The following is a 233,341-nucleotide window of genomic DNA, read 5'->3' as shown; positions in this document are numbered from 1 at the left end:
CTCCCCCTTAAAATTCTCCCTTTCATTTTCCTCATCGGGATAAATGGTGAAACTTGTAGCAATAATACCCCCTTCTTTCACACAATCGCCTCCCCGCTGCCATCACCTCGAGCCCGGCTGCCACCGAAGCCTCGCGGCTGGGGATCTTGGAGAGCCTTTCTCCGTGAACAAAAAAAGCCTCCTAAAGGGGAACAAAAGTGACCAAATTTTTTCTCAATGTCCCCTTCTTTGCGCAGAATAACCCGCTGCCTGTCGCTCAAATGGGAATATTAGGACGTCAATCTCACGGCCCCTGTGCGCTTTTGTCTTTGCTGAGTGCCCGGCTCTGCCTACCACACACCTTTTGTCTGACAATCCAATAAGAGCCATTATTCCTGCTCCCTATCCCGGCTGCAGCTCGCTCTTCGGGGGTATTTTAGGTGCTTAATCGCGTCCTTTTAAGGACCTCAGATGGAGAATAACTTCCTCCTTTCACGTCGCCTGGCACCGAGACAAAGAGTTCCTGTGGCCTGGCCTCAACCAGCAACTCTTCCCTTAACATGTTTATGAGCAAAATGTGCCGCCGTGCATCTGATTCACTATGATAAACCATGTTACTAGATATAGGAAGCAAAAATACAGTTTAGTAATATTATTTTTTGCATTTTTTACGTAGAGTTTTAGTTCTGTGACTGTGATGTGTTTTGTCATTCAAACACCACAAACAACACACAAAGAGTTTAAATAGAAAAAAAGATTAAATGTGTTTAGAATCAAAACGCATCTCCTTTAATCTCTTGGGTTTATTTGAATAGATGTGAAATAGGCTAAAACAATTCTCCGTTGAACCAAAAACACTTTAAATCAATTCAGTCTCTCTATAGCTCAAAAGTATACCAAAACAGTCCTTCAAAAACGAATCCAATTTTTGAGTTCAAATAAAGGAAAATGCACAAACTAGTGCGTAATGTCACCTCTGTGCTTCAGTTCTACCAGTTGCGAAATGGCATATCAACAAACACTGGACCACAAAACTAAAATAAAAATGTTTAAAAATCCCTCAAACTGTGGTTGTTCAGATGAGCCTGTGTGACACCCCGTGCCTTAACGCACACTATTTTGTCTATAATTCTTGGAGTAAGCGGACAGGTGAATCCAAACTCACATCTATTATATAAGCAATACTGTTTCCTGAAATGTTTTGACCAAGTTAATACACAATTCTAAAAAGGTCGTGGTTTGACCAAAAATGAAAAACTTGTACACTTGTTCTGTTCTGGTGAGGCTACCAGGCTCCGGATCCCCTGCAGGGAGCCCTGGCAGGATGTGACCGCTGTCCCTTGATGTGATTGGGCCTGTGGGGAACCACCGAGGCCGCTCACGTTTCCCAAGTTCATGTTCATGAAGGCGTTGGGGGTGCTAGACGAAGGAAGGGCGGGGATGCTAGTGTAAGTGCAGCTATAGTTGCTGTTGTATGCGGGGTTGTTGTATGTATAGGCCGGGTATCCGTTATAACTATACGGGTTGGATCCGTACGGAGCAGCGGCGTAACTTTGCGCACCGCCCAGACACGGCTTCCCGTCCCGAACCAGCACGGGCACAGCCACGCGCCGTGGCGGCGGGGGGTGGTGCTGCCCCGCCGCTTCCAGTGACTTGTCCTGGCGCTGCCGTTTGCACTTGTAGCGGCGGTTCTGGAACCAGATCTTGACCTGGTTCGAAGTGAGTTTGAGGGTGGTCGCCAGGTGCTCTCGCTCCGGGGCGGACAGGTAGCGCTGCTGCTTGAAGCGCCGCTCCAGCTCGAAGACCTGCGCCTGGGAGAAGAGCACCCTGGGTCTCCGCCGGCTCCTCTGCTTCTGTACCGGCCTCTCCGAGTCGCCCTGCCCGCTCTCCGGTGCCTCCTCCCTGGGCACCAGCCCGCAGTTCTCTGCACAGGAAAGTCACATACGAAGTTTTAATAACTCCAAAATCCATGAACAGTTTCTCCTCACGTGCACGTACTGAATACTGGGCCAATTATGTCAGTCTACACCAAATACACTATTTAACCTAAGCAGCACTGTTAAACTTTATTCAATAGACCTACCTGTCAGATCCAAACAAAATCTGTCAGACACAACGGTCAAAGGTGGAACATTTACATTGTTTCTTTTGAAATTGACAGTTTAATTGCAAAATCGTTTAATCAGGGTGCACAACTAAAAGCTCAAACAATAAAGGTGTGTTGACCTGTTAGGGAGGAAGAAGTAATGTTCTTTCATTTTTAAGCTAAATACAAACTTAACCGATTTAGGGTTGAATCGTGTTATTTTCTGCACTTCCTGAACTTCGAATGGCACAAGCAGCACAAAATCTATTGAGTTTATATTCAATGAATAATTATATGTTCCCTGTAGCGAGGAGCCGAGGTCGCTGCGTCTGTGTTTATTAGCGCTACTTCTAGGTGTCATTTCTTTTACAAGCCTCTTTAAACTAATTGTCGGTTTATGGTCCACACATCATAACAGACTCTGAGTATCAGGCGCGCAGCTGAACCACTAGAAAGTGTTTGACATGTCCAGACTTTTCTGGATTCGTCTCAGGCCTCATCCGCGGTGATACGGACTTCCATTTGATAGCTCTTTATTAGGATGTTGTCTGGCGTCTGGAGGAGGGAGAGCCGAGAACAGGCCTCCCAAGACAAATACTGCTCTGCAGAGATTTGAAACAAGTATATGGAACCCAATCTATTTACATTTTAATCAAACGATCAATTATATTTGTATCAAATTTTATTTGGCATTTTGCAACACCTCTTTTTCTCTATTCTGAATTTTAATGCTGTTTCATCTTTAGGGTCACATAAGGGATCAAATAATAAGGAACATACTAATTGGCCAAAAGGACCCACAGCATTGTTTAAAAAAAGACACAAAATATGTTGTTGTTTTTTTCAGTTGGCTCACATTGTGTTTGAAGCTTTAAGCGGTTTCTTTACATTGCTATTAAACTGCAGTTAATTATATATTTTAGTTATAAAACTAAACTATAGTGCATAACAGCGGTAACGTTTCTATAATTTTGCCGTAACAGCAATTTGGTTAAGGTTAAGATAATTTATTTCTGTGGCTAATTATGCAAATCATTTTGTAGCCACTTGAAAATAACAGATATTCTACATTCAAAACAGTTGCTTATATTTGTAATTTATCTTTGACATCTCATTTCCTCTTTAAAATCCTATTTTACATTTTACAAAGATAATTATCATTACACGTGTCCTCGGTTGCCTTTTGTCTAGCCTTTACAGTAGAAGCTTTGAACTCACTGGTTTCCTGCTCCTCCAGCTCGGTGGCTTCCAGCTTCGCTCCCTGCAGGCTGGGGTGGACGTACATGTCCGGGGATAGGCTGGTCTCCCCGCGGTCCTCCTCCCGCACCGCCAGCGCGCTCAGGTAAGCCAAGTTGTCTTCTCCGTCGGAGAAGGAAGGGCTGTCGCGGGCCCCTGCGAGCATGCAGGACGGCGCAGTTTGGAAATGCTGCTGCTGGTGGGGAGGAGACCGGGACAGGTGCTGCTGGGTGTGGACCCGGTGCGTGAGCTCCAGGGACCCGGACTGCTGCTGCTGTTGTTGTTGCTCCAGCTTGAGGATATCCTTGACTGAAAACGGCGTGGAGGTGAGCGGGCTCTGCAGCATCATGTCATCCAGCTCCTGCTCTGCAGCATCTAGGAAATGAAGCCCGCCGAGTAACATGCACTCCCCTTCTCCTTTTCCACTCTTTTTCTAGCAAATAATTGAGTTTAACAACCCCTTTTTGGTAATTGGAAGTGCGTTAAGCCTCTGGAATCCCTCATCGCCATAAATCGCACGAAAACATGGGTATTAGTCCCGGGTTTGTCCATGCAGGTCTCCTTTCTGACAGATACAATGTCGGCCTTTGTAAGTGGAGTTTGGACCGGAGCAAAGGAGCGCCTCTGCCTCTTCTGATGTCAGGGGGAGGGGTGTGTGTGAAATGGAAAGTCGGTGTGGGCTGGAAGAGGAGCATTTTGGGATAGAGAGACAGAGAGAGGGAGGGTGGAGCGTATGTGACGTATTGCGTGTATTATTTTGTATTCTTATGATTTTTGTGAATATGGTGGAGACAGAACATTACTAACACCCTCCGCGGCACAGTGTTCATCTTTCTGTACTCGCTGAAGTAGCTAGCACTTTAATAGCTCGGATCGGTAACTGTAAATATGTGCCCGGCACTTTTTAAAATATTTGAATAATGTTATTTACCGTTTTCAACATTCCACATTGGTCCAACACCTTGTGATCCCTGTATGGATTCATGCGTAAATATGCGCTCTTTACAGAGGCCCACGGTGCCGCTCAGGCAATGCCAGTGGTGGCACACCTGGGTCAACGGCCAGGTCAAGGGATAATCCAGTCAGGGGGAACCTCTGTCGTGTAGATGAACTGTATTAGAGCAAATCAGAATTGGGGTTTTCTCTGATAAGCACACAAACATTGGTTGATTTGGGTTTGCCCGGTAGCTGAATGAACAAGGTGACGATATTATTGTCAGAATTGGCCAGAGAAGCTTGGCTGTTGGCTTAAAGCGGTCGAAATCAATTAGACGAAATGTTGGATTTGGAGATTATATTATAATAGGCATTCAAGACCTCATTATTTACAGATGTCCAGAAAGACATCATTTTGCTGAGTTGACTCCTCCGTAGGCCGCTCCCACCGGTGTCTTCAAAAAAAATCTGAAGCCACAGGTTGGTTAAACACGCACTTCAAAAAAGTTTGAAAAAGAGCATCAGACCTGTCCGACTTTACATCAGGACAATGTGTGTGAATTACTCAAGAAAACTCTCCCATTATATGTAACAACAGAGTCAGAAAAATGTCTGCTTGACTTTTAAATCTGTCACTCACTCACGGCTCCACTGAAGCCCCACCATCTTTCTCTGCTGCTGCAGCTGAACACAGAGTAGCTATACATTATTTAGACTCTCTGAATATCGATAGACTAAACCTATGTTGGATTTTACAGGTTTATAGTGTCCCTCCAGCCCTGTTCTCCAGCAGCTGCCAGCTGTGCCCGGTGTCCCTCTCTCCTCTTTATCGTGTTGTATTAATAACCGCTGTGGGCCGATAAGCAGGGCCCCCCGGGACAATTAAAATTCCTCCTAGAAAACTGACTGACGTTTTTAGCCCGGCCTAATCTGTTCCTATCAGCTCCCCTTTCCGTTTTGCAGCGGGACCCCTCGCCTCTGTCACCCCTCTGCCTGTTTTTTTCTCTGCGGACACAAGGCAGGTGGACGCTCCTTGTTGCGCTTCAGGGAAGAGAGCGCTTCAGATAAACAAACGGCCTGCAAACTGTGTGTAAAAGCAACTCTGAAGTACACTCACTCACGATTTAAAAGTTTATTGGAAATAGATTTTTACAAAAAAACTACATGTTTGGAGTAGGACAACTGACACAATCTATGTCACATGACCCTCATCTAACTTCTGTCAGTCCAACAGAATTGTTTTTTTAATCGCAGTGAAATATTGTAATTGAATATTGTTTTTGAAAATAGAATAAGCTTTCGCTGCTGTTGAATCCTGTGAATCATATATTACCTACTAAAGAATCATAAATTGGTAAAAAGGCAGAAAAGATATGGCAGTTCAGACAACAAAATATTTTTGTGTTCAACATAACACTGCAAATCTGAATAAGTGAACACAAAGTATTCATTTTACTGAGTGACTGGACAAAAAAATATATTTTTTAAATTAATTAACTTTAACCCTCCTGTTGTCCTTGGGTCAAAATGACCGGCAGCTGTGTTCAACCAAGTTCTATTTTATTTCTATATTTTTTATATTTTTTTGGGATCATTGGTCATCATTCTTTAAAGAAACCCTCACAGCCTCCTTGTCACCAATGATCCCCAAAAAATATGAAAATAAAATAGAACTTGGTTGAACACAGCTGCAGGTCATTTTGACCCAAGGACAACACAAGGGTTAAATGCATATGCTGAGTATGCATTATGTGTTTTTAATTGAACCTGTTTTTATAAATCTTTATAAATAACTCAAAAATCAAAACGTATTGCCTCAACATAAAAAAACATGTGAAGCTCACATTGATGTGTTTTTGTCAAGTAAACATGACGTTTTTATGCCATTTTGACAGTTCCGAACTTTCACGTAGACTTCACTGAGATTGTGTTCAAAGAAAACCATTTAAGATAGTAACGCAACAATGTTTTGTATTTGCTAGAGTTGACAAAAAGCCCCATTTATCTCTGATATATATTTATATGTATATAATATATTTGTATCAAGAAGGTCTTTCTAACATTTTTTTTCTTTCTTAAAATCTGCAAAGTTGCTGAATAACATCAGTTTAATGCTCTTCTATACTGTTTACAACCATGTAGCTTCTTATAAAACATTCTACAGAAAACATAGATTACGCTATAAACTAATTTTAGAATGTGAACTTCCTCAGTCTGGTTTAATGATTCATTTTCACCTTTTATAAGTCTTAAATGATGCACTAGTTAAACATGTAGAAATTGTGACCAATCTATGCCTACATTTTGTGAGCCGGGAGGTAGTTTCAGGCCTTCACTGGTTTGCAAACTGTTGTGTGTATGTGTGTATTTGGCAGTTTTGAACAACTAACAGTTTGAGATTTTAGGACTTAGGGATGTCATAAGATGTTTTGGGACCAAAAGGAAAAGTAAGAAATCAGTGTTTTTGTTCATCTTTATAAAAAAAATCATACTGCACTGGAATTGATTGTATTATTGCCTCTTCACTTGCCAGTTAACATTACATACAGTAAAATTAAATCTAGCAACTACTTGGGGTCCTCACAGACCTGGGCTGGGAGTCTGTGTGTAACCCAGCAGGTAGTAAATACCATGCAGTGCAGCTCTATCTATGGAGCTGGAATCAGACAGATATATGTGTAGATGTCGCTGTAGACTCCTCGGCGACTCTCTCCAATTCATGCTATATCATCATCAGCGTGTCCTCGTAAAAAAGGGCCAAAGAAGGCGGGATAGTGTTTAGACTGGCACACGGCTGCTTCCATTTACTTTAAATAAGCATTAAATCCAATGACGCCAGGCTAAGCGCTGTGTTTTCTGTGTGTCAGATGAGCCAACTCTCTAAAGCAGCAAAATAAAAGTAGATACTCTTAAGTGATGGGACGTGTGACTTTGGTTGGATGGTTATTGCAAGAAATCTTTTTTCAACAATTTCAAACCTGGTGGTTCAAGGTGTTCTAAAGAGTTTCCAGGGGGACAAATTCTTCAGTTCATGTTTAGTTGATCTCAGTTAAAACTGTCTGACGTGAACATAAGCAGACTTTGTGGAATTAATCGGTAAAGAAAACAAAATCAACAATAAGCTTCCAGAATGAAACAAAACTGTTTGCAAGACGAGGTCATCCTAAAAGACATACATTTCATAGTAAAATCTGTAACACGTCCATGAGAAAATATTGTAAATTTCCATCCTACAATAAGAAATGCTCTTATGGGGGAAGAAATAAACGTGCATGGATGCTTTTTGCTGAAATTGAAATGGAGACAAACATTTTCAAAAACTCTGAAATGAAATCTGAAATATAGCATTTTCTGTCATCTGGAGCCAGTTTGGAAATGATTTTAAGACAAAATATTTGTACATTCAGGTTCATGGGAAGATGCTGTCACTGCTTTTTGTTATGGTGTCCTAAAATCCTGCAGCCTCCTATAGCTCATTGTTTTGGTATGCAGCTGTTTTTAGCAACCAAGCTGTACACTACTGCCTAGCAACAAAAGATAGGGATTTATGAAAAAAGTGGATCATCTGACAACTAAAAGCTGAGTATTCCTGTCAGAAGTTGGTAATTCTTCTCTCTGTATAAACCTCGGGGCTCTTGACAGGGACCTCTGAGGTTTTGTCATCTTAGCCCAGGAAAGCCAGTGACTTTTATCCGACACACTGCGTCAGTGTATCTCAGATTAATGTCCGCCAGGAAGAAGGAGGTTGTTCTGCTTGTGGTGCTGACAGAGCTGGAAGGGAGACAGTGACCTTTCTGGGAGCTTCTGATTGGACTTTATCTTTCACACAAACAGAGATAAGTCAGTTAAAAGGTGAGTGAAAGCTTATCAAAAGTGTGCTGAATATATTATAGGCTACTTATATTGCTCTAAGGCTGTTTACAGAAAACAATAGAAAAATGCAGTTTTCTTTACAGATTAAAAACTGATAATATAAAGAATTTGTTTTTTGATCATAGTGTTTACAAAACTTTCTCTGCTTTTTGAATTTATATATGTTTTCATAGACATCAGAGAGGACATTTACAGTCTCACTGCCAATGGAGGCCTTTACATTATTTTTATTACTATACAGAATAATACCAGAGTATAATGGGTATCAAATTGATTATAGACTCTTATTTTTTCTGACGCTCCCTTTGGGCAACTGTGTTATACCTACAGGTATAACCCATTTATTATAATACTCAAAAAATATTCAAAGAGCTCAGTTTCAGTCACGCCTGTTGGATTTGAAACAAAAAAATGTGTGTGTGTGTGTGTGTGTGTGTGTGTGTGTGTGTGTGTGTGTGTGTGTGTGTGTGTGCGTGCATGCGTGTGTGTGTGTGTGTGTGTGTGTGTGTGTGGAAGGAGGAGGTAACAATAGGAAATGCTACACCTCTTGTCTGCTGTCATTTGCGGCCCAGCGGAGGCGCCAGGCGGCTCTGGACGGCTGGATGGAGAGAAGGAGGAGAGGAGAAGATAATCTCAGCCATCCGCTTCAGAATGCTGTTTCTATGTGTGTGTGTGTGTGTGTGTGTGTGTGTGTGTGTGTGTGTGTGTGTGTGTGTGTGTGTGTGTGTGTGTGTGTGTGTGTGTGTGTGTGTGTTTTGTTTAGTTTGCTGTATTTATGTTCAGAGGTAGGGGACAGATTTAATGATGATGAGTGTCCGTGAGCACTAGAAACAGACTTTATTGGGTAGTTAAATAGTTGAAGAGCAATGAAAACACACAGCTGTGTAGCACATACAAATGATAGTTGTTGAAGTTCTAGTTCTTCGGTTACATATGCCAACAACGAAGTCATGTCAGCAACAAAAAGAACAACACAACAAATTAGTTTGTTATCAGGCTGCTGTTAGAACATGTGCAGGCAGACACAAGGGCCAGAAAAGTAAGGAACATTTTTAGAAAAAATTAGTTACACTGAAAATAGAACAATTCCATAATCTGTGCTGCTGAATATATTTTATATACATCATTTTTAAAAACACATGGTACACTATTAACCTTATAAAAACATGGATGTATTCTGAAAGTGTTAGATTTAAAATCCAATGTTTAGTGTCTATTCTATTATGTTCTATTCTATTTTCTGATGAACAAATGCGTTTTCAATTTAAAGAGTTGTTTTTTTCCAGATTTCTAGTGAGATGGCAAAATAAAAATGAAACAAGTACAATTATTTTCTCAGTTTCCGAAATTTGTCAGTGTGAATAAAAGCCATTTTCAATTAAATCACGAATGTGGTTGAAACAAATGAACTTTTAAACCTGTTACTTTTATGCATTCATGCTTGCACCTGTCTAACGATTTGGCACATTCACCACAGAGATGCAGCTCTCAGTTCATTACAATATTATGGCCACATTATTCATGAAATATGCGGTTTATCACTCTGTTTAGACATGATAATGTAGAAACTCCATCAATAATTAAAAAAACTATCTAATAATAATACCTATGAATTCAACTGAATTGTATGGCATGAACACCCCCTCCAAACTGTAATTTCGTTTAAAGGCAAAGACGAATCGAAGGCCAAACATTTGGAACAAAGACAATAATCTTCTGTCATTATTGTAATCATTTGGGTATCAGAGTAGAATACAGTTAAACATAATAATAATAATAATAATAATAATAATAAAGTATATATATTTTTGCAGAGATTTGATTCTCCGCTGTTTGCTTCATGTCCAGCAGCCATGCGTAAAAGTTCGCGCGTCTTGGTGCCTGCGGCTTAAAAGCTGTCCGTGCACGTGTCTACTTGCGCGTGAGTGCGTGTGTTTAGATAGCAGAGGCCTCTAGCCAGTAATAGCTCCATTAAGCAGAGTGGGAAGACGCTATCTCAGTGATCCGTAACGTCTACGTCCGCCCGGCAGGACTCAGCCAGCGGCCACACACCTCTCCAGCAACACGGTCTGATCTCTAGAACCGCATGGATTTAGGACACGTGGAATCAGAACTACTTAGAAAAGTGAAGCGCAACATGGTCACATTCACCATCTTTGCCTGACATGTGCGGACAAAGGGCACAAGAACAAAAAATAAACATAAATTTTATTGTTCACAAAAAGTAAAAGAATCACATCATATTGTGATTTTAGCTTTAACGTCAGGCTTCCACTGCTGATGTGCTTGGTCGCCATTCAGAGCTCTGAGTCGTTAAAAGTGCGGGACAGGCCTCTATATCTCTCACACAAGACCGCAAATACACCGCATGACGCAACCGCCTGTGTTTATGAACCCGCCCGGCCTGCTGTATAAATTGCGGCGTAGAATGGTTTACCTAATGGGACTTCTGTTTCTCGTTTTCTGTCACCCCGCACGCCAGACTCCGCTGACAAACGACCGACTTTTACCGGCAGAGGAATTCCTGATTTATGTGGGAAATGAAACGAGAGTGAAACGTTTTTTGTTTTTTTTGTTTCTTCTGCATTCAAATTAATGAAATTATCTCCACCCAGCAACCATTAAGACCTAGGGATTTGTATATAAACGCGCCAGAGGACAGGAGGCAATGTCCTCCGCAGTGATATATGTGTGTTTTGTTATTTTGTTTCCCATATTGTAGCGCGATGAAGGGGGAATAAACTTGAGGTGGATGCAGGGAGACCCGCCGCCCTGTATCGACTCCTAAGCCTCCACTTCCATTGTTATTACTGCAGAGGAAACAAGTCGTTACAGCCAAGACGCTCAGATTTATTACTCTGTTGTTTCTTAACTTAAGTAGAAATTGTCAGAGAGGCTTGTTGGTCTACTTTAATAACACGTGTGTCCAGAAGTAATAGAATAATTGTGCTTCTATGGCTCTTTAGTCTTATCACACTACAGGGCTTAATTTTGTCAGAGCTTTCGAGGAGTGGAGCAATTTCATGATGAATAATTTCCCCAGATAAACTCAGGCCATGATGATTCCTCCCGTCTCCTCTGAGAAGTCTGTGTATAAACTGCGGGGCATTAGTGCCTGCAGGGGGGAGACAGACCACTCCATCACAGCGCAGACAGTCCGGATTCCCCTCCTGCACCATTAGAGCCTGTTCGCCATTTTTCTCACTGAGCGTCTCCTTTATCAGCTCTCTATCTCCCAAACAGAGTCCAACCTGGCTGCTTTACAACCTGCCGAGGGTTTCAACCATCAATCATTGCGCGCTGAGCTCTGCCAGGCCGGCCTGAGTCCCCGTGTGTCTGTCCGGGTGTCAGGATGCTTCTCCGGAGCTCTGAGGCCGCAGGACCCGACAGGCTGCCACTTACTGTGACCTTTTTCTAGAGATGAAAGTCGGTACTTGCATGAATATCAACAGTATAAGTAACACATGTAAGAATACCAACATTTTCAGCATGCCAAATATAAAAAAGCGAAGCCCTTAGGAAGCGGATTCTTTAAAAAAAATGTCCCTCAATTCTCGATAACATAACAGAGGAAACGATATTTGGAAAGAAACAGCTTAAAAACGGTTTATTTTATGTTAAACTGTTAATTTAATAGAAATATATTCCTAACTGATTTTTTTATGGAATTTATTTAATGAATCATAAAACTTCTACTTTCACAAAAAGGTTTTCAGTTCTGACCGAAACTCAGAAAAAAAACGAAAAAAAACAAAAACCGGTCCGTCTTTATTTCTCTTATAAAAATCTAAACACGGGATTTAAAAAAAAAAAAAAACATCTTTGATGCTTTAGGCTATCCTCAGAACAGTTGATTTTAAATTTATCAAGTGGCTTCAACTGTTTTCTTTAATCCGACATTCAAAGAGCAATTTATAAAACGAGCAGAATTCCTCATCCCTGCGCCAACTTTAAATATTTTGTGCTATTTTGGAATTATTGTCATTTGCCATCCCAAATCATCTTTCTTTTCTATCATTTAAAAAACCTCCTCTGGGTAAACTGTTTTCCACAGCATGGACCAAGGGCCTACAGAGGTTTCAGCCCCCCCCCCCCCCCCCATTTCTGTTCTGCAGGAACTCACTTGTTCTGAAGATACAGAGAAAGTTCCCACTCACACGACCTCTGTCAGCCCTGATTAATTAACTTTGAATGAAGGCAGAAAGATTCCCTGCAACTTCTCAACCACAAGCTGAAGTAATGTGCCTGCGGTTGAAGGTTAAAATTTTACTTTTTAAGATAAACATTATATACATTACACACTTGTGTGTCTTTTACTTCATGAAATCTAAAATATAATGGTCCGAAAATGAAAATAAAAAAGAGCATCAGTGTGTCTTTAAATTTAATTAAATCTGGGTCTGCTCGCTTTGTTCATTTTTACGCACGGGTTTGGATTACAACTACCACACCTCTGCTGAAGGATGGAGGGCCACGTTACCCTGTGCGGTGCCGGTCCCTAAGCGGCTCTCCCTGTTTAGGCGGAGGAAAGGCCTGTTTCCTGGATCAGGCTAAACATGGGCCTCCGGAGCGCCACATTGCAGCGGGACGGACCCGCTTCTGGCCGGACGGACACCGGCAATAGATCACTTCGACCACCGGGGTCCCGGGGGCCAGGCGGGCAGAGGCTCACAGCTGTGAAGGGTCCGGAGGAGAAGGGGGGTCAAGGGCCCCTGCACTGCTGCTGCTCGGGAGTTTGTCATCCTTACTCCCCCAGGATGACAGCAGGGTGGAGAGGTGGAGGATGTTTATTGCTGTTTCTCAGGGAAGCTTCCTGCCTTTGACTTTCACTTTCACTTCCATGACACTGCAAAGACATTATTAGGTGGCAATTTCTTTTCTTTATTCATACCTACAGCCTGTGGTTAATTGTTGAAACCCCAAACTGGATCAGAAGGATCATAATTCATCAAGGACCTTTTGAGTTAATAAAAAAAAATTAAAACAGGGTAAAAAAATAATTAAATTTGTGTCATCATAATTGAAAAAAAAAATCTCCTAATCAAAAGCTCACATGTTGAATTTTAAATAAAAAATATCCAAAAGTCCAACATTTGATTAGAATGTTCTCACCTTTTTTTCTCTAATCCAGATTTTTTATTTTCTGAGACAAAATTTTTATGTGGATGCGTGTGCTACGTGACAAAATGAATCTCAGCGCCTCTTTTACTTTACCAAGATACCCATACCAACACAGGATGGCCACAGTGCCTCCTCCAGGGGAGGCAGGTGCATCAGCATGATATTTTCAGAATAAAAGTGTAACTTTTAAGGATTAAATCCGATCTTTTAATACCACTTTACACATTATGAGGCAGATTGTAAGTCACTATAGCGTCCAGGCAGTCTATACCAGATTCATTGACCAAAACCATCCTTTAGTTTAGTGTACGTTTAGGCATGAGGGGTGAGGGTAGGGATACCAAGTCACAGAATGTGACAGGGGACAGATTTCAGTGTAACACCAAGTCTGCCTTTCAGCAGTTTGGTATAATTTACATATTCTTGCCCTGCAGTTAGTTAGTAGTTGTAGTTATCTACACCCAGTGATGGTAAAGTTAGACTGAATGCAGCCAACAGTGGATCCATTTTCCTGAGGTATGCAGGCTTCACTGTTGTCCATAGATTCTATGACCTCAAATGTGACTGGATATCTGTCAGCGGTGTATTAGATATTACCAGAAACTCACATAATTCCCTAAATTGGCAGTAGTTGTTAACATACATTTATGGCTGACAGGGTTACAGTCGAATGTGACCGTGCATTCCTCAGAGAAGACACGTTGCTTCTGATTTTTACAAATGAACACCACAGACAAGTGTCTTTTATATCGAGGTTGTGTTGATAACCTTCAAAAATTAAAAGTCTGAATAGATCTAATTTATTAGGGAAGAAGAAAGTTGTTTTTCTGGTGAAATGGTGTGTGATGTTGGTGACAGGAAGTGGATGAACAAGTTCAGCTGAAACTCTCCACTCTGCATCACTTCTCTGTCACTTCAGACTCTCCTGAAGCTATTTGATATGTGTTCGGATGTTTACCTATATGCACGTCAGTACCCTGGGCTGTGTGTGAAGGGTGTATTATATGCTACAGTAGCCCACATGCAGAGCTGGATGGTGTGTGTGTGTGTGTGTGTGTGTGTGTGTGTGTGTGTGTGTGTGTGTGTGTGTGTGTGTGTGTGTGTGTGTGTGTGTGTGTGTGTGTATCAGCCCCTGTATGTGTGTGTGTGTGTGTGTGTGTGTGTGTGTGTGTGTGTGTGTGTGTGTGTGTGTGTGTGTGTGTGTATCAGCCCCTGTATGTGTGTGTGTGTCACGTGTTGTGGGGTTGAGTTTCCTCTGAGGTGAACTTGATGCTGTAACTCAGTCCTGTGAATCAGCTAATGAGCCTGTTGGACATGCAATTAGCTCTGGAGACATGTAATGATGCGGACAGCCCTCCATATGACACTTCATGACTGCACGACACACTTTGTGTGTGTTTGTGTGTGTGTCAGACCACTGTGAGTGATTAACACTACAAGCAGGGACTGCATGGTCCATTCTCTGTTTTGTGTCTTTAGTTAATATCATTACTTGGGAGCAGAGCAAAGCAGTAAACAGTTCAGTTCCTATATTTCCTCTTAAAAAGTCATGAAACTGAATCATGCAATGACTTACAAACGTCTTATTTCTCATGTCGACATGCTGTCTAATATTAATGTATGCAAAATACAGGAAATAGGACTTCTATTAAGCCAATATATGACAACTCAATAAAGGCACCACATTTTACACTTTTACTGTGTTTTATTTGCAGTCTTGATATCCATAAATATATTTTTGTGGTTTTAATTACTAAAAAGCCTCTCGGTTTAGTTTTACATGTCTTCTCTAAGCTTCCTTCTGGAGTTCTATCAGGAACAGGCTGTTTTGTGTCTTCAATGTGTATTGATATCAATGACCCTCTCCTCTGATAGACGGACTCTTTAATGAGTCACATTTGTCAGGTGGTCTTCATTCTTGTAGCTTGCTAGCGATGCTCCCTGTTTTCTTTCACATAAAAGCGTGGACAATGGGCTTTGCTGAGGATGGATATATTACATGAGCATGAGTTTGTGACATCACAAACTTACGGGACTCCAAATGGCGCATCCCAACGGCACCAGTTGATAAATACACGCTGTGAGCATTTAGACACTTTCACTGTATTAATACAGCACCTACCTGCTTTGTAATTTAAAAAAAAAGAAAAGAAATGGAAATCTGAATTTACTTAATATCGGACTCTTAAATGATCACACATCAAAACAAACAAAAAACAACAACAATATTAATTTGCACAGGAAAAGCTCTAATAAATATTTTCAAGGAATACACTTCCAACAATCTTTGTTTTGACAAACTCATATGATATCTTTCTCTTGTAAGTTGAAAACGTGTGAACACAGTTCATGGAATCAACATGTAGAAAGTTCTTTGAACATGACACTGATTGTAGGTGTTGTCCTTATTCATTATCGTTATTATAAGTGTTTATTCATTATCAAATCATGTGTTAACAGATGCAGTTGAAATATGCATATGTATTAATGGGTAAATGTTAAGTTAATTTGCATCAACCAAATTTGGATTTTTACAAAAATGTTTTTATTTATGTTATACATATAATATTATATATATATATATATAAATAAAAAAACAACCATCATACAAATAATCATTAAATGTGATTATGTTTTAATGTTTTCTTGCAATTTAAATGTATATCTGAAATCCCATCATGTGACATTATGTTCTGCATGTGACAAAGTGAAAAGTCTTGTTTTCTTTTAGGTGCCAGCTGGTATATTAAAAGAAGCTTTTTTCCCACTTTCAAATCTCATTTAGACTCCACATATGTTTTGCATGTGATGTGTGTATCCTGCATGTGCACATATTTACATAGCGTGTTGTGTACGTGTGTGCACGTGTCTTCATCAGGCAGCAGGTTGTGTGTGACCTTGTTGACCTGCAATGGATTAAGCAGCTAATATATCTGTGGAATCGATGTACAGGTCTAATCATAGCAGAGGGGGTGTCTGCTATTACAAACACACACACACACACACACACACACACACACACACACACACACACACACACACACACACACACACACACACACACACACACACACACACACACACACACACACACACACACACACACACACACACACACACACACACACACACACACACACACACACACACACACACACACACACACACACACACACACACACACACACACACACACACACACACACACACACACACACACACACAGAGTAATGCAAGGGTTCTAGCCACCTGCCCTGACCATGATAACTAAATGCCTGACTTGAGGACCGGCCAAAATGTGCTCACTCTGTGTCGAAAACTCTCATCTCTAATTTCTACAATTGGAAGTCACAAACAAACACACACATGCTTGAATTTTTAAATGTAGTTACGAAGCCTCGACACGAGCCAGTTATCTTTCAGTGCTGAAGGTTTCATTGACATGTTTGCGAGCGTGCAGCGGGGCTGAATACACACACTGATACAAGGGTTTTTCTTTCTTTGTGTGGACAACCACTGATATGATGCCTTCTTTTACCCCATGAATCATCCCAACCGGTCTAATCTCAAAATGTCCTCACTTCAGTGGTTTCAACCTAACATTTGTCTGCACAAGTATAGAAAGACATTCTGTTTCCATCACTTCAGATGTCATTAAATTGACATAAATTCCCTTTCTGGATATTTACTATAACCAATAAATGTCTAAACATAAACTTCACACTAACCTTATCCTGAATTTACCTTAACCTTAAACCAAGTTGTCATCCTAAAATTCAGCTTAATGATTAACATTATTTGGACTTGCTTTTTTGTCCCCAAAAGAGAGGTGGGTCCCTAATATGTGACTGTGTAACACACACACACACACACACACACACACACACACACACACACACACACACACACACACACACACACACACACACACACACACACACACACACACACACACACACACACACACACACACACACACACAGACATTCTTCACTTAGAGTTCTTCGTACACACCCTGAAATAGTCCTTGGCCAGACTGAAAAAGAATGACACACACACACACACACCTTAGCAATGCAGCAGTGCTCACGTCATGTACAGGCCTGTCCTAACGGCTCTGTGTGTGTGTGTGTGTGTGTGTGTGTGTGTGTGTGTGTGTGTGTGTGTGTGTGTGTGTGTGTGTGTGTGTGTGTGTGTGTGTGTGTTTTGGGCAACAGATCACAGAGCTGGAAACATGACAACATTCCCTCTCGCCGCATCCGAGCAGCGACAGGAATGTCAGGAGGTGTCGGCCATGTTCTGACGCTCTGATGTGAGGATATGTAGCGCCCGGAGTCACATTTCGTTCTTCCACTCCACTGTGCAAAACTGCAGAGCTGCTGGGACTGTGTGATCGTGTGATGATCATCAATCTGCAGGATGAAAGCAGACAGTTTTATTTTTTTTACCAGAGGCTGCGGTGGATCAGAGTCAGAGAGAGAATTTAGTGTTTGTGTTTATATTATATGGATATATAGAAAGACCCTGGGCTGCAGATGTAGTGACAACAAAAAGAGAGCAAGCTTAATCTCCATGTATGTCAAAATGTCTCCAACCAACAAGCCAGAAGGTCTTGCATTTTGACCAAACTCTTTATACTATTGCATACATTTTTGTGAGCAGTCTTCTTATACTGAAAAGCAAAAAGTGAATGAGTGAATACTTCTGGTCACTCAACCCGTCCTCACCAACCTGTCCTCTACTCTAGTGACATTTCGTCTGCTCAAGGAAATCCCCATTTACCTGTATTTTTATGACAAGTCCTCGCAGCAAAATCCCTCTCTATTGTCACTCCTTGCATTGAATTTGACCAAATACTTCCCTCAGTTTTTAAGTAGAGTTTGGCACTGGGCTTTGTTTCACTCCTTCAGCTTTGTGCAGTAACATCAATGTTCCCTAAAAGGGAAAAAAACACAAGAGTTGTTTCAAATATTAGTTTCTTAATGACAAGACAATGCAAATTCAGTCATTTTGGACATCGTTCTCATGACCATGGTGGGACGGAAAGTAGAGTTAATGTTTCTAAAACAATCTCAAGTAACTCTGTTGGTACCACACATTGTCTACGATTTTTTTCAGGCCAGAGTAAGATTATCATCTTCTAAAAAAAAACCACAATATTAAATGACACCATGGGCCTCCATTGGCGTCTTTATGACAATACAAAATTATTATATGTTCTTTCAAGTTGTTGTTGACTCAGGCTGCTTTCTCGATGTCTCAGTTGGTCCAACCTGCTTGAACACTCAGTGAAAAAACTTTAAACAGTGTCAGTCTTAGACTCCTCTGTGGAGCCAGAAGAAAGTCTGAAAAAAGAGGATGATAGAAAATACAACTATAATTCAAATTGTTTTACACCTTATATATGCCAAGTAATTATTCATTAGGAAAATTATTCCCTGCAACATTTTACCTGTTTCACCAGGACAATTTAAGAAAAAGATGTTAGGTGCTATGTTCTGTATATCTTCTAATAATCATGATATTCCATCTAAATGCCTAATCAAAATTAATCTGTGACAGTTCTAAACTATGCAATGTTCCCCGAGCTGGTCAGAGAGCTTAAAAAGTTGCACACACAGCAGACCACGTGCTGAGCTTTCCGACTCTGATGAATTAAAAGAAAAATGTCCACCGAAGCCAGAAAGTCAAGGTTTCAGTCTGACACACTGCAGCAGCATGTGGAGGGAGGCTGTCCTTCGGCTGCCCGAGGAAACACGCATCCATCATGCTGCTGTGTCCTTGAGCGCGATACTGAGCCCCTTCTCCAACTCAGAATCTCCTCATTAGAAACCAACTACATATCGTACTTCATCAAATATTAAGTTGCTTGCTATTCCTGCCGTGTAACAGATTATTTCCCTGCTGACTCTCTGCTGCAGGAGAACATGTTGTGACTCTTCCTGCTCTCCTGGACTGAGTTTGGGCACCTGAGAGCTCAGCTGTTGCAGGATGTGGGAAACCACAAGCCTCCCTCAGGACCAACCGGACACTCACAGCCAGCAGGTGCGTTGCAGCACATGCTGCACTGTTGATAGTAGCCATGGTGTTTGCTCTTGAGATGAAGGGAGGAATTTTATTTCTTTCCCCACGAGGAGTTTCACACGCTGCATGTTGTGCAGATTTTATTATTTCCTCTGATTTTGCTTTTTTTTTTTTTTCAAAGAATTGAATAATAAAGGGACTGTTTTGGCTACCCAATCAGAAAAGTAGTTAAGGAGTCAATTCTCTGTTGGATAATTACGAAATTTAATAATATATGTTAATAATTATTGTAATATGATTTATATGTACTTTGACAATAATTTATGTTTAAAATTTGCAAAGGCACGGTAAAAAATGCAGTGTAACAACATCTGCTCACAGTATTTTGAAAATATCCCTCTAAGTATCAGTGATGATACTTTAAATTGTTACACATAATTCTAATTATATGATTTGATTACATTATAATTATGATCAATATTTTTTCCTCATTCCAGAATGTGTCATAAAATATTTGAGAGCAAAAGTAAGACAAATATAAAACAACTAAGACAGAACACAACACATAACAACAAATCTGAAAGCGATTTAATTCACGGCAAGCTGGATGATGGGATTCCCCGATCGACTCAAAGAGCAGCATTTCTATTTATGGTTTCACATCAGGCTGTTTGTGGTGAATCCAGCTTTCCTTCACAAGTTGGGTTTAGTTTCAATATATATATTATAAAACTCTGACAGAAATCTGGGTTACTTTAATTTTTAATCCCTCATTTATCGTTTCTGCCTGAGATTTGAATGTAAAATCCACATTGGACAGCGATAAAGAAACAAGCTGAGCTTCAGATTTTATTCAAGGACGTATCAGTGTGTGAAAAACAGGAAACAACAGCATAATCTGGGTCCTTTAAGATTGTTTTGGGACATGAAGGAAGAAATCCCAGTGATCTGTGGCATGCTCTTTATTTGGTGGTCTGAAACCATTTAAATTTAGCTCGACACTCATATATTACTTAAGTTATAAATGTTATCATTGATTCATCATGAGGCATTGAAAGGAATAGTCACCATCCCTTACTGGGCACTGGCACTGTAAACCCAATTGGCAGTTTATCAGGTTGCTAAAACTAAACAGCAGTCTGCAATAAACTTGACCTCCATGCAGGTTCGACTGTTTATTTTTTTTATGGTTTTGAAGAGGCATTAACTCAACTCAACTGTGTGATCACCTCAGAGAATGTAGTTTGTGGTCCTCTTAAACAGTTCTGTACTAACTTTGTTAATCAGCCTCCCCACATTGCTGCGTAAACAAAATATCATGTCTCAAACATTTAGCAACAATCAGCTTTCAGCTAACTCTGGTGCAGTTTATGGTACCATAAATTATATGGTACATACTGGCTTCCAAATACATTCGATTAAATAGAGAAATGCCTGTTATCCAGCAGAAATTGCACATACACGGCTTTCTGGGAACTGTTTCAGCATCTTTGAGCTCATTAATTTATGGCTTACAACTTTACTGTTTTTTTTTAGACAGACAAGTTAGCAACTTGTTTGTGGCGCATCCAGGACAGCCAAAGTCTACACATCAGAAAATGAAAATGGGGAAAATGAAAAACACTTCTGGGGGTTTGGATTTACAAACTTGTGCGCTCACCACACCTCTGTGGCAGGCAGCTCAAGACTACATGAGCTACCCGCTGTAACTGTTGTTTAAAGTGTCAGTGCCGTGGTTGTCAATGAAGAAGAATATAAATGTGTCTCTGGATCTGCTACATGGATCCTGACACCCTTTTGAAAGTATCCATCATGAGTCTGACATCTTATAAGATTACAGCACTAAATCTATGGGCTACTCTTTTGAGATAAACTTGAAAAACTTTAAACCTATCCTGCGTTTCATTGTATTTGCAACTCATTGTATCAACATCGTTCCCATCTATCTGTTTTCCAGGGTTATTTATTTCAGATAGACATTAAATCACTCTCTTACTCCTCGGCTCTCCAAACAGGTGGCGTCGTGCAGCATCTCTGCTGGACAGATGCCATCCCGTCCAGTCTGAAACCTTTTTAAAGCTGTCTATTTGCTGCCTCATTGGTATGAATGAAACCAGAAGCGTTGTGGTGCGGCCCCATGACCAGAACCAAGAGGTCAGGGATGGGTCACCGCTGTCACCAGAGCAGAGATGGGAAACTATTACTGGAGCTATTGTGGAGTGGCAATAACTCATGTGAAAGGAAGTTGCCTTGTTGTGTATGTGTGTGTATCTGCATGTTCTAATGACGATGTACGTTTACACAAATCTATCTATAGACCCCATGTTGCTTATGATTTATAGTGCAGCAGTGACACTTTAAAAGTCCCTGGTGTCCTCACTGCTGAAATACACAGAATAATGAGCTGGGACCAAAAGATGAAGGATAACTTGTACTTCCTTTTTCAGACTGTTTTACTTGATTAATTAACAATACAAAAAGTTTTAAATCTATATTATTTAATGAGGAAAAAAAAGCTTTCAACACAAACACGGTCATGAATCTGCATATAGAAAATGTAACAATTTTGCGTGAATGTGTTTATATGCGTACATGTCAGTGTGTATCTCCATCCTCCAAAGTGGACTCATGACCTTCCAGCATGTAAACAGTGTTTCAGAGGGATGAACTCAGGCTGTTGCTTTCTCCCCCTGTGGCGTGGCAGTCAAAATGACAATCTGTTATTGGGATAGAGCACTTGGCTCCTCCATCACAAGCCAGCGCTGTAAATAAAAAGCTTCCACGTCAGCTTTTTGCCTCGCCGCTGTGGTTTTTGGTCAAGAAATGCCCCGATGTTTAGAGACAGTAAAATACACATTAAAATCGGGGAATTTGGGGCCAGTGTGTGTTGCATAAACACACACATACATATGATGATACACACAGATTTACTGCAAACACACACGCACACACACACACACACACACACACACACACACACACACACACACACACACACACACACACACACACACACACACACACACACACACACACACACACACACACACACACACACACACACACACTCAGCTCCAGCCGCTCAGCCAACGCAGCACAGCAGGAGTCAAGGTCTCTGAGGCAAAACTAGACTTTCACTCTTGTGGTAAACTGACACCAGCTCAGCTCTGCTCACATCAGTTCTGGTCCCAGTTTCTAGTTTTCATTTACAGTTTGAACACTCACAAAATATACAGACACATGAAGCTTTCCCCTTCACAAGTGAAGTGTGAAAAAGTTACATTAGACCACAAAGTTTGACTCGATCTCAGTTTGAAAATACTTTATCGAATCAAAATGATGTTCATAATGAAGTATTTTAACCAAATATCATATGGTTGCATGAGTCTTTCTTGCACTGTGAAAAGAACCCCAAAGTTTTCTTAAAAAAAATGATCCAGCACTAAAAACAGTATTATTGACTTAGATTTAAGGCTGAGTATAGCTCCATTTGAGCAACAATTTCTCAGATATTTAGGTTAAATATCTCTTAGACACGTTATGTAAGGTGTAGAGTGAAGTTGTCCGATTTTTTTTGTCAGCTTGAGCTGAGAAATCGACTGACCATGTTACAGAGACAAATTAAGACCGGTCACTTTGAAAGAAGTGTGTCTTTCGTTTGGCTTTTAAATAAAAATTTTTTTTAATACAGTTGCTTCATAAATTTATTCAATGAAAGAATTTTACCTTTTTTTTTTTCTTGCATGTTTCTTTTTTCCCTGGCACAAATATGTATCGCTATATCTAAAGACAAGTAGTTCTGAAGTGTTGGAGAGAAAACATTTCAACATGGAAGCTGAGAAGATTTCCCCAAGAAAGGAATGTTATTTCAAAACTAAAATATATTTCCATAACTCTTTTACAACAAATATTATATATAAATAATATAATAGATTGTCTATTATATTTAGAACAAACATTGTTAAGCTTTCTTATTCTTAAATGAAAATGGTCATAAAATCAATTTTCAGTTATTTCTGGTATTTTCATTCTTCATCTTCCTCTCTGTAAAGCTGCTTCCAGTCCTTCACTGGAAGATGAGTCGCCCTCTAGTGGAGAGAAATCTCCGAATCCTGCTAAATTTGAAAGAAATGAAGATTGTTGACTCTTTAGTTGGATGTCACTGTGTTGCTTGCCAAGTATAGGAGAAGCACATGCATATGAACACACACACGCACACACACACACACACACACACACACACACACACACACACACACACACACACACACACACACACACACACACACACACACACACACACACACACACACACACACACACACACACACACACACACACACACACACACACACACACACACACTTCGTCCAGTTCCCATCAGCTGCTGTGCACGGCTTTGTCAGTTCCTCTAAGAAATGAAGACCCAAAAATAGGAGCTGACTGTTCCCAGACTTCAGGCATCTCGTGAAGTTCAGTAACCTTGACAGCAGCCGGCTGGCATGGCAACAATGAGGCTGTCAGTCAGCCGGGGGAAGACAACAACCTTTGGACAGTTCAGGGATGCTTGCTTGGCTCTGCAACACAGGACTATTAACTGTTTTTTGGTTTTGTACCACTGACTAGACTGATAACACTTTGCAATTGATATAAAGATGAAACAAATATTTTGACAATGGACAAGTCTGTGTGAGAGGGGTTCAATTTAAAACATTAAGCCAACTGAGGAATTGAGTGATTGTTTTCCCTATTTGTAGCAATACTCCTTTAAAGTATTTAAATTTTATGTTCTCAATATCTTAAGAGTGGTGGAAGAAGTATTCAGAATCGATGTAAAAATATTACACAAGTAAAAAATTACCACTTGAGTGCAGAAGTGTGAGCATCAGAATGTAGTTAAAGTATTAAAGTAAAAGTACTGGTCTGATCCCTCAAACTGATATGTTACTCACATATCTCAATATTTCTAACCAATATATCACGACAATATGTCTATTGGTACTTTCACAAAATATTTATACAATGAGATTTCTGATGAAACCAGTGACAATGTTTTGTATTTTAAAAGCTTGTTATGTGACCTTTGCTTTAAAACCTCCATTATAAAGTGAGTAGTGGCGTAGAAAGTACAATATTTCCTTCTGAAATGGGGTGGAGCGGAAGTATAAAGTAGCATCAAATGGAAATACTCAAGTAAATTATAAGTACCTAAAAATTGTGTGTGAGTAAATGTACGTAGCTACTTTCAATCACTGCTTGTTCCTGACGTTTCTTCTAACCTGCTTTTTGGACTTGTGAAGCCAAACGCTGACTAACTTGCTGCATTACTGCTTTGCAGTTAGAAAAAAGGAGAGGAAGTCAGCATGAGGGCCTGAATTGTGCATTTTTCAAATTTGAATGCAGACCCATATGCCCCTCCTCCATCCTCCCAACAACCCATCTCTGTCTTGTCTCCTCTTCACTGATGGGTTATGGCCTGATGACAGGACAGGCCTCTGGTCAAACAAACAGCAGACACGCTGCTGGTAAAGGCCGTCAGTCAACAGTCTCCTCCCACTGTGACCTCTGACCCTGTCTGACACCTCCACCACCCCCTTCGCCCTCTCCTCCGCCTCTTCCTCACAGACACAGGTCCTGTTTGTTGATATGTATGCAGTGATACGGATCACTTCCTGCCAGAGAACACCCAGACTCAACACAGACGAGAAGACGGAGAGGCATCGCTGGGTATCCACGCACTGAGACATACAGTACACACACACAAACGCCAACCTACACTTTTTGTACGGTCTTGGTCCCGGCTTAGCAGCGTAAATTACTGTGTTGACAAGTTGTTGTGCACACAAGTCTGACAGAGAAGGAAATGAGACCTATAGCTCGCTGACACACCACACCCCATTAACTGTCAATACAAACCACATCCACAGACACAGTAACACAGAGACAGTCCAGGAGGTGATGACCAAAGAGGCTCCCAGGGACACATAGAGGCCCCACTGATGCTGAGGTTCTCCTCATAAACATGTTCGGACCAGCTTTCTACTGATGTGTCAATTAGGCCTATTTGTTATTCACCTTCAGCACTGCCTGTTATGTCGTTGTAGTTGTTTTATTATATATTATATCTACGAGATGTGATATACAGCGACACCTCTCAGCTGGACCTGGAGATGGAAATCATACTTGACTAAATTCTTGTTCTCAATCTCAATTTTACTTCAAATATAGCAATTTGTCTTTTTGCTCAGTTTTTGTTGTCTGCTTACCCTTGAGAGGAAATATCTCTCTATTGCTGCTAAATGTTGCACCGAGCTCACCAGCTCATCCCAAAGTGTGTCTGTCCGCTGTTCAGTGCAGAACAGGGAATATATTGTATAGTATAAACTGTATATATAGGTATATAAAGCCCAGAGGAGCAGCAGATTTAAGTAATAAATCTCTGTAGGTTCATCGTCAGAGTGACCCTTTCACATTGTTACATGCTTTTCACTTTGTCATCTGATGTTTCGTTAATATGAAATAAAAAAATTTGCTGTTTCATCAACAGAAGTTCATAATGTAACATTTAGGGGATGTTTAAGATGTCATATTATTATGATTATGCAATACCAGAACACCCACTTCAACAACAGTTTTCAAGTGCCCACCAGTCTTGCTGGCAGAAAGTGGTAAAAACCAAACTACTATGTGGTTGCAGCTGTCTGAGTATGTGTCCACCAGGGTGAGTACAACTTGACATAATCTTTACATAATCTTCTGTTACGAACTTAATGTGTCTGCCAAATACAAGACAGGGTTGATTATTGTGAGCGGAATGTGAAGAAGCCACCTTACATCAAGCCTGCAGCCACTTCCTGCTGGTTGAATTTACACTGACCAGCTGTCCACTTACAGAACAGCCCAAAATATCTGGTTGTTTAAAACTGAATGTTTGTAGTTGCATGCAAACACATAACATGTCCTGTTGTTGCTGTTGTTGCTTCTCAATAAAAGGCTTGTTTGCCAACCTAAACATTTATTGGTTGGACCGCAAAAGCAGCAACACATTTCAAAAAAGTTCGAACAGGGGCATGTCTACACCTCTTCTGAACTCTTCTTCTTCTGAGATCATTTGGTGGAGTTTTGAAAGTGAAATGTTGTCCCATTCTTGCCTGATATAGGATTTCACCTGCCCAGCAGTTTGGGGTCTCCTTTCTCATAGTTTTCATTTCATAATTTACCAAATGTTTTCAACGGGGGCCGGGTCTGAACTGCAGGCCGGCCCGTTTAGCACCCTTTGTACCATGGAGCAATGCTGTTGCCAACGTGAAGACTTTTTTTTTTCTTTTTTTCTGAAATAAGCAAGGCTTGCTTTGGATTGCAGCTCAGTCCATCTTAAATACGCTCAGGCCCAGAGAGGGAATTTCTGTATCACGTTTGTATATGATTTCCTTTTTATATGGTAGAGTTTTAACCTGTACTCATGGATGCAGCGACAAACTCATGGACAATAGTTTTTTAAAGTGCTACTGAGCCCATGCAGTGATTTCCACAACAGAATTATTTCACGTTTTTCATGCAATACCGCCTGAGTGCCTGAAGATCACAGCCATTCAGTATTGGTTTTTAGCCTTCTACCTCGTGTAAATAGATTTCTTCGGATTATCTGACACACAGAGTGAAAATAAAAACCCTGTTGCACAGAACAGATATGGTACATCTTTAAAACGCTGAGTCAATATTAAAAAAAGTTTGCTTTGATGGTTCAACACGTTTCAGTGCTTCAGTGTTAAAAATAACATCAACATTTTTTCAAAAGCTCTTGTAATATTTGAATTAAAAAGATGTTTCAACAGTGCATTTAAAAAAAAAAGTTGTGCCAATGTTTCTAATGTGTCCACTTTACAAAAATATCTCATCACATTTCATTCCACACAGGGGAAGGAACACAAAAACACCGACATGCACAGTATAGCTTTATCTAATAAATAGTTTGTTGATAAACTTTATGCTACACGAGCATTTTACAATGTGTTACTAAATTTCTTTGTGTTCTCCTAATGTGTTTACATTTAGCACAAGATGTGCTCCTTGTGAAAAAGCTGTGTAGAGCCCTGTGTCACTAGGAACTACCTTAATGAAACTGAATGCCTCCGTGTTACAGATACTCCATTTCTCAGTGTTATAGGCTGACTGTAACAACCACTGGTACATCTTGTTTGTACGATACATCTGCTGAGTGTGTACATTTGTTTTTTATGGGTATTTCTGCGTGTATTTGCTTGTCTGCTGTATGTTTCATATTGTGTATATCTAGAAGGGTATATGCATTCTTGTGTGTGTGTTTTTGTGCGTGTGTCAGAGCTTGTTTGAGTGTATATTTGTGTGTGTTTCTGAGCATGAGCAGGCAGAAACTAACACTAAGCAGCTGTCAGAGAAGCGCTGGCTATCGTCTTCCCCGGGGGGTTGGCCTGTCAACTTGTCCCACTGACGGCTCTCCTCTCTCAGCCTCGCCTTGCCTGGCCCGGGGCTGGTTAAGATGTGTGTGTGTTCTGCTCCTGCTGGGGCCTTAGCAAATCTGATAATTACTGACCTGACAATGATTCCCCCCCTCACCTCCCCTAAAAAAAAACAAAAAACACCCACCGACTCCCGCGTCCAAGACCTCCTCTGAATGGTGAGCAGCCTCCACTGAGAATAAGCTTAATACAGACATACAGTGGATGAGGCACATGAACGGAAACATTGGATCCCTCCTTAGCTTTTCCATACACACTCAATCACACACACACACACACACACACACACACACACACACACACACACACACACACACACACACACACACACACACACACACACACACACACACACACACACACACACACACACACTGGGAGTTTTTCCCCATTCCTCAGATGTTTCCCACATGAAACATGGAGAGGAATGAAAACATCAGAGGTTGAAAAAAGTTTTTGAGGGAGCTGGTGTATATGTGTTGGAGAGCTGAACAGTCTGGCAGTCAGCATGCAGGTGCTTTGCCCCCTGTGTGCCCTTGTGAAAACCACCCACCCACCCACCCCACACACACACACACACACACACACACACACACACACACACACACACACACACACACACACACACACACACACACACACACACACACACACACACACACACACACACACACACACACACCTTCCACTGCTGTTCAGAGGACCTTGCTGCAGGATAACAGGTGCTGACAGAGAACATGCAACCGTAGCTGCTTTTGTCTTTCCGGCTGGATGAAATCAGATTATCCAACTGGTTCCCTTTCACAACGCTACGACGAGCACGTTTTTATACACATATTAAATACAGTATATTCAGCGCCACCAGTTTAACTATCTACAAAACCCTTTATTCACACAGACCTTAGCACAGGATATTTGTAGAATGAAGAATGTATTTTCTCTTATGAAGACCAAACTGTTGTAGTATTTTAAAGCTAGTGGAGATATGTGACAAGTGTGGAGCTTATAGACAGCAGCTACGTGAAGCAGGAGAGCAGTATTAGCCAACAGACAAGCAATACTGAGTTATTTAATTGTGGAAGATGCTCTAATTCTACTTTTCCTGTTTCACTCATTGTTGCATTTCAGCCATGCAAAAAGCATAGCTCTAGAATCTAGACCATCGTTGCAATATGATACTCCAGACTTAAAAATCTCTACAATGATTTTTTACAGACATTCATGGTCTCCAGATGTTGAAGTCAACTGGTGATTCTTTGACTTTACCTGAAATGCCACCACATGTGTGGTTTCGGGTGGTTTGTATCAACAACTATTAGATGAACTCTTATCAAATTTGGCATCCATGTCCCCCTCAGGATGAATTTGACCAGGTGCTTCCTTTACTTTTCATTTAGCAGCCTGATCAGTTCAAAATGTCAGATTTGTGCAAGATTTGACTTCATAGCCAAACACCATCAAAACTACTGACATTTCCAACAGACCCGGCTTTATATTGTGGTTTGTGATAATAAGGTAATGCTAGCATGCTAACTTGTAAAACTAAGCTGATGAATGAGAGTGTTAACATGGTGATGAGCTTCTGTACAATCCTTCAGAAAATTTTAAATGAAAGATTTATATGATGCTCAAAAAAGAAAAGAATCCGATTTCTTCTTTCACCACAATTTCCCTCTAATTCTGAAGAAGATGATTGTTTTCTTTGATTGTTTTTGATTGTTTGAACATTTTGTGTAAAGTACAGTAGACTTTAGGTTAAGAATAAGTGACATAGCTATTCCAAATCTGATTCAGAGTCTAACTTTTTAAATTGGGGTTTGGTCCAATGGGTTGTTCCCCTCTGCCCCTCACTGCACAACAAAACATCTCTCTTGTTTTTTACACTCTTGGAAAATATCTGAAAACCCCTCTCTCCGCCCTCCGGCCTGCCCCGCAGTCAGCAGAGCAGGGGCCGAGGCTGCAAAACGTCCGTCATGTCGACAAATTGACTCAATCAGCCTCATCCAGGAGCATTGGCCCCTCGCCCCTTTGAAATCTAACACTGTTGATGGTTCATCAGAGTGTTTCTGGAGAGCCACAGGAAAAGGAAAAAAAGTGGAGGAGAGGTTGAGACCTCATCATCTCTGGCAATGACAGAGTGAGAGGAGAGCAGCGGGACAACTGTGTGATGTGTGAAGTGCCATGTGAGTGTGTGTTTGTGTACTGCTGTCCTGTTGAAAACCATTTTGACTCACAGACATGAAAAATTATGTCAGTATGCTGTATATAGGCTTATTTTTGGGGTTTATGATTTGTATTTTTTTCCTAAAGAGAAGTGAAGTTTTATTTATGGATTTTAATGAGAAAATGTGTCGGAGAGTCAAATTTCACGAATACAAAAACATGTTGCTTTAGCTAGAGGAGGGCTGGAAGTGGGGGCTATACAGATGGGAACCTGAAGCTATTTATCAAACACTTAAAGATATAACACAGGAGGGAGGGAGAGGGAAGACACAGATCGAAAGACACGAGGAGAAAAGAGAAAAACACCTAAATGTCTCAAAGTTAACAACAGAGTGGATGAGAAGCTGCCTGTGTGAATGCAAAGTTCCAAATGTTTTCAGCTTAACTTTTTACTTCATTAATGATTTTTATGAAAATATTATATTATATTATATTATATTATATTATATTATATTATATTATATTATATTATATTATATTATATTATATTATATTATATTATATTATATTATATTATATTATATTATATTATATTATATTATACTTTGATGAATATCGAAAGGGGAAGCTCTAATTTAAAACATCTTTTATTTTTTCATTCTACATAAACATCTTAACAACAAGCAGTGATTACTCTGCCTCTTCAGGATTATATGTGAACATAGTGAAAAAATAAAGTACATGCTTAAAGCCAAACCATTTCAAATCACGTTTTTATTCCACATTGCAGTAAACTGTGAAATGAGGGGGAGTTTTGGCTTTCTGAGACCACATTTAAACTGCAATGACTAATTTGAAATAACCTCAAGACTAAAGTCATCATGACTCTGCACATTCTTCTGCAGAACCACACTGACCTCCTGTGGCTGAATGCTGGTCCTGCTTTAATTCGTTGGATGTTGTCAGATAATAGGCAACATATTTGCACCCAGGTGGTCTGATAACACACTCAGCTTATCTGAACCACTTGCTGCTTATCACTGAATGTTTTTGTAAAGTGGAGATTCTAGTTCAAAAGCATTATAGCACCTACAGGAAAATTGATTATTACAACATATTTCATAATTGCGCACACAGCAGTACATACACGTTCAGCTGAAAATAACAGTCACGTGACAACATAAAATTATTTCACTATTTTGATAAATATTTGTAATTTTAATGCAATTGAAAATATTTAATGGTTTTAGCTTCTGGAATGTGAAGAATCCCTGCTTTTTTATACAGTTATCAGTCTAGTTTACCTTTAATAATATGAATGTTTGGACAATGCATTGGACAAAACCAAAACTGTTCAGATACCTGTGTGTAATTGGAACAGTGAATTGTTAATATTGTCAGAAGTTTTACAAACCATGCAATTAGTCAAATTAATCAAGAATATTATCCGTAGATGAATTCATACAATGAAAATTATCATTAGGTGCAGCTGTATAACAAAATAGCTCCACCTCAATCAATGACAATAGCACTATTCTGCTTTTATGATGTGTGTGTAATTATCAAATTTAATAGTATATAAATGATAACAGTTACGTGGGCCATTTTTTCTTTATCATGTATATATATGTATATATATACTCTTAATACATATAAATAGTATATAAACTTCAAAGTCATATGTACACTGCTCCAAAAAATAAAGGGAACACTTAAACAACACAATGCAACTCCAAGTCAATCACACTTCTGGGAAATCAACCTGTCCAGTTAGGAAGCAACACTGATTGTGAATCAATTTCACCTGCTGTTGTGCAAATGGAACAAACAACAGGTGGAAATGAGAAGAAATTATCAAGACAACCCTATAAAGGAACGGTTCTGCAGGTGGTGACCACAGGCTATTTCTCTGTCTTCATCGTTTCTGGATGATTTTTGGTTACTTTTGCATTTTGCCAGTGTCCTCACCACTAGAGATAGCATGAGGTGTCTACAACCCACAGAAGTTGCTCAGGTAGTGCAGCTCATCCAGGATGGCACATCAATGCACGCTGTGGCAAGAAGGTTTGCTGTGTCTGTCAGCACAGTGTCAAGAGCACGGAGGAGATACCAGGAGACAGGCCGGTCCACCAGGAGACGTGGAGGGGGCCGTAGGAGGACAACAACCCAGCAGCAGGACCGCTATCTGCTCCTCTGTGGAAGGAGGAACAGGAGGAGCGCTGCCAGAGCCCTACAAAATGACCTCCAGCAGGCCACTAATGTGCATGTTTCTGCTCAAACTGTCAGAAACAGACTCCATGAGGGTGGTACGAGGGCCCGACGTCCACAAGTGGGGCCTGTGCTTACAGCCCAACACCGTGCAGGGCGATTGGCATTTGCCAGAGAACACCAAGATTGGCAGCTTCTCCGTCGGCGCCCTGTGATCTTCACAGATGAGAGCAGGTTCACACTGAGCACATGTGGCAGATGTGACAGAGTCTGGAGACGCCGTGGAGAACGTTCTGCTGCCTGCAACATCCTCCAGCGTGACCGGTTTGGCGGTGGGTCAGCGATGGTCTGGGGAGGCATTTCTTTGGAGGGCCGCACAGCCCTCCATGTGCAAGCCAGAGGTACCCTGACTGCCATTAGGTACTGGGATGAGATCCTCAGACCCATTGTAAGACCACATGCTGGTGCAGTGGGCCCTGGGTTCTTCTGATGCGTGACAATGCTCGGCCTCATGTGGCTGGAGTGTGTCAGCAGTTCCTGCATGATGAACGCATCGATGCTACGGACCGGCCTGCCCGTTCCCCAGACCTGAATCCAATCCAGCACATCTGGGACATCATGTCTCGTTCCGTCCACCGACGCCACGTCGCACCACAGACTGTCCAGGAGTTGACTGATGCTTTGATCCAGGTCTGGGAGGAGATCCCTCAGGAGAACATCTGTCGTCTCATCAGGAGCATGCCCAGGCGTTGTAGGGAGTGATACAGACACGTGGAGGCCACACACACTACTGACCCTCATTTTGACTTGTCTTGAGGAATTTCCACAGAAGTTGGATCAGCCTGTGATCTGATTTTTCCACTTTTATTGTGAGTATGATTCTGAATCCAGACCTCCGTGGGATAATGATTTTGATTTCCATTGATCATTATGTTATTTTGTTCTCAACACATTCCACTATGTAATGAATAAATATTTTCAACTGGAATATTTCATTCATTGAGATCTAGGATGTGTTGTTTAAGTGTTCCCTTTATTTTTTGGAGCAGTGTATATTACATAAATAAAACAAAATAAATATATAGGGAAAAGCTAAATATTGCGTGATATCCAATACTGCGCCGTGATTGGCTATATTCGGGGCTACGTCAGTGTTACGCGCCTTCCTATTGGTAGCCGGACTGTGACGTCTCTTCTGTCCGCTCTGAACCAGCGGGGTGAAGGTGAACCCGGTCCATCGCGCTCTCTCTGCCCGTCACTGGAAGCACCCGCTCCCCGTTTGCACCACCTGCACTGCACCGGGATCATCTGCTTTCCCCCGAGCCATGTCCATATTCAGCGATGTCCCGCAGGCACCTCCCGTGGCGGTCTTTAAACTGAGCGCTGACTTCCGGGAGGACGGCCACCCGCAGAAGGTGAACCTGGGAGTCGGAGGTAAGCGGTGATAGCAGCCGGCTAATGCTACCTAGCTTGCTGTGGCAGTGAGTCCTCCAGCAGGAATATCTGCTCCGAGCTGTTTGTTATGATGATTGATCCACTCAGCCGCGTGTGACCGAGCGGTGATGGTGTTCATGTCACCAGGCACGTCAGCAGCTCCGAGATGTGACCTTCGCTGCAAGCTAGCAGTGAAGCTAACGACCCGCAGCCCATACCCCCCCCCTCCTCCTCCCTCCCCCCTCCTCCTCCCCTCCTCCCCCATGTTGCCGGTAAACCTGCTCTTGTAAACACGGTATTCATTTAAACGGTCCACCAGCTACATCCCAAACACTGGAAGAAGCTCCACTCGAGGGAAGCATCTCGTGATGGACAACACTCAGAGCAGGCTGCTTCTGACTTGTTCCACGGTGTCCTTGAACGCGTCATTCTCTACTGAACCAGTCAGTCTGGGTGGTGATATGATGATATGATGATATGATGATATATGATATGATGATATGACATTTTTAAGATCTAGCAGCGACATACTGATTTGTATTTTCTGGTTTGGTAATAGTCAGCATCCAACCTCACCAGTCCTGCTCGGTGGAGGTGACAGGGATGATGTCATCAATTCATGCCAATGCTGTTATTCGTGTTGCTATCATTATGTGATGGCTTGTTTGAGTACTTTTGAAAGCTAGAGCTGTACAACTACAAGTCACATCAGTAAACACTCAACAGCAAACGTTCATCAGAATCCTAAACATCCCTTTAGTTGGGAAGAAACTGGAATTGGTTCCCTTTGGAGGGAGAAAACCACAACAATAAACAGAGACGGTAAAATAGTGGTTCATTTGAAATCTGAAAGAGTACGTTTATTTGCCTAATTACTTAGAAGTGATCATTTAGATTTGTATTGCTTTGTTTGCAGCGTGCACATAGACTACTGCATCTTTACTGTCTTCAAACCAAAGACGCATTCAAATGCATCTTTAATTTTATGTCAACTTTGTCATTTTTGTGTGTGTTAGTGTTATTGATCTCATAAAGTCCTAAAAAAAGGATCATTATATATTTGTTTTGTCTTCACAGAAATAAGCTTTTAAGCCGAGGTAAAGACGACATTTGAACTGTATCGCAACATTACAAAAGCCCATAAGTTTAATATCATGATCATATTTATTAAACATCCACCTCTACTCTAAAAGTAAACTAAGAAAGTTCAAGTCAGCCAAAAGAAGACAGAGTTTTGTTTGTGATAAACCTTCAGATGAATAAGCTTGATATCTATAAACATTCCTTGCAATTAGGAATTAATAATGATATCAATCGTTACTGGTTTGCTCAAGTCCACAACCTGCATGTAGGCCTGTCATGATCGTGAAATTATTGTCATACAAATAATTGATTAATGATATAATTTCTGTTCCATTTATCCCACTATTACAGTATAAGCCTGATCATAGTTTAATAATAGAAATACACTTCATGAAGGAGATGAGTCATTTATTGGCTGTGGGTGTTTGGCTCCAACTAAATCCATGATATCAATAGATGCTGATCGTAATGCAGTTTTGACATGAATGGTTTCTGGCACTAATTCTCCACTCATGCCATTTAAACCGCAGCAGAAGAAGGAGGATACAACGTGATGACATCATTGAAAGAGCGGCAGTCGAACCTCAAATATGAAAACACGACATTTGACATTTCTGTTTTTCATCTAGCTGTTTTTTATACAGATGAATGGAAACAATTCTAACGATTATAGAAAATTATTGCAATCAGCAGGCCCACCTACACGCACGGTTTCCACTGGAATCAAAATGTGAAATAACTGCAAATTCTTTTTTTATATGGAAACAACAACCTTTTTTCAGATTATGGAAAAAAATTGTGTTTTTTTTTTTTTTTTTTTTTTTTTTTAGTGATCCATCTGCCTTTCACAGGGTTATTAAGCTCACCTTGTAAAATGATGCAACAGGGCCTCAGACCACAGCTGAGCTTTGGCAGCTCGTTTCCAAAACATATCTGTGAGCACCAAACCTGTTTGGCCTGGAAATAATCATCAGTAACAAAACCAATTCTCAAAACCTCCCCTGCTGTTTATATCTCAGCCAGTGGAGGTGGCTTTGAGGTGTATGTTTAACGGCATGCATCAGTGGTAGCACATACTCACTGAATGAGGCGCGTTTATGTTGTATGCAGAGCTGAATAGAAATACAGTGAACCCTCGTTTTTCGCGGGGGTTACGTTCCAAATAGAAACCGTGATAGGCGAAATCCGTGAAGTAGTAACCTTTATATTACAATTGAAATAGATAGAACTGGACATTAAATATATCTACGTTACATATAGTCGTAATGTGATTTCAATGCACGATGCAAATCCGTGAAGCAGCGAGACCGTGAAAGGTGAACCGCGTTATAGCGAGGGTTCACTGTAAATGGATCAATTAACATCAATCAGTTGATCAGGATTTATGCGTGTTCCCTACGACGTGTGTTTGTTCTACTTTGTGGGAAGCAGCAGCTGACACGTCGCACACGCCGCACAGCCAGTGTGTTCCAGGCCGTGGAGGAACAGAGCTCTCAGGGTTGCAAAATTCTCCCGGCCAAATTGCCACCTGATCCACATTTCCCACCAAGAGGCCTTGAGCCAAGGCTCTTTGCAGTTTTGTCCCTGATCTGTGTGAAGTCTTTTATGGTAACTACTGTTTTTCCGTCTCTTATCATTTTGGCTTTTTCTTTCGACTGCCAAGTGTCCTTCCAGCAGCCGCTGTCAAGGCCGGATATTTGATATGGCTCTGCGCAGTGGGAGGGAGCGCCGAGTTCTTAAGGAGTCAGACATGTGCAACCGGTACTTTAGTTTAGTCTGGCTGTTAAAGGGTGACCTTCAGAGAGTCTGTGACATGATATGAAATTATATAGTTTTTCTTTCTCTCTGCTTTTGTTAGACTGCAAGGTTGTATTGTTATCAGCAGCACTTACAGGCTGCATTCTTTGCAGCCTAAATGTGCTAACGGTAATGCCAACGCATTAAATTACCAGGTAACCAGTAACCTTCGTCTTCTCATGCCGCTTTGCTTTGTGTCCCCTCCAGCTTACCGTACCGATGAGTGCCTGCCCTGGGTGCTGCCGGTGGTGAAGAAGGTGGAGCGGTTGATTGTGGAGGACAACAGCCTGAACCACGAGTACCTGCCCATCCTCGGCCTGCCTGAGTTCCGCTCTGCTGCCTCCAAGGTCGCTCTGGGAGACGACAGCGCCGCCATCAGTGAGAACAAGGTGAGACACACACTAACACACACTTTTGTATGCAGAAGTGTGAGCACTCTGAGACAGAGGACATATTTTATTGATCATTGAAGCGAAAATAAGTCGATACAACCATATTAAAATTAGTCTTCAAACATGAATGCACTGTTTGTGACTGTATGTTTTATTTCTGCAGAAAACACCCAACAGTTTTTGTGGTGTGTGCAATAGTTTGGACACCCTTTTACTTGTACAGTCTCAGAACTGAGCTCGATAAATTCTCTGACACTTCAAACGTTGTGGTAACGCTCAACAAACATGGACACCTCAAAGCAAATGACTGACGGTATGGAAGTGAAGTTAAATGATATCTGCAAATCGGTTGATCTGAGGAATAACACAAAGTCCACCATGAACTACTTCAAGGAACACAAGCGGAAACAGTTAAAATGACACTGAATAGAACATCCTCTAAATTCTGTGGGTTAATCTTCAATATGAGAGCGAGAGCTTGATATTCAGCGCACATTATTGTTTATTCGGGATATTCGGTTGTCTCATCTGAGTCTGGTTAGGACGGCAAACAAACGCATCTCCTTGTTTTTTAAAGCATTTATGAAGATTGGCCTATTTGTATTGCTGTTGCCCCTGTTGTTATACTTAATAAACACCTGCTTAACGTATTAGTATTCAGTTGTTTTATTAACTCATCTTAATTAATTCTCAGTTCCAAGTTTGAATTCAGCTGGAAATATATAAAAAACTGTACGAGCATCTGTCAGTCTATAAGTTAAAGAGATTTAATGATCAGTAGTGACTTGCAGTTTTCTTACAGTAAACCGATTGATTTATCTTCCGTATTATTGGCCAGATTCTCCTGGTCTCTCTTGGATTTTGGTTTAGATTTCTTCCTGCTGTTTTCTCTCTCAGGTTGGAGGAGTCCAGGCTCTGGGTGGGACCGGTGCGCTGAGAATCGGGGCCGAGTTTCTGCGGCGGTGGTACAATGGCGTCAACAACACCGCCACGCCTATCTACGTCTCAGCGCCCACCTGGGGTTAGTGAGCAGCCGTAAAGTATCCGAGTACCGCTGTCGTATGGAAACGATGAGCTCCGACTTTTATTCTGAACCTTTGCTTGAGGCTGATTCACATTACTGCTTTCTTCTCCTACGATTTTTTTTCACCTCCAGTAGTTGAGAAAATCAGATGCTTTATGGGAAGTCGGTGTCACAGTCGTTTTGAGGTCTTAAGCTTCGGCCGTACGCTCGTTTTTTTCTTCCAGAGAACCACAACAGTGTGTTTGCTGATGCTGGCTTCAAAGACATCCGCCCCTACCACTACTGGGATGCTGCTAAGAGGGGCCTGGACCTCGCCGGGCTCCTGGACGACCTGGAGGTGAGGAGGGGCTGATGTTAGAGGGTCAGCATTTTCCCATTTTTCAATGACATCATGTTGGAGTCAATCAGCCCCGGTTGGTTTTATCCTTCGAGAAGCTATGAAACTTGAGCAGTTGTTGACACGCTGCGTCTGTAACGGACTGGAATTCTCTTCCTGATCCCACTCAGTCTTGTGACTTCTGTTGTTTCTAATACTGTTTTCCTCTCAACACAGTGTCACATGTTACTGATTAACAGCTTTAAATAGCTGCCTATCCTGTATTATAACTGCACTTTCAAGTCGACTAATATGACTTGTGACTTGTGTGATGAGGCAGATCTGTTCATTTAAAATGAAAGCTGAAAATTTCAAAAAACGTTGGGCACCTGCACCCCAAATCTACTTAAAACTCATGCAAGACTTTACATATTAATGAGCGTCTGTGATATTCGAGCCCTTACTAAATGAGTTCACACAGTGCCGGCTCAAACGATCATCACCAGATAAATCTCTGTATTTCACAAAGTTTTTCCATCTGTTGTTGGGCGTTACAGTCCTATACTATCCTCCTCTATGGACAGAGCATGTGGACCAGTGACTTTAGCTCACTGAGCCGGCTAACTCCCAGCCCTATGCTAACGTGAACGGGGATAAAATAATTCAATCATGTGTCTCTTTTACACCGTCCAGATGTGATCAGACCGGATGGATGAAACCCTGACAGTGAAATAAGTTGTTTTTGCGGGGGTTATGACGCCTTTTACTTCACCTATCCCCCAATTACTGCATTTCATACAACATTTTACAGCCGCAGCGGTAGCGACGGAGTGAACTCCAGCAGAGTGTAATAACGTAAGCAGTGTTCTTGTAATTACTTTCACTGGCAGAAGTTATGTACTGGAGGTTTAACGGGTTCGTTCATGTTTCTGAATGTTGTTCTCTATCAGATCTACTAAATCTTGTTCCCACTCTGATCAGACTGCCGTTTAGTTGTATAGAACCAGCAGATGGTGATAAAAAAGGAAAAGAAAACAATCAGAGTAATAAAACATTGTTGTTGATCTTCAGCTGTGACTCGTCCTCTGTCAACAGAAAGCTCCAGAGCACTCCATCTTCATCCTCCATGCCTGCGCACACAACCCCACCGGCACCGACCCGACTCGGGAGGAGTGGAAGAAGGTCGCAGAGATCATGAAGGTAAAAAAAAAAAAGGGGGGGGGGGTGTTTTTCAGCTCGTATGATGGTGTCGGCCTCCAACACATTCCTACCTCTTGTTAATTTTCAGATTCATTTGTGCTCAAAGTGTTTTTAAACTGTTCTAAAAGTATTTTCCCTCCTTTGTTTCTCATCATTTCTTCTTTCTTTTCGGTCTTTCCTTCTCCAGAGGAGGAAGTTGTTTGCGTTCTTTGACTCGGCTTACCAGGGTTTCGCCTCCGGCAGTCTGGATAAAGACGCCTGGGCCATCCGCTTCTTCGTCTCCGAGGGCTTCGAGCTCTTCGTAGCGCAGTCCTTCTCCAAAAACTTCGGCCTGTACAGTAAGCGGACATGATGCACACATATTTATGTAGTCCTGTGGTTTACTGCATAATATGACCCCAGATTCAAAATTGGCCGTGGCAACAAGAATACATTTTTACTGTTTATAAACACTGTTTGCTCTGAAGCTCATTCTGCTCTAATGTAAACCTTTTTAAAAAAATTTTTTTTACTGTGGCTGTTATTAGATGAGAGAGTGGGGAACCTGACAGTGGTTGCCCAGGACAACGAGAACCTGACTCGCACCCTGTCCCAGATGGAGAAGATTGTCAGGACAACCTGGTCCAACCCGCCGTCTCAGGGAGCTCGCATTGTCAGCAAGACCCTCAACAGCTCCGAGCTGTTTGCAGAATGGTAAAAACAGTCAACAAGGCACAGCCGTGGTGTGGACGCTCATGTTAACGATACCGTGAATACCCATTCACACGTTAACAATAATGTTAGAAATGACTTTCTTTTTCAATGATTAGCACCTGAAATGATGATGGCACTTACAAAAGAGAAGGTAACACAAAATGTAAACCAAAGTTTTTACCTCTTTACTAACGATTTCCTTTCTGCTTTTCTTTTCTTTTCTTTTTTTTCACGAGGTGAATCAAAACAACACCAAAGAGGAAAATCTTGGGTCAATATTAATGAGAATAAATTATTCAATGAAACACCAAAGATCTCTAAACTTAAAGGTTTCAAACATTTGTTAGCGGGAATTTTTAATCAATGCTGATCAGCAGAAGAAACCATAAGATTTGGATCAAAGGGAAAAACAACAGTTTACTCTTGGAGCCCATAAAGGATTATTAAACAGTTACTGATTGGGTTACACTTATAATTAGCTGATTTTAAAATATGATAGGAGTTGATAGAGACCTCCTAATTTATATTACACTATTTTAATGTCATTCAGAGCCATTTACCATATTATATTAATAACATGCTTACTAATAAACATTGAAGTTTACTTGTGAGAACTGTATCTGGCTACGTTTTTGAGTTGAGTAATGAATTGAGATCTTGCGCTGTGATGACGCAATCATTTTGTCTCACTGTCAGGTTTAGTGTTACATAACAAACTACTGTTTATATCAGTGGACACGAAGCTTTTCTTTCGGAGCGTTCGTCTGTATTACACTGTCTCCGTCAGCTGATTGTTATCCTCATTTTCTGTCTTGCGTCCTTTTCTTTTCCCCGTGGTCTCACTGTCTTCCCCCTCCGGCTCCCCTCCCCTCTCTAGGAAGGATAATGTGAAGACCATGGCAGACCGGGTCCTGCTGATGAGGGATCAGCTGAAGGCCAAGCTGCAAGCTCTGGGCACCCCGGGCACCTGGGAGCACATCACTCAGCAGATCGGGATGTTCAGCTTCACCGGCCTGAACCGTGAGTGGGACACGCACACGGATTATCATGGCTGCTGTGTCAGCAGTAATCTGCCAACGTTAATTGTTACCATGTGATGATTTCATTTAGATTAACATTTATCAAAGCAGCCAGCAGAACAAACTAAAGTGAAGACTGAATATGAACATTTTAAAAGATTGTTCCAGTTGATAACAACGTGGACCTCGTTTTCATAGTTTCTTTCATCCTTTTTCATTATTTATGTAACATTATACTTTCCAAAGGAATTTTTGATTACTAGGAACAAGTATTGTTGCTAAAATTATTTCCCTATATAGTGTGACTGCTTGATGTCACTCTGTTGTGAGATCTCGGTGTTTAACTTGGGGAGAACCATGTTGAATTGGTGATAGGAATGATGTCCAAAACTATAAACATGAATTCAAGAAGTTGAGGTTAAATTCTGTATTGAACTTTGACATTTTACAACAAACACTGACACTGTTAGATGTTCTTTCAAAGTAATATCTTTCCTCATAGTCTTCGTCATGAATGAAGCTTGCTGAGTGAACTGTTGCTGAAAGCTGCCTGGTAGATGACAGATCGCTTGTTCTTCTGCGCTCACTGTGTTGTAATGTGTGCTGCAGCCAAACAGGTGGAGTACATGATCAAAGAGAAGCACGTGTACCTGATGGCCAGCGGTCGCATCAACATGTGCGGCCTGACCAGCACGAACATCGACTACGTCGCTCAGTCCATCCACGAGGCCGTCACCAAAGTCCAGTAAAGGGCGCCTCTGTCCGCCCACTTCCTGCCTCCTGTACGCCGCAGGAAGTATCGTCTCATCTGTGCCCCCCCCTCTATCCCCCCCGCGCCCCGCCCTCGCTTATTTATCCTCTCCTCCGATTGGTTAAACTGTAGCAGGGATTTTTCAGTTGAACCAATGGGAGGACGGATGTGTTTCTGTTCTCACATTAAGGTATAAGCTTTTGGGAGGTGCAATGGATTTCGGAAGACACTTGAACGCACACAGCCAGATCTCGCTGTCAGCTGATATCCATAACCGAATGTGTAGAAGTTAAAAGTTTCATCCGGTTCCCATCGTTTGTATGCTGCTTGTTTTTGTGTGATCTCCTCCATTTCTGGTCACAGAAAGTTCCAGTGAATTTTGTCGGTTCTAAACTGGACATCAGAATGTCGACTTGGAAGGTTTAATGAAATTATTATGCTTCCTCAATAATCGTAGTATTGAACAAAATGCAGTGCAGGTAACTTAATGTAAATAAGTGTAATTACTCTAAGCGGTCCTGATATTTCCTGCATAAGCACTGAATTCTTGCTGTAAACTCTTGAAACGATGACAAATCACTAAGAAATATCTATTTACGGTTTCCTGTTTTCAGAATTCACAAACGTTAATTAACCAGTACTGTAATCTGAATTACTCTATTTATGAAACAACAAAGTGGTCGTGCAAACTGCTGGTATGTTCTGTTTTGATTTTAATCAAGTTGTTGAAGACAACTTGAAGGCAAAATCTACAGGATATTTGCCAAATTGAAGTTTAAGGAGGGGCATCAATAGTTCATTGGTTATTGTCTCGTCGTGAAAGGTCACTTAAGTTAATGCACGTGCCTGAGGTCGTTGGTGTTGCCTTGTCAGACCTGTTGTAGGTACGTAGAGGTTCATGTTAGTTTAGCCACTAAGTTAACTGAAGCCACGTTGTGTGCCATCATTGAACAAAAATCACCTCTTTCCTGTCTGTTGTTTTCTTTCACCCTGCAGTGCCCTTATTGTGTTACAGAAAGCCTCTGTACGGTCAGTTGCTGTGAGGAGCCACTGATCAGACCTCAGCCTGTTGTTTGACACACACGCACGCACACGTGGTGTTGTTTGTAATGCCACACAGCAGTATACTGTGTTCATACTGAAATAAATTACAAACCACAGGAACCAACACATCTCTGTGTCTGTGTTGTTTTTTTCAGCCAAACTGCAGTACAGATGATTTTGTCCTTTTAATGTTGAGCTCTGAACACCAGGGGGCCTCTGCTCTGTCACTTAACATCTGACAAGCTTAGCTGTGGTTTAGAACAGGTCCAGATAAACCACAAGCTATAGGGTTAAAACCATGAGGGATCAATTAGACCTGATAGCTGTGGATCAGCTGAACCAAACCGCCTCCCATCACGGGTGTATCATAGACTCATCATGTTGTGCACAGGGAATCATGTCAGACGGCTGGCCAGCATTCACTGAAGAATTTTCAGTTGCCATCACTGTCAGTGATGCTGAACTGTTACTGATGTTATCATCTTCAATTTTATTACTGTTGTTCTCACTTCTATTTTGTTGTTCAATTAATGATTTCAAGTAAATAATTAGACTGGATTGTTCTCAAAGCCATGACCGGTCCTTCTTGTAGGTGATGGGCATTAATCAACAACTTTATTATATGTCAGATAATCAGTAACTCTGCGTGTGTCAGTGGTAAAAACAAGCTCTTTAAGTGGATCTACACTGACGAAGCATTATTGTAAGTATTACACTGTAGCCTGTTTTGCAGCTGCTGGATGAAACATTCTCTTTTTAAAGTTCCTGTTAGTCATTCAGATCCAACATGATGGGAAAACAGGGTCAATGCTGAAAAGTACCAAAGTTTCTCTTTAACACTTTTTGGAAAACAATGGAACAATAGGGAACAGAGGAATTAGGTTGTCAAGAATCGGATACCAAGTGGTAGAAATACTACCATCCTTTTCTTAAGTAAAAGTCTACAATTATCAACAAAATATACTTAAAGTATCATTTAAAGTCACATGCCCTTTTTGTTGGCCGGTTAGAAAACTTAAACCTCAAACTAAATATTAACTTCAATGTCAGATGAACGTGGTAAAATGACAAAACATGTTTCTTCAGTGCTGACTTGAGTAAATGTACCTGTTACAGGCTTTTGTGTCTTTATGGGTTTCCTTCACAGCAAGAAATATGTAGAATATTTCCACTTATCCTCAAATGAAAAATGAAGACAGTAGACTGTTGAAATTCAGTATGTTGTGGAACTTTGTATTTCTGTGTATTTTGATGCAAAATACCATCATGTAGTTGCTTTCTATTTTACAAGTTAAGTTGTCATATTTCCAAAAACATTGTGTCCATACACCACTGCAGTTCTTTCCATTACAAAAAACAGAGTTGAAAACAATAGAAACTTCCATTCTATTGACTCATAGCAGAAAATGTGGAATTACATAACGGATCTCAGACTTATTAAGAACACATCCTGATACCGACAGATCAAAAGGATCTGCAGCCGGAGGAATGTACCCATCACACTAACTAAGAAACTACATGCTGCAGCAGGATTCATTATTATCTGGGTTTGACCTCAAAGGATGATGCTGATTGGCTGTGGCCAGCGCCCCAATGCAGCAAAGTGACTCAGCAGGTTTGATATATTGCACCCATGAGGGAAGCTTCCTCTCTCCTTCGCCGCCTGCTACATTAGCCAATGAGCAGACTGAAAAAGCATCCCTCCCACGTTTTCATCCTCACCAGCCTGCCACAGTCAATGTGTGTCTGAAAGTCAATACTACAGGGAGAGGCTGTTGATGCCAATATTTATTGCCAACTGGATCTTTAAATGTGATTGTCATGAAAAATTACATCCAAATGTTTCTAAGGGCAGTTTAGACCATAAAGACCTCAAATGATGCAAATACTGCTCCTCAATGAAGGTGACCCACCAATTAAATAATGCTACTATCAGCTGCAGTAGCAGCTCGATTCAGTGAGGAAACTGAATTATGTTGATGCTTTTGTCTGGCTTTCCTCAAAGGGCTACTGACAGCTTCTACATCATTCAGAGTTCATTCAGACATGAAACTTTAGACCTCTGCATTTCCCTTTTCTCTCATCCCTCCCTGAATTGCCCCGATCCCTCCTCCTCCTGCTCCTCTGTGCTGCAGTGGCACAAATCTGATCCTGCAAACTCGGTGAGACGGAGCCACGCCCACCCATTCTGTCCCATCAGCAGCATGCACAACAAGTACCGAGCTGTGCAGGTTCAGGGGCAGCAGCTCTGCACAGACCAGGACACACTTGAAGGATTTTGGGCTCAGTTCAAGAAGGCCAACAACAAAGTCCATCAGTTCTTCTGCACCTTTGACCGAGATCTCTAAGCTATTTTTAGTGAATGGACATCCTGAACATAGACAGTAACAAGATATCATACCTTATCAGTGTGATAAACAATTAGGCATAAATCAAAGTAGAACAACCTACAGGAAGTTTCAGTGATATGACTTTTTCTGTTATTGTATGGCATTAGGTGCTTTCAGTTTTGCTCTCATACAAAAGGAGGGTAGCAGCTGAGAGTTGCAGCAAGCACAAACATAACAAGTCAACCTTGTTTAAAACCTCCTTCCCCCACTAATTGCTTTAAATGGGCATCATACCATGATCAGAGCATCATATTCCATAGTATTATATTGTGTTGGATAAATTTACATTCAAAATCTAAACTAAACTAAACCCTTAAATTCATATTCAGCTTCATGCAGCCAGGAGGCAGGGAAAATATTTGTTGCAAGCAATATTAAGTAACACTGGATACATTCATGTATTTAAATTCTACAAGGACTTTTGTTGTACTTTTTCAAGAAATCTCTCAGCAACAACTTTTGTTACCAATTTGGAGATTGAAAAAAGTTGAAAACAAAATAGAAGAAATGTTGTGGTATGAATGAAGGTCAATTCCTGACAAGCTAGTTTTGGACTGCATTATCTACATACACGTGGATATCAATATCCATATATAGTTTGGAAATATATGGGACAGTGAGGTTAGATCTTGAGGTCCAGTGAAAGCTGCTGTGTTATGTCATGTGCTGTTGATTTAAATAGCACATTTCATACGACAACGTGCTTGGATCGGATCTCTTCCTGTGTTGCAGTGAAAAATAACAGCAGCCAGAAGCTTAATTTCGTCTCACCTCCAGTAAAGAGAGACAGAAATAATGAGATTCATTTATAATTGAAGTAAATCTAAGAAAGGCTCAGCTCAAGTAATGATTATTTAAAGAGGTTCACTGGTTACAAATCATGGGATGAATGAATCTCAAGTGAAAGTGAGAGCCCAACAGCAGATTACAAGAATCTATACAGTCGGCTTTACTCGCACGGAGCTCCAGTCTGACTTTTATGTGTCTGAGCCACAGTGTAATGTCATCCTCAAACAGGGAAACAAAATAAAGATATACCATAAAGATGAGGTATAAAATGTTATTCACATCACATTATCTGGAAAGGAAACGACAGAGCACGGAACAAACTGCGGAGAGATTCCTGGATACAAAAAAAAGAGGTTTTAGCAGAATAAGCAACAACAAGTTTTAAACGAGTCAATTAGCATGAAAAAAAAGCATCATCTATCATCATGTGGTAGAAAATATGAAAATATTTAGCCTATGATAAACAAACACAAATCAATTGTTACGCAGAGCAGCTGCTTAAACCTCTTTTTTGTCCTCCTGACACCAGCATGTGAATGTGATATTCAGTCTGCATCTGCTTACAGAGAAGTGCAATAGCAGTTCTTGACATGACGAATAAGTTAAAGGAATAGTTTGACATACTATAAAATATACGTATTCACTCTTTCACTAAGACTGACACCGCTATCATGTTAGCATAGCTCAGCAGAAACACTCTTCCCAAAGTTTTATATATATATATATATATATATCTGTGTGTTTGGGATAAACAAACTAAAAGGTGTATTTTAATTTTAATCATTAATTAATTCATGTACTTATTTATTTTGGCCATTGGAGGATTGCGGAAACAATCTGCAATACAGCACTTCCATACATAAAGACACATTTTGCTCATGCCGTACGTCTGCTGGTGAGGTGAATGGAAGTCCAGTTGTTTTATTTTAGTTGTGTTGTTTCCGTGCTCCACTTTCTTCTCTCGCAAACAACTGCAGAGTCGGTGTAGGTTCATCACTACAAGTGACCTCTTTTAATACAAGTAGCCACATAATCAAAACTTTGGATGGATTTGATTTCAGCTGCTTTAGATTTGAAGAGTGCCACAGCAGCGTTTTCAGCTTACTCCCGGCTTTATGCTAAACCAAGCTAATCACCTCAGACATGAGAGTGGTAACAGACTTCTTATTGCTACTCCGTACCTCCCAAAACTCTTCCTCTAATGTGTATGTAGTCCACATTTGACAGATTATCATATGATGTTCAAACCCAGCAAGGAAACTCATATTATGGTCTGAACAAGCAGCTCGGATCATAATATCCTCAGCAAGCAGGAAGTTGTGATTCACCACTTGGTCAGAAATATGTGGACACCTGAACACTTGACCTATACGAACCTGTCATTCATCCAAAAAATAGAGTATTAATTTGCTGCTGCAACAGCTTTCACACGCACTGGTGAGGTCGGGCCCTGGTGTTGGGGGTTATGACCTGGCTGGCAGTCAGTTCATCTCAAAGATGTTGGGTTAAGTTGAGGTCAGAACAGTCAAGTTCTTCCAACAATTTATTTATAAGGAGGGCTTTGTGCCAGGAGCATTGTCATGCTGATACAGGACAGGAAAGTGTTCTCCCCAAAATGCTGCCACAAAGTTCAAAGCACACTGTTGTTGACAATATTATTGTATGCTCTTGCATTCAAAGTTCCCAGCATGTCCACATACTTTTGTCCATATTTTCTACTTGAGTGAGTAAAAGCTGACACTCAAACACAATCTGAATATGAAATTCTTGTTTGTTGATGAAAAAAAAGGAAAAAGCATAATACGGTTCTAGACTGCTGACAACACAGTAGATCTAATAAGGATATAATAATCAGAAAACCTCTCAAAACAACAACCTCAGCACAAAGTGACCAGCATACTTTTCATGCGCATTTTGGAGCAGTATGTCGAGTACAAAACCGCAACATCTTTGGTGTCTTCCTTCTGTTTCAGTCATTCCCTTTAGCTCCATAAGAGAAGTGATCACATGTGAGTAGTGTATAAACACTCTTCATATCATTAGATTCACAGTCATTCCATTATATGCAAAGCATCAGCATGATAAACCTGGAGAGGTGGAGATGTGAAGCTGTTATAATGCATATTACCGCAGCTGCCATCTCTGTTTTTGATCAAATGAGTGTGTATGTGCGTGCAGGTGAGTTTGCATGTAAATCCAAGGAGGAAGAGGGAGAGCGACGCATAGAAAAGGTTGGTTTAATGCATATTGCCAAAGCTGCACCGTCTGTTTTTTGATCGAATGGTGACTTTCGCCCACATGTGCAGCACATTCCTGGTTACTGGTCCATTTTACGATCTCCTAAAGTGTGTGTGGGTGCAGTGTGTTTTCAGATAAAACTCTGAGAGCCGTAGTTCAGCAACCACATCGTCTTTACAAACAGTTTAAAGGACCATCAGATGATGGACAGTTCGGGTCTGTTTCACGCTAGGTTTTTACCAGCGGCTGCTCTGAAATGTCCTCTGGTGTCTTTTCTCCTTCGCGAGATTTTCTCCTCTTCTTGTGGCCTGAGGAAACAAGACATGTAAACAGTTATGAAAAAGTTAAATGAAATTGTTGTGTTTTTTCTATCTGGGTCTTGCTCTCAGTGCATCCTCACTAGAGGTCACTCTAACTTTGCACTGAGCGCCTATGTTGTAGAGAATGAAGAAGCCTCACACAGACGAGTACCGGGAACTAGCTTGGTCAGCTGGTGAGTCGATCCTTATGCAGTTAAACAGGGATTCGATCTATGTGTTTACCTTTGGCTGGAATCAGAAACAAATGAAAGGATTTCTGTAAATCTTGAGTCTTTTTAGAAAGCTTTACGAGGCTCTCACTGTTCTGCTGATGTCTACTTTACCAAAATCTTTATAACAAAAGTGCTCAGTGAAAAGTTATCTACACTGTAGTCAGAATAGACACAAGTCTGAAACTAGGTTGAAAAATACCAAACATTTCCTTTTACATTTACATGCAGTTCTTCACTGCCAAAAATTCAAATGAAATTTCCTGTAATCACCTGTAATAAAATACATTTAAAAAGATTCAGGTTTGAATAAGCTGCTTTGAACATGATTGCAGAGTCCATTTACAACATATAAATAATCACAATAACAGTAAAACCTGCCACCATTTCAGATTTTGAAATGTTTTTTTCTATCTTCTCACATACAGATATTGGAAACTTTAAAATTATGACGTCACACCTCACTGCTTTAGCTAGGATTCTCATTACGATCTCAAGCAAGTACAATCATAATTTATTCATTTATAAATGTTATGTGTCAAAGAGGTTGAGGGTTTTTAGTCACAACAATCATATGTTTTTATTAATGTCCTAAAAAGATAAAAGAAGTGATCATCATATATCAAAATAGGGCAGTAAAAGTACGGAGCTCTCTGTTATAAAGGTGCCAATCCAATCCAAACATACATTTACCACTCAGTTTTTACTGCCATCATTAAGTGAAGCATGATAACAATGTATCATGATGTGTTCTTTGCTGGACTGAGATAAAGTGCAGGAAAAAGTGTTCAGTAAGGTGTTTTTCATTCATTCTATTCATTTCACTGCAATGAGTAGATTTAATGGCTAAAATAAAATATAAAAAAATCCAATGAAAAGTCGATATATATAAACTGCTTTGTTAAATTATATTGTTAGATAATATGGTGTTATCTTCATGCATAGTTAAGGAATATAAACTACAGTTGTGACATTTATCAGCTGTAAACTGTACATTTATAGAGCAAAGAGTACTGGAGTGGTCCTGCAAGAAACTACATGAGAATACAAATGTTTAAGTTGGAGGAGGCTGTGTGTGTGTGTGTGTGTGTGTGTGTGTGTGTGTGTGTGTGTGTGTGTGTGTGTGTGTGTGTGTGTGTGTGTGTGTGTGTGTGTGTGTGTGTGTGTGTGTGTGTGTGTGTGTGTGTGTGTGTGTGTGTGTGTGTGTGTAGTTCAGTTTGCATGTGAATCAAATCAAAGGAGGAAGAGAGTGTGTGTGTGTGTGTGTGTGTGTGTGTGTGTGTGTGTGTGTGTGTGTGTGTGTGTGTGTGTGTGTGTGTGTGTGTGTGTGTGTGTGAGAGAGAGAGAGAGAGAGAGAGAGAGACTGACTGAGTTTGAGCAGCAGTTTCTTGCCCAGTGTGTCCTCTGAACCACTCAGCGACAGGCTGCTGATGAAAGGGGATGTGTCCGTTTCTATGGGAACAGAGGCCATGTCTGAGAGAGAGGGAGAAAAAGATTTGCATGATCCTGTCAGTGATGAAGAGTTTTGGTTTGTGTTAGAGGACAGAGTAAAGTCCTGTGTTACTCTCAGCTAAGTTTGTGAGGAAGGTGCAACGGAAGAAACACTTGAAAAAAAGAAATATTCTAATGTGAAAATAAAATTGCTTTATTTCAGAAGTGATGCTAATAAATTTGTTGATCTTATTTGTTTGCATTCCTCGATTCATTCTAACTACCTAAAAGAAAAGTGAAACACAAAAAAGTCTTCTATATACTGTAGAGGTTCTCTATACAGAAAGTGGTCTCAAAGTATATTACATGATCTACAAACAAAAAAACTTATTTACAAGTGTGTGTGATGATTTGTGGGCAGTTTTATCTAAACATCTAGAACTTATACTAAAACAAATTGTTGAAAATTATACATCGCAAATAGAACAGAATTCATAATAGTCATTCAACTTCAACCTCATAGATCTGATCAAATTTGCTTCTGAATAGCTTCTTTGGCTTGAAAATATCAGTGATTCATTCATGTACAGATTTTATGCACAGATGGCATAGTGTGTGGATCGAGTAGATTTGAGACTCAAGTCTTGACAACCTCAAATGTATACTGCCTGTAAGTGCTGGTGGCTTTACCTTTGGAAACTGCCGATTCACTGACTTTATTGTTTCTGTCACATCTATTGTCACTGTTACAGATATGTAGGTTACTCTGTCTTTGTCTCCTGTCAGATTTCTTATCTGCTTGCAGGTTTTTACATAAACGGAGTTTGACGAACCAGCGTGTGCGTCCATCTCCGATCGGTCCTCTCCGATGTAGGGGGTCTCATCCATCCTGAGAAACACCGAATCACTGGGACTCTTCTGGCCGTCAGACTTACTACCTGTAGCAGACACACACACACATCAACACATACACACATGTGACGCCGTTCCATTTACTAGATTTGAGAAGTAAAAATATTTATTGATTAGTCAGTAAATTAAGTTTTAGCTTTTTAATTAAATGTTTGCTGGTTTTGTTTCTCTTCTGTGACAGTAAAGTAAACACGTTTGAGTTTGGGATTGTTTGTCTTCAGGGTTAGGGTTAGTGGGGCTTTGGGAAAACCTTTTTACTTTTCTAGAAAATGTTTTACACTGAATTGTGGAAAATCCCCTCCTGCTCCGTTCTTCCATCACCTGGCCTCCTGCTTCTTGTTGCTCCACCCACATAAACCAGGTAGGAAGTCAGCTCACCTGGATCACTCCTCTTTGAAATCAGAAACCTGGCATCATTTTCCAAAGTTTGGACTGCGTAAATAAAGTTGACCTTGTTTGATGGCTCATCAGTAATTAGCTGTGATTTACTTTCAGCATCATTATGCAGTGGCTATTATTTTTGTAGATTTAAGTTATTTTAGTTGGTAAATGGGCTGGGTGGAAGAAGCAAACAGGTGGATTAAACATATGAATTAATAGGATTATCTTCTTTTCCTTCCACTGTCAGAAAACCATAACAGTGGTTTGTCGTAAAAGACAAACTAAGGGTCGAAAGATCAAACTCTTATTAAGTTATTTCTCAGTTAAACAAACCTGACAAACATACAGTATCAATCATTCTGATATTCAGCCAGTCATTTCTCAGTCAGGTTTTTCTCTCTCTCTTCTCAGACTCTCTCTATCCCAATTTATTAAACGTGCCTCTTTGCTGTTTGAGCTGGCTGAGATTATTGAACTTTGTCTGTGTGCCTCTGATGGCTCAGACGATCTCTTATTGATGTCAGTCTGAACTGTAAAGCTGCTTCATGATCCTCCTTATCTCTTAGTCTGGACTCTCCACTGTCACATGTCTCTGGACAAACTGGGATACTTACGGACGATGCGGTTCTTCTCGTTCAGCAGCGAGGTGCTGTGCGGGACGCTGGACTGCTGTCGGGTTCGGGCCGAGCTGGGCCGGCTGTGTTCCCTCGGTGGGGGTATGAGGGTAGTGGTATGTTGGCGGGGGAACAGCGTGGCTGCGTGGTCTGCAGCCGGAGGCTCTGGGGTCGGCGTGTTGCCTTCTGTCAGACGAGTGTCAGCATCAGGTGTCTGAGGGGAGCTGTCCATCCGGGTAGCTGTTACTGCGTTCTGGTAGTGGCTCCTGGTGATCTGGCACAAAGGACCAGAGGATTCTGGGTATTTTTAAGGGTTGAGTACCAAACCACACTTATTAATTTTAAGAAAAGTAACATGTTCCTCTTAAGGATGGGAAAACTAACAATGGGCAGTTGGATAGTTTTTTTTAAAGTTTTTTTTACCTGTATCATACATGGCTTTCACCAAATCAGTGATATTTAAACATGGTTGTTTATTCATTCCAATCCAAAGCAAGATGCATTAACCAGCTTTCAGGATTGAACTACTGTAAAGAACTCCAAGCCTGCACTTGTGGTCCAATTTATTTTTGTCTTTCAAGCAGTGAGGCTAAACTAGATGTAGCATAAGGGAGCTTTTATCACTCTCTGGGCCTTGGTGTCATTCCTTAATTACAAGCACATCACTAGCCAATCATGGTGGGTGGGCATCCTATAAATGCGGTGGGGATTCTCTTAGCTCCCTTAGATGTCAAACGCATGTCCCGCTTCCGGCTTGTTTTTTTTTTTTTCTGTGAAGTGGAGCCTTGTTAATTGTGTTCCCTGTCTCTGTAGGAGCTGCAGGGCCTAAGGTGGTGGGGTTGGTGCCTCCTGGTGTTGGTGTCTCCCTTCATGTGGTTTGCTGCACCCCTGGTTCTGAACCCTCACGTGTGCTTGCGTGTGTGTGTGTGTGTGTGTGTGTGTGTGTGTGTGTGTGTGTGTGTGTGTGTGTGTGTGTGTGTGTGTGTGTGTGTGTGTGTGTGTGTGTGTGTGTGTGTGTGTGTGAGTGATTTTGTGCCAACATGTGATTGGGGAGCCTCCTCTTTTTGGTATCCTCACCTTTAATGGTCCACCTCTCCACTGGTAAGCCGCAGCCCTGAACATGTCTTAAAAAACTTCTTAAATAACTTCTCAAACGTCTTAAATAACTGTCTAGGGCTCATTTATTAGCAGTTGGTGTTTGAAATGATCTCTGATTGAACCACTGTTTTGAATATTGAAGGTCATAATAAAGAATAATTGTTTGTAATGGAACCACGTCTACTGCTCATCAGTATAACGAGCCTGATTGCCTTCTGAGTTCTAGATACTGTGTGAGCAAAATGATTCTTTCGGTGAAATTCCTAAGGTGGCGTTGTCGTGCTCTTACTAATACTATTGGTTAATGTCCTCGAAACTCTAACCACACGCTCCTACGGCCACATAGAGGAGCATGTTCAAGTGGATGGTGATGTCAGCTGGTTAGTTCAAGGTAACTCAATAACCACAGACCAGACTGCCACAAAGTTTAATACAAATATTCAGGGACATGAGACGATCATTTCTGACAGTATCCCGTAACATTTCTTCAACCAGCATCCTCATTTTAAATTTTCCTTTTATAACATGAAAAGTTATCTGAAAAACTAATTTAGTTGAATCTTGTTGTGGTTGTTGATGTTCCCCAAAGGGATTCATGCTAATATGATTGCCGAAAGTATACGTAACGTATATCGCCCGGTAAACTGAAAGCTTCGCCTTCCAACTCAGCTCCCTTTTCACCAACACGGTCCGGCACAGCGCCTGTTGTACTGCTGTAGCCGCACCGATCCAGTGGTCGATCTCCCGCTCCATCCTACCCTCACTTGTGAACAAGACCCAGAGATACTTAAACTCCTTCGCTTGAGGCGGGCACTGCGTCCCCACCTGGAGGGAGCTATCCACCGGTTTCCGGCAGAGAACCAGGGCCTCAGATTTGGAGGTGCTAACCCTCATCCCCGCCGCTTCACACTTGGCTGCAAACCTCCCAGTGAATGCTGGAGGTTGTGGTCCGAAGAGGCCAACAGGACCACATCATCTGCAAACAGCAGAGATGCGATCCAGAGACCCCCGAATCCGACGTTCTCCTCCCCCCAGCTGCACCTAGGTATCCTGTCCATGAAGGTCACAAACAGGATCGGTGACAAAGGACATATTGCAGAGAATACGAACACCACTCCTACTGCGGTTGTACAGAGACCGGATGGCCCGTTGCAACGGGTCCGGCACCCCATACTCCCCCAGCATCCCCCACAAAATCCCCTGGGGGACCCGGTCGAAAGCCTACTCCAAGTCCACAAAACACATGTAGACTGGATGGGCAAACTCCCAGGATTCCTCCAGTAGTCTTGCGAGGGTAAAGAGCTGGTCCACTGTTCCACGACCGGGCAGAATCCACACTGCTCCTCTTGAATCTGAGGTTCGACAAATAGTCGGAGCCTCCTTTCCAGCACTCTGGCATAAGCTTTGCCCGGGAGGCTGAGTAGTGTGATACCCCAATAGTTGGAGCACACGCTCCAGTCCCCTTTTTAGAAAATGAGAACCTTCAGCATCTCAGGGCGGATCTCATCCACCCCCGACGCCTTACCACCGAGGAGCTTTTTGAATACCTCAGAGGCCTCTGCCAGGGATATAGGTGCGAACCCCCCGGGGGGGGGGGGGGGCACCTGGCCGGGTCTAGGAGTTCCTAGAAGTGCTCTTTCCACAGCCCGACAATGTCCCCCGTCCGAGTCAGCAGTCCGGGTTCTCGGGTTGCCGAGTGTCCAAGACATATGGCCGCGGATCAGATGATAAGAGTACAAAGTCGATCATTGATCTCCGGCCTAAGGTGTTCTGGTACCAGGTACACTGATGAGCCACCTTATGCTCGAACATGGTGTTTGTTAAGGCCAAACTGTGGCTAGCACAGAAGTCCAATAACAAAACACCACCGCGAATCGCCACCTTAATGTGGTGGAGGGGTTTGAATGGCTCAGTGATCCTGGGAGCTTTGTTGTCCGGGGCATCAGCCCCTGGTAGGGTCTCCCAAGGCAAACTGGTCTCAGGTGAGAGCCCTGACTAAGAGCGGTTCAAAAATACCCCCTAATGAATAGCAGCCCACAGTCTGAGGTCACCTTGCCCGGGTCAGGGAAACCGGGGCACCCTCCCAGAGCCAGACCCAGGAGGGGAGCTCGCCGGTGAGCGTCTGGTGGCCGGGCCTTCACCCATGGGGCCCGGTCGGGCTCAGCCCGAAGAAACAACATGGAGCAGCCACCCTGTAGACCCACCACCCGCAGGGACAAGCATCGGGGTCGGGTGCAATGCAGACCGGGTGGCGGCATAGACTAGCTCTAGGGACGTGGAACGTGACCTCACTAGCGGGGAAAGAGCCGGAGCTGGTGCAGGAGGTGGAGTGGTACCAGCCTAGATATAGTTGGGCTCACCTCCACGCACAGAACTGGCTCTGGAACCAAGCTCCTGGAGAGGGGCTGGACTTTATGTATCAGCCACAACAGCTAAATTTCCACTTTGAGTCCATCCAAGCATCTTTGTTCAGCGTTGTTTCCTGTCTTAAATGAATGTAAAGATATATATTTTTTTATTTCAAGTTCACCCTGAATGTCTTTTTAAAGTGTTTGGACCCCATTCCAACTCTCTTTAACGTTGTATTTTTACATAGTTATCGTTTCATAATTGTATCAATATTGTTCTCATTTATGTTTCAGGCATTACCTTGATGATCTGGAGATGTGTGAGCTGTCTGACAGAGTAGTCTGGCAGGTACACGTTGCCCCCTCCATTCAGCTGGCCCATGCTTCCTCCGTACAGCATTGACTCCGAGCGGTCCAAACCACTGCTGCGAGAGGGGGATCTGTGGACTGCAGAGAAGACTTTAGATATTTTATCAAACGTGCATGTTTATAGAGACAGACTAGAACTGGGATGTCAATCAAATCCTGAATAAGCTCAGGGGTCCCACTTCATTTTGACCTTTTTAATGTAGCCGATGTTGCTGAAAGCTTTCATTCATTTGAGGGACTTCACTCGAACGAAGCATTCAAGTGTTCACATATTTTCATGTGTTCAGAGCAATTTAAATGCCATAACTGAAGAATTTGAGAGTTTTAGTGTACATTCACAGACCGCAAACTGTTCACAAGTTTTGTATCAAAGTATGATTAAGTTTAAAGGCACATTATATATAAGTTTTTTCTATGAATTTGTGTTGGTTTTTACTTCTATCCTTTTGAGAACCTCTTTGAACGTATAAAATGAGGACATCTTAGTGACATGTCAATTCATGGGATAAATCAAGATTATATTTTCAGTTGAGGAAGAAGATTAAAATCAGGATTTAGTCCATGCACTGTATTCAGGGGAAAGATTAGATGATTACATGGAGTGGAGGTGAAGGAGGTTTGGTTTGGACATCAGGGGGTTTGTCATTAGAGGGCCCTCGTAACAAAATAAGTAAAAGGTAAATAGATTTGTATTTGTACCTGTTGGCATGATGGCAGGTACCCCAAAGTAAGAAAAAGCTCCATTCTCAAACTTCAGTGCCTCCTTACCAAACTCCACTTCAACTCGACCCTGAAGAAATATAGGAGAGATACACCACGTGAGCTGACAGCATTTTTCCATGCTGACATCATTGCCATGGCTAAATCATTTCTCCAGTTAAGGGTAAAAGTGTTGCAGGTACCTGCAGCACTAGGATGAAGTAGTCCACTGGTTTGTTGCGCTGGAACAGGAAGTGCTGCAGCGCTCGTTTATTCCTCTCATCAAACTTGAGTTCCTGAACCACACTGGGGTGTTTGATAAGCCTCAGCAGGATCTTCTCTGAGATGTGAGCTGGTTTGAAGGGCTCCACCTCTGTTGAAAGAAGGAGAAGACGGAGGGAGAAACGTGTAGACAGACAAGAGAAAAACACACAGACACCCGTGTTTTAATCAGGGTATTTCTAAGTTCAGGTAAAAAGTAACATATTTCAAATGTTCTTGTTACATGTGCTGCGATCAAGAAGCTTGCTATTTTGGAGTTTATACTAAACATCTGGTTTTGTGGAGAATCTTCCAATTCAGATTGCTTTAAACTAATTTCCACTTTTCAGGTAAGCAGTGACTCTATAGTGATTTTCTGCTTTAGAGACATCACTTGTTTGCAGACATTTGCTGGTGGAGTATGTTGATACTCAGAATGGTTGAGATAAGAATGACATTTTGGTGTTCATATTAAATAGCATCCATGCTAAAAGATTCACATTTGCTCTTAGGGTTTTTGTGGAGAGTCATTGCATTAAATATATATATATATATATATATATATAGCATTTACAATGCAAAATAATAAAGGAGTCAACAAAACAAAAGGCCATATGAAGCCTAAATTTGTTTCTCAGGTCTGGCAGGATGTAAACTGAACCATCTTAAAACTGTTTGTTAACTCACATCTTTTAAGAACCAGGACCGGACAAGATATGTGTTTGGGTGATCTGCCTCCCCTCCCTGTAAGGATGCTTGTTGCACCGGGTATAAACACAAAAAAAACCAGATACCCAGAGCTGCGACCTGATTGGCTGGTACCTGTGGAGAGGAAGCGATGTGTTGCTAGCAGAAGCTGAGGAGAAATCTTCACTTTCATCTCGTTCTCTGACAGTTTAAAGATGGAGAAGTCCTGCTGCTTCCGTTCATGGTGAGAAACACGACGCTTTGTACGATTATCAGCTGAGACACACACACACACACACACAGAACAAGTGTTATTGAATCATACAGATCTTATTAGTCCTGCACTAAATCTCTCGGTATTTTGATGTGTGTGTGTGTTTGCACACATACTGTAAAGGTCTGTCTCATCCAGGATCTCTGACTTGATGATTTCCTCAATAACATCCTCCAGGGTGACAATACCCATGACTTCATAGAAAGGATCACCCTCACCTTCATTGTTCACACGCTGCACGATGGCGAGGTGGGACTTACCTGAACAAAAAGGTCAACATTATGTAATTTTAATACATTCACAGCAGGCACATTGGTCAACAGGTGATGAAGTACATTGTAGCAGAGTGGGGTAAAAGGAAAAAAGAACCGATCAAACAAAGGCCTTATCGAATCTCCCCTGGTGTCAGATGCTGTCTGTATGCCAACAAAATGCATGAGAATATCCCTATATCCTTTGAAAGAATTTGGTAAGAACAACATAAGGATCATTATGTGGAGAAAATCATGGCTCGCCTTGCTGAAGGAGACAAAAAAGTGGAACAGGATTTTGTTATCTTGGAAGATAAAGTATTTCACAAGAAACAGATTTCAGGAAACTAGTTTCACTACAGGCTCTACATCCCCCAAAGTCTGGTTCAAGAGATACTCCAGGAATATCATGACAACCCCCTCAGTGGACACGCTGGTATCTTCAAAACTTATAAAAGACTTTATGAAGTAGCCTATTGGCCAGGAATGTGGACAGATGTAAAAAACTTCATCAAGCACTGTGTTGTTTGTCAAAGTCTGAAAGCCGATAATCCAAAACCTGCTGGAAAGATGCAGCAACCCACTGTCAAAGCTCCAAATGAGATGTTAGGTATTGACATCATGTAGATGTCAAGAAGTCCAGAAAGGCATGAATATCTGTTAGTTGTGGTGGATAACTTTACCCGCTGGGTTGACTTTTCCCCCCTGCAATCTACTACAGCACAAACCGTGGCTCGATTCCTGAAGAAGGAAATCTTCACAAGATGGGGTATACCTGATTACATCTTGTCTGATAGAGGACCCCAGTTTGTGTCTTCTGTATTTTGTGAACTCTGTGAAAAATGGATGGTGACTCCCAAACTCACCACTGCCTATCATCCACAAACTAATATGACTGAGAGAGTTAATCATACTTTAAAATGCATGATAGCCTCGTATGTGGATGATAATCATGGTAAATGGGATCAATACCTTTCGGAGTTCAGGTTTGCCATAAACTCTGCTGTTCAAGAGACTACAGGAGTAACACCTGCAGAACTACAAATTGGCAGGAAGCTGAATAGCCCCAGGGACAAAATTTTAAAAGGGAAGATTATTTCTCCGGATTCCCCTGCATATGAAGTTGTCCAGCAACTAAAACAACCCAAAGCGGATGTTGATGAAAACACAAGAAAATCAAGACAAAGACAACTGAGGAATTACAACAAAAACCGGCGTACTGTTGGTTTTAAACCCAAACAAAGGGTGTGGGTTAGAAATTTTCCTCAGTCGAGGGCCTGGGATAAATTCACAGTCAAGCTGGCAAAAAAGTGGAAATGTCCCTATCAGTTCAACAGTTTGGGACCCTAAACTATCAAGTTGTTTTGGAGGATACAGGTCAGGATGTACGGACTGCGCATGTCTGCAACCATAAACCCTTCTACCCTAGTGCTGAAGACTGGGAACTCATAGAAAGGAAAAAGGTACTCGAGATTTTACAGGAAAGTTCAGAGGATGAAGATTTCTTAGGTTTCCTAGATTGATATTCTGTAGAATATATGCCCTTCCCGGAGTCACCACTAAGCATGGTATTGCCAAGGGGGGAGAAGTGTAGCAGAGTGGGGGAAAAGGAAAAAAGAAACAAAAAAGTAGGGAAGAGCCCTCAATCAACAGACAAAGAAATGATCAATGAAGCACACCTGTGAGCAGAGGAAGGAAAATCAACAGACAAAGGAAGCATGGAGGAGAACTGAGGAGGAGTGAGAGTGACTGAAAGAGGAGCTATTCAAAGGTATAATTCAGTTTCTGGAGGTAGTTGCTCTAGAAAAGAACGTTTGATAGATTTGTTCAAATAATAGAGCACTGGATTATCCCAGAACCGGCTGGACTGCTTTGAATTTTTTGGAGACCGAGGCCTACTGGAGCTGAGTGGATCCCTGGAGCAGGTGGACCGAGCTGAAATTGTTCAACTCCTTCTTGGACCTGTGTGGCTGATGCTGGGGACCTCCCTGACTTTGGTTGGGTGTAAGACAACTCTCCTTTTAAATAAACTCTCCAGGCACTACACCATCACATTAGAACAGCAACTTTACATTAAGCATTTGAAGTCAAGTGTATTGATTTTACTGACAACAAGCTAAATGTAGTGGTGGAATAAAAATTGCAGCAGTTTGTTGCTGTAAAAGATGTTGTTAAAGAGTCTGGATGTCTTTGCACTTGTTTACTTTAATTTACTGACATTTAATGTCCTTTTTAATTCATGAGACTTTAAAACCAGAATACAGTTATCCCGTATTGTTATGTATTCTCAAATGAGATTCGATTTTATATTTGGAGTATTTAGATTTGGGATTTGACCGGAGTAATGCTGCTCTCCCTCATGTATATTCACTGTATTACTCATCCTGAGTGGGAGTGGAACTGTGCAGTCTGATGTTCCGTAAGTGGAGCAACAGCAGCAGCTGATTTGAGGGGGTGTAACAGCAGCGGGATTTAATAGAAAAGATACTCTGTACGCAAATGCACAATCCATCATATGAGTACACTCATATCCAGTCCGCAATACTTCTGCTGTGTTTACTTCCAGGATGATGAGTGGGCGCTTTTGGAGCTAAAATCTTGAGGTGTTTCCAAAGATAAATGGAACAAATAATGATTCATCTTCTGGATGAAAAACTTGTTCAGGAGCAGATTACATCAGAGGAAAATAAAACAAAACCAAGAAGTCTTTAGTCAAGATGACAGGATCTTCATGGGATCTGGGACTTAATTCAAGATCGGTCTGTAAACAAAATAGAAATAGAGTGAAATATTTTTCCTGATGCCAAAATGTGTCCAACAAGACACGACACTGCCGACAGCAGCATTCAATTATCCAGCAACTGCATAATTAACAACTTTACTGTCAGAAAATGTATATACATGGATACATGCACAAATAAACACGCTTGTACATGCATTCCCTGCACACACACTTGGACACATTCACATGACAGCAAACAGAGTGAATCCTTGTTTGTTGCTGCTTATCAGCCACCTGGCTCCAAATCAGCTTCTTCACGGAGATTCTCTCTCTGCTTCTGCACCCTCTCACTGCCAAATATGACCTCGCACACATACACTGATACACATTTCACAGACCCACACTCATGCACATGATTCTGGCAATGGTGCATTCAGCTAAATAGGTCAGGCATACGCACAGACTAGACTGAGAAAGACCTTGTGCTTTCCTTTCTCTCTCAGTAGTCCATCGTCGTCCTCCTTCTTTCTAGTATTTTCTTAATCTTCCAACTCCCAATTTCTATGGCTGTCCACTATGTGGCCTCAAAGTTTTGAAACCCAAGACAACTTAATGTTTTTTGAGTTTTAAAATAAAACAATATTGTGTTACTATGAGCAGAAACGGGAAAAACTGGGAATATTGGCATTCGCACAAAACATGTTGGTGCACAGAAAGCTGAAAAGAAAGATGGGAACACGTGAAAATGGATTACATCCTATAAAGATCATGAACTTAAGTCAAACTTTTTTTCCCCATGAAATCAAGCAGTAAAACCTACAATGAAAAAGCTATTCTATAAAGTAACTGTGACTTTGTGAGAACAAGGTTGCTGTTGTCTCTTTTTTGATTTGGGTACAATGACCTTTTAATGCAAGACAATAAGTAACACGGTCGAGTAGTCCAAATGGCTTAAAGGGATGGTTGAACTTCTCAGCTTCATTGGCTGATGTACACAGAATTTATTGACCTCCATTTGACCTCCATTTGACCCATCGTCCACACCTGAGATATGAGCTCTGAAAATCTGTGTAAATCGAGAGTACGTCATTGATTTTGGATGATTAACTGTCACATTTGTTGATTACAGCTGCTGCTTGAAAAATTGTAAATTTGTGGAATGTGCTGAGATTTGTCTCCAACAGGTCGTATACAACACTGAACAAACACTCTGCTGTAACACTGGTTTGTTCAGCAGTGCCGGAGGTTTACATCAAACAAGCTAACAAGAAAAATATGTACAACAAAAACAGAATAGTCCTCATGTGTCCATTACAATTATTACTATTAATAAAATGACTGTGTTTGTGCACCTATTTGTCCCTCATAGGCTAAAACCAATGGCCTAACTTTGTACATTCATACAGTAGCTTTCTGACACACATACACAAAGCTATTTTAACAGCAGACATTTGTCTTATCAATGCAGGAAAAACTAAGGTATAATTAATAATTTAATGATAAGGACCCTATTGTACGTTCAGTTCCTATTAGGGGACATCCGAGTGTTCACAAACAGGCAACATAGCAGCCCCAAGAACATCTGCTGTCAGAATACAGAAAAGTGACAAACAACCTCGTCATCAGTCATATTAACAACAAGCAAACTAGGTGGGCTCGGCAAACCCGGTCTGGATATTTCACCTTATTTATGGAGCAAGTGCATTTCTTTCATTTACCACAAACGCTGCCACATCAAGTAACATCAGACCTACTTCTTGGGGCTCTCAAAAACCTCCCACTTTCCAAGTGGTATTTCCCAGTTCAATGGGCGATGTCCAGCGTGTACCCCACCTTCACCCAAAGCCATCTGGCTCCACCCCCTCACCCCCCAATGACCCTGTTCAGGATAAAGTGAGTATAGTTAATGGATGCCAGAATGTTCCTGTTTTTATCCAGACAAGAGACAGAGTGATGGATCACATAAGTAACTTGGTAAGAAGTAAGTAACAAAGAATCCATTTAGATTGTGAGGCGATGGTCTGAGAGCTAGCACCAACGGTTGTAAACTGTGTCCTCTTTTACAGATGATCTACAAGGATGAGCACTGTCACAGGACTGAAACCAGACTGAACTATGATGAGGCAAACAGACACAAGTAAACCAAAACCAACATGCCATGCTTACAGAGGACAAAGGCTTAGACTTACTGGCTCGGTACTGTGAACCAAAACAGGGCCCGGTCCTTCATTTTTGAACTGATGCTTGTCATCATTAGTGCTTTAGATTACACAGGACAACTATACTCTAATTGATGTTTCATTCCAAAACTTTTACCACAGAATAATAGCTGAAATGTTTAAAAAGTAACATGAAAACAAAGAACAGATGGCAGGGAGACAAAGGAGAAATACAGCACACTGAATATTTAATACTCTGCCTCCTGGGAGAGTCTACTGGGACAAGGACCAAGAGCTTCAGGGGGAGAAAAACAGCGTAACGGTGTGTATATTTTAGAGTAAGAAGGCAGTGGTGTATCATATAATTCGATTCTTGTTAATGGAGGGATTTGTTTACCAACGTGCATTGAATTAACAATTGATTTACCCCTTTTGTCAGTGTCCTAAATTCATTTCAACAGCTCTGAAATCTCACTCTTGATCTTAAATGTGATTAAAGTCATGGAGACAAACTTTTATAATTTGAGAGCTATTGCTGTTAAGTGAGCATCTCCTTCCTCAGTTTGAGCTTCCTGGCAGCGGGAAACAGACTCCCATCCAGGACTTGTGTGTAATGTTCACGTTCAGCTTCCCGTCTGTCTAATCAACACTGCTGGCACTGAAAAGGTTCCGCATACCAGCACACTACTGCTGCTGTTGTTCACAGCAGGGAAGGTGTTACTTGGCCGATTTCGTTTGTGCCAGACAAACTGCTTAGCATTCAGGCCAAATAATCTCTCTATAGTCTCCCCCGACCAGCAGGCTTTCTGCTACAGCTCTGCAGTGTCTTCAAACGTAGACACATCAGTGTTTTACTAACTTTTGGCCAGCAAGGACATGTTTTCTTTCAGTTGTCACTTCATCTTTTTAAGAATCTTCCACTGATGAGCTTTCTCATTGGACATGGGTTTAGTTATTTGTTTTTTTAGATACTTGTACAGGATAGATAGATAGATAGATAGATAGATAGATAGATAGATAGATAGATAGATAGATAGATAGATAGATAGATAGATAGATAGATAGATAGATAGATAGATAGATAGATAGATAGATAGATAGATAGATAGATAGATAGATAGATAGATAGATAGATAGATAGATAGATAGATAGATAGATAGATAGATAGATAGATAGATAGATAGATAGTTACTTTATTAATCCCACAAGGGGAATTTTTTTCTAGGTCATCTATTGTTTCAGCAGTTCAGCCTTTTAAATGCTGATGAAACAATGGTTGTATGCAATCTCATGTCAAAAGCCTTTCAACAGCAGCTGTGGTTTCATTATAATGTCAAAATGCTATTTGACCTCCAAATTTCCAAAACCAAGCTTAGTGGGTTGTAGTTTATTTAGATCCCACATTACTCTGGTAATTTGTAATTCTGTCAGTCATCTTGAGATGATGATACATCTCCAAGATTTGTAATTTCTCTACCAGTTCACAGGGAGGTTTATGTGCAGAACAGAGGTTTAGTTACTGACCTCATCACTCAGGACAGGAAACACTTAAGCACAGACAAAAGAGATATGGGAATGATGATTGAAGACATCTCCCCTCAGAGATCTGATTGAGAGCATGCCTATGGATGCTCGGTATGATGAAGCAATACTTGCAGGGAAGCAGCAAGAGAACTGGCAGAGCAGTGGGCGAGTCGGGCACTGGATACTAAGAGAATAGGACAATTCATGTGTGAATGTTGCAGCCTAAGTTAACTGCATCCGGCTTGCTGGCTTTGCTCTGTTAATGTTCTCACTCATCGGTGTCTCTTTCATTTACCTTTTGAGTCAGCCCAATTCATTTTGTGTTTTGTAGGAGCATACTATGTTGTGTTGTGTTTCAAACCGAGACGTTTATCATTTAGGTGCAGTGACAATTAAGCTTGAAAATAGACACGATATGATTGTGTTTTAAGGCTAAAATAGAAAACTGTCAGTAAAAGGAAAACACAAGTTTAATTGTAGCTGTAGTTATTTCCCAAGTCTACTACCTGTGAAACAGTTTAGGATTATTTCTTTAGTTTTATAGCCTTTTGTTGATGCTACACTATAGTACTCAGAGTTGTGGTTTAAAACAACAGATAGCCAGGTAGTCAGAAAGCAGATGCTAACACATTATACACCATATGAGACCACAAATGGCAGTTTTCCTGAAGTTAACTACTGTGCTACACACAGAACGATGGTCAGGTTACAAGATGATAAGCTGAGATACACAAAAAATGTTGTCTGAAGCAGTTTTCCAGTGCATTTCAACAGCAAATGAACTGATCAATTTTCAGAAATACAACCAAACTGTTCTATTGTACTGTTACCGACACACTACACAGTAGCGAAAAAAAGGAGCACAGGCTGCATGTTTTTACCTACAAGGTACAGGTTGAAAATAAAATACAGTTTGACATATTCAATATCAGGACCCTGCATAGCTGTTTTCCTTGAGCCCCTGTGTCAGCATCAGCTGCTGCAGGAGTCTCATTGAAATTAATGAGAAAGGCTGCGTTTTTCTGCCGCAGTGCCTGAAAGTATCACTACAGAGACGGACAGAGAGAGAGAGAGGCACCGGAAGCAAAAGAGAGCAACACAGAGAGGAGCAAGAGAAAAAACTGGTTTATAATTCTCTGATTGTGCAGATCATCTCATCCAGTTCTCCCTGTGGCAACAGTGGCACCAGAATCACACAGTATTTGTGTTCAGCTCTGATGGAATCTGGCTTCATACAAGCCATATGCACAAACATATAGCGCATTTAAAATCAGCACGAAGTAAAGACATCACGCTGGTCAGCAGGATGTTGAACGTGAACATTGAGGATCAACTTTTGGTGCTTACAGTTAAAGAAACATACCCTTCTTGGGTTTATGAAACATGTTCTAAGCTATTTCACCGCATTGTTAAAAAAAATAAATCCTAAAAAACATGTTTATCTTTAAAATACTGTATGACATTTGGTGATTACAGATTCCCACCATGTTGTTGCAAAATAGGCAAAAGATAAATAAATGAATGAGCTGTCAGATGTCTCTTGTAAACAGTGGCTGCCTTGGTCAAGGTGTCCTCCTCTGTTTACTTCCCACTCTTCTTGTCCTCACCACAAACCCATCCGGAAAATACACAACAGAGTGCTGACTATGCAGGGTCCCTGAACATGCAGGAAGGCAGGGATGAGCAGCACGGTCTGTGATTGGCCAATTCGCACCCCACCCATTTCAAACTCCACAATAAAGCAGGAATGCCATCTGACTGCATGCAGGAGAAAAGAGTTGTCTGCTGCAGTAGCACTGCCAACTGAGTTTGAGTCTTTTCTCTGTGTAGGAGAGGGCTGCACAAGCTCTTTTACATCTCCAATTTGCAAAGATACACTTTTACATTGCTGCAAGTATCACAGTTAAATACTGAGGAGCCCCAGTGGAGCAGAAAGAGGCTTATGTACTGTTGCCCAAATGTATGTTCAGCTGTTTCAATTTTTTTCAGGAAATCAAACCAGCTACTTTTAAGGTACTAAAACTGCCTGAAGATGGGTTTTTTTCCCCCTAAACTAAATATGTTAAAATAATCATAAACAACACAAGTATTTCAGAATAATTTGAGAGCTGCTGTGACAACACATGATATAAAGACATACAAACACATTGTGTAACATAATGAGTTTACTCAAATCAGTTAATCAATTCAACCACCAACAAACGGAAAATATTGTTTTAACAACGCTCTGATATGCAAGTATTTCACCTTCCTCTCACTTTAATTAACCAGGGCTACCTGGACCCTGTGTGCCCGATCAGCATAAATCCATTTGACCTATCAGACAGTGTCGGGGAAGATTCAGGTGTCTCACTGGTCACGAGATCTTTTTTTGGTGATATGCAGTATAGAATGCTAAGCAACAGATATGAGTATCTCAAGTATCAGAATGAACAAACCTGTTAACATCCTGCCACCGCACCTGCTCATTTAGGCATCTGATATTAACAAGTTGCCATGGTAACAGATGCCAGATTCTAGGTGTGTTCATTACCCCATCTGTATACCACCTGTGACTGGTGTCTGGAGATACCTCATGTCCTCAATGTCCTTGAGCATCTGCTCACACTGTGAACCGCAGCGGATGGACGTGGCAGACAGACAGACAGACAGACAGACATCAGTAAACTACTGCAATCACAAACTGCAGAGAAAACGTTTACTGTGACATGGAAACAGGAATCGTGAATGCAAAAGGAAAGGCAGGTTTAAGTATCCCATAGGCTTGAATTAATTCTACCATTTACCTGGTGAGGAAGTATCTTAGTTAACCAAATGTCAGCTGTGTGTGTATGATTTATGTCTGGCATCAATGAAAACATCTGAATAGTCATACTTCAGGTGGCATAATTGTGTTTTTGACAAGAGTGGTTGCTACTTAACACATAAACTTCTCCTCACCTTTCTTGAACTCCTCCAGCATGGCGTCCAGTTTGGTGTCGTTGAAGACGCAGTGCAGCGGGTGTTTGTAGAACTGGGTGATGGTCTTCAGAGACGTACAGTCGTCCGGGTCGACGAACGCCAGGTCTTTGACGAACAAGATGTCCACTATGTTGGATCTCTCGTTCTCAAACACCGGTATCCTCGTATATCCGCTCTGCATGATCTCAGACATGGTGTTGAAGTCCAGCACCACGTCCGAAGCCAGCATGAAACAGTCGGTCAGCGGCGTCAGGACGTCCTCCACGGTTTTGGTGCGCAGTTCTAGCGCTCCCTGGATGATGTTGAGCTCCTCTTTGACCAGGTCGTGGTACGGATCGCTGACGCGCAGCATCTCCAGGAGTTTCTCTCTGGTGTAGAAGTTGGAGATCTCCTGGTTGAGGATGAGGTCCAGCAGTTTACTGATAGGGTATGAAATGGGGAAGGAGAGCACCATCAGCAGTCGCGTCACCCAGATGGTTTTGGAAGCGATGGCCAGACCGTGGCGAGATGCCACCGAGTGCGGGAGGATCTCCCCAATGAAGAATATGCCAAAGGCGCAGATGACCGTGGAGAGCCAGGTCATGCCCAGGATCTGGCACATCCACACGGCGAGCGAGGCGTTGATGATAGCGTTCCCCAGCAGTAAAGTGCACAGGACGTAGTTACCGTGCCGACGCACAGACTCGATTTTCCGCGCGTAGTTCTGTTCCGTGTCGGTGCCGCTATTCTGGAGGACTTGCAACTCCACTGGATCCAGTGCCAATAGGCTCAAGTTCAGCCCGCTGAACAGAGCTGACAGTCCGAGTAGGAGAACTGAGACCAATACTTGCAGCCAGAGCTCCGGCACAGCCGAGCGCTCCATCACGGCCACCCAGAAGTCCCTTGTCCGGTAGTGTTCCCATTTGGATCCGTCGAAGGCGCACATGGAATAGTATTTGATTTTCTCCCCCCTCCGCAGGTCTTTGGCCAGCAGCTCGACCAGCACTGAGTTCTGGCTGGAAGCAGACTTGAAAGAGCCTAAAACCTCGATGTCGGACGTCCTGGCGTTCTTGTCCATGCACATATTCCGCTTCGGATGAACTTGTCCCTCTCGCCCGGGAGTTGGCTCCTCGATGAAAGCGATCCAGGGCGCGGCATTATTGGCACGAGTCCCCGCAGTGCGGTTGAGCCTCTGCGGGGAGGTGGAGTAGTAAACCCGCAGCATGAAGCGAGTCCCTTCGGTGGCTTTCAGCACCCCGTCCTCCACGGACAGCTCCCCCCCGGTCTCCTCCGGCCGAAACCCGAGCAAACCGAGCGCCGGACCGGGAACCAGGGAGCAAGTGTAGAGGGAGAACAGCAGCAGGCGGGACAGGGAGAGCGGAGCCCCGCAGGATGGCTGGGCTCCGGTTCGGTACCGCGCCGCCGCATCCTCCGCAGCCATGATGCGGTGTGAGATGCTTGCTCAGTCCAGCAATCCCGGGTCACGTGGTGCTGCGTGGTTCCGGTCCATGTGGGAGAAGGTGGGACCATCAGTTATGATCCTTCTCTGTACAGAGAGATGCGAGATGCACGCTCCTCTGTGCTGTGACGTAACTTTCTAATAATAGCCTATGGCTCACTATACCAGTTATGTTGTTAATCCTGGAGTTTAAGGTACATTCTGTTAACTGTGCTGCAGCTGATAGTGATCTGTTGTTGTTTTTTTATTATCATTATTTATAACTCCAATGATATACTAGGCCTATCTCTCTTAACGATCTGGTGTGTATGTGGCAGTAGTAACGTTATCCGATTAAATAGTACGAGCACAAATAACAGCAAATGTATTAATATCCTATAGGCTTTAAATAGTGACTCAATATTGTGTTGATGATGACACATATTGTGCTGTGTATTTTTTAATATCGATTTGGCCATTTTATAGTTCTCACCTAATCCTTAAATTCGAGTTGGTGGTGAGCTGTCAACACCGGCTTTCTGACTGATTACTGCAATTAATTAAAAGGCATGCATCATTACATGTATCAGTTCTAACACATGGTTTTATCAATGCTTTATAGATTATTTACTAATGCGTTATATAGATCCATTTTAAGTCTATGATGAAAATGATAAATGATCAAAAGTTTAAAAAAAAAAAAAGTGTTTAGCACCATGTGTGTTAATGTATCGTACAAAAATCAATTCACGAAATGATTACGTTTACATTTTCCACTTAATGGATTGTGTTAAAACTCTTTATTAATTACTTCAGTGTAGACTTGATACCTTATTGCAGGAGAAACACATCAGCATCCCTGAGGGTTGAGGGATTTTCAACTTTCAGAATTATTACTAAATAGAAACAGCAGACATCATTCAAATTCCTTCCAATCCAAAAGCAAGGTTGGCTTACCAAGCAGACAGAGCACGCGATTGTCATGCAGCCCCATAACTTACAGGGCCCCTGAGAGCTATGTCTCAGCTGGTTTGTGATCATTTTAATTGAAAATTTGTGGTTCAGCTGTATCTCAAAAGCATAATATCTACATGCTAAGGACCTTCAGGTGGGTTGACTATATCGAATCTTTTGTCAAAATCAATACCTTGCAAAACTTTTACGTTTTTAGTAAAAGTGATTATATGCTGCATGTCCACAACTCCGTTTCCAAGAAAGTTGTGATGCTGTGTAAAATCTAAGTGTGATGATTTGCATGTAAACCCATATTAAATTGAAAAAAGACCAAAGACAACATATTACATTTTGAAACTGAGAGATTTTGTTGTTTTACGAAAAACATGTGCTTATTTTGGATCTGATGCCAGCAACATGTTTAAAAAAAGATGGGACAGGGACAACATAAGACTGGAAAATTCTGTAATGCTAGAAAAATAAAAGCACATCTCACAACTAGGTTAATTAGCAACAGATCAGTAACATGATTGGGGATAAAAAAATGTTTTTAAAAAAATGTTAGTTGCAAATTCAATTCAATTCAATTATATTATATTCAATTTTATTTATATAGCGCCAAATCACAACATAGGTTATTTCATGGCACTTAACACATTAAAGTCCTTACAGCAAGACTTTGCAATATTAAACTGAGAAATCCAACAATTCAACAATTCCCACATAAGCTAGGAGGGAAAAAACTCCTCTTTAAGGGAGAAAAACCTCCAAAGAATTTGGGGATTTCATCATCTACGGTACATAATATCATTAAAAGATTCAGAGAATCTGGACAAATCTCTATACACAAGTGATAATGCTATGATGGCCTGGTGATCTTTGGCGGTTCTGCATTAAAAACAGACATAATTCTGTAGTGGAAATCATTGCAGAAACTGAGAAACACTTCTAAAAACCATTGTCTGGGAATAGAGTTCATCGCTGTATCCACAAATGCTGGTTAAAACTCTACCATGCAAAGTAGAAACCATGTATAAACATGATCTAGAAACACTGCCGCTTTCTCTGGGCCTGAGCTGATTTAAGATGGACTGAGGCAAAGTGAAAGTCGGAAGTCCTGTCGCCCATTGAAAACATTTGGCACATTATGAAAAGAAAAAATATGACAAAGGGGACCTTGAACTGCTGAGCAGCTGAAATCCTACATCAGGAAAGAATGGGACACCATTTCAGTTTCAAAACTCCAGCAACTGGTCTCCTCAGTTCCTAAACAGTGTTGGGAAGAAGAGATCATAGTAGTAAACATGGTGCTACCCCAACTTTTTTTTAAATGTGTTGCTGCCATCAAATTCAATATAAGCATACATTTTTCCAACAAAACAATAACATTTTATATGTTGTCTTTGGCCTATTTTCAATTAATTATGGGTTAACATGATTTGCAAATCATCACATTCTGTTTTTATTTACATTTTACACAGTGGTCCCAACTTTTTTGGAAACAGGGTTGTAATTGAATGTGTGCTTTTTGGCATTAGTACACAGTAAACCTGGGACCATGTAAACACAGCATACAAAACTGGATACATACAGATGAGGAAGGCATTTTCTGTCAGTGATAAAACATCATTAGTTACTTTGTAACTTAGCAAAATAATACATTATTTAAATATTTATTGAAATAAGTCTTTTATGCACTAATCCATAATTTTGTGACTTTACAAACTATAAGATATTTGAAAAGTGGCTGTTACATTTGTGTGGGGTAAGAACAGTTTAAATTATTATTGAGATCCAAAATATTTACTGTCTGGGATAAGCTGTTTACTGAAGCTACACATGTCTTACTCAGAGTTTGTGTTATTGGCTAAATTTGTGGTTCGATAACATCCCATCCTCATGTTATTATGTAAACAAGAAGAAAGAGTAGAATCTGACCTTGAACATGGAGTGATAAAAAGGTGATATAAATATTTCTCATTCTCTCACACACTCTTCGGTTACCTTACACCTAAAATGTAAATGTATCAAAGTAACGCTTCCTCTTAGGAGTCATGATTTATTGCATAAATGGAGTTATATTTCATGTTTGGAAAGCTTAATTCAACAATAAAAAAGTACAACATATAATACATGACACAATGACGTATGTGATCACGTGCCCATGTTATTGTTGAACATCTCATTCCAGTTCCATGGGCATTAACCTGCTGCTATAACAGGCTCCACTCGTCTGGTTTTAGGATTTCTTACACTTTTTTGATGCTAACTGCAGAGATTTGCTCCCATTCAGCCACGAGAGCATCAGTGACATCCAGCACTGATGTTGGGCAATTAGTCCTGCAGATGGGATTGCAGTTCATTCGAAAGGTTATCAATGGAGCTAAGGTCAGGCAAGTCAAGTTCTTTCACAACAAACTGGAAAAGACATTGTTATGGATCTCACAGCTGGAGACTTGTTAAGCTGAAACCAAAAAGGGTATTCACCAAACTGTTGTTGTCAAATTGGAACATTATTGTTTCTAAACTATCCCTCTATGTTGTAAAATTGACTCAAAATAATAAGTTGGATCCATTATTATTAGTTAAGGGAAATAGCGGGCTCAAAAACAAAAACAGCACAAGAGTTACACTATGTAACAGTGTCCACAACCCTTTGGAAAAACAAGAGATTCAAAGTGTTTTATTTCAATTTAAAGGAGGTAACTGTGTCATTTCAACCCAACTAAGCCCAAGTGGGAGATTCTGGACTGTAGTGTCAGACGGTGTTTGTTTATACCGTTTGAAAAAATATTCCCATCCGACAAAGCTAATTTAATGGCACAAATTTCAGAAAACTCTACTGCTCTAGTGATTTGAGTAAATTAAATGTAATTAAACTTTGCTCCACATGGTGGCAGAAGTGTAAAGGCTTTCAGAAGCTGAGAAAAAAAAAAAAAATCAACAGATCAGGTTTGTTTTTGTAACCTAACCAAGTCAGCTTTATTAACATATCAGTTAACATATAGTCATTTTTGAAAACAGCTATGGCCCATTGTTTTAACTAGCAATCAGCCTCTGCTTTTATTCCTCTTTTGAAAATGTCCTTTTAGTAATAATTCTTATTCATCTCTATGTTTTCAATGAGTTGGGCTCAAACTTCGAAACTAGAGGTTCAGACATAAGTCACAGTTCCAACACAAACAAATTACAAATGTTAAGTGATGTGCTAAGTTTGATTATAACTTTATCAACCATCTCTGTGTAGTGACTCTGTTTTAAGGTCCTAAAATTCTTGTGATATTGTCAACCGGGAGCCAGATTTGTGTATGTTCCACATTTTTTGTTATTAACATCATTTTAACCAATTTAACTATCACAATTACTAATATTTGAATCTGGGATATAACCTCAAATGTATCCTGCATATCCAAACACAGTCAAAGAGAGGCAGCTGTGTGTGAGAGGGGTACTCTTGCTAAATCATGCTTTGAAATATTTTCTTTGGAAATGGCAATTTGTTATTTCGTTCAGTTTCTCTGATTGGATTTAAAATAAATATATGTAGGAATCTTTGACTCTTCGTTTTTTGTAACTTTTCAATATGTCCACTCATTTCTTTGATAGACTTGAGCTAAAATGAAGCCATGCTTAACATATAATATGAGACATATTTTACAGGTCAGAGTTTTCAGTCATATGTCATCTTTTGTGAAAGGAGAGGCCATTTGTCACTTGTCAGCATTTCTTTCTTTCCTTCAGCCACAGCTGGGCTGGCGGGATTAAAAGCACACGGCTCTCACTCAACTGGTTTTAACAGTGACAGGAGAATCTGGTTGAAACAAGAACTGTCCAGGTCCGAGACAAGGCATCGTCCCTTTGCGTGAATCCGGAAACACGCTTGTGGTTGACGAGCCCTGACTGATCCTAGGCGGAGCTCTGGATCTGTGGCAGCGCGGTCAGAAGAATCGGTGTCAATAGTTTGCTACTCGTTTCAAACAGATTTCAGGTGAATGAAGGTTCCAGACTGTGAAATTACCAGGAATCCTCTTTTAAAGCACCGCGCAGTGCGAAACGTGACCACTGAGTCTAAATAAAACGAGTCGTTTCAAGTATTTAAGTGCGACAGTTTCACAGTTGGTCGGAAACTTCAAATTCTGGTCAATATTTGAAGAAGCAGGTTAGTGATTAACTGTCCTCGGTGGCAGCAGCTGCATAAAGTCCCAGCACACAAGCAGTGAGCAGCTCCGTCTTTCTGTCCGCTTCACGATGCAGTGCGTCCGGGCTTGGAGAGGTCTGAGTTCCCTGCGCAGAGCAGCTCACCACCGTGTGGCGTGGAGCCACACCGCTGCGGCCAGGCTGGACCTCAGCGGGATTTATCCGCCCATTGCCACCCCGTTCACCGCCAAGGAGGACGTGGACTATCAGAAACTGGAGGGAAACCTGCAGAAATATGCCAAGATACCGTTTAAAGGTCAGGCTTCAAGGCACACACTCGCCTAATAAATAAAACTGGATTCTGCAACACAGGTGGAGACTTCATTAAGTTCCCAAAGAGTCTGAGATGCACGGGTTGTTTAGAGGCCTGCATGTCTTAAAACGGGTCATTGGTTTCCTGTCAGGCAGGTATCGCTGTTTGTTTAGGGACCCGACAGACAGGACAAAGTTCAGCACGGACATACAAACGCAAACTCTCCCCTCGACCTGGTGGTTATGTCTCCACCTGGTGTTTGTTTACTGCTACAACAAAAAATACTTTACTGCGTTTACGGCTCCACTGCTGCTGGTGCACCATTAATATCATTTATATTAAATACTTATTCTGTACCTGCAAACTCTCTGCTGCTGCCACTTTTATAATAAATATTTGTATTCTGGCATCCTAGAAACCCATATGATACACTCTTGATATTACTTGTGTTAGCCGTAGTGCTGAGGTGGTGCGTGAATTTGTATTTCTACCAGTCAGTCAGTACCTTGAATATTGTAGAGATACCGCTATCATTATTACATGTGATGCTTTCTTTTACTAACCACAATTGTCATCATCCCAGCTATTCTAGCTACCATTCTAATAATGATCTCTACTGTTATTACTATAAATGCGGTTATGAGCATAACCACTGTCACTATTATATTCTAGGTTTTGTTAAGGTAAAGTATTTTACAAGGAAGAAAAAATAAGAAAGCACCAACTGTACCAAAGTTGCATCTCCTTTATTAGGTTTCTCTTTCACAATCAGTATTGGTGTGGATGACAGTATAGTTAATAAAAGCACCAACAGCATGGTCTAATAATGACACAAAGAAAAGGTCACAAGTTGTAGAATAACAGACAAGTTTGGGGAGCACAGTCGATCAGACACTCATAGTCAATAGACTATGAGTGTCTATGAGTGTCTGATCGACTGAGGCGATCACATATGACTTTCTTTGCAGAGGTAAGACAAATATAATAAGGTGTTCTGGTGTGCAGGTCTGGTGGTTCAGGGATCCAATGGGGAGTATCCATACTTGACAGAGGACGAACGGGTGGAGGTGGTGAGGACGGTCAGAAGATCACTGCCGATGGGAAAACTGCTGATGGCCGGATCAGGCTGTGAATGTAGGTACGAGTGTGTGGATTGTTGAAGTCTAGAAACTGTAGAGCATTCGCTACTATGACTGAGAAGCTGCTTTTTATAAGTTAAGGGTTCAGTTATAAATAACATAAAGCAGCGACAAAAATGAATTAACTTCGTGTTAAAATACAGTACCAGTCAAAAGTTTGGACACACCTTCTCATTCAATGATTTTTCTTTATTTTTATTTTTTTCTACATTGCAGATTAATATTGAAGACATCAAAACTATGAAGGAACACGTGGAATTATGTGGTAAACAAAAAAATGCTCAACAAACCAGAATATGTTTTATACTTTATATTCTTCAAAGTAGCCACCTTTTGCTTTGATGACAGCTTTGCACACTCTTGGCATTCTTTCAATCAGCTTCACGAGGTCGTCACCTGGAATGGTTTTCAATTAACAGGTGTGCCTTGTCGAGAGTTACTTTGTGGAATTTCTTGCCTTCTTAATGTGTTTGAGACCATCAGTTGAGGGTTGGTGCACAGTTCTATACAGTGAATAGGTCTATTTGACTACAGTTCTAATCCATATTATGGCACGAACCACTCAACTAAGTAAAGAGAAACCACAGTCCATCAGAAAGGTCAGTCAGTCCGGAAAATTTCAAGAACTTTGAATGTATCCTCAAGTGCAGTCGTGAAAACCATCAAACGCTATGATGAAACTACTGAGCAAAGAAGCCACTACTGAGGAAGAACAAGAAGAAGAAGAGACTTGCTTGGGCCAAGAAACACAAGGAATGGACATTAAACCAGTGGAAATCTGGACTTTGGTCTGATGAGATTTTTGGTTCCACCCACTGTGTCTTGTAAGACGCAGGTTAGCGGATGGTTTCTACATGTGTGGTTCCCACCATGAAGCATGGAGGAGGAGGTGTCATGGTGTGGGGGTGCTTTGTTGGTGACACTGTTGGTGATTTATTCAAAATTCAAGAAATACTTAACTAGCTTGGCTACCACAGCATTCTGCAGCGACATGCCATCCCATCTGGTTTGAGCTTAGTGGGACCAGCGTTTGTATTTCAACAGGACAATGAGCCCAAACACACCTCCAGGCTATGGAAGGGCTGTTAGACCAAGAAGGAGAGTGATGGAGTGCTGCGTCAGATGACCTGGCCTCCACAATCACCAGACCTAAACCCAATTGATATGGTCTGGGATGAGTTGGACCGCAGAGTGAAGGCAAAGCAGCCAACAAGTGCTCAGCACCTCTGGGAACTCCTTCAAGACTGTTGGTTTAAAACATCTAAAAAAGATTCTGTAAAGTAGAAATGAAAATGAGTTTTAAGTTCATCACACCACAGAAGTATGGGCTACCCATCCAAATTTGAATTAAAAAGAACACTGACAGTTATGTTAAATTAGGCTTTGAAATCGTGAGATAATCAGCAGTCTTCTCTGCTCTGAGACTGGGGGAGGGAAGGGGCGTGTCCTGAAGGAGCTGAAGCTCCGCCCACACTGAAGGTGTTCAGTGTTCAGTATGACAGTCCTGTGGCTGCAGTTCTTTCCCCCACTAAGCGGTCCGTCTGACATCTGACCTCTTGGTGACTTCATGCATGATGTCCCACTGGTCCTCTGTCTGTCTGGTGGACGGAGCAGCCTGCTTTGGGAAAACAGAATAGAATTAGAATTTATTTGTCCAATGAGGGAAACATACAGATGCATATAAATCCAGCTTGTCCCCCTGAGCTGTAACACAGGAGTCAAACTGGACACCAGAGACAGAAGACAGTGAGTCTCCAGCTACGTCTAACGCACCTGCATTACAATAGTGGAGATAATAAGAGCGGAGGAGTTGATTTAGTTCTGTAACGACTGCAACATGAACAACGCTGCATTACATCACATCAATTCATTACATCACGTCAATTCATTATATCACATCAATTCATTACATCACATCAATTCAATATATCACATCAATTCATTATATCACATCAATTCAATATATCACATCAATTCAAACTTTGAACCTGCTCAGGTCGAGCCGAAAGTCTTTCTCTTCCACTGATGTCCCTCCACCTCCTTCTCCTCCTCCACGTCCTCCTCCACTTCCACAACCTCCTCCTCCATCTCCACCTGCTCTCTGCAGCCTCCTGCACATGTAGTCGGGCTCGTTTATCCGGACCGGTACCGGTACATGTAACCGAGAGGGTCGGTGATTGTAACGTTACACCGGAGTACAAAAACAACAACCCTCTTTAATCGGGAGGACAAGATCTCCTCTGGTTCATGTTTACCATCACCCCGACATGTAAAATACAGAGTTACATATATTAGAGTTCCTTATCGTAGCTAGATGGACATGCATAAAAAAAATCAGCGGTTATCGGAGCATTTTCCTCTGAACTCTGCTCAGCTACGAGCTCAAGAAGCTAATTAGCACGTTATCTACCATTTCACCAAAATACCGTTATTCTACACCGAGTAAAATCACGTTAGGGGTTTGCACTAAATATAGCAGAGTTACTGTGGAAAAGTTATCTAGTATAATTATAACAAGCACACAGAACTGGTGGTGAACTGCTGACGGCGGCGGACGGTGCCGGTGCGAGCGGGAGATGAACGTCCGGGAGGGCGATGGTCAGTTCGGCTCCGTGCTGCAGGAGAAGCGGTGTGTCCGTGAACTCCGTCTGTCTCCGGTGGAAGTTGGCGAAACAATCCACCGTGAAATGTTCCCTGCAGAGGCGGCTGTTGGTGTTAATCCTACGGTCTCCTTTAGCTTTTCATGAAATCAATCCACCTATTTTTCCTTTCTTCATCAGTAGGACATTTAAATAGCGATGCAGCGCTGCTTTGGAGGTTCTTGCTTCCAGGAAAGATGAACTTGCAGGTGGAGGGAGACGTCCTGTAGCAGCTAGCTGATGTACAATAACATCTGACTACGGCAGGAGTAGCAACTGAAGTTGAGTGGGATGACCTCTTATGCAAATGAGCTCCAGGCTTTTATGGTGTTTCACCGTGTGAGAGGAGGAGCCATGCAGAAGGTTATAGAAACCGGCTGTGATCTAGCTCGGTGATGTACTGAAGCTAGGTTTTAGCCCCGCCTAAAAAAACCTGAGCTGAAGACGGATGAGAAACTGTTTAACAGTCTAACTCCACATTTCAGTGCGACAAAGTTTTCAAACTTTGCACATGCTTTCAGCAACTCATTTCACACATACATAATGTACTGAGAAGCAAATCTTGGAATTTGCTTTTCAACATCTTCAAAGGTTTCACTGTTAACTAAATATAATAATGTTTTTTTTACAGGCCATCTAAAGATTATTTCAAAATGTGAAGTCTATAACTTCTCTCAAATGAAGAGAATTATTTTTCAAGTTAACAGATTTTTATTGGCATGAAATCAAACTTTAGTTCAGTCATATGTATTCTTTTTTATTCACAGCTACACACATTTGCAGTTTAAAATAATTAAAGTCAAAGATTTTACGTGTGATACAGTCCTTCTCTTTGAGGACTGCTGAAAGCTCGTTTGACTCCTCGTACGTTGCCATTATAGATTTTAGTGAGCTGGATCTGAAGTGGATTATAGAATCAGTGCTATTATCAGATGTTATGGGTTGATAAGTGAATTCCAATTGAGTGTGTAACAGTTCTATTGGTTTATCAATTCAATAGCATACCAAAGAACATTCAGAGAAGAGAATAGCCTACGTTAACTCGCTCTAAAATTCCTCCATATCCCTCGACTTCCTCCATTCACTGTTGCTGTAAACACCTCCTGGGTTCTTGGTCACCAATTATTTCACATACACAATATAAACAGTATGTTCAATAGATATTTCAGGGACATAAGTGTATTTATTACATGCCCTCTGTCAGGACTGCTTGGCCCTTACTGGCCTAAATGCCTATAATGGAGGAACTGATTTTATGTCCAGGGTCATTTTTCCATTGATATCCAGTCTTTCAGTATGTCCTTCCGGCCCTTTATCCACTCTGTGTATAATATTGTCACACTTCGGGGAAAGAAGACATGGAGGCCTTGTATGTGTATTTACGTATACATTACAGGTAAATATGGAAGGTATATTTAAAAAAGCATCAAATGTACTAAAGAAATATACTCAACAAAGTCAAAAAACAGCCACAGCAAATGCAAAATGAAATGGCATAACTCAATGTGTTGTTACTTAATCACTTTCTCCTTCGCGTTTATTTATTCTGTCTTGATAAAAGGTGTTCGACTCCACTGTGTGTATTTGTTGGTAAAGTTGTTTCCCCCTCCTGGGTGTGTTCAGCCACCAGAGCCACAGTCCAGCTTACAGAGAAGATGGCAGCAGCCGGTGCCGACGCCGTCCTCGTGGTAACACCCTGCTTCTACAAGGGCAAAATGAACAGCTGCGCTCTCATCCATCACTTCACAAAGGTCAGCTGAGTGCAAACACACAGTTACACACAGGAGTATGTTAGTGTGTCCGATCCAGTGGCGAAGGTACACTTTGCAATTAACAGAGCGGCCCTCACCTCGCCCTCTCCTTCCCAGCGTGTAGGAGGATCTACGATGGGCACGAAACTCGCAAATATTTGATCGACCGCCTCTCGGGGCAGTTTTTGGTTTTGTCCAGTCTGGGCTACTGTAGAAACATGGCGGTGCAGCATGGCGCGCTCCGAGGAAGGGGAGTAGTTACATATTAAGAAATGAAGGGCTGATTCCAATGTAATGAAAACACAAAGATTCTTAGTTTCAGGTGATTCTTTACCGTTGAAAACATAAGTATTTATATTATATTCAATTTCTGCCAATAGATCCTCCTAAATCCTACACATCGAATCTCAAAACAGTGGTGACATAACCGCAATTGACAAAAAGCACTGCCTCTAGTGTTCTCTGACCTTCACACTGTCAAAGTACTTTCAAAGATGAATTACATCACATATTGTGAGCCCAAACTGAGGAGAGCTTTTTATTTTGGTGTATTTAACGATGCATAAACATCTCCAACAGTGGTTCCAGAAGTGGTGCCATGGCACTCTGAGGGGACAAGTCAACTGTCAACTTCTTGCATTTTTTTTAACTGAGTATATTACTTAATCCGATTTATTGCTTACCAACGAACACTACATTTTCTTAACACATTTTCAAATGGATCTGAAGCATACAGGATAAACATGTAAATCAGTGCGTTTGAAAACCCTGTTAAATATTGTTTGTAAACAGTGTTTCTATCAGATGGAAGCATTGTTTTAAGGTCTCGTGTTTGTGTTTCTCCCCTGCAGGTGGCAGACTGCAGCCCGGTGCCGGTGGTTCTGTACAGCGTGCCGGCCAACACGGGGCTGGAGCTGCCGCTGGACGCTGTGGTCCAGCTTTCTCACCACCCAAACATCCTGGGACTTAAAGACAGCGGCGGAGATGTGAGATACACTTCTACTACAATATATAGTAGAGAGAGACAGATAAAGAAAAAGACAGAAAGAGATGTGAATGTATTTTGTTTTTATCTTTTAATTTATCCATGTAATTTGCGAGTCCGGAAGAAATCCTAATCACCTGTCAGCGTAAGTGTCACTGAAACATTATCTCTGCGTACGTCAAGCAGCCACACTGAGATTAACCTAACAGAGCTGTAGACCTTCATGTCATTAATCTGGGTCTGAATCCTCTTACAGCATGGTATTTGATAATAACCTGAAGAAACCAGACAACATGTCATGAGATTGGTTTTCTTTATGAAAAGTCTGAAAGTAAAACTGATTGGACCACATTCTTCCAACCGAGCGAACTGAAAGTCAAGGTTTTAACTTGCAGAAAGGCTGAGCAGAAACTGTATGTTTCCAGAACAAGCACCATGTTTTCTATTTTGAAAATGGCAAACGATAAATAGTCTGCACCTATATAGAGCTTTATCCTCTTCGCTGTCTCAAAGTGTTTTACAGTTTGCCTTCCATTCATCCACTCACACACACATTCACACACACCAATGGTTGCAGAGCTGCCATGCAAGGTGCTCACCTACCATCGGGAGCAACTTGCTGTTCAGGGTCATGCTCAAGGACACTGTGGCCACGGATCGAAACGTCAGCCTTGGTAACACCCTCTGATCGTGTTGCCCACAAGCTGCAAGGCCCAATGATAGACCAGCGAATGGTGCATTTGTCCAATCAAATGTTAAAAGGGTTAAAGATGGAGGCAGTCTCTATAAATGTCTCCTGTTTAAAAGGATTTAAAAGACTGTATCTAGAGCCTCACTACTAGTATGGCTAAATATGACGCCTCGCTTTAAAAACTTTTTTTTTTTTTTTAAAGATTAATGCCACACAACCAGAAAGAGGCCAAAGTATCAGAGCATCACCAAGTTTCAAACCTTTGAATTACAACACACACGTCTGATTTGTTAAGTGATTCAATGCATGAGTGAAATAAAACAAAATTGTAATTCAGTCTGATTATCAGGCTGAATCACAGTATTGTTTGAGAAACCCCACCGGGCTAACCATCACTCATCGTGTATCTTATTTTAACATCCACTACATTTGTATGAGGTTGATTCTTTGTGTTTTTATTTTTAAGTTTGCTGCATTTTATCTGGTCAGAATATCTTTTCATTTCAAAAGGTGAGTACTTTGTGATGCTGCATAATCAGTAGAAACAGCACTGTATTCTTGAAGCAGTTTATTTTCAGTAAAGTCGCTGCAGCAGAGAGGAAAGTGGTGACTACTGAAGAACCTAAAACTAAAGTGTGTGTAGTTTTATCCTGCAGGGTTAATTGCGGGGTTACGTATTGGGAAGAAAAAGTGGTTTGCTCTAGTCGTGCTCTTAATACCTTTTTGTCTGTGGGAAGTGTTTGTGAGAAGTTGAAGATGGATTTCTGATTTGGGAAATAACATGTTTGTCCACTTGCTGGGAGACAGGAGTGTGGGTGTAGTTCAAGTACAGAGCTGCCCTGCTCGGTTGTGGGCGTGATGAGGACAAACACAGAAAACAAGGGTGATGGGTCAATTTGAGGAAAGCAGACAAGTTGCAGAAAGATTATTTATTTTAGATGAGAGACAAACAGTTTTCCTTACATCAGCCAGCTCCTGTTATTTGGCAGATGACTTCACCAAAACTGTAATTTTTTTTAAGGATGGAAGATCAAGGCTGGAATTGAATCTGAACAGTATTTACAGGGAAAACAGGGCACTTCTCCAGAAAGCAATGTTGTTACCAGCAAGTTGAAATTTAAACTTGTCTCACGGCCTCCTGCTGTGCAATCAGCTCTGATTGGTCTGAAATTGCATGCACTTGGTTGTGCTGCCTCATGTAAAATAATGTCTGTCTTCTCTTCCACTGCCTTTTGTCAACACAAATTTTGGCCAGCATCTTGTCACTTGGGCACTCAAATTTAGGTTTATAATTTACTTTGGGCTTGGAAGCTTGTATCTTAGCTGCATTGAAAAAGAGCTGCCCTGCAGGATTGCCATTGCAACAGCCAAGCCATCAAATTGCTGTAAAGTTTAAAAATATATTTTAATTAATTATCAATTGGATTCATCTGTACTGAGCAATTTGTATGACATGAACTGTTGTTGACATCCTGTCTGGCTGATTTGATATCTCTGGTGTTGAAAGTAAAATAAACGCAGGCCTGTTGTTGTGGTTGTGTTTAAAATGATTCCTGCAAAAGTAAAACTGAATGAAGCATGCAACATCATTAAGTTGCATGTACTAAATAGTTTGATGTGCACGACAGTATAATAAGTGATTCACTCTGTGTGAGGGTCCCACACACTCTCAGTCATTCGGTTTAGCTTGTTGATGTTATATTATTTAAGTAAAATCGTAACCTAAAAAGTAGGTAGCAACTCAAGCTATTAGATTAAAGGTACCCCGTGGAGTTTTGTTGTAAGAACAAAAACACACTTACATTTAAATTCAGTGTTAACTCACCAAAGCAAATTGTGTGTATTCTTGAGGAAATGTTTAAAATCCAGCACTGTTTCTAATTATGTTTATTACCATGCAGTGTTTGTCTGGCATTGCTGTGTCACATGGATATGTGATGACCACCTGTAGATAAACAGAAACAGTGGCGTAGAAAAGTTCAGCAGCAAAAAATGAGTTAGTGAGCATATTAGGGTGCAGAGAAATGAATTGTGCTGCAAAACTGGTTTGAAAAGTTTCATTGTTTTGATACATTTTTGTTAACAGTGAAATTGAGTAACATTTTAGTGTGTCCTTTTGAAATGTTGTGAATGTAAAGCACAAGTATCCCAAACAAAAGTTTTGAGAGGAGAAATCCTTTAAACCAGCTGTTCTGAGACTCGACAGGAAGAAATCAAACAGCAGGCGAGTACTAAAGTCAGAAATACAAAGACACTGAAGCAGACAGAGATTTGTAGGTACTTCTGTTTCTTTCTATTTTGGACACCAGACTTAGCAGCAATTCGACTGCTGTATTTTTATTTTTCCTCTGCAGCAACCAGATATAAAGATGTTGATGAGTGACGGCAGTCAGATCTCCCGACTGATGGACTGTCGTTAGTGAATAAATAAATGAAATATCGACGGTAAAAGCAAAATTTGGGAAAATGAAGGCGCTTCAGCTGCCATGTTCAGAAATGTCCTGTTTGAATACTGCTTGAGATATTTTTCATTCATTAATCCTTCCTAACTGCCACCAATCTGAACTCTCTAAAAGACTAAAACAACAAAGGAATATTTCCAAAAGGCACTTGCTCATCTCAATACCTTTAGTTATTCTTGTCTTGTCGTTAAAGATTTTTGTTGCTTTAACATCTCCCCCCACGGAGATTGTTAAGGTTTCATTTCATCTCACCTCATCTCCTCTAATCTGATTCCACCTGCCCACGCTGTGGGTGTTTTAACTTACAGTCTGTGCACCTCCGCTATGTGCAAGATGTGTGAATCCACAGACCATTTTGACGAGGCATCATCTCCATGCACACTAGCTAAAATCAACATGTCTGTTCAATCCAAACAATTATCCTCTCCTAAGTGGAATAATTACAAAGTCAATACTATTATGCATCGGTCCAGCAGAGCTCCGAGAATTTATAGTCACATCATAACAGCTCGCATCAGAAAAATAGTGCTAAAGACTTAAATAGGACATGATGACCCTCCACTAATGTTGCTAACTTTTCATCCCTGGTCACAAATAGCTGTATACAGCCATGCTTATTAGGATGACAAATTTTATGAATAAAAGATAATGCCTTCATGTTCACAGTATAGGTTCTGTCAGACGAATAAGACTTCAATGTCATTTCCTGACATTTTTAAACATAATCCCACAACAATGAACAGCTCTAAGATCCATGTTTTGATAGATTCAAAGGCCCGACATAACTGAGGTAGGAAAATTGAAGATGACCTCACCCCCACCTCACCTTCTTGTGATCAGAAAAGGGTAAGATAGACCTGGCACCTTTAAATCGGGATGACCTGCTGGGGGAAAAAAACACAAGCATGTGCATGGATGTCTAAGAAGCATAATTGTTGGTTTAAAGATTTTTTTTTTGTAAAATGATGACCCTATACATTTAGCCAATTTTACAGTTAGAAATCTGCCTAATTGTCATCCAATGTTTGTAGCATATCAAAAAGGCTAAAAATATGGACAAGTAAACACCTGATCCTCTTTGAAAAACATAAAATGATATAGTCAAACAAGTGACACATGAAATCTACAATTTGTAGTCATTTTCATAATTTGTATGAAAACAGATAGTAAGTAAGTACATCCTGAATTTATCACACCTTCAAATCCATGAAAAACAATCGGGAATACCAGATCAGGTGCCAATTATTAGAAGCCTCTTTGCTATTTCAATTATGCATTATTATGCCAAGATCTAAAGAGCTCTCTATAAGGTTGTGGATGCCCTATGAGTCTGGCAAGAGATTTAGAAATACTCAAGAGTCATTTGAAATAAACCCTCCCATTGTAAAGAAAATCATCACAAATTTCAAAGGACTGCCAATTTGTGCAGAACAAACCATCAAATGGTTTGATGCAATAAGACGTCTCCAAAAAACACAAATTCTACCGGTGGATGTGAAGGTAACTCGAGCAGTTGTTGGTGTCAAAGTGCATGCGTCTTGCAATCAGAAATAAATTGCTCAAATTTGACTTGTATTGGAGACATGCCACTAAAAACCTCAGGGACTGGGCAGCTTGCAGTCATTGATTCAACTGTGAAACCTGCATCATATCCGTGCTTGAAGATATTATTAGGCCATTTGTCTAAAAGTTGAAGTTGGACCTTTCATTGGCTTAATTATCCTTAGCACACTAATAAATCCACCAAGGAATGGCTCATAAGGAAGAAATAGAGGGTTATTGAATGGCTGAGTCAAAGGCCAGATTTTAATCTCATTGAAATTTGGTGGAGAAATTTGAAAGTCAGCAAATGCAAGAAAACCCTTAAATAGTGCAACTGAAGGATTTTTTTTCTTTTTAAATTTGTTAGTTATAAAAGTTATTTCTGCCAAAGGGGAGAACACTACCTTCTAGTGCCAAGGGCGTTCTTACTTTTTCCACCAAGAAATATTACATCTCTCGATATTTGTGTTGAAAAAGTGATTGAAAAAGCTTATTTTCCTTGTGTTTGTTTTCAAGTATACCACATTTATATATATATATATATAGGCACTGTTTCGAAGAGGATGAAATGTTTGCTTGTCCAAATATGTCAAAGAAGCCAACAATCTCCACAGGATGCTTTTTACATAACCATAGGACTGTTTCTTTCTCTGATTTCAAAGCAGATTTATGGGTATTTATTTGCGATGGATGTTAGAGATAATTATGTCCTCTGGAAGTGTGAGTCACACTGAATTTGAAAAATATGTGTATCATGCCTGTGTGTTAAAGGACCAGTGTGTAGGCTTTAGTGGCATCGAGCAGTGAGGTTGCCGATCCTTTGAGTTGTGTAAGAGAACCTACGGTGGCCACGAAAAATGTGAAAGGCTTTAGAAGCTGTGTTTGTTTTTTTCTGCTCTGAGTTACTGTAGAAACATGGCGGTGCGACATGGCAGGCTTTTGGAAGACGACCTACTCCTTATCTATAAATCAAGGGCTCATTCTGAAGTGATGAAAACACAATTTCTAGTTTAATGTAGTTATCTTTAATAATAAATAGTATATACAATTTATACTAGTAGATCCTCTAAATCCTGTATGGGTTCTTTAAGATTTGATTGAGTTATTATTTAATGGCCCCAAATTAGTCTTAAAAAGCATCAGGACTACAGACTGTGCGGCACATCTCTATCCATTAAGTAAAAAAAGGGTACATAGAAGAGCAACATAAAACTACAGTATATTCTAAAACAATTTATCTTAAAGTTTCTCTTTAGCCATGCGAGGACATTAGTTGTTGGATATAAGCCTGGATCAGACATTTATTAACTTCAGCGGATGGCACCATCATCGGGTCAGAATAATTTGTTGACTAATAGCTGCAAACCTTTGGCCAGGAACACACTGGCTGCGTTTTCACTTGTGCCGCGTGCGGTTCCCAGTTAAAATATAGAGGGAAATGATTTGTACTGTATGACCGTAGTAAAACCACAGTGTTGGCTCTAACCATATCATGTAGACACTTCACCAGGTGAAGGGCCGGGTTGTCTTCGGTGCTCTCCTTCTCTCTCTATATCTCCTCTGTGTCACTGTGTGTGTATACTGTTTGAGGATAAAAACAACCCATGTGCCTGCTTTTTGGTTACAACTCATCAGTTGTCGCACCTCAAAAATACTATACTGATTGCCAATATCACAGAGAAACTCATTGATTCAATGGTAGCACCTGCGGCCACACCACCGCAGCTGACACGCAGCCCGTGTGGACACAAACACACACACACACACACACACACACACACACACACACACACACACACACACACACACACACACACACACACACACACACACACACACACACACACACACACACACACACACACACACACACACACACACACACACACACACACACACACACACACAGGCAAGCCGCAGCTGAGACGAGCAATGTACCTGCTAAACGTTAGCATGCAGTTGTGTTGCTCAAAACAAGTGAAAGAGTGTTTCTGTCAATGGGGTAGACAGTAGTTTTGCTTGAGTGATATTTATTTTCTAATCAGGAGCTCTATCTAAATACACAGTGCTGAAGCTTTCAGGAGACCAGCAGGAGCTTCTATTAGCTGATTGACTGACTGTTCAATTACAGTCCTGCGTGTTTGAAATGACTGATATGGGGAAACTGATTGACAGTGGATGGTTAAAAATAGAGCCTCCTTGGTAACACTGATGAAGGCTGAAAGTGGAAGCTGTGGGTTTTCCCTGCGGAGCTTTCAGCATCATGTACAGAGCAGCCATGGAGTTGTCTTATGCTCCCTTTGAGCATTTCAGGTTTATTTGGATTCTGCGCCTCATATCTGGATTGACAAAAGAGAATTAAAGGATGCAAAACAAAAAAGAGAGCTCATCAGTTATTCATGAGCCTCTCACACCCCCCTCCTCCCTTTACTTCTCATCTTTTGAAGTTGATTTGTCCTTTTTATACTCACTTGGGACTTGTCTGTTTTTCTCTTTATCTCCTCCTCCTTCCTCTGTTTTGTATTTTGAAAGATCCCCTCCTCCCAAAACCTCCACCATGTGAAGAGAGGATGTTTGTCTCAATTTGAGCGATTTGTTTACCGTGAGATGTTGGGTTTGTGGCAGCCTCGACTGGGATTAAAATACTATAACAGTAATACTATATTAGATATTAGTCCTGACAGCAGGGGGGAGGGATGACAATTAACCAGTTCTGTTTTTAACGCTCTTCATTCTTTCTGTTTCTTTTTTTACATGTTCTATAGATCACACGGATCGGCCTGATTGTTCATAAAACCAAGCCGCAGGATTTCCAGGTTTTAGCGGGCTCAGCAGGGTTTCTCATGGCTGCCTATTGTGTTGGTAAGAAGCCCTAAAAGGGGACTAACAGTTCATGACCCTCAGGGAGCTGCTGGCAGCATTTTCCAAACAAAGTGAAGAAGTTTACCTTGTTGTTTTATTTTTTCATATTTTTTTATTTCAGGTCTTCCTTGCAAAATCACAAGTGTAAAGACATTTCTACCTGATTCTTAAATATTATGTTTTTGATAGCAGCTATTCTTTGATGACCGGTTAACAATTAGATGTCAACACACATCCTTGCATTCTGTGGTCACTTCCTGTAGTTGTTTCAGATTTCAAACACCCTCCAGATAAATACAGCAGCTCTTTGGAAGGATCTTCTGTCACTGTCTCCTAAATATACTGAATATTAGGAACATTATCCTGATATTGAGGTACACAGACTATGTTCTAAACATGACCTTAACATATCTTCAAACACATAACATACTTTACAGGTAATTTCCTGCTCACCACACAACAGCTTTCGTTTAATTTTATTCCAAAATCAATCGGAAATTGGAAATTACCGGAACTTCATCACAGAGTGCAATTAGTAAACAATTATTTAGCTTGGGTTATGTTTTCTGTTGAAAGTCTAAACTGTAAAAACATTGATTGTGCTGAATTGTGCTCAATAGATTTACTTGTTTGAACTTCTAATGGATATCGGTGCATAGGTTGAGAACAGGGGTAAATATTTTACTGTTTCATAGGAAAAATGAGTAAATCCAAATACATTGGTTGATAATGTATTTGAAAACTGGACTCATGAAACTGTCGGCTAATTATTAATATTGGTGGATTGTACCTCATGCTAGCATGTATCACCAGTTTAACATCAAGCCCCCACTGCAAGGACAACACAACTGCTAATCTTGTAAACAGACCACAGGAAAAAATAAGTCATATATAATTTGTTTGATATAGGTCTCAGAAATCACACATTTTCCTCAGGGGGCTTGACAGTCTGTTAGTAGCGGTTCACATTAAGGAAAAATGCAGAAAAACTTGTATATTCTGCATGTGAAGCATATCAGGGAGGCTGCCAAGCAACTTCCAGGTGCCGGCAAACAGACCTTACAAAACGCATCTTCCTCTTCACCTTGAAATAGGACAGACAACACAAACATACAAGCACACCATTCACACATACTCTATAGGTGAATGGAAACAAATCCACAGAAGGAGAGAGGGACAGCATGCACACCAGGGAGAGAGATAAATATGAGGAGGAGTTGCACACCCAACACTTCTGGAATGAGGCACTGAAATCCAGGAGAGAAAGAGGTTTAATGATGGATAACGGTGCAGCACATCAGTAACATTTAGCCCAACAGTAAATTACAGTTGCAAATAGTATTCGACACATTTGATTAAAACGGCTTGTATAAAAGCTAGAAATAAACTGATAGAAGAAAAAACTAACTTATCAATCACAATTAACAATCACAAAACATTTGTAATAAAAAGAATACTTACAGATAATGCTAAAAGAAAGAAAGAAATGGTGAGCAGATAAAAGTTAGTTGTCAATATTTGTTTTTCACAGATCTGACAAAATGATGGCTGTAACAATAGCTATGTACTACACTGTCTGTGTGCCATTTTATTTGTGTACCAGAATTGTAGTTGTTAATGGTGAAGCAAAATAATGAGTAGAAAGAATCCAAAATATTGTTTATTTCTTACTATGGGGCAAACCATTAAGTATCCAAGCAATGGATGAGCTGCAATAGAGTTGTGAAGTTGGGGGGAGTCATTTTTGGGTGCCTCTAGTTCAAAATTTTAAAGTCCCATTTGTCTTTCCAAGTTAAAAAAAAAAAAATTAAAGAAGAAATTCTCTGTGTTGGATAAGCCAGTGAAGAGTCTGGGACACGGTACATTAGTAGCAGGTTGGGCATCTCAGGAGAAATGTTGGTGAAGGTTTTGGAAACACAGAAGTCAGAATTTCCAGGAAAGCTTAAGCTGTGGTGGTCCACAGTTGGGGCTATTCCCAAGGATAATGTGGACATTGGCATTATATAATATTTAGTATCTCAGATAGAAAGGCTAGAGAGACTGATTATTTTATGTACAGTATTTGGAAGTTGAGGGTTTTTTCCCCAATGTTTCAGTAGTGTTGCATTGTATGGTTGAGGCATCCTGCAATTTCTGCTGTCTAGCCTGGCAGAGGACTTTAAGTACTATAAATTTAAGAGCACAGTTGCAGTTGGCTAGAAACAAAGATGATGCAGTGAGGAAGTTGGCACCAGCACAAATGACAAATGTATGGAGCTTGCATGTTCTCTGCATGTGTTCTTCCTCCCACCATTCAAAGACATGCATGTCAGGCAGCTCAGGAGGCGCAGGCAGAGGTGGTGGGTAGGGTTCAGCAAAGGGGTTCCATTAAGGTTGGCACAGCAGAAAGAAAGTAGTTGGTGATAGGTCGGGTGTGTCATGAGGAGGCAGAGACATGTTTTAAGGTAGTTGCTCAGTGGGTTAAGTGGGAGAGTGTAGAGAAGAGAGACTTGGTTGGAAGGACCAAGCTTTTTGCTGGGAGCAGCATATGACGTGCTTCCATCGCCACAGAACCTCAAGCAGTGAGTAGGTGGGGACGCGACCTGTCCATCATGTTCAGCAGTAGGAAAGGTAATGCAACTTCTGACAGGCTGTAAGATTAGTTTGGTGAAGGGTAGATAGACATAGGCACAATCAGGTACTGAGGTCCTTGTCTGCAGTGATTGAGAAGAGGAATATTGTAAGAGCAGGGAAGAGTGTAAACAAGGAAGTAGCTATTAGGTTTATTCGGGAGAGAAAAGACCCAGATAGGGGAGCTTCTGGCTTTCTAAATGGGGACTGGAAAATAGCAATAGATCTGAGTGCAAAGCTTGAGATTCCACAAGAAAAACCTTGTACCAGCAAGAGGCCACAGGTTGCCAGAGAGTAGTTTATTTTTTTGAGCTGACAGTACTGTGGGAAGATAATATAGATGAGGCATATGAGAGCAAAAAGAGGAAAATATTGCGACCTTGCAGCTGAAGTAGAGGAGTGGGGGTGCAGCACAAAGGGGCATCCTGTGAAGGGTAGATCATCACACTATTGTGGGAGCTTGGAATCCAGTAATAGAGCCTCCAGCAGAGCAGAGTACTCTCTGGATATGAGATGTAATATTATATATATATATATATATATATATATATATCATGTATAACTATATAGTATCATGTATAGCAGGTATGAACTTGTAACTTTATAAAAAGATAACCTTACAATCCCATTTCCAAAAATGTTGGTACACTGGACAAAGTGTAAGTACAAATGTAATGATTTGAAAATCATGTAAACCCATATTTAATTGACAATATACCAAAGGAAACATGTTTTGTGAAAAATTGTTTGTCATTTAAAATTTGATGCAAGCAACACATCTCAAAAAAGTTGGGACGGGATGTATTACCACTGTGTTGCGTCACTTCTTTTTTTTAACAACACTTTGGTATGGACTGCAGGAAGGCCAGTTTGGCACCTGGACTTTTCTACTAGAGAGCCATGCTGTTGTAATACATACAGAGTACGGTTTGACATTGTTTTTCTGAAAACGACATTGCCTGGATGGTAGCATGCATTGCTCCTAAACCTGTGTAAATCATTCAGCATTAATGGTGCCTTCCCAGATGTGGAAGCTACCCATACCATGTGCTCTAATGCATCTCTATATCATCATGGATGCTGGCTTTTGAATTGTGCACTGCTAAAAATCTGGGTGGGTCCTCTCCTCTTTAACCCCGGAGGATTCTACGTGCATGATTTCCAAAAAGAATACAAGATTTACATTTTTCAAAGCGGGTGCCACTGTGGTGCAGTGCCTCTGCAGTCGCCTCACAGCGAGATGGTTTTGGGTTCGATCCCGGCCTGGAGCCTTTCTGTATGGAGTTTGCATGTTCTCTGCATGTGTTCTTCCTCCCACCATTCAAAGACATGCATGTCAGGTTAATTGGTGATTCTACAAATTTGCCCTCGGTGTGAATGAGCGCATGGGATGGTCTTGGTTTCAGTCTGTCTCTATGTGGTGGCTGTGTGATGGACTGGCAACCTGTCCAGGGTGTGCCACCCGGTCTCTTTCATCAGACTTTCACTTTCATCTCCTTTGTTAAGCTGTTAGCAGCCATTTCCAAAAACACATTCAGGCAATGCAGATGTACTGTAATTTCCGGACTATTGAATATAAGCCGCACCCACTGAATTTTAAAAAAATAATTATTTTGAACATAAATAAGCCGCACATGTCTATAAGCCGAGGTGCCTACCGGTACATTGAAACAAATGAACTTTACACAGACTTTAATGAAACACGGCTTGTAACAAAAATAAAAATGTCAGCGTGACGGATGATTCGCCTTTCCTGTTGACAGTCCGAGTGAGAGGCAGGTCAAAGGTCAGAGGAACCTCATCCATATTTATGATGTCGTGCGGGCCAATGGGATGCTCCGCTATCTTTGCATCAGTGAATTTGCGGAAGTTTGAAACTTTTTCCTCGTAGTCGGGAGGGAGCTGCTGACACAGACTCGTCCGTACCCTGATGGACAGGCCTTTATAAATCTGAGACACCACGACGGTCCACCTCTAAAATCCTCAAACTTCATTGCGGTGGCGATTGTTTTGGCTTTCAGTCGGCTCTGCACGATTGAAACACCTCGGCCGTCTGCTCTCTCTGTATTGAGTCGGCTCTATTTCCTTTTCCAACAGCCAGCTCTAATCGCCTTCAACTTGAAAGCTGCATCATGTTCATTTCTTGGTGTCTTTGCCATGATGAGGGTGACAAAATGACGACCGTAATCAGAACGATGGGAAGTTTGAGCGCGCTGGATTTAATCTAAACAGTAAACTAAAAAGTTACATTGTTTCACTTTAACCTGTTCGGCAATTTCATTGGTCCAATGAAAGCTTCATGCCGCCAAAAAACTGAGCACCGTCACAGAATGTGTTTTCTTGCTCAGTTTTTTGGCGGCATGAAGCTTGTGAAAGCGGGAAAAATCCATAAATTAGCCGCGTCATTGTTTAAGCCGCGAGGTTCAAAGCGTGGGAAAAAAGTAGCGGCTTATAGTCCGGAAATTACGGTACTCATATCAAGCACCACACAGCAGACAATCAAAGTTAGAACTTTGCTGCTTAAGAAAGTGTAACATCAAGTATATTTTTTGTTGGAGTTGTTGAAGCTAAAAGTTGTTGAAGCTGTCTGAAGACATAGACAGCCTATAAACACAGAGGTTTCTACCTCCAACATTCCATCCAACAAACTTTGCCTCATTTGTATGAACCTGTGCTCAAGAAACAACCAGATTCTAATTACTGTTCTGCCTCGACAACCGTTTATTTTGGCTATTGTACATTTGTATCAGTTTAGTACAGTTTTCTCATCCTGTGGGGATGCATGCAACTTTCATTTGAAGTTACAGTGGATTATAAAACATAAGCAATCTTTCACAGCAGCAATATAAAATGATGTTGTCTACTTTCTTGGCATGTCGGCCACATACATGGTACTGTATGCTTGGATTAGATAACACGTCTGGGAATATGCATCAGTATGATGCTCAAGAAGCTAATGGGTCATGTTCTCCCACTGCCGGCCCTGTCAAACACACTGTGTCTGAAACACACATGCACACACATGCTGACTCCCACGGCTCTCTGATCTTTGATTGACATGTTCTCATCTTTATAACTAAAATATGCGAGTAATTGATGGTGTGAGTGTGAGACTGACAGCTAATGCAGAGCAAGGTAACGCAGAGTGATTGATATGATAATGTGTCAATGCTGTGAGTGTGTGTTCTAGTTTTGATGTCCAAATTCATTCTCTCAAAACCGATGCTGAACTGGGAAGCCTGCCTACATGCCAGTCACAACCTCGCAGAATTTAGAGCTTTGAAGGAAGAATCAGCACTGCTGACGGACATTGACATTCTATACTAAATTTTTTTTTAAATCTGCAGACTTCATCGACTGCTAGATCTCCGATTCAAGCTCAAATCTTTTGTCTCGTTTTTAAATTCAGTGAAACGTACCTTGTTTCGAGACTAAGTTTTTGCTTAAGCATGTTTGGGTAACTTCTGGTATTGTCAGCATCTAAAATCCTACATTGGGACAGTTTTTTTTTTTCTAATCATGTTTCATTTCATTTTCTGCGACCAAGACTGTTCATGGATAGGGGCAGTTCCAGTTCCATACAATACAATGTTTTATTGAAACTCTAGATCTAGACATTAAATGTTTTTTTTTGTTTTGTTTTGTTTTTTTAATTTTCCAAAAAGGATCTAGTTATACGAGTAAAGGACTGTTTTAGTTGAGAATACTGATAGCCTATGCATAATATCCCCCCCATCTTCTCCAACATCATATGATGGCCAGCAGTAAACTACTTTCAGTGACAAAGAACCAATTGTTGTTGATACATTTCTGTTATGATTAAACTGAAGAACTAAAGTGTTATAGATTTTTGCAGGTGCAGTTATTCATTCCAATAATGCAATAAAGCCTTGAAAAATGCATGCCTACATTCATCTCCCCTCATTGGCCCCATCATTGGACCTAGCAGCCTACCGAACGTTTACTGTTTGTTCTATCTGCATTCAGTTTGGACAGCTTGTTTGTTAAAGGGAGTTTCTCCTGCTCACTGTCACTGAATTTCTCCCTGTTAAAAGAGTTTTTCTTTCTCATTGTAGCTGGATTCCCTTCTGTTGTAAGAGAGAGTTTTTCCTGCTTGCTGCTGCTGGATTACTTCCTGTTTAAAAGGGAGTTTTTCCCTTCAACTCTCGCTCATGAGGGAATTGTTAAATTGTTGGTTATCTCTATAATGTTGCAAAGTTTTACTGTAAGTTTACTATGTTAAAATTAGTGTCCTGAGAAGACTTTTATGATTTGGTGCTGTATAAATAAAATTGAATCTAATTAAATTGTTAGATTCTTGAGATTTCAATTCAACCACAGTTAGAGATTGTATTTTTTAAAGTAAAATGGTTCATTTATTTTGGCAATTAGTTTGAATATTTGTATTTCCACGTGTTGTTGATAGAGGTGTATTTGTATTGGTTCTGACTTGGAAAATTGCTCAATGTCCTGACTTTTTCCTGGACGTTTTAAGCAAGCCCCAGTAGTTCTTAATTTGTACATCAAGAGATCTCAGAACAGAGAGTGTGCTTTTCTGGAGGGTCGGAAGAAATATCAATAATATCTACACTGCCTGGATCACACTGGACAACTCCTGCTAGCAGTTATAATGAAACAAAACTGTCATCACAAACTGAAGCATTATTGATCAAAATCAGCTCTGTCCTTTGCCTCCCTGTTGTTTCCCTTCTATCTGTGGATTGCTACAATGGGGGGGAAATGGAATAAGGCCAAAGGTTTTGTTTACCACCTCAAAAAGCAAGCAGCCTAAAACAACAAATCAAACGTCGTCCCCTGCCTGTCTATCAACCTCCTCAGTTTCAGTGCTGTCACTGCGCCTACACACAGCAAATGGAGCTGTCCATGGTTCTTCTGAAACAACAGCCATTTTACCAGTTTCCTCCTTGTTATTGAGGTTCGGATTGCAGCAACATTAGCTCATGGGGCAATGGTAAAACTCCAGTTTCTCTGCCTGACCTGATTGATAGAAATCTCTCCGGATTTAAAATGCATCTAAAATAGGCAAACAGGCAATTTATGAGGAACATCAATGGTAAATGGTAAAGAAAAACAGAACCGATAACATTAAATATTGCACAAAATGTATTGACAGATTATGACAGTTACAAAGGAGGTGCCAGATCCTTTAGCCCTTTAGTGTCTCTGTTCATAGGGAGTGAGAAGGATGGGCTGCCAGTCTGTTAGTCAGCAGCATTAAGGCTGCTGTCAGCTGCACAATCTGAGTGGTGGCAGGCCATAGAAACACATATCAGACAAACAATCCGCCCATCAGCATCCAACAGCAACAACTCCAAGAACACGGGTAGATTCTGTCTCTGCTTTTTTCCTTCACCAGACAGACAATGAGATGCTGCTGTGAAAGGCCATATCTTGTTGCTTGGGAAAAAGTATATGTATCAAGCTTTGTAAATGAAAAAAATAACCAAACATATGAAGTGCTGGTGCCTACTGATCTGACAGGAGAGAAAAGATGGGATGGGGAAAGGGAAGGCTGGACTGTCAACTCTAAAACAATGTTTGTATGTCTGTATTGACATTTGAAAAGCTAAACCAGGACAGTGATGCATGATTTTATTTAAACAGTATATGCTGTTAGTTCAGCATGAAACTAGGAACAAAACATACCTCCATCCTTCCAGTTCTGTTTGATCGAAGGTTGTTTGAGCAATTAATTCTGTCCACAGATAGTACTGTATATTAAATATTCAACTCACACTGAGTGTTAGGTTGAGTGATTGCAGACATATAACAGTTTTTTTCAGATTGGCTCCTTTGTAATACTAAAACTAGAATTTGAAAAAAATCACCAATTGACTTTGAGTACAACTGTTTAAAAACTACAGCAGGTTTGTTTGCACTAATCTGAAATCCTGCAAGAAGACTTTTTAGCTGACACCTTTTAAGAGTGGCTCCCAAACTCTTTGGCTTGTGGTCCCTAAAATCAAAAGATTATCTACTTGTGACTCCACATCACAAAGTACGGAGCTGTCAGCTGCTTAACCAAAACATAATTTTAACTTTCAGCTGAACGATTTTCAGACAATTCATGGAGTAAAAACGTCCAAGTAATTTCACCAAGTTTGTTTGCAAAAAAAGTAGAGAATAGTCAGATAAAATGAACATACATTTTGTCAAGCAGAGCTTTCCTCCAATAACTGTATTCTACCCTCGGTTTGGAAACCACTACTTAATAACAAAGGAAATCAGATCTAATGTTGGCAAGTCCTAATTTCCTCACAAATGACCATTCCCAACACATTTAGCTAATTTATTTTTATGACTAAGCTCAACAAGACAGTTGCACTCAACAAAATATCCTCTGTTTATTTATTCCCTCATTTTTGTTTGACAAAAGATACTAGCAGCTAAGAATGTTTATACGTAAAAGGTAAAAAATTAACTGATTGTACAATAACTGTTACCTAAAAAAAAGAGACCGGAAGAAAGGGAATGCAGGAAAATGAAAGTAATTCTGTATTTTACGTTGACTCTTGAACTCTCATTGGTCCATGCTGTGTGTGTCTAGGTGCTGTAGGTGGAGTGTGTGCGCTGGCTAACGTGCTGGGCCAGGAGCTGTGTGAGTTGGAGCGTCTGTGTGTGTCTGAGCGTTGGGAGGAAGCCAGAGTCCTGCAGCAGCGACTCATCGAGCCCAACGCCGCCGTGAGTACCATCTGCTGCACGCTCCACACTTTTATCCACTGCATCATAAAACAACCGCTCCAACAAATGGTGCCAGACTGAAGGTTTAGTCATATTTAGAGGCTTTAATACTCTGACGGTTGTACTTAAACTCAAATAATTCCTTACCGCCCTTTCAGAAATATCTGTATTGAGTCCAGTCCACCCAGAAAGGAGGCCGCTTCCCTCTCTCAAGCATTCCACCTTTTATTTTATCCACTTATAATGTGATCCACAAAAAGCTAAAGTAAATAAATAAACATTTTAACTAATTTCATTAATGTAAATATGTTCCAAATAAGTATATCTGCTTTTGCTTCATTTGATTATTGACTAGGTTATTTAGTCAAGTAGTTGTATTCAATTATAAATTGCACAATTACAAAGTCAGTGACACTTCCACCATTTTAAACAATACATTGTATCCTGTAAATCTTCGAGACAAGAATTAAGAAAAATTGAAACCTGATCCCAGAGTTAACTTTTACAGTGTCTGAAACTAAAGCAGACACCAATGACATGAGGGTTTGCACCTAATGACACCACAAAGTTAAATGTCTCCGCTGTGTGCTGTATGTTGCTCAGAGTTGGTCTGAGCCCGAGTGAGCTGTGTGCCTCAGGCTACAAATGTGTCCATTAAGGTGTGTTAAATATCACTGCTCTGACAGCATCAATCTACCACGGCACCACCTACATGCTACATGATGGAGAACCAACTTCACTCTAGTTTGAAGCCACACATACTGCAGCTGTAGCTCAGCAGCTGAATATCAATCACCAATACTGAAATTGTCTTCAAATCTGATTTTGTCTGTCATTTTTCATAAAGCTTTAAAACCACAATGCAGTTCATATTGGGGGTGAATGGAGATTGATTGGAGCTCTGTGTTACTAGGTGACCAGGAAGTTGGGAGTTCCTGCCCTCAAGCAGGCGATGGAGTGGTTCGGTTTCCACGGCGGCGCCTGTCGATCACCTCTTCACCCGCTAACTGAGGCCGAGGCGCAGCAGCTGAGGCGAGACTTCTCCTCTAACGGCTGGTTGTGAGGTGACCAAGGCACTGTGTGTGTGTGTGTGTGTGTGTGTGTGTGTGTGTGTGTGTGTGTGTGTGTGTGTGTGTGTGTGTGTGTGTGTGTGTGTGTGTGTGTGTGTGCCTAGAAACCTTTTAGCTGCTCAGTCAATGTGATTACAGTACTGAGGGAGAACACAGCTTCTCATGAAAATATCAAAGCCTCATACAATTGATAATAAATATATATAAATCCAGTTCACTTCACTATTGTTTTGGTATTTCTTAGGCTAAATGCAGAGCAACAATGCAATTCCAAATTCATTACACTAAAAATATAATTTTTTCCCCCCAAAATCATTTCTACCTGTTGTTTTTAGAAATGTAACAAAAAAACTGAATCCAAGATGTAAACCAAATCAACTTCAGAGTTCTGTTTGAAGGAAGAATTTAGTTCCATGGATGACTAAAAAAGACTGCATGGTAGCTCCATCGTTATGGGTCACAACACTTCCATACAGGTCGTATGATAGAGGGAATGATTGCTAATGAACCACTGATATGAAAAAAACAACAACATTTGCCATCTGTTGAAAAATGTTGAATCTGAAAATAACTGCTTCTGTGCATCAGCTGCACATAGATTTATCATGTCAGGTTTTTTTTTTTAGTCATTCTTACATTTACTTCACACTAAAATGAATCACTGTCATACCATCAAGTTAGCGCTGTAAATGTGGTTATTTCAACAATAAAATTTTACTTAAATAATAAATGTTTTATCTTTATTTAAACTGTGAAGAAAAAAATGGTTAGTTTTGATACAATGTACCTTTTTAAGTAGGTGGAAAGAGAGAGCTTTCTGATTGGCTGTTCAGCCAGATAAATCAGTCGCTTGTCATTTTGTACCGTTTTCCTTTCCTTATTGTTTTTGGTAAAAATGTAAAATGTTTGGACAGTAGTGCAGTATTAATAGTAATTCCAGATTGCACCTCCCTGGGTGTGTTTTGGCAGGAATGAATTGTTGACCCAGACTGTGCTCAAAATCATACAACAGTATTTCCTACATAACTGTCAATAGTTGACATTAGTGAGAAGTACAAGGAGATCTTAAATACTTAGAAATCATCATCTTGCACCATCACTGAAAGGTATAATGTTGCATAATTGTAATTTACTCGCAACATCATATTGGTAGCATTAAGATAAAGGTAGTGTACATGAAACATGGCTCTGTCCAAAATCACTCCCTTATTCACTCATTAGTTTCCTCTATATAATGGACACTCAACAGTTTACTCTGTAGTTGAACTTATCATCATAATTTGCCACAAGTTCTCATCACAGTCATTTTGGCATCCATAAAATGTGTTGCATTACGGTTGTCAGACGTTACAGCAAAGATGGACTCGGGTCATAAGTTGATGACTTTATATTTGACTTCAAAAATCACAGAAAACTTGCAACATCCACCTTGACTTTAACATCAGTGACTGGTGACTTCACTTAGACTGAAGCCCTTTGACGTGGAGTAACCAAGCAATTAAATGCATGTTCAACTGTGAAGGAATACAGTGAATAAACCCAATCACACTGCACAAGCAGGAAGGTGAGAGATGCATCTGTTGGTGCACACCAGAACATGATCAAATTCACACATCAAAACAGTGCAGGTGGGACAACAGTAAACAGCCTGCTTAAGAAGACGGCAACAGTCAAGACACGTTTAGCTCAAAGTTCCTCAGGGTGACACTCTGAAAGTAATACACTTGTCATAGTTAGAAGAAGCTGGTTAGGAAACTGTCTTACAAATAAGTTAATATTTTTTAAGGGGTGTAAAAGTTTATATTTAAGAGTTCAGCCTGATATACGTCACTATAGAACAAGCATCTAAAACACAGCTGTGTCAAATGGGTGTCTGCAAATCTCTGCAGCGGTGAGGTGAGGGCAGAAGGCTGCTTTACTGTTACAGCAAATATTTTAAACAATATTTTGTTCTCACATTACTAGTGTCTCTGGAAGTACATGCAGTGGGTCTGTGTATCCCACTTAATAGTGTTGTAATTTACATGATCTTAATTATTCATTGAAATCATAGTGGTTTTTTAAGTTGATCATTTGATATTTGGGTCATTTAGTTTGTCAAAAAAATAAGGTGCTACAGTCAGGAGGTCACTTTTGTTCTTTTATTGTGTCAGATACATGTTTAGTCAACATTTTATATCATATGATGCTGACCTTGTATTATGGGTTGTGTGAGCATTCCTGTCTGACCCTAGTGTGTCTCCCTCTATTTTGTCCCCAATCACCTCTCCTCATGTGTGCTGTCATCCCCCTGTCTCTTTGTTATTGTTTTGTTCTGCCCCTCTGCCCGCCTCCAGTCACCTCCCATGACCGCGCCCCTCATCAGTCTGAACAGCTGCCACCAATCCAACTGATCACCACCTGCCGGTTCTTCATCACACTAATTACCTCCCTACACTATATCAACCCTGGTCCTGCAGTTCTGAGGTGTCGGGCCATACTGTCAGCTACGCCCACTCTCGCCCCCAGGTGAGAGTCGGTGGCGTTTCCCTCCCAACTCGGGAAGAGGAGAGAGAGCGGGGAAGAGACAGTCAATAAAAACTGTTTTGTACCTGAACTTGAGTCTGTGTCTGCGTTTGGGTCCAGTCCTACTCCACCACATAACAGGTTGTGATCAATTTCATTTTTAATTGAATTGAACATAATTCTCACTCTTTAAAAAAAATATAAATGGCAATAATTTGGTGTTTGGCGCATAATGACTTGAAACATAAAGTGTACAGAACTTGAATTTGACTTGGGACTTTATAGCCAAGACTTCATTATAAAGGAAAAATGTACACGTATAGATTGTGGAATAAAATGAAATGGCGGACATAGATAGACTAATTATATTTGGTAGTTTTTAACAGCAATATAAAGTAGGCTACATATATTTATTATACTTACAATACTTACTAAAGTAAATAAATAGCATCTGGGTGTGATTTCAGTCTAACATACCATAATCACTGAGCTGAGATATCTTATCTTTCAGAATACCTGAAAGCACTTTAGTATCTATGGTAACTATGTACATTATGAAAACCAATACTAGAGACAGGCTATTTATAACCTCAAGGGGAATCAAACTATAATACCCGAGGTCATTGGGAAATACAAAGAGTTGAATACCAAGTGTTGGCTCTGCAAGCTTTGTCTCGATGCTGCCTGTCACACTTGGCTTAAATGTACGAACAATGCCAAATAAATTACAGACAAAAGAGCTTAGCACAATGTTATTAAATTGGCCATATACATTCAACAAAAATATAACCAGGGGGAATAAAACCATTGAGTATCTGGTGTGATACTGTATGTTTAATAAATTTTTTGAACTCAGTCAGATAAGCAAAATAGTCCAAATTTGTTAGGTACATTTATAAGTAATTTTATTGTATGTCTTCTTTTCCAGATCCTATTGTTTTGTTATGATTTTACTGATTTATATGTTTTTTGTTCCTACCATCTAACCATGGTCCCGAGTCAGTAACATCAGCAGTAGTTCAGCAAAAAATGTGTAGGCGCATATTTGTTGATGGTTCATACGCTGTCTGGGATTGAGTGGTTGTCTGGTCAACACAAAAGGTCGGGGGTTCTTCATCTCAAATACAGACATGATGTTTTCAGAACGATTTTAGAGCAGTCATGGTTCAGTGGGAGGCAGAGCTGTAGGTCAGGTATAGTTTGCAGCAGAATACCAGAGCACTCTGATGTGAAACGGTTAAAATCCATAATTTATCATGGTTCTCAGCAAAGGGATCCAAGAGCAAAACGCAGAAGGCAGATGTAAAAGTAAAGCGTGTTTAGCTATCACAACAATAATCCAAAAATCAAAAAGTACAAAGGAATGGGCTGAGGCAAAATCCAATAACACAGGCAAGGTCAAAACCAACAGGCATGAACGTAGAGCGCTGGAGAGCGAAGACACATGGCACGAAGCTGTCTAGTAGATATGGTAGCGGTCAGCTGGCGCTAAACATCAGACCGACAATACGTCATCCAGATCAGGGTCTTGTTACCATCATCTTATAAAAGAGTTTAATAGAAGGGCTTCATGGCTCCACGCTATAACAAGTAAAGACGATAGGATTATACGGGCTACTATGTAGCCGTGATATGACGTTAGCTGGTATACTATTTGTAGAGCCACACTGGGCAGTAAAATATTTCTCTGGTAATTTGCTCTCCAGGTTGGCCAGGTTAATTAAGGTTAAAAACAGTGTCTGTAAGACACCTCTGTCCACCGAGTGGCTAGAGCGTTACCTTCATGTCGGTCGGGAGACTGAAGGGACATGACTGAAGAAGGATCAGATTAAACCTTTCGATACATCTTGCATGTTCAATGGCAGACAGAGTGAACATATATTTGCTTGACGGAGTGTCTTTGGGTCATTTTTTAAATTAATTTAACCCCGGTGGTTTTCTAATACTTGGGTTTTGTACTGCCATTTTACATTCAATTCTATGGCAAGTGTGACTTGTTTTCCCCCAAAGGGGGCAGGGACGTGGTCTAAGACAAACTGTGCGTTCCAGTACTCACACCACCTCTTTAGTATGCCAAAAACAGATTTAGTAAGTCCCAGTACATAGTATGTGAGATGCAGTATGTCAAACATAACAGGATGTCCTTCTTCGTCCGATCATATTTTGCAACATCCAGGTCACCATGCTTCTCTTGCTGTTCCGACCCACAATCCTCTGCTCAGCGGAAGATGCGACACATTGACTGAGCTGCAGAGAGAGTTGGTGGTGCTAATGCTCTGATCAGGTGCAATTGCAAAAGGATGATGAAGACAAAGAGTTATTAAAAGGGAGTATAATGTCATAATGCTTGTACCAAATCACATCCTTTTTCCTTTTACTTCAAATGTTATGCAATAGATCGCGACAGATATGACTGAGGCGTATTTGATTCATAAAGTAGTATGTCCTAATTGTACACAAAACCATGACAGTTACCATCATTAAAACCAAGTAGCAGGTAACCACGGCAATTACAGTCTTTGGCTTTCTTTGCTTTTAACTTTCCGGGAGTCCAATTAGCACCTTTCTTAGCAGGAGATATTTTCAGAAATGCTTATTTGTCATGTTTTCATCTGTTCCTATGTGACAGAAGGCACAGTACAGAGGGAAAGCTCCCGGTACAGTTTATTGAAATCACCAGCCACTCAGTGTGAAGTGAATCATTGCTTATATTTCCATGTTTCAAGGACAGTTTCTGCTTTTAACGACTGTTAATGTCAGAATGTTTTTTTTGCTCCTAGTGCTTTATGTTACTATATAATTTAAGATACCTTAGAATCCATTTTTGAATAGAGACGTATTGATTTGGGTAGACTTTTATTCTCGTGAACATTTAATCCAAATAATATAAATGGCTGCAATCAGGTCCATGGCTATCATTGAAGACTTAGTCTAAACTCTGTTTTGACATTGTTATGTTTAAATTCTGAAGAAATTTTGTTCAATGAGTACATCTGCCTTATTTAGAAAGTCAGTTCTCAGCTGCATGACATTTTCTGTAGAGTATACAGCCATGGTTTGTGTTACAGTGTGACTGATGGACAATAATCTCAAGTGCCATAATTCATGAATAAAATAAATTAACAATGTGTACTGCACGTCACTGTCAACTTGGTTTTGAGTGGCTTGCTTTCTTTGTTTCCATGCCAAACAATTAAAAACTAGCATTCATCGACACCAAAATGCTTCACTTGATAACATTTGCTCCCTGGATTATGTTCATAGGCAGTTTTTGCTATGAGGGAGCCACACACTTTTCTTCTGAGGTATTCAGGGTTGATTGTAGGTGTTCAAATCCCTGCACTGGCCTTCTGTCTGCCAAAGGATAGATTATAAAATCCTATTATTCATCTATAGAGCATTAAATGGTCAAGAAACACAGAGAAATGTGAACAGATTTTAAGTTCCGTGCTCCCCACCTGTGGAAGAGCCTCCTGAATACCCGCAGGGTTTTTTGTTTGCTGAGGCTTTCCAGTAAAGTTAATATGTAACTACAATGTCTTGTACTTCCATGACGCTGTTAAGCACTTTGAACTACATTGGTGTTTTTTTTTTCTTTTTTCTTATTTTTGCCTTTTAAATATAATTTAAATTTCTTCCTAATTTCTATTTTCCCCATATTTCTGTAAACACTGAACTGCCTTGTGTTTCTTGTTTTTATTGTCTTTGCATAAATCTTTTAAAAATGTGTTTCTTTTCCTCTAAATCACTTGGAATCGCCTTTTGTCTGAATAGTGTCATATACAGTGGGTACGGAAAGTATTCAGACCCCTTTACATTTTTCACTCTTTGTTTCATTGCAGCCATTTGCTAAAATCAAAAAAGTTCATTTTATTTCTCATTAATGTACACTCAGCACCCCATCTTGACAGAAAAAAACAGAAATGTAGAAATTTGTGCAAATTTATTAAAAAACAAAAACTGAAATATCACATGGTCATAAGTATTCAGACCCTTTGCTCAGTATTGAGTAGAAGCACCCTTTTGAGCTAGTACAGCCATAAGTCTTCTTGGGAATGATGCAACAAGCTTTTCACACCTGGATTTGGGGATCCTCTGCCATTCTTCCTTGCAGATCCTCTCCAGTTCCGTCAGGTTGGATGGTGAACGTTGGTGGACAGCCATTTTCAGGTCTCTCCAGAGATGCTCCATTGGGTTTAGGTCAGGGCTCTGGCTGGGCCAGTCAAGAATGGTCAGAGTTGTTCCGAAGCCACTCCTTTGTTATTTTAGCTGTGTGCTTAGGGTCATTGTCTTGTTGGAAGGTGAACCTTCGGCCCAGTCTGAGGTCCAGAGCACTCTGGAAGAGGTTTTCTTCCAGGATATCTCTGTACTTGGCCGCATTCATCTTTCCTTCAATTGCAACCGGTCGTCCTGTCCCTGCAGCTGAAAAACACCCCCATAGCATGATGCTGCCACCACCATGTTTCACTGTTGGGATTGTATTGGGCAGGTGATGAGCAGTGCCTGGTTTTCTCCACACATACCGCTTAGAATTAACACCAAAAAGTTCAATCTTGGTCTCATCAGACCAGAGAATCTTATTTCTCATAGTCTGGGAGTCCTTCATGTGTTTTTTGGCAAACTCTATGCAGGCTTTCATATGTCTTGCACTGAGGAGAGGCTTCCGTCGGGCCACTCTGCCATAAAGCCCCGACTGGTGGAGGGCTGCAGTGATAGTTGACTTTGTGGAACTTTCTCCCATCTCCCTACTGCATCTCTGGAGCTCAGCCACAGTGATCTTTGGGTTCTTCTTTACCTCTCTCACCAAGGCTCTTCTCCCACGATTGCTCGGTTTGGCTGGACGGCCAGGTCTAGGAAGAGTTCTGGTCGTCCCAAACTTCTTCCATTTAAGGATTATGGAGGCCACTGTGCTCTTAGGAACCTTGAGTGCTGCAGAAATTATTTTGTAACCTTGGCCAGATCTGTGCCTTGCCACAACTCTGTCTCTGAGCTCCTTGGACAGTTCCTTCGACCTCATGATTCTCATTTGCTCTGACATGCACTGTGAGCTGTAAGGTCTTATATAGACAGGTGTGTGCCTTTCCTAATCAAGTCCAATCAGTTTAATTAAACACAGCTGGACTCCAATGAAGGAGTAGAACCATCTCAAGGAGGATCAGAAGAAATGGACAGCATGTGAGTTAAATATGAGTGTCATAGCAAAGTGTCTGAATACTTATGACCATGTGATATTTCAGTTTTTCTTTTTTAATAAATTTGCACAAATTTCTACATTTCTGTTTTTTTCTGTCAACATGGAGTGCTGAGTGTACATTAATGAGAAATAAAATTAACTTTTTTGATTTTAGCAAATGGCTGCAATGAAACAAAGAGTGAAAAATGTAAAGGGGTCTGAATACTTTCCGTACTCACTGTAAATTAATTTGCCTTGCCTCAGAATATACTGAACTTTGACACCTGAGATTGGGATTTGCATCCCGACTCTCCCGTGGTTGTTTAAGCAAAGCAACTGTGCTTCAAGTTACATGTTAGTGTTACATGTAAACACACCAGGTCTCAATGTGAACTTGTTTTGTATTAAAACAAGAGCTATGAATTTAATATAGAATAACCATTGGAAAAGTTGAATTTGTGTTTTACATTGTAAAAGCAGAGATAGTAGGAATGCAACTAAATGTTAATACATGAGTATTTGAATATTCTACAACTCCGGTTACGAAAAAGTTGAGACACTGCGTAAAATGTAAATAAAACCAAAATGCAATGTTCTGCGAATCTCATAAACCCATATTTAATTGTAAATAGACCAAGGACAACAAATCAAACTTTGAAACGGATTAAATTTTTATTTTTTATGAAAAACATTTCATTTTGAATTTGATGGCAGCAACACATCTCAAAAAAGTTGGGACAAGGCCAACAAAAGACTGGAAAAGTTGTGTAAAGTTAAGAAAAACACCTGTTTCTCACAACTAATTAGGTTAATTGGCATCAGATCAGTAACATGATTGGGTATAAAAAGAGCATTTAAGAAAGGAATAGTCTCTTAGCAGTGAAGATGGTGAGAGGTTCATTAATCTGTGAAAAGACTGCATGGGAAAATAGTGCAACAATCTAAGAATAATGTTCCTCAACATAAAATTGCAAAGAATTTGGGGATTTCATCATCTACGTTACATAATATCATTAAATGATTCAGAGAATCCGGAGAAATCTCTGTACACAGGCCGGAAAACCAATATTGGATGGCTGTGATGTTCAGGTCCTCTGGCAGCACTGCATTAAAAACAGACACAGTTCTGTGGTGAAAATCACTTTATGGGCTAAGAAGAACTTCCAAAAAACATTGTTTGTGTTCAATACAGTTCAATCGCTGCATCCACAAATGCTGGTTAAAACTCTACCATGCAAAGAAGAAACCATATTTAAACATAATCCAGAAACACAGCCGCCTTTTCTGGACCCGAGCTCATTTAAGATGGACTGAGGTGAAGTGGAAAACTGTCCTGTGGTCTGATGAATACAAATGTTCAATTATTTTTGGAAATCATGGATGCTGCATCCTCCACGCTAAAGAGCAGAGGGACCATCCAGCTTGTTATCAGCACTCAGTTAAAAGCCAGCATCCGTGATGGTACAGGGATGCATTGGTGCACATGGCATGGGTTGCTTGCACATCTGGGAAGGGACCATGAATGATGAACAATATATACGGGTTTTGGAGTAACATATGCTGCCACCCACACATCTCTTTCAGAGAAGGCCTTGCTTATTTCAGCAAAACAATGCCAAATGACATTCTGCATGTATTTCAACTGCATGGCTCCATAGTAGAAGAGTCCAGATGCTAAACTGGCCTGCCTCCAGTCCAGACCTGTCTCAAATTTAAAAAATTTGGCGCATTATTAAAATGAAAAATATGACACAAGTTGCAGTTTGTATCCATGTCTGTCCAGACTCATATAATATAAATAATATAATCCTGATGTGTTCACATGCTGATTCTGATAGAACACAAAGCTGTAGCTGTGATAGTAAACACTGTTTCAAATACAGATCAAAGACTCTGTTAGCCCAGAAGATCTATACAATCAGCACAGTTTCAAGGTGAACACCCAAGATTAATGTCTCTAATTCAGTATCCAACCAAATGTGAAATATAATTAAAATATCCCCTTCTATTCTTTACTTACAGCATCATGTTCACAAGAACATGTAGCCTGTCTCTTACTATTTTCTTCCTCTTTCTCAATTTTGCAATGTGCGGGAACAAGTTGAGTTTTCTCTGCACCACATTTAATCATACACAAACACAGCGAACTATATATAATTGTATGGATTCAACAAAGTTTCCTGAGGAATTGTGTCAGCCTTATCTAATTAAAGAGGTGAAAAAGTTCAGTAAAGCTGCATAGTTGGTGATAATTGTGTGCCCTTTCACTTACACAGTTAATGAAATAGGGTAAATACATAAAATAAACTGCTTAGAAAAGCTTTGAAATGATTAGTTCCACCCATACTTCCATGGAATTGAGAGATTTATTCAAAAGATTGGTCTCCAACCTTGTTTTTTTTAAATATCACGACAGCAGTTTGAGGCTTCGACCGTTCTGAAAGACATTTCAGTCATGACTTCCTGATTAATCTGTTCAAGGATTTCTGAAACTATTCGGGTGCCACAGATTTTTGCCAAAGAACCAAATAAAAACAAAATTCCCAAATAATTTTTAAGTAACTGTCAATACTGTTTGGCTCTTTCTCTGCAAACAACTTTCACTCCTTTCAGCGACAAAGGGGGAAGAGCATTTAATTTTTTTTTAACAAAACATTCTATGTTTTAACGTTCCACTGAAAAATGTGAGGACAATTGGTTTGCTTGAGCTTTGTCTGAGTTGCAGTGGCTTGAAGTGACCACGTGGAGGCAACAGGTTCCTCTGTGCCGTTCCTGCACTACATGCTCTGCGTCAAGGGCATCCCTTTGATCTCATTTAGAGGGTCTTGGACCCAGGGGGCATGTGATGCCTACTCTCCCGGTGGGCACTCAAGCGGAGGGGGCCAGTCTGTATCTCACTCCAGCTCCTGGGGCAAGCAAGTGGCGAGTCAGCAAAAACTGCCCTCCGTGCTGCAGCGAGGAGGGTGACGATGACATGGAGAGGACATCAAGACGACATCTTCCTACAAACATTCTCTTCTCCCTCTTGTCTCCACGGCTGACAGTTGGTCGTCTGTCTCCTTCTCTCGTCTTTCTTCCTCCATCTTTCCGTACACTCGGTTTCCACTTTCTCCTCTCTCTCTCTGCTCTCTCTGCATCCCAAACCTCCAGGCAGTGTGGTGACCTCTCTGTGTAGTGTAGCATGTCATGCACGGTCCCTCTCTCCCTCTTTGCTTCTTTCTCTCTCTCTCCCATCCTGGCACCCTAGATTAAAACCAACCTTAAAAGATTCCTGGATTCCCCTCCCCCCTTTTCCCTTTCCCATCATACCCTCCTCCACCGTCCTCTCCTCTCTTCTTCTATGTGGTTAGCTGCTGCCTAACCCTCACCACACTCAATCCCTCTCTCTTTCTGAGACCATGACACCACTAAAATAGCTGAGCATGACATATCTTTTGCTCTTCTTGCGTCTAAAAATGCAGCCTCTAACATTCAAAACTCAGCTTTTGAAAGATGGTGACACAGCTGGGGACTCTAGCAGCAAAATCACTCAGCATGTCACCACAGCCAATCATATCAATGCAAGTTGACACCCAAATATTACAGACTTTTGAAACAGTTAAATGAGTCAAGGACAGGCTGTTTATCTGGTTAACAAGTAGAATTTATGGAAACACTGTCTGATATTAGACACCAAAGATTATCAAAAAGATCTAAATTGGAACAGTGTTCGACAGGGAGGATGAAGGGACTTCCACACAAAACGATTAAAACCGTCCAGATCCAACTATCCGAATGTCTGTGTATCCAAAGTCTGATTTATTTTATTCTCTGAAGCATGGAGCTCCACTCTTCTCCAGAGACGATTAAAAATATAGCAGTGAGCCACAATGTTGCTCTTGGTGCCATTTTCCTTCATTACCATGGACTCACGCACTGCACTGTATTTTCACCTGTACACCATCCCGCTGCCACGTTCCAAGTGCATATTAATCTGCCTTTGAAAATAGTCTGACTCCTATTTGAGTAGTTTTTTGGCACCTGTTTCAGGAAAATTAACTTTGCCTTTAAAAAGAAGTGGAAGTATAAGGATACATTTATGACCCTGTTTTAAAGATTTACAGTATGGTAGGAACAAAAAAGCTTGAAGTCCACAGAGCAGTTTCAGGTTCAGGAAGTATTAACAGACCAACTGAGTGAATTGTTGGTTCCTTGTTTGTTAGAAACCCTCTCTAGCTTTAAGATTAGACTCAAAACGTTCCTTTTTGATAAAGCCTATAGTTAGGGCTAGCTCGGGTAGACCTGAACCAACCCTTAGTTATGCTGTTATAGGCCGAGGCTGCTGGGGGACCTCGTTACATGCTGATCTTCTTTTCTTTCCTCCTACTCTTTAACTGACTCAGACCTCACCATCTTTTTCTCTCCCATAGCTTTTTCTTATTGTCTGTTGTCTCCATTCAGTTCCCTCGCTCGTGTAGTTTCTCTTCTTTCTTTTGCAGATGTCTCATCATGGAGCTGCATGTCTCCACCAACAGTTCTTCTCTTCTATCTCTATGCTGTCCTTTTCTCTCTCTGCTCTCCTCTCACCCCAACCGGTCGAGGCAGATGTTCTCCACCTCTGAGTCTGGTTCTGTCGGAGGTTTCTTCCTGTTGATAGGGAGTTTTTCCTTCCCTCTGTTGGAGGTTTTTCTCCCTTAAAAAGGAGGTTTTTTTCCCTCCTAGCTTACGTGGGAATTGTTGAATTGTTGGGTTTCTCTGCATAATGTTGTAAAGTCTTGCTGTAAGGACTTTAATGTGTTAAATGCCATGAAATAACCTATGTTGTGATTTGGCGCTATATAAATAAAATTGAATTGAATTGAATTGAATTGAATTGAATTGAATTGAATTGAATTGAATTGAATTGAATTGAATTTAATTGAATTTAATTGAATTAAGGTGTGATTGAAGATCTTTTCCAAAACAACCCTAAAACTCCACTGTGAAAACATTTTTACACATAAACTGTGATTTTAGATTTAACAAGCTTAGTGCAAGCATGACGTCTTTTATTATTAATTTTTTTTTAAAATGTTGTTTCCTCCAGCTACTTCAGTCCAGCTAACCATGATGTCATACTTTATGCCTGAGCCATACAAGAGAAGGATGGAAGGAAGGAAAGCATGAGCAGGATAAGAGGGGAACACAGAGGAGTGAAGGGGAAGAAATTCACGTACCAGATGGAAGGAGATCAAAGAGGATGAGGCCTGTGGGCAGGTCAAAGAGAAAAAAATAATTTTATTTAACCGAAGGCACTGGGTGGATCAGAGGGAAGAAGGATGGGGGATGGGGCATATTTCAAGTAGAAGGATAATTGGAAAAAAAACAACTTTAAAATGTATCAGAAAACAGATATAGTTAATGAACATATTGTCTTGCACAGATTAGTCTCACAACATTATAGCTCAGTTTTCACAGAGAGATTTCAGTCTTGATTGGGATTGGCAGATAGATGTTGGTCCAATCAGGGAGACCCAAGGAGAACGGAGAGACAAAGGTAGTGGCAATCTGATTAACAGCGAGTTAAACTGGGCGTTGTAGATCTAAAATTAAGCATAATTGAGCAGCTGCATGACCTACTTCTTACCTCAAATGAAAAGAGACTGGCATCAGCAAAGGAACAAAAAGAGCAGTAGTGTGAAATGTATTAAGTGGCTCCTGCGTGGACGTTAGTTTGAAGTTCCTGAGATATCAGAAAAAAAGCCCTTTTCCACCACAGGAACTTCAGGATCAAATTTGCATGTGAAAAAAAGCTGTTGCTTTTACAGCAGTAGCAGAATGACTCTGAACGACATTGTTGGCCTGTCGGATAGTCAATTCACCACTTTTGTGCAGTCTGCAATATCTCAGCGATGGTCTCCAGAAGATGAATCCCCTTTATCCTGGCGATCCTCTGACTTTTTCACTTGCCCCACCATGAGATTCACATTGTGGACATCCAGTTTTCTGCCAAACAAAGAAAATCTTGAGAATAAGACATTCTTCACTCTCCTGCCCTCCTACTGGTTATATCTTGCTCCATGCAACTTCTCTCTCAAAATGAAGCCTTGACTCATTTAGTTCAGTTGTCTTGGCTGTGAAAACAATCTGGGAACTCGGCTCATATTAGCATTTGCACAGCCACTTCATTGAGCAGTGGCGGTGTTTAACTGCATCTGTTCCGCCCCTCCTTCGCTGTGATTGGACGGCTGGTGACAGTGACAACACAGCGTTAATATTTTTCAAATCTCATTGTCCGGAAAAAATTGCCAAACGTTTCAGTGCAGAATAATCGATCAGCACCCCGCCAAGCTGCTGCCGTTCATTAAAACAATTTAAAGAATATGCTGTACTCAGGAAAAAACACTTTGGTGGACACCAGTAGGTGCAGCGGTGGGTTGGGGTTAGTGTGTCGGCCGGTTTCGGCGCATGCTGATTGGTTCAAATTAACCGGAGGTCTACGCCAAGTAGAACGGAACAACTACAAATGAGTCTCCATGGAGGGTGCCCAGACCCATGTATTTACAGAGTAACTTTGGGTTCTGGTTCACACTAGGCTAACTTTGAAGGGAATGGCAACCAGATTCAAGTTACAGGCACAGTTTTGGAACTTTTTGATCCTACAGTACCCCTGAAGCAGCGACCCTTTAAAGATTCAGTGTGTCGAGTTTAGGGGGACATACTGGGAAAAATAGGATGTTATATTCATAATAGTGAAACCATATCTACAACCTATGGAGCGGGTCCTCTTCCATGGGAGCTCCCATGGTGCACATACGTGTTTCTACAGTAGCCCAGAACGGACAAACTAAAGGCCAGGAAGTAGATTCCTTAGTTCCATAAGGTCTTTAGAAAATTCATTTGTAGTTAGTCAAGCCATACATTTAGGGAAACACACACACACACACACACACACACACACACACACACACAAAGCAAAACGTTTCACAAATACGTTTTGAAATATTAAGTGATAATTAAATAACCATGTAAAAAGTTTACGATGCAACCTTTTCTTATAACTCACAGTGCTGAGGTTGTTAGATGTCTGCAGCAAACAGTCCACCAGCATGTGGTAGACAGCATCAAGCAGTTAAAGGGTTTCAGTTTTCAAAGGAGACAAAAAAATAGGTTTCACTATAAGCATCTAGTTTTTAATTTTACATTTTTGAGCAAGATGTTCAACATTCGTTTAATCGGACAATCTACTACCAATTACCACAATGCTGTACTGCAACCATTTAGAGGCTTTTAGGCTTGTACGATTAGTGATTTATTGTATGTTTGGTTTGGAATTTAGACTCAGCTTTAAAAAAAAAAAAAAAAAAAGAAGAACAAAAGTAGCTTGTAATCCAGAGAGAGACAGGTGTGCAGGGAGTTTATCACAAGCATAAAAAGTGCATGAGATGATTCAGAATTCAAGCTGCACGGCTGGACTTTTTATTTGGCGTAATACGTCTCGTTTTCTCTTAAGTGGATACGTTTTTGCTCTTGTGGTGCTTTCTGTCTCCACCTACATGCTGCTTTTTGTCTGGATGCTGAAGTTCAAGCACCTTCTCCAGGCCTAAAAAACAACAACACAAAAGCCCATTTATCAAAAAAATAGCTGCTGGAGTCTACTCTGCACTGCAGATGGATTACATGTATCTGAGCATCAAAGTGTGGATTTTTCCTTGATGGGACTTAAAATGTTGAATATGTATATCATGTCTTCATATCCCTCGGTATCGGTATGCTTCCTCCCACCCACCCCTCCCCCACTCCTCTGGTCTCTTGGCTGAGCCCAAGTGTTATTCCTCCTCTCCAACATTTACACATGCAACTCCATCCCTCTCGCCCTCCTTCAATCTGCTTCTGCTCTGCTGTTTTCTCTTTTCTGCTCTTGCCTGAAGCACCTGCAGGCAGAAGGCAGTGGCACGTTGAATGTGAAAATATAACCATAAAATTAATGTGCCCTGGTCTTAAAATCAAGATGTGATGTGATGACTAGCCTGAGGGAGATTAGACTTAGACAAAGACTTGACTTCATCATGTAAAAAAACATGAATGTGTGGGCCAGACAGACTGTTCTGAATTTTGGACCTTTTCTGCACAATACCTCTCCAATGTACTTTTTTTTTTTGTTCATGTTTTTATCCATTGATAGGTAAGAAAGATTATTACCGCGTCTGAAACTCACACACTTGTATGCAGGAGACAATAAGGTGTCAGACATTTCTCAGGTCGTTCCTGTCATTAGGCATACACCTAAATTAGACTCGGTTCCCTGTATGTACAATGCATACTCATCCTGAATATCGATTACACACCACCTTCCCCAGCGTATAAACTTGAGTTTATGAGGTATACTTTTGCTGGCCTGGCTGCTCCGACTGTCGCTCACAGCTTCAGTTTTCTTAGCTGTGAATACAGTCTGGTAACTTAACTCGTATTTGGGTTTGCACAGCCACAGATTGGTTTTTTTTTGAAAATATGATTGTTCTTATTTTTTTTACTTTCTCTCAAACATTGTTTAATCTATAAAATGCCAGAAACTTGTGACAAATCACAAAATCCCAGAAACAAAGTTCCGTTTTTCTTGTTCTGTTTGATCTACAGTCTGAAACCCAAATCCATTCAGTTATTGATGATGTAAAAAGAAAATCTTTCAGACAGTGAATCAATGTTTTGATTTTCTTAACTAATTTATTGAAATATTGACTTGGCTGTCTGGAGAGTTTTAGGTTGTTTTGATTTTCACTGTGACGTTGCATAATTGATTTATCCATTTGATTAACAACTCCCCTGATCCAGATTGTATAAAGAAGAGCTGCCTGCCTTGTGTATTTGATATGATCAGACTAGGACTGCTACGATGAAGTTCACACTGTCTCCCCCCTGGCAAAGCGATAACATCTTTTTACTGAAGATGCCAAACACCGTTCAGTATCTTAAGCTTTAACCATTTAATGCCCGAAAATTACACATTTCTGTGAGAATTCGTTTTTGTTTTTTTCTCAGGCTCATGTTTTCTTTTCAGCTAAGGTCTTAGAAGCCAGTATCAGGGTGATGTTTCTGTCTAACCTTCCTGTCTGTATCTTCTCATCTTTGAGCTGCGGCTCTGAGTGGAAGAGTAAGGGCTGCTGAACATTTTTATGAAGCAGAGGAATACACTTATTATATACCTCCCCCAATGCACTCATGCATGCATACGTGTTCTTCTCAAACGCACACATACACAAACTCCCAAATGTGCTGTTGTGAGTGGTGAGAACCCAGAGCAATTAAAAATCAGGCAAAATCCACAGTGGATGTGTATTTTGTTTCTTTTTTCCTCTGTTCATAGCCTCAGTTTTTATTTCTTGCAGCCATATGTGCAGTGACAGCGTGTGTCCCCGCAGTGCCAGGCCTCTCTTATCTATATGCCGCGTGCACTTCCTCTCTAAACATGGCCAAAGCTTTTGGGAGCCGTGAAGCTTCACTGATAAGATAAGAGACAATGCCTTCTCTCTTTAAAGAATCCATGAAATAGAAAATAGGATATCCCTCCCCGTGGAATTAGAGGGACAGGACAGAACGAGAGGAGTGATGAGAAATCATATGTTTGGAAAATGAAATTAAAAAAACAGGTCAGATATGAACCATGATATTTGGGGAGAAAAGAATTCACTTTCAGTGTAAGAGCAAAAGCATACAGACAAAACACATTCGCACAGCTGCCACTTCTGGTGTGTTAGGTGAAGATGATCTGCAGAGCATATTTAAATACTTTGCCATGGCAACAGGCTCTATGATTAGGGGCAAACAGGCAAAACTGCTGCAGCACTTGGGATTGAGATGATACAAATTAAGGGAACTCTGGACGGTTTCCAAGGAGACGAAACAGGCGCAGGGGTTAAAGTCCAACCTAAACACACCTTAAAGCTATTTTAGTGACAGCAGAGCAGAGAGTGGGTGGGGGGAGGGGAGAATGAAGCTGGGGAAGGAGGGAAGGAGGTGGGTTTCTGACAGCGGAGCTCCACAAATAATCGTTAGACCTGCTGAGATGTGTGATCAGAGTTCAAAATCCTTCCATATGGCTGTGTGTGTGTGTGTGTGTGTGTGTGTGTGTGTGTGTGTGTGTGTGTGTGTGTGTGTGTGTGTGTGTGTGTGTGTGTGTGTGTGTTTTGATTTGTGTTTGTGTGCCTTTCATTGTTCTGATGTTTCAGTGTTTCATGTCTCCCAGCGTCCTCTCACACCTCTGCAAGGGTAAAAGCACAGAAGGGTCATAATCTGGTTCACTTTCATGCATTTTCTTTATTGTTTATCAGTGGATTCATTCCAATCTAAGATACCAAATACTGCTTATTTTTTCATGACATCATTATCTTGCAACAAATTCATTGAAAACAAAAATAAAGTGACATTATGGCTTTGTGACAAGAAGGGGCTTCAGTTTCTTTAGATGGTTTTTCATTGTTTAAAGGTGCCAAAATGGGGACAAAGCCCCGTGTGAAACATACAACATATGTTAGGTCGTGTCTTAAAAAGGTCCCACCTTATCGAAATTTTATTTACTGAAATATTACCAAATATTTTAAAGTCTGCACATTTAACTTGGTCAACAATGGCTTTTCAAGAAATAAAATAAACCTCTTGATTTAACAGAAAGAAACCAGTAATATTTTCAACTCTTTCCTTTAATTTTGATAAAAGCTGTAAAATTCTGATAACATATCGGTTAATTATGTCGTCTGAGCCAGCTCCTTTGTCTGAATGAAAGACGTGAGATTTGTTTGCGAGCTCTGAAGATTCAGAGCTGGACCTTTGATCTTAGATTGTCTTTACTGTATTGTGAAATTAGTTTCACAATTGAAGGCATTCTGGTTTGAGAAAATTCAGTTTGTGTAAAATTAGATCAAAAAAAATGCATAATGTAGACTGTTTCATAACAACTAAGCAAGTTCAATCTGCAGATGAAGATCATGAGATGTGGTCAGGATGACCAGAAAAAGCTAAATGGACCATTAGTTGTTTTTGTTAGTTTTTTTTTTTTTTTTTTTTTTAACTTATATTAACCAGGTTAATAACCTTTAATAACACTGCGGCTTAATTAATACAACCGTTTTAAATTGAAAAAGTTCCTTTCTTATGAACATGTCACTTAGTGCTGATTGGCTCTTTTGACCAACAGTTACTGAAATACACCCAATCAGCAGCTAAAAGACCGGCCTCACTGCAGGTGTGCCTCGACTGAATGAACAGACCAGTCATCCAGAGCACAACACTGCGAGACATTCAGTGTTTTAACGGCAGGACAATTATTCCATTTCAAGGGGCACTCCGGCAGTTTTGTCTTGATTGAAAATCAATTAGCCGAGGCCCATACACTCTGACTTTCACACAGCATCTACAGGAGGTGGAGAGCAGCACGTTAGCAGAGCGGCAGCTCCGGCGGTCCGTCTGTTTCTACGCAGGATGAGTTCAGGCACAGTGCTGAAGTGTAGGCCACTGAAGTTTTGGCATTCCTCAGAGCTCAATACACCTTCACTGTGGTGAGACACTTTCTGCGTAGACATCCAGCAAAGTCCCTAGTATGGATCAAGCTACAGCAATGCTGGCTCCTACATTTCCCACATTGCAATCTGATAGTCTTTTGTTCGAATCAATCAACTAAATTTAAATAATTTTAATTGTTAAAATTAAAAATTTGATTTGAACAAAAGTTAATTGTATTTATTCTCATGATGTTTTTTTAGAATACAATTACAACAGCTAGATAATGTGGGACCTGAACCATTCATTTATTTTCCTTTTGTTGTTGAACATCTCCAATCTTTTTATTATTTTAAAAGCTTTCATTAAATGTAGTAACATCTTGGGTTTTACTTTTTGTCTTCAGATATATTTGAAATGGTCTTCTCTGCCTAAAAATGCCAAAAGACAGCAAAGGCTTTGAGTGAAGGCAGTGAGTTGGTTGTGTCTTTACTCTTCAGGCTAACTAGTTAATATCTGTACTTAACTCCTACACTTCCTCTTTCTTTTTTTTTTTTTACTTTTCTCTATTGAGCACAGAAAAGACAAACTGTTTTTTAAAAAAAACAAAAAAAAAAAACAGTGACAGTTCAGAAAAAGTTAATAAAACAGTCAGGCAGTATTCCAGGTATTCAAAGCACAGTAGAAGAAGGTTTTTGTTCAGGCACTCGTTAAACTCGCTGTGTTGATGTTTTTTTTTTTTTTTTTTTTTTTTTCACATCCAGCCTTGACTCACTCACTTGTTGAACAATTCTTACAAAGAGAAAGCTCTCTGCACATTTTCTCAGTAGGTGGTGAGTTTGGTAATGGGTTTGGTTTTGATTTTGCTGTACCTGAGGACAGCACAAGCTTAAGTGTGTGTGTGTGTGTGTGTGTGTGTGTGTGTGTGTGTGTGTGTGTGTGTGTGTGTGTGTGTGTGTGTGTGTGTGTGTGTGTGTGTGTGTGTGTGTGTGTGTTTGTGTGTGTTTGTTTGAAAGAGTGTGTGAAGTGAATACTGTGGAACTAATGATCAAAGACACTGATTACATCTCCAGTCCCCACATGTGTGTGACTTCAGTGACACTTTCTCTCCGTACAGACTCGGGCTTTGCCTCTTCAAATAAACAGAGAAAATCAAAATTGTACATTCAACTGAAGACACTGAGAAAAACAACAATAGTCCTGGTGTAAATAAAAGAGTCACGGAGACTCAGTGAGAATAGGAAAGGCTTCTTGTTGCCTTTTGCCTCTGAGCTTTTGTATTAAGTACGTTTTCTTTCAATGTTGCTTTATCAGCTAGAGCAGAAAAAGAGCAAAAATCACAAAAGAAGGTCATTTCAAATTTATATATGGCATTCAACCATCCTCTTTTTTCATGCGATGGAACTGACTGACAAATTTATCTTGACAGAATAAATTATAGCTCTTGTGAGATCTGGTTTTGCCTTTCAGTTTTGCCCAGGTATCTTAGTTAAAAGGAAATGAGTGAATCGTGCATTAAGGTGGATTTTGATGGCACCCCCCCTTCAATACTAATCACAGTGACACAATGACCTCAGTTATACTGACGTGGGACAGTGTAACTCATCACAACACTACTGCTGTTGACTGGCACTCTTATGTTCATATCAAATGGAAACATTTCAAGTTGAGGTTTTAAGGTGCGTTTTAAAGGGTTTCGTGATCCTCATTGTTTTCTCAGAATGTGAAGGAACATGGGATCATTCACTTAGATACATGACAATAAAACAACACTAAAAACAGAGATCTCAAGATTTGAGCCTAGACATAAAACACTGTCCAACACTGACAGGTCGTTTCCGTGGATACCCACCCCATGCCATCCCCCTGAAAACCAACTGTGCTAAAGGCAACAGTCAAAATGCATTTAACAGTGTCTGCTCGGATCCCAGAGCCAATTAAAAGGTGTGAGATACCTCCGTCAGTTCAGCTGGTTTTGATGTCACTGTCAAATTGGTCAGTGGGGAAGACATCAGCCCCCAAAACCACATCCGAAATTAATCGCACTCTGAGATATTCACATAACTGACAATTGAGTCTATTTCCCACTTAATATCCCAACCCCCACCCACACCAGTACAACCACATACACATACACATTTGGCACATCTACACACCAGTCTCATTACATGGACAGACGCTGATTCCCTGCGGGCACGACGCACGTGTGAATTATGTGTTAGAGCTTATCAGAAGCTATGTGAAGTTCACAATAGTGATGCTTATGCCTCTTTTTTGGGGGAGAGGTGGAAGGGGGCGAGGGGTGATTAATTATACATAAACACTGCACATCAAAGGGGACATCATTGATGGGAAGAATGTTTTCACCTCCCTGTAAAAGAATGCACTCAGTGAACAGTTTCATTTTGAAAACACAATGACCATTCCAGATAATTATCACGTTTTCTGATCGATAACAAATGATCTTAAGACTTTTGCTCACAAGACGTGTTCTTTAACATATCAAATTTCAGGTAAAAAAAAAAAAAAAAAAAAAAAGTCCTTTGCACATATTTCTGGAATAAAACCCTTATGAACCTGTCTTTGACCTACAAAGCCTCTTTTGCAGACAAACAGCCTGCTCCTCATCTTCCAGTGTAAAAGTCGGTGGAAGGGAAAACTTGCTTTCAGGCAGAAATTGCATGCTATTATCAAATTGCTCCTCCAAAACAGAAATTGCACCCATTACTATAACGAGGCAGTCACCTCCATTCCCCTCCACTGCTCATCCTCATCCTCCACCCTCCCACCCTCCTCTCTGGGGACATGCCACTGATTCTGGATCAGATACAGCCTCTTGGCACTATGTGGTTGGCACTGAGGAGGATGTTGCCACTGATCTGTGATCAGACTGAGCTGTAACGGCACTGAGTGAAAAAACAAAACAAAACAACAACACAAAAATGGCTCACATTTTCTTTAGCCAAGACCTACATCCATCTGACATTTCACTAAATTACCATAAGCAATTTGCATTCCGATTAGAGCACCAATACGAGGTTGGATGTCAGAACAAATGTGCCTTTTAAAGGGAAGGCAGGGAAACCAGTAAGTACTGATTTGTTGATTTGTTGGTCAAAAGTTGTCTTCATGTTTTAGTTCAAACTGGGTTTTTATTTTGGTTCAGACTTATTAGAAAAGTATGTTTGTTGTGGCTTTATTGGACAGGGCAAGCATTTTCTATTAATTTCTTTCAAAGAGTTTTTTCATAGCCAGATTGCTATTGTAGTTATTATAGGACAAAATAGAGACAAAGCTTTGTTATTAAAGGTGTTTTAGTAAGATGTACGCTGTGGAGAGTTTAAACACAAGCTGAGGATTTTTTTTTTTTTTTAATAAATTCATTAACTAACTCTTGCACATTTTATTTGCCAGACTGCGGATGGATTTGTACATTTGAATGTAAACTAATGTTACATTTTTGCAGTATCAGCTGACCTCTGCTGCACTGTCTCAAGCAATTAATTAGTTCTTTGGAATTAATCAACTGAAAGTGTTTCAATTTATCCCGGTCTCTGGCTCCTTATAATTAGTGCCAAGTGGCATACATGTATTTGACAATGAAGTCCCACTATCGAACATGACTCTACAACCACCACTGCACTGATTTTGTAATCCAATACGACCAACGGTGGTTTGTCTTCTGCCCTGTATTTTTTTCTGATACATTGCTGCTTCAGATTAAGATGCCGCATGCCATATCTATAAACCTTAATTAGCCTTTTCAGCCACCAACAGATAATTACAGATCTACAACAATCATTTAGGTTTTTATTATTTATACGTTTTTGGAAGGGGTGAAAGCTGCAATTATTTTGAATCAATAAGGAACTCATAAAGGAATTTGATAGGATTAGGTTTTGATGAGCAGAATCATAAATCAAATTAAGATTTCATAAAACACACCCCGAACATACCTAGCCTTCTAAAAAAATGCTTGAACTTAACTCAACCCAGTTTAAACCCACATGTCTAGATGTCATGAAAATCAACCAATCAATGTTTACTGGAAAATGCCCCATGTGCATTTTTGTATCCAGAGTTTTGTCAGGTTTACTGACCCTGAAGCAGATTTAGCACCAGTGTGTTAACTTAACAGTAAACCTGTGTTTGGCTCAGCTGATCCTGAATCAGTGTCTGTGTTAACACAAGAACTCACTTCCATTAATTCGTACAGTATTCCTAAATAATCCCGCAGCTTACAAGTAGGTGAAATAAAACAGAAAAGAAAAATACTGTCAGTAAAAGAGAACAAAACCTAAAAAGGAACTTACTGACATGTTGAATTACAGCAGTCAAAGATAACTGGAGGAGAAGGAAAGTGAAGAATGAAATGAAATAAATCACTTCATAAAAATAAACATAATCAGCAGCTCAAACCAAAAGGAGGATGGTGGGAGGATGATCTTGGTACAGGGCCCTGTGGGTGATGTCGTCCTCATCACATGACCAGAGCTCGGGCTTTGGCAGCTGCCGCCTGCGCCCTCTGCACGGCTCCCTGGCTGTTCTCTCTCCTCATCAGCTGGTTGGTCTCAAACAGGCCCTCATGGCTGCTGCCTCCTCCGCCGCCGGGGCCTCCGTCCACAAATGTGAGCACTCCTGCACCAGACAGACTCCTGATCATATATCTTATAAAAGAAAACAGGTATACAGTAACCTGGCTAAAAGCTGTGTTAAAGACAAAACTCACTTCACCAAACCAGTAACAGGAGGCCACAGATGTCAGAGCGGGCTGAATTTATTGACTGCAGCCTATTTCAGTTGCCTGATTTTCCTGGCTCTGAAAATAACAGTGGAGGAAATATAATTGCTGCCTGGATAATGTTTACAGCCAATCTGTGATGTTCTTATACTTCACAGAAGTCAGGGCCAAGTGTTAAGAGGGTCAATGGTTCGTGTACGCAGCACAGACTTTGACATCGAAGGCTGCATTCAAGTCTTTGGGACAAGTTGCTTGGCAACCAGTGAGGACTCCAGCAGGTTACTTGTAGCGGGAAACACAATACTATAATTTTTTACGCTTCAGTGTTAGTTCAGGTCATATTTAACAACCAAGATTGGCTTTAGAGGTGATGGTCGACGGGTTTTTGTTACCTTTAGACACAGCCAGGCTACCAGTCTTCCCCTGTTTACTGTCTTTATACTCTGGTCAGCTAAGCTAGCGGACTGCTGGCTCTACCATGTGAATGTACCCGTGAAGGTGGATTGTCGTAATGGGGTCATTTCTACATCTGTTTTGTCACCACTGAACTTTCCTACTAGCTACTGTCACCAATGTGGCCCGGCTTCCCGGCTGCTCGGGACCTGCCGGGGGAGCGCTAACAGGGGCTACGTTAGGTCGGCCCACGCCCACGATTATGAATAGCTACCACAGCTAATGAGTTGTTTTCTACGATGTGGAGCGGAGCTTCAAATTCAGTAAGCCTCACCTCCAACGCTGCAAAAAGACTACATTTACTACAAATACAAATATCACTAAAGGAGGCAGGGGGGAAATTAAACATCCTACTCAATGAGCAGGAGATGGACAGAGACTTCTGACTGGTCAGCTAGTGGAGCTAAAAGAGCACGTTAAGAATAAAATTAGAAAGGAAAGTTGCATCAGGTGCTTGAGTAGAGCAAACCGGTGGTACGACAACAAAATGAGCCGCTGTGCAGAGAGATTTAGTGTTGGTGAGATCTGCAGACAGCAGCACCGGACAGTGTGATTGCAACAGGAAGTGACACAATACTCTTACTGTGAAATCAGACCAGAAAGGATCCAGGTTTAACGTGCGTGGCATTTAGAAAGCCAACTGCCGTCCTTTGCTCAGGTTTTCACTAAGATTCATCAAATTTGGGCCGCTAGTCTTTCTGTAATCTGCTGACAAAATAACAAACTGCACCAAAAACACGACTTGAGATTTAGTGCCTTGTATTATATTGGTTCCAAATTTGCATCACCTCTTGTGTGCCTATCAAATAAACGAGCTTTGAAGGATAACAAAGGTGTCGTCGATCACTGCTGGAAATTCAGCGGTGAAAATGCAGCGAATTTTTAAATGTCAAACCCAAGAAAGCATCTGTAAAGGTAAGTTAATGTAACCACAGTCAGTCACATAAAATTAAGTATGTCCTTTTATTTATGTGTTCAGGATATAATTTTGAACTATATTTGGTACCTGTCCAGTCAGTTTACACTACAGGTTAACACTGCCTAGTTTAAATTTTCTTTTTAAACCTTTGTTCGAAAAGTAATCAAAAGATAATAAAATGTAATAAATTACATTACTTTCATGAAGTAATTAAAACTGTTATATTACTGATTGATTTTTTTATGAGGAAGTAATCTATAAACTATCATATTATTGGTTATCGGCTAAGCTGAGGCTCTTAACTCAGAATCATGTTTGTGTTTCATTATCTGCGTCTTCTGTCGTCTCTTTGAGTCCCTGTTTCCATTTAGGCTTAACTGTTACCTGGACATTGGTTAATAGTCATCTAAAAACTGCATAAAAGGATATACACACATATCAGGAAACTGGAGGACTCTTTATGTACAATCTCTATTTTTACAAGCACAAAAATCAGTAGATTGACACATTGATCCGCCCTCGCCACCCTTCAAATAAAAATGTGTTGATTACCTACAGAGGCTCTGAGCCCTGACACACAAGAGCTTTAGACCTGACAATTAGCACATTTTACTGTTTAATATAATTAAATGAAAACTTCAAATGCTTTGAATGAGAACAAAGACCACACACATACACCACTCTTAGCTGAAAGGGCTTTTTTTTTTTTCATGAACCGCTCTGAATTTAAAATACTGACTTATTTGACATGAGCTTTAACAGCTATAAAATGCACAAAACATTTATTACAATTACACAAGTCAAAGGTTACAAGCCTTTTGAAATTGAATTTGTTACTTTGAGAAAGGATGATCATTGAGGAAGGTGATTGTTTAAATCCAGGAATACAGAATAATCCATCCCAGTTTTATCCAAACTGCCTGATGAATCATCAGCATGTCTGCAAGATACAGACCATTCTGGTTTATTTGAGTTGGAAAGTTGAAGTCTTACCGTAGCCGTCCACACATCCACTTTTAAACTCGCCCTCAAACCTCATGCCATCAAAGCGGGTGAAGACGCCGACACCTTGGAACTTCCCCTGCATAAATTCACCCTCATACCTAAAACAATTGACACAAAAACACATTTACAAGTAGAAAGAAAGTACATTTCCACATTACAATAACAGAGTGCGCCATTGTAGCAGTTCATTTGGAATAATTTAGAAATGAACAAGAAATCATTTTATAGTTGCATATGCGGCGACGAGAGTTTGACTACAAGACAATGAGCTATGAACATCACACATGACAAGTTAATTGATTTTAATGTAAAAGTGCACTAAACTAACAATGCTTTCCTTAGATGTGTATCATCCAAACCTCAGAGAGGCTTTAGAAAAATGCAGTAGTCTGTAGTATCGGTCTGATTTGTGAGGATCTAAACTACTTCTTTTTTTGGGGTTGTTGTTGTTTTGTTTTTTTTAAGCTAGTCATGGGAATCACATACACTCTACTCAAAGTTGAGTCGAAAAAAAACAGTGGAGACGAAGAACACTTCAACCGGAAATTACAACCTGACTAAATCAAGATACAGTACTGTGATAATAATACCACAACACAGGCAATATGTGATGCACCACAACAAACTGATCTTTGATGAATCAGGAACCTTCGTAACCAAACCGGACAATATGTCACTGAAAGTGCAAAGATATATGTTAAATACATTTAGTTTTGCTCTTTACAAAGCAGGAAGCAGACCTGTACTGTACTTGTATTGTCACAGCTTTGTTTGCAACTCAGTGTGAATCAAAGTGCAAAATGGCAGCCTGTTTACACACACAGCAAGAACACAATTACATCAAACAGCCACAAATTAACAAAAAGGCTGAACTGCAAGAGAGCAAAATAGAGTTCAAACATGTGCAGGGGGAAAAAAATAATGATTAGTAATAATAAATAATTAATGACTGAAAGTCAAATTGATTTCAAACTGACTATTGAGCATCATTCACTTACATATGATTGTTGTTGCCATGCAGTTAACAGGAAAGTGTAACTTGTGCAACTCTGGGTTTCCACTGAAATCTATTGTTGCTGCTGTGAAGCTCAGTCGATGAAAGAAGCCATCCAAGCTAAAACCTTGTCAGAAATCTGCAGGCAGCAACAGTTTGATGCTGAAAAGATGGATTTCATTGTGAATATTTGTGTAACCTTAAACCACTATTCATATAGCCTTAAAAACATGTTTTTGTGTTTCCAAAAGCCCTCGAAGAATCAATCAAACATTTTGTCCAATAAAAACACAACAGATGGCATTGAACAGGCTGCACAAAGATGTGTTATCCTGCTCTCAGCTGTACTTCAACATTTTACCTTCACCAAGACGAAGAATTCTTAACTGAATCTGAATTGGGGAAAAAATATATATATTTTGTGTATCTCTTAGGGTGACATCTTATAATGAAATTCTTGTCGGAGAGATAAAGGGATGCAGCAGATGTTTCTGTTTCTGTCTCTGGAATGATTTGAAGCTGATATTACAACATCATAGCTGCTCCAAAAAAATCTGACGTTCGACATATTCAGGTGATGAAAGCATTCAAAGTATTCAAAGTAAGTAAGAAATTTCCCCTCGGGGATTAATAAAGTGAAATAAAATAAAAATAAAAATTCTCAGGTTCAAAACTAATTCTTCCACCTCACTCTACCAGCTATTCTATCTTTGTGCGACAGCCAGCTGTGCTTTTCTTTTTCAGTTTATTTCTTTTTGTTAATCCCTTTTACATAAATAAAACAATAATTTTTCTGAATGCAACCTTCGATTCAGTTAACCATATACAAAATTAAGAGGAATTTTGTCTATTAAATTGGATGTAAATCAGGTAGTTGGCGGGCGTCATGACACAGCAGCCAGTCTCAGCCACAAAATATAAAAGGCACTCTGGTTTAACTACAAATGAATTGTAATTAAATTACATGTAAAGTGGTAACTATTCAAAAGCCTTTTCATCTACTCATCTGGTTCAGTAATCTGGCCAGCCGTCTCAACGCCACCAAGTGTGACACTGGGTCATTTATGCACAAAAGGTTAAAGCCATTTACACACGGCAATAAATACAAAAATATAATAATTCACGATTTCAAAATAAATTAGGCACACTCAAAGTATCAATGCAGTTCATGTATTAACACCACAACATCAGTGATGGTTGGAGCACAGTGGTCTTTATTAGTCAGGAGCTTTAAGTGTGCGTAATTGACTTCTGCTCACTCCTCAACGGCGTTCCATTGATTTCAATATATTGGATGAGTGTTCTTTGTTCACTTTGACATTTCATTAATGCCACCATTTGGCATCTATACGATGCAGGTTTTTGTCTTGTATGATTGAATTGAAAGTTCGGAGACTGTTCCTCCAGCACACAGCATTGTGACGTGCACGGAGCAGAGAGAAAGCCATACCCTTCGCAAGTTAGCATTTCAAGTTTAGTCACTCCATTAAAATCAACACCCGAGTTAAACATACTTTTGTGAGCAGTGGTCTGGGTGTGTCTATGATGTTTTACGCACCTGAAAGGCGAGCAGAGAGCACACATCAAAGTTTGTGACTAATTATTGGGAAACAAAAAGTAGCAGCAAGGGGCCAAATACGCTGCGTCGGCATGGTGGGGAGCAACAAGCGTGTTCTTGCCCGTTTTGAATGCACTGTGATGTCGGAGAGCTCAAGTGCCACCACGCCCCAGTTAGGTCATTTGCACTGAATGTGCACAGCAGAACTCGGTGGTGACCGTCTGAACCTGTGGGACAAATTGCTTCATTGCCGTCGGCTTACAGAAGAATTTAAAGGATCTCAGTGGCCAGTTACGAGAGTTTCACACAGAATGTGATGTGCCCACGGTGAATTCGCTGCGCAAACAGACGGCTGTTCATGAAAAAAACGTGTATATCTCAGGAACTAATAATGATCAAGCGACAAAATTTGTCACACTAAGATGATCTATTCCTCCTACTTCACTGCGCCTGCGTTCACCAAAACACCAAACACGCCTATTTAAGGCCAACGATAATAGGGCCCTAAATGTTCTGCTCTCTGAACTCACTTTTAACCAACTTCCTGTTTGGAAAGTTTTACATCTTAATTATCATATCATATCTCATAATGTAAGCCTGCTGTATGTTGAACATTTGAACAATCAATGATTCACCTTTTATCAAACAAAAACACTGAACATTCTCTGGTTCAGACAAAAAAAAAAATGATGGTCTTTTTACATCATCTTCATTTTAGGGAGTGGTGAATTCAATGATTAATCATAAAAACACAATAATCAATAATTCAAATAATTAAATCATTTTTAGTTGTAACTTGCACCCACGTAGTGGATCAGCAAAAAAATGACCTGCTACAATTTTCATAATAATTTCAGAAATTTTTCAAGCCCAGAGAGTAAAAATTACCAAACATTTTCCGGCTCAAGCAACTGTAAATGAAAGCATTTGCTGCTCTTCCTATCAAATGGTTGTAAACTGAATGCTTTCTGAGTTTTGGACTTTTTTAGACATCAATTTAGGCTCTCAGAAGTTGCGATGCATTTTTTTCAAAATTTGTAAAGATTGTTGTCATTTCATTGATGGAACGATTAATCGATTCTAGTTGGTTGCAGCACTGTTAACATATTTCAATTCTGTGACTCCTGCTAGAACAGTTGGGCGAAGCAATATATTTTCCATGTACTGTTAACAAAAATATACAGTATTTTAAATAAATCAAAATAAAAAACTGATGAAGCAGAACAATCATTCAACTGGAGCAGCTTCAGGCCCGATTTCCTGATATTAGAAAACAGCTGATTTAACTTCAAAAATTCAGCAAAGCATGAAGTGAGGCACAAACCTGGAGGCATCAGGAAAGACCAGCACCCCACAGCTGTTGAAGAGGCCATTCTCAAACTGTCCGGTGTAGCACGTCCCATCACTGAAGGTCAGCTGACCCAGGCCATGACGCAAACCTGCAGCAGCATCAAGAGGCTAAGAAAATCAGCGTGAGAGTTCCAAAAAGATGAACAGCTGATCCGTGTGATCAGGCAACAAAAATCAGACAACATGCACAAAAAAAATATTGATGATTTCAAAAAAACTAAGATGGATCTTTGAAGTTCCTAAAAACAATGAGGGCAGAAAAAGCAAGTTGTGTGGTGAACGTGATGGTAAGAATTAGGAAATTTGAAGGTACAAAGCATCAACTCTATTAGGTCGAACCTAAATGTGTACAGGAACCACCTCCAATTTATTCTTAGTGATTCAATCTATTAATTAATTCTGGTGTTACAGTCAAACCTAACAAGTACACGTTAAAGCTGCCTGACACTAACAGCTACGAAGTATTTGAAATCCTAAATTACCTGCAAATTCTCTACATATATGACTCTTATTTCTCCTCATTTAATTTGGATAAATTCATGTTGTTTTCACGTATTAATTTATGTTTTGTAGTAGTTCTATAATCTTTTGTAAATGTTAAATTTTTTAGTTCAAAATTCTGTCTTGAATAGTTGTACAACATAAAATAGTTGGCACCATACTACCAGATAAGAGGGCCCTTGCCAAAAATGCTTTAAAGAATATTGGCCAGCATATTACTATTGTGTTTTTTAAACCTAATTGTCAACAGCAGCATCAAACCTCACAAACCCGGAGTGCCTTGGTTTAAATTTGTTGTACTTTTTCTTCTCAAGTGTTTGTCATAATTAACTTGATCTCAAAACTGTCTCGATTCTAATCAACAGTAAACGTTTCTGATGACAGGATTGTCTCCTCGCATCATCAACAGGCTCAAGCTGTGTGGGAATCAGAAACACATCTGTGCCTGCGGTCACATTTACTCTCCTGAGTCAAAAATAAAAAAAACAGCTGCTGTGCTGATGGAGAAGGAAGCCTTCACTAAGGAGTTATGAAGTAACACAGAATGATAACAAAAAGAAAACTGATGCTTTTTTGTCTGCTAAGACCTTCTAGTTTGTTTATAAATGAATGAGAGCATGTATACAAAATATATTGTTTTGTATGTTCCAAGGAATGCTTTAGGCAGTGTTATATTTCCCAAGGATATGATGAAATTAAACAAAGAAGAATGCATCATACTGGATCTATATGGATACAAACATGCTTACAATTTATGTTGTTGTAGTTTCTGTAACAATTGGTTGGTTCACTGAAATCTATGAATGTACAAATGTGCAGTTATTTGTATCCTTGAAAACAGGACAATATTGGAGGTTAGGTTTGTTTATGCTTCATACTGTCTGTATGAGGCGATTATGTTTATTCTGTCTTGTAGCCACTCCCATTTTTGATAGAAGTTGACAGTTCTATAGCATTAATAACTGGAATTATAACAGCAAGGATTAAAGACCAATAAGACCATCAATTTCCACTCGGTAACAAAGAGACACAGTTCCTCTAGTGACCTTAAAAACTGAGTTTTACCTCCAAAATCTAAATTTACAAACAGTCTACTATGTATTTGATTGTTATTTACTTACACAAAACTAATATAAAAGCAAAGTAAAACATCCAGTACGGTTTAGAGAAGGTGGCAGGTGTAGTATACCACACTCAAGATGTAGTGTACCACACTCAAGATTTTTGTAACTGCACTGCTGCCTGTGTAGTTTTGCTGAGGACAGCAGAAGTCATTTGGGGCAAAAAAAAAAAAAGGTTATGACAGCGAGCTTATTTTTATATTGGAATTCAGATTTGTTGAATGCAAATTAGGAGATTCATAATTGGCGTTAGCGTATAAAAAGAGGTAAACTGCTTTCTTTCATTTTTTTTTACCTTTTAAAATGTTCCCAGAGGTGAGACCCAGTTTTTCCTTCTATTTCTGAGGCTCATTTCTGGCAGGCGGGCGGGCGGCAAGTCAGTGGAGACAGGGAGGGAAAGAAGTGAGCAATTCTCTTTACCAACGTCTATTAGCAGGCCTGGCGGGAATTAGGAGAATAACTGGATGTGAGGCACAGTTGGACACGGGCTGAGGCGGCCCTGGTATACTGGTCGCAAAGGGATAGGATTTACTTGGAGCACGCCAAGTGACATGAAAACTGGTGGAGTAATGAGAAGTGTGTAATATCTGGCGGGAAGGGGGGCAGTTCCCTGAAAGTGGACTGCTTGGCAGGGGGTGAGGCAGGGGTGGGGCTAGTGAGTCTTGTATCTTGCTCCCAGCTAATGGCAAAGTAAATTAGGCAGTCCATCTGTCAGGGATGCTTAAAGTGCTGCTCTCTGCCTAATCTCAGCAGGGTTTTCACAGGAGATTTGGAGAAGAGATTTGGCTGAAACAAAATCTGGAACTCTGCATTCCATTTTCAAAGTCATTCCTTTTCTAAAACCTGTGTGTGTGTGTGTGTGTGTGTGTGTGTGTGTGTGTGTGTGTGTGTGTGTGTGTGTGTGTGTGTGTGTGTGTGTGTGTGTGTGTGTGTGTGTGTGTGTGTGTGTGTGTGTCCATTAAGTGTATACTGTCCAGAAGGTGGCCAACAGTGGTTTAAATCGAACTCTTCAGGCTGCAGGAGACCTGACAAGCAAGCGACAGCCTGAGGCAGAAATTTCACGGACTGGCCGCTGAAATATAACAATCTGTTATGTGTCAGGCGTCCGCAGTCGTCTGGCAACGCCAACAGCAGTGTCCTCCACCAAACATTACAACAGCTGTGTCAAAGTATGAATGGAGCTATTGAACATAATGAAATCAAGTGGCGACAGTGTTAGCATTTTACAGACTGCTATGAAGCGGCATTGTTTTTTTCCCCATTTTTTGTACTGAGGGTCCAGATTATCAGTCGACTGCTGCAGGAAGGGACAGTAACTTCCTCCCCATCTCCTTGGATTTGATCCGTCCAGACAGACTCTAATCTGTCATTCATCTCCTTTTGTAACGCCTCTCTCCAATCTCGTGTTGGGTCACGGTCTCCAGCTAATTACGGTTTAGCTGAATTTGTCCGGCTTTTATGTCAATCAATAGCGGTAATGCATAGATATTAAATGACCACATGGGCAAAGTACAATAGTAAATGGCTTCTGGCTGTTGTGGATGTACCCAACCGACTTCCTGTAACCCGATAGCTCCTGGGCCTGTCTTCAACTGAATTATTCATGTGACACCGTAGACCTCCGTCTGACACACGCCTACATATTTGTGTGCAAACAGTGACTTTGCATGGATGGACAGAGAGACGCGATGCACGACATGCGTGTCTGTGTTCATGACAACACCGCACACCGCACACACACACCCAAACACAATTACACATTACTGCGAAGTCAGCAGCGTTAATTCAAGTTGTCATGTTAAAACCGTCAGAATGTGTAACCACACATACTTTGGACATAGCAGAAAATTATAGTGTCTTCGGAAAAGGTATGTGAATTTTCACTTTGTACTTTTGCATGTTTACACTTGCCTTTGTCATATAAAAGTGAAGAGAGATATATGATGATGAAAACATTATTAAAAACAGCTTTAAAAAAAAAAAGAAGCATCTAAAAGTAGCTGATATAGTCGAACATCTTTCCTGTGATTAAAACTTGACCTATTGTAGGATTACAAGAAGTACAATTTAACACGAGTATTTTATCACAGATGTGTTCCAATGGTGGAGAGTGAATGAATGTAATCTGGCTCATTCTTGACCTTTGAAACAACTGTTGAGAAAACAATATGGAGCTTTTGATCCTATCACATGATCCTCGTCTGAAACGCAACATTTATGCAAACATCACAAGAAGTCTTTCAAGTGCACGGGCATCTAGAGTGACTTTGTTCAAGACTTTGTATGCTCGTAGAGCAAGTTATATATTCAAAAGCTTGACAAAAGCAATGAACTGTTCTCCTAACTGTTGTTTCTAAAGCCAACGATAATTCACGTGCCTGAAGTGTTTGAACTGACACATGCAAAAAGTCCTTGAAGTGCTCAGCATGAATTGAATTTTGAACAGCAACAGTTTTGTGTATAACTGAAGTTCTGCGAATGAAGATCATGTGATGTGCTCAGGAGACTGTTGGACATGTGCCATATATGTTTTAGATATATTTTAAAGATACATGTGATCAGATTAAATGACATGAAGAAATCCTGGCAGTCCCAAACAGCCAACAAATATTTCTTCACTTAGAAAAGTCTGTGAAAAAAACAAAAACAATCTCAACAGTGCTGTGTTGTACACCATATCGGTGCATCACAGCTAAACCAGTTTAACAGTTTTTTGCTACTTGTGCAGAGACCATATGTTTCTCCCCGCAGCCTCACTCCAGCTTCAGTGCCAAACTTTTGTTCTTTGTTTAACCTTGCCTAAAGGTTGTCTGTTTTTGTCAAAATGCAAATACTGGTTGAGGTAGTGTGATATCCTGTCTCAGCAGGCTCACTGGCTCCAGATGGTCTGTGTGTGTAGATGAGTTACTGACTTCAGTTTGACACCTTTTTCTGTGGTTTTTTTTGTCTATTACATACAATCTGTTTGTGTGAGAGCGCAGATTCATTTAAAAAATATTTGTTCTCTTGTGAGTCCCTTACGGTACACCCACTTCTCTCCTGACTCTCCAATCTGAAATGAAATCCTACATTAATTAAAAGCTGCTGTAGTTAACTTTCCTTGTTCATATTTACTGGAATTGCCACGATTCATTTTTTCTGAACAGGTTTATTCAAGTGGGAATTCAGGCTGGAAAAAGACCTGTATTTAAACAACACCGATGGTGGTACGGATTGTTGTTGATGTGAGAGAATAAACCCAGTTAGAGGACACCTAACAGAGCAATGTGTTTAAAGGCTTATCAGACACCAAAACTCCAACAGAATGGTTGGAAAACTCACAGACAGGATTTTATAAGTCTGGAAAGTTTTCACAGCCGCGACTACTTGGTGTTTACGTCACAAAGTAATCCACCAGGAAGATTTGAGCTGAGCAACGCAGCATTTTTTTACCCTGCGTTGCCAGACTGGCTCCATTCAAATGACTGAGAGCGCTCATTATTCATACAGGGCTACAATCAGTTTGAATCCAGACTAACGCCAGTGTAAATCCGGCCTCCTACTAAAGATGTATTCGGACTCTCTCTCTCTTCTGATTTTCATTCTCTGCTGTGATATGTCAGTGCAACACTGTTCTCCCCTTCATACTCTCTCATCTGAAACAAACCTAAAACTAGTGCCGTCATTATGGAGCGATTTAAAGCCCTAAGTGGATTGGTAATGACTGGTAATGGACATGCAATCACGTCATTCTCTGTGACAGAGTGAGCAGAATTTATGCTACAACGAGCAGAACGCCATCAGAGAGTGTAGATTTGGCCGCTATGGAGGACAACAGTCCGTGGACACTGAAATCATTTATCTGCTGATACTTGCTTTTTGCTTTGGGAAGCCGCATCACGAGCATAGCTACGTGTACGTTGTTACCACAGCAACATATGCAGATATATTAGCGATGTTTGTACACACCAAATCCAATCCGCTCACCAGCGAATAACAGTGTGGACATTTTGTCTGAATGATCTGATTTGAGAAACAAATCTGATTTGCCTGCAGTCTGAACAAAGCCAAAGATGTATGTGGGCCAATAACCCTCAACACGAGGTGTAATGGTGAAATCTAACTGACACATACTGTACTGTGAAAAGAATTTAGATACTAAAAGTAAAATGGGGATGCTTTCTAAAATGATCCCATGAACTGTTTCAGTTTACTTTATACAAAGTGCAATAAACAGAAAAAAACCCCAGATCTAATCAGTATTTGGTGTGGCCACTCTTTGCCTTTAAAACAACACTATTTCCTGGAGATACATTTGCAGGCTGCTTTTTTCAAAGTACTTGGCAGGTAGATTGTAGGACGGCTTTCGGAGAACTTGCCACGGTTCTTGATGTTGAGATCGGCGCTCTGTGGGGACTGGACCATCTGCTGCAAACCTCCTTTTCCTTCTTGTCGCTGAAGGTACTTCTTTTTGGCTCTGGCTGTATGCTTGGGCTCATTTTCAAGCTGCAGAATGATTTTGAGATCAATCGAATTCCTCCTTGATTGATGGAGATGAATCTGAACATCTAGAGTGCCTTCAGTATTTCCACAGTGCTGTATCTCTGTAGGGCATTACTGAGATGGTGAAACGCTCCACAGTGGCGAGGCACCAGGGGTGGAGAGGTATTCTGAAACGCTTTAGACTCTGGATATTGGAGAGACGATTTGGGCTCTTCAACGTCGCAGTGATTTACAATTTAAAAAGTGAACCAGAGTGTGCGCCAACTATTTGGGGTATCGCACTGCTCAGCCTTCTTGGGAAAGCATGCATGCTGGAGACAGCGCTCCAACCGGAACGCGAGATATCTTGTTTTATTAGTGACTTTCTTAGCTTATTTCTCGTAATGTTTCAACAAGAAATCTCAGTGCACTCATTAACAAAGAGAAACATCAATGCCCTCAATTTCTGTTTTGATTTATATGCTACTCTTTCTTTCCCATGTGGGTTCAATAATTGACCTTTTACTTGCATTATTACATTCAGATTTGTTTATGTTTTACCTACATGAAAAGTCACCACCACCATTTTGATCTATCTGTGGTCAAATATTCTGAAAAATACACCTTGCTTTCGCTGCATGTCTTAAACCAACACTCGTGAAAAAAGTTAATCCTGTTGACTTTTTTTTTTTACATATTTGGACGAGCAAACATTTGACCCCCTTAAAACTGTGCCTATCGGTTGATATACAAACAAATGATGCATAAGACTGATGTTTTTAGTCATTTTTATAATTCATATAAATAAAACAGAACAGATCAGTCACATGAAAAAAGTAAGTGCACCCCTACACCCCACAATGCAATCCATAAATTATAACCAGGGATTCCAGATTTTCAGAAGTGTGAATAATTAAAACCTCCTGAGTGACAACTCGAACCTGTCTTATTCAAACCTCGGACATCTGAGATCTGCTGTTATCTTTGCCATTGAAGTGTGTGGTGTCAAAGAGTCTGGCAAGGGATTTAAAAAGGTCTCCAAATTATTGTAATATAAACCATTCCACTGTAAAGAAAACAAGTGTCATAGATTCCAAACGTGGAGATCAGAGTTTTATTGAAATAATGTGGGGGGATTTGAAACAGGCGGTGCACGCAAAAAAAACCTCATACAGCCGGTGACTGAAGCAATTCTTTAAATAGTGGTCAAATATGCCATCCATATTTCTATTGAATAAATGATTGAAAAGGTTATTTCTTTCCTGTGCTCTTGTTCAAGTATATCACCTTTAAAAGTAGACACCGTTTCAAAGAGTGTCAAGTGTTTGCTTGTCCAAATATGTCAAAAAATGAACAATGTCCACGTGATGTACTTCATTTTTCACTTGACAGGAGTTTAAAGAGTTCAAATTAAGTTGGACACATACTAACCTTGGATCAAGAAATGCCACTGAGATATATAGATGCCCCCCAAATGTAATTTGTTAATGTTTAAAAAAGTCCGGATACTCCACATGTTACTGCAGATTATGACGCTTACTGCATTTAAGAGTATTATTCTATTATATATATATATATATATATATATATATATATATATATATATATATATATATATATATATATATGGGCTTTGCCCCTGCCTGTGCATTATTGTCTTAATCAACACTTCTGCTGTTCATCCAAATGTGGCTAGTGATGGAGGATGGGCAGGTGTGTGAGAAGGTGAGTCTTACCTTCTTTCCATTCCCCGTGGTACTCCTCGCCGTTGGAGTAGGTGAAGGATTCTCGTGTCAGGGTCATGGGTCCTATTGGCACACATGGCAACACACAAAAAACATCATAAAAGACCTGAAGCGTTGACATTGTGACACACACGGAGATGGGAGTTCATTAAAATAAAAAGGATTGTCCTCCTAACTAAACATTTTACCAGTCATTTGGACAAAACAAGAGAGGAGGAGGGATTGCAGTGATCTTCTCCACACAGTTTGTGTGTAATGACATTGGCCTAGGTGAATTTACATTATTTGAATATCTTGCTCTTGAGCTCAAACCTTAATCAGCAGTACTAATCATCAGAGTATATCGGCCACCAACGTACTCAGCATTATTTTTGCAGGAACTCTCAGAGTTGATCTCACTGGGTGTCACCAGACATCATAGGTTCATTCTTAATGGAGACTTGAATATTCATGTTAATAACAAGAACGACCACAAATCTATAGAGCTTATAAATGTACTTGACAGCTTTGAACTGACCCAACATGTAAAGGAAGCCACCCACAAGCATAGTAACACTCTAGACTTGGTGATAAACAGATGGTTACACATGGATAATGTTTCAGTATGTGAATTACCTATCTCTGACCATCACTGTATATTTCATGATGTGATTGTAACCATGCCAAAGACTAAAAGGGAAATTCTGATTCAAAAGATACTGAAAGTGCTGAAGCTAAATTCTCTGAGATGATGAGATCAATTGAGCCATACAATCATGAGTGCTCTTTAAATGGCACGGTTGAACACTTCAATAACACTCTGCCGTCTGTTTTAATTACTGTTGCTCCTTTAAAGGTCAGGAAGAAGTCGACTGGTCGAATCTCCCCGTGGTGAAACAATAACAGTGTGAAAGAGAACAAGAGAAGTTGTCGGGCAGCTGAAAGCAAGTGGAGCAAATCTGGACTTTCAGTTCCCTATAATATGCACAAAGAAGCCGTGACTTCCTATAACGGAAGGATTACTTTTCTAAGATTATTACAGAAAATGCTGGGAACGCAAGAATATTGTTCTCTACTATTGAGCAGCTACTCAACGCTAGCACCGCCCCCCTGCCGGTCCCGGCATCAAAATGTGAAGAACTAGCAGTTCTTCAAAAACAAAGCCACTTCAATCAGAGCCAGTATTGCTGCTGATGTTAATACAGACGAACTCCAAAAATCTTCTAACATAGATGCAACCATGGAAAAATTCACCTCCATCACATTAACTGAACTTTGTAAGACTGTAACTCCTCCACTTCCTGTATTGACTCAATACCAACAGTGTTCTTTAAGCAGGTATTCAACAGCATTTCAAGTTATAAACACAACTCTTCAAACAGGCATTTTCCCAGATGCCTTCAAAAGAGCTGTTGTAAAACCGTTACTAAAGAAACCCAACCTCGATGTCGACGCATTGCAGCAATAGGCCAAATATCCAACATTCCGTTCATTAGTAAGATACTTGAAGAGATAGTTTCAGTGCAAATAAACTCTTTCAGTCAGGCTTTAGAGCACATTACAGCACTAAAACAGCACTTAGTAAAATAATCAGCGACCTCCATCTAAACTCTGATGGAAATAAGGTCTCAATTCTGATCCTCTTAGACCTGAGACCATGACCGTGATATCCTGATCAATTGTCTTGAGAAGTTGGTTGGTCTGTCCAACATTGTCTTAAACTGGTGCAAAACATACATCAAAGGGAGGAAGTTTTACGTCAGCATTAAAGATCAAGTGTCAGAGAAACGTGATGGCTGCTGTGGGGTTCCACAGGGCAGCTGCCTCGGTCCTCTACTGTTCTCACTCTACATGCTGCCACTGGGGAACATCATTAGAGAGCACAATGTTTGTTTTCACAGTTATGCAGATGATACACAACTGTACATCGGCGCTGAACCAAATGACGATGAAGCAATGCGCTCCATCACTGAATGTATTTTAGCAATAAATAAATGGATGAGCAATAATTTCCTAAAATTAAACGAGGATAAAACCGAAGTCCTCCTCGTCGGCTCCGAAACAAAAAGAGAAATCGAAGAAAATAATCGGGGGCAACTAACTCCATGGATAAGATCAAAGGTAACTAGTCTGGGTGTAATCGTAGACTCAGATCTAAGTTTCAAGGCCCACATTAACAAGGTGACCAAAACTTATGTTTTCCACCTTAGAAACAGTCACGCTGCAGCTGTTTAGAAATCAGACAGATGCTGAAAAGTTGATTCATGCCTTCATTTCTAGCCGACTGGACTCCCGTGATGCACTTTTTACTGGCCTCCCAAAGAAAAAAACAGATAGACTTTAGCTCATCCAAAACTCTGCAGCTCGAGTATTAACCAGAACCCAGAGAAGAGAACACATCAGTCCAGTTCTGGCTGCTCGGCACCGTTTACCTGTAAGACACAGGTTTGACTTTAAGGTCCTCCTCCTCACATACAAAGCTTTTAATGGGCTCAGACTGAGTTACATCGCCAACTCTCTGGTTAACTATGACTCTTCAAGAACACTGAGATCATCTGGTGCTGGCTTATTGGAGGTTCCCAGCAGCAGCCAAAAGAAAATTGGAGATTCAGTTTTTGTCGGTTCTGCTCCAAAGCTGTGGAACAAACTACCTGTAGATATCTGGGAAGCTAGCTCGGTTAATACTTTTAAAAGAAAGCTCAAAACATATCTCTTTACATCAGCCTTTAACTAGTTACTCTTGAAGCTCTCTTGCACTGACTGCACTTGAACTACCGTGCCTTTAAAATACATATTGCTTACTTAATATTTTAACTCTTTGTGTTTAATTTTATGCATTTTATCTGTTCTTATGCATCTCATTTATTTCCTATATTTTTAAATGTTCCGTTATATCTGTTTTTATGTGTAATTTTCTTGCTGTAAAGTACTTTGAGCTGCATTTCTTGTCTGAAGGTGCAATACCAATAAAGTTTATTATTATTATTGTTATTATTAAATGATGTGTCCACAGCTCAACCCACTGTTGGTTAGTAGCTAGTTTTTGAATAGTGCAACATGGCTGCAGAACAGTGAAGCTCCAGAAAAACTCCACCTTTAAACCATCATGTGAACATCTAATTCCAAAAACCATGGGTGTTAATCTGCTGCTATATGAGCCGTCACTCTTCTGGTGTCATGGTTTCAATAAGATTGTGGAAATCAGCTGCAGGGATTTTCTCCTATTGAGCTACAGAAGCATTAGTGAGGCGATTGATGTTGATTGAGCCAAAGTCCCAGTTCACAGTCAGTGTGTCAAGTACAGCAAGCACAGATGATTCTTTCAACTAATTTTACTTTGATCAAATAATAGTTTGATGTCAAAAATTCCCACAGATTTTTTTTTTCATAATTTCCCACAGCTGTTTAGTTTTCATGAATCTGGTACAATGTGTTTACTCATATTTAAATCTGCCCTCCTACAGCCAGAATCTCCACTCGCATATTGTCAACTGAACGGCCACCACACTGAGCTCACACTGAGGGTAAGCTCCAAGACCTGGTCGGCTCTGTCCTGTGACAGTTCCAACAAAGTTAATTCAAACAAGATGGCAGCATTGTCAAATGTGCAGTTTTAAAGCGGAAGTTACACCGGTGGTTTTAATCGTTAATTTAAGTGGATCCTGAATATGTTGCACTTGTCTTTTTATACTTGACATCAATTGCTATGTATTTGTTTTCAAATAGACAATCTAATTGTAGGATATTTGAGTACCTTAACCATTACGTGATAATTTTGGTGTAATTACTCATGTTTTTTTTTTTTAATTTTCAAAACAAAATACAAAAATGTGTTGTTTGATGCATTTTTTGTTTTTGTTCTCTGCTGTGCCAACAATGTATTGAACCGTGACCCCAACACCAAGGTGCATACCCGACCTTGATTTCTGTTGGCTGTTTCACTCCTGGTGTCCATATATTTTGACCATAAATTGTAGAATACAGGTGGACCATATGCAGGGTGCTAATTTGCTATTAAAATGCAAATTTCAACTTTCTCTTCCTTACTATAATCCAGCAGTTATTTAATTAGTGTGGACTCCTTCATTGTGACAAGAGGTCTTGCTGGTGTCCTGACTGTGTTTATGATATCGCCATATTATTATGATTGCAATGTTAGCTGCTCAGATATAGCTATTAAACAACTCGGCCATGTTTATTGTGGCTCTGTTGTGTGTCTTCTCCTTTTTATTGAGTCCAAATGAGGTTGTAGACAAGCAGCCGCTGATGGGAGCATCACAGAAACGTTTAGGCTACAAAATAAGAAAGGAAATATCTAAGGCCCGTTTATTAGGCTGAATAATTGCTCACATACCATCAGGCAGGTTGTCAGATGAGACGGGAGGAGGAGTGTGTATCCCTCCATCTAATGTTGCCACAGTAACGGCGCCCTAATCCCTTTCATCCTGCCGGCATGACGCTGCCAGCCTCCAAAACACACACACATGCACACGGTGAGCAGGTCAGGAGAAAAAAACAATAAATGCTTTACCTTTTTATTAAAGAGCAACTCAGTCCCTTTTCTCTACATCGCTGAAAACAACACGGCAGTTGGAGGATTTCTGCTCCTCTCAGCGACTATTTAGCCTTTTTCCGTAGCTGTTAGTTTCCTGGCTGAGCTGCCTCAGTGTCTCTCCAAAGCGCCGCGATCCGATTGGCTTCAATTCTTCCACATCTACTCAAGGAGCCTTCCTATTGGCTACTCTTCTCGCTGCCCAGCCCTCTGCAGGAGACATCTTTGTCGAGGGCAACGGGTTCAACGACTTAATTAGCCGGAGTGCTCCTCCGTTAAAGCGTTTGCCCTTGCCTTTTTTATGTGCTGCCCACCGTCTCTGTAGGATTATAAAACGGCAGCCAGGTTCCTTTTAATGATTCTGTGTCATTTCATGTTTCAATTTGGTGATTAGACCCGCGTTTTGGCCAGTTTTATGGAACTTGATTTATTGTTTCTGCTATGCGCTCAAACAGCTGCACAAGGTGGTGAGGGTTTGTTAAATGAGGTGATATGGATTCAAAGCCAATAAGGCTTTAATTCAGTAAAAAGATAAGGAGAAAAAAAAAACAATCAAGGTGACCCAAATGAAACAAAACTCTGCTGTCCTCATTTTGTTTCTCTGGGGGGGAACAGGGACTGGGATTAACCTGCTAACTACTTTTTTTTCTTCTTTTTTTTTTAAAGCATGTCTAACAATGAATTTATGTGTTGCAAATGAAGCTGATGAATATTGATCAACAATCCCTTAACACAATAGAACAATGATATAGCCTTTGAAGATATATTTTGCAGTTGAGCACTAGGAAGCCAATATGATGCCAGTGGAAGAGACTGTTTGGTTTATTGAAACGATTGAGAATTAATTAGGCTGAATCAATATTTTCCTTCAAGTTTATAAACCAAAACATGTCTGGTCCACAGGTGAATGGTAGCGGGCAAACAGAAATACGAAGGTCTTACAATTTGCCCACACATACAATAGCTCTTACACTTTCCCCCACAAAAAGACAATAGTCCCATGCAGATTATTTGCCACGCATACTTTAACTATTCTAAATATGCAGTGCATGCCCTAACACTAAGTGATACTGCAATTGTTTTTAATTTTTTTTTTATTTTGACAATCAAAGTCCTGGACTTGTTGTCCCTGTTGTCCTGATGCTTTTCTAAAGATGGAGACATGCATGCATTCAGTGTCTTAATTAAGATTAGTTAAGACACTGAATCACAACAGCATACATTTATCACAAATCAAATGAGGCAGATGGTAAATTATCATAGACTCATGGAAAAAACGCATCATAAAAGAGTGGTTGCATAATTCAGTTTCAAAGAAACTGAATGGGCTAAGCTACTATCATTAAATAAGTTTACTTACATTAAACTTGAGCGGGATCCCAAACATATGTTCTGACAGTTCTCAACATGTTTTTTTTTATATTTTTTTTTATGTGTTATTATGTTGTAGTAAGCCTCTGTGGAATTGGTCAATATTTGTCTATAACATTAAACAAAACTGTACTTGGACAACATGTTCTCCTTTGGACATACGTAGTGACATACGGCTGAGGGCACTGAGATTGTCTGGTTTCAGGTGGAGTCCAAACATTATTTTTGCCCCAGTAATTTTGCACAATTCAGTATTTCTCCAACGGAAATCTAATTACTGAAAGAAAAGCGCTGATATCCTCATGTTGAGAAACAAAACAAGGTCTGTGATTTAGTTGAGAGTTTCTTAATTAAAGACCACTTCATCACAAAAGGCAACCTAATCCTTTAAAAGAGAAGTTGCATTAATCCATTAAGGGGATAAAAATATTAGTCTGAATACCTGCATAAAGTAGCACTAGTTGAATTCACTGTCTCACTGTTTTAGCCACTTGAAGGAGCATAGGCGCTTTGATGTTTTATACAATAACACTTCAGTAGGTTTTGATAACAGTGCCAGTTTTTAAAGGCCTATAGCCTTGATAATCGTGGCCCCATGTTTATGTGCTACCATGTCAAGAGCTATACTGTAACACATCTGTTGATTTAAACAATTCAGTGTCTTTATGCTCATTTTAAATCCCCGGCACACTCTCGCCCTTTGACACATTGCTTTAAGCCACGGCGTATTTGGAGCATAGGCGCCATGTGCTGTACTCTATAGCCCAACATAACATTAAAACAGACAAACATCCCATTAACCGACCAATGACAGTCCATCCTCGCGCAGAGATGCTGAGATGGTGGGGAGGGGGCGCTTTTGGTGGGTGGGACAAATGAGCGCTATAGAAAGGGGGATGCTGCAGCCCAGTCCCCCTCATATTGCTCTCCACCCAGCCCTAGAATAAAAACCACCGGTGACGTGCGCGCAGGGAAGCACCCAGCAGTATGTGCGCGCCCACGGGAGGGGCCGATAGAAAATGGCGAGTCTGTGCAAAAGGCAGCAATGCACGATAGAGAGGCGCGGCTTTCGGCAGGAACTTGACTCTTGGAGGCACAAACTCATTCACTGTGTAGGTAAGCTCGCTTGGCATTGTGTGTGTGCGGGTGTGCAGCGTGGTCCGGGCGGCTGTGGGGTGCCGGTAAATGTGTGTTTTCTTTGGCTTTTTGGAATGTAAAGAGCCGGGGCTGTAATGTCCACTGTAAAGCCTATAGGGTCTCCATGAAGCTGTCATTTTTTGTTGCGCACGGCTGTTGCCTGGCGCTGCCCGCCTCCCACCGGACATATCCAAAATTATTCAGCTCCAAGTTTTTGGGCTCATGTCGGGCACTTTACCAGGTGTTCCACCTGCAAACTTTGTGTTTGTGATTTGTTTGACTGCTGAGTGTTGTTGTATCCAGAGTATCTTGTTTGGAGTCACTGAGGGTATTTTTTTTTTACATTATTCCATAGCTGTTTATTTATTGTAAGCAGGGCATGTCACGTGTGCAGATGGAGCTGCGCCTCCGCCAATCAGCTTCTTTGCTATAGGCCGGCCCGTGCTCGTGTGCGCGCCTCCGGATTGAGTTTTGGATGGGGGGAGGGCAGTGCGCGCTCTCAGTCTCCAAACATGACGCCCCCTCCACCCCCCCCCCCCGCCCCCTGCCCTGGAAATCGGCTTTTGGGAGCGCGCATTGCTGCATTGGGGGAAATGTCAGTGGATATAATTTTGTATTTTAGGGGGAAGGTAGCTTATAGGCGGGGGGTTGACAGGCAGATACGCCTCGTTTCTCGCCCTAAAATTGAGCTTGATACTTGTTGAAACGGAGCTCCTCAATGCGGTGGAAAACTGTTTCCCGGTGTTTGCATTAAGCCATATCTATAATTATTTAAGAAAACATTTATGACAGTATCTGATAGGCTACTGCAGGGGCAGTTAACGGCAGCGGCATGTGGCAGTCTTTGTCTTATTGAAGAACAACAAAAAAAACAAAAGAGTTCCTTAATCTCTTCCTGCTTTGCTCATTAGTTCATGTCGGTTTTTATTTGGGATTTTGTCAGCCTAGATATATCACTCGCACCCACCATCCTTCTCCCCCCACAATCTTCCATTTGTGGTGTATTTCATTAGCTCAATTTAATCCGTTTACATCGGCCTATCCCGATGTTATGTCAAGATTATCATCTACTCTTCGTCTCTGATCTCCTAACTTCTCCGGGTTTCCTCGGCTCTCTGCCCGGCTCCTAATCTGGGTTTTATCGGCTGTATAAAAGCACCACCACCGCAGCAGCAGCAGCAAAGTCAGGGTGTTGCTACTCCACTTGTTTTTGGATGCATTTCTGTGTCCAGATGTTGCGCGTTGACCTGTCACCTACTTGCCCATCCGATCGCTATCTAATAACTCACATGGCCTGATTCCGAGCAGGCTAGTGGAGCTTTTTGGTGAGAAAAAGTCATACTGAAGGGATGCAGGGGTAAATTAAAAGGTTGGGTAATCGCTGACCTTCAACCAATGTGATCAGCAAAAACCATAATCACAATCAGCGGCATAAACAAAACAGGACAAGGTTCATCATCCTTTCTTTCATGTGTCCTGCACATCTTAATGATCATTTGATGTGATTTCACGTTTTTATACAAGCATATAAGGTTTTACTCCAAAAAAGCAAGCTTTTATCTTTTTTCTAGTTTCACATGATAACTATTTTCATGGCTGCTTCTGGTTCTGATTCTAATTAGTGCTGTATATAGAAATTAATGTGTTACTGGGTTCCAGTTAAAATCAGCAGAGGATGATGGTGGCCCCTCCCTAAAAATGTAACAGTTTGGAGGGTTGCAGTTACCCACAATAGAGCTGCATATGCAATAATAAACACTGGAATAATGTCCTGATAATTTAGTGAAACTATTAGTCCCTGTAGGAATATGATTATGATGTTGTGATGTCAAAATGATACCACAGGGCATACCACAAAGCAGAATGATAACTCACAGTTGGATATTACATCTTATGTAGCTCTGTATGAGGACCTGTGTGTGTGTGTGTGTGTGTGTGTGTGTGTGTGTGTGTGTGTGTGTGTGTGTGTGTGTGTGTGTGTGTGTGTGTGTGTGTGTGTGTGTGTGTGTGTGTGTGTGAGAGAGAGAGTGTGCATTTTGCTTAGGCCTATTGCTTCATTTGTGATTGTTGACATTCATTAGTTTGCAATGCGGGACAAGTTTTAGAGCCAAGTACGGCAGCAGTCATAAATGCTCAGACTGAAGTCTGACTTCTTTGTTTGAAAGCTAATCTGGTTGCAAACTGTGAGAAACTGCACGTTATAAAGCTTAAGTCCGAAAATAAAAATAAATAAATTGCGGCTCCAGGATGTAAACATGCTGCTGTTACAGGTTTGTTTGTGCTCTCAGTTATCGTGTACAATTAAAAAAAAATACAAATAATAATTGTTCGATGGCAGATTTCACAAGTTGCCAAAAATGTCAATCACAATTTCCACTGGTCCAAGGTGAGATCTTCACACATTATTTTTTCTGACCAACAGTCCAAAACCCAGAGAAAGAAAGACTACTGAATTTATGAACATATAAGCACAAAAAAAAGCTATCACTTGAATGACTTAAAGAGATACAAAAAACTAGTTTTAAAACACTTGACTGGAGTGTAAGTACCCGCGAACCTTTCAAACTCCAAAATATGACATCAAAATTGTAAGAAAACATGTGAGCTGGTGGGAAAATTGGTACCTTTAGGCAGCTTTTATTTTATGAATGTATTATTAACCGTGTAGAGATATTCGTTTTATGAGGGTCATGTAACAAAGGCCAACATCTTCCAGCACGGTACAGTCCGCAGTGATGTGCATGGATGCAGCTTGTTGACACAGCCAACCTCAACATCTTGCCCAGCGCTGTGCTGATAATAAAGCCGGAACTGTATTCCATTGAAAGGTTAACATTATTAGTAGGTAGCAATTATAGCCCAACTGCTGATTCCTCTGGCACATATTCTGGGTAAGAGAGTGTAGCTAATTTGATTGCTGAGAGGTTGTAGCAGTGTTGGAGAGAGACAGACTGTGAAGGAGACAGAAGAGAGAGAGGTGTTAGTCTGAGTGGCAGATTGCCTTTTTACTTTCAGCACTTCTCCAAACACATACTAATGCTGCTGCTTGAGGTAGGCAGCGTAGATCCAGTTTTCATTGACTGAAGTTTCCAAAACAGTTGTCATCTGGAGGCTGGGAAAAGAGAATAGGTTGCCGTGGTGAGCGTCATGTTTACTGTACATTAATATAATAATAGTTTGTCAACTGTAAGATATTTTGTTATATTAGACCTAAGTTACAGCTACCATTTTAATATCAACCACATCAATGCAAAATGTTATACAATAGTCAAAAAACATCATGTAAGTTTCCTAGGCCCTGACCCATGTCTTGCTCTGTGTCAGAGTTATAAAAGAAGAATTGTTTAACTTTTAATTAACCAGGTAAATCTTACTCAGGGGAGTAACCTCTTCCAAGAGAGACCAGCCAGGATGGCAGCATTACACAAGACCCTCAAAACAACATGTTTTACTCAAGTAAAAAGTAAAACAAGTCTCAATGGATGAAGTTCAAAGAACAAAGAAGTTGCAAAGTAATTGTCAGCATCAAAAGAAGCTAAAATTAACTTAAAAACAACCAATTATAAGAAGAAGAAAAATCTGAATTTTTTAAAAATAGTTGGAGTTGAAAATGTTGCTGTTTTAAATTAATAGATATATTTCAGAATCATTTTTTTTTTCATGACTAGATGAATTCATTAAGAGAGTAATTGTTACAGGTCCATAGTTCACATAGTTCTTCACCACCTGCAAGAGTTCATCACTGTCACATGATTAGTTACATTTGGGTCTTTGAGCTGCTTGTTTTCAGTTCATTTAGTTTGGGTCACTGCTGATTTTTGAACGAGCTGGAGGTGAATCATACTGATGTTGAAAGAGGATTTGACAGCTTGGACATTGGCCACAAATACAGCAAACGTCCTCTTCGATTACTGGTAAATCATGATGTGTAAGATTTTGGTCGAGAGTGTCAGTAAATGAACAGATGATCCTGATTTCTCTATTTATCTGTCCATCTTTCTTTCTGTCTAGTCCCTCGATTACCCATTGTGCTCAGCGACAAATCCTTGTTTTATCAAGTCAACACAATCCCTCCATCCCTTCATCACGCCCTCTCTGAGTGGACAGCTTTTATTTCAGTAATGGACAGATGGACGCCCCGAGAGACGTGCCTGCTACTTTCTCATCTTGCTAATTCTTTTCATGGGCGTTCTGAAAAGGAAAACAAAACATGGCACATTTATCTGGAGCTGGTGGGGGAGAGTGGCAGCAATCCACCCATTTGACCAGACCGGATGCCAATACTGTAAATCTCCACATACACTCTTCATTACACATGCATGAACACACACCCTGCGCCGCAGTAATGTGTGTGTGTGTTGGGATGTCTCGAGGGCCGATCCATGCCAACCAGGAGCCCTGTGGGAGGAGGGCTGCTGTCTTTGGGTGGGGGGTGGGTTGACTGCAATCTGTGGAAAAGCAAAATACACCACTGGCACGAAGTGAAAGTGGACAGAAGGCATGCGTGTGTGTGTGTGTGTGTGTGTGTGTGTGTGTGTGTGTGTGTGTGTGTGTGTGTGTGTGTGTGTGTGTGTGTGTGTGTGTGTGTGTGTGTGTGTGTGTGAGAACCTTTATTTATCCAGAAAACATCCACTGAGCAACGTGCTCAACGTCCTGTCTCACATTCCAACATTCCAACACACCAACACATTTATCTAAAATGCAGGAGGATTCAAAACACCATCGTTGTGGTTACACACATGCTTCTTTTATCCTTCATCCTGTTTCCAAAGAAAAAACATATTTTTTTGTTTGGTAGGCTGTTGAGAAAGTGTGGTAGTTTTAAAGGACAAACTCGTTTTGAGTCTCAAATGTGGAGGAACAGCTGATTTCCTAAAAAAAGCCATTTTTGTATGGTTGTTGTTTTTTTCTTTGTTTTCCGAAAGATAAAGTCCCTCCTTTGTTGTATCTGAAATCCTGAATCTGAAAACATGAAGTGACAGGGAGAGGCTAATTATTGTCTTAATATTGCAAAACGGTTGCAGCCCCAATTCCATTCTTCATGGTCTTCTTGGTTTTCATCAACACTTAGTTCAGACATCCAAGGATCAAATAGTTTAAGATGCCTGTTTACATGTGTTGGTTTATTTTGACAATCTGAGCTTAATGCACTTTGGTTAAGAAACTCCCTGCAAGTTTGAAACACATATTATCTTAAATTCTCTGCTCTTATTGGCTGGACTGATGGGACACATATCTGTTACTGAGTGAGTGAGTGAGTGAGTGAGTGAGTGAGTGAGTGAGTGAGTGAGTGAGTGAGTGAGTGAGTGAGTGAGTGAGTGAGTGAGTGAAGTTACCTAATTGCTCCGCCTTATGCTACATGACTGAGTTTTCACATTAAAAGCCCTTGCTTCAAATTAAAAGCCCTCTAGCATTGCATACATGGTTTTGACCTCTTGCTTGTTAGTGTTTTACTAAATATAAAAATTTTAATACTAAAGAAAATGATAAACAGTGTTTAAACTCTACAGATGAATGTTGTTGGGTTAGAAATCAAAAGTCCACCATCTTAAACCTGACGTTTTAATAAAGAAGCTCTCTGTCTTTAAGTCTTTTATTCCTTTTGTTCTTGCCGGTGGCCAAAGTCCTCCATTTCCTTAATCTTTGTACACAGCATACCTAACTCAACACAAAATTTATGTAAGTGCTCTATTGTGTGTGTGTGTGTGTGTGTGTGTGTGTGTGTGTGTGTGTGTGTGTGTGTGTGTGTGTGTGTGTGTGTGTGTGTGTGTGTGTGTGTGTGTGTGTGTGTGTTCCTTTTGTTATGTCAGATACCTAACCTCCCTGGTACAGTTCTTTGGACGCAGACACTATGTGGGCCCATGCACTGTTTGGAATTTGTGTTTGGAGGACACACACACTCATACAGACACACGCAAACACACACACACACACACACACACACACACACACACACACACACACACACACACACACACACACACACACACACACACACACACACACACACACACACACACACACACACACACACACACACACACACAGAACTGGTGTGAGGTGTTGAGACTTTAGAGCAGCAGGAATGTTTACTTGGAACCGCCTTTAGTGAATTCCTCCTGGTTCTTCAATAGTGGCTGCTTTTGTGTGGAAGGTCATATTTGAGCAATTTGCTTTTCAGAGTATTTGATTAATGGCACGTAGGAGCCTGTGTGCACAGTTGTACTTTTACCTTTGTGAGAAGCGATCTCAGACCTTGAGACTGAGGATGTTTTTGGGAAGTGAGAACATTTTCTTCTTGATTGTTGCACCTCGTCTTCTATTTGCTGTGTGGAGGTTGAGACTTGAGGTTAATCACGTATAGCAGTTGCAATGATTAACCTTAAGGAATTCCTTATTATTTTAATAAGAAAAGTCTCAAATCTCATCTTCTCTGTGAGAATTCAGTATTCATGGAATATAAGTCTGAGCCATTCAGACTGTCATTACAAAATAATTAATACTAAGGAGCACCTCGGTATTCCTGAACAAGAGGAACCAACTAATGAGATAATAATGGGGCTGAACAGTCAGTTAAACAGCGGTAAGCTGTCATGGTTCACAGTTAAAGGGACAGTCCTTCGACAACTGCATGCATCTGTTCTGAATCTTTAAAGAATGAATTTGTGTCCTTTGCCACACAAATAAATATCTGTCATATGTGTTGATTATATTATTGCAACTAGTGTTAACCTTATCATCCAAATGCTAATTTAATGCTAGACTATGTAACTTTTTGCTTAACAGTGGCTACAGTAATATAATTTTATTGATTACGGTGAAATGCTAAATTGGAGGAGTAAGAAAGTCAACAAAGTAAATTAGTAATATGCATAATACTGCAATATTTACTGACAGTTAGCTGAAATTTATACCATAAACTTATGTTATACCAGAACAAGTAAGGCTGATACAGCAAAACCGCTCAGTGTGTTGAAACTCTTATTGATTATAAATTCAACCTTAACCTTTGAGGAGGAAGACAGAAAGGTGAGACTGCAGTGTATCTGTGCATAAGTGAGTTGGGCCTCTTTGTTTAAAGACTCTGTGGCAGCATGCCAGCATGCCAGGCCCCTGCTGCTGCTGCCCACAGGTGCACCCTGGGAAATGTTGTTCCTCAAAGAGAGACAGGTGGGCAAGTTGGAACAGAGACAGTGAGGGAGGGTAGGAGGAGGGAGTGTTTAGTGAGGTATGTCGCTTTTGTACAACAAACCCTGAGAGGAAACATGACGGATGATAGTTTACCCAATGAATGACACGGAAACAATAGGCAATTATTTGCAATTCAAAAGATTGAAAGGGACTTCAGTATGATTTGGTTTTGGACATGAGATTGCTCATGTAGGACACAGGTAAAACCTCTACTGGTGACTCAGACAGAAAAACTATACTTCATGAATACAGCAAACAATAAAAGTGACATCTTAATTTTCAGTAGATCTACATTAATCTGTAGATAAATCAAAGTGAATTAACCTCAACTCAAAATACAAATGTATGCTAAAAAGCACTCCAGCCATGTTGAGAAGTATTGTTTGTCAAACCAGTGTAGACATGATAAATTAAATTTGATGAACAAGTTTAATGTTGAATGTCTTGCAAGCCTGTTTTATTTTTTTTTTTTTGCCAAGGACTAACCATAACAATACAAGTGGTTACATTTAGATTTAAATGAGGAGTTATCTGATCAGAAAATGATGAAAGGTAAAAGTAAGCATGAACATACTCTGCGTGATACATTTTATTCTTAATAGGAGAATAAAAAGAAAATGTAAAGGAGACAGGATCAGAAATGCTTTATTAATCCTCCAAATTTTAAAATATAACACAGTAATGGGACAAGGTGATAGGTAGCAATAGTGTTTTCTTCCCAAAATATAGCAACAAAAAAAAAGAAGCTCAATCCCAAAAATGTATCAAATAAATGTGAAACAGAAGCAGAATTTTTGTGAGATTTTTTGCCTCCTCTTCTCTGTTTTAAATTTCCCTTTCTATACGTTTGTTGATGAGATATAAAATAATAACATGCAACATTATTTTTTGTTTCCTGCACTGCTTTCCTTTATAAAGCTTTCTGAAGCATGTGTTCATGAGATATTTCAAAAATAATCTCTCAACAAAACATAGAAAACAGCTAAATCTACTATTAATAAACATACATGGCTTCAATAACTTGCAATGTTAGCTACTCATAAAAGTCATTGGCAGCACTTTGACTGCAAAGACTTAGCACTGTTAAAATCCATTCTCCCGGAATCATATGTGTACATTTCAAAGCAGCAAACATATATTTAATGTGAATCAGTGACATCTGTCTGATTTTCTGATCGCTTATTAATAAGTCCAGTGCAATCTGATGAATCAAAGCCACAAACAGGAATGGAAATATAACCTTCTTTAAGGAGGTAATGCCCCCAGTGTTGACATACTGTACATGACAAAGATACTGTAAATCTTTTCCAACAGAGAAAACCCCCATAAACCTATTTAGACATCATATAACCTGCTGTGTCTGCCCTTTCATCAACAACTCAGACAGTCAATTTTACAGGTAGAGGAAGGTCCTCAGATATATTGGTGTCCGTGTAAACAAATCCAACAGGGGAATAATTAACAAGACCATTCATAAGAGATAATATTCGGAGAATAAAGTTGAGTCTTTTAAAGTTATACTTTTTTCAGACAGAAGAAGAAGCTGGGCTGTAGCAACATGTTTGGGATTCAGGGGAGAAAATCCAGGAAACAGAGTTAGCGTGACACAGAAATATATATCATCTTCATCACCTTGTCGACGCATGGACCGTCCTGTAACACAATGGTCACCTGTTTGATCTCAGTTCCCCCCCGAGAAGGTGTGTTTGAGCACGAGTCAGACCCACTTCCTGTTTGTTGGCTTAGAGTATGTAAATAAGAACATCTGTCTTAAAATGTAAAATTCAAAACAAATGTGACAGGAGTGGAAGCGTGAGGAACGACCAGATCCTGCATGCTCACTTAAGTTAGCTTTTATTCCTGCAAAGCTTTTGTTTCATCGTGTTTTTGTTCTTCTTCTCCGTGACAATCTGTCAAGTTAAACACAGGAAGTAAAGCCTTGAGAGAAAGAGACGGAGGAGAAAGCACCACCCTTCCCTCTCAGGGCCACGCTCTCATTTTCATCTTAATTTTATTGTCTGTTGATTTCATTTTTTGCCTCTTTTTCTTTTTCTTTCTCCCTCGTTCACTCTTTTCTCTCTGTGGTTAAACATCTTGGTAAATAAACTTATGCTGGATGTTGTGATCGATGATGATGCAAACCCATCGTTTGCGTTTTCAGAGCCGTAATATTCAACAACAACAGAAGGGGTCTTGGCGATGTCAACATTGTTAAAAACACATTGCAGTCATTGTATTAAGATCAGGACAGAGGACCATCCCCTTCTGAAGCCGCAGGGTGTCGGGTCTGACTCACATCGACCGAGAAAGACTGACCTTGTTGTCATTTTTTCACACAAAGCGGTCCGGGCTGAAGCGTACAGGCCACCTTCTGTTTGAACTGAGACATTTAGTGTTCTTAGAGAAGTGTCAATGTAGAGCTTACAATGTTGGCTTTCCCTGCTAGAAATGCTGCCTATTATTATCACAACCACTCATTTAGTTTGTTAGTGGTGTTTTACACAGCAAACGTGCCGAATGAAATTCCTGATCCCCAGAGCAGGAATCCAAATGTTTTTTGTAAACTCTTCTTTCCTGTTGTGTTGCCTCCAGTGCATCGTGCAGACATGCCCACTTCTAAACAAGACATTAAAGTACAATGGATGCTGGATTTTTGTTTTGTTTTTGTGTCTAACACAAATATATTAGCCCATGTCCTTTTGTATCAACAGTCACAATGACTGTTTTTAAAATTTTGTTTTTATATTATATATTTAGGAATTTTGACTTCCATAGATAGAGCAGGGAGTTTATCAGTGCGCTCAGAGGAACACAGTATGTAATAGAGTTTCTATATTTCTGATTATATTTTGATGCTTTATACACTGATGCAATACATGTGAATATAATGACAATTTTCTACATTTTATTGCAATGTAAGTGCTTTACAAGGAAAATATGTATCGGTAAAAAAGCTCAAATGTACCAGATTGTCGGAGGAATATCAAAGTGCTTCACTTTTGCTGAACACACCGATGCCCCTCAGAGGACTTATATTCTGAACAATGAATAACTTTTTCTGTTGCGCCTCCTTTGGCCAAAATACTGATTTTGAGAGACATTTATTAGGTAGTATAATGGGCGGATTGCCTTTCAATATGCGAAGCACATTCATGCTCCCAGAGGGGTGCAGCATTTTGATATTTTTGAATCCATAGCTTTTCAAACTCTCAAAGAGAATGTACATTGTTTGTTCATTTTTAGCCTATAGGTATCTAAGGAAAGTAAAGAGATTCGTATTTCGTTTGTTCTGTCACAAACCTTTGTATTGTCAGCCTTAATGACCATTTCTGCCTCTATGAACTGCTGGCAGGCCTTTTTTCGTTTATCATAATATATGAGAGTGTACCTGTTAAAAAGAATCACATCAAGTGAACATTTGAGTTTCAAGCTGACAGTTTTATTGACCGGGGGTCAGACATCAATGGCAGCTTGGGGGCTAAAGCCTTTTTAAAATTCATAAAATAACTAAGTCATTAAAAAATATACAGATAAATACCTTAATAGTTTAAAAAAGCTGTTTCATTTTCCACTTTGCTCATACTTTATTAGTTACATTGGCACATATGAATGCAATTGTTGTCCCCCATGGGCTACTGCAGTTGAGGTCAAATCTTTCTGAAGCAGTTTTGTTTAACAGTTTTTATTCAGAAAACCATTGTGTTCACAGCCTGAAGGAGGCTTCCAGCAGCAGATGAGCAAATACACTTCCATATATAATAATATAAAGAACAAACACCAACCATCATGAAATAAATGGAGGGGTATGAGAAGATGTATTGCTGTACAATGTGGAGGCCTAACAGAAATTTCCAGTAATGAGACATAATTTACATTTTTGTGGACCAAATGAAGAAGCTTATTCACAATTTTTTGTTTAAAGCTGCTGTTTCCCTGTTTGGTAAATAGTGAACTGTGGTAATTAAAATTCTCAAAGCAGATTTAAAACCACCACAGTATTTTGTCAAAATTAATATTAGCTTTCACAATTTTTTTGCCTTGTTATCGATCTAAACACAGTAAATAGGTTTTCTTAACATGGCATTTTAAAGGCATCAGATAATCCAGCTCTGTATGATCTCTATGTTGCATGTTTTGTGACCAATAGAAGGCCACAAATTATTCTTAGGCACGGCTAATGGTTGTCTCGGGTGAATAGAGGTTTCACCTTAAGTATAATCAGTGTTTGTTAATGGCTTGGAAGTGGGAAATGTACTATGACAGTGTTACTGCTTGAGCCACCATCGTGTGAAAAGCTTGATTGCATGTAAAATGCATGCAATTCATATTTTAAGCAGTTTAAAAATACAGGAAATATACATTTGCTCAGATTTGAATTAAGCATGTTAATGTAATAGCAAAAGTGAAATACTACATACCAATTGGAGATATTTTCTTTCAGACCTAAAATCATGTCATTTCTCAAGAATGCTGAGTTCCATCTTGTATAACAGCACAAAACGTGACTTTCAAAAGACAAATAACAGAGAAAACATGAGGCTAGGAATAAAATTAACGTAGGGTTCCTTTTACCAAATCCATTGTTATGTATATATGGAGACATGCTGGTCTTCCATTTATTCCACAAAGTTAACAACTTTGTATTATTACACAACCTCTGTCTTTTTTTATAAGGCAAGAGCAACATTCAGGTGGCCAGCAAACAACAGATACTTTATGCAATTCATTTGGCAAATAACTTTATTGATTTGCTTCTTGATTAGTTTAGGATTTAGTTCAGAGTTGTTAGCTTTAATAATCAATCAATTTGATTTCATTAGATTATTTGAATAAAAATAAATGTAATAAATTAGAAAAAAAAATCACAGTTTCGTAAATCACAAGGTTAAGCCAACAGTCCAGTACCCACCAAAATGTCATTAGACACTTAATTGAAAATAAGAATAGTTTGCTAATACATTTTCAGTCCATGGAGGAATTAACTCAAATTGAGATTTCCTAAAATTATATTAAATCCAAGCTGCAACAAAAGTCCTTCAACAATTATATTCACCATGTCAGTTTAACAATTTGACAAAAAAAATGTTGTGGCCTTCATTTCTTTTACACCAGCAGTTACTGGTCATTAGTGCTGGAATACAAACCTGGCAACCCTTGCAGATAATGTATGGTTACATAGTGCAGTGGGACAGTAAAATTTAATTTGATGCACCTTAACGCTCACAAGCTTTTCCATCTGGCTTTTACCCAGGACACTACTGGACACACACACACACACACACACACACACACACACACACACACACACACACACACACACACACACACACACACACACACACACACACACACACACACACACACACACACACACACACACACACACACACACACACACACACACAGAGAGATACTGTACAGTGCATGTAGACATGGAGCCTGGCAGTATAAGTGGAGGTGACAGGGCCAGCTGTGCTGTGTGAGGTCTGGGCTTGCTGGCAGAGCTGGGGGCTCTCAGCTCTCCTCTGTATGTGACCATGTCACCCTCAGTTAGGTGTCAAGCCCACCAGGCTGTTTAAACACATGCACACACACACACACACACACACACACACACACACACACACACACACACACACACACACACACACACACACACACACACACACACACACACACACACACACACACACACACACACACACACACACACACACACACACACACACACACACACACACACACACACTCCAATAAAACTGAAGGTCAAGCAACGAACACCACCGCCGTTGCTCCTGTTGCCATCAAGAGAAATGTCACTTGTATTTTCATCCCCTTCTCTCCCTGCTGCATCCTTTCCATCGCTCATCTCTGCGCTTTTTCCTTCTCCTCTTCCTGTTTATTTTTTTCCTAATTTACCTTCACGTTGTCTTTTTTTTGTTTTTCCTCTCTCATGTTGCTATTTTTTCTTATTCATTCTCACCTTTCACCTCTCATCATTACTTCATTTCTTTAGTCTTTTTTCATCGACATCCCTCCTCTCTTCCTTCATGGCTTTTCTTCAGACCTCTTGCACCCGTCTTCTCTGTGAGCCCTTCATCTCCCCTTATGTCTGTTTTCTCTTTCTTTTCCTCTCCTCAATTTTCTGCCATATTCTCCGTCTTAATCACACTCTTATATATTTCTATTTTCCTAAACATTTTTCAAGTCTGCACTAATTTATATTCTGCATATTTTGGCATTTTATCAAGGTTTTGTCACATGCTGTCAACTACAGACCTTTCCTTTTTCGGAGGTAGGAATAAAGAAATCAGTCATCTAGGAGTCTACAGCTAGCTGAAGGACCTCTTGAATTTCATTTCTGCCAAGAGGCACTTATATTCAGCAACTTTTTATTCTGGTAGATTTTCTGACACCCACCCGCAGAATGACTGTGCTTGTCTAGACACACACACACACACACACACATGCAGAGCATCTATAGATATTTTTCTCTCAGACTTAATTGAGGCGTGGGCAGTTTTTTTCCCCCCACCATATTTCATCTTTGTTGGTGTTTCTTTGAATGTTTTAGTGTTCATTTTTATGATACTTTTGTACTTATTACACATATGTTCAGACTTCATGCCACTGTGGTCAGATCATGTGAACGTCCAGATCTCTGAATTATAAATATATATTGCACGTACTCACACCCTCACGGACACTGCATTGTAACACGTGAATTCATTATATACACGTAAAGCTACAAAACACAGACCAAAAAAAAAAAAATCCAAGTGCAATTTTATGTGCGTTCAATAGTCTAATTGGGGGATAAATTGTGATCCACGTGAAAAAAGTGTTAAATTAAAATTAGAGCAGATTAATGAAATCAACAATTTTATGTGACATGACTCTAATTTGTAGTTATTTTGCATGGTTTGCTCAAAAGGCTGTGTGAAACTCATTTCACTCTGGTTAATTAACATGGCCAGCTCATGCAATTTGGAGATTTCAGCTGCCAGTGTTGCAGTTTTTGATGCAACAATGAAAGCACTGTCGTACATTGAGAAGCTGAAACCCGTAGTAATGAATGTCTGGGTCAAAACCAGAAGGACAAATTCCTTTGACATATCATCTAAGAGAGAAGTGGTGGTGGGGGTGGGGGGTACTGACATGGGTGGGGTTATATTTGGTCAGTGAAGGGTGACTGACCACTTCAGTTTTCCCCAAAACTGGATGAACATAAAGTTCTCCCATCAGTACAGAGATAGAAAGTACGCTACAAGACTGTCTGTGTCCTTATGAACCGCAGGAGAGAAGTAAACTACAACTCCCAAGGAGCATTGCGGTGAGAAACAATTAATGGGCTTATATTATTATATTTCAATTCTACTTGTTACTTGCAAAAAAATTCTGCCTTAATCATCAGTTCACACCTTTGACTGGCAATTTCACCAAAACAATGGCAGACAAAGCCGATGAGTGTTTGGGATTGATTTAGATTACGCAGAAGAAGCCTTATTTAAAAAAACATTTTAAAAAAAATATCTAACTACTGTTTTGTTGTCAGTTGATATACAGATATTTTTGTATCAATTAATCTATTGAATTAGTCTAAAAAGTGAAAAATGGCTATTGCAGATTGTCGCTGTGCTTTCCTCCATCCAGTAGTCCAAAGTCCACACCAGTAAAATGTTTGACATTTTTGCATGTATCAACATATTCTTCTGATGTGACTCTGGTATGTAGTTATTTTGCTTCCTTGGCTTCATCAAACACAATTTCTTTGTCTTTTACAGTTTGTGCCAGTGTTACAGTACTGCCACAACAATGAAGGCACTGTGTTGTACACTGAGGAGCGGAAGCCTGTAGAAATCAGTGGAAGAGATCGGAACCACAAAGACAAACTCATGTGAATCATATGAAAGAAAACATTACTCATAAAAAATACACTATCTGATAGACTATGGGTCTAGTTCTTACCAAGGAGCATCTATTTTTTGTGGAGTTGTATTGTCACTGTGAGGGTGCTATCTAACCTGTGAGCTGTGGAGATTTAGGGGCAGATTTTCTTACCTCTGGTCAGAGCATGTCCAGCCGTTTTCTCCCGATTCCAGTTTTTGTGCAAAGCTAAGCTAACTGTCTGCTGGTGGAAGCTTCATATGGCATGTAAAGACATGAAAGTATAGATCTAACATAGATCTTGACATCTAACTCTTGGCATGTAAATAGGTGTATTTCATTGAATTATTCTGTGAGCTGTTTAGCTAAACAGAAAAGCCAATGAGTTGCGATACTCTTATGTTGGATTGAAAAACCTGTCAAAACAGACTTTCACTTTAACTAACCAACTCTTGTGGCTTTTGTTATCATTTGTATCAATACTGTGGTAACAAGTTATTTTTCATACAATTTAAGATACGAGTCAAACTGATCAGTGATTGTGGAGAATATGATGGAAAAGCCTCGGGACAGAAAGAAGAGGTGATGGCAAATCAAAACGTAGAAAGTATTTCAGACAGTTTTCTGGTTCTTTTCAGATAATGCTGCAAAAAAAAAAATCTGTTCAGATAAGTGGAGTGAAGTTTATCTGTGTCACATCGTTTTGTAATGTTTCAGTTTTGACTGTGGTTAATGAGTCGTGAACATTTTTGTGCACTAAGGTGTGTTGCGGCGTATCGGTGGCTCTTTGGACCGGCCACCTTTAGACTTTAAGAACAAATTGGGCAGAAGGCTGTTTAAGGAACAGTTCAAGGATAGAAACAGCCATAAAAACACAGAGATTAAAGACTTTGTGTGTGTGTGTGTGTGTGTGTGTGTGTGTGTGTGTGTGTGTGTGTGTGTGTGTGTGTGTGTGTGTGTGTGTGTGTGTGTGTGTGTGTGTGTGTGTGTGTGTGTGTGTGTGTGTGTGTGTGTGCTGCTGTAGTTGGAGCAAAATAAGAGAAGATTCTTCCATATTAGTGATAATATCATCTAATATTAATGTGAGGAGCCTCCTCGGCTGCTGTGTCAATATTGAACTGTAGAGCTGCTCTCCTCTTTTTCCATTTCTCTCTCTCTCTCTCTCTCTCTCTCTCTCGCTCTCTCTCTCTCTCTCTCTCTCTCTCTCTCTCTCTCTCTCTCTCTCTCTCTCTCTTTCTCTCCCACACACACACACACACACACACACACACACACACACACACACACACACACACACACACACACACACACACACACACACACAAGCAAACTGAAAGAGTTCACCAGACCTTTGATTTGCAAAAAGGGAAATATTTATGACCAGTTGTTAAAGCCCTCCTGGGGACATTGATGTGTGTGTTCACTGTGTGCCAGCAGCGACATACACATATTTCCATTTGAACATCTCTGCTCTGGGTGTGCTCAATGAAGATTAGCACTTTGTGTGTGTGTGTGTGTGTGTGTGTGTGTGTGTGTGTGTGTGTGTGTGTGTGTGTGTGTGTGTGTGTGTGTGTGTGTGTGTGTGTGTGTGTGTGTGTGTGTGTGTGATTTGCAACAACTTAAAAGCAGACATGGTCATATCTGTGTGCAAGCTTATATGTGTGTGTGTCTGCAATTATGTATGTGTGTCACGTGGTCGCCCTCTATTAAACTCACTGCAGCACTTAGCCAGCTCCAAAATGGCTTCAGGTCTCAGGCTCTCAACATGGGTTGTTCCTGTGTGTGTGTGTGTGTGTGTGTGTGTGTGTGTGTGTGTGTGTGTGTGTGTGTGTGTGTGTGTGTGTGTGTGTGTGTGTGTGTGTGTGTGTGTGTGTGTGTGTCTATTTTACAAAATAGAAGTACATTCGGAGAGCACAGTCCTCCACTGAGGCCAATAGACCACTCTTCTATGATATGCAAATCAGCAACTGTGACTACAATATATTAGTGCTTGACGGTGTACTGGTTCAGCCGGTATACCACTGCCACTACCACTATATCCTACACAGTGTCAATTTTTCAAACACAGCCATACCAGTGCTGTAACAACTGCAGTAACTTTACATTTGGGAGTATACTGTATTTACTCATAGAACTGAAGTTACACCCAGTTACATCCACAGACACCACAAGAAAGAGTGTACCCTTAAATTAGCACTTCTGTCAGGTGTACTCTGCAAAGCACATGTGGTAGTGGTAAGAGAAAGGCTGGGGAGAAACATCTAATGATGTTTTGCAGTGTCTTTGTATTTTGCTATACACAGTAGAATAGACCACTTTAAAACAATATAAAGGCCCAGTTATGTTAAAACAAAGCAACAAAACAAAAGACAAAAAAACAGGATGTACTGTTGAATATATTTACAATTTTGACAATGTTAGATTTGTTACAGTTCTGGTCCTCCTCTATGGAACCACTTTCCCCGAGTGCTCTGTAGCAACTGCTTGCTGTAAATTTGAGCATGTGTCCCAGAGGATTATTGGTACCCGTGAATGTGGATTTAGATCATTATACTTGTAGACTAGCCTGTTCTGTCCCTATATAATTTAACTGCTATCAACTGGATTTTAGGATTTATGACATAAACTGAATACGATTTCAGTGATTTGGATCCACTCCGAAATTTTGCAAGTTCTTCTTTGGCCAATGCTTCACCCTTCCACCAAGTATCATGAAAATCGCTTGTAGTTTTTCTGTTTTTCCATAATCCTGCTAACAAACAAGCAGAACCAAAAACAGAACCTCCTCTTGAAGGTAATAGAATATAAAACATGCAAATCACATTGTTCCTTTTGTACCAACAAAGAGCAAGCTATTAATTAATGCCAAATTATTAAAGAATGACTTTTAGTTCACTAACTGTAAATCTTTAAATTTAAGTTCCTTTATGGTATTTATATCTTCTTTTTACAATAATGTATGAATACTGATTCTAAATAGTTGAAAACCAAAGTAAAGCCTGAAACACATCGACATTCCTGTGTCCATGTGCGACGGGAAGCCAACTGCCTTTTTTTCAGCCTTTGGATGTTGACGGGGTCATGTGCCACACCGTAGCTCAGAAATACAATTTCATGTTCCATGAAAACAGCCAAACACGCATTTGCAGTTTTCAATTCATTGTTCAAGCTTTGTGATCTGTGACGATTCTGTGTTTTGTTCCGGCAACTGTGTCCATTCTCCTGTTAACAGTCAGTAAACCCATGGACGGACAACGTGAATGTTCAGATGGTGATACGGTTCCTGATGGATTCCTGGAAGTAAATGGGCTCCAACTGTCATAAATGTTTGCAATTTACATTTTAACTTCAAACTGTAATTGAAGGGACTGAAAGCAATTTTTCTCACATTTCCATCCTGCAGTGGGTCAGTAGTTTGTAACCACATTACACAGTGATATGTCTGCGTACTGACACACTGTTTAGTACACTGGAACAAGGTGAGACGTTAAACCACTGGAGAGCTGCTGGGGAGATTTCTTACTTTGAAACATGCTCTCAGCTTTTAAACAAAAACCCTCTAGGCTCTCAAAACCAGACTAAAGCCTTGTACGAATGTATCTATTTATGTTTTTTGATACTCAAGCAGGGGCTCGGTCAATGGTGTGTAGGAGGACAGGTCCCAATTATAACAGCAGACAGCCATCTTTGTGTGCGTGTGTGTTTTAGGGGAATTTCTATTATTAAATCCATATGTTTCCCCCTATCTGCTCTGCTGTCTGTGAATCGCTTCCTCTGTCTGTTAAACTGTAAGCAGCACAACTTCATGTGAAAATCATATGATAACAAGAAATCCGCATAAACACCGAGACTGCGAACACACAGTCTACACTTTCGCCACAAACATACAAACATAGCAAAGTCCAAAAATATGTCTTTGTTCCATCGCCTGTGGGCCTACTGACCTCTTTAACTCACCCAGATTGTATATCAATCCTCACATCTGGCTGATGTTGAAGTCTTAATAAGGCAAATGCATTTAGATGAGCAAACAGCTGTTCTCTGCTATAAACTCATTGCTTTTTATCTTAATGCTTAATTTAAATGTTTAAAGGTGACACTTGACTGTTTTATGTGAACACCCGAACACAAGTATTATTGTTCATCCACTTGTCCACTTAACCCCTTTAAACTGTTTAGACTCTTATCATATACAGTTTATATTCCATTTCAGCTCAGGTCTTCTTCTGAAGCTGTCACATTTAATCTAGTCTCTTTTTCAAGGCTGCGCCTTTTCAACAAATAAACATTTCTAAATGTTTTGTACATCATTTCATCAGGATTGGGCATTTTATATCTAGAAAAATTATGTCACTACACATGGGTTGATACAGTGATACAGTTCCTCCATCTTAATGGGCACATTTGCCCAAAACAACAAGTTAAATATACTTTCTCACCTGTTCCCAAGGTTAAGTTATTTCCCCAGTTTTTTAAATGTTCTGCACTAAAATGATTAGGCCTTGGATAATTCAAAGAATGCACTGCAAATCAACAGATGTCATAGGGATAATTTTACTGGTAGAAAGAAGCAAGTCTCAGTTGTTTGGCATGTGTGGGATAACTCTCTCATAAATGTATTTAAATTCCTAAGCAGATAAAACTAGCTGAGAAGATACAATTAGAGATTGGCAATTTTGGGGAACTGACCCTTTAATTCCTGCTACTTCCTTTATTTTTCTTTGCCATATTTTCTGATCACTGTGGCTGTTTTTTCCTTCCACTCCTCCCTGTTGAGTGAACATGATGTTCTAATAACGTTCAGCCCGCTCGTCTGCTCTGGCATGCTTTCAATGAACGACTCCGATAATGGTAAAATAGAAGAAATTAGAATCTTTTTTTTTTTTTTGCTCTGTAAAAGAGCTTGCACCTTGAGCTCAGAGCTGCATGAAGGGTTAAAAGTCAAGGATGATTTCTGTACAAATGAGGAGCTTGTTGTTTTATTTTCATTCAAGTGCAGCAGTTATTGGTCCAAATGAAGCAATAATTAATTAATAAATATAATAAATACATTTCAGGTTGTGCTAATAATATACTTAAAATCTCAGATCAGATCTAATCTATTGTATTTGTTCATTGAGTGCAGTCCTGGGTCTGTAATTTCTGAATAACAAACTACTGTTTCACATGTAATCATATCAAACTGCAATCGAGGAGCCTAATCTGTTTAGTTCATTTCAAATTAAATTATCCAATGAAACCTTTTTGTGCCAAAAAACATTACTGCAGATAAACATTTACTCAGTGCACACTGAGAACTGGAGCATTTCCAGTGTTACCCTCTTTTATTTCTGACACAAAACTTTCCATCAGTCATGGTGAAGAAAAAAAAATATGCCACCTTTTTAGCTCGTTACCTCAAATGAAGGATTTTCAAAATTCCTTATTAAAGTGGGTCTAATTTAACTTTTTTCAATACTGTTGCAGATATGGTGTGAGTTTTAGTGCCGAAAAGATGCTTTGTTTTAAGATGATTTTCAACAAACTCCAAAAAGAAGATAAATGTCCTTTCACAAGCAGCAATATTTTCTTACTAAAATGCAGCGTAAACTTTGTAAAAAACAGAAATAAGTCAACATTTGACTGTATTGAAGAATAAATAAACACAGAATGCAATTATTTGCAAACATTCGTTGATACTGTGCTACATTTTCATTCTCTCTGGTGGTCTATCTTTTTAAAATGACTATATATATATATATATATATATATATATATATATAATATGTACTATATATAATAATAATAATAATAATAATAATAATTTCCATGATTTATATGATTAATAGGATAGAAAAGAAAAACATACATCTGAATCTTTGTTTTAGACTTTCCTCTAATTATTATATTTATGTGAAATATTAGTCAGCAAATTTTACATTTGTGACAGGGGAAAAAAATACAGTTTGGTGCTTATATGTACAAGACTTTGAAAGTAGGAAAAAAAATCATTTTAAGAAGCTGATAAAGTGAAGGAACCACAATTTCCCCTCTTTTGGAATGAAATTATTTTAAGTCCCTCAGTGTACTTACTGCTAGAAAATTTTCAATAAGCCCTGAATTTCACTAGAATTTCCTAGTTTTTGTTTTGTTTTTTGAGGCCACAATTGGTTAGCTACATTCCTGCAATTAAATTATTAATACAAAAATATTGGACATGTATCTATTTTACAGCTACAAGAGAGAATTAAAGCCAAATTAGCTCAACTTCCGATGTTCTTTGTGTGGAGCGCAACAGTTTCTTGTTCTTCTTCTTATGTTGCTTGTATACGAATTACTAACATTTTCTGCTCCCCTCTGTGGACGGTTTTTATTTTTTATTGTTTTTCAAAGAGATTTCAATGAGACAGTTAAAAAAAAAAAAAAAAAAACATTATTATTATTAATACTATCATTATTATATTCAAATAGGAGTTAAAGACATTTTGTGCTTCAATTTGTGGTCGGCAGTTGAGCTACAAATGTTTTACGTTGAAGTGTATCTTTCACATAACGTTGGCTTAGCAGGACGTGGATGAATGTTGCATTAATCTGCCTCTGTGTATGTTGGGCATGTTTTTTGGATTTAACACCATAATGGATTCTGTGGGTTTCACTCTTATCCCTGTTCGTCAATCGAGGCACGTGTGTGCATGTGCATGTACACATAAATGTAGAGATAGTCAATCAGTCAGTCAGCATGAGGCACCAGTAAAAGCCCACAGTGTGTGTTTACGGCAAGAGGGGGAGGAGACTTGTCAGTGGGGCAGTTCCTCTTTCTCTCGACTCGTGGGGGATCGCTGCTCCATCACATCCTTTGTGTCTTATTAAAGAAAGAAAGCTTATTCTTTTCCGAATAAATGATGATATCTTTGGATTCTGGCAAAAATTATTAGACTGAATTGACAGTATGCAGCCAACCAAAATCATGACGATGACTGTGTGGGAAGAGCTAAGGACTCAAAATGAGCTCCCACTATCAGTAATCATATAGTGTTGGTATTTTTGTCACCCAGAGGAGACAATTCAGTGGCAACACAGTGCTCAGTGCTGTAGAAAGTCATGTGACATCAATGTAATGACAATTAAAAAAACAAACAAACCAAAAAAAAAAAAAACTTTTGTCCCGGCCTGCACTATAACGAGATTATCATCTCAGAAGAGTTGTTATTATCACCTTTATGATTACACTTTTGCTAGTCTTAAATAAGACTTACATTCACTGACCCTCTCTCTAATGGCTAATTTAGTTGGATGTATAGGAAGTGAAGTGAAAAAGTAAAGAATGTGTTTCTTACACCTGCTATTCTGAACAAAACGGTTATTTTGAGTTGTAACGTTCCCACAAAACATTCCAATTCCAATTGTTTTATCAGTTCACAGAAATTGAATGAGGCAGGCAGGTTGTTGCAGGGCCTCACAGCCCAGACAAAAAAAAAAGAAAGAAGCACAATCACCTCCAGTCAGGCAACAGGAGTAGCCGAGAGGCCCCAGCCAGAAGAGCTCCAGCAGCTCATAAAAATGGGGAACCTCTTTAACATATCGGGGGGTCTGTCCATGAAGTGCTTCAACAGTAATCAATTAAACCTTTCAATCATTCCTTAAACATACAGGCAGCCAGTGGAAAGAAGCTACAAGTGTAGCCAAATATCTTTGGCTGAAGAGTTTAAGGCAATACATCAAGTTGGCCTTTTTTACTTAACCTACTGAGAGAAATGTTTAATTAGCTGCCAGAGTAAAAAAAAAAAACAGAGTAATGAATATTGTTACTGCGCGTGATGCAAAAATATGAATGCTTTTTTTAGCGCTCAAACTAATTTCATTAATAAAAAAAAAAATAAAAAAATAAGTTTTGCAAAAGAAAATGAATGGATAACATTCATTACGTAACATCATCTCAGTTTTTAAGGTCGTTTCTACTCCTTTGTGTTTTTTATAAACTGAATATCGTTGGACTAAACAAGTAATTCTTTGGCTGAAGAGGTCAGTATTTTTAAAGGCCAAACCATTGATCGATTGAGAAAATAATAAGCACATGAATCAATAATGAAAATGATAATAAATAATTTTAATTTATTTTTATTGTTATAAAAATGTCAGTGAAAACCGTCTGCCATAGTGCAAAGCTTCTGTTGGTATGAAGAGTTAGGATACATGTATTTGTTACTTAACCAAACTGCACTGCCTGTTCATCCCTCTGGCTCTCAGTATCACAACCTGTGTGTGTGTGTGTGTGTGTGTGTGTGTGTGTGTGTGTGTGTGTGTGTGTGTGTGTGTGTGTGTGTGTGTGTGTGTGTGTGTGTGTGTGTGTGTGTGTGTGTGTGTGTGTGTGTGTGTGTGTGTGTGTGTGTTATTCTCTCATTGCAGATATAGAAGAAGCAGGGACGGATGAACAATGAAGAAACAGTAGAAATACAAAAAAATATAACAGCAGAGCGAAAAAGCAAATAAAAAGGAAAATGTGAAATGAATAAGATAATACAAAATTGTGTAAAAGAAGGAGGGAAAACAATTTAAACAAAAAAAAAACAAATAAACTAAAAACTAGACATTAACCAAACTGGGAATGAAATAAAGGAGGAAGGACTGAGGATTTTAGCTTAAGAATTGAGAAGAAACTGAAAAGGAGAGACCGGGTATACAACCTCGAACGAAGAACGAGAAGGAAGTAATTGAACAAAATGACTTAATGGAAATAAAGAGGGAAAAAAGGCTATTCATGACAGGGAGGAGGGGGAGAATAAAAAAAAGAAAAGATGTATAGCGAATTCATTGTGTAAAGAGAAAAGGAACAAAAAAAATTACGCAGTTCAAAGAAAGTGGGATTTCAATAGAAAGAAAAGTGAAAAGGAAAATGAAACCACATATTTTGGTTTCACTTATCATCGATAAATGAAAGAGAATCAAATGGGAGTATGTTTTTCTCCACTTGTGGTACTGTCCACATTTGGGGTCCTTCAACGGTCCTTCACTGTCTCGAGCGGACGGTATTATTCAATCCAAACCCCTCAGTACGTTATTCCTCTCAGTCAATAAATATAGCACTACAGTGATCACATAGGCCCTCTGTTGATGTGTATATAAGTGCGTGTGTGCGTGTGTGTGTGTTGAGCCCTCTTGATTTCTTTTGTCTCATCCAACCTTTAAATCTCATAAGGAATTTACCCACGTGCCCCATTGGGTCAAGAGGAGAGGAGAGAGGGGGCCGGCTAAAGAGGTTAACTCAGCCATCAACCGTTAAATCCAGCGTAAAGCGGAAAAGAAAAAAAAGTAAAAGTAGAATTTTTTTTTTGTAAGTTAATCGAGCTGTGGATTTTTTTTTGGCAATAATGAAACAGTACCCAAAAGAGGGAGAGATATAACTAGAAAACAGAAACAGGAGGGCGTCCTGGTGACTCAGTGGGCTAATGGTGGCCACACTCAAGACAATAACACACTACAATAGGAGATGGAGTGTTGGTGTTGAACAATGAGGCAGACTCTGGGTTCACAGATTAACATTCACTGCTCAGTTTGGTTGTGTGCGTTGTGCGTTGTGGATACACTGCTGGCACCTTATTTAACTGCATAAGGATTTGGTTTTGAATCATGTTTGCGCCAAAGCTTTGGTTTTTGGTTAGTCTTTTTTCTGGTTTAGAAATGTGAAAATGCCTTTCTCTGTTGAATACATCTGAATCTGCCAGGTAAATAGTAACACAAGTTATTAGATAACTGCAATAATAATAATAATAATAATAACAGCAATAAACTGTATTTGTGTAGCATCTTTCATACAAGAAATGCAGCTCAAGATACATCTACAGCAATAAAATTACATGCAGTGTTTCTCATAAAAAACATTCAAGTGGCATGAAAAGGACCGCAATGGCTTGTGTAGAGGATTCAAATATTTACAAGTACAATCTAGTACCTGACTAAAGAAAATGTAGCTTTTTATTTTTCACCACTAGTTGCAGAAATGTAAAGAATCATCTATCGCAAGCACAGGCTCACACTCAGAGTTTGGCATATTTGTGCTGTTAAACATTAATATGCACAAAAACATCAGAAATAGATTGAGTGCTTATGATCTATTTGATGAGCCACAATGAGACAAGGCTGTTTTTTGATGACTTTTAGCTTCTTTTGTTTTTGAGTTTAAAAAGACAAATTAATGTAAGTCTGCATTCTTTAGTTTACAACAGAGAAGAAAAATAAGTGAATGAGTTAGTTTTACTAAAAAACAAAATAAGTGAAAAGAAGGAAGCAACAAAACAAACTGTTTTACAATTAAGATGCTGATTTCAATTTGACCCATCCTTGTGTGGACATGGCTGTAGGTGGAGGGTGTCAACTTGATGGTACCTGAATTTACCTGGAGAGAAACCTTTCAGGAATCGCTTGTGGAGCGCCAACTAACAATTATTTTTCACACCAATCAATCTGCCAATTATTTTTTTTCAATTTATAGAAAATCCGCTGTAATAATTTTATTAATAAAGTCCAACCAACAGACGTTCTGTGTCAGGGGATATAAACAGCAAAAGCATAAAATGGTCATGTTACAGAAGCTGAAACAAATCTTTTTTTTATTTTTTTTTATTCCTGAAAACATTTTTCAATTAGCAAATATAAACAGGTTAATTTCTCACCGGTCAAATACATGCATAATAGAGTGTGTTTGGGCTGCACTCACCTGTAGCTCTTTTCTTACACATTCATCAACTGTCAAAGGTCACAAACTGTGACAAAGCTTTCGGTTTAGCGGACTTTAACAGACTCAGTACAAGTAACCATTTTCTCTTCCTCTAACTGTTCAGGAACACTTTGCCTGGCAGGTGTTTTTTTATGGATTAACCACATCATTCACGGCCAAAATGAATTTATTTAAAAATTCATATGAACCCGAGGAGGGACAAACAATAGAGAACAAATGAGGGATAACATATGAATAACTGAACAGCAGCAAGCTACATGAGCTCTTTGTTCTGTTGAGAGCCCGAGGTAAACTATAAAACATCAATGATAAGTCACTGTTATAAGTTCAACTTATGGGTTATGGGACGCCACTAAAACAGACCTGGGCATTGTACGGCCCGCGGGCCACATCCGGTCCATTGGCTGTCCCTGACCGGCCCGCGTGAGTTCAATGGTAAATTAGGAATCAAACGTAAATAAGTGTACATCATGCATGTAATGTTCAGTAACCAAATTTACAGACGTTCCCCAAACATCTCACCACGTGAGCTAGTGGTCTGAACGTCCTGGCGTTACACGTAGCACAGACCTTAGAAAATAAAATAAAATTAATTGCCCACCCCTGGTCTAAAGTATTCATCATTTAATGATTAAACTGTGAAGGGAATACTGTTTTATTTTGAACATTTTCAGCAAACTTGATCACACTCTTGACACATCATTGACTTAAAAAACAATCTTAAGTTGTCAGTTGGTTGTAGCCATGTGCAGAGTGTCTGCCGTGCAGGAGTTTTGTGTCAGAGCTCAACAAACTTTTAACGTGAGAGAGCAGCTGTGAAACCAAAATGGCCTTTAAGTGCGTCTGAAACCTTTGATTCATCCTTAACAGTACAACAGAACACAATTGCTGCATAAATGTTCTTTCAAGTTTTTAGGACACCCAGAAAAGCATACATTCAGTCGAGATTAAACCTGATCAGAACTGTTCTGGATGGCAGATGTCCCACATCTGTCCCCTCAGCTGCGCTCTGCCTTAAAAAAAAAAAAAAAAACATCTTTTCTGTGCTTAATGAAAAACCTCGAATCTCGCCGCCGGCATTAATCACTGGCATTAAAAGCTTACAAAAAAAAAAAAAAAAAAAAATCCAGCCCACCCCTCTGCTGCTGTGTTTGTATAGGGGGTGGAGAAGTGTGGTGGAGGGTGTTGGAGCTGAAAAGCCCCCCTCGGTGTGTTAGGTGGCCAAGGTCCTGCCCGCACAAATTGGATTTTCTGCTCTCCAGTAGCTCAGCTGTTCACTAAGCATGATGTCACTCCAAATCTCTCTCTCTCTCTTTCGTGCTCTCTCTCTTGCTCTTCCTCCCTCTGGTCAGAATGAGTTTTAATTCAAATGAAATCTAGGTCAAGTGGGGGCCAGATGAGATTGTTTAACACAGTAATGCTGCCTGATGCTTCTGCTGCACAAAATCAAAACAGATAGGGTTGAACGCAGTGCGTGTGCAGTCATTTGTTTGTGTGTGTGTGTGTGTGTGTGTGTGTGTGTGTGTGTGTGTGTGTGTGTGTGTGTGTGTGTGTGTGTGTGTGTGTGTGTGTGTGTGTGTGTGTGTGTGTGTTAGGCTTGTGTGCAGAAGCGGTGCATCAGTTTGTGTGTGTGATGGTACAGTGAGTCACTGAATCTCATCAGATATCTGTGTTAGTTACAGCTCAGCGACCTCTGAAACTGATCTGAAGACTAAACTTCTCATGATTTTAAATAATAACACAAACTGTTGTTGTTGTTGTTGTCAGGTTTCTTGTTTTGCTGACTCTCTTAAATTGAGCATGAGGTCAGTAGTTTAATCTGTGCACTGGTCAGCATTACAGTTACTTCAATTCTTTTTTTAATTTGTTTATGAGTGTGTTTATCCTTTTCTGAAATAATTGAAAAGTGTTGGTTTCAGTGTTTCAGTGAAAAGGTGTGTTGCTCAATAGTTTTGTTGTTCATGAAAAGATACATCTGATTAAAATGTCTGTAATGTGTTACATGTTCTTATTTTTTATCTTCACTTGAGGAACATGTTGTCGAAACATATTTTGTGTTCTTTTCTGTTTACTGTAAGCAGTCCAAGAAACAACTTTATGGTGAAAACAAAAATTTTGAACATAAAAAGGATCGTGAAACTGTATCATGTGGTGAAAATTAATGTCCTTGTTTCAGTTCTGGACCTTTGGTTAATCATTAGGATATGACATCATGTGCAAAATGTTGATTTCAGGGATACATTTTTTTAGAGTAGCAGACTTGTGACCAGAATATTGCTGATTTGAAATTCTGGGAAAAATCTGAGTGGGGAGAGTCAAAACATGAACACTGTCACCTTCTTCATAGTGTGTTGCTGTCGTGCCCATGAGCAAGACATGGTGAGTGGTGCCAGAAAAAGACTGTGGTATCCCCTCCAATGTGTCCTGTAATTTTTGTTGCATTCTCTCATTTTAAGTCATCCTGTATGTCAACGTGATATTTCTATTGCTAAAACTAAGGGTGTCCAAAATAGAAATGATTCGTGCACTTCTAACAAGAATCTGCTCATTCACATTGTGTGGTAGTTTGCCAATTAGATGTAGATATTTACTTCATAAAATGGGAAATTTTTGCGCCTCGCGATGGTGCAAGGTCAGAGGCCAAGAGGGCAGATGAGATACAAATGTGCCCAGCAGTTGTTGAGGTCAGGAATAAAATGTTTGACTCTTCAGCAGGACAACAAGCTAATCATGACAAATCAATCTGTTACTGAAATCTAGCTTCTAAATACTGAGGATTTGTTTCTTGTTTTTGCGTGATAGGAAACAAGATATCTCTGTGTTTGGAATGTTTCCTCAGCCTTTAGAAGAAAAAAAGAAGTGATTTTCACCCTTTTTAAGGAAGTTAGAACAGATAAAGTCATAATGAAGAGTTATGGTTATTAGTTATTAGTTGTCGCTCTGAAAAAAAAAAGCGAACCCCCCCCCCCCCCACACACACACACACACACACACACACACACACACACACACACACACACACACACACACACACACACACACACACACACACACACGCTCTGTTTCACAGTTGTTTGTTGTACTGGCTCCTCATCCACGACATCTAGTTGTTTTTAATTTGGTATGTCTGTCCCAAACTAGGCCAAGTTTAGTAATTGAAAATAGTCTCCTTTTTCTTTAATAATGAGGTGCTGATAGACGACATGATCATGCTGAAGTTATGAATGTTGCAGAACCAAGCAGCACATGGCGCTGACTACAGACCAGCTAACAAGATTAGATGTCACCATCCTTTGCTTTCCATCTTCGTCCGGATGTTTCTTATTTGGTAGAACGCCTCATTTGTTCGGGGGATGTTTTCTTTTCTGTTACACAGTGGAGCCATTATGCTTCACTTTCCTGAAAAAAAATGCTAATGTAGATCATCGAATCCCCACGTCCCTTTGCAAAGAACTTGATTACCAGCGGAAGATTGGGCTCAGAGGCGCTGTATAAGGAGATAATGAAACAGACAAAGACCTCAGTTTCGAAGCTCTTTGACGCTAACGAGGAGATTCAGCATGTGATTGTTGACTCTTGTGCCACTGCAACAGAACTTCCCCATAATGTTGCTGTTCATGCTGAAATCTTACCATGTGCCACTCCGGTGATGAACTTGGATCCGCTGCTTGCAGCGACACAAAACAACTGGTCATCTGAGGATGGGTTTGATTTGACCCCTATCGCAAAGCGGAGTCGAGTGCAGTGTCTTCGCTAGTTTCTAACCAACGCATTTCTCATTTTTCCCTCTGGTGTCCATGTTTTTGCAGACACAGGGACATACAAACATTGAAAACATTGAAAACTAGAAGATTACAGTGTGAAAGATTATTATTGATTACATCAACCTTCTTAATCTTCACACAAGCAGACCCGTTTCCTCTGCAGAGGAGCATCCTTTCGGAATACGTCCCTGTATAACATAATCCGCCCGTACAACAGCAATCTGTCACGGTGAAAGCACACCTGGTTCCTAAAGCGAATAATAGTAGACTCTCTGATTCATTTATTTCATGTCACACCCAAAACACACCTGTGGTTGATTAAGAGACTAAATACAAAACTTATAAACCATAGAGTTCCAATTATTGACCACTAAACCATCAAGGGTGGATATGGACACGCCCTGAATGCACTTGATATTAAAAGACATCGGATAATAGGTAATTATCCTGCCTGTTCACTGAGTGTACTGCCCCACGTAAACAATCACCTCCCACTAAATCAGCATTAATTATAGAACATTACACCAGCCATGATTGTTTTCTTTTGTTCAGTTTAGAAAGTCTATTAAGGCTGGTTTTCACCGGTTGCAATGCCAGCTGTAGGAGGAGCTAGTTAGTGACCTTGCCTGTTCTTACCACATATTGCATGTTATGTTAAAGAGTTTGTATTATCTTCAGGTTCACAAAATCAGTAAAGAAGTCCCTTCTGCTTGCTGTTGTTTCCAAAAGAAAGTTTGTAATTGGTGGCAGTAGGTGAATGAGAAGGTGAATCGAGCTTAAAGTTTGACTAGGCATTGTGTGTTCACTCCAGATGAGTTGGTGTCCATTCGGTGGTGGCAACAATGTCAGCCAAAACCAGAAGAAAATAGTGAGAAATTCAAGGTGAGAGGCATGGCCGTTTGTCACCCTCTTCATTCTGAAAGGCTTCTGTTTCCAGTGAATTGCAAATTGCTGGCCTTTGAAAATAATTGGTGCACTGAAGCAAGATGGTCTTTAAAAGGCAAGGTCTCTGTCTCAGTAACAGTTTAAAACAGTTCCTTCTCCTCTATTCTTCTTCCCCCACGGCTGCAAGCTAACAGTTTAGATTATTTTTTATTTTTGATGTCAATAATTTGTTTCTCTGACTGAAAATATTTTTAAGAGAGGTTGATGAGCATGACACATGTTACCTAGGTCCACAGGCATCACAAAACTGCCTACAATTAATTTCTGACTTTCATCTTCAGTATTTTTTCTTTTTCCCTGAACTTTTTTGCAACCTTGTAGCACAATGAAAGACATGTACAGTCATGTGAAGAGGAACCTGTATTGGCCATAGAAATGAGAGGCTCTTGTCCTTTTGATGGGAGAGGAGAGAAGAATGCTAATTTTTTTGTGTCAGCAGAGTCAGATCAGAGGTCCGAAGGTACTTCAAAATTTAATACAAATTTTATTAGCTTCTTTAAAGAAAGCAGAATGAAAGATCCAGCAGAATGTAGTGGATGTGCTCATCATTGTTTTATCAGTAGGCTGTGTATTGACACAGTTCATGTGTCGGTGTATTGTTCTTGTGCAAAAGTCATACAAGAGGCCACGGTAAACAGAACAGAGACATTGACCTATTGCACACCCCATCTAGTCAAGTCAATCACATTTAATAATTTAGTGCTTTGAATTTAATTTCATCACAAAGACATACAAACTTTAATAGAGCAGAGATAACACAGTGACTGAAAGAGATGTGTCCAAAAGTGACTTAACCCAGGAGTGAGTCGTTGCGATCACACCTTTAGTTTGAGTTTTTTTTAGGCTGTGAACAAAAACTAAAAGACTCCATTGCAGCTGCTTTGCTGAAACAAATTTAAGGAGTCTGTCATCCAAGTTTAGTGATTTTTGGTAGTAGAGGTAAGTCCAAACAAATTGGATGTCCAGTCTCTCTCTCTGAATGTAAGACCACTCAATATTTTAATTTGTGCAGGTCATAATCAGATTATTATGTTCTTCAGTATGTTATATTAGGCTTGATTTTACAGCTACTAACATCCATGTATTCATATGAAGCATTTTCCTTCATATTGTCATGTGAATTTGATTAAGGCATAGAGAGGTCTATCAAAGAAAAAAAAAACAGAAGAATGATGTATATTGAGTCTATTAAATAATGAACAAATCAGTTGAAGAAATCCCCTTGTCTCCCCCCCCCCCCCCCCCCCCCCCCCCCCCCCCCCCCCCCCCCCCCCCCCCCCCCCCCCCCCCCCCCCCCCCCCCCCCCCCCCCCCCCCCCCCCCCCACAGAAAGTGGCTTTTGTTGTTTTGACTGTACCATAAACTCGGGGGATTTGAGTTTGTTCATCTTGTACTGTACATTCAGATTCAATCCTCAGTTTGATCAGAATGCTTCTGAATTTAGTTGATAGCAAATTCACATTTTAGCCATCTCATTGCTGTTATTTCTTCAAATGTTGCACTTTAAATCATCCCACTGTAAATCAGAAAATAAAGCAGCGGGGGCTTTCCAGTTCAGCATCAGTCCAGTGTGCATCCCCCTGTCTGTTTTTACATTTTTTGCTCCATCACTGTTTACCACTTTAGCAGGCAAGGTAATTGGCAGAAAATAATGTGCCACTCCCATTCGTTAATACCTCGCTAATCTCCATCCGCCTGCCCCCAACTACACCCCACTTTACGTACTCTATCATTTGCACAAATGCACAAATTCCCATATCTCTCCTTTAATTGTTTTCAATTAGCTTCTAGAACTTTTGTATGTCTGCACCTCCTTCTCCTCCGCCTTCCCTTCTCGATCTAACAGGGTGGCAAGATAGAGAGAACATGCAAAACCAGAAGGACACACATGTAAACGGTGTTGTGTGTTTATATTGGAGGTCAAAACAAAACAATTAACAGAAACAATAACTATAAATTCTGCAAAGTATGTAAAGGATCAATAGTACAGGGACTGATCAGAGACGATATTTCCAGGTGTTGTCACCAGGAGAGGAGCACAGAGGGTGAAAGGAAGCACAGAGACACATCTTTATCCTCCTTCCTGCTCTCCACCACATAATGAAATAATTAGATAGTTAGATGAGTAATTGGAATGATTCCTTTTTTTCTTTCCTCCCACTGAGACGTTTGCTTGGCTGCAGAAATAAGCAACGAGAACAGAAAAGGGAACAGATTCAGAGCAGCCTCACCACACCCATCTGAGTGTGCCTGTCCGAGTGCATTGTGGGGAAACGGGCCCAAATTTGCCTTGACCAATCGTTTAGATGTTCAAAGTCAGCCTTGCGTATACACTCTGTGTGCATTTCTCTGTACATTAGGAGAGGAAAGTAATTAATTGCACACGTTCAGTCATTCGTTGTTTGAGGTTAGGGGGTGATTTGTCAGCCAATCAGAGAGCTCGACCTAGTTTTTTCCTTCCCTTTCCAAGCCATGATGGTGAAATTACAGAAAGATAAAGTAAAACCTCCAAACCCACAGTCTGATACATGCAGTCATGGTCTGTGTCCCTATGTTGTGATGCTGTGTATTCTAATGCTGTGATGATTTCTTTTGTTGTTCACCTTCTGATGAGACACCACACAATTTGTATTGCTTTTAACAACATTTCTGCTGCATTAAGAAGTGTGCGTGCGTACATGCGTGTGCAATGGTGGTGTGTTAGTCACAGAAATAGCTGCCAGCACACATCAGCCTCCTTTGAGCTCATCACCGGATACTTCAGAGAAGTAGCGATGAGATGAGATTAGGGATTTGGTTTGCCGAGAAGCCGTCAGATTGAATTGACACACCATGTTTAGGTTGTGTCTTTGCTGCAGTTTGTTTGAGTCGCTGTGTTTTACCACGCCTTCGGCCAAACATGCACATATTTGCTATATTCATTTTCCTCCTCAGTCTCCAGGACACACACCTACACATGCAAACATACATACATTCACATAATAATATGCACGTACACACTCTGCACATAGTATGGCAGAGGTGGTTTTTACTCTTTGTAAACAAGCTTTTATATTTGTATTTGTTCTTGCTCAGACACGCAAAAATGGTTCAACTTTTCCACTGAAGTTTTTTTTTCCTGCAGAGACAAAAAAGGATTCAGTTGATCTTTCCACTGCTGTGATGTTTTTGATTCACGGCTCTCTTGCTGTTCTACTAGCTGTGTATCTTCTGTTTTTCAAATGGCATCGCCCTGTCAAGGAATTCATTTCAAAGGATAAATTAATAAAGACAAGAGTAAAATGATTTACCTATTTGCCATGCAAAGAAATCCTTTTACACCAAACTCCATTAATTATAAGATTATCAAGATACTGACATGAGGTAACAAATATTCCCAAATTGAATCCAAAACATATTGAAGCCATGTGAGTGATGACTGAGTATACTGAGTGTTTGAACATTAGGCCCCTCACAAAGTAAAGTCAAAGTTATTCTAACTACATCTACTGACACGCTAACATTTGTATGCGCTCTCAAGGATTTTTTTTTTCAATGTAAACAATTTCATTCAAAAGACTGCACACATATATCAAAAATACTGACCAGTTTGAGCACACCAGGGCAGATGATAAACTGTCAGACAGGTGGACGACAATGATACTTATACCAAGGTTAACTTTTTCAGAGAGAAATTCTTATATTTCGTCTCAGTGGTGCCTTATTAAAGCTTCCTTTCTTGCCTGTGTGCAGAGGGCCTGCAGCCTTGAAATCAGACACTTAATCTCCATTGAAGCACTGAGGCAAGGTCAAACTGAATTGTATTTCTTTATAGCAGTCAGGCAGGCATCATCCAGTCAAGCCAGACAGCTGGTCCTTGGACATGAGAACATAGCCATGAACCTCACATGAGACGAAAAACATAAACAATAATTCACTCAGAGAAGAGAGAGAAGCTTTAAAAATTCATTTTAGCATGATTTTTTTTTTTTTTCATTAGTTGTGGCTAACATGTTAGCCAATAACTGCACATTTAGCAGAAAGAGAGCAAAATAGGTATCCTTTAGCAGACACATTAAAGCGTAATACTAAATCTGCAATGGTCCATGAAGTCCTACAAAAATATTGCATTAGGCTGCAGTAAGTTTGACTTTTGTTTACTCTGACTGACATTTCAATGTGCACCTATGTGAACAAGCTTATGTTACTTGGTTTATGTGGTTTAAAAAAATCTGCATCATTTTGGTTATGTTGGTATGGATAAACAATGCATCAAAGCATCTGAAATCTGTGAAATGATAAATATCTAACGCTTCATATTTGAATCATGTGCACTGCGGGATATATTAGGCCTGTTCATGCTCCTTTGACTGGTGTGTCAAAATGGCTGCCCTAGTTATGATGACCATGCAGAGGAACATTCAGACATTAAAAAGATCCGCTACAAGATTAACCATAAATATCATTCTCTACTTTTTGCTACATTAGGCATACTACTGTATAGTGTCTGTGAGTTGAACCCAAATCACAGTAAATATGAAACGTGTGGAAAAATAGATTAGTTGGCCAGGAACTTTGTGTTTCAGTGGTTCTGGTCGCTCACTTGTCATGTGATATCCCCGTGTCATTCCAAATCCGAGACCCCTCGCCGCGTCTCTCATTGTCACCAGAATGGATCATGTGTTTCTCTGTGTGGAGGTTTTAATCAGGGTCAAAGTGCAAAGAATTACAGAGAATAATGTTAGACAGAATAGTTATTTTTACTTATTCTGTGGAAACTGCTGCAGCTAATTAGAACTACTGCAGTATAGAGAGCAAAGATCGCTGCAACATTGATCAGATGAAGTTCAGGTTCTGTTTTTTTTCAGGCATTCAACCATCTTAAAAACTGTCGCTGTGACTTTATTTTTCACAATATTCTAAATCTTTAGAGATAGAAATAATAAACATGTCCTGGTGAATCAACAGCCTTTCACAACAGCACTAACCAGAGTCAACTTCTTTGTCAAAGCTTCATGGAGCTCTTTTGGACATGTGGCACTCTGATCTGCTATTGTTGCTAATGTATGCTTACATGAAAAACTGGCTACAGAAAGAAAGGCCGAGCTTAGCTTCATTTTGCATGTATGTATTTTTTCAGAGGTTTTCAGAATTTGTACTGCACAGAAACAGACTATACACAGGTCTGAGTCAGGATGAGCGCAGGAGCTTGTGCTTGCATCAGCTGTTTAATTCATGCATCATAATTAATGGCTCATACATCTCTAGCAGACAAGTCACATCCAATCATATTAGTACAGCTATAGATGTCTTTATAGATACATTTGTCTACTGACACCTTCATCCCCAACTCTTTCCTAGTTTTTGTTTACATTTTCACTGTGTAGAGTTCCACTGTTTCTCCATTCAAACCTATGGTAATCCTGTGTTTTTGAAAGACAACCTAAAAAGAAATGGTTCTTGTCAGGTTGTCAATAGTAAAGACTTCAATGCAATGACCACAAACAGTGTCAGTTGTGAGGTGATAAGTTTACATGGCTCATTGAGCCTCTTAAATTCTCTCCTGCGTGTTGTTTCACTGTGAGCTCCATGTGTGGTCTGTCTGAATTGCATGTTGGATGGTCAAACCTTAACTTTGGATAGGAGGTGTCTATGTTAACCATTTACTATCAGACTTTTACACCTAAATGTCTACGAGGGCGTTTGTTTGATTTTTAAACTATATTGCATTTCTCCCTTTCACCTTTCCTCGTAACCATTCTTCCACTCTGCCTTCCAGTGTGATCCTCGTGATTAACTTTGGACATATTTGATTTCTGACATGATCGGACAGCACATATTAAGAACTGGTTCTGAGAGACCATAAGCCTGCCCCTCCTGAAACCCATACTCCTGTTAGGGTTAATTAGGTATTGATTTGATCAGGACCAAGCAAGGGGTCCTGTTCTTGAAAACAATTTCCCCTCGGGGATTAATAAAGTAAAGTAAATACCTACCTACCTACCTACCAAAAGGCTTTGGTCGTACAAAATTATTAATGGTCATGCAGCTCTATGTATAGCTTATGCCCAATGGTCACAAGAAAGCCAAATGCTGGTTCCCCTGAGCTGTCTCTCAGCGTCCCTGTTTTCCTTCCTTTGCTCCTCCCTGTTCATTATCAGATTGATTGTGCTGCTTCCTTCAGTGTCAGGTTCCTTTCCGTGGCTGTTGGAAATGGGAGAGATGTTGTTTCTTCCCATGCTTGCATGTGTATGTATGTGTCTGCGTTTTGATTTGATAAGCATACCCTGAATTAATTTTTTAGCAGCTCAGTTGCTCTCAACAGACACCAAAGCAGTGAAGCAGCAGCGGTGGAAGTGTGTTTTTCTTTTTTTTTTGTCCTTTAATGTTTCAGAGCACTACATGCTTAATTTCCCGAATGCCATGTTCACATTGAGACATAAATCTAGCATTTACTGATTATTTCTGAAAAGCTCTACAGTTGCGCACAATGCAAGAAAATAGCTGAATCTCCTCATGCTGTTTTTGTTAGCGCACTCTTAAAGCAATGGAAATCAGCGGATGACTTTAAGAGACTCACTCACACACAAAAACACACCTCCAATGAAAATCAAGATTTTGACAATGCAAAATGCAGTTTTTTTAAATGCTAGAAGGTGTCTCATGACCGAAATAAGCAATCAGTGCCATGGCTGAGCATTTCCACTCTGGAACTGCTGAGTAGGAGGGTGGAGATAGAGGCGGGGACTATTTGCATGTTTATAGCGGCACACGTATTGAATGACGGCAAAGGCATAGAGTTACACAGGATTTGTTTTTTCTAAATATGTAATTGTAATGAACAAAGATGAGTTTTTAGGGGTTTTAATCAAAGTCAGAAGAGGACCTGTAAATTGACAAAGTTGATGTATTTTCTCAGTTCAGACAAATACATGTGGTTACAATTGGATCAGGACTCATGAATGCTTTCTCTAGAATGCAGGTCAAAGTAGTATCATATTCTCACAAAGTCGTGAGTTTCTCCTTCATGTCTACAGGATACACATGAAGGAGAATGGTGCTACTATTATATAATGATTCGGTATTGTATTGTATTTTGTGAGTCTGTTTGTCCCAAATACACTGAGATAATCCACTCTGAAAAATATAAGTATTGGATATAGCCTAAAATTTGTTTCTCTTGGATGAAAAAACAAAAAAACAGACTGCCTGCAGGTGGCTCAGTGTCAGGTTACAGGCGTGTGTGTTTCCATAATCCACCTCTTTTTTTTTTATTATTTAAATTTGATTGTGTTACATCCTGCATCTACAGCAGTTTCTCAGTCCACAAGGCTTCATTGTGCCATCCATATGTTTACATATTCTAAGTTATTGGTTGTTGTGTGTCCTTTCGGGTGCACATGGATTAGCTTGATGTCTTGTGATTCCCTCCATGCTTTATGAGTGTATGTGTGAGTCTCTTAAGTGTGTGTTGCGCTGCTCTCGGCTGTGCTGCTGGACTCTGTGAAGTGAAATGAAGTGACACAATAGAGGTTTCAGCGATTGGGGACAGCTCTGTGTGTGTGTGAGAGAAAGAGAGAGTCTATATCCACGTGCATTTTTGTATAACACACTGACAGAATCCCAGATGCCATAATGTGTATTTGTGCGTGTGTGTGTGTGTGTGTGTGTGTGTGTGTGTGTGTGTGTGTGTGTGTGTGTGTGTGTGTGTGTGTGTGTGTGTGTGTGTGTGTGTGTGTCTCTCTTTACCATGTCATGCGAATGCTTTTGGGCCCAGAGTGTGTTCACTAACTGACCTGCATTTCTGGAGCTTTTTGCCTTTGGCTCAAGAGACTTTGTCGCTGTTATCTCATCTAGCCAATCACATCCCCTAATCTCATTTGTCCAATCAGATCGTCGATCTCATCTGTCCAATCACAGCTTTGGCCTTGCGGGGCAGTCATCCACTACTTTCCTCAGTCTGTTGCTGGAGATGCATTTATGACGGACTGTCCCTTTTATATATGAAAACACTCAATATCCAAATAGTACGGCACCTATGTAACTTTGACTTTAAGCACTGGTTTCTCACACTGGTGTGCTATAACCCTAATTATTTCCCCCCCTGACTTGAAAGGAGAGCTGCATTTTGTGCATACTGGCAGCTGCAGAGGAAGAAAAAATGGAAGCTTTTGAAAATTCTTTGAAGCTTCCATTTTTTTGTTATCAAAGCTGCCTTTGTAGGCCGCATGAATTTTGCATGTGCAGGTTTAAGGGAACTTTGTGATGTGGGTGTGGGTGTGGGCTAGTGTGTTTTTCCATCATATGCACTTCTCTGAAAATTTGGGATATAAGGAGCAAAGAGGGACAAAGAGGATGTTCGCCGCCCCTCTAGGTTAGAGCAGGTGAGGTGTTTTTGGCCAATTTAAATTGCTAAAATTAAAACATCTTGTCTAATTAGCCTTTTTAACTGTGACATGACAAGATTCACTTTCAAATTCCAGATATTACCCCTTTGTGAATGGACAATATATGTTTGGAGGATTTTTTTTTTTTAATCCAGTGCTGTAATTCATATTCTATGGCTAATTATTTTTCCATTTTTGTTAAATTGAGGGTATTGTCTTTATTTTTTGCAATAGTTTTCTCCATTGTCTTCAGCACCATTTTATGTGTGTGTGTGTGTGTGTGTGTGTGTGTGTGTGTGTGTGTGTGTGTGTGTGTGTGTGTGTGTGTGTGTGTGTGTGTGTGTGTGTGTGTGTGTGTGTGTGTGTGTGTGTGTGTGTGTGAACGATAACAACAAATTAAAAGTTGTTATCCTTTAGCTTTGAGCAACACCTGGCATTTGGATCATCAACACAAGCTAAAAGTGTAGTGATTAGTAATGAGGGATTTCTCTTTCTCACTCACTCACTCACTCACTCACTCACAAATGGATCGTACTGGCGTTACTACATGTCTAAGTCCGTAATTAAGATTGTACTCATTAATCTAAAACAAGCACGCTGAAGCAAATTGTCATACTATACTGAACAAATGTTACAAGTTGCTTCAGATAAACAAACATCTGCTAAATGAGTATATTGTGCTTAATATCACCTGTGAGCTTTAGATGCTGATCTCAAAATTGTATGCTCAAGCAGTTGTCATTTGACAAAGCTAGTCATGTAAACTCAGTCCATGCTGTGGGTCTCTTTGTTTCAGGTGTTGACTACAAACATCACATGATAAATAGGATGAGTTTACTTACAGTATGTTAACTTGACCATTTGATCCACTAGAATTTAGAGTCTGTATCCCCATTGTGTTAATCTGATGTAGATTTTAACACCATCAGATTAAAGGTGACTGTTGGTGTTGTGACCTCATGGTCGCAGTTTCATACCACTGCTCAAGTAAAGAGTCAAAACTACAAAATATGTGTGATCATCTTACCTATAATGGATCTGATTTCCTCAATAGAGTTATTGGACTGAAACTTATAAAACCGCTGCAGCGGTCCATGAATCCATGAATCTCTGACCTTCTTCCTATTGGATGCTTGTAATATTGGTGCTGTGGGAGCTGAAGAATTGTTGTCATGAGGCCAAGTGTATTATGTGGTGGTGGTAAATGATAAATGGTAAATGGTCTGTACTTGTATAGCGCTTTATGACCTTTTGGTCTCAAAGCGCTTTAACATGGTTTTTCCATTCACCCATTCACACACTAATGAGACAGATCACCATGCAAGGTGCTGCCGGCAGGAGAACATTCATACACCGATGGTTCACCATCGGGAGCAATTTAGGGTTCAGTGTCTTGCTCAAGGACACTTGGGCATGTCGACAGGAGGAGCTGGGGATCGAACCACCAACCTTTCGATTAGTGTGCAACCCACTCTGGTGGAGAGGAGGACACTAAAGAAATGATTATCCATATGGATAATCCTGACCACCCTCTTCGCCACTTGCTGCAGGGACAGCGGAGCACGTTCTCCAATAGACTCCTCCATCTCCTGTATCTGTCCTTATGACAGATACAGGAGATCGTTCCTGCCGACCGCAATAAGACTGTACAATAAATCACCACCGGCAAAATCAATCTCACAACAATAACTCTCTTGCACTGCTGTTTTGTATGTTGTTTATTCTAATTCATTGCACTGTTGTTTAGGTTTAGGTTTTGTTTAGGTTAGTTTATTTAATATTATTTATCTTATTTTATTGTATAGAATGTGCATTTGTTTTATGCTGCTATAACATAAAAATTTCCCTCTGAGGAATTAATAAAGTACACATCTACTGTATCTATCTATCTATCTATATATAGAGTAATACATTTCTATGCAGGCTGTGGTTTATCAATCTCGTTTATTGCTTCTATGTAAAATATGTGGCCTCAGACATTCACCTTCAGCACTGAGAGAAGTGGCAACACTTGAACTATGTGTGCACACGTATGTATGTGTCTGTGCTCTGCTAACCTTTTCATTCCCTGCTCAAAATGCACACACATTTACACGCAGGTGGACACTCGTCTTTGTCTCTGCTTCTCTCTGTCTGCCTCCATTTCCATTTAATGGAAGAAGAGGTGGGGCCTGGAGAGAAAAAAGGGGGGAGGGAAGGACGTGGTTTAAAATTACAATATGTATTTATGTTTCTCTGTATGCTGTTGCCAAGCAACAGCAGATCGAGGGTATTTACAGTTAATCAAAAGTGAGTGACATTAGCTTAGTGTATTATAGGTAAAGCGCTCATTTGCTTTAAGAGCTGGGAAGAAAGACAAATGTGTGTGTGTGTGTGTGTGTGTGTGTGTGTGTGTGTGTGTGTGTGTGTGTGTGTGTGTGTGTGTGTGTGTGTGTGTGTGTGTGTGTGTGTGTGTGTGTGTGTGTGTGTGTGTGTGACTGTGTGTGTGTGACTGTGTGTGTGTGACTGTGTGTGTGCTCATGTGCACATGTCTTTTGTACATATTGTGTGTATATGCATAATAAGTGCTCACTGAGCCTCATCTTTTGTGGGTATTTCGGTGTGATTCTTATTGTATGTTTTGTGTGTGCCCAAAAAGCCTTTGTTTTCTGTGCTCTCACATCATTGTATGTGTGCTCACAAGAACTTCAATGCCATTGTCTCAATAGATGCAATATGTGTGTGTGTGTGTGTGTGTGTGTGTGTGTGTGTGTGTGTGTGTGTGTGTGTGTGTGTGTGTGTGTGTGTGTGTGTGTGTGTGTGTGTGTGTGTGTGTGTGTGTGTGTGTGTGTGTGTGTGTGTGTGTACACAAAATAATCTAGTTTTTTTTATTATTGCAGAAAACACAAAAACATGTTTGTTTATGACCATTAATTCACCAAATGATTTAAGATTACAAACTGCTCTGTGAAGCTATTTTTGGATTTTGTTTCTGTTTTTTGTTGCTGCTGGATGAAAGCAGTGGAGGCTGTGCATCAGCAAAAATATGCCCTGGGGGAAAAACACTTTGTCATCAGGTTCCTCCCTTCAAAAGATACAATAATTGTTCATTTTTTTTTTTTTTTTTTCAAATGGTTTCCTTTTGTAGATGTTGCATTTTGAAAACCAATGCAGTAGTTATTTTATCATATGTTACAGTATTTTAGGGTTATCATTCATTGTTTTGATGGTAAACATGTCAGCTGGCATTAACATCATATCTCCTCTCTTTTTTACAGGCTTTGAAAGCATCTTGGAAGGCTTGTTTGGACCGGGACTAGTCAAAGATATCACCCTTTTCCAAGGTAAATAAGGTGTTGTTTTTTTGTTCAGTTGTTTAGAAGAACTGCGATTATTTTTGATTTAGTCCTCCTTTGAATTTACCTTTTACATTTTGCTCAGTAAAAGCTAAATAAGTACATACAACAGGAGATCAACTCTCAGTTTATATCAGTGTTCTCAGTGGGAGACAGTATGGATATTCAAAAATACATAAAAAGCAAAAACATCTCCCCACTGATCTTTCATAAAGACATTTATTGCCACACTTGCAGAATTGACACTGCTGCAAAAAATACTTATAATGCAAAACAATATGATTAATTCTTACAAAAGCCATCTTTAACTGACAGATGTCACCTAACAAAGCAGGGGAAGGACAAAAAGTTGCTGCCCGGACTAGCTGAGCTTGATGGTTTCTCTTGGTCTCTTTTACTGACTGTCTTACAACTATATACCAAGCAGAGATGGTCTGATTGGCACAGTATGCAAAGTGTCTAAAATGCACCTGCTATGGCAGTTCACAGTCAGAGCATTACCAACAGAAACTGGCCTCCAGTATAACCAGTCTGTCTGGCATGGTTTGCATCTTTGCATGTGCCTTTTGTTTTGTTTTTAAATCTTAAAACAATGATTTTCCTCTCACTCATAATGGCCATTAAAATTCCCCTCTGACAAGCTTTCATTGGAGGTGATGAGGGATGAATTCCACAGTCCTTGTTTTGTGTAAAGGTGGATTTTAATGTTTATATGATGAGGCTTTAGAAATCTGAGTTTGTCAAATAAAGTTAAGCGGTGTCTTAGTAGTTGAGGATGAAATTCTGTCTTTGTGTTTCTGAGCTGTCACACCACACCCACTTGATTTTAGCACTGATTGCAGAGGTTTTATTTTAACTTGTGGAATGTGTTTTTACACTAGTCATGGACAGGGGACAGATATAACACTATCCATAGAGCCGTGAAAATATTCAAGACGGTGATGTACAAACAAAATCTGGATCTCAGAATACTAAAATAATTGTGTATGTTTTCTGTCATGTATCCTGTCATTTATTTATACGCAAGTCATTTTGCAATGAACAGTGCTTAGGGGAATACCAACATGTGTTATTTAGGCAGCATTGAGCCCATGAGCACTGAGGAAACAAACTCACCAAAGCTACCAATCCGAAGGGTTTCCTCTGAGTGGCACAAATCAAATATGGATGTCATGAGAATAAAAGAAATGAAGACCACCTCAACAGCCACATCTCTCTCTCCTCCTCTCCGTCTCTTCCTCTCTTTTTCTGAGAAACAAGGTCAACATGGCGTCCTGTAGTCATGTGACCCATCCCCCACCAACTTAAGGCATTTTTAGAATATTTCTGGCATGTCTACGTCATTTTCTCTCATGCATTACACTTCCACACGTACACACTCGCATAAACTCTCTCCAAGTAAAACTGCCACTTGCTCATTCAGAGCGACAGACGGTGACATTACTAGACATCACTAGATTTCAAAAACAGCATAACAGTTACACTTTATGACTTGAAGGAAAAACAAAGCTGCGTATCATAAATTATTTTCCCTCAAAGGGCTCCCATACTCCTCCATTAGTGATTTCCTACATTCCCCAGATTTCCCTGTGGCACTCTGTTTAGAAAAAGGGCACATGCTTGCTTTTGCAACAGTCAGTGAGTCCTTCTTCAGCTATAAAGAGTGAAGGTAATTAATTACACTTTTATAGTTGTATATTTACAGTGCGTTGTCTGACCATGGAACCACCTCTGTGGGAGTGTGTGTGTGATTAAAATCCAACTTGAAGTGTATGTAGTGTTTCTGTGTTGCTTTGTGGTCCGTTTCATTTTGTGGGTGCATAAATCGGCTGCTTTGCAAACGATTGATTTCTGCTGTTGAAAATGTTAAAGGTCGATAACTGCGATTAAGAAAGAAATCTTTGCTCTGTGATTCTGAGCAAATGATGCTAAAGCCTGATGTTTACAGTAGATATTGATATCAGAATCCATAATACTGTTTGAGCAGCTGTCCTCAGTAAACGTAAAAAAATATATCAAACAACAAAATTGACACTTTTTTTTTCACTTAACCATAGCCATAGACTGTTGAACACAAACACACTTGTAAGCACATGAACAGTGCTGATGATGTGTAAACTCTGAGACTTGCAGATATATTATTGTATTCCATTTCTCCCACAGAAAAAGACTGATTTCAACTGTTCGTAACAAAGATAAGACTATTTGAAGTGTTTTTGTGATATTGGATCAACAGTGCAGTGCTATGACAGATGTTTAAGTCTGAGCCCCCCGTACACCAATCATTTTACTTTTCATCTTTTCATACTGCTGTCAGAGTACCATTTTCCTTGTCTTTGTCATTCAAAGGCTCACATGTAAACAAATGTTTCTCCTTTGTATGATGTTTGAGAAACCAGGTTGCTGCAGAAGCAGTAAGCTGATTAATTAGGGGCAGGTAAACAAACACAAGCATACAGATTCATTTAAACAATGTCAATATCCTCCTCATTTTCACAAACTTGCACACACACACACACACACACACACACACACACACACACACACACACACACACACACACACACACACACACACACACACACACACACACACACACACACACACACACACACACACACAAACGTTGACAGGTGTAAGGGTGGGGGGGTCAAGCTGGCAGTGGGACTGGAGCTAATTGGTGCTTTTCCAGGGATGTTGTAAGTGGTATAACCGCAGGGTTGAAACACAGCTCACCTTTAGCCGTTTCGTTACAAGACACAGAGAAAGAATAGGAAAGAGAGCGAGCAGTGACTTGTATGCTTCTCCTTGTTATTTATGACAATAGCAGAAGATGTCAGTGTTTTTAAAGGCGCGTATATCTGTTATTTTTTTCAAATTTTAGTTCCTCAAAAGGCAGGCTTAAAGGCTAAGAATCTCTAGTGGTGAACTTGTTCTTTGTTGCAACAACAAGGGATATAGGCCTGAACATACTCAGGGTGTGGTCAGTACCCTGTGATATTACTGTTGAGTGAGGTGAAACTGACTCAAACCTTTCAAGGGGACAGTCAAACAAGACACGAGCACAGGTCTCTCAACCTGTATTTTCAATAGTAACATTTTAACTCCGAAATTATATTTCGTACATTTTTACGTGGCATGTGTCAAAGATAGTAGGCAGCAATTTTCTTCACTGATTACTGATTTGATATTAACTGTAAGTGATTGCATAACTCAAACAAATTGGATTATTAATTTTCTAATCTTACGAATGAATGGGTGGATGGATAAAACATCAATACATGATCTACTAGTATGTTACCTGAAATAAAAGCAAGACAGATAAATCTGCCTGGATTATTGCAGATACAGCCATATTTATATGTATGTATGTATGTATGTAAGAAGATATGACTGCACAATTATTTTTTGGGAAATTGGATTTATTACATTTGGTTTGAGAGTACTGTTAATTTTACACTTTAAAAGAATTGAGAGAGAAATACATATGAATTGATCCTGTCAACATTGTTTTGTTTATTTAGTGGAATTCTGTTAACATTATGTTGTCTGATTGTAGTATTTATAAAACAGATTTTGAATACTCTGAAAATCAACCATTTCACCCTCAAAAATGAAAGAAAGATTTTTTTTTTTTTTAAAAGACATTTCCTCTCAAGATTAAAACGTTTATGACTTAAAAATATTAAAAAGAGTTCACATAATAATTTATAATACTTATTTTTGTGCAAGGACTGCATATTCATAAGCACAAGCGCCTGCACAGGAAATAATTAATAACAGCGTTATTGCCTTCTGGTTGCAAATTCAGGAGAGCCATAAAAAGAGATATATTAACATATTTAATAGGATGGGAAACATACATATGAATATCAAAACAACCTTTCTGTCTTTACCCTATCAAGAACAGATGGGTTTTAATTTCTTAAATTAATTGTTCCAGTGTGAACAATTCTACTGAAAAGTAACCTCAGATTTCACACTTTAATGTAAAGTGAAAGCTCATGATTATATTTCACCATCCTCACTGCTGATAAAACACTTTCACCTTGGCCTCAGGTTGTTTTCTTAGCTGCTGAAAAGGTGACATTTGGAGTTATGAGGTTTTGATGTGGCATACTATATGCTGTATGTTCACAGTATATTGTGCCGATATTGATTTTGTTCTTGAGTTTCTGTGTTCTCTGTCTCTTTGTGGAGCTGACTCAGACTTCTTTCTCCTCCTCCTGTCTGTAACCTACTCCTTCATTTTCTTACCTCCTCAGTCCTTCCTCTGTTTCACTGCATCTCTTCCTCTGTATATGTCCGTCACTCTCTGGCGATGTAGTTTCAGGCTGAACTGAGGGATTTCAATGCAAGTGTAGCACCATGGCAACAGCTCAGCTGTAACCGGTCTCCTCACTCTTTCTCAGAACAGAAGGTGCTATGTTGTTAAAAAGCATTTACATTTTGATGGATAAAGACTCGCCCGTGTAGCCACTGAACTGAAATAGACTTCAGTGAACATGAACTGACAGTTGACATCATCTAAATCACAAGACCACAAGCACAGCAAAATATTGGTAAGAGGAACTATTGATCAGTAGTACTGAGTGCTGAGATAATTGGTTGTTTTAAAGGGGCGACATCATTCTTTTAGTTTTTTTCTGTCTGTTATATACTGCCATGATGTCAGAACTGTGTTAAACGTTATCAGAATTCTAAACTTGAAGTGAATGTATGTAAAGTAAGTAAGTCTCAGCTTCTATGTCCTCATCAAATTGACCTCAGAACATTTTCACATGCCCTCTAACTGTCCATTCTGTAGCCAATTAAACAAATTCATATTTTGAGTAAAAATAAATCAAAAAAGTGAAATCTGACAAACTATTGTTTCTTGTCCTAACATTTGAAGCTGACAGAGGTCTGTTCAGGAGTCAGTTTCCAGAAGCTGTCCAGACATAACAGTCGACTTGTCGGAACAGTGATCTTTAACAGACAGGGGCTAAAACAGCTTGTTGAGGTTGAAGTGAGGAGGGGTGCATAAAGGGCTGTATACGATTAAAAAAAAATGAATTCGAGTTTTCAAATGTGGATTTAGAGTTGGGTCAAATACCTACAGAAGCAGATGTTCTGCCCACTCTTCCACCTGGATAAGAAAGACAGGAAAGCTGTGGGGAGAGAGGAGGCATCAGTGCATTTCTTCATCAGGCTGAACTTGTGCAAGAGAATGCAGCCTTGGAAAATGCTAATTAGATATTTGCACATAGGGCTTTAGGACATGAATACTTAAGACTTATTTACCTGCACTCTCTCTCACACACACAGAGGCCTTCGTGCAGTGTTTGTGGTCTTTAGGCAACGAGTTACTCGATAGAAAATTGAGCTTATCTGTCAGTCACAGGTGCGGTTCATTTTTACACAGTACACTTGACATGTGAAGTTAGTCATCGTTGGAATTTAATCATTGGCTCTAATTAAAAGTGAATCATTTTAATGCTGTAGATGCTATTGGTTGTGGTCCCTCAGCTGTCAATCTCTGCAGGCTTGACTGGATGTTAAATGAAAACAGACGGTGTGTTGGGACCTCTCCACTGAGTCATATACACCTCATTCTGGTTTTAAGATTCAACCTGTATATGAATATTTAAGATTAATTATTGCAAGTTGTGCAAATGCAAAATATGAACCTACAGTTGAAAACTGAACAGGAAAAAAACTAGATAAAAAGGTTTGCCTCTTGCTTTAGTAATATGCTTCTTAACTACTCGACCTAAAACGTCCATTCACGACTACAATGTTGGGACATGCTGAGGATTATGGGAGGTGGCGTTTGTCATGATTTAACCTGGTACTTTCTATCTTTGACTCTGATACAGACTGCGAGCCAGAGGAAGTGTCTGACTGGTCCTTCGATGAAAACTGTCTCTTCTGCTGCTTGAGACGTGAGAAAGTCAAGGTAGGAGGCATTGCAACACTTTTGTCTCCCCTTCACACAACATCCTCTCATTGTAATTAAATGGCTTTAATGTCATAACTGTCAGAAACTATTGGGTGTTATCACTTTAGCCTCACTGCATAAAGGTCCTGGGTTCAAGCTGACCAGCTCTGTTAGAAGTTTGCAAATTCTCCCCATGTTTAAAGACGTTTTTCTTTCTCTGAAAAAAAAGCATGTTGGGTATTAGCCCATATTGCTCCTGCCATTGTCCTTTGCTCAGCATGTAGGTTTAGTCTCAAAGTGGAGGCACAATGAAGTATGAGTCAATTCTGCAAACAGTTACACTAAAGTTGATTACATAATAATAGTAGTAATAAAGGTTAGAAATTGCAGTATACCTCCGGCAGCCTTTTCTAAAAAAGTTTGGTAGTTTGAACTCAGCCTGCAAGTTTATTCCTAAATATTGGGAAGAAGTCAGCAGGCAGTCATCTTAGCATAAAGACCGGACTCCCTGTGAATCCTCATCTTGTACATTGCTGTTTCACCATGCCTTTTGGCATCTCAATGATACATTTTAGGCGTTACCTTTTTTGTCCGTTTCCACATTGGTCATTTCTTGAAACATTTTGTAAATGGTTGAAACAAACAGTGTCCTGGTTTATACTCTACACCAAGTTGAAAAGTTCTGAGACACCTGTACTGCTCCTTGGAATAAACGGAATAAACTGTGTATACATTTTGCAATAATCAGCAAAATATATCTACAAAAAAGTCAAGAACTCTGCTTTGCTCGAAGGACTGCATAATTCATTTTTATTGCAAGATGTACACTTTTATCTAAGGCTTACAGTAAAAATCTAAAATCCCTGAATGAAATATAAAGAGAACGTATTCGATGTACAAGATATATAGTAGAACAAACATGTTCAGTGATTTCACTGCTATTGTTCTGTATGTGATGATAAATTCTGCACTGGGGGATGAGAACATTTCCCTCTAATGTTGCAAACATTTTCAAAACAATACTAAATGAAACTGCATTTCCATTATATCTCTCCTTATGTAAATTGTGAATAATAGAGATGAATGCTGCTTTCTGCTTAATACAGCACTTATGTTACTTTTGTGAATGAGTTCCTTTTGCTACAAGTTCTGTGTTTTTGTCTGCTGCCAGTTTTGAGCTTTCTATTGAAAGCACCACGTTTGTCTCCTCTCCTGCTGCACTTCTTGTTATTTGTGTTGTTCAACCATCGTGGTCTTGACCCCGATTTAGCTTATGAAAGGAACGCGACATAATGATTTGGAGGTGAATGTGTGCATGTAAGTGAGTGTGTGTGTATGTATGTGGAACCAGGAGGCGGATGGTGACATGGGTATAAATTAGTGAGACTCCCACAGCAGCAGAGAGGCCCGTCCCACTTCAGAGTTTCTCATCGACTACGAAGCGTTCAGAGCCATTGCAGTGCTTCCTTCTGTTTATGCTGCTTTGAAGAACGTGTTCATGTGATGGAGCCATTCAATGTTACAGACCTCCTCTCTACTGAAAAATAAAGAACAAAAAGAGCAAAGATGTCGTGGGTGCTGAACGGTCCCTGCACGACTCCAGATGGGGTCCCTTGTTGCAAAACAATTACATGCTGCTTCTGATCTGTTGATTAAACAGTCTAAAACTTGATGCTTACTTACCTGTCCCATAACTTTTAACCATGTTGGCTGGTTTTCATGAATTATTTTTAGTTGTTTTTGGTCTTTAGCCTTTAACTGATTGTAGATGGTAGGTCAAATGGTTTTGAATTTGTTTACCATTCACCTTTATTTTAACATCAGTGTAAGTTCACAGAACAAGGGTTTGAAGGAGCCAATGAGGAAAGGGAAGGAAGTTAGGAGGGGGCGTCCTTTCCTCTGTCATCAATTGTCGCTTGTTTTTCGACTTGACCCATGTCTGACCTCCGAGGTCAGCCATCTGTCTCCTCAAAACATTCCTGCTTCACCGCCCCCCTCCTCCATCAACCCCCATCTGCCCCTCCCTATCTCTTGTCTCCATTTTCTGTCTGTGCCTGCTCATGCTAATATGCTAACAGCGATCGTGTTGTCAAAACTCGCTTCTGCATTTAATACAGTTATTACAGGTAAGACTTGAATGGGACAACAACCAAAACAAAACAAAAAAATCAAAATCAATAGCTAGAGCAAAATCAATTAAACAAGGCCTTGCAGGGATGATAGGAGATTTTTTTTAACAGTATTTTCTAAATCATCAATAATTATCTTAGCCACTTATAGTGTGTGAATCATGGCATATACAATAGATTTATTATTATTTACGGAGGCCTTAATTGTATTTTTTTATTCTTACTCAAATACAATTTTCTCCTTTATCCATGTGTTAGGGTTTTGAACGCTCTCTCTGTCTCATCATTATTACCCTCTGCTTGTTTGTGAAATGCCAGAGGAGCTTCAGTGGGCCGGAACCATTGATCTGAAGCCATGCAAACTGCCAGCAGAAGAGAGAGGGAGAGAGGGAGGGAGGGAGGGAGAAAGCTTTAAAAACACATTCTCATCTATGTTGCTTTGTCTTTTACCATTAATGCACACAAACACATATACATGCTCAAATTCCATGTTTATTGTTTTAAAGACAATGGCAACACACTCATTACAACCGACAACCACAACACACATTAACAGTGGTTTTAATCCCTTTGCCGATTTAGAGGCTGAATTCGCTTCCCCATTTAGCTGTGGAGTGTTTTCATAATCATCTTTTGTTGGCAGAACAGGTCCAAGACCTCCATATCCTGAAGGAGCCGTTTGATTGGCTGTCAGCCTGAAAAAGCCCGCCTTCAATCTCAGCAGAGAAGTGAGCTGTCCTGCCACCGCTTCTCTCTGTCGAGTCATTTTATTGGTTTCTGGCCTGCTCGTGACACTTTCACACATACTTGTAGACTGTTGGTTGAGACGAAATAAGACATCTGAAGATGTGGCTTTGGGCAACTTCCATTATTTTGTAAGATGTACATACATTTAGGAGTAATCAAATACTTTACAGGTTAATCAATCATAAGCATTTTAAGTTGCATCCCTACAATTGTTAATGGGAATATATATATAAAACAACCAACATGTCTAACAAATTCTAGCCAGTGAAATCTGTTCTTATTAACTGCTAAGATAAATAGAAGAGCGATACTTTGCTCAAGATGTGCCAAAAAAAACCTAAAAAATCCACTTGCTCACCTTTTAACTTAAAGGAGAATCTACTATTTTCAGGCCAAAGAATGGAGAGATCTGCATGTACCTGCAACACAAAACATCTTGTGTTGCCTCAGAACAGCGGAACAACCTTGGACCTCTACAACTGGACATGTTTAAACGACTACAATGAAAAACAATGGCGGTGTTGTGTGTTACGTGATGGTTGTGTGAGGGTATTATTTTTTGAAACACCAACCCCTTACTCACACATTTGTCTCTGTGTGTTTGTCTGTGAAGGAGCACAGCGCCGTGAACGGTGGAGGCAGCAACGTGCTGTCGGAGTGTGAAGACTTCAAACAGGAACAGTCTCGGATCAGCCGGCTGGAGAGACAGGCCCAAGACTTCCTAAATGCTGTGTTCCACAGAAAAGGTGAGACACGCACACTCCTCACCTTTCATTTCATCATCACTGCAACATTCCATGTCATAATGAATATCTGGAATCATTTGTTCTGGAATCATTTCCAGGGGACAGTTTCAGAGAGGCTATACCCAGCAAAATGATGTTATTTCCATGGGAATATAATACCAGAGTATATTTAGGATATCAGATATATACAGTGGGTACGGAAAGTATTCGGACCCCTTTAAATTTTTCACTCTTTGTTTCATTGCAGCCATTTGCTAAAATCAAAAAAGTTCATTTTATTTCTCATTAATGTACACTCAGCACCCCATCTTGACAGAAAAAAACAGAAATGTAGAAATTTGTGCAAATTTATTAAAAACGAAAAACTGAAATATCACATGGTCATAAGTATTCAGACCCTTTGCTCAGTATTGAGTAGAAGCACCCTTTTGAGCTCGTACAGCCATGAGTCTTCTTGGGAATGATGCAACAAGCTTTTCACACCTGGATTTGGGGATCCTCTGCCATTCTTCCTTGCAGATCCTCTCCAGTTCCGTCAGGTTGGATGGTGAACGTTGGTGGACAGACATTTTCAGGTCTCTCCAGAGATGCTCAATTGGGTTTAGGTCAGGGCTCTGGCTGGGCCAGTCAAGAATGGTCACAGAGTTGTTCTGAAGCCACTCCTTTGTTATTTTAGCTGTGTGATTAGGGTCATTGTCTTGTTGGAAGGTGAACCTTCAGCCCAGTCTGAGGTCCAGAACACTCTGGAAGAGGTTTTCTTCCAGGATATCTCTGTACTTGGCCGCATTCATCTTTCCTTCAATTGCAACCAGTCGTCCTGTCCCTGCAGCTGAAAAACACCCCCATAGCATGATGCTGCCACCACCATGTTTCACTGTTGGGATTGTATTGGGCAGGTGATGAGCAGTGCCTGGTTTTCTCCACACATACCGCTTAGAATTAACGCCAAAAAGTTCGATCTTGGTCTCATCAGACCAGAGAATCTTATTTCTCATAGTCTGGGAGTCCTTCATGTGTTTTTTGGCAAACTCTATACGGGCTTTCATATGTCTTGCACTGAGGAGAGGCTTCCGTCGGGCCACTCTGCCATAAAGCCCCGACTGGTGGAGGGCTGCAGTGATAGTTGACTTTGTGGAACTTTCTCCCATCTCCCTACTGCATCTCTGGAGCTCAGCCACAGTGATCTTTGGGTTCTTCTTTACCTCTCTCACCAAGGCTCTTCTCCCACGATTGCTCAGTTTGGCTGGACGGCCAGGTCTAGGAAGAGTTCTGGTCGTCCCAAACTTCTTCCATTTAAGGATTATGGAGGCCACTGTGCTCTTAGGAACCTTGAGTGCTGCAGAAATTATTTTGTAACCTTGGCCAGATCTGTGCCTTGCCACAATTCTGTCTCTGAGCTCCTTGGACAGTTCCTTCGACCTCATGATTCTCATTTGCTCTGACATGCACTGTGAGCTGTAAGGTCGTATATAGACAGGTGTGTGCCTTTCCTAATCAAGTCCAATCAGTTTAATTAAACACAGTTGGACTCCAATGAAGGAGTAGAACCATCTCAAGGAGGATCAGAAGAAATGGACAGCATGTGAGTTAAATATGAGTGTCACAGCAAAGGGTCTGAATACTTATGACCATGTGATATTTCAGTTTTTCTTTTTTAATAAATTTGCACAAATTTCTACATTTCTGTTTTTTTCTGTCAAGATGGGGTGCTGAGTGTACATTAATGAGAAATAAAATGAACTTTTTTGATTTTAGCAAATGGCTGCAATGAAACAAAGAGTGAAAAATGTAAAGGGGTCTGAATACTTTCCGTACCCACTGTATATATATTGCATGTTTTATTTTTGTTCAACCCAAATGTCAAATGGAGTTAGAACAAGACCACAGATAGATCTTTTAGGAGATATTTAGAAACTTGAAAACACTCTAGTTGCAAAAGCCCAATAATTTGCCATTGCTTCTTAAGATTCCCAAAGACATTGTTGAGTTTTCCTTCCACGGCCATGTTCTCATTTGCATACCGTACACTTCTCTTTCAAGTAGGCCACCTCACTTTGGGAGCTAAAATATTTAGCTTCAAAACCAGAAAACTCCACTTTTCACAATGCTCAACTGTAGGACTTCAGTAAAATGAATTAGAGAGGACACAAGTCTCTGTTGCACAGGGGTGTGTGAAGTTGTGTCATTTACATACATTACATGTTTTGTACAGTTGGGATAAAAAAAAAAAAAAAAGGGGGCCAGGGATTAATCCCTGAGGGACATCGTTTGTAACTTTTTCAAAGTTTCACATTTGGAACAAAGACGTTTCTGCCTTGCAGGTAGACCCTAAACCGGTTGAGATCTGGGCCAGAGAGGCCGACCCACTTTTCCGACCTGCACTAACAGTTCCATGATTACTATGAGAGGCCATGTGGGAAACTCAGTTGACACTTACTTTACATGTTAGCGTTGGGATGAGAAACTAGTGCTGGATTTGGGAGGTTGAAAATTGTAAAATGAGATAGGAGAAATCTCCTGTGAGGTTTGCTAAATCTGTTGGCTTTACACAGAACACACCATACCACCATATCGTCTGTAACAAAAATACATTAATGCAGTAACGGTTGTCATTTACAGACTGGTCACAAAGTGTTTATCAGAGATGGGGTGAGTTTTGCTCTGATTAAAACAACATTTGACTCAAGGTGCAGGCATTTATGCCACATTAAATTATGTCCAGCTTTCATTGAAAAAAATGGTTGTCAGTTTAAAGACTTTAGGCCACAGGCAGTTGCAGTTGAATTAAACCTGTCCAAAATTTCGCATTTTTGCCATGCTACAATTATAATATCAAAAATCTATCCACAAGAGAAAATCCACAATATTGATATTATATTTAGATATTGCCCAGCCCTGGCTTCATTTGGGCCTTGTTGTGGACAAATGCGATCACATGTAATCACTTATGATGAACGATGGAACTTAATACTGCAGTGTGCATATAGCCGAACTGCTGCTTTAATAAAATATTAATTAAAATCATCATAAAATATATTCTATCTTCTGCTGACTTAAAATATGCTGTTCTCCATTAGCTGACAAATGTTAATCTACAGCTCGGTCTGTGTTTTCCTAGAGGACTCTTGTCAAACTATCTGTTTCCTAAATGTTCGCTTTGACTTCACACTCATCTGTTTACATCTAGATCAATTGTACAACGTAGGTAGTTTTTGCATGAGGGCATACAGTATCATTACATATGTGCTACTATTTGTCAGTCTGCATTGAGAAACAATATCACACCAGTTGTGTCACATTAACTTTCATACCGGATGTTGTATTTTCCTGCACTCTCTGCTTTGATGCAGGTATCAAATTGACATCTTTCCAACGTCAGAATATTTGCTGAGTTACCATCACCCCTTCAGAAACTGGAAATGAATTATGTTCTGTTTTGAGGCTGGCAGCTATTTGTTACAGAGGCTAAATGAGCCTGGTAGACACAAGCTGTTATGTTTATTCCATGAGGGAGGAAGCAGATGTTTGTCCAATCAATGCTTGGCCATAATCAATTTGGCTTCACGCACACAGGCGGAGCTGCCTGTGGAGCTGCTATTTTTAAACACACAGATAGTCACACAGGCACAGGCGTAATGTATCAGGCACACATACACATAAACAAACATATACTCGCAGTCATTCATACAGTAACAGATCTGTCAGCATGCAGCAAGGCTCACAAACACTGCACAAAGAGTAAGGAACATGTCATCAGGTCATGTCACCGGTCTGTTATTACTGCGATGTGCTGGTGGTCAGTTTTAAATAAATAAGAAATCATACTAATACTAAAACAAATGGAATGGTTAAAGTTGGCATATTGGCATTTAAAGTATATTGACTGATTCGAAATGTCAAGTCCGTTTCGACCTGCTACCATTTGCCCTGTTAAAGTTTCCTCTTTAAGCACTGATACAAACACAACACCTCCTGTATTAATTTAAAAAATAAAAGCCTTCTAGCATTTTAGTAGATAAAAACCCTTTTTTTTTTTTTTTTTTAACAAGGCTTATATTTTGAAACATTGGCAGGAACCTGTTGTGATTGAAATCAGATCATTTAGATGAGTAATCCAGAACAAGCATTGCAAATAAACTGATTATATTGTTAATTATATCAAATTTAAATGATGGAAATACACATTATTAACTATTGTAAGTAAAATTGTCATCAAAGGAACAGTGGTTACACAAACTCAGAAACAGCAACAACTTAACCCGGCACAAATAGCACTACACTTAAAATCGTGGAGGGAGGTAAACAATCGAATGTTGACAACATTCAGCACAGTATCACGGCAAAGTGGGTAAAACACCGCTAGCACATTAGAGGGTGGAAGGTGACACCAGAAATCATGGGAGGAAGTAACCATGTGTTTCTTCTACGTGGTTTTTACGTGTTTTAACCACATGGTTTAATCACAAGCCACGACATTGACACACTGTACATTAGTGGACTGATGGGTGAATTACATGCTTTGCATTGTTACTGGTTTGCAACTTTTTAGAGCTGAAACAAATTGATGATTAGTTGATCAGAATTAAAATCATAACCAATAAATGTTTAAGATCATTTTTCAAATATTCCCAATTTCAAATATTTGCCGTTTTTTTTGTCTCATCACATAATGACCACAATAATTGCAGTTTCTTAAGTTTTAAGCAAGTTCTTGATGTCAACTTGTGTCTTAGGAAATTGAGTTCTCACAATGTATCGAGTAAATGACTAAGTAATTAAATTAGGAAATTATGCAAAGTTTAATTGATATTAAAACTAATCATCTGTTGCAGCCCTACAGTTTGTATGACTTTATAAATCCAGTGACAGTAAACCATTAATTGTTTTCCCCCTGCTGATGAATGAAGGTTACAAAACTCCCTTAAAAAAATCTGGCAGATTAATTTTGACTTTCATAAAACAAACATTAAATGTTTTTTTAAAACATGCATCAGGTTCCATCTTTTTTCAAGAAACATTAATTCTTCTTATTTTTTTACTTTATCAACTGCCATTGTTCCTTATTATCCAACAATATACATTGTATTGTCTTATGTATTTGTCTCTATTTGCCTTTTGACCAAATGGCAACACCTACTTTGGATCTGTGGGCCTGATTTCAGCTGACTGTGGTTGACTTAAAGTCAAAATTGGATGATAGAAAACATCAGTTAAAGCACATCAGAAATGTGGAATTGTAAAATGCTTTGATAGTCGCTGCCTTCGTTCAATTTGTTTTTGAAATTGATTTTGTTTATCCACATTTTCACACGATTATTTTGGGCTAATGAATTGTTTAAAGGATTTATGGTTTGAGTCAGTGACACGAACGAAACTATCCAAATAATATACAGTAGCCCCTGGTTATAAAGAGATAAGTGCAGCGGATTTATCTAGGACAATGCCAGATTAATGCATGAATAACAAATGAGTGTCATCTTTGTTGCTGTTTCGCTCCGTGTCGTTACCAATGAGCTCAATGATGAGTGTTTGATGTGGGTTTGTTTTGTCACAGCAGGGGATAAGAGAAAGTTGGGTTTTGACATCTGTTTTTTTTTCTCAATGGTCTCCTAGTACTTGTTGCACTTTTATTATTTATACTGTATATCTCACGGTGGTGTACAGTATGCTTGTATTTTGAAAATGGAACAGGCAAAATGGAACAATTAATGATAGAGTCAGACAATCAAACACATAATTTGATCTGATTCAATACAATGTGATACAATCTGATAATATGACAACAAAGGATATGACTTGACAATATCTTACAGAACAGTATGGTATGATATGATACAATTATATCAAATACAGTTGAAAACTTCCTCCTGTGGGCAGTAACAGGAATTGTTATCCGGAATTACAGCCTGCCCAAAGGCTAAATATTAATTATCATTCAATCCTGATGATATTCCATTGTTTATAAAAACTGCTTTTTAATATAAGAGATTTCCAGATGATGGTGGGTCTGCACAAATGTTCATTAACTACATTGACGATGGTATTATTACATTAAACACATTGATGCAAAGATTAAATCATGGATAAACTGCTCTGAAAAAGTTTCTATAAATAAAATGGTGCACAGTGTTGGAGTGAAAGTAAGAAAAATTCCTGGAAAAATCAGCGGGAAGGCTGTGAAAGCCCCATCTGAATGGCAGGCAATAATCTGCTGTACGCTTTCAACATGGTCAATAGGCAGGATTAAGAGCTGCTTCTGAGTGATTTTTGGATTATTTCAGCATAGCATCAGGATTGCATTTTCAGGATGGAATGATAAATAAGCTGCTGAACATGCCAACAACTAAACACATTCCTGGAGGACGGGATGCTGACATGTTTGCTTTTCTATTTGGTTTCGGCAGACCTCCCAAGTTTCTCAGACCCTCACATTCCTCTAGTGGCTCGTGAGATCATGCAGCGAATGATCCGCCAGTTCGCTGCCGAATATACCTCAAAAACAACTCAGGACGACCCACCCCTGCCCAACGGCATCATGAAGGACCAAAGCCTGCCGAGAACGGTGTCTCTGGGTCCCAGCTCCCCACCAGGGCCCTTTCCCACACCAAGCTCCCCTGCATCGTCTGCCTCCTCCTCTCCATCCCCAACCCCGGGGCCCGGCTTCAGCCCCACCTCCGCTGCTGCCGCCTCAGCACCCGCCTGCACCCAGAGCAGCAACGGAACGGGAGCCAGTAACGGCGGAGGAGGAGGTACACCTGCTGCCTCTGCACAGAATCCCGTCCTCAGCAAGCTTCTCATGACCGACCAGGACGGCCCACTGGACCTCACCGTTAAAAAGAACCAGGCTGACCCAGAGCCCAGCCAGCAAGGTGAGAGCAACATCACGCTCTGCCTAAATATGACTGTCAGAAGTCTCATCCAAACTTTGAGGTTGTTTAAAAACAAAACAAAGTCTGAACCCTGAAATATATCAACAATCTCAACACTTTTATGAACAGACTCTACATAGTGTGACTGTGGACAGTTAGTTATCCCATTGCTATTAATACAGCTGTGTATACACACACACACACACACACACACACACACACACACACACACACACACACACACACACACACACACACACACACACACACACACACACACACACACACACACACACACACACACACACACACAACACACAAACAAACACATTCCTAAAGCATTTCAACAACATTGTAATTCAAGCATATATTCAGTACATTCTGCAGTAATGTTATTGTAATCCATTTAAATTATGATTTGGCTCTTGTTTATTGTTGGGTGGGTTTTAAAAGCAAAATAAAAAAGTATTTACTGAAACAGTGCAACCTAGTTGATATGCAAGAAAAAAAATATATGAAAAATATATAAAAGCAATTTAAAAAAAAATACGTAATCAGTATTGAACACACATTGTGTTGATTGTCTGGACAGATTTTTTAATTTTTGTGTTCTTGATTACCTTTCCTATTTGTAGTTAGAGTTACATATCAGATTATAAAACCTCATTATTGTTCACCTTGATATTATACTAACAGACAGATGACTGAACATACGCATTCATTTTCTACTCTCAGATTCCAATTCAGTACGTACACATTTTACTCATGAACAGATCACTGAAAAGCCAACATCTTTTGGATTGACTCTGTGCAGCTCCATTTCAGAGCTCAGTGCTCAATCTCCGTTTAATCAAACTATACCAGCAGGGGGTCTGCGTTTTTATCACCGAACAGGCTGCAGGGTCGAAGCAACAGCTCAACCACAACCACAGTGTGACCGTTCCCTCCACTTTAATACCAGCTTTTTAGAATCTGCTTACAGTAAGCCTCCTTAATTTTTTACAAAAAAGATGTAGGCATTTGTATCCACCACACATTATTTCTCTCTCTCTCTCTCTCTCTCTCTCTCTCTCTCTCTCTCTCTCTCTCTCTCTCTCTCTCTCTCTCACACACACACACACACACACACACACACACACACACACACACACACACACACACACACACACACACAAACACCAAACACCTTTTAAAGGATTTCTGACTCAGATTATCCTTAAAGCTGTACAGTATATACACACTGCACTTGTCAATGTAATTTCATGAATAAGTGCATTTGGATTGCTTCACGAATCAATGTTTTGTCAGGGCTGTGCGGTTACTGATCATCATCCTAACCAGTCTGCAGGCACTAATTCTACAAAGCAGAGAATGATGATTTTTTTTTTTTTTTTTTTTTTTAAGAAAATCATGCAAAAAAGAAATGAGGCTCACATTTTCATTTCTACAAAATAAATGAAAGCACTTCTGCGGGTGATGTCTCTGCAATCGTCCCAGCTCAGACTTATTGTGCTGGTGTTACAGCGTTACATTTCAACTGAGCAGCTTTGTCCATTCAGTTCAATTCATTTTCTAAATGATGTCAACAGGTAAAAAAAAAATACTGACAGAAGCCATAATATTTGATTTAAAATAAAGATAGATAATAAAGGTTAGGGAAGAATGCACATTTTTCTTCATTCCTTCTGTTTTCAGGTCTCAAACTATTTCATTCACCCAGAAAGTAGAATATTTTCCTGTAAGTCCATTTCAGAAACAGAGCAGTCTGTGCACTCCTGAAACATTGAGAAACTTAGAATACAATACTATGGATGATTTGAGCTGCTGTCTAAGTATGCATGTTCTATTGAACACTATAACTCAACAAGACCTGACTGAGCCATCACACTGCGTAAATATGAGTTGCAGTTCATGATCTGATTAGAATTGAGGGCACATTGCTGCATAAATATGCATGCTGACTGTTTAATACAGTAAAACAGGGAGCTCTTATTACCACCAATGTGTTCCGTGAAAACAAACCCTGCTGATATAAATGATCATCAAAATGTTCATTAGCTCAGAGAAGGAGCTCATTAGTGTATCCTTTTATGTGTAATTTATAATGGTTGTTATCCCTGGACATTTTGTGACTTGGGTGCCTTTTGTTCAAGATTAATTTTGGTGCCAAATTGTGTACACGTGTGGTCTTTAGTTCCTAATTTTAGACTCACAATATGTGTATGCTGCATATACACATATACTGCCATTCCAATGGCCAGATTAATCATGTTTCTATATCCACTGCTCAATACATTGACTTTTTAATTTCTCCTAATGTTTAGTTTTTTGTCCAATTAAACAACAAAAAGCCCCTGAAGATTAGCGAGACGTGAGTCATGTGTCCATATAGGGTTGTGTGGGTGAGGGGGGTGAAAAACTCATCTGCATTTAAGGGATTATACTGTTCATGAGTGTGTCTGTACACATTGCATTCCTGTGTACATTGCATTTCAATCTTACATTTTGATTTAAAAAAAAGGTAACCTTTTAACTGTAAGATTTAACAAATTTAGTCTTCTTTTATGTCAAAAAACAGGTTTTGCTTGTTAATCATCTTTCAGTCTTTTAGACTTTTGCATATATTAAAAGTCTTAGAGTTATGTAAAGATTTTTGGTCATGGAAAAGTCCTTTAAAATTACACAATCGACCAAGGTGGAAACAATGACCTATCCAAAATTACAGTCAATCAGTAAAAGCTTATCATGTTCTCTTTTTACCAGTTTTCACTGACAAATAACCATTTTTTTTTTCTAAAGAACCAACTGGTTTACTCGTTTGTGGTAAGTGATTTTTCAGACAAACATATTGACAAATAAACTGAGATTTCCCACATAGCATGTTGTTATATTTCCAAGATTTCATCACTAAAGTGTCATAGAGAGCCCACCTGTTCCAAAGCATGCAAAATACCTCTTTTCCCCATATACCCACAGAAATAAGAAAAACAGAAGACATTTGATATCCAGGCACACACATACACATGCAGTTAGTGAAGCTGTTAATGTACTAAATGCCAATGAACTTCGCGCATAAGCAGTCCGGAAGATCAACAGCAGTCATCTCTTACTATAGGGCTCAACTTTACAAAGGTTTAATGCAATAAACCTGAGTGATATGAAGTGTGAACTGCCTCTAATCCAACACACACTTATCGCAAATGAGGATTGTGATTTTAAAATGAAAAACAGAAAAAAAAATGTGCAGCAAATTAGCATATACTGTGAAATAGTTGCTAATAGATTGAAATTAGTTTAAACTGAGTGATTTCTCATATTGACTCAGGAATACGGTTGCCATGGTAACTACCTTCCTGGTCAGGTTAAATTAAATTTTGATATGCAATGTTGTATGGAAAGGCATTAAACAAGACTGGTGAAAACCAGAGAAGTCAAAGTGGACTGAAGAGGCGAAACTGTATATGCATGATATTCTAACAAGAAACTGATCTTTCAAGGTAGAAAAGACGTCCGAATTTTGAGTTTGGGGAATTTGGGCAAGAATTACAGGACAACATAAGCTGTTAACATAGTGATTTTTAATGCTGTTATAATATAGTGATAAACTGGGTTCATTTTACAGTTAATGCTTTTCCTTGTCTTTACATTTTCAGATTTTTTTTTGCCGTACTGAATGTGTAATAAGGATCCCTGATTTAATCAACAACTTTTTTCAGAAACATATAGGTTTGATCCTATTTGTTTTTGTTTTTTTAATTTAAAGCCAAATGAAATGACAGAATTGAACAAATTATAATTCTAATCCAGTGTACATTTTACAACACAGACATGTAAGACATTAAAATATATATATCTTTTCATGTGTTTTTGAATCTGCAAAACCAAGTAATAGATTGAACAGAATTAGAAATCATTTGTGTTTAAATTATTTTTCCTGTGCGTGTTTTATCCTCAGATGGCGTCCTGGACCTCTCCACCAAGAAGAACCACAGTACAGGGAGCTTCCCCTCTATACCTGCGGTCAAAGGGTAAGACGACAGGATTGGGTAAATTGGTTTCGGTTCGCAGGGCAACACAGTAATGTGCCTAAAACAACACTGATGACCTGGTTAAAGCAGCGTTGTGTTTTTGCACTGCACTTCTCAGAGAGAACCAGCTTACTTTCACACTCAATGCTGTGTAGAACTTTGGCCTGAGGTGATGATGTCATACTCAGATTGAGATTCAGATCTGTGTCCAGATGCCAAACCGCAGTCTGGCTTCTTGTTTTAATCCAACAAACATTGATTTCATAGGCTGAGATCACAACCATCACACACAGATTTAATCTCCTTCACCCATAAGTGCATGGTGAATGTACTCTGTAATGTAAAGACCATTCAGGCTCAGAAGGAGTGGTAATATTAACCTGGATGATAAACCACTATTTCTTCTTGTTATGCAGAACGCTACTGAGTGCCTTGCATCGTATTGTGGGTTTCATCTCTGCTTCTAGGGATGTTAACTAAGTAAAGGAGGTACACTTTGTAACTACAGAACACTTTTTTAGGTGCAGCTATGCTAAAACGTTCTGCTTTCTGCTGTGTGGTTTTACCAATTTTTACTGAATACTTAATGTCACCAATAACTTGAGTATAGTAAAAAGTCACTGAAATGTGTCATCAATATGCTGCATGTATCAAAGATATATACTTTTTTAGTGACATGAGGCTGCAAAGGCACACTGTCAGTCTATGAAATAAAATTGACTTGTGATTAAAAATGGAGAGCTCTTAAAAGTTCAAATGTAGGTCTTGATTTTTTTTTAGGATATGACGTCTATATTTTGTCTTATATACAGGATGTTAAACTTAAAAAAAAACAACGCAATTAATCACCACTTCAAATGTAAAGAGCAACTCTGAGAATCAATACAAATGAAAGGTGCTCTCTTTCTTTGCAGCTGTTACTTTCATGACCTGCATGATTGAGATTTGTTTTTCAGTCACCCAAAAATATATTTTAAAAAAAGGAAAGTAAACAAAAATTCAACTGAATAATGCTAATTTGGTGTGTTTTCTAAATAAACAAGGTATTTAACCCTTTCATGTATAGAGGTCACTACAGTGGACAGCTATTCAAATGTTGTTTTCTTGTGTATGCATGGGTTTTGATGGCATAGTTGCACATCAGCCACTACAGTGAACGCTATTACATCATCCCATACGAGGCTGATGTGCAACTATGCCATCAAAACCCATGCATACACAAGAAAACAACATTTGAATAGCTGTCCACTGTAGTGACCTCTATACATGAAAGGGTTAAACCTGTGATATTTGACATTCTCATGATACATGCACTGACAGCAAACAGTTCAACCACAGAGCAGCTTGCAAAAAGACTTTAAATTGAATGTGATAAATTGGAGGAAGCAAATACAACTGATACAGCAGTAAGATTCTTGAACATTTTCATGAAACATGCATGAAGTAAAGTAAAACAGTGAATCCACTGCTGTGAAGCAGCGCATCAGGGAGCGAGTTGAAGCACTGAGGAGATGGACGATGCACTATATTATTAAGGTCTCTCACCTCTGCTCCAGCCTCACTAAAATATGCAGTTTCTCATGGCATGTATATTAGTGGCTCATAACCAGATGTTAGAAAAGCTGTTCCAGATATTTCTCTTAAGAATTTCGATCTATTTTATGTTAATGAAGTCTGACTCTCTGGAAGTGTTGATTCTAATGTACTGAAACTGTAAAATACTATATTTAGATCAGTTGGAGTGTTGACTTTGCAGAGTGTACACTGTCTTTGTAGAGCAAAGGTCTGTAGGTCTATAAAGGGCTGTGCTCACCTGCAGTTTCTTCACATTTTTGGGGCGCATACTTCAATCTACTCACGGTCATCCTCGAGCAAGCACTGCCAACGCCTTTCACATCTCATAACTTACTTATTGGTTTCACTCTGACGATCAATACATCTCATACCTAATGGCCTCAGTCTCATGGCCAGAATATACATGTTTGTCAAGAGGTATTTATAATTCAGGCCCCCCTGACCTCCATCTTAGAGAGAGACTTGTACAGCAGTGCATATGAACACATGACGGAGGCTTTGCCTGCCTTCTCTTTGCCTTTATTGACAATCCTCTGCATTGCCTCTCGTTAATTTATTGATGAACATATTCTGCCTTGAAGTCATTTTTGAATACTCGGTTCCTGCATCAAGAGGGAATAAACAATCGACACTAATTGCAGCTGTCATTTTCAGGAATACTTTTGATCTGTAGGTCAAATATGGATAAGGAGAGAATATGTGAGCATAGAACATCTGCTCCACCACATAAGCAGCATCTCTTTGATCCACTAGTGAAGACGCCTCTCTCTGAATCAAAATGTTGTGTTGGTATTAAAGTTCAAAAGAGTCCCAAAGGGCCACCACATGAGGTGTTCTTCCTGTTCTTGCGGTGAAAGCCAAAGCTGCCTGGATACAAAGCTACCAAACGAAGATATTGTTTGTCAACACCAGTTTGGGATTGAAACAACCAAAACAAGTTTTCAATAGAGCATCAGTAATCATGGACTTTCATTATTGTTTTGTCTGTCCCATCTGTAAAGACCCACAGTTTGCAGCCCGACTTCCTGGTTGCACCATTTCAGATGTGGTCAGTTTTACTGCCAATACTCAGCTGGCTAAACTGCCTGCTCGCAAACTAGAGGCCCAAAATATGAAACAAATGCCAATAATTTTAAACAGACACGCATTAGCTTCCCTTTTTTTTTTACTCAACACAACTTAACAACATTTTGCCTGCTAACACACTTCACATTACAAGCTATGGTCCAGCTGGTAAACCTCGATGAAGTATTTCCACAACAGGACTAACAGCAAAATTGGAAACCTTAAGTCCCTCAGGATGGGACTAAGTCTCCTTCGTAATGCTCCAAAAGGCCCCCAGAGCCCTACGGCCCTCAGGCTCTAAGGCCCTGAGCCTTACTCCCACTGAGGCTTTTAATGATCAGGTCATGTAATGTTAACTACAGTAGGAGTCAGAGCCTGTAGTTCAACCCCCACAAACACCAATTCATCTTCCAGACAATTCAACCACACAATCCCCAAAGCACACAGCAGGTTAGTGTGTGCATTACAGGTTACTGACTTTTAATTTTAAAAAAATTTCAATCATCTACCTCAGAAAAAAATTAGGTAAGCCATAAGGAATGATTATAAGCAATGCTTTCGCTGTTATTACTCCAGGTAGTTGGTCATGATGTATTCGGGAGCTGCAAACAGTATAATAGAATAATATCTTTTTGGTTTCACCCAACAGTCAAAATTCCATCTCAGAAGATTTTCCTCAAACAACAAGAATAATTATTCATTAAACTGAGAAAAAAAAAATAAACAAAATTAAACATTGGCTGCAGGGCAAAACATTCTTTAAAAAAAAAACAAAAAACAATAACATTTGAGCACAGAACGCACATATGGTGGCTTAGGGAACACAGATCAAACACCTGGAAACTGAAACAACCTTACCCCCCCACCCCCTCCAACTCCTCCCTCTGTCATGAACATTTGTTTGCTCTTTTGATTTCCAAAAAATGTATTGTCACCTTGAATCGTCAGATCCACCATCACTGTTCAGTGCCGCTTCCCCGATGAATGTATGCTCACCGGAGCATTTTATAGTGTCGACTCCAGAGCCTCTCATTAACCCTGTATTATTTTCAACACGCTTGAGACAGCCCACTGTGATAATCTGTTTTAAAACTCCTGCTGAGGACTCCCCACATGGCACAGTCACTCGCACTGTAGATCAATAGAATATGTCTCCAATGGAGAAAGTATTTCCCTGAAGTTTCTTCATGTTCCATCCACTGACTTGACAAGCCATTTCCTATTATTATGATCATATAGAGAGTATTTTTATAGGGCCTTTGTACTGTTGCTAGGGTTACTTAGCAGTAGGTTGGGGCAGTTCTAGTCGAGGCGCTAAACAACTAAACTTATGTTGCAGTACCAGAGATGGTTTTCAGACATTTTAAACATTGCAAGATGTTTGCATACCAGTGCTTGTTGGCGAAAAGACATACTTTATGTTGTAATTTTAGTTCAATACAAACTTATTCATCCAACATGGGTCACTTCGAGAAACTCAATTAAAAGCTTAAAAACGAATAAATAAATTACATTTATCTTACATTTACTACACGTGTGGTTCCAGGCGACCTGGTTAGAAATTACTGGGTGAATAGATCTTGCAAACTCGCTGCCAAATTTTGGCCCTTTTGAATAGAAAGTGCAATACTTGTTAAAACACAATCTCAAAAGTCAGTTAGGGCTTTTAACAAGAACTTTTCCTAAATTGTCATCTTGTTCTTCTCCATCCAGACGCTCACTCGAAGCAGAACACACCCTGTCAGAGGTAGAAGAGGAGGATGGCCTGCTGCAGAGAAGTTTGCAGGACGGACTGAGGGAGAAGTACGTCAACTCCAACTCGTTCAAGCCTCCACTGGCCCGCTCTCTGCGTATCAAGGAAGAGCTTCTCAATCAGAAGCACCGCCTTCTGAGCCAGCCTGCTGCTCTTTCATTGGCTAATCTAGAGTCAGCCGGCTTGCTCAATCATGGGCAGTCTCACTCTTTGCTTGGCCAGAAGGGCTCATCCTCTTTCTGGGGAAGCAAGGCCCACCTTGAAAGCCTGATGAAGCTAAAGCAGGCCAGTGGAGCTCTGAGTGACCTCAAAGACCTGCCTACATTCCTGGATAATCACCACCACAACCACCACGGAGCCTTCTCCTTTAAGAGTTCCCTTCATCATCACCACCACAATCAAGTCTCCAAGGCCCAACAACATCACAATGACGGCAAGAGAGACCAGGGCCACTCACCTCCTGTTGACCTAAAGATCCCCCAAGTTAGGGGCATGGATCTCTCCTGGGATTCCCATGCCTCTGAGCTGTATGGCTACGGTGCCATGGGGGTTGGTGGTGGTGGCCATGGGGACAACAGCCTGAGCCGGAAGCTGAGAGCCATCCTGCCCAAGCAGAACCGCCGGGGAGGAAGCCTTGGAAGCCTGCTGGATGGTGCAGCTGACTACTGGAGCTCCGACTTGGACCACTCCAGTTCTGGGCCAGCGTACTCCATCTCTGACGTGGAAGGGGACCCAAGCTCTAAGCAGCCGAGGAAAAAGAGGGGCCGTTATCGCCAGTACAATAGTGAGATCCTGGAGGAGGCCATAGCAGTTGTGATGGGCGGGAAGATGAGCGTGTCCAAGGCACAGAACATGTATGGGATCCCACACAGCACTCTGGAGTACAAGGTCAAGGAGCGCTTGGGTACCCTGAAGAACCCCCCAAAGAAGAAGCTCAAGGTGATGATGAAGATGGAGGCAGGAGGCCAGGATTTCCCCACCGAATCGGAGAACACGCCCACCGTGACTTCACATGATGACGGCCCACCGCTCGCAGCTGCTGAGCTCAAGGACAATGTTAAAGAAGAGATTGATGACAATTTCAAACCAATTGACTAAACGACTTACACATGTAAACCTCAGTCAAATGACTTAAGTAATTTGAGAACGGATGGGGCTTTATTTGTGCCAATTTACTTTGCAGTATCTGGGTGAGCACAAACGCAGGGATAATATGAGGAGGATTCTTAAAACAAACTGGAGAGAAACAATTAATCGGATTGTCAAGCGTCGATTGAGCGATGTTTTACAAGCATTTGTTTGGCTTTATATCCAGGAGCTTAACAAATGCAGTTAAAAGACATTAATTAAATGACAATTAATGAAATTTCCTTAAGCATGCTGATAATCCCCAGCCCAAAAAAACCCAATCTTCCCTCTTTTCTGAACTTGATACACTGAACCATTGCTGCTTATAAATGCAGTTTGGGCTTTGGACTATTCTGATTTTGGAGGAAAAAATTTAGGGGGAAGATTGAAAATTAGTCCCTTTACCGCTCCCCGTACTAACGGAGTACTAGCTGAAAATTGGTAAGTGAACTGTCTTATTACATTTGAAGCCAACTGTAAGGTTTAATTATAATCCTGATATTCCTCACCAGGGTTCTGAATCAAACCCATTCTCTAATTGCCAGGTAGCCATGACGCTTTTACTGCAAACCTTTTCTTTCCTCCTTAAACTATTCAGCTAATCTCTGTGCGGACGAAAGCAAGATTAACCCGTCCTTTTTTGAACGAGAAAAGACACAAAAGTCATTCAGGGATGCATGTTTGTGAGTTTCGTGGACACTACTGACTTCTATAATCGACCTCTTTTCCTCTATCTTTTTGTTTGATTTGTTTTGCTTTCTTTTGCACTACACTTTGGGTCTGGCGCTTACAGACCAGGTTACCTCGGCATTGTTGCCCATGCATCATGCATTTATTATGGTCTGTCTCTGAAGCCCAGTCGCAACCTTGCAATGGGTCGGAGGTGCACATCGCCTACATACACTGATTCATATTTAGATGCAGGAGGCTCTTTGACCCTCTTTTTTGCCAAGGGACAAGTTGGGGGGGTAATCTGATTATGGATCAGCTGTTTTTTAAAGTGGAATGCTGCCTCATGGACCTCCATCAGTCTCTCACTGCTGATCCTGGAAAGCCAAAGCCACCTGCAGGTTGCCCTCGAAATGGTGACCGAAGTGAGCTCCTCCCCTCATGGAGATCTTTATTGGATGAAGGCCTTTTAGGATCAGAACGTGAAACTGTGCTGCTATCCAGTTCATTATCTAGCTCCTATCAAAGCTTTAGCTAACCAGAGCTAATGAATTTTAGCTTGTCTTAGCTAATAACAACATCTTGCTGATGTTTTTTTTTCTTTTCTTTCTTTTCTAATCAAATTAAGCAGAAGCAGTTTAGGTGATTAGTTTTAAAAGAAATTGTTCTCCCTCAAACTTAAAAGACAGTTTTAAAGGCAGTTTACAACAACAATGTGCATTTATCGAAGGGTGGTCATTTTGGGGTGGTGGGTGGGTAATATGCAGTGGGGAGGGGTAGTTCATAGGTGAGGGAAAGGTAGATTTTAATATATTCTCAGTTATTATAACTGACTATGTAAAAGCCAATCCATAATTCTGGGTGTTTTTATTCTCCTCATTTTTAACTCAGGGTAACTGAGACAGATGATGTGGGTTACAGATATGGGAATTTCCTGGTGGACCTATAGTAGACGAAGAAGAGGAGAAGTTACACCTCTCACTAATGCTTTGTCTGTGGGAGATCCATGTGATTATTATGGCAGTGTCATAGTGGATAGACTTGCTAATGCATCATAAAAAAACATTTAACACTGATGTTGGGTTTGTGGATTAATATTCAAAATTCTGAAATAGCACTTTTCAAAAGTAAAAGAAAAACAAGAGAGCAAGAAAGTTTGAGGTTATGCATCGTGTAGCTCTTCTCTGGGGGGATATGGAGCAGGGAGTGATGAGGAGGGCAGAGAGATGGAATAAAAAAGCTTTAGTGTGTTAAGACTTTCAGAAAAGTGCAGCTTGGACCCAAACCACTCTTTTTTTTCTTCTCAATTACCTTCACGAAAAACAAAAAAAAAAAGGTTGGAAGGTTGGAAAGTTCCGTTTTGTGTAGTGTTGTCTCGTTGTATTGCCTCCCCTCGCCGCTACATGTTGCTCTTCGCTCCTAACACTGCCTGGTGCTCACCCAGTCTGAGATTTTTAACATGAGAATTGTAACGCTCTGCTCCGATGAAATGATGATTCACTCCTTTTGAAATGTATTGTATATTTTATTTATTAGATTTTTTTTTTTCTTTTAAAAATGGCATGCACCACGTTTTTTTTTGGCTGATTTTGGGGTTAGTGCAGAACAGAATAATGAGTAATACAATTAATATTCAGCCACAGATGCTCAAAGCAACACTAAGTTATGAATTAATCACAATCTAATTAAAATTAGAATCATTTACTACCTGTTGCATACAATCTCCCCCATCTGTGGTTATTGGTTATCCACCTAAAGCTTTGTAGCTCCCTTGGCTTGATTGTCAGGTATTAACAGCCAATGGAAAAAGCTCTAGAAAAGTCCCCTGGAACAACAATATTGCCAGGTGTCGTCATGCATGAAATGCGTCCAACACTTTGACAATGCTGAGCATTTGAAGTGTATAAAAGGTTATTGTGTGCATCAATTTGGACCCAGCGAAGGACAATGCATTCATCTGATAGTTAAAACAGGATCGAAGCCCCAGTGCTGATAGTAAAGCACTTCTTACACCTCTGATAAAAGGCATGATAGCTGCTCACTTGGCCAGCTGTGAATCGAAGTTGGACGGAAAAACTACTTGTGTTGTTTCCACTCCCTGTAAGAAAAAAAAGACGAATAAGAAAACAGACCAATGGCAATCTGCCTGTTAGCTCCGTTCATGTAATGCATGTAAAGCAAGGATTTGTGCTTAGAAAAAAAGGAAATATGTGTATAGAAATAATGTAATTGGTATTTAATGCACACGTTTGCATGAATATACTCCAACAGCACTTACACTGAATTCCCCTGAGAGGGGCGATTCCTCAAGGGGCCAGACAATGTCTGTGTATGATTTACACAAGTCTCTAAATCATCTATGAAAAAATGTCTCTCCTTTTTCGACCCTTACTGTACATTTGGCTTTTGCTGGAAAGTTGTCGTTGCTTTCTAAAAAAAAAAGAACATTTTATATAAAGTCCCATTTTCAGCCTGATCTTATCTACTGAGGTGCATGCCATTTAAGGTATATATTTATTTCATTTCTGATTTTCCTTGGGTTCTATTGATTGTTTAAAGTCATATGGTTAACGGCTCCCCCTGTCCAAAAAAGTCCTCCTTCTTGCAACTGAGTCTCACTGCTGTTTTTAAAGAAACATCATACTATATTATATACTTAAGAGAACAGTGTATATCTATTTATATACATATATAATAGCAAACACTCAAGTCATGAATGTAGTGAAGTGAAAATAATTTCTCAAACTTACAGAACCGGAACAGTGATCTGCAAAAAAGATGGCACTGTCACTTCATTTTTACAGACTGTTGTTGTTTTTATTCTTTTGCTTTAAGTGTCACTTCACGCTGCTTGCATTGGAAACGCAGTCGTTTTCTGACGCGGGCATGCAACAGTAGCCTTCAGTACTGTACTCAGGATCGAGCCAATGGGATGGGCAGCAATATTTGTCAGTCGGAAAATGGCGCAGACTTAACTACCTGAACTAGATTTATAGACTTGTGTGTATATATATATATATATATATATATATATATATATATATATATATATATATATATATAAACTACATGTCGGCTTGGTCAGCAGAGACCAAGTGCTATACCTCATTCTTAGAACTCTGACTCCTTTCCGTGCCTCGTACTTTTATGTATCTCTTACCTGGGAGCTCGGCAAAGGGATAGCTGATACTCTGGGAAATATAGCATCCTCCACTGTTTCTTCCCTTTATATTATCTCTTTATTTTTCTTCTCTTTGTTTCGCCTTTCTCTTGCGAAGGGAGGAGATAGATGCTTCAAGTGTCTGACTGACCAATATTTGCCACCCTATCACTTTTCAGGTATGTTTTTTGCAACAAAACCTTATCATAGTAGAGCAACAATTTGACAAAAAGAAAGACGCCCATGGATTTATACAGCTATCCCTGGTTTTAGCTCTGGTTGGGGTTGTAGGTGAGGGCTGAAAACTTCTTTTCGTCCTCTAAAAGTTAACACATTTTGGGATTCAGTCGTCTGGTTTCACCCTGGAGGCAACAAGTCAGGTTGGTCCCACCCTGGTCTGAGAAAGAATAAGAGGTTTTGTTCAGTGAGTTTTTTTTGTTTTTTTTTGGTTGGTTGGTTTTTGTGGGTTTATTGTTTGTTTTTAAGTGTAACATAACTCCAGGTTGAAACTTAACAAGGGGATATTTTTTGGGGCTTTTTTTCTTTTAATTTCTCACACACAAATCAGAGACCCAGAGGGGAGATTGGGGGACAGGTGGACAAGTTAACCTTTCTTTATCAAATGTCTTTTAAAACAAATATTCTATTTAAAACCTTTTACACTGCATTTCCCCTAGAAAACAAAGCACGCACAGTAAAATGTACCTTAATATGATGAAAATGAAAAAAAGCTATATACTTATGAATATGTACGTATTTATTTTACTGTTTTTGGATCTTCAGGTAAGCCAATCAATTTGTCTTTGCGTTTCTGGTTGGTTTTTCTTTAATTTTCTTTTTTTCTTCTGAGTGAAAGACTGTCAACAACATGATAAAAGAAGAAAAAAAATGTCAAACAGCAACTACTCTAACCTCACTTAGTGGACGCCGCATAGCGCACCATTTTGTTTCAGGATGATGCATGATGCGGTGGGCTACCAGGAAAAAAAGAACCATAATGTATATGATTGCCATTCTCCTCTTTGCAGAGAGGTTTCTTCTGTTTCATATTCTGTCACGCTGCATATCTGGTTGTCATTTATACCTCAGGTCCGACCACTTCAAAGCAGCTGATTGTATATTAGAAACACACACACAAGAAGAATCAGGATTTTTAGTACGGCTCGTTTCCAGATTTTTAGATGTAACCAACAGAAGCAGATTTTGAATAATTGTTGTTTCTTGTTGTGGTTGTTCGTACTGTTGTTATTCTGATTGAATTTTATTTTTCTTTGCTTTCGTATAAACAAAAAAGACAAATTCTTTAAAAGCCAGAAGCCAGGTTTCCATGAATACAATGCTGTATTCTCTCTAGCACATACAGCCATGGAAGAGCAGAACGCACACACACCAATAGAGACATGATGCACCTGCAGCAACACACACTCTCCCTCTTCATCAGGTAGCCACACTTTGTGTGGGCGGATTATATGTATAATTATGAAGCTGGAGTCTGCTGTGTCTCTTTTAGAAGCAGGTGGGTGTGTTTTGTCCACAGCCTGCAGAACATCAGCCCTGCTGGCTGATTTTGATCTGGCACACTGGGACACTGCAGGCACTGCCTCTGTGAAAATCACTGTTTTATTTCTTACTTTTCAACAAAGGCTCCTTTTTATTTCTTTTTTTTATATATAAGCCTCTCGATATTTCTGTTAAAGAAAAAAAAAATCCTCCTTGCAGTCTTTCTGTTATAAGGGACCAGTCTGTGATGCTCTTTACATTCCTGCTGTTTATTATCATTCAACTTTCTCCTTTCTACCCATCTATGCTACTGTAAGTGGCTGCCCTGAATTTCCACAACCACTGCAGTATGGGCAGGAATTTGTTGTATTCAGCTGTGTTAACTGTGGATGGAGACACATAGAGTTCGAACAACTGTGAAGCTAAGGCTGCACTCATTATTGGTTGGATGTGGAAAATCAAAAGTCACACATGCCTTACAAGCATTGTATTAAGCAAAGTGAGAAAAACGAAGTGTTTTGTCCTTGTTACAGTAAACCATGTAATTCATAATTGGTTCTGTTTGAACAGATATTTTCTTGATTTAAAAAAAATGAAATTCTCATTTTAAAACCTGTAAGAAATGGAACAAAAGTAAGACACTTAAAGATCTTTCCGTTAAGAAAAAATGAACATTCCTCCCATATTGTCCTGTACTTGCATTGCATGCTGGTCCTTCATGGCCATTGTGACTTTGTTTGAATTATCCCCTAAAAGAAACAAACAATACTGTAAGCTAAGAAAAAAAAACATCTGCAGGATTGCAAAAAACATCACCAATGGACCAAAGTTAATCCTAGTTAATGGTTCAGGACTTGGTTTAAATCCCTGTCTCAGAAACTGCCTACTCTGTTTCAGGATGATTTTTTTCTTTTGAATTCATATCAAAAAAATCAAGTCTCTCTCTTGCAACAAGATCTATTTAACTTTAGAAAATAAGAATCAGCACGTCGACGAAGAGTTTAAATTCTTTGCCGTGCTGTATTTTTTTCCTCCACACATTTTTCAAAGCGCCGCTAACAGAGCTGTTAAAATGTGCATCTCCTCTGTCATGGAGTGTGATGCCAAGTGTTATAAATGTCAAAGCATTTGTGAAGATGTGACAAGCAGTCAGTCAATAGCAGTCTGTCTTCAAAAGCAGGGCTGAGTACAGATGAGGCCAGACACACCTCTTGAGCAACGCTGATTTGCCACAATCAACACAACAGATACCTTCACTCCCTTTCGTTATAATTTACCATGTAAGAAATTTGAGTTTGATGATTTGGAGGAAATCTAAATTCTAATATCCGAAACCAGAGTGAAAAAATTCCCCTCCAGAGATAAAATTATTTGTGTTAAAAGATGTGTTTGTTTGAGACAATTTTATGTTACAATACAGAAAAGATGAGAGAACACAGTGTATGCATTTGTCAAGTAAAGCTTTAAAACTATAAAACAGACACATTTTCAGACAGATTTTGAGTATTTTTATGGGGGCACTCTTCAGTTGCTAAACGCAGCCTGGTCACCATCTTGGCTCATTTATCAACTATTTGGACGATACTAACTCATGGTGTCTCCAACAATAAGTGATTAGGAATTTGTTCTTGAATCAGTGGAATCAAGAGTGCCTTTTGAAGACTCTAACGCAACCTCATATCTAATCTGTAAAAGTTTTTTTTTTTTTTTTAATCATGTATGGGTGTATTGGGTATTGCAGTTTAACCACCCAGGTGAAATTACGGAGCGATTACTTCATAACAACATTCTTCTGTTCAGAGAAAAATGTCATGTGAGATACAGGTCAAATTTGTCATCTTAAATTCCCAGCCCCCCCTTCTTCCCCCATTCCATGATTATATTGCACCGTGAAAGGCTCGCAGGAAAACATTTTCTCACACTGTCTGTTCTCGCCCGCGGTGCTGGCGTGCGTCTCACCCCTCCGCCTCGTCAGAAAACCTCCTTACAGATGGCAGCCAGACAGATCGTCAGATAGACACGGCGGTCTGAGGAGGTGGATGGGAGACTAAGTGAAGCAGAGAAGAATAAAGGCCGCTGAAGGTCGCTATACCCGCCCCCACGCCACAGTTAAACATCAGGCTTTCAATGGACCGATGCTGAAATTCACTTCCCAACCAAACGCTACTTTGGCACAGTTTCTTCGATTAAAGGTGCCCATGTTGATCTGAAACTCCACTTAGAGAGAGGGGGATACGAAGGGACGGAAATACTAGACCTCATGCAGGTTAAAATAGGAAATGATGAACATACAAGCCAGGCTTGTGTAAAGGAAATCTAAGGTGCCCTAGTGTGTTGCCATGACAATCTTGCAGCATTGTTCCCATCTGGAGGTGTGTCTGGCCCTTTAGAGCCACCTACATGGACCAGCTGGTCTCAGTTGCTCTGAACTCAGATCCTGCTCTCCTAACGCTGGTTTATCTCCTGCGATTGTACAGAGTGTAAAGGTTTTGGGTTCCGTTTGTATAATTTAGCAAAACTTATTATACCTTGTTGCAAACATACCAGTCCTAATGTGTAGATGCTGCTACTAATATTGTCCATTCAGGTTTTTGTTCAGTATATTTTAGGTGAAGACACTGTACTACGGAATATATTGTCCAACACTGACGAAAAACTAGGTCTCTTCTTGTGTCTTCTTTCCCTTCGTTATACATCTGGCAAGTTTTTACAACACTTTTTCTTATTCATCTTGCTCTCGTCTGTATCCTCATGAGAGCACCTGTGAGCATATATTTGTCCTTCTCTTGGCTTGTCTTTGAGATGGTCTCTGTTCTTTCTGCTACCTCAGTCTGTCACGAGGACTTGTCTGTTGGGATCTTTTCAGGTGCCGAAAAGTCAGTCAGTTGCATAAAGCTGATTTGAAAATTCAAGCATATTCTGCCTGTTAAGTACCATTACAGCATTTTATAGCATTCCTGGGCCTTACAACTTTTTGAGGTCAGGTTGACTGGTTCGGAGGGGTTTTGATTGAAGTTAAACGCTGCAAAGATGATTAATCAGGCCTCGGGCCTCCCACTGGCGGTTCTCAAAGATGGTATCCTCTGATTGTTCGCTGACCGTTGCAATCTCCTCTCTCCTCTCAGAAATGTGTCAGATCTTGATTGTCCTGTCACTCAAAAGTGTGAAGTTGCCAGAGATGCACTGTGATGCTGGTGCATTGCTGCATGTGGCGGGGTAGGGTCACACATCCCCCTTCACCACTTCTGTAAACGTTGTTTGATTTTATTGTCACTTTCTTTGATGAAAAGTCATAAACCCCTTCCTTCCCTTCACCTTTAGCCCCCAACTATGTGTCATCCTCTCAGCATCTTTGGTCAGTGGAGCGTGAGCGCTGTGGGGCTGACAGACCCTCATTTATCCCAGGAGAGATGGGGTGTTCCTGGGCAGCTCCAGGTCCTTCACTTCTCATCAGGCCTCCTCATAAACCAAACTGCTGCCTCTCCGTGTCGTACCCACTAGCCAGAGGCCTCTATTTTTAATTGTATTATATCTTTTCACAGAGGCTTTGCTATGCTCTCGTCTGATGAGGAACTTGCAGATTATTTTAGACAGGGCTTGAGGTTCTTTCAGCAACAAGGGGGTTATTATCCTCTGCAATATTCAGTCTTTTTAGAGGGGGAAAAAAAAAAACACTGACATACCACATATAGAGTATGTTTGGCAGTTCATGAACTCTCCAGTATTTTAAAGGTTTGGCCATTAATGTTGTATGATCACTCTGATTTTCTGTTCAGGCTAACGGGCTCAGCCTTGACTTTTGGTTTCTGTGTTAAAAAACAGAAAAACAACACACAAAAAAATCAGCTGTTGAGCGGGGTTGTGTTTTGTTGAAATTGACAGTGTATTTCTGTGATCCCTTTGTAGCTACATCTCGCCGTCTCTCGCTGTCTTTGACGACCATGCACCTTCTCTATAACCTTTGAGTTGTGAAGTCTACACTACATGCAGATAACCACATCAGCCAGTGTATTTATAGTCAAGCTGAAGAGCAACACTAGCTCATGAGTATGATCGATAGTCAGGTCAGACAGACCGGCACTTGCTGAGCGGATATTGGAGTTGAGTCCTCAGACAGGAAGTTTGGCAGGTGAGATAAATATTCTCAAATAGAACGGAAGATTAAATGTCATGTAGACAGTTCCTACAGTAGGAACTTTTTTGTGGGAGACCTCACACTCATCTGGCAGAAGCTGACTCATGAAAGCAAGAACATTACTTAAAAGGGTAATTGAAAAGCCTTTTTCATTGTTTTTGACTGATTCTGTACATAATTTTCAGCCAAATACTTTTTCAGTGCTTTATAAACAGCAAGGATTGTAAATCTGAATAACTCTTAGCAGGGGAGGCTCATGCAGAGCTCACTTAATGACCCACCTCATTGGTCCTCTAGAGATCGAACTCACAAGACTTACACTGTTGCCTTCCCAAATGTCATAAATAAGGAACGCTGCTCACTAAAAACAGATAGGAGAGCTTTGACTGAATCCACATAGGGAAAAGTAACGCTGAGTGTTTATTCTTTCTTTCAGTCTTTGATGACGTTTTCCATCTTGGTGTGTTTTGGTGTGCAAAAATGTAAAGAAAAAAAACTTACAACACAGAATACCTCAGAAAAGAAATCCATGTAACCTTGACAACCTCTGTATATTGTCAGATCCTGTCCATCACCACTTATCCTCTTGGCACTTTCATCTTCCGTCCTTTCTCTTTGATTTGTCTTTTGCCATGCAGTGCGTAGCACCCAGTGGAGGTTCCATAGCTTTTTACTCCAACTTGTGAACATTCTTGGTCTCAAACCTTTCGCAGCCCACTTGGCGTTCCCCAGATGTTTTCAATACAATTGAATATATTGCTACTTCCTAACAGCTCGAATAGATTCTCAGAAAGTATTCTTTGAATTCCTGCAAGAAAATAGGGCTTCATCAAAACAAAAAAATCTCCTGTCTTTTGTTTTTAAAAGTGGGTTTGGGGAAAGAATGATGGCCAAAATGTGTAACACTTGAAACTACACATTCCCCACCTTGTTCCTTTTGCATACCTCTTTATCTACTTATTTACTCTTTATTGTTGTTAAAAACTGAATGTAAAAAAACGCAAACACAACTAACCTCTAATTTAACTATACATATTTAAGAATAAAATACTCTATATGTGCACATAGATATACCTATACAAACCCCACACAGTCACAAACACAAATGCATATGTATATAAAAATCTTTAATGTCATATACTTTTATCTTGAAAAGGAAGAGGATGAGCCTTTTCCATTGATGATTCAGGGAAACAATACAGAAGTCCAGTGCAGTATGTTAGGTGAAATCACTCCCACTCTGTCGCTTTTGGTGTTAGTTTTCTTACTCTGTCTTGCTTGTTATTTCCCCATGATGTAGCATAGGGCAAAGGGGCAGGGCGACTTGAGTTTTTTGTTAACAGAAGAAGTAGTGTAACTAGGCTCTTGTGTAGTTGTAGTCTTTTCAAGCCTGATTCTGTGAAATGGGGACGGGGGTGTGGGGTGGGTGGTTTGGTCGGTGGGTGGGTGGGTGGGTGGTTGGGGAGGTTTTCTAGTGCGGACCCTGTAAAGACAGTATATTTATGAAGATGACTTGGATGCGAAAGTCTCATCGGGGAGGTTGAAGGGCTGGGGATAAGGTGTCTTTCGGATGGTTGTATATAGAACTGCTTTACCCATCAACCCTTACCTGCCTTTTTCACAGGTAGGGTGGGACTGTATACTGAAGGCACTGAGGAGTAACAGTTTGTGTGTTTTTATGTCTTGAAAAGTAAAGACTGTTTTAAATGAAGGAAGTGGAGGGGTTCTCTACCCCGCAGACAGTGAAGTCTCCCTTGTGCTTTGCTGGGAGTGAAAGACGGTTTCATGGTGACCCTCTTGGTATTTTTGCATGCTGGTGTACATACCCCTGTATCAGTCCTTTTGTGTGAAGAGGCTGGTTAATCCAAAAGCGCTTTCCCATTTTTTTTTTTTTTTTTTTTTGTATTAATCTGATGTTGTCCGCAGGACAAATTCTGATGTTTTGAATATAAAATATTGCCCCTAAGAAAAAAAATCCCTTTCCTAAGAAGGAGGTGCACCTAAGGTGTTTGTTTGTCACTGCAACAGCTTTCGTAGTGGTTTTTGGCTAATGCTCTTTTGCAATCATTTGTTTTCTTGTGTAACAAAATAAAAAAGTATGTATGACTGTGAAGGTGTGTGGCTGTGTAAGAAATAATGTGACAAGCTTGCTCTGTTTGATTTTCATTTTCCTCTTTTTTTTCCTTCAACCATATTTTAGCTTCAGAACTGTTTTTAGGAACATTAATCTACTTGTGCTCTTATGGCAACTCAATAGATCAGAACGTATCCTGGCTGTCTCTAGGAAAAGATGCCTCTCTCTGGGATCCTAAAAGACCCAAATTACATTACCCAGACACCCTCAGGGACCCCAGACAACACTGCTCTCACTCTTATTCAGGTACTTTATCTACACTGAGGCCTAGCAGTGATCAGCCTATATGGTTTATTTTCATTAGATAAACAGCCAAAATCATGAAAGATAGGAAGCAGTTTTTCTTGCCCTCAGAGTTTTGTGTTCTACTCAAGGAATTACTTCTTATTTTCTATCCTTTAGCTGTCTTATCTAAATTTTGTCAGTCTCAAATATTTTTTGTTTTGACTATCAATCTTCTCCGTTTCTTTTTAAGTTTGTGCCGATGTCATGGATTCTGGAAGTCTCCTGTAGATTTTAGAGTCAGTTTTTCATTAAAAAGTAGGCATGCAAAAGCATTTATTTATTGGCCTGGTCTGGAGAATAGGATTGTATTATGGATGTTGTACCCTTTACAACAGTCACATCAGTAATTTTTTGGTGAGAAATCTTTAAAAAAAAAATAGGTTGTATTTCATGTTGTAAGAGCTCTTAAGATTACTTTTTACATTCCTGATGTTGGTTTTGGTAGTAACCTGATCTTGTTGTGATAGACATAGCTCTGATTGGTTTGAAAACGGCTTGTGATATTTTGGGTAGATGTAAGAAGTGTAGTCCAGGGGTTTGGATTGAACAACAAACCCCTTCTTTTCTTTGGTCTTGATTTTTGTCCTGCTGAGGTTTCTAACGTTTCATAATCTCACCTCGGTTCTTAACGGGTGGCTGGACGCCCTGCGGCAGGGCCTGCTGGGCTTTTTTCCTGTTTTCCACTGAGACTTTTTTTTGGGTTTGACGATATACCTCATTCCTTCAGTTCAGCGGGCCCTCAGGGGCGCTGTGCCGATGCTCAGGACGCTCAAGCCCCCTTTCACGGTTTGGTCCGACCTGGACTGTCCTCTTACAAACACATATAAACACACATGCATACACCTACGCACTTACACACAAGTTCTCCAAATACCCCAGTGGACCTCATTTTTAAATATCTACTGTTTACAGTTTGACAAAAAAATTGTATAATTTAAAAAATATTTTTCTCATATTGTAGTTTTATTTATGTACAATATTTTTTTTGTTGTTTTCGTCTTATTTTGTACCTTGTGAATTGGACTTTTATTCTTCTAGACTTATATTATTGATGTCCATGTAAATGAGCACTTAACAAGGATCACAATAATTTGTTTTAGTTTGATTGACACACGGTTTTATTTTGTATTTTCTCTCCCTGTTTTGAATGCAAAATCAGATTTTCTGTTTGGGCTAATGAATAATGAATTGTTTCATAATGTCTGTGATTTTTTTTTGGACAAAAAGATGAAAGATGATTATTTGATTTCCTACATTTCTTTTTTTAAACTTCATTTTGCATTGAACATCAGGCGACGCTGATTAGATCTGTCTTTGTGCATGTGTAAAATATTTTACTGGTTATGTTATATTCAATTTGGTAAAAAAAATTGAAAAAATAAAATTGACATTTTTGCCACACATTTCAGCTGTAATGTTGTGTAAGGTAGTATTCACTGGATGCTAGAACCTTCTTTTCAAAACCACTATTCTTCTAATAAATTTTGTTGTGAAAATAACGTCTTGTTTGAGATCTTTTCTCGCTTGTATAACTTCCTGCTTCTATTATATGAACACTCTAAAGCTGCATGTGAGGGTTTACAGAGTGTATACTAATAAGAGGGGCCAGACCCAATATTGACCCCTGACCAAAGTACCACAGTACTAACAAATTCCACTCATCACAATGTAGAAAAAAAAACAATTCATGTAAGTTAAGTGAAAGTTAGTGCCAGAATCATCCAGAATGCCGCAGCTCGACTGGTCTTTAACCTCTTAAATTCACTCCCACTACTCCGCTCCTCCTCCTCTGCTCCCTTCACTGGTTACCAGTAGCTGCCCGCATCCATTTCCAAACATTGGTACTTGCGTACCGTGCTGTGAACAGATCGGGTCCAGTCTACATCCAGGACATGGTCCAACCCTACATCCCAGCCCGCTCCCTCCGCTCTGCATCGGCCAATCGGCTTGTTGCTCCTCACTGAGCTAAACACTCTACTAAATCACGACTGTTTGCCGTCCTGGCTCCTAAATGGTGGAATGAGCTCCCCAACGACATCAGGACAGCAGGAAGTCTGTACATCTTCCGCCGCAAACTAAAAACACACCTCTTCAGACTTTACCTTGAATAGGTAGCACTTTAGTAGCACTTAAAATGGCACTTACTGATGGCACTTTGTAGTTTGGCTTTCTTGAAGAAAATTGTACTTTCTTGATTCTTGTTGTTCTGGGTCTGAAACCTCATGGTTGAAATGCACTTATTGTAAGTCGTTTTGGATAAAAGCGTCAGATAAATGAAATGTAATGTAAAGACCTGGATCCCGAAGCGTGGACCCAGTCAGAGTGGTAAGTTATTGATTCATTAACACAAAAACTTTGCATGAGAACGTAGAGTAATGGCTGACAGTGAACTTTAGATCCATGTTTTACTCTGTCCACAGTCTGAGATAAATAGGCCTGTTACTTTACTGTAAAGTCAAATTTTGAAACCTTGGGCTCTATCTTACACATTGTGTGTATTTTCACAAAGCATGCAATTGCCTTCTCTAGTTTCACACCACCACCACGGTAGTCATTTCCCCGTCCAGATCACACTGTTTACAGTAAAAAGCAAATGTACCGGCACCAATCTGAGCGGCCATTGATGTGTTAGGCTCAAAACCAGCAGTGTTCAGGCACTTTGCTGGCGCACAGTGATCCTGAAGCTATGACAACTGATTGTGTGATTGACCAACATAAACCTTTTCTTCAGTCAGCGGCGCAGTGTTTTTTACTGTTATTCTCAGGCTGCAATGTTATGATGATAATTTGCACCCACAACGGTGGGTGTTACACACACATGGACACGCAACAGCTCACAAACCAAAAAGAGAAAAAGATCACAATGTGAAATATTATTATTGTGTACTGCTCCATCAGATCTGTTTCCTCTGCAGAGAAGCATTCTTTCCAGCTACTTGGCCATTAGACAGCCATCTGCTAAGATGCAAACTCACCTGGCTTTTAAATAGAATGGGGTTGACACTGATTAGTTTCAGGGATGGGCATCTTAAGCAAAATTACTATTCAGTATCTGGAAACTATTTGACTATTGTTCAAACACCACCACAGCACACATGCAAGCAAAGACAGAGAGAGAGAGAAACCCATTCATGCCACTAACTTTTAAAAAAAATGCCATCAAACTTAGAAAACCCTTTTTTTTTAACTTTGATTAAGAAGGTTGTTGTTTTCTCTGCAAACATGAACATGAACACTAACATGAAACAAACTTTGTCTGGTGACAAAGCAAGCCATTTCTCCTGTTTGCATCTAATCTCACTGTGCCAGATATGATTTAATGGCACCTGGTGGTCATGTTTTCTTCTTCTTTTGTTGCTTAGCGGCGGTTGGAAAAAAGCTTTAATGTGCATTATTACCATTAATAAACTAGGACCCATCCCTAATTGGTTTATTTTATGTTATGCCCAAAACACACCTATGATTAATCAAGACACGAAGCACCACTCGTTAAAACCCTGTGCTCAGATTACCATTTAACTAGCAACAATGGTTCTGGACACCCCTTCCCCAAATACACCTGACATGCTCTAGAAATTGTGTGCTTCGAATTTAGCCCTGTCATTTTGACCAGATTAAAAGGCTATTTGTTAGCAGTCAAAAACTAAATATGTTATCAGGCATCGCTTTAAAAAAAAAAAAAGTCAAGCTCAAACAAATGTATTCTTACTTCATTCAAATTAGGCTACTTGGGTTGCAAACAGGGCGATGATGCCCTCTTTACATGTTGACTTATAAAACGCTCCTCTTCCTGCCCTCTGCTGCAATGCACACAGTCTTATTTTCTGTTTACTGACACATTTAAAATCTCTTCTTGTGTCACCGGGTTTCACTTCAGTGTATTTTAGCCAGTAGTGTTTAGGTATACTTCAACCAATGAGATTATTTCGAACAGCAGACTAGCTCTGCCTCTAAGGAACTAAAACTCCAATTGAACCTTTATTCTCTCTCCAGTTCACCTCTCATTCTGCTCTCTAAATTCCTCTCTCTCTCACTCTCTTTCACTCTGGTTTTCTCTGCTGCAGGGCATGAGGAAAGAAGCCTCTGCGGTAGAGGGAGGCAGAAAAAGACAAATAACTTTTCAGGGCACAGGAAGTAGGTCATCCTCCTATCAAATATTTATTTCTCACACTGTGCCTAAGGCTCAAAAAGGGCTCCCTCTTTAAATACTCTATCTATGTGTGTGTATATGTGTGCGTGCAGTGTGTGCATGTGTGTGTAGTCCTACTTTGCTCATTTGCACATATATGTGTCTGACTGAATAAGTACACATCTGTGATGTGAATATTTGGAGGTTCCGCTCTTTTTGGGAGATCTGACCTCATTTTTTTCATCCAGTCTTCTTTTTCATTAAACAGATATTAAGCTTTACACCAGCACACCATGCATCTACATTCATTTTTGATAAATTTCGCAATGCATGGGGAATTAAGTGCTCCAAATTGGGGAAATTAAATTGAAAATAGGGGTTAATACCTAACCTGCAGGGGGGTTTGTTGTATTCTATGGCTTTCGTCTGCAGACACAAAGCGTACAGTAGAATTCTAATTTTATACGTGACATTTTGATGCATCTTCTATCCTGAAAAGTATCACAAAATGCAGATATACTTGAGCGCCTACTTTCTCCCTACAGCAAAGGTCTCCAACCAGTAGCTCGCCAGCTACTGGTTGAGTATGTGTGTGCTGAGTATCAGTTTGTTATAAGATTACCTTATTCAGCTGGTTAGGTGGAGCTCAGCTATGTGAATAATGTTACTGCATTGTTACTGCATTTTGTTAAAATAGCTCTCAGAGGGAAAACGGTTGCAGACCTCTGTTCTACAGCAAGAAATCTCCCCAAAGAGCTATAATGCAATTTCCCAAAATAATGACAAACATGTCTTCATTTCTTAATGAAGACATAGCAGTCTGCTGTTGCACACATTTTTATTTATTTATTTTTATTTTATACACTTTATTAATCCCCGAGGGGAAATTTCTTCACTACAGCAGGGGGTCTCTCAGGGGGGAGCTGCTGCAGCAGGCTGCCACTAGCGCGGCGCCAGGTAACCTGACCTGAGGTGCATGTTTTTTTTTGGATGATGGGAGGAAGCCGGAGAACCCGGAGAGAACCCACGCAAGCACAGGGAGAACATGCAAACTCTGCACAGAAAGGCCCAGGACCGGATTCGAACCCGGAACCTTTTTTGCTGTGAGGTGACAGTGCTAACCACTGCACCACCGTGCCACCCAAATAGCCATGTAGTCAACGGTCACGTCAAAACCAAGGTATGTGCACTTCTACTTAAATCTGTAGTGTAAAAATCCTTAATCTGATATGTGTTTGATTTGTGAGAAAGCAACATCAGTCTAAAATCTCAAAACAAATTAACAAAGTTTATTTTACCAGCTTTGTTTTATTAAGATTACAGCATTTTCTTGATTAAAAGAAGCATACAAATATGTGAGCTATAGAAATAATGTTTTTATTCAGATCAACATTAAAGACTTTCCTGAAGAAAGAGTAACACAATTATTTGTGTTAAATTATTTTGCAACAACTTTGATAATTGAGAAATAGGTTATTTTTTTACCAATAAAAATTGTTTTTGAAAACTTGTTCTTAAATATACATAGTTATAAAGTAACATTTTGGGGTTATTGACTTTTATTAAGACAAAACAGTGAATCAACGATGCTACCAGTGATTATATTCGTAAGTTGAGGCTAGTATTTGCAAACATTTACAAATACAAGAAGCATAACTTGAAGCATGAATGTTTGAAGCATTTGACTTTTTTACATCTATTGATCTATTAATAACAAATGAAACTACAATATGTGAGAAGACAGTTAAAAATGGCCATCACAATTTCTTATTTTAATTTTTCAAGATTTCTGGTTTTCTCTGACTATCGGTCTGAAATATACTGAAATATATTTATTTTACACTAATGTTTTGTTTTTAAGTTACAAACAATTGTATTGAATTGTCAAGATTATTGTCTATTCATTTTATGTTGATGAATAATGAGTTATTTGGCAGATTTTTTTTTTCTGTACTATGGCTGACAGGATACTGGAGAGAAGAAGCAGATATTTCATTTGTAGCATTTAAACTGCTTTCTATTGTGAGATGATGGAGCAGAAGTGCGGCAGTAGCAACCTTGTAATAAAAAACTTTAATAGCTGCTATTGTGCCCTCTAGTCTAGGCCATCACTGAAATGTGAAGTAAGGAAATGTACAAGTACAAACATTTGATACCACTCCTCCTTCCAACCTTCACTCCCGAGACGTGAATGCATTTTCATCCACTGGGTCTGTTTTTCATATAGACTGACTGCTGTGAAAATGTCACAGGCCCCATCAGAAAGCCCCTCCTGCTGTGGTGTGTGGTGGTTTGGCCCAGCAAGGCTACCCATTACTGATTAATGGAACCACATCAGCTCCATTCAATTAAAACTCAGCGCCAGCCCCATGCGGCCATCTCCCCAGGCTTGTCTGAGCTGCGTTTTGCTGCGACATGCCGAGGTCGCCGGCTACTAACAAGCTCCAATACAGAAACTAAAGTGTAGTAGAGGGTGAAGCACCATCACTCACATTACTGTTAACTTATTTTTTCTACCATGTGTCGGATCCTCGTTTTGAATGGTGTTTTATGCCTGGTCTGCAGTACTTTGACTTTTCAATGGTTATGAAAGACAAAATACAAATAAACTTGACTTTTGCCCATGAGATGAATTAATAATATCGTGCTCCAGAGGCCATTGCAGGTCCACAAATAATTCCTCAATTAGTTAATTAACAAAAAGTTAATAATGCAAAAGAAATTCAGGAAAAAAATCTTTACATTCTCAATGCTTTGTCTGCTTTTCTCTCTATTTTCATCATAATGTGAATATACTGTATTTGGGTTTTAGAATGATGACTGGATAAAACAATTTTAAGACTTCACCGTCGGCTCTGGGCATGCGATTACATGATCTTTTCACGCAAATATTACACTGGTCGTTTCTACGTTTGACTACAGTGACTGAGGATTAGGTGAGGTTTATTTAAGAGATAGGGCAGAGTACTGAACTTTGATCCTTTCATGGCACTGGCTAAATTGTTTGGATTTTACCGCGAATCATAAGATGCTGTTTCATTTGATATCAAATTTTGATATCAAAGGAGTAAATCTCATCAGCATGACATTAGGCTTTCATTCTCTGTGTACCAAATGGTGATCTAAGACCTTGCCAACTTTCTCTTCTTTTTCATTTTCATAATCTATCGATTCATGGATTTTCCTTGATCAGGAGAGCTGAGGAAATTGTCTCAGTTCATATCAGTAGATTTCTCATGAGACTCTTCAGCAATACTATCAGGACTAGTGAAAAACTGACTCCCACTTCTGGAATTTAAATTCCAAACCAAATTGGTTTGATCCTGTATATGAAAATGACTAAAGGTGAGAATGTACACTGATGAATGCACACCACTATTCAATAGCGTCCGTTTAACTCAGAGTTCAGTTAAAAGTCCTTCTTTTTTTGTGGCCTTTCTGGCAATTCTCTCCCTTTCGGCAACCCTGACTCTTAAAAGGGATGGAGACCCACAATCTAAAGAGGCTCCTCTCTTCTCCTCTCTGTGACAAACATGAGCCAGCATCACCAGGCTAACAGCCCCAATACCCTCTTGTCTCTGGTATGTCTGATGTAGCCTTGTGCTGCTTTTGTTGTTTTATTGTACCTGGTGAAAAAAACAAACAAACTCATTCTTAACTCATTCTTCGCATGTGGGGGTGATACAAAGAATGCACTTACCTTCCTACCAGATCCTAGAATGAGGTAAAGTCATAATATTTGGCTGTCTGCAGCTGATACAGCTTCACTGCACTGCTTGTGTGTCTGCTGCACTTTGCCATACCCCTGCCAATATCAGTGGCACCGCACTTTATTTGATATTTAATTCAACAATGATTTCTTTGAGCCCAAACCAGGATCTTTTCCTTAACGAGAGACATCTTATTTTTAAGCAAGACAAAACGTGACACTGACTCAATGTCCGATAGTGATCTGATGGATGTATTTTACGCTTTTGTGTGATACCAGGTTGGTTCACAATTTTTTTCTGTTGTTCCAAAAAAGCCAATGTTTTTTTTTATATTTTCAAAAGTATTATTAACAGAGAAACCTTTCAATGACATATGTAAAAAAAAAAAAATTTAAATTAAAAAAAAACAAAAACACGATGAAAGAGAAAACCATGACATAAAACTGAATACAGAAAATGTAAGCCTTCCTTTTACATGTGGTTCTTTCAATCTGCTTCAGTGTAGGAAGAGAAATGAGGACAAAACAGCTTTAGTCTGCAGCCTTCATAACTGTACACAGTGAGACTGAAACACATCCAGATACCTGACAACCTCCATCAAACCTCTGATTGCATACCTCCAGCTCCTCTGCAATGTGTCCATGACACACACCAAAAAAATTCTCTTTATTTTCAGAACTAAATGAAAATATCTCAATCGCAGCTTAATTTGACACTGAAGAATGAGAGAGCAAGTGTTCAACAAGGTCACATCTAATTGAAATTGATTGAAACATGGTTCTATAGGGGACTGATATACCAATCTTTTTAGTATTACTCTTTCTTTCTCTTTTCTGTAACAGGAACTCCTCCCAGGTCACCTTGGTAGTTTCAACTCCTTCTTTTAGCTACTGCCTGAAATATTCAGTTTGCCTCTGGCGGTTTCAATCCCCTTCCCCCACCTTTTTTCAGCTTTCACTCAACCCCGCAACCTTCTTTCCCAACTTATTTTCTCCTACACCCTTCTTTCTTCTGTTCATCCTCTTACTTTTACTTTACATCCCTTATAATTTTGTTTGCCTTCATCTCCACCTTCTTCTTATTCCTCTCTTTTTCCTTGTGTTTCTGTGTGTGTGTGTGTGTGTGTGTGTGTGTGTGTGTGTGTGTGTGTGTGTGTGTGTGTGTGTGTGTGTGTGTGTGTGTGTGTGTGTGTGTGTGTGTGTGTGTGTGTGTGTGTGTGTGTGTGTGTGTGTGTGTGTGTGTGTGTGTGTGTGTGTGTGGATCCAATTCCAATGAGCACCTGGAGACCACTAACCATGATCATATCAATAAAAGGACATCTGCTCTATAACAAAAAAGACTGGCATAGGAGAAGAGGAGAGGAGGAAAAGATGAGTCGGTGTGTATATGTGGATGGAGAGAGTAAAAGGTAAAAGAGGTGGAGGAGAAGAAGGGAGGTGGGGATTGAACAAAGAAGAGGGCATAGGGAAATCAGAGGGGATGATAGAGGAGGTGAGATATGAAGAAAAGATAGCAGGAGATAACTAAAAGAAAGGAGATGGAGAGTGTGTTGTGGAGAAGAACAGAGGAGAGAAGGGAAGGGAAAGTGAGTGATGAACTAGAGAAAAGAGTTGGAAAGAAGGATGAAAAAGGATAGAAAGAGGTGGCAGGCAT

General features: G+C 40.0%; 6 protein-coding genes across 10 annotated transcripts; 3 read left to right on the top strand and 3 right to left on the bottom strand.

Moving 5' to 3' along the window:
- Positions 1 to 790: 790 nt before the first annotated feature.
- On the bottom strand, positions 791 to 3,928 carry LOC138615625 (homeobox protein Nkx-2.5-like). The gene is made up of 2 exons (XM_069689377.1): positions 3,284 to 3,928; positions 791 to 1,903 (listed from the first exon to the last, which is right to left on the bottom strand). The coding sequence occupies exons 1-2, from the start codon at positions 3,702 to 3,704 to the stop codon at positions 1,203 to 1,205; spliced, it is 1,122 nt and encodes a 373-aa protein (XP_069545478.1). The 5' UTR covers positions 3,705 to 3,928; the 3' UTR covers positions 791 to 1,202.
- Positions 3,929 to 33,315: 29,387 nt separating this feature from the next.
- LOC138615709 (aspartate aminotransferase, cytoplasmic-like) lies at positions 33,316 to 43,005 on the top strand. Its single transcript, XM_069689474.1, has 9 exons — positions 33,316 to 33,558; positions 36,646 to 36,827; positions 37,728 to 37,851; positions 38,079 to 38,191; positions 39,266 to 39,370; positions 39,558 to 39,708; positions 39,898 to 40,063; positions 40,941 to 41,083; positions 41,692 to 43,005. Exons 1-9 carry the CDS (start codon positions 33,450 to 33,452, stop codon positions 41,829 to 41,831), a joined length of 1,233 nt encoding a protein of 410 aa, XP_069545575.1. The 5' UTR covers positions 33,316 to 33,449; the 3' UTR covers positions 41,832 to 43,005.
- Positions 43,006 to 44,089: 1,084 nt separating this feature from the next.
- LOC138615708 (metal transporter CNNM1-like) lies at positions 44,090 to 69,119 on the bottom strand. Of its 2 annotated transcripts, XM_069689471.1 has the most exons (10): positions 67,495 to 69,119; positions 58,014 to 58,157; positions 57,759 to 57,899; positions 56,879 to 57,048; positions 56,676 to 56,766; positions 55,909 to 56,054; positions 52,162 to 52,435; positions 51,088 to 51,192; positions 50,192 to 50,296; positions 44,090 to 48,602 (listed from the first exon to the last, which is right to left on the bottom strand). In XM_069689471.1, the coding sequence occupies exons 1-10, from the start codon at positions 68,933 to 68,935 to the stop codon at positions 48,523 to 48,525; spliced, it is 2,697 nt and encodes an 898-aa protein (XP_069545572.1). In that variant the 5' UTR covers positions 68,936 to 69,119; the 3' UTR covers positions 44,090 to 48,522. The 2 variants fall into 2 exon arrangements, with proteins under 2 accessions (XP_069545572.1, XP_069545573.1); XM_069689472.1 differs by lacking the exons at positions 44,090 to 48,602; positions 50,192 to 50,296; positions 51,088 to 51,192 and having other exon boundaries at positions 52,272 to 52,427.
- A 4,692-nt stretch (positions 69,120 to 73,811) lies between these two features.
- Positions 73,812 to 101,338, top strand: hoga1 (4-hydroxy-2-oxoglutarate aldolase 1). 3 transcript variants are annotated; one of them, XM_069689469.1, is made up of 8 exons: positions 73,812 to 74,339; positions 75,342 to 75,470; positions 79,738 to 79,865; positions 80,717 to 80,851; positions 88,311 to 88,407; positions 97,586 to 97,719; positions 98,633 to 98,783; positions 101,126 to 101,338. In XM_069689469.1, exons 1-7 carry the CDS (start codon positions 74,135 to 74,137, stop codon positions 98,780 to 98,782), a joined length of 978 nt encoding a protein of 325 aa, XP_069545570.1. In that variant the 5' UTR covers positions 73,812 to 74,134; the 3' UTR covers position 98,783; positions 101,126 to 101,338. The 3 variants fall into 3 exon arrangements, with proteins under 3 accessions (XP_069545570.1, XP_069545571.1, XP_069545569.1); XM_069689470.1 differs by lacking the exon at positions 101,126 to 101,338 and adding an exon at positions 101,024 to 101,049; XM_069689468.1 differs by lacking the exon at positions 101,126 to 101,338 and having other exon boundaries at positions 73,813 to 74,339; positions 98,633 to 99,519.
- Positions 101,339 to 116,725: 15,387 nt separating this feature from the next.
- Positions 116,726 to 141,391, bottom strand: LOC138615705 (MORN repeat-containing protein 4-like). The gene is made up of 5 exons (XM_069689467.1): positions 141,277 to 141,391; positions 136,758 to 136,829; positions 128,913 to 129,027; positions 125,025 to 125,134; positions 116,726 to 122,556 (listed from the first exon to the last, which is right to left on the bottom strand). Exons 2-5 carry the CDS (start codon positions 136,822 to 136,824, stop codon positions 122,399 to 122,401), a joined length of 450 nt encoding a protein of 149 aa, XP_069545568.1. The 5' UTR covers positions 136,825 to 136,829; positions 141,277 to 141,391; the 3' UTR covers positions 116,726 to 122,398.
- Positions 141,392 to 143,642: 2,251 nt separating this feature from the next.
- lcor (ligand dependent nuclear receptor corepressor) lies at positions 143,643 to 213,364 on the top strand. Of its 2 annotated transcripts, none has more exons than XM_069689465.1 (7): positions 143,643 to 143,784; positions 185,929 to 185,994; positions 191,865 to 191,944; positions 195,416 to 195,548; positions 201,953 to 202,417; positions 206,373 to 206,445; positions 210,799 to 213,364. In XM_069689465.1, exons 1-7 carry the CDS (start codon positions 143,688 to 143,690, stop codon positions 211,934 to 211,936), a joined length of 2,052 nt encoding a protein of 683 aa, XP_069545566.1. In that variant the 5' UTR covers positions 143,643 to 143,687; the 3' UTR covers positions 211,937 to 213,364. The 2 variants fall into 2 exon arrangements, with proteins under 2 accessions (XP_069545566.1, XP_069545567.1); XM_069689466.1 differs by having other exon boundaries at positions 143,761 to 143,780.
- The last annotated feature ends 19,977 nt before the right edge of the window (positions 213,365 to 233,341 follow it).

This window comes from Brachyistius frenatus, unplaced genomic scaffold, assembly GCF_029030835.1.
Source record: "Brachyistius frenatus isolate BFR_SWC_R1_liver_20210118 unplaced genomic scaffold, ASM2903083v1 Contig_7, whole genome shotgun sequence".
NCBI classification, from domain to species: domain Eukaryota; kingdom Metazoa; phylum Chordata; class Actinopteri; family Embiotocidae; genus Brachyistius; species Brachyistius frenatus.
Note: the sequence above shows the minus strand (reverse complement) of the source record. Positions and strands in the feature narration are given on the sequence as shown.

Bases quoted from the DNA above. Each gene is read 5' to 3' on its own strand.
- LOC138615709 (XM_069689474.1), top strand. From the start codon at position 33,450: ATGTCCATATTCAGCGATGTCCCGCAGGCACCTCCCGTGGCGGTCTTT. The intron at 36,828-37,727 runs GTGAGACACACA...TTTCTCTCTCAG, and splicing joins CCGCCATCAGTGAGAACAAG to GTTGGAGGAGTCCAGGCTCT. The intron at 40,064-40,940 runs GTAAAAACAGTC...TCCCCTCTCTAG, and splicing joins TCCGAGCTGTTTGCAGAATG to GAAGGATAATGTGAAGACCA.
- LOC138615705 (XM_069689467.1), bottom strand. From the start codon at position 136,824: ATGACCCTGACACGAGAATCCTTCACCTACTCCAACGGCGAGGAGTAC. The intron at 129,028-136,757 runs GTAAGACTCACC...ATGCTGCTGCAG, and splicing joins CCACGGGGAATGGAAAGAAG to GTTTGCGTCATGGCCTGGGT. The intron at 125,135-128,912 runs GTTTGTGCCTCA...CAATTGTTTTAG, and splicing joins GTCTTTCCTGATGCCTCCAG to GTATGAGGGTGAATTTATGC.
- hoga1 (XM_069689469.1), top strand. From the start codon at position 74,135: ATGCAGTGCGTCCGGGCTTGGAGAGGTCTGAGTTCCCTGCGCAGAGCA. The intron at 79,866-80,716 runs GTCAGCTGAGTG...TCTCCCCTGCAG, and splicing joins TCATCCATCACTTCACAAAG to GTGGCAGACTGCAGCCCGGT. The intron at 88,408-97,585 runs GTAAGAAGCCCT...GTGTGTGTCTAG, and splicing joins CATGGCTGCCTATTGTGTTG to GTGCTGTAGGTGGAGTGTGT.
- LOC138615708 (XM_069689471.1), bottom strand. From the start codon at position 68,935: ATGGCTGCGGAGGATGCGGCGGCGCGGTACCGAACCGGAGCCCAGCCA. The intron at 58,158-67,494 runs GTGAGGAGAAGT...CTTTTTGTTCAG, and splicing joins GCTGGAGGAGTTCAAGAAAG to GTAAGTCCCACCTCGCCATC. The intron at 51,193-52,161 runs GTAAGTATCCCA...TGTCTGCTACAG, and splicing joins CGAGAAGAACCGCATCGTCC to GTAGTAAGTCTGACGGCCAG.
- lcor (XM_069689465.1), top strand. From the start codon at position 143,688: ATGGCGAGTCTGTGCAAAAGGCAGCAATGCACGATAGAGAGGCGCGGC. The intron at 143,785-185,928 runs GTAAGCTCGCTT...TCTTTTTTACAG, and splicing joins CAAACTCATTCACTGTGTAG to GCTTTGAAAGCATCTTGGAA. The intron at 202,418-206,372 runs GTGAGAGCAACA...TTTTATCCTCAG, and splicing joins CCCAGAGCCCAGCCAGCAAG to ATGGCGTCCTGGACCTCTCC.
- LOC138615625 (XM_069689377.1), bottom strand. From the start codon at position 3,704: ATGTTACTCGGCGGGCTTCATTTCCTAGATGCTGCAGAGCAGGAGCTG. The intron at 1,904-3,283 runs GTGAGTTCAAAG...TTTCCTGTGCAG, and splicing joins GCTGGAGGAGCAGGAAACCA to AGAACTGCGGGCTGGTGCCC.